The sequence below is a fragment of the Vipera ursinii genome (genome assembly GCF_947247035.1).
Source record: "Vipera ursinii genome assembly, chromosome: 3".
NCBI classification, from domain to species: Eukaryota; Metazoa; Chordata; class Lepidosauria; order Squamata; family Viperidae; genus Vipera; species Vipera ursinii.
This window is the reverse complement of record NC_139516.1, coordinates 178,053,521-178,296,390: the sequence shown is the minus strand read 5'-3', so window position 1 is coordinate 178,296,390 and position 242,870 is coordinate 178,053,521. Positions and strand designations below refer to the sequence as shown.

The window sequence follows — 242,870 nt, the reverse complement described above, 5'->3', positions numbered from 1 at the left end:
AAGGCAGATACATACTGAAAGCATATCTACATTTTTATCAAATCAAATTTACAGACTGGAAAGTAATAAAGAAAAATTATGCACATTATAAAAATGCACATTATTATTTGTATTCTGTTTTTTTTCAAGAATCTCAAGACAGAATACAAAATACTCTCACTTCTTATTTTATAAGCTTTTCTTAGAGTTATTCTAAGCTACAGACAGTAAACAGTCCAATTGGCCAAATTATTCTTTAAGGCTGTACCAGAAGATACATTTTCTCTTTTATTTTTTTAAATTTATTTTAGAGACATATATGTTACTCCAATCAAAGCTGATTCTAAATGGTATGCAATGCCCCAACTTCGTAAATTTATCTTTAAAAGAAAATTGAACATAGTGTAAATAATAACCATTGATCAAAACAATTGGAAAAATTGTAAAAGGGAATAACACAGTCATGGATCAGAAATTAAAATGCCATTTCTTATCAGAGGGAGTATCATATCCTCCCCCCCCCCCTTGCTTGTGGTCTCCCTATTGAAATCTTTTCAATATACCTCACTGGCTGTTCAACAAATCATTTTACTACTAAACAGTATGACAGTAAACTGAGAGACATCCATAGACACATATAACGATCAAAACAATAGTTAACATCCAAGTACTAACTGTATCTATTTGACTAGATGGATTCTTCCATATTCTATTTAGTTTGAAAGTGACAGATTAAAAGAAAGAAGAGCTTACACTGTTGAATGTAATATCCTTAAAATCTTCTCATATGTATTTGCATCCTTTTCTACAGATCTTTTAAAAAGCTATTTTACTTAAAGAAACATCTGAATTGAGCTTGAATTGACTCAAGTGAATTGAGTGTGGTGCTGGTAAAAGAATTGAAGTTTTCCTGTAAACTCCACCTAAAATTTCTCAGCTTGGTCCCTAATAGTATATTATATGTTCCTTATAAAAAGGAGTGAAACAGCTGCCCTACTTTTCAAAAAAAACCATGCAGTGCTGCTTCTTATGGCGAAATGGTACTATAAATAAAAAGTAAAACTAGGTAAATTCTGAGGACAGAAATTTGTTCTACTGTGTCTAGCCATGAGAAATTAAATTAATAGGTTAACCAAACTGAGTCAATTCCCAACTGATTGGAAGAAAATGTGATCAGTTCTTCCTGGAAGCAAATACACTCACAAAGAAGGGTATCCACAGAAACCTTTTTTTCGAAATCATATCCAAATTTTACTGTTTTTTATAAATTACTTGGGACTTCCATCCAGATATCCTAATTAGCCTGGCCTATAGTAATGCAAGTTGGAAATTCTAACAGTAAATAAATCTTACATATCTCGTGGCTCTAGACTGGGAAAGGCTCGAATCTTGTCTAAGTCGTAAGGAATAAGATTGATCATGAAAATCTTATTACAATAGTTTATTATTAATTGTAGCTTGACTGCAGTCAATTCCTCTTAAAATACTTCAGTTAAAGATGGAGTTTACATTATATTGGAACAACACAACACATACATATTGATAAATACATTTTATTTAATTCAACAGGACTTATTTCAGAGCAAACATTTATAAATGAACACTATTCAAAGGACAACAAAGACCAATCTTCCAGTTTTCTTGCTCATTCCAGTTATCTGAGATTGCTTGTTCATGAGACTGCAGTAGGAAACATTCATGCTGAGAAGGAAAAACTGGGAGAAATGGACAAACTCAGGAGGCTGAACTAAGAATAAGAGAGTTAGAACAATTATTGAAAATGAATGAAGAGCCTTCCCCTCAACAACACAAACAGACTAAAACAGTGCAGTAAGGAATGAATAAATTTAGTAGGTACAGAATGCTAACAGTTGGAGAAGGAAATGAAATATTTGAAATTTTTAAATCTTCAACTTGCAGCATTTATTGCACATTTTTGTTATCACAAATTGCAAGTAGTATGAATTCACATATAAATCCTTCAGACTAATATACAATTACTTTGTTTACATATAATGGTTATGTCTTTTAAGTATATTATCAAAATTAGAGTATAACTTAACCCTACCCTTCTATATACTCAAGAGATTTACTTAAAAAATCAAATATTTAAAATTATGATACTGTTACAGACAACTTAGTAGGTAAGAATAAATAAATATTTCTCTATTTTTTGTAATCTTACATTTCTGTGAGCAGCCATCTTGAAGAACGTGAACAATAACGTTTAAGCCATTTCAGTGTAAAAAAATGCTTGCCGAATATTATTTTGTTGTTTTTATTTGTAACTTGTATTGGTATTTACTTGAGAAGCCTGAAGCAAACAGAATGCGTACGTGTAAAAAATAATCAAATATATTGATGCAGATGGAGCTGTATTACTGGAAAGATGTCAATTTTTTTCATTAATATACATGAAGTTGGGCCTCCCAGTGGAAACATTATATTAAAGTTTAGATTTTAGATAAAGTTCACTGAGCTCACAAGTATTTGGAAAGTTGGTACAACCTAACACAAAACAATGTTTATTGGTCTCTTAAATTTATGATAATACTTACACACTATGTTTTCCATTTAAAAAGATTGTTCCATTCATTACTAGATGAACAATCCAAAGTCATCTCTGGCACATGTATCCCACTCCTGTGCATTAGTTACCAGTTCTTAGCAATATTATACTGTCCCACGTTAGAAGACAACCTCATTCAGCTCTGGTCAAGGATGCTGAACAACAAGGCCCTTCCTATTCACCAGAACATCACCCAGTCCATCATGAGATTGAAATCTCATATGCCAGCATGGAAAACAGCATGGAAAACAGCTATTCACTTACCATCTACTCAGTTTAACCCCCAGAATGCCTGGAGAGAGGAACATTCCAAGGACTTTCATGTGGCCTGACCATTAGTGATCCCTCTACCAAATCACCTGGTTTTGGCCTGCCTCATTATGTCTGGACAAAGTTGAACAGATACTGGAAGAAATGCCTCTGCTCTGTATCAGTGTAGATGGAAAGATTCCCCTTGTTGTGATTGTGGTGCTGATATGTAAACTATTAAATATACTGTACAAGATTGCTCAGGCAGGAAAGTGCAATCTGTGTAGCAGGGAGGCTACTAATACAACAGTAACAATCCCAACTGAACCCTAGAGCCCAATTAAATGAACAGGGCTCCTATCCAGTGACCTATGGAGCAGCACCCTTGAAAGTCTTAAGGGATTCCAGGAAGGCAATCGCCACACTCCCATCCCTGCTCCTTGTCAACTGATGCCATACCTCAACTGACTTCATCTCAGCTTGACATATCTCTGAAGGCCATGTCCTCCTTCTGGGCTCAGCCAAAACCAGTAATAGATGCCAGGTCAGCCCTGTGATGATTGGATTGCAGATGGGGGAGGCTTTACTATAGAGTCAGACCAACCTTGCATTTAAAAATAGGAGTCAGAAACTGGGGCCTTTTAAAAAAATATTTTTAAAAGCTTCTTATTTTTCACCTGGTTTCTCACAAATGGTTCCTCTAACCAACAGTTTACTTCAATTGATACTAATGACTGGGGTGAAGTGCTCCTCCCAAGCAAGTTTATTTATGGGTACAACTGAATAGTCTGGATTAACTGGACTTTTATGATCAGGATTCAGTCAACATTGGACATTATCAAGACATTTATCAAGATTTTGATAGTTTTTTAACTGTATGAACTCAATTAATTGTGCAAGTCCGAGACCTTTTTTCCTGACACTAGATGGCAGAAAATTATACTGTTTCTAAATTAATTCTAATTTTATGGTTCTGAAATTAGAGAAAGCCTACTCATAATCTGCTACTGGATATAATCCAATAATGAGCAATAAACCACTGCTTAGTATAAGAGAATAATTTTTTCCCATACTTGCTTGGGAATATCAAATAATACTCTTAAAGACATGTCCTAATATATTATCCTATAATTGAATCTTTGTGCCTGTATGCCTATGTGTTGTGAGTGTGCATGTGCATACACACATCTGCGCACCTCTGAGTGAATGCTGATGCCTGACAACTGTCTAGACTAATTTTCTTGGCAAGATTCTCAAAACTGGCTTGTCAATGCCTTCTTCCTAGACTGAGGGTGAATAACTTACTCTTACCACTCAGCTGGCTTCATGTCTAAGATGAAACTAGAACTCATAGTCTCCCAGTTTTTAGCCTGGTGCCTTAATCACTATACCAAACCGCTCTTCCTATAAATGTTCCTTATTGATTTTTCCTTAATAAAATATTTTAAATGGGAAACAAGTTAAATAAATCTGAATGGCAAATCAATTGAATTATCCCCATATAATTGAAGTAAGAATAATATTTTGAATCCATAATTTCACTAGGATTCCAAGTAAATTTAGGGCAGAGAAGGGACACAGTACTTGTCTTTCTAATCCATAGCTCAATTTGAAATTCACTACCTATTTTCCTTCGGGAAAAGGGCGTTATATAAATCGAAACAAATAAATATTTTAATTTAATTTAAATTTAAATTTATTTTAATGTTCATATAGCTGCCCATCTTGTATCAAACTCTGGGTTGTGTACAATCAAAACATAAAAAATCTATTTGCAACAATTTACAATATCTATTTAATATTTATAAAAAAATATTAAAACCAAAAGACCTGGCTGTCACAGCCGTCCACGCTGAAAGAACGACGACAACGTGGTACGGGTGACGACGAGGTTTTCTTTACTTCAGAAAAGCCAAGCAGATACAAAGTCAGCGTTGGGAGCTAGCCGTCCCAACGCGTCTTTTATACATTGGGGGTGATTAGCCCCACCCCTCCCCATGCAAACCAGCATCCGGCTGAGTCTGCTCAAAACCCGCCCCCTTCCCAGCTTTCCGCACGTCACCCCGCCCTTTGTGCCTGAGCTCCCACACAGACTCCAGGTGAGTGTATGCCCTTAACCCCCCTTTCGTGCTCCCCCACCCCTCCTCCGTGCTCCCCTCCACCGTCCAGCGTGTCAGTGTTACAGTCCCCCTAACAGCTCCCCACAACGCCCCGCTATCCGGTCTTCGTTCTGAGCCGCCCGATGCCCCCTCTGAGCCGCCCGACGCCCCCGCCGAGGAGCAGGCGGCTGGGTAATCCCAGGATGAGCTGCGGCTGCCGGTCTGACTGCCTATGGGTCCCTTCAGCAGCTCCGTCGACGCAGACACGCCAGAAAGCCCCGGAACAGCTGTCCGTGGTTGCTGGCGGCCGTTTGGCTGCTGGATGTGCTGTTCCCGGGTGGCTCCAGCAGGAAGGTTCAGGCGGGCGGTTTGCACGGCATTTCCCCTGCTCCCCTCGTGATGTCGAGCCCACGGGGCTTGACAGGCGGCCCCTCCTACCAGGGCACCACCTGGAAGGCAAGAGGAAGATGTTACACAGGTACCAATATGGGCGACGGGTTCCATCCGACCCCCCCCCCCAGGTTTGTCTGGGTGCCTACGGTGGAATGCCCTACGCAGCCGTGGTGCTTGGACGTCCCGCTCCACCACCCATGACGCCTCGGACGCCGGATATCCCCTCCACAATAGCAGGTACTGTACCCTTCCCCTCCGCACCCTGGAGTCAAGGATGTCCTGCACTTCGTAGTGCCCATTACGAACAGGTCTGGGGGCCTCCTTCCCCAACCCCACAGGAACGGCTGCCGGTTTCAACAGACTGCCGTGAAACACCGGGTGTACCTTGCCAAGGAATTTGGGTAACCTGAGTCGTACCGTTACCGGGTTGATGACCTGGGTGACCCGGAACGGCCCTATGAATTTGGGGCCCAGTTTCTTACTTGGTATCTGTAGACGTAAATATCTGGTGGACAGATACACCCAGTCCCCGACCCCAGGGGTGTGAAAGGGTTGGCGCTTCTTGTCTGCTTGTTCTTTCATAACACCGGCCGTTTTTTGTAGCGCCTCTCTGGTCACTTTCCACACCCCTTCCAATTGCGATATCCGGCTAGCTCCCAACGCTGACTTACTGTCACAGCCGTCCACGCTGAAAGAACGACGACAACGTGGTACGGGTGACGACGAGGTTTTCTTTACTTCAGAAAAGCCTAGCAGATACAAAGTCAGCGTTGGGAGCTAGCCGTCCCAATGCGTCTTTTATACATTGGGGGTGATTAGCCCCACCCCTCCCCATGCGAACCAGCATCCGGCTGAGTCTACTTAAAACCCACCTCCTTCCCAGCTCTCCGCACGTCACCCTGCCCTTTGTGCCTGAGCTCCCACACAGACTCCAGGTGAGCATATGCCCTTAACCCCCCTTTCGTGCTCCCCCACCCCTCCTCCGTGCTCCCCTCCACCATCCAGCATGTCAGTGTTACAGCCCCCCTAACAGCTCCCCACAACGCCCCGCTATCCGGTCTTCGTTCTGAGCCGCCCGATGCCCCCTCTGAGCCGCCCGACACCCCTGCCAAGGAGCAGGCGGCTGGGTAATCCCAGGACGAGCTGCAGCTGCCGGTCTGACTGCCTATGGGTCCCTTCAGCAGCTCCGTCGACGCAGACACGCCAGAAAGCCCCGGAACAGCTGCCCGTGGTTGCTGGCGGCCGTTTGACTGCTGTATGTGCTGCTCTCGGGTGGCTCCAGCAGGAAGGTTCGGGCGGGCGGTTTGTGCGGTGTTTCCCCTGCTCCCCTCGTGATGTCGAGCCCACGGGGCTTGACACTGGCACTATAGCCAAACTTACCTATGCAACCCACAATAAATTAATCTCATTCTATTCCAGCACTTGAGGGAGAAGACAGATCTTGAGTGCCTTTTGAAAGGTTAAAAGTGTGGAGAAGGGTGTTCCATAGGACAGGGCTGCCACACAAAAAAGGCATGCTTCCTCAGTACCATAAGATGACAACTGTTAAGGAAAGGGACTAGGAGCATGCCCACCCTATGGGCAGATGCACAAAATACCTATACTTCCATGTAAAGTACACCAAGGTACTCAATTAATGACAAAATAATCTTAAAATGATCCATTACAATCAAATATATTTGCCAAAACAAAAAGCAGACCTAAAGTGCACCCCTTTTAGAGAACTGTTAAGCGCCATCAAGCCATTGTCAACTATTAGTGATCATATTGATAGATTTTCTCCATAACAATCTACTTATAATCTGGTCTTTTGGGTCTTCCAACAGTGAACAATTGAAATGGATAAAAAATTTAGTTTTGCAGAATGCAGCCATCAAAATCTATTGATAAATCCAACATTACTGGATATTGGAGATCTGTTGACACTAACTATCAAATGTGGATTTGCCATTAAGCTAAAAAAAGCAGTTTTCACTTGCTTCCTTCGCTTACCAGAGATACAACGGTAACACGTTTGTATAAAATTATGGGTTGCAATGAATACAAATGAATTAAAATAGGAATAGAAATAACTATGCTGGGAGAGGAGAAATAAAACAAAAAATAATGCTCAACAGTGGGGTCCCAAAGTAAAGGCCCAGCCCCTGTGTGGAATGAGCCAGGTCTTCAAGACTCCCTTAAAGACAAGCAGCATGCAAATTAATTTTAAATGATTTTTTTTATCCTGTTCTGAATTACTTTGTTCAGTCGCTTAGTCATGCTCGACCCCTTGCAACCCCATGGACCCCAGCATTCCAGGCCGTCCTGTCCTCCACTGTCTCCAAGAGCCCACCCAAACCCATGCCCTTTGTGCCAATGACACTATCTAGACATCTCCTCTCCTTTGCCTTCAATCTTTCTCAGTATCAAGGTCTTTTTCAATAAGTCCTCGCTTCTCATTTGGTGGCAAAATCTTCAAGCTTCAGTTTTACTATCTGACCTTCGAAAGAAGAAGTCAGGGTTGGTTACTTGATTACGAGATTGAGTAATCTGATCTCCTTGCAGTCCAAGGGTCTCTCAAGAGTCTTATGGGCAATATATTGTATGAGACAACCAGAAGACCTACTGCAGAAAATTTTCAATCCTCATATACAATAGTAATCCTGGGGAAACAGTTAACTCCATACACATTGGCTAGGGACTGTCAAATCCCGTTTCATTTAATGTCCTATTTGCTTGGAGTTTTTTTCCCCACTAAGGGAGCAGCCAACTAGTAAGAGAAATGATCTTTGTTTAAATCATATCTATGCTTTTTTAAAAAAATACTTCAAGATTCCAAACTGATGAACTCTCTGTGTAATACAAATAAAAATAGTTTCATCCATGTTGGCTGAAAAAAAATGTTTTGCCATCGAGACTATGTTGTTTGGAAACTGAAAAATACCAAGATACTATTTTGTTGTTGTTGTTGTTAATGGAAAGCACAGTCTTCTGTTGGCCACATGCCTCCAGCTATTTATTACTGTTGTTTCTCTACAAGGGCTTTGCAAAGCATGAACATGTGCTACACAGGATTAACCCTGCCAGCACATAGGCACCCATCACATGAGGCACTGCCAATTAAACTGTCAAATGGCAAGAAAAAGCAATATGTCAGTCTGATGGTAAAGCTTTCATTTTCATGTAATCAGGAAATCTTTATTTTCAGCTACTCTGGGTACCAAAGAAATCAAGGCACATATCTTCAGTAGTTTTATAGGTGTGAAAAACCATCTCATGTTGTCTGTACTGAAGATATAATCTGCATTTTTTGTAAGGACACACAATGACTTATGCAATCACTGATTATCTGATTCGGATGACAGGGATAGCAATAGCAATAGCACTTAGGCTTCCATCCTGCCCCTTAGCACTTTACACAAGCGGTTCCCAATTCCCAGTCTGAGGACTGGCACCGGTCTGAGGCATGCCAGAAATCAGGCTGCCCAAGCAAGTGAAGCCCTATCCACAGGATGCAGGCAGCATGTGAAACCACACCCCCTCTGGTCCATGGAAGAACATCTCTCCACAGAACCACTCTCTGGGTGGTTTTGCAATGTAAAAGCATTAGTTCCATATTGCCAACAACAATCTGGGTCCTCATTTTGCCAACCTTGAAAGGATGGAAAGCTGAATCAACCTTGGGTCTCTTCAAGATCTAACTCCAGACTGTGGGCAGAGTTTGCCTGCAATCCTGCACTTTAACCACTGCACAACCAGAGCTTTTTAGTCATCTTTGTTACACTACAAAATAACCTTGTACTGAGTCAAACCATCAGTTCATATACGTAGCTTTGTATTCCCAGTTTATTGACTGACAACAGCCAGGGTTTTAGATTGAAGTCTTTTGCATGTGTACATGTCCTATGAATCTCTAAAAGTCTTTTTCACATACAGCTTTCTAAAAATCCATAGCAAATCTAATGTGTTATGCAAACTCAGCCAATGATTTGGTGCAATTATACAAGCCCAAAAATCACCTTTTAGTAAATCACGATTCAGTTTATGATAGCTACAACATGCAAAAATTTAAGGTCTTATTTTGGAATAAGCATTCTTAGAATAGCACATACTTGTTTTCCTACTTTTTCCGTTTTGCATACACCTGTTTTTGCCCAAAATTCAGTGGCGTAGCGTGGGGGGTGCAGGGGGGGCTGGCCGCACCGGGCGCAACATCTGGGGGGGCGCATTAGATGCATTTTACTTTAATTACATCAGTATTTTCATAACAAACAATACATGTGCTTAGGGGATAAGGGTTTCTTTAACTAATCTAGTGGAAGAGACTCGAGTGCTAAAATCCACGAGTTAGGGGGCGCAAATTACTTGCCTTGCCCCAGGTGCTGACAACCCACGCTATGCCACTGCCAAAATTTCACAACCATTCCTTGAAAAACTGGCCCCTAATTCTACAGCAAAGCTGCAACCTCATTGTGAAAACCAAACTGAAACCTCATTATCTAAGGGCAATTAATGGAAATATTCCTCACTGTCTATACTATTTATAATAATTAAAGTGTTATTGCCTGTTATTAATTTCTTTTTTAAACTCACAGTTTATAATCCATGAAAGTTTATGCCATAAGTCACTTGCTAGTCTTTAAAATACCACAAGATACTTTGATGGTTCAATTCTCAAAACTTTTAATCTCTTCAGAGAATGCTTCCTTCCTTCCTTCCCCGCAAGCTTGACGCCTTCATTGTAGGAGTAGCACCCTCATCATCGCCACCTAGCTTAATCAAAGCTGGGAATGATGGCAGTCACAGTCCATTCGAAGCTGTTCATTATTTCGACTGAATTTTCCTGGCAAGGTATCCCAGAACTGCAATTTTTTCTATTCCATCTCTGTCTCTCTCTCTCTCCCGCCCCCAAAGGAAAAGAAGAAACCCCACTCCAGCCCTCTGCTCCTCCCTCCCATTCAAACCTCGTCCCGTCGGAGAGGCTGCTCCGTTTACACGCAAAAGGGGCGAAGATCTTATCACATCTTCTCTCGGCATCCTGCGGCGGCCACTATGAAAGCTCCCCGCCGAGCGCTCTCTTTCCTGTCCTTTGGGCTGCTCCTCGTCCAGCAGCGGGCTGAGTTGTCTGGACCAACTTACCTTTACGACAACCGCTACGCCGGGTAAATCTACTTTGCTCTGCTCTCGCGACCCTGGAGGGCATCACTACTCCGTTTGCACGTGGCTTTTTTTTTTTTTTTTTTTTGCTGAAGTGGTCTTGTTGGGTTTTGCTTTTGCGCCCTAGTTTATCACTCACATTTGTTAGCTGATGTTTAAACTCAGTTCCCGCTTATTAGAGGCGACGTGCCCCTATTGCTGTTTTTGTTATCAGGAGAAATATGATAGATTACGGTAATATGGTGCTATTTAATGTCATAATTTTATCCTTTAGTATTTAATTTTTTGGAACAGCATGGCCTCTCTGCTGCCGGGATTTAGGAACTTGTTTAAAATCTGGCTGCTCCAGATGAAACAAATGATCCCTGATATGTAAGAGGAAATGTACAGTGATGGTTGTTGCATTTGTTAACAGTATTTACAAATATGGGTGTGTAAAATGTTCAGAGTTAATGGCCCTTAGTGTGACATGGTAGTCCAGGAAAATAGATAGATGAATAAATAATAAAACAATGGGCAAGCAGAGTTGTTTTTGTGGGACTATATTAACCCGCACTGGGAAAAGCGGTTGTTCATTTTAGTTTGGTAAAAAGAAATGTGAAAAAAAATAAGAAAAATAATTATTTTTGAATAATTTCTCACCTTTCAGAGTAATCATTAACATTTTTTACTCACAGGTGAGCTCCCTTAAAAGTATGCGAAAACTCGTTACACACACTTCCTGTTGATATGAATTATAGCAAAGGAAGGCTTGGACACTGATAATGATATTATTACTTATTTTTTGCTTATTATGTTTATTTTGATTTTTTAAATTTGGTGTTTTATTTATTGTCCATGGTTTTATTATTGGTTGCCATATTTTGCCATATTACCCACCTCTTTTTAATCCTTTTGGGTTTTCAGCTATCTTCATATAGCTTAGTTTCTGCAGTGCAGTTCTGATAATCGTGGGAACAGAATGGCCTGAATCTTTAATGGGCAAAGCAGAAACTAAGGGGACTGCAATTTAACTGAAAAAGGGTTCTATTATGTTCACACCCCCATTATCTATATAAAACAGCTCAGGGGCTGTGAAATAGTGAAAATTATAAGCTGCTAGAGTCTAGACAATTCAAAATGGGGATTTGTACAGTATGATGATCTAATTATGCAAGATATGTTACTTAAAAGAATGAAAATTATGACTATAAGTACACTGACCTTTATATAAAAAATCACTAGACTGTACAAGTGTAAAATGGTGATTTAGTTTCGGACTGGTTGTACCGCTCATTAAACAGACTTCTACTTACTAGTATTGATCTAAGGGGATACTTAGATTTTGTATTTACAACCTTCTTTACTAGCTTCCTACAAGCAAAGTCAATAGGAGTTGGCAGGAGAAGAGGTCCCAAATAGAGATTACTTGTTTAAAAACCCATAGTTATTCACTCAACAATAGAAAATGCCAGAATTTCCATTGTTAGGTGGTATGGTCATGTGATCTGTCATTTTAAACCTACATCAGCTGATGCTGGAAATTCCACTCCAAATTACCATTATTAAGTCAGAATTACCTGTATTAAAGTTCAGGTAATTTGATATGATATATTGATATGAAAGGAATAGCATTGCATAATAAATGTACACAAGACCTATATGAATTATATCCCAGTAAAGGTCATAAACAGTCAAGAAACAATGTCAGACAGCATATAAATATTTATCCTCAATATTTTATTGATCATTAATCATCTCAGTATATGTATAAATCTTACCCTAATTTTCATTAAGCTAAAATGCCTAGAAACTTTAGAATGTGGCAAACGTAATACCTCATAAATGTCTGTAGAATAAAAATGGGATACTCTAAAACAGTGATGGCAAACCTTTTAGAGACCGAGTGCCCAAACTGCAGCCCAAAGCCTACTTATGTATCATCGGGTGCCAGGTGGGCATGGCCCATTGGGTGGGCATGGCCCATTGGGTGGGCGTGGCTGTGGTGGTATCAGCAGACTGGGTGGGACTAAAAAGTTCAATCAATCAATTCCAACTTTGCAAGATCTTTTTTTTGCCCACGAGAAGTTGAAATTGATTGATGGATTGAACCTCTTTTTTTTGCACACGGCGGTGGAGACCTAAAGTGAAGTTTTATAAAACCCAGCTGAAGGCCTAGGACTGGGGCGACAGCACACGTGCCCACAGAGAGAGCTCTGCGTGCCACCTGTGGCACCCGTGTCATAGGTTCTCCACCACAGCTCTAAAATCTCCACTTGATCTTTGTGTATTTAAACCTGTGTTTAAGCATCCTGTATAGATCAAGGTGGGTGGGGTGTAGGATCAATAATTCACTTGATACAGTATTGTTATAATTAACAATAACTTTTTACAAATTTAAACAATCTACTTTCCCACCATTCCTCTGTATTAAATATTGAATATTAAATATTAATATATGTCAAATTGATAATAAATATACTTTGAGGGTTCAAGATATCTGTCCTTCTTTGTCATTTGTATTTCATTCTCCAAATATATCCAATTCTTCTCTGTCCCCGTATATTATGTGGTATTATAATAGCTATTCACTGTTTTAGAGAAGGAACAATTTTCTAATTATTTTGTATTTGCCAAGTACATATTTATCCACTAATGATAATGATCAGTAGAAACCCCCTCTGAAATATAAATATAGTAAGCAGAGGTAAGAAATATAGAGCAGAAGTAAGGAATATGTAGATGTACAATGAAATGTAACCTTGCCTCAATAAAGACAATATATTTGTTATATATTTTACAGAGAATGGCAAAATAGATAAAATAAATTCAATAATTTGTGCATCAAATTATGTTAACCACAGACATCACTCTTTTTTCAAAACAGGAGACAAGCACCGGCCCCTAGAGTTGGAAACGACTAGCACGCATGTGCGGGGGAACCTTTACCTTTAATTCATTGTCTAGTATGGGTTGTATCTTATTAATGATGCATTTGAGCAGCTTATCAGATGTAAAATGGCCATTATATTACTGAAATTGTTTTTTAGGGTTGTTGCTTTACATTTCCTTTTTCAATACATATGAAAGCCTTCCTCAACCTGGTTTTAGTAGGTAACAGTCAAGCCAAGGGCTATGCTGAAGAGAGAGTTCCAGTGAATCAGAGCTAAGGAACACATCAAAGTATACAGCACAACTGAAAGATTCTTGTATTAGCGGAAAGCTCAGTGCAAACAAGTGTGCTAGCAGCTGAAAGCAAGGCTGGATTTCCTGTACCTTGGTCTCTTGTGCCAAAATGAACTGATCTAGTTAATCCAGATTAGCATAAATGCTTCATAATAAATAATACAAGCCGGAAGAAAGCATTTCCGTTGCTCAATCTGTTTCAGAACTACTCAATATGTGCTGAAATTCAATGCTAGTATTTGCCTTTGATCAACTTGCTGGGAATTATGGTAGTTGAATATCAACCCAACTGGAGCACATCCAGTTAAGAAAGTTTAACATAGATTACTGTATTTTATTTCTGCCTCAAGGTTACATCATTTTAGTATTTTATTTTCTTGCTAAAATAGTATATGATTTAGGGTTTCATTTTAATATTATTTTACAGACATAAGGTGATACGGATTATACCAGAGAATGACCAAATGGCAGAGACATTGAAGATCCTTTCTCAACAGCTTAAAGTGAGTGTGTGCTTTGCAGTTCTTTGTACCGTATCATTTTTTTAATTTTTTTAATTTTTTTATTTTAATTCCATTTATATCCCGCCCTTCTCCGAAGACTCAGGGCGGCTTACAAGCTTAGCAGTAGCCTTCATTCTATGTATATGCCTGCTTATTAGGGCTTTCACACACACACACCCCAAGCGGCATTATTACAAAGTCAGCTTAATTGCCCCCAACAATCTGGGTCCTCATAAGAAGTGCAGAGTTTTCTGCCCATAAATCCAGTGATCTGAAGTGAGATCTTCACAGGTTGTGGATCTGCAGACATTACAGAAGTACAACTCCCAACAGCATGACTACCGGCAGTTATAGTTTGCAAATATTTGCAAAGGTACAAGTTCTCAATACAAGGTGTAAAGAACAGGTGTCAAACTTGCCATGTCACCTGACGTGTTGCGATGTATCGTTATATTTTTTTTTGCATTGCCAGAGCTGGGGTGGGAGCAGCCTCTGCATGATGCAACCGGCCCATGGGGTGCCAGTTTGACACCCCTGGTATAAAGGATTACTATGATATATGCCACCAAAAGCTGAAGAATTTTGAATTCTTATGGTTCTGCTTAACCAATTATAGTCTTTAATTAGTTGTAAGAGCTGATGGAAACAAGCAACCTTTGATTAAAAGGAATCCATAGCCTAAAAAAAATATTTTAGATTGTATGTCTTGCTTAGTCTGGTGTTACTCTAATTAGATTGCTCTAATCTAGGAACCCTAGTCAAGTCTTTCATATTATTTAAAACATAATTCTTTTCATGGAAAATACTATTAAAGCTCTACCATTGAGCTTTGATCTCTCCAGATTTTTATTTTTACTGCAGGGTGCAAAGCACTTTCTATAGGACATTTGCAAACAGAAAATTGGGCCCTGAAGAACTGCTATGTTGACTTGAGAGCTAAGTGGTTGCCACGTTTTGAACTGTTTATATTGTGAGGTAACAGGCCATCCTCTAACTGTATTCCTGCTTTTTTAAGCAATTTTCTTTATGAGTAGTACCTATATGTAGTCATACATTACTCTCCTAACTACCTTTATAGCAGAATATTTTTTAAAATATTATCATCCTAAGTGGAAGACACAGTTTTTTGCAAAGAGGTTTGATAATTGCTAGCTGTGTTGGAACAATAGTTGTTAGAATTACACTGGCAGTGCAAACACACCTGGAGTTTGCTGAGTGGGAAAGTCTGATGTGCTAAGATTAAAAATGCACTTGAAAGCTAAAACAAATCCATGTTATGCAGTATTTATTTACAGGATTTATTTCAGTATTTTAAAGGTAAAATAAAATAGAGAACTGGATTAAAATAATTCAAATTTGGGTTGGTTTTTCCCCATTGAAAATGAAGTTAAACAAACCCTAATGCTCAAGGAATGTGTACTCTCAATGTGTGGAAAATATCAACAGATTATTTACTAATGATTCAGCAATAATCTCTGCTATTTATTGAAAAATTTAAGAGGATATGCTCTTTGATCTATTAATTTCATGGGTGTTTCCAATCTAGACTGAATAAATGTGAATTACAGGTTGGTTGCTGCACTATAGGTGGACCTGTGGCAACCAAGCAGCCCATCTCTCATCTCCAAGGGTGCAGTTACAGATGTACATCTGTCAAGAAATAGTTCACAGATTCTTCAGCTCTCCTTAGAGCAAGCAAACATCCAATACACGTAAGCATGGATTATAGTAGCAGAAAGTCTTTTGTATAATATTTTAAAATTTTCTTTCTAAGTTTTGTTAGAAGCAATAATCAGTTATGCCAGCATGTCCTTGTAATTAAATAATTGAGAGTATATATTTGAAGAGAAGTTGGAAGGAGTTCCTGTGGAAGACATCTAATTATATGGTCTATATAGTGTAGACTAGTGTCTCCTTAGAGCATGAGGCCTCCTTTTGTTTGTTAAAAAAGCAGTAATTGTCCCTAGCACAAGCATATTATAATTTCAAGTATCCACATGTTTTTAAAATTATATGCTTGAATGTATATTTATTTATGGTGCACCATGCCAGCCAACACCTGTCACATTATAACAATTAGTGGCACAACTTAATAAGCATTTATCAAATTTCTCTCTTAGTTGGAAAGGGTAAGGATTTGTCTAGCAAGGAAATTATAATGGATAAATAAATTTTACTTTATTCAGAAAGCTGACATACAGGTTCTTAACTTTTCCTTACTGTACTTTTCTTGACATTACACTTTCAAACTTTCTAAAGCTCTCGTGGCTAATAGAATCACCTTTGAGCACAAAAAAATGACAATGTTAGCAAAACCTGAGCACAGCAGCTAATTCTGGAGCGCTGAAAGTATTCCTGTGGGCACTTTTCTTGACACTTAACAAGCCCTAGCAGATTTTTTATATTAAGAAAAAGAAGTGTTTTTAAAAAAATGAAACCTGTCATCTGTAAACCAAGCAAGCTAGCTGAGGGATCGACCTCTCTAAAAACGAAACTGTCCAGTTACTTGGATGATGATGATAATGGAAGTAACTATAGAAGGATTCAATAAAGGGGTATGAATCCTGTTTAAGTTTTAGCGGAAAAATAAATTGGTAAACAGCCTTCCCAAGCAACCCAGCTAATCTTTAAATTTCAAAAGTACTCATTGTTTTCAGCAGCAGTGCCTAAGGGCATTTGCACCTCCTGCCCACTCCTCAGCTTTTAGCTACTTATTGGGAGAATAAATTACCCATATTCCTTTAGGTAAATACTGTAGTTATTATGAATGAAGGCGAACGTGGGTAACGTGGCAGGATCCCACCTGGGTTGGTCCCCGGGACCAGAGAGTTTGTCTTCCGAGCTTTCAGAGTCGTGCTGGAACCCACCCACCCCCCACCCCCGGGAACGTCTCTCTGGCTAGCCAAAATCTCTGGTCCCGGTGAGCAGCACAGATTGGATCCTGCACTGCAGTTGTTTGTTTCATTAGAGCACATATTTATTACCACTCATAGATGAAGAAAATATCCTTTAAATGTGGGTTAATTAGTTTTTATTTGTTTCTTCAGTCAATTCAAATACATTTTTGTTGTTGTTTTTGTTTGTTTTGGCTGGGGTTTTTCCCCCCAACTCATTGCTGCATTCCAAAACACAATGTCTGCTTTACAACATGCTACATTATGTTCTTACAGTCAATTTTCCTGGGTTATTAAATGTCATAAATAGTCTGTACAGTGTTAAAATGTTTACCTATATACTGTAACTTTCTGTTCCTTTGTATTATACCACGTATTTATTTAAAATGTTCTTTTTTGTTTTCTGTTTGATATAGAGTCCTCATATCTGATTTGCAAAAAACTATAGAAAAACAAAGTGATTCGAAGCCACCTAGGAATCGTAGATCATTGCCCGAATATAGTTATGAAATGTATCATTCGCTGGAAGAAGTATGTAATATATATTTTCACTCTTGTGTTTTTATTCTTATATAAGAAAATGCCAGGGAAATAACAAAATAACATTTTTCTTTGCTTCTTTAACAAAAATTAATCTTTGATATAAGCTTTTAAAATTTATAAATTGAAAAACCTAATAAGAGAGAGAAAACTAGAACTTTTATTTTCTGTTATACTTACTGTAAATAGTTATATTTATTTCATTCAGTGACAAAATGATATATATTTATGTATCTTTTTCTCTTTTTTAGATTCAAGGTTGGATGTATTATCTGAATAAAACTCATTCTGATCTCATTTACATGTTTTCTGTTGGCAAGTCATATGAGGGAAGACCACTTTTTGTGCTAAAGGTAAATTTTGACAAAACGTTATTGGTGCAATGAGGTGGTATCAAGATAAATGAATAAGGAAATACTTATGGAAGCAAAATATAATCCTGTATATCTGCCATATATCTGAAGTCACAAACTGAGGCCCAAGAGGGTCACTTACAATCCCTGAAAACCTTGAGTGGACATCACAGAAATCTACCAAAATTTTCCAGGAGCTTTTCTTATTTTTAATGTATTAAAAAGAAAAATTGTTAAATGCACAAAGAATTCATATTAACTCCACTTAGACTTGTCTAACTTTTACACCCATCAAATTTTTGCTTATTTCACTATTTTCAAGTATGTAACCACAGTAAGTAACTTAAAGGCCAGATATGGTGCTCTGCCCAAAACATAGCAATTCCCATTACATAAGGTAAAGGTAAAGGTTCCCCCGCACATGCGTGCTAGTCGTCTCCGACTCTAGGGGCGGGTGCTCATCTCCATTTCAAAGCCAAAGAGCCAGCGCTTGTCCGAGGACATCTCCGTGGTCATGTGGCTGGCATGACTAGACACCAAAGGCGCACGGAACGCTGTTACCATTACATATACACATATAAAAACACAGATTCATATTATTTTTACTTATAAACAATGGTTCGCATAGAAAAATCTCTTGTTTTGCTTGAAAATAAAAATTATAGACTTGGAAATGATTTTACAGATCTGATCTTAAGAGATCAAGAAGTTCTATTCAAAGAACAAATTCCAGTCTATTGCTCTGGTAGACATACTGCTTCTGCAGATTACCATGATCCGTACAGTCTGCTGTTCAAGGGACAGAATAAGAATTTGAAGGGACCTTGGAGGTCTTCTAGTCCAACCCCCTACTCAGGCAGGAAACCCTATACCAGAGATCCCCAACCTTTCTGGGTTGGCAGCCCGGAGGCAAACGGAGGGGCAGGCACATTTATGCATGCATGCGCAAACAGGGCCACAAGCCTGCTAAAGCCCATGTGCCACAAATGGGGCCATTAGCACCCATGCAACTCATGGGACGGCGCTAGCACCCACGTGACGCTCGGGGCAGCACTAGTGCCGTGTGCCACAAATGGGACTGTTAGAGCCCATGTGACACTCAGGATGGCACTAGCACCCACACAAAGCTCAGGACAAAGCTCATGCAAGTAGGGGGTGAGTGCATACACACACACACACACACACACACATGCACTGGCCAGTCACTCCTGCAGCCCAGTGGGCCACAGATTGCAGACCCCTGCCCTATACCATTTCAGACAAATGGTTGTCCAATCTCTTCTTAAAAACTTCCAGTGTTGCAGCATTCACAACTTCTGGAGACAAGTTGTTCTAATGGTCAGGAAATTTCTCCTTAGTTCTAAATTGCTTCTCTCCTTGATTAGTTTCCATGCATTGCTTCTTGTCCTACCTTAGGTGCTTTGGAGAATAGCTTCATTCCTCTTCCATGTGGCAAACCCTGAGATATTGGAACACTGCTATCATGTCACCCCTAGGCCTTCTCTTCATTAAACTAGACATACCCAATTTCAGCAACCATTCTTTATACAGTGTTTTAGCCTCCAGTGCCCTGATCATGTTTGTTGCTCTTCTCTTCACTCTTTCCAGAGTGTCAACATCTTTTTTACATCGTGGCGACCTAAACTTGATGGAGTATTCCAAGAGTAGTCTTACCAAGGTGTTATAAAGCGGTATTAACACTTCACATGATCTTGATTCTATCCCTCTTTTAACACAGCCTAGAACTGTGTGGGCTTTCTTTTGGCAGCTGCAGCACACTGCTGGCTCATATTTAAGTGATTGTCCACTAGGGCTCCAAGATCCCTCTCACTGTTACTACTGTTGAGCCAGATACCGCCTATATACTATACTTGTGCATTTGGTTTTTCTTGCCTAAATGTAGAACCTTACTTTTTTCACAATTGAATTTCATTTTATTAGATAGGGCCCAATGCTCAAGCCTTTCTTAGTGAGAGTCAGCTTATCAGAGTTTAATTAATTAATCCTTATTATGTAAAAAGAAAAATTCCTATTATGGCAACAAAATTTTGAGAAAGCTTATTAAATAAAGTTCCCCAAATATACTCAAATCATGAAGAGCTTCTTCAGCTGCAATGAGCCCAGGTGACGAGGACAGTCTCCAGAATTTTAAAGATATTTCCCCTGGACAGATATTTATCCCATTCCCCCACGCTTAGCAAAGTTTACCCCTGTGAAGGGATAATTAACTAAGAGGAAATGAGTTTGTGTGTGTGCTACAGTAGTCCTTAGTTAATTATGCCAACTGAGACTGGAATTTACATCATTAAGCAATGCAGTCATAAAGTGCAATGTCACATGACCCTATTACTTAGCAATGGCAATCCCCAGCAGGCCACCATTGATGTTGTTAACAGAATCCCACTGTTCATTAGGCAAGGACCCACCTCGATCCAAACCATTCCCAGCTTGGTCCCTTCTAGCCTTCAGCCTCAGAGAGACTGCCTCCTTTTGAACTCCCATCACCCACCTATCCTCTCCCCACCTCTGCTGTTTCAACCATCCTACACAGTGATACTCATCGGTCACTTTGGTCCTAGGGCCATTAGACCTGCCAAGTTCTACCTCAATGGCTGAGCCATAGCTAGCCACCCCAGCACTAGAAGTGCAAAACCCAAAAGTCTCCACCGGCCTGTGTTCTACTTGTTCTGCCTTCCCGGCTGATCTTTACCACCTGTAAGGCAGATGCTGGCTGCACCAGGTATTTCTGATGCTATGTGCATGCTTCTCCAAATCTGGAGGGGGAAAGCTGTCAGTTATTAACTTACTAAGGTCAAAGTAGAAATTTGTCAGCAGCCTGAGCCAGGCTAGAGTAACTAATTTACTTATTAAGGTCATGGAATGGAACCTGTCAGCTTCCGGTTAGTGCTTATTAGGGAAGCACCACAGAGAAAAGCTGCTGAGGAGAGCGAGCTTGCTCAAGCAATCTCTCCACTTAACAAGAAAGAGAAAAAATATACAAAAAATACAGGTCAAACATAGGTTAGTAATAGTATGTTGTTCTCTTGAAAGTATTGTGAAATGAAAGTACATATTTTTGTAAGATAATAAACTCAGAAATTAAGGGTATAGAAAACTTGTTATTGTTAGCTGCGAAGTCGTGTCCGACCCATCGCGACCCTATGGACAACGTTCCTCCAGGCCTTCCTGTCCTCTACCATCTTCTGGAGTCCATTTAGGCTCACGCCTACTGCTTCAGTGACTCCATCCAGCCACCTCATTCTCTGTCGTCCCTTTCTTCTCTTGCCCTCGATCTTTCCCAGCATTAGGCTCTTCTCCAGTGAGTCCTTCCTTCTCATTAGGTGGCCAAAGTATTTGAGTTTTAGCTTCAGGATCTGGCCTTCTAAAGAGCAGTCAGGGTTGATCTCTAGGATATAGGAAACGACATTAAGCTAAAGGAAACCTACTTCTTTTACTACAGTATTTCCACATTCTGCTTAGTATCCATTAAAAAGGGGAACATTTCACTAAGTTGCCACCTGTCATTGGCAGAATATGTGTTTCATTTTTCCCCCATCCATCCTGTTTTCTTTTTCTCATGTATGTATTTTTTACAATTGCAGCTAGGCAAAAGAACGAGGGTTTATAAGAAAGCTGTGTGGATAGACTGTGGAATCCATGCAAGAGAATGGATCAGTCCAGCTTTTTGCCAGTGGTTTGTGAAAGAAGTAAGGATAATTTTTAAAAATTAACATATTTTCAAATCAGGGAACATTTTGTCTATTATACAAAGTATGTTATCAAAGCAGAGGTGAATTGTTATATTTAATTAGGCTTTAGATACATATATCTGTGATATTTCAACCTTACAGTTGGTGAAAGCATTGTTAGCACCATGATACTTCTAAACTTAAAGAGTCTTTGCTAATAAGATTATAATTTCCCTGTCTTAATGACAATTATCTATAAATCTCAAATTTGCCTATATTGTTGACAAATTCACAGATAATAAATATAATAAAGAGTATAAAAATAAACTATTAAGAATATTTTACTGATGAAATGAGTTCCCAACTTCAGTCAAATAAATTTATGAGCTTGATTTTCTTTGCCTAGTAGCTTGGATTGGATTGGGCAGTGCAGAGATTGCAGCAGTATAAATATCTTTCTTTATTAAGGACTTCATTTACTATATTTATATCCTATATTTTTACCAAAATGAAGAGATGTGATACAGGGTCTTACCTACAGGATAGAACTATTTTTGATGTTAGGAAATCCTAGAAAGTATTATAAATGAGCAAATGCAAGGTATTTTCTTGTGAAGTATGATATAAATATGTTTTGAAAGATTAGGAACAATTGGGATTAAGATGTGTCTTTTGTTTTTTCTTATAATTATTTTTTATTTAGAAGAATTCTGCTACTTGAGGATTGCCAATGTTTATTTTTAATACGTCTTGCATTTGGAAAGATAAAAGCTGTTGAGAACTAAGAAAAGCATATTGATATTGCACAGTTCAATATTATTGTCTACTCCCAATTATCAAGATTTCAAGAATTTTACAAAGATGTAAATATATTAGACATGGAGGATATATAGCCCAATAATATTTTAGTTGGAAAATACTTGATTATGGCCTTAAAAAGTCTCAAACACTTAAGAAAAAGTACTCTCTGAAGAAAATATAGCTCTCACATAGCTCGTTTACCTGCTTTACCTGGATTCATTGTATTTCCATATACAGTACATTTTATAATTTGTTTTTTATTTTAATTAGTTAGTAATTTAGATCTTCTTATCCTTTGACTTATGTGCCAAAGTTCCTGCCAAGGAAGGTGGGGGTTGTTGTTCATTTTCTAGTCCTTTTCAGGTGTTTAGTTTAGTATAAAGGAAATGGAGGTACACATGTCTATTGACTGGTGATCATTATTTCATAGTAGTAAACAGTAGAGAAAGGCAGAGCAATACATATCTCCTTGATTTTCTTGATACAGACACATTATATACCTGTAGTATGTTAATTTATTATGCATTTTTTTCAAAATCAGAGTGCAGTACAATATTATCACCACAAGGAGGCATGCTAGTCATGTTTATCTGCATAACTACGGATGCTTACATTATAGCTTACTTTGAATTATAGCTTACTTAAATGAAACTTGGAGTTTGTGTAAGATACTAATTGGATGTCTAGAATAATGAGCCCAGATACTGTAACTAATAAGTACATTAAATTACATTATTTTCTGTCAAGATAAGTGATTTGTTGGCTTCAAGGCAATTACTGTTCTTTTAGCAAACTAAAAGAATAAAACTGAAAAACTTTCCTGCTTAAAATAGTTCATTCCTGCTTTTCACTGGATAAATAATGCTGCAGTGTCAGCTTCTGCAAGAGTGCAAGATTTGATAACTGCCATTACGATAAAATTATGGAAAGTTCAGAAAGTACCTTCAGTGATTTAGTCTTTTGAAATATGCTTGCTAATGCTGCCCAGTCTCTTTTTGTGAGATGGTCAGCCATATAAATGTAATTGAGTGAGAAATGATACATAGATAGACAGACAGATAGATAGACAGATAGACAGACAGACAGACAGATCTCATGAACCACAAATACAGCAGAGGAATACCTACTTTGCTGGAACTCCATTGGTTGCCAAAAGCTTCCAGATCCAAGTGAAAGTGCTGGTTATTATTCTTTAGCAATTATTCTTTATTGCTAAAGCGGTATTAGTACCGCTTTATAAAACCCTAGTAAGACCACACCTGGAATACTGCAGCCAATTTTGGTCACCATATCACAAAAAAGATGTTGAGAGTTTGGGGGAAAAATTCAGAGAAGAGCAACTAAGATGATCAAAGGCCTGGGTTTGGCTAGTGTAAAAAAAAGAAGAAATAGGGGAGACATGATAGCAGTATTCCAGTATTTGAGGAACTGCCACAAAAGAAGAGGGGGTCACGTTATTCACCAAAGCACCAGAGGGCAAGTCAAGAAATGATGGTTGGAAACTGATCAAAGAGAGAAGCAACCTGGAATTAAGGAGAAACTTCCAGACAGTGAGGACAATTAACCAGCGGGATAGCTTGCCCCCAGAAATCGTGGGTGCTCCATCACTGGAGATTTTTAAAAATAGGCTAGACAGTCACTTGTCTGAAACGGTATAGGTTCTCTGGTTTGAGCAGGGGCGGTGGACTAGAAGGCCTCCAAGGTCCCTTCCTATTCTATTCTATTCTATTCTATTCTATTCTATTCTATTCTATTCTATTCTATTCTATTCTATTCTATTCTACTCTACTCTACTCTACTCTACTCAGAAATTAAGAGGGAGGGAACTGGAAGCAGCCTTCTCGGTCTCTGAGATAATAACATAACTTCCTAGTTATAATTTTATAAAGCAATGTAGCTGTTTTTTTAAGAGTTCAAGAAACTGGATCCCTGTTAGCCCTGTGAGATCATCCAAGCAAGAATTACAATCAGGAGTACTAACTATATCGTTATTATAAGCTTATGTTAAAATTATACTGCAAAACTGAAAATATTTCTTACCTTTCCTAGTTCCTAGTTTCCTCCAGAAAACTAGGGGAGGGGGGGGTCCCCTTCCGAAATGTTTCCCACATCCTCCTTTCTTCTGAGGACTAAAATATCTTTTACATGCTGGTTGTCCAGCCTGCAGTTCTCTCTCTTGTCTTTCAAAGTCATTTCCACGTACCATTATACTCTTCCAGATGTTGCATGTGTCATTCTGTCAGTACCATTCACTTTAAATACATCTGCTGCTCTATCTCCAATCAGATGTGGGGGGGGCGGGTTGTAAGGAGCTATTTCCTCCTTCCATCCTGGGGCACCACAACAAAGAAAAATCCAAAAAATTCATTACTTGCATTACAGAAACACTAAGACGATATCTCAGGGACACATAACTTTAAACCACAGCAAGCTATTGAACTGCGAGATGACTCTCTCCGTGTCTTCAAGAAAGGCTTATTCAGTTTGTATGCAAGAGACTATACAGTCTCGTTAAATGTGTATCAGATTTCAAAAGCTCCCTGCTATTTGACTCAAACTAATTCTGCTCGTACTTTGCAAAATGCCCAACAACAACTCTGACTGCAAAAATTTTGTGTGGCAATTTCTCTTGCTGTCTTCTTGGCTGCTCAGTTCCTTGTCCTACAGTAACTCCTCCAACCTAGCCTGTCTGAATCCAGCCTGCTTCTTCCTTCCCTCAGATCACTTTTGAGGCTTGAGATGCCCCTAGGCAAGTGAGCAATTTTCTCATTGATGAAACTGGGGGAAGACTTAAATGAGCCATCATTTTGGAGTCCTCCCTCTGGCTCTGCCAGTCTCTTTCCTACAGCTGCCAACCAACATTCCATTTTCTTAATAGTAGTTTTATTAAAGATTTTCATAACAACAATAAAAATGAATGTGCGTTTTTAGAAAAGTTAGAATTTTGAAAAACTAGATGGCCAATTTGATCCTGCAGGACTGGTGTGCTCCGGTTTCCTTCAGATAAAAAAATGTTAGCTCTCAGGATCCTGGAAATGCACCTTCTCTGCTGTTATTTAGAAGAACCATGGAGTCCTGTCTCTTTAACCTGGCCTTTAGCGAGGGAAAGTGACTGGATATGTTTAATTTTGGTCACTCACTGGCACCCAAGGAAGGAGGTTAGCTAATGTCAGAAGCTTAGTAGTAATCTTTTCAGGCAATAAGAACCATAAGGACAAATAATCTCTTGGGAAATAGGAGACTAATAAATTGATTGTTGTCTAAGCTTTCGTTGACAGTTGTTTTATTCAATTGAAAATGGGCTGGGATCTCTGAAAAATCACATTACAAAATCTCTGAACTGCACATATTATTTCAACTATTTTTATGCACCAGGCACTTCAGACATATCAAAATGACCCAGCCATGAGAAGAATGCTAAATCAATTGTATTTCTTTATCATGCCTATTTTTAATGTGGATGGATATCATTTTAGCTGGACCCAGGTAAGAAATATTTCAACAGGGTATTAATGAAAAATGTAAGAATATTAATATTCAAGAAGGGTGTTGGGGGAAAAAAAGCTTAAATATTTAACCTCACTCTCTGTGAAAAAAAATTGTTACAAGCATTTCATTTGTATATGTGTTATATTTTCATATTTAAAAATCCATGCCTAGGATCGATTTTGGAGAAAAACAAGATCAAAGAATTCAAAGTTCCACTGCCATGGAGTAGATGCTAATCGTAACTGGAAAGTAAAATGGTGTGGTAAGTCTAGAAATATGAATTTCTTTTCTCACTGGCCAATTAAATTAACAATGTGTATATAGTACAGGTAAATATACTGTAAATATGTAACTGTCACTCTGATGATATTGGTGGAATTAAGTGAGGATTAAATCTCTCTTTTTACTTTTGACTATAGAGTCCCTCTTTGTTTCTTAGTTCTGGCATTGGAACCTTATCTGACTTTTGATCACACTGTTATATGACCATCCTGGTTTCCCAATACAAATAAACATCCAAACTTTGTCCTGTTTACAAATATTTATTCAAATCCCACCTAATTATTGAGACTTCAAAACAGCTAAATAAAAGAATAATAAGAATACTAAATGCTAAAAATAAAAATGGTTATTAATAATTCTAATTGTCAGGGAGAAACCAATGATTGAATCTTAAAAACAAGATGAACTTTGGCTAGCTTGTAAAGTATAGTAATGTAAACACTAGAGCAGGGGTGTCAAACTCACCGCATCACGTGACGTGTCATGACGTATTGCGACATTTTTCCCCTTGCCAGAGCTGGGGTGGACACGGCTTCTGCATGACGCATCTGGCTTGTGGGCCGGCATTTTGACACCCTTGCACTAGAGAAATATGACTTTGAAAATCATTCAGAATCATTCATTCTTGAGTATCCTCTCAGCAGACCTATCCATAAGCTCCAAGAAAGAGCTTAACAAACAGGTTCATGTGGAAGAAGATGGATCCAGATAAACATACGGAGAGTTCCAGATTAATAATAAATAATTCCAGAACACAGTCTGAAGTAAGTTCCAAGCTCAAATTAATTACAATTCCTAATTTGCACATACAAATAGGAGTATGAGACAATGACACTTTAGCACAACACAGAAACAGAAATGAGAATCCATTTCTGGAGAAATAAAGGACTCAAAACCCAGATGTTCCTTTTATTTTGTTTTGCTTTATTTTTTTAAAAAAATTAAGGCATCATTTTTCTGTCAGTTCTGTTTACTTTCTTTTTCTGTCTAGAGTACATAGAATAAAAATTCAAAATACTAAAGTAAAAATATATCATGGCAACCAAGGACAAACCAATTAGGAACAAATTAACAAAATATCACAGGCTTGACAAACTTCCAATCTCCATTTTTTTTCTAATGAGGAAAGGAAAACTGTATTCCTCCATTTGTTCTGTTGGTTAGAGCTGCTGTAGACAGTAAAATTTAGAGGTCAGAGTTTCCTTATTCCTGAATGAAGCCTTTTTTTGTGATTAATACATGTGGGCCAACAAATCTACATCTTTAGTTACAAGTTACTGGAGTTTCTACTGTTTCTTTTAATAGTAAATGCTTCTTAGCTGAAAAAATAAGGATCAAGCAAACTTTGTAATAATAGTTACATGATACTTCCATTTTTTAGGTGAATTGTGGAGTGTTTCATTTCATTCTTTTAATACTGAAGACATTCATTATGTGACGAATATTTTGACAAGAATGTTTAACAGTCTATCAAAATAAAACACAAGAAAAGTTTCTGGTGTACTATTATGTGTATTTCTCATGTGAAGCAAATCGGTTATTAATTATAGTTAAGGATATTCCTAAATTGCTCATCAGAAACTAGATTACATTTTTTTCCCATTACCAAATCATTAAGAAAAAAGAATCATGTTTACTCAAATAAAAGGTCCACCCCCTTCTACTTTTAATTTACATGACTGCTAAAGCTGTAATCAAAATTTTAAACAATAACAGTTTAAATTATGTCTTGGCCCACCGAGAAAATAATTTTTGACTCAAACAGCATGCCTTTCTTCTGCTAAAAAAAATTATATGCAAGTCAGTTTTAATATTTGAACTGTGCCAATCCACTTTTTCCAATTAGAACAATGGAAGACAACTTATGTAATGTTAAAGTATCTTTTTATGCTTCCTCAATCCTCCCATAATTGCATCAATGGAATTATGCAGTATACTAAATAAGAAGAATATAACTTTCCACTATTTTTGGTAGGAAAATAAGAAAAATAAATGTTTTGAGTTCTGCTGCAACAAATTCACCTTTAAAAGCCTTTTAAATCTCAGAGAAGAAAAGATTAAAACCTTCTCTATTCCCATGAAATCATTATTCTACCTCATCCTGTTGTTGTCGTCGTCATCCAAAATGGCCACCCTGGAATCAAAATATTTTCTGTATTGTTGTGATTATGTCCATTGTCATTGTTCAAAGCTGGACTATTTTAATTCCTTAATATATTCAGAAGACAAAGCCTTATTCTGGTACAATATATGTGCCCTGTGACCATGTTTTTGTTAGGTTTAACTATGGGGGAATCATCATCACTTCTTTCCTTCTAACATATAGATGAAGGTGCTTCCCTTCATCCCTGTGATGACACATACTGTGGTCCATTCCCTGAATCTGAACCAGAAGTGAAGGCTGTTGCTCATTTTCTTCGCAAACACCGGACTCAAATAAAAGCCTATTTGTCCTTTCATGCATATGCCCAAATGCTATTATATCCATACTCTTACAAGTATGCAGCTATTCCAAATTTTAGTTGTGTGGTAAGTATAGAATTTGAAGAGTTCTGCATGTTTGCATACCAATTATGCGTTTTAATTTAGTGAAGAGAATGTGCTTCTGAGTCTCCTTCCTTCTTTGCCAGTGAATAATTAGAAACCTCATAGGAATTCAAATTTATGTTGTCCTATCCAAAGTAAGGGAACAGAGTTGGTGGGGAGGAGAGGAGAAACACAGCTATTTTTAGCTGAGTCAAAAATATCGAAAACTAGTTTTTTAAAATGACTGTATTAGATACTAATTTTTCCCAACAAATACATTCTATAATGATTGAAGGGATAGTCGCTTTGAAAACCAAAGCAGGTAGACAGGACAAATGAATATATTTTAACAATGCCATTGACATATAATGGTTAGTTCACATATTGCTTTATGTCAATACTGTATATGATTAAATTGATTTTAGTTGTAATAAAAGACTATAATCCAATTACTGTATCATGGTTGGTAACCTGTGGTTTTAGCTCCAACTTATTGTATATAACTTATTGTGACTTACTTAAAAATAATGGTGTAACATGTTATGTAAATACATTCATTGTAAATCTGCCAGATTACATTGAGAGGAGTAAAGGGAAGAAGAAAGAGGAATCTTATTCTTTATAAAGGCCAATATGTTATGGTTCATATGTGTTCATTATGCATACCATACAGATTTCTATTGGGCTGTATAAAAATTTTTCCAAACAGAAGCAACTGGATCATTCTAGAACATGTAAGGAGATATCCTCCAGAAAAAATGTGTATCTGGCAAATTAGTATTATTTCATTTGTATTATTAATAAACATACACATACACAGTATATTCGCACAAATATACAAACACACACACACACACACACATATATGTGTGTGTGTGTGTGTGTTTGTATATGTGATAATACAGATCACATCAGTCATCCTATCTACATTTCCAAGGTGTAATGGTATTCCTTGTAATGCTCAAAACTGCAAAGTTAATGCCCTGGGCAATTTTTTCACATCACTGATTTTGATTCTTTCCTTTTTTAATACTGAAAGAGTAATAAAATATATGTAAAAAAGAAGCAAAAGATAAAATACAAATAATAAGTAAAGATAAGTAAATAAAGAATTTACATGGGCATGGAGATAGTTTTTCAATATATCATTCAACACTAGGAGTCACGATTAAGGTTTAACCTAAGAATATACATTAGGAATCATGGTCAACACAGCTTAAATCACTGACAAATTCTATACAGTAAATAGAATAAATACTGCCAGAGGAAAAACTCATATTATGAGAATTTACTCATAGCTACTATGACTCTTTGACCTCCTTTTCAATTGGGAAATTGGAAGAAGCAATTGTTTTCACCTTCTTTACAAAATCAACAGAAAATTTCTTTTCCAGAGCTGGGTGTCATCGGAACAATGTGCAAATCAATGCAATCCTTAAATACCAACATTTTCTAAATGTATTACTCTCCAGGAGCTAAACAGTACATCACTATGAATATACAGCCTATTGCAGGAAAGCAAAGTTCAAACATTAAAAACATTAAAAAGTCACAGGAGCTTGTTACTCTAAGCCAGACATGTCAAACACAAGGCCCGGGGGCCAGATCCGGCCCATGAAGTGGTTTCATGTGGCCCGTGAAGCCATCCTGGAAACAGGGAGGGAACAGCCCCCACTGCCTTGGCCCTGGCCCAGAGACCCTCCTTCTGCCAGAGACCCTCAGATCTGTCCCACTCCTGCCCAGGCCCCCATAGGCACCCTTGATGCGAACGATGTAGAGCTGGCCATGCCCACCCAGTAGGCCATACACACTCTAGCCACGCCCACCCAGTAGGCCACGCCCACCCTGGCCATACCCACCTGGCCCCCTGAGGGCAACCACAATGCTGATGCGGCCCTCAATGAAATTGAGTTTGACACCCCTGCTCTAAGCCTTTCGGCAGACAGAAAGAAATACAGTAGAGAATAAGTGACTATCAAATATTGAGAACATTTGCACAAATAGAAAATCCCTGACAATGGATTTGTACAGGCAACTCAACAAAATACAGTTTCAACTTATATATGCAGTGACCTGCATTGAACAGCAAAGCAAGATCATAAAGCATTTTTCTTCCTTTGGGACCAATTTCACAAGTTCCTCAGATTTATCTTATGTTGATGTTGGCCAGGAGATGAAAGTTTTTCCATGGACATTACCATCTAGCAAGGAGAGGATTCTTTAATAATTTGTGAGATGAAAACAAACAGGCTTCTATCCAGCTTACAATATAGACTTCTGCTGCCAGTCACTCTGTGAATTAACATGTTAAATTATTTAGGTGTTTGGAACTGGAGAAAGGAATATACATGTTATCTAGTGTTGTTTAATTCAGTTTTAGTTATTTGGAAGTTTTCATTCAATTGATAGTCATGTAATATAAAGTTACACTGGCCTATTTCACCGTGTACTACTTTATTATGTACCATGTTTGGTTTGAGCTTTGATGTGCCATACCAATGCAGTCATTGTGATTGTAAGCCAATTCAGCAAACTATGGTTAAAATAAACCATGACCTAGCCTAATATGTAAAGTCATTCTAAGTACTGCAGTTTAACAAAAAGGATGCCATTGGAGCTTGTTGCCAATTTGTATGTACTGTATGATTTGAAACAGACTGGCAAAGAATCAGCAGCAATGGTATTTCTGAGGCCATGCAACATTAAAAAGTTATTCTCTTTGTTAAATATAGCACAAAAAGCAGCTTCCCCAAATTAAAACTTTGGCTATACAGTAACAGTATCACACCATGAAGCCCAAAGCTGCATAACTCTCAACTCTCCTTTACAAAGATCTGAGATTCAGAACTACTGCTGAGCTCTTTTCAGCTCAGCTGTCAATCAGTAACATATGCATATAACCACTGAAGGAATGGATCCAAATTAAAACTGAATTTTGCATCAAGGTCAGTAATTTTTAGTGCATTTCTCATCCCACAGATGTGGAACTGCAGGCAAACTTCCATTTAGAAGCCTAGAATATATCTGTTCTTAAGAACAAGTGTTTCCCTGCAGCATAGTCACAGTTAGTAAAATAATAATAATAATAATCATGTGCTATTTCACTTCCCATTATATTTACAATTTCAGTCCCCTTAATTGTTTATATAGCTACATCAGCATTTTTACTTTATAAAAGTTAAGAAGCCATACCTCTGTCCTGAGTTTATAATTTAGTAAGAAGGAAATAGAGCAGGGGAAAGCAGATATGAGAAATAGGGTAGTAATGTATAGTTGCTATAGTTACAGGTTATTGCTGCAGTTTTTCATTCATTGATCTTTGGGTATAATGAACTGAATTCAATGAAAGATTTTTCAGAGCAGAAGTGAGGGACTGCATTTTAAGATATAGTTGGGCAGCTGGGAAATCTTTTTGAGTTAGAAACTGTATCAGTCCATTAGAATAACTGGGGATTGCACCAATGTGTTGTGATTGGATACCGGTGCATAAATTGGTTTTACTTATTTGAGTAAGAATTGTATAGCATTTGATTTTTCTTAACATGACATATGCAAATAAACCTCAAGTTTCCAAACCATGCCATTTGGGTTATTTGTGTAGCAACTGAGCCAATGAAACTTACCTAACAGAATATTGTAACAAAGTATGTATTTACCCTAATTATGTGTATTTACCCAATTACATCTTGTATCCATTCTTTCACTGTCACATTGCTATTAACATTAGGAAAAGATTTTTTAACACTAGGATTACCCAGTGATTCAAATGTGGGAAAAATAATTCTTCTAAAAACAGTAACAAAAGAACAATCTTAACAATTACTTCATAACAGTAATTACAGTGTAACAGTGCTACATACTGAGTGATTTAGGAGGCAAAGTTATATAAAATTAATTGGTTATCATGAATACTAAATGTTATGATTTATATTTTACATGCTTTTGTCAGCATATTTCAAAACTATGAGCCTTCACATGACAATGTATGAACATTAAATGGAGTATAATATGCATATAAGTTACTATTCTTAAAACAGAGATATAAATCCCTCTAAAATGAACAGAATTAAAAATCTTTGACAGTTCAGACTGAAATAAGTGTTCAAAGCTTATAAAAATGAATGTTATAAAATATTAATGATATTGGTTCTGCCTAATTAATTTTACCATATGATGCAATATTTTTTAGTTTTTAAAATGAAGCAAATGTAAGCATCATCTCAAATCAATACTAATATATAGAAGATTGTTTAACGAGTGGTACAACCAGTTACAAAGTAAACCACCCTTTTGCACTTGTACAATCTTTGTATATTTCTAGTGATTTTTTATATAAAAGCCAGTATACCTATTTTCACAATATTTATTCTTTTAAGTAACATATCTTGTATAACTAGAGCATCATGACATACAAATTCCCATTCTGAATTATCCAGCAGCTTATAATTTTAACTATTTCACAAGTTGTTGTATGCTGCCCAAAATAACTTTTCTTGAGTTGGGCAGCTATATAAATTGTATATATAAATAAAATAAAATAGAAAGGCAAATTCTGTAACATATTTCTCTGCAAGTCATTTGCTTTTGAACAATTTATTTTTTTCATTTTTAAATATATTCCATTGAAAACACATTAAACTCTAGTAAAATAATTTACATACCAATAATCAAACCTGACGTATAAAAGCTAATTCAGAAAATGTGGAAATAAGCAGCCTGGAAAATATTACAGTAACAAGGGACAGGTAGAAAGCATCTCTATAATCTAAAGAGGAGCTTCAAACAAAATACAGTGCATTTATAGGAGAAAATAAATGCAAACATTTATATTTGAAATTCACAACAAACAGGGTTTGTATTTGATATATAGCAGTCACTGGATTTCTTTTATAAATGCTTCATTGTTTGTTTGCAATAAACCTGTGTATTGAAAGATCTGCATCTTGGAATATACCTTATGTTTGCTAGTATCCCACCTTTATTATTTTTACAAATAAATCAAAGCCACAAACACACCTAATACTCTTTCCTCCTCTATTTTTCCCACAATGACAATTCTGTGAGGTAGGTTGGGTAACTGGCTAACTGGCTAAGGTAAACTAGCTGACTTACATAGCTAAGGTGGGATTTGAACTCACAGTCTCCCAGTTTCTAGCCTAGTGCCTTAATCACTAGACCAAACTGGCTCTGGTACTCTTTCAAGTTCTAGTGTTTTTGCTGAGGTGTACACAGTATTCTGAAAGCAAATTATTGCATGAGATAAAACACCCTAAATCTGTTGTTTTCATAGGTGGAGTGATACTCTTGTTAAACCTGGTTAGGAGATAATATTTAAAAGTGAGCTGGAACCCTAAAACAAGTAGCAAGCTTCCCCTGTAACCAAACCAATTGAATGTCCTTGGCAAATGACCCTTATTGGGCCAACCAGTGTGGGATAGTCATCTCTAACATAATCTAATAGAGGGAATAGAAAACCTGGTTCTCTTTCTTCTTTATACATGGCAGCAGAGCGAGAGATGTCTTCTCCATTACTTCTGTTAATGCTGGTGTTGAGTTAATAATATTCTCGTACACAGACCCTTATAATGGGAGATATGCATATAAGCAGAAAGGTATAACTTTATGAAAGGTTATTCATGAAAATGATTCATGTTTAGTAACAAAGGTAGTGGTAGCGGGCACAAGATGTAATAAGTTATGAAGGGTAAAACTGAAAAATTGGGTAATCTTTGTCCTGTATCATTCATTATGAAGAAGATAATAATTAATATGCTTTAAGGGATGATTTTTCTTTTTCTTTGTCATCTGCTAGGAATCGGCAGCTGTTAATGCTGTAAATGCCTTGCAGTCAGTTTATGGAATAAGGTATCGATATGGTCCTGCTTCCAGAATTTTGTGTAAGTGTCTCTGACAAATTGGATTTTTTTAAAATAACCTCTGTTGATGATACTGTAACAGAGAAAAGGTTTTAAAATCTAAAATTATATTGAATGAAGAGCATAATACTATAGTACTAGTTTTAATATTTGTAAGCTGCCCAAAGTAATCTCTGATGAGATGGGCACATTAATTAATTAAATAAGTAAGTAGGTAAGTAAGTAAATACCAACTATAGATTACTCCTGAACTCTAAGTAGTGGTTGTACTTTTAGTTTTTCTAAAAGTAGTTTGTACCAATATGTAACAAGGAGTACAGATTAATGCTGGGAAGATGAAGCAGGTAATTAGTATAAAATTGCAGCTTATATATTAAATATGTTTGGGAAGAATCTTTTTTTCCCCACATTCACAAAATGAGCATTGCTATTTCTGTGCAAAACTAACATAATCCCATATATATTTACCTCACATTCCAAACAGACATGATTTGGATTGCACAATTTAGTGCACAAATGCTTCTCTATTAAATTAGTGCTCCTTTTTGCTTTGCTTTTTTTTTTCCTTTTTGGCCAAGCCTTCAAAATACTCAAAAATATTTTTAAAGCCTTGATTGCAATCTATAGAAACATAGAAACATCATAGAAAGTTGTTACTAAACTGCAGATTTGTAAATGTGTAGGAATACTATATTATTAAATATATGACTGGAGAATAATCAAAATATATTTACATTTAAATGAAATAAAGTTGTATTTCTTTTTGTCCTTGCCCCAATCATGAATATTTGAAAACTGACCCTCAGCTAGCTAGTCAAAAACCAAGTATAGTTATTGGTTCAGAATCTTATTTGGTTGCTGTAGCTACTAATACTGAACAATATTATATACTTATAGAACTGTATGTGAGGAGCAGGATTACAAATACTCTTCGGTTTATGACAATTGAGCCCAGAATTCCTGTTGTTGTTGTTGTTGTTGTTATTATTATTATTATTATTATTATTATTATTATTATTAATAATAATAATAATAATAATAATAATAATAATAATAATTATTATTATTATTAATTATTATTATTTTATTTGTATACTGCCCTTCTCCCGAAGGACTCAGGGCGGTGAACAGGGCAATACATGTTAAAAGACAAAATACAAAAATTAAAAGAGATTAAACAAAGTGCCCACAACTATAACAATAGGTTAAAACACATTAAACAGTAATAAAACCCAACCCCATCCCATCAGGCCAGGCCAGCTTGTTCGAACAGATAAGTCTTTAGATCGCGCCTGTTGCTAAGTGAGACATTTGTTAATGGGGTTTTGCCCCATTTTACGATCTTTCTTGCCACATTTGTTAAATGAATCACTGCAGTTGTTAATTTAATAACACAGTTGTTAAGTGAATCTGGCTTGCCCATTGACTTTGCTTGTTAGGTCGCAAAAGGGGATCACATGATCCCAGGACACTGCAACCATCATAAATATGAGTCAGTTGCCAAGAGACTGATGAATTTTGATCACATGACATGGGGATGCTGCAGTGGTCGTGTGAAAAACTGACATAAGTCACTTTTTTCAGTGCCATTTAACTTTGAATGGTGACTAAATGAATTGTTGTAAGTCAAGGACTGTCTATAATTAAACTTATTGGGTTGGAATTAAAATATTGTTGGGGTTGAGGACATTTAGGGGTTTTCAAATCTTTGTTTTTAAAATGTAACTTAAATACAACCATAGGATAATATGCTGATGAGAAAGCCACATATGACACTTTCAGTGCCTCATTTGCTACCTTCTAACAATCTTGCAATTCAGTGCCTAATTTTACCAGAGCCTTGTTGCTTTTCCCCAGATAGATATCTCTGGAAAGCTTCTCATTCCATTCCCACATTTCAGTCTTCAAACCCTGAAAATTGCCCCAAGACAAATGCTGCTGTTTTTGGAGGGTTAGGGAATTAAAGATGAGAGTGAGACACTTTTCTAATCCTAAAATAATAAGCAGCTAAAGTGTTCTGGGACTTTGGAATTCAAACTGACAAGACACCTGCCATGTAGCAAGACGTAAAACAATTGTCAATAAGAAAGACAAAAATGTCTGGATAGTGGACATGGCAGTACCTGGAGACAGCAGAATAGGAGAGAAAGAAGATAATATACAAAGCCCCACAGACTGTGAAAAAGAAAACGAAGATAGTACAAATATTAATAGGCCCAGTGGTGGGATTCAGCCAGTTCGCACCAGTTCAGCAGAACTGGTAGCTAATTTTTTGTTGCCCAGGCTCAGAATGGACTTCCAGAAGCGGCAGAGAACTGGTTGTTCACATATTTGAATCCCACCACTGAATAGGCCCCTTGGGTGCAATACTAAAGCAACTGGAATACTACTTGAATATCTTCAGCATTGACAAATTCACTATCAATCAATTGCAAAAGTCAGCTTTTATTTGGAACAGCTTACATTCCTGTAATGATACCTCTAACATTATCAAACATCAACATCTGCCTATCCAGGTCCTTGGAAGGCCTCGATAAGTAGATAAAAATGTTAAATCCGGCTAACTATGCAATGAACCATAATAATACTAATAATTTAACACCCTCAAACATCCACATCTGCCTATTCCAGGTCCTCGGGAAGAACGTGATAGGTGGATAAAAAGGCCAAATCCAGTCTGAAGATCTAGCTGACTGTGCAACAAACCATAATTGATTAAGAAGCCATTAGCCCTGCTCTTTCCAGTGCAGTTACCCCATTACATGAGGGCCTTTTATTTTATTTATTTATTTATAAAATTTATAGGCTGCTCATCTTACCTTTGCAGAAGATTGGGAACCTGAGATCACCCTTCAAATGTTGTAGATCCATGTATTAGCAAATTGTTTACTAAACCAAACATATTGTTTTTCTTTTTTTTCCAGATGTGAGTTCTGGGAGTTCAATGGATTGGGCTTATAAAAACGGAATCCACTATTCATTTGCCTTTGAGTTGCGTGATACGGGTCATTTTGGATTTTTATTGCCTGAGAACCTAATCAAGCCAACCTGTACAGAGATCATGCTGGCTGTTAAAAATATAACAATGCACGTCCTTAAAAAGTGTCATTTAAGTGTTGCAGCCAAGTTTTAATTTTTTAATTCTTAAGAATACAGTGTGAAGTCACTCGAATATAGAATATGGCATTTCCCACTAGCAGAATCCATTGAAAAAAGAAGTGACATTTTCTAAAAATAAGAGATATCCAAATATTTGATATCTAGGCTAGGCATATTGTGGTATCGGAACATATGAAGGCAGAAAAACTTATCTAAATGATTATTGATGAAATTCTGAAGGGTGGAAATGAGAAAAAGTAAAAAGAAAATTTTCAAATGAGAAGGAAGCACCAAGGCTTTATTCAAACTCATGTCTAGCAAGAAAAAGGATAAATTATGTGAAATCTTTGTTCAAATGTGCTTTATCTGTCTAATTTATACACATTATGAATCTTGGCTTGGCCCAAAGAAGAATCAGAATTATCTTTGCTCAAAATGTTGATTTTTGAACCACTGAAAGTTAGTTATAGCTCAAATATGTATAACCTAAACTAAATCTTTTGCAATAATAAAGGTATTTTATTTCCAGAGTTAGGATCATATGTTTATTAACATTGGAATAAAATACATCATGCAGCAAAAACATTGGAAAGACATTGGTATTAACCTCATGGGAGGAATATACTAATAGAGGATACAGTATATTCTTGTATGAATGTCACCAAAGAGCTTCATTCCAAAATTAACCTTAAGATTGGAAACATCCTGGTGGAATAATGTCCTGTTCTACCTTACCTATTACATTCATTATATACTCTATTTTTCATGTCCCAATTGTAAAAGAATAATAGCATTTATTTTAACTGTTGTGCTTTGAACTCCAGGGAACCTATTTCATTTAAATTATATTTTAGAATTCTCCTTCATAGCTAGAGATTGAATAACCTTTATTGCTATCACCTTGGAAATGTCAGTATGAAGTCATTCGATTCAGTGTAGAAAATGGATAGTGTAAGACGTAATCAAAGGGTCAACTCACCCAATAAGTATTGCATTTCCCCAGGCACAGTGAAATGGAAGATCTGCTGCTATGTGGAAAATAAGTAAATAACAGCCAAAGCAGAGAAGCTCAGGGAGGCTTCCAGGCAATCTCAACCTACAATGAACTGCTCTGAAACCAGGATAGAAACAGCTATTATATAAATAACTGGATCAGAATCAGTTGGCTGCTCAGATCATTTGTGTATTGAAAAAAAAGTAAAGTTTTGGTCATTTGCAGCATGGCTCTGCATAGCCACAGAAATCGTAACCACTCTCCCTGCAAGATACTACCGTAAGTGATAAAGAAAGTAAGTCAGTCTGGCTGGGTTTCAGTCAAGTATCACTTTCTAAATATAGTATTTCTATAGCATGCAAGCACTGTTTATCTTATAATAAGTATGTACAATAATGGGTGGCTATATAAATTGAATAAATCCGCTGTAAAATCCCAAAGGTGCTTTTCCAAAAGGCAACTGGACTGTCTTGGTTTATTCCTTGAAAACATTTCACTTTTTGCCCAAGAAGCTTCTTCAGTTCTAACTGAATGGTAGGAAATATTCAGTTAGAACTGAAGAAGCTTCTTGGGCAAGAAATGAAATGTTTTCAAGGAATAAACCAAGAAAGTCCAGTTGCCTAATGGAAAAGCACCTTTAGACAACCATGACTAGATGATTGAGAATCTCCATAGACATATTTCCTGAAATGGCAACATAGGTGCTATGCTGAAGGCAAATTGTCCATATAAAAAGAAGATCCTACATAGTAAATGTGTATATCGTACCTGATTTTGCATCAGGTACGATATATGTTAATCTTTTTAAAACTGGTACATATGCATGCTCTAAATACAGCTGTAAAAATAATATTCAATTTTGTATATAAAGGTGTACTATTAATCTGTTAATGGCCAGGGTTGATTTGACAGATGAAGCTGTCAAGTTCCTTACTTTGCTCTACCATGTATATTCCCCTGAGATACATGCTTGATGGAAGTGGACATTCATTTCAGATATAAATAGTATATGAAGAATGATCAAGAATATATAACTGCATTTCTGTGCTAGAACCTTCAAACTCAACAACAATCAGCTTTCCATTTATAGATTACTGTTACTAATTGACCACTATATTTATGTTTGCACATACCGTAGTTAAAAATATATAAAAATTGGGACTACTTCCTATCTTGGCATTCTGTCTGGTAATATTTACTGAGAATATTAGAGAATTTTTCAGTTATAGTTCTTTGAAAATATAGATGCCACTGAAGCCTGGTTGTTGCTTAGAAGACTCACTTGGAAAATTAACCCTTTTTTTAATGCCTGGACTTTTCTACCTTTCCCCCCCTTGTCTAGTTATCTCCTCCCTTCACCATCTCTATCTTATTCTTATTCTTTTTCCTTCCCAGTGCAGCTACTGCCACTCACTGCCTCCATTTTTTATTTTAATGTTTTCTTTATTTTTTGCTATTTGTACTAGAAGAGGGAGAGAAATATATCTTATTTATTTATTTATTTTTTATTTTAATTCCATTTATATCCCGCCCTTCTCCGAAGACTCAGGGCGGCTTACAAGCTTAGCAGTAGCCTTCATTCTATGTATATGCCTGCTTATTAGGGCTTTCACACACACCCCAAGCGGCATTATTACAAAGTCAGCTTATTGCCCCCAACAATCTGGGTCCTCATTTTACCTACCTTGGAAGGATGGAAGGCTGAGTCAACCTTGAGCCTGGTGGGATGCGAACCTGCACTAATTGCAGGCAGCTGGTGTTACTTAAGGAGGCATTAGCCCACTGCTCCACCAAGGCTCTTAATACTGTCTATAAGTAATTTGTGAGAATTCTTGGTCGGTAAGATGAGGAAAGTGTTGAAAAATTTTTATCTAGATGTAGGAGGGAGGAAGGGAAGAAGGAAGGATCTATTCCTACTTGTGAAGGGAAAATAACATTAAATGCAGGTTCACTTCATTTTAGATTTCAGCAGTTAAATAAAATATACTATCATTTCTGCATATCTCTTTCCGTAACTAGAACATGTTTCCTATAAAGTAAGGAACAGAATGGCTTATGGTCTGCCTGTGGCATAAAGTCATGCCGTATACATTTTTATGCTACATTTCTTGGTACCTTTTTGTAGCTCCCCCCCACCTCCTTAACTATCCTCAGAGAAACCCTAAAGAAATGGGCAAATTGTTGGTATCCTTTGCTGCTTCTGAGATCAATACACCTAAACTACAGATCTAACCATAAGAAAGTTGCCTGCATCAATGCTAGAACAACAGACAATATCTTTTTGTTGGACATTATGCTTGTCAAAAATTGTCAGAACTAAGAAGAATAAATGTTATCAATGGTTACTAATTCTTGTGACTATATTCAACCTGTATTCCACCAGGGCCAGGTCCTATGCTTCTGAATACTAACAGCTGAGAAACCAAAGCAAAAGTGTCTTATTAGCTGTTGTCCTGCTTACAAGCGTCCTAGAGTATTCTATTTCTTCTATGATTTTCTTGCCTGATCTATTTCTGAAAGGATCTGATTGATTTCAGTTTCTTTCAGTTTTTCCATTCCCAAGAATATCAGTGGTCAGTCTTGACAATGCTCTGCCAACATTGTCTGCCTTGTTTTCATGATGTTTATATTCCACATAGCACTGGTATATGCTGCATGACTTGGCAACACTGAACTTTCCTTTTGCCTTTGGTGCACATCAATAGCTATTCAATTTTAATGTAACCACCTCCTACACGAATGCTTATTTGTGAATGTCCGTCTAGTCTGATCCCTTTCTATCACATGCCAATCATGGATGACTCTTGTACAAGTATACGCACCCAATGTATAGCACAGTGGTATCCATAGGGAAAGAAGTCACACCAATAAAAGCAGAGTTGTAGTGCATTCCTTGCCCATTTTGTACATTTGTTGTAATATCATATGCATATACCAAGGGGGTGGACCTTTGTAGTGCAATACTGCTTTCATTATTTTGATGAAAGTACAGTAGTAAAATTTTGCAAGTACCACTGGTAGGATCATAAACACTGGCATTCACCACTGTAAAATAATAATCTGTGGATGGCGAGAATACACTACATCGTTCTTTATTGGGTAAACCTTAAGCCTATTTGTTTTAGCCTACTCCAACAATGTATGTGTAGGCTTCTAGTTTATATGATCTCAAATTTTCACATTAACAACTATAATGTAATATCCCATCTGCATGGTAGATACAGTTGCTGCATGTAATAGTTGCAGGATCTTTAAACAAAAAAAACCAAACACAAATAAATGTATTGTATACCTCTACTGTATGTTTATAAATGTGTGTGTGTAATAACATAGATAGGAACATAGCCAGCCATACAAATCAAATCAAATAAAACATATATTTTACATATGTAAACTTATGCCTGCATTTTTAATATTTGGAAAATATTAGCCCCCTAAGCTGATGAATTCAGAGGAGAACGTTTTAGTTCTAAATCAAAGCACTAGCAGTCTTTATTCAAAAGACAGATAAATCTCTGTCGGTCTTCTGTTTGTCTTTGCCGACAGAAACTGAATAGTCAGGCAGAACAACAATCCAGATGTCTTCATGTGCAAAATATCTCCCCTTGGGTGAAAAATATCAAGTCCACTGCATGAATTGTCCCTCTATTAATATAATATGTATTTAAATTAGCAATTGAAAGAATCCCATTGATATAGATGGATAAGTCTTTGCAGATAAAAGAAAAAAAAACTTTGTTCTACATAGAAAATTGTATAAATCACATTCTTGCCCAATCAACATATACTATTACTTAGCTGGCTGCATGCAAAATATCCACATAGAGTTAGGAAGACAATTTTTAGACTATGCAGAGTTCAAAACTGCTTTAATGCTACATTACAATATACAACCAATCTTGATTCTTTAATGGACAAAATTTTCTTCAGATTTTACCCCCAAGCAACAAAAACATTCTTTCATATTTGAAACAGCCTGGGCAATATACAATGTATGTTAAATGGCATCATTTGCACAATAACATGCGTGACACAAATGGTATAAAATATTAATTACATAACAGTCAAAAGACAAACTCTTATCAACTGAGTATATTAAAATATCATATATTAAAGTGAGATTATGTGAGGATTTTGAATGAGCAATCTTTATAAGAGACTTTTGAGAAAATTAACAAAAGATGCATATTTTACACAACAAAAGAAACTTATATGTTCGAGTTTTCTGAAGCATAATATTCTGTGTAATGTATATTTAAATACTGGAAATATTTTCAGGTATATTATTTCTTAATTTGGCATGTACATTCTGAGATTCCACCCAACCCAGCAATATAGCCTCAATTCATTGAATTACTATTCTCTGGAGACTCGCTGGTGTAATATATTTCACAGGGTTTGCCAGCAGTCCAAAGGACCTTTTGCTTCTCTTTTTTTATAAACAAATGAGGAAAGGTAAGTTTGTTAATTTACAAAGTACTGTACCAGAAGTTTACCAGGTGCAGAGGAAAAAAAACAATTGACAAGCTCAATTGACAAGCTCAAAACACAGTGAGTGCAGATTGTTTGGCATTGTCAGAGCTCAATTAGTGACAATTGGCTGAATGTATCCTGTGAGCTCTAGTTTTATACTAAATGCCTTTTGGATATACAGATGCTGAGGCAAACTGGATAAATCATGAGTTGGATTACAGCACATAGGAATGATTTGCAAATTTCACTTCTGAAAGAAAGAGGCTTGATTTTTAAAAAGAGCAAATTGTGCATTTTTCTTTTAGTGTGCCCTATTACAGGGGTCCCCAACCCCCGGTCCATGGACCAGTACCAATCCATGGCATGCCAGCAACCGGTCCACACAAACAAAGCCCCATCCATGAGATGCAGGCAGCACACACAACCACGCACCTTCTGGTCTACGGAAAAACCTCTCTCCACGGAACTGGTCCCTGGTGCCCAAAAGGTTGGGGACTTCTGCCTTATTAGAAATTACTATATATACATTTCTACTATGGTAAACTATTCCATTATTGTTGTATTTCAGTAGCTGTGCCAATTCAACACTGGATTAGAAAAAAAATGTACCAGATATATATGGATAAGTACATTAAGCTTGGTTAATGTTAACTGTGATTAGATTTCTTAGTTTTGGCTATTGTTTGAATACCTAGCATATTTGGTTAGTTTATAGTTCTAATGAACAAACCAGAAAATAAGTCAACTAGATTAATCATGTTATGTGAATACAACCAAAAGCTATCTACATAATACTAAAACTCTCATTCCCATAACTTTTAACTGGGCAAAATGGTGCATCACAGGGCAACAGTGTTTGAACCAAGGAACCTCAAATGGACTAATTTACAGTATTTGTCCAAAATCTGATGAGCTTTTTAAGGCCGATAAATCAATAAACGCATCCGACTTTTCCAATGAAGGCAGTTGAAAGTCAATTGATAATCGAAACTTGAAAGACAGCTTTTGCCATTAAATTAAACATAATCATATTTATGAGCAATGAGATGAAGATACCTTCAAAAAGGTAAGAAAGCCAGTCAAATATAATTTCTTAGTCTTTAAAAGGAAACTCCAAAGTACTTTTTAAAAGCAGTATTTACATTTTCTTTCTTTCTTTTTCTTTCTTTCTTTTTCCTTCTTCCCTTCCTTTCCTTTCTTTTCCTTTCCTTTCCTTTCTCCCCAGAAAACAACCTTATTCCATGGCTATTTCAAACAAGTTAATTTAGGAATTAGTTTAGTACAAAGTGATTTTTTTTAAAAAAAAACAAAAATAAAGTAAAAAGATTGTTTAATAGTGTGCTCTGGCATAAATGTTCCAATAGCACACAATCAACTAGCTAATAAGTTGCACATCTAAAGCACTACCAAAAATGAAATGACATACTCTTTATTCAGTCAGACCAACAAAATATACAACCCCAAAATAAAATAAAATGGATGAGATAAAATAGTAGCACAATAAAAAGGGCTCTATGCTGAAAATGTGAAAGATTGAGGGCAAGAGAAGAAGGGAACGACAGAGAATGAATGAGGTGGCTGGATGGAGTCACTGAAGCAGTAGGTGTGAGCTTAAATGGACTCCAGAAGATTGTAGAGGGCAGGAAGGCCTGGAGGAACATTGTCCATGGGGTCACGATGGGTCGGACATGACTTCGCAACTAACAAAACTGAAAATGTAACTTACATTACTATAATAGTGTTAGTTACCTGTGCCAGTGTATATCTAAAATATTATAATCTATGAGGTAAGTATATATGTCACCTAAAACAAAATAGCTAACACGTACTAAACCTGAAATGATGATTAAAACAAAAGTGGCTATTTCTGTGACCAGTTATGTCTTATTTTTATTGTGGCAATACAGAATTTGGCTTCAGCACAAGTTTTAAAGTACTCTGAATCTTCTAAAAGATTCGCATAGAATTTGCCTAGCCTTTCTGGGAATTTACATATGAGCAAAATATAAGCAGATCTAACATCCTTATAGAATTTACAGCATAATAATATGTGAGAAATGAATTCAATTACATGGGCATGCATGCTTGGTTAGTGGGGTTTTGCAGTATTTGGTAAAATGTTGTCTTTGGCTTTGACAAATGCTATCCTCAATTTAGGGAAAGTTAGATTTTATGAATGAATGCAAATATATGTGTCACAGGATAACGTTGCAGGATCCAACTGGGGTTGGTCCCTGGGACCAGAGATTTTATCTTCTGAGCTTTCAGACTTGTGCTGGAGCACCCATCCTCAGGGAACTTTCTCTGTAGCCTAGGGAGTCCAAAAGCTCGAAAGACAAAACCTCTCGTCCTAGTGACTGACGCAGATTGGATCCTGCAAAGTTAGATTTCATAAGTGTCCTTTTTTTATTAATTTTCTGCCATGTTGGGGCAGCCTATTAACTTTAACCTGAAACTCCATATTGCTTGTACGTTTTTGTGAGCTGTTTGGCTTGATCATACTGTAAAGAAATTAGGAATGGTACAGAAAATCCAGGCTTCTGGTTCGCGTGCACGGCACTTCCGGACATGCAGGAACAGTCTGCTTCCTGCTGTCTGTTTCTTTCTTTTTTGGAGGACCCTGAAAAGGGTCAAAAATCGCCCTGGAGGGGCAATTACCAAGAGGAGGAGTTCCCTGCAATCACGCAAGGGTGGCAGCCCTCCGCTGGAATCCGGGATCATCTCCTTTGGCCCGAAGAAGAGACCGGCCATAAAGATGGCCGTTCACTAAGCTGCTCCCTGCAGAAAGCCAAAACACTACCTAGCACTAAGAAGCAATCTGGAGGACCTGGGTGAGCTTTTACCTTTCCTATTCCCTTAACCAACTTCCTGTGGGACTTCCCTGAAAATCTCCTTCCCCATTTTTTGAGAAAACGGTGAATATCTACTTTGGGAACAAATCTTAAAGCCTCAAAGCTACAAAATAAATTCAATTAATTCAGCAAAGAATTTAAGCAATTTCATCTGTTTTTACTAAAAAGCTTCTATTTGTTGCTGGGGATCCACTATCCTATTCTCTCTCTAAGCTGTAAATTAAAGAAAAACTTTGGACTAATCCTATAAACGTTCTATATTAATTTTTAGAGAAAAAAAAATCTTACATTGCATGTTATATGTTATTGATGACATCTTGTGGCGAAACCTGGTACAGCAAGTAAATTTCCTTTTTCTGTTGTGAGAGCTGACTGAATAACAGAGCTGTGCTTGAAACAATGCTTAAAGATAAGTGTGGGAACACCTGGCACTGAATACAACCCTTCAGGAAGTGGAAAAGCTTTGACTATTATTAAAGCAGCCTCCATGGAAGATTTAACTGCAAACAACAACAAAATGGATGAATACATCCCACCACTTGATTATAAACTGATACTGGACACAATCTTGGCAATGACAGAGCAAATTAAAGCCCAATTCCAAGAAAAATCTGACAACTTAAAGCCACCAAATCAAATTCTGACTGTAAATGAGGAAAAGATAACCCAAAACCAAATAGAAGTGGAAACTAACACTAAAATAGGAGACTTCAAAGAACAACAAAAGCAACCTACAGAAAACCTTAAAGTCCAAACTTTAATGGCAACTACAAAACTTACAAGCCAAAAAGCAACAGCACCTGAAGAAAGCAACACCAAGAGTGAAGACACTAAAGACCTTCAAATACACTATATTGAGAATTCAATTAATCAAATGACAACCATAATACCAGCTACTACTTTCTACCTAACCCAGATAGAATTGGAAGAACAAAAAGATTTGACTGATTTAATGACAATTATATCAACCACCAAAAACTGAATTATCAAAGCAAAAATACAATGGTTACAAAGGGGACATTTTCCTTGCAAAACTGACATTTGGATACACTCCCTGGATTCAAATAAGGGGTATAGGGAGAAAGGAAGATACATGTGATAATTTAAAGATGCCAAGAGGGAAGTATGATTGACACAAAAGGAAGGTCTTCTACCGGAGACCCTCGGATCTGCCCCAGTCCTGCCCAGGCCCGCACAGGTGCCCCCGACATAAGTGATGTCAAGCTGGCCACGCCCCACTCAGTAAGCCACGCCCATGCTGGCCACACCCACCCAGCCCCCCAATGGCAACCACAATGCTGATGCGGCCCTCAATGAAATTGAGTTTTGACACCCCTGCTCTATCCTGATATTGTCTACTTCAAATGACATCAGCTTTTCAGCCTGGGACAAAGAATAGTTCTCATTACCATCCAACAGATGTTTAAACTAAAACTGAACCAATGATGTGTTGTACTGAAAATATGCTTCCTACTTCAGATATAAGTTCTAACGCAGAGGCAAATGTTAGAAAACAAGCTTTTCATTTTTTAAGAAATCCAATCATATTCCATGTCCAACTTGCCTTAGGAATAACTTGTTTAGAATAAGTATCTATTCAAGTTTTTAACAGATAAATAGAACTGAGCAAGAAAAGCTGATGAATTGTTAGAAACAAATTCTTACCTAGCCAAATCCCAAACTCTTTCTTCCAGGTAGCATAATTTAGCAAAAAAAAAAAAGATTTCCTTCACATTGTTCATAAAATTTCCAGATACAAATTGGCTATTTTGTTGCAAATAAAAGGATGCAAACCTGCTGAAGGTGGAAACATTTTACTTTAACATTCAAACAGTTATGTTAGTAACTCCACTACAGTATACAGAATTATATCACTGTTTGTCTTTCTATAAAACAAACTGGCTCGAAAAACTTTACAATATGTTTAACACATAATGTTTGCATTTGAACACCGGGGTCGAGTCCATAATATTCCACAGCTTAATCAGTCTGTTAATACTAAAGATGCCCTCACACCCTTCTGCGTGAATTTATATACAACACATAGCTAAGAGTAAGAATTCAAAATATTACAAAGGAGTACAAAGACTAGAAAAACCATCAGCCTACAGTCTGTCAGACATCTAAACTCCGTAGCCGTTCCTCGAAGTACTCGATCACAAAAACGCAACTGCCCCAGCTTTGCTATATTCATTTTACAGCCGAAATTAAATGAGGTAAAATCCCAGCCTGATCGAGTCGAGTGCCAGACGCCCGTAAATTCTTTTCCAACGTGAGGCGAATAGATCAGAAGGGGCAAAGAGAGCGAAGCTCCAATCGCGATTATCAGTCGCCCGGGAAAAAGCCGGCCCGGACAACTGAGTCTTCAGAGAAATCAAATATGGCGGGAGAAGGCGGGAGGCGAGCGGCCTCGCCTCCAATCACTTCCTCAGTCCCTTCTCCCTTCTCTCTGAAGAGGAATCCCAGGCCCCTCCCTCCTCGCACCTGTTGCGCGCGGCCAGCAGCCAGTCCCAGCTCCCCTTTGCTACCTTGCGCGACTGGCAGCGCCGCTATTTGCTCGCCTCCTCTCTCCTTCCCTCCCTCCTTGCGGCTGCGCCCTCTTTCCCGGCCTGGAAGCAACAGCAGTTGTAGCAACCTCGACGCCGCTGCTGCCGCTTCCTCCTCTGTAACCACTCGGCTCCGGCCTTGACGTCGTTTCCTTCCAACATGGCGAGGACGGGAGGCTGCTGCTGCTTTCGCCGCCGCAGCCGCTGCTGCTGCTGCTGCTCTCGCTCTGGCTTCTGCCGCTGCTTCTAATGGAGGCTGAGGCAAACGGGCAGCGCTGCGTTCTTGTGAGAGCCGATTCGTCCCTCCTCAGCGTCGAGCAGGGGCTGCGGTAGCCGCCTAAGTCAGAGCCGGGTTTCGGTTCCGTCCGAGGAAGGGAGACTCTTTCCCGGGAAGTATCTTCGGGTCTCAGCCGGCGGAGCCCTGAGAGTCACCCCCGCTCATCCCCCCCCCCACTTTCCCTCACTTTCAGCGCGCCCTCATGTATGAGGGGAAGAAAACGAAGAATATGTTCCTGACGCGGGCTTTGGAGAAGATCCTAGCCGACAAGGAGGTGAAGAAGGCGCACCATTCCCAGCTGCGCAAAGCCTGTGAAGTGGCTTTAGGTAAATGGGAAGGAGAGAGCGCGGGGGGGGGGGGAAGCGAAGGAAGGGAACCCGGCTACCTGCGGCGGGCAGGCTGGGCCTTAGAATTGAACGGGGCGGCTGTCATTGTAGGGAGAGGCCGGCCTGGGAAAGCAAAGGCGACAGAAGGGGCGAGGAGGGTCGTTTAGGGTGAAGGGCTGCGTGCGCGGAGTAAGAGGCGACAGAGATGCACCGCGGTCAGTTTTCGGCTGGATTGGGAGCCGAAAGGGAGAGGACGAGCTGCCGTGGCCCTCCTGATAACGCGAGCCAGGCCTTTGTGATCTAGCAATGCGGCGAGTCACTATCGAGGTGGATACCGGGATGTGAGACAGGCGGGGAACCCCTGTACGCTGTTCGTGTGTATTCTGTACTACCGGTAGTCTTGGGGGGAAAAAAAACCTGGTGCGTGAATCACGGCGAACAGGAAGAATATTAATTATCAATTAACCATCCGCCTCTTCCCCCTCCCTTGCGTCGACGGCGAAATATAATCGGTTGCCTTGACATGGCTTTTTTTTTTTGCCTCCTCCTTCGCTCGTAAACACACCCTGCATGAATAGGCAAGAGAAGGTGTGTAAAGAGTTGACCTGGAAGAACAAGGCCGTCTGCGAGGGAGCAGGTGATGGGCGGGGGGGGGGGGGAGAGAACGAAGCTGAAGACAAGAAGATGATGAAAAAAAAAACAAGGGACAGTGATACCCTGGCAACATTTAAATTTGATACTTGATTCGAGAGGCTATTGTGTAAGGAAAATGCAGAACATCAGAAAAGGAGGCAGTGATGGAAGAGGGCATCTATTGTAGCATACAGAGGGGAAAAAAAGAGTTGTTTGGAAGAATTGGTGTTTCTTGTCTTACCAGTTTATTTAAGGAAATATGAAACTGATATATATTAAATATGGATTTAAATATTCCTTAAAATATTAAAGGAACGTAATCTAAATCTCTCTACTTAAGGCTTTTGGTCCAAAAAAGGTATTTATTGAAATGTTTTATGGGTATCGATATAAATGTGGATATTCATCTTTATCATTTTCTTTCATTGTGTTATATTCTGAGACATATAAAATAGTACGCAGTGGGTTTCACTTCTTGTATAAAAGTAGTGGAATCCAGTGGGTTAACTAGTTTATACGTGGTTATGTAAAACTATGCAATTAGTCCTAGACCAGGCAATTGATATTTTTGTTGTTACTTGCATGTTATTAAATATTTACATAATTTGAAAAAAATATATCTTGTTCTTTACTTTTGACCAAATTGCATTACTTTATCCACATTTCTAATCTAAATATAATTGTAAAATATTTTAAATTCATTCTATCTTCCATATTGTCAAAGCTATTGAGATTCAATGTCTTAGTTTTAAATTTATCAGAAGAAATAAATATTATAACTGATTTTTTTTTTAAAAAAAGGATCCAGGTGCTTTTTTTTAATAGTATCTCATTTCAAAAGTAAAATTTAGTAGAAAATAATTAGATCTTACAAAGCTAAAAGAGAGGGACATATATATGTGTGTGTGTGTAAACAATGAGAGTATTAAGGTACTGTATTGAAATTGACTCTCATGAGAGCCTTTGCATTCCTTTATGGTTAATAGTTGTTTGGAAAGCAGAAATTATCTAGCACTTGGTTGTCAGTTCTGAATCTGGTTGCTGTATCAGTCTGATCTTTATTATATATAATTTCTCTTTTTTCACTATGGTCTTAGAGTTTCATTACTAGAATTTGCAGATGAATGCTGTAAGATCTAATCATTTTCTATTAGATTTTACTTTAGATTTGCAGCTGAGAGTAGTATCAGCATAATGCAGGTAACTAAAAGTTTTTCCTCCTGTTTTAAAACTCATTTAATTCCAATTTATCCTTGCTCAAAATATATTCACCACACTAGTTAATAGAGAGTGCACAGTCTTTTTCTCATTCTTTTGCTGACCTAAAATTTTTGCCATATTCTCCCCAGACCATGATTTCTTGCCCTATGCACAGGTTTTGTGTTAGATATTCTGAGATTCTCATTTTCTTAAGGATATTCACACCTTGACACAGCTTGAAAGAATTGATGGCCTTTCTGTGGTCAATTAAACACTAGATTTTTAGGCTTTCTCAAATATCCAACATACATTAGCAGTAATGTCTTTCATTTTCAGATTTTTATAAAGCATACTGAATATCTGCCATCTCCCTTTCTTTGTAGAGCTCTAATCTGCATTGGATGATCTTAAGAATTATTTTGCTAGCATTAAAGATATTATGCAGTTGTTTGAACATTCTGTTAAATGTTCTTTCTGTAATTAGTTACTTGACAGATCTATTTCAATCTGTTGGATATTCTTATAAATGGAATATCTTCTAAAGTATCTTGGATGTTGACATATGTACAAATTTTCAGTACGCTCCTTCCATCTGTAATCTTATTTGAGACAAATTATCTGTCCATTGACATCTTTTGGCATACTAATTGAAGGTTGTGACTTCTTCCTGTCTTGGAGTCTTTACTTGTTTTTCTGTGTTTCCATCTTTCGTAGTTTTGCAAATGTTGTTGTAATACTACTTTTGTCAATTCTAATAGCTCTGCTATTTTTTTTTGTCAAGTTCCTTGCTGAGATCTTTTTCTTTCTTGGATTTATTTTTCTAACCAATCTCCCTGCTTGGGAGTGATTTCTTTCCTTTGCCTTACCAAACTTTCTCCCCCTTGGGAGTGTTTGGAGAGAAAGGGCTTTCAAAAGTATAAGCTGTTTTTGTAGTGTAGCTGTGGCTTCCAACCCCAAGCTATAGTGCAGTTGCATTGCTTTTTATGTGTACAAGACAGAAAGCAGACATGAGTATTCTAAAGAGTTGTCTATTTCCAGATTGTTAAGGACAACCATTATGATTCTTCCTTAAAATTGGATAATAAAGTGAAGGAATGGTAAATGTAGTAAAGCATTTATGTATATTTTGCTGTTGGGCAATCCTTATTTGAACTGAGATCAAACAGGAAAAATTCTTCCTCCAGCTTGTTAAGATGAATCATCTTGATTTTCATTTTATTCTTATCATTAGATAATATCCTAATTAGTATAATATCTTAATTTTTTATAATATATATTTTCTGCTCTTTTGCTTTTGCCTGTTTTTCTTCCAGTGCAAGCCTTGTTACTTAACTACATAAAAGTTCTAATGGAGTCAAGATTAATCCAAGAAGTACGTAAAGTTATATTTAAAAACACTTGAAGTTCTTACCTACCTTCAAAGGTTTACTGAATGGCTTGGGCCAGTTATTTTCACTCTAGACTGTCTTAAATAACAATAGCAAAAGCACTTCACAGTGCTTTACAGCCCTCTCTAAGCAGTTTACAGAGTCAGCATATTGCCCCCAACAATCTGGTTCCTCATTTTACTGACCTTGGAAGGATGGAAGGCTGAGTTAACCTTGAGCCCAATTAACTCGAACTGCCTAACTGCTGGCAGTCAGCAGAAGTAGCCTGCAGTACTGCATTCTAACCACTGTGCCACCAGGGCTCTTAAAGGGTATTGTTATAGAGAAAAATAGGAAGAAGTACTATATCTGCCAACAAAAGCTCCTCAGTAAAAAGCAGGATATAAATCTAATAAAAATACTGTTCAAATTGTAAAAAAATTACTAGGCTGACTTTGCTGAGTGATATGTAAAAATAACGTGTTAAATTTTGCCTATGGAGAAAAATCAAAATAACAGTGATTACTAGAAATATAGAAATCAATGTACGTAGTAAACTTGTTTATATTGACTATGCAAATCATTATGACAATCTAATAAAAGGTAACAAGCACATTTATAGAATTAGGTTGCATAACTCATCCTACATGTATAGGTTGAGGAATAAATCTTAGAAAATCAGTTAGCTTATACCTTCAAGCTAGCTTCACTTTTTCATTTGAGAGGAAAGATATTGACTATGTTCAGAATATAGAAAGGGCATAGATTGTGTACTCTCCTTCTTTTCCATTTCTTAAATATTCATTTTAATCTGTTGCTATGCTGTTCCAGTCTTCATGTTTTACAGTCAAATGAAAACTGGATCAACAGTCAGTAAAAAACAAAGCATTCCTATGAAGGTTTTTTTTAAAAAAAAACCTGACCTTGCAACACATCAGGCGAAGGAAAACCTACCACTACTTTAAATAATTGAAATACTGTTTGAAATATGAAGAAACGTTTCCTAACATTCAGTTGGAATCTGTTTTTTTAAAAAGAATTAAATCCTTTATTTGTTATAATAGAAACAGAACTTGGTGATTTCTCCATATAATATGGCTACGAAGATTCTCAATCATCCAGGTCCAGGTTGTCTCAAAGGTAATTTTTTTAAAAGGCAACTAGACTTCCTTAGTTTTTTTCTTTGAAAACATTCACTTCTGTCCCAAGAAACTTTTTCAATTTTGAAGACATTTCTTGGGTGAGAAGCAAGATACTTTGAAAGTCCAGTTGCGTTTTGGAAAAGCACTTTCGATACATTTGCCTCAGTGTCTCCGAAGTGTTTTTAAAGTTGGCTCCCAGGATTGCATACGGCACGAGGTGTTTTGAGATCCATGTAGAATAAAATAGAACTTGTAGATTTAGAAATTATTTTGATGATACAGTCTAAATTTGCATTTCCATTTTTTCAGTCATCTTATACTGCTGACTCATACTCAGTTTGTAATCAAATATTAATCCATGATCTTTTTTCCCCAAGTCCATTTAATAAGAAAGATCTCAGATTTTATCCCTGTGCACTTGATTTCTGTTACCCAGATGAACAACTTGGCATATTTCTCTGATGGTTTCAATCTGTTTCCTTAATCTAATTTTAAATTTTATTCCTACCTTCTAGACTATTAGCCACCCCACCCAATTTTATATTATATTCATCTTTAGTAAGCATTGGTTTCTCCTCTTAATCCTCTTACAGGTAATCCTCCCTTAATGACCCTAATTGAGACTGGAATTTCTATCACTACGTGAAGTGGTTGTTAGATGGAAGATGATTGCACCACTTAGTGATGGCAGTTGCAGTAATTCCAGTTAATGATGTTAGACCAGGACCATACTGTTGTTAGTCCAGGACTTCATGCTTCTTCTGATCTGTATTTACCTCCACTTCAACTCCCTGACACAGCTATCTCTCCCTGTTCCCATATCTGACATTTTTGCTTTCCTGCACTCTGCCACCTACCCCACTGCCTTCGGCCTTTCCTGAAAGTGCCCTTTGAGAATCAGTCTGCTGGCTTCAATGTATTGGCATCTGCTGGCTCTTCACAAGGCTTTGCAGGAGGAAGGCTGGGCTAAGAGTGAGCAGAAGACCTGCGGATAGGTTTTTTGGTGCTGGGCTTTCCTCCACCCTCGTTAAAGCCCTGCAGGCTGAGTCTCCAGGAGCACTTCCCATGTGAGGTGCAGAGCCTGCACTTCACCTCTGGGAAGGTATTTTCCTTCCGTTTCCTCCAGTTTTGCTGCCACTCTGAATAATGCCTCAGGCACAGTTTCTATTTTCACCTGGGGAGCCACCTCTTTTTCTGCCTCACCTGTTGATGGAGAGTGCTGCACGTCACCATCCTGTCCCAGGCCTGCAAGCTCCCTATAGCAGATGAGGCTCTGTCACCGTATCATGCTCAGTGCTCACAGCCACCGGCTGCGTCCTCACCCAGTACCTAGATTCTGGGCCAGCAGCAGAGGAAGAAGACAGCAAAGAATCAGCTGGAGGTGGGGATGGTGTTGTGTATGCATGTGTATTGAAATGCCCCTGCAGTAGAAAGTGCATGTGGGCTTCCAAGTGGTGGAATTTTGATTATGTGACCACAGTGATGCTATTGCAACCATACTTTCAAGGACCAGTTGTAACTATTGTTTGTTCAGTGCTGCCATTACTTGAACAGTTGCTGAACCAATGGTCATTAAACAAGGACTATCTGTAATGAAAATTACTGAAAAATAAAGGTTCAGAAGAGAACATTGTGGTATCCCATATAGTACTTTATTCCAATTTAATGAGAAAACATTGATAAATACTCTGAGTACAATTTTCAAGTCAACTACCATGTTTTCCCCAAAATAAGACCCAACCAGAAAATAAGCTCTAGCTTGACTTTTTAGCATGCTGCAAATATAAAACCCTATCCCAAAAATAAGCCGGGGTGGGGGTGGGCAGCACAGGAGGTGGTGAGCACGCGGGGGCTGACAATGTCTGGCAGCAGCTGCAGCCCATGCCACGCAGGTAAGTCTGAGCATGAAGGCAGAGGAAGGCAGGCGATCCAGATGTGTTGCCTGGCTTGTGGGAGGCTTGCATGGTGGTACCAGCAGCAGGCAGAGGTACAGGGGGAAGGCAGATGATCCAGATGCACTGCATGGCTGCCTGGCTTGCAGGAGGCTTGTGCACACCAGGCAGTGGTGCAGCACATCCAGATCACCTACCTCCTCCCCTGTGCCTATGCCTCCCCCTGCTGCCAGTGCCACTGCGCCAGCCTCCTGCAAGCCAGACAGCCATGCAGCACATCCAGATCATCTACCTCCCCCCATGCCTCTGCCTGCTGGTGGTCCTGCCTCATGAGCCTCCCACAAGCCAGGCGACCGCGCAGCATATCCGGAATGCCTGTCTTTCTCCTCTATCTCTGCGCTCGGACTTACCTGCGCTATGCCAAGGGGCCGGCAGGCTGCGGCTGCTGCCGGACACCGTCAGCCGCTGCAAGCTCACCACCTCTTGTGAATGCACTGGGGGGGGTGCCCAGCTGGGCTGATCACCCTGATACTGTGTTTTCCTCAAAATAAGCCCTAATGTGTCTTTTGGTGCCAAAAAAATATGAGACCGGGTCTTATTTTCAGAGAAACACGGTATGTATTTTATATGTTATGCCATTCAGTGCACGCTTGCTTGATAAAAAGAATGGGATAGAATATTAGATGTTTTTCTGTAACCAAGATGTTATTACATCTTGCTTTGATGGCAATATATATTTGTTATTAATGGCAATACCTTTACTTACTATTCTCAAATAAAAGTGTTTTCATTTTGCAAAAAAAGGACTTTTGCCTACTATTATTTTTACCCTAGTTCTTAAATGTTTTCCTTAGCATTTGTGATCATTTGCTCTTGCAGTCCTGTTTTAATAGGCCATGATAAATGCTTTTAGTCCAGTCCTAACTAACTGTTCTTTAGATTGTAAAATTGACCATATAAAAAAGTCTAAAGTCTGTAGGAATTATATTTTTAGTATGCCATCTGAAGTTTTATTGGTATAATTTAGATGCCTAATGCAATTTCTAATTACCAAGTTTAAGGCTTGTTCTGTGATGATCAACAGATGTATCCAGTTATATGTTGTCTGTTTGCACATATGGTGTCAGGTTCTTTGGCAGCTGCTTAAACCATAGGATAGATTTTTTCCCAAGCCTCATACTTCCAGAGTTCTCTTGTACAAGATTTGCTGAGATAAATGGAATGGACTTGCAAGAATTCCAGCAACTGAGCTATTACCAATTTGGAATCAATATATTCCATCGAAACTGATGTGGCATGCTACCTGCAGAAGTCGTCAAATTATCCAACATAATAGATGTTTTCCGTCCGCATTGAGGAAATAGTGTTCAAAATATTAATGTGGTTTTCAGGTTGTTCAGAATAAGGAGCAATTGTTTAGGAACCAAACTACATACGTCTGGAAATTGAATCTTAGGAAATGGATTTTTCTTTTTGGTTTGAAATATCCAAGTAGCTTCCGCAGTCTGATAAGCTGATAAGCAGTGAAATGTTTCAAATAAAAAAGAAAAGAAGTATACTTGTCATGATTCAACTTCCAGACAACTCTATGTGGATGACTGAGAATCTTTATCAACGAATGATATACAGAATATTCTACCTCTGTCTTTTCAACACAACATGACTTAGAACTAATGGAGCCTGTCCATTTTGGTTGTCAGTTGTGATAGTCTTAAAGTAGGTCATCACATGACTGGACCCAATTTTACAACCTTTTCTGCAACAGTCATTAAGTGAAGCCATTGTTCACTCTAGAGTAATTTTGCAGAAAACCAGAAGTAAACTGGTTTCCTGCAAAATGTCATGAATTGTGATCAAGTGACTGGAAGATAATACAAACAGTCAAAATTCAGTCATATGAATCACAGGGGGCAGTCATCAGAATCAGGTTGTGTTCTGTCCCAGCCTATGTGAGTCCTTGTTAACTCACAAGGACAAACCCCTCTTTTAACAAGTAGGCTGGAAACGCAGGAAAAAACAAACCCCTTTTAATATTATTTACAGACATGCAAAATATCTCAAAAGCAAAGACAAACAAAACACGATTCAAACGGAGAATTGTCCACAGGCAAGGCAATGCGAACATGATCCCATGAAACTTGAGTCCTTTGCAAACGGTTGCCTTCAGCAACCAGCACTGCCCACACCTTCCCTTTTTATTATGCAGCCCCAAGGCATGGCTTCCCAATGCTTTCTCCTTTGCCCTTGGAGTTGCCCCATTGCCTCCCTCTGTCCTGCTCTTGTTGCCTTTCGGAGTTTGCGAGTGTCTATGATGTCTTCCAGCTGTGAGTCGTCAGAGTCTGACTCAGCTTCCCAACACAGCTGGGTCTCAGCCTGAGCACGAGTGGAGGGGCCAGGATCTTCATCAGATTGTAAGTCCTGGAGCTCATCAGAGCCTTCTTCCGACTGATGGCTCTCCAGGCCCCTCCTTCTCCTCCTCTGATTCCCCAAACTCAGCTGCCAGGTCCACTGGCTGGCACGGAATCACAACAGGTTGTAAATATCTTTTGGGAACTCCATCATAATTTTGAACATTCGCTAAGCTAAGTTGAGGACTACCTGTATTTTGTTGTTCCTTCTGCCATAAAACAATGAAAGTTATAGAATGTAATTAAAAGTGTCATTCTGGAGAGGTAAATTGCTCATTCCTGTCTTCTGTCATTCTTTCTGAAGGATTCAGGGAACCTTTTTTAGTCTAGGTGTGTGATAGCACTCACTTCAGCAACAAAGAACAAATCAAACTAAATGTTTTCTGTTTGAGTTAAATAGGCTCCCTCCCAGTTGGCTGTAACTCAGTCCTATAGATAGTCCTCAACTTATGGCCGCAATTGAGCTCAAAATTTATGTTGCTAAGTAATACATTTGTTAAGTCAGTTTTGCCCCATTTTATGATCTTCCTTGCTACAGTTCTTAAATGAACCACTGCAGTTGTTAAGTTAGTAACTTTGCTATTAAGTGAATCTGGCTTCCCTATTGATTTTGCTTGTCAGAAGGTTGCAACAGGTGATCACTTGATCCTGGGACATTGCAACCATCATAAATGGGAGTCAATTACCAACTATCTGAACTATCATGTGACCATGGAATGCTGCAGTGGTCATAAGTGTGAAAAATGGTCATAAGTCACTTTTTCAGTGATTGTAACTGAACAGTCACTAAATGAACTGTTGTAAGTCGAGGACTAGCTGTATTTGATTTCTAAATTAATAAAAATTAATAAAAATTACTTTCCAATTAGCATGACAACATTCTGATTTATGATCTCACACCTCCATTAGTTTAAGGGACTACCTTCTCATCTTTTTTTACTCTGTTGCTTAATTGGTATGCAAAAATTTACTTGCTTTTGTTTAAATTAGTGCTTTGGATTGAGAAACTATTGATCCAAGGTTAAGAAAAAAGATATTACCTCTTCGAAGCTAAAGCAGAGGAGTGGTCAAAACCTGAATGTATTATCCTAGTCACAATGGAAAAAAGGTATTTGCACAAAAAATCAGGAGGAGTCTGATATCACTTTTTTATATAACAAAATATTAAGAAGGCATAAGTTTTATGAGCTGCAGCTCATTGCATCAGATGCATAGAGATGATGGGAGCTGCAGCTCATGAAAGCTTAATGCCTTTTTATAAGTTTGTTAATCAGAAAAGGTGCTACCAGACACCTCCTGAATTTTTGCCACTATAAACTAACACATATCTCCTCCTACAAACATATATGCTTATCATTCTAAAAGCTGTTAAAACTTTTTAAGAAGTGAATTCATGCAAATAAAAAGGGCTTCACCAGTCTAACACTCAGCCACCACAGAAATCAGATGAAGAGAACATACTGATGAAGTGGCAGAGGAACACGCTGAGTCAACTAATCCAGATCCGGAGCTAGAAAAGATCTTAATCCAGCACTGTGTCACAAATTAAGAGAAAAGCAATCAAAGTTAAGGAAGGAAAGAATAATGGTTTATCAAATTGTAGTACTAAGTTAGTAATAAGCTGGTAGTGAGAGCTATATAAAGACAGTTGCGATTTGGCTGTTTGTGGCAATCGATGAATGTTCTGTGCTTCCCCTTCATCAATTGAGCAGAAAATGTGTCATAGGATAAGATGCTCATTTAGCTCAGAAGTAAGTTCAGCATTCCATCTTATCAGCCACTGCCCCTCCCCCTCCAAATATATGGCCTGTTAGTCTCTGGCACTCTGCAGTCTTTGTCGTCCTAGCTGACCTTCATGCTATACAAAGCTTCACACTACATGTGGTAGTTTCCTCACAAGACCTGGGGAAGATGGCCTGATATAGCCAACAGCCACCTTGTAAAGGGCCTTGTTTATGCCAGGATGAAGATAATTAACTAAATAAAGGCCTCGAACTTTATTTCCTGATCTCATATATTTGTTGCAAGAATCAGCATCTGAATTGTTTTTTGAGATTATTTATTACCTCTTATCTGTCCCTCAGGAGGTCAAGGTATTGTACACAGTATTCCTTCGTTCTGTTTCTTATCCACAACAGGAGCCATCTGAAGTAGCTTGGGGAAGAGTGATCATTCCAAAGTTCCCAAAGCTTCTGTGGCTCAGTATAGACTTGAGCCTGGATTTCCCTGGTGGCAATCCAACACCTTTACCGTACCACCACGCCTGCTTTTAGTAACATCAGTGCAATCCACTTGCATCATTTCCAAACCTTTCCAAAGAATCTCAGGCTGTAACCTAGTCACTTGCAGACTTAAATTATCAAACAATAATACCAATCTCAATTACATTACTGTAATATTCAATTTTTTAAATGGCTAGTTCTTTGTGTATTGAACATGCTACATCATTATTGCTATCTTGAGGAAAAAGGAATCTGCTAATTTTTAGATTTGTTTACTTGTATACATTTTGAGTTTCCCCCAGTGATACTCTTGTTTCTTAAAGGTTATCTCCGGGTGAGATTCAAGGTACTAGTAATGGTATTCAAAGCCCTACATGGCAGGGGTCCGGAGTACCTGAGGGAACACCTGCTGCTGGCATCGACTTCCCTCCGCCCTGTGCGTTCCCACAGAGAGGGCCTCCTCAGGGTGCCACCGGTCAGAGAATGTCGACTGGTGGCCCCCAGGGGGAGATCCTTCTCTGTGGGCGCCCCGGAGCTATGGAACCAGCTACCGGTTGAGCTCCGGATGGCGCCCGACCTTCGCTCCTTTCGCCGCGAGCTAAAAACATACTTTTTTGAACAAGCTGGCCTGGCCTGATGAGGGGATTGGGGGGGGGTTGCTATTTTTATTTTACTAGGTTTTATGGATGTATTTTAGTATGTGGGCACTTATTTAATCTATTTTTAACTTTTGTAGTTTGTATTTTTATTCTTGCCCTGTTCACCGCCCTGAGTCCTTCGGGAGAAGGGCGGTATAGAAATGTTATTAAATAAATAAATAAATAAATAAATAAATAAATAAATAAATAAATAAATAAATGTTTCTACTCCAATTCTGACATTAGTCACCACCTGATTTTGTTTTAGAGAATTGCAAATTGTCCAATAGGATTTATGTTGGTAGGGATCTATTTACACAGATAAAAGCTCTATAAGTTTGTTTCCAGATCTGGTATTTAATACCTATAAGTATTAAATTAAATAAACCAAATTAATTTGTGAGAGTTTACGTCCAGGTATTTCTCTGGTAGGCTTTTCTGCAGACCTGTTTTGATTATTTCATTATAAAAAGTTTTGAAGTTTAGGCTGACTACAGTTTATTCTCAGACACATACTTCTCGTACTTCATTACTCCAAAAAAGTTTACTTGGCAAAAGGTGGCTATGAAGGTTGCAAATAGTGATCACATGACTGTGAGATGCTGCACATGTTGTAAATTGCAATCACTTGACCACAAGAATCCTGCAGCTGCAACTTTGAAGACAAGTTGCAAGTCTCATTTTCCAGTGTCATCATAATTTTATCATTAAACAAGTACCGTATATACTTGAGTATAAGCCGACTCGAGTATAAGCCGAGACCCCCAATTTCACCCCCAAAAACTGGAAAAAGTTGGTGACTTGAGTATAAGCCGATCCGCCGTTCTGCAAGCCTCCGCTTCGTTCAGGCTGCTTCGTTCCACAGCGGAAAGAAGCAGGCAGGCAGGGGGCGGAGGAACGGAGACCCGGCGACGTTTGGGGAGGTTTGGGCGCCTCTCCAAATATCCCCAAACGTCGCCGGGTCTCCGTTCCTCTGTGCCCTGCCTGCCTGCTTCTTTCCACAGCGGAAAGAAGCAGGGAGGCAGGGGGCGGAGGAACGGAGACCCGGCGACGTTTGGGGAGGTTTGGGCGCCTCTCCAAATATCCCCAAACGTCGCCGGGTCTCCGTTCCTCTGTGCCCTGCCTGCCTGCTTCTTTCCACAGCGGAAAGAAGCAGGGAGGCAGGGGGCGGAGGAACGGAGACCCGGCGACGTTTGGGGAGGTTTGGGCGCCTCTCCAAATATCCCCAAACGTTGCCGGGTCTCCGTTCCTCTGTGCCCTGCCTGCCTGCTTCTTTCCACAGCGGAAAGAAGCAGGGAGGCAGGGGGCGGAGGAACGGAGACCCGGCGACGTTTGGGGAGGTTTGGGCGCCTCTCCAAATATCCCCAAACGTCGCCGGGTCTCCGTTCCTCTGTGCCCTGCCTGCCTGCTTCTTTCCACAGCGGAAAGAAGCAGGGAGGCAGGGGGCGGAGGAACGGAGACCCGGCGACGTTTGGGGAGGTTTGGGCGCCTCTCCAAATATCCCCAAACGTCGCCGGGTCTCCGTTCCTCTGTGCCCTGCCTGCCTGCTTCTTTCCACAGCAGAAAGAAGCAGGGAGGCAGGGGGCGGAGGAACGGAGACCCGGCGACGTTTGGGGAGGTTTGGGCGCCTCTCCAAATATCCCCAAACGTCGCCGGGTCTCCGTTCCTCTGTGCCCTGCCTGCCTGCTTCTTTCCACAGCGGAAAGAAGCAGGGAGGCAGGGGGCGGAGGAACGGAGACCCGGCGACGTTTGGGGAGGTTTGGGCGCCTCTCCAAATATCCCCAAACGTCGCCGGGTCTCCGTTCCTCTGTGCCCTGCCTGCCTGCTTCTTTCCACAGCAGAAAGAAGCAGGGAGGCAGGGGGCGGAGGAACGGAGACCCGGCGACGTTTGGGGATATTTGGAGAGGCGCCCAAACCTCCCCAAACGTCGCCGGGTCTCCGTTCCTCCGCCCCCTGCCTCCCTGCTTCTTTCTGCTGTGGAAAGAAGCAGGCAGGCAGGGCACAGAGGAACGGAGACCCGGCGACGTTTGGGGATATTTGGAGAGGCGCCCAAACCTCCCCAAACGTCGCCGGGTCTCCGTTCCTCCGCCCCCTGCCTCCCTGCTTCTTTCTGCTGTGGAAAGAAGCAGGCAGGCAGGGCACAGAGGAACGGAGACCCGGCGACGTTTGGGGATATTTGGAGAGGCGCCCAAACCTCCCCAAATGTCGCCGGGTCTCCGTTCCTCCGCCCCCTGCCTCCCTGCTTCTTTCCGCTGTGGAAAGAAGCAGGCAGGCAGGGCGCAGAGGAACGGAGACCCGGCTTCGTTTGGGGACTTTTGGGGAGGTGCGCGCGCACCTCCCCAAACCTCCCCAAACTTCGGCAGGTCTCCGGACGGCGGTGGCTTGGGAGAGGTGAGCGCGATCCCGGAAGCTCCAATGCCTCGGCCGCGCACAAGTCCTCAGTAAGTTTTTTTGTTGACTGGAGTATAAGCCGAAGTGGAATTTTTCAGCCCAAAAAGTGGGCTGAAAAATTCGGCTTATACTCAAGTATATACGGTAGTCAATAAACGAGGTACTGTAGCATAAATATTTGTGTACAAGACTGGCCTTTTCTTAAAAATGCACAAAAATCCAAGTCAGATAATCTCAATATGGATTATGTAATGGTTTACTGATTTTTCATTATGCGTATGAGTCTGTGTGTATACCCGCACATGTATAGACAAAACAACACAGAGAGAATTTGCTTGCAAATTCAGTATTTTGTATTCTGCTGAAGAACAGCTGAAATTCTGTAGCCCTGTAACCTCTTTATATTGGCTTTTGTGGTCATTTCTGGTTCTTCATTTCTTTTTCCCAAACATTGTGAAATGCTATCAATATTAACACTATGATATCTTAATTTTAAAAATGCCTACAATTTCTCTTCTGCAAAAAGTATTAACTCCAGTAATTTTGCTCATGTATAAAATGGTAGAATAATAACAGGCACTAAACAAAATATCAGAAGTAATTACATAAAATATTTTTTCAACAAGAAAGTGCATGTTGGGAAAATTATTGTGTAGGATTGTATTGTATTATGGAAGCCAGATAATATTTTAATATGGGCAAGTTTAAAATCTCATTATATATTTAGGGAAATTCTAACTGGTTCATTCCTCATGACTTATTAAACTTGAAATGTTAGCTGTAACGTATTTGTAATGATGATGAAAGAAAGGAAATTGATGTATGATACTTCAAAAGCTTTTTCATTCTGTGTTTGCATATTTTAAATATTATAGCTTTTAAGATATTGTTTTGAATCAGAAAAGATGGCAATTTTTCACTATTTTTATCCATAGAAAATGTCTCATTTTAAAATGCAGTTGAAAAACCAATAATTGAGTTAAGCAGTAAATCTAATGCCAGTAAGATCTGAAAATTTTATAGGTGACAATCCCTAGGGAAAATTTTACATATATTAATTTACTGCCTAACTCCTAAATTTATTCTTAATATTAATAATTATAAGTCTCCTTTGCATGAAACCAGCCCTTGAGATGTTCATACAGTTGTTTTGGAGACGTTTGGGAATGACTTGGTACTTACTGCCTTCTTCAGTTATTTTTCCCCACATTCCCGAGTCTAGTCTATAGCTCAGAGATTTACTGATGTTCAGTGAATACACTGTAACAGTAAGTATCATCTTAAATGTTTTTATATAATCCCCCTTCTTTCACATAAGGATAATATAAATAATAAACAAACAAGAGTTCAGTATAAGATGTAGCACAACACATTTAGGTGACTGCTTTATGTTTTATGTTTTTTGTTGTTTTATTTGTCACTATCAGCTGTACCTCTTCAAATTGTCATTTGTGAACACAGAGAATCCCAAACTGTAAAGTATCCCAGATTGCAGCAACTTCCTTAGAAGTTTGCAAACTTTAAAACCATTTATCATGTATTCCTAGATCTCCCTCACAAATATGTGAAAACAATATAAGGAATAATGTCATGGATGCCATTAGATTGACATGCTTTTCCCATATTTTTATATTATAGGAAAAATTGCTGTTTATATTTATTTAGTACTTTGGGAGGGGGATAAGTAAGTTCAGCTTTTTAATTTGAAATGTTATATATGAGATGTGGGAATTAGTTTTATTTTAAAGTTTTAATCATTCTTATAAAAAGGTTTTATTTACTTTTTTTCCAGAGGAAATAAAAACAGAAACTGGAAAACAAAGGTAATTTTGTTCATATTAAATATGAATACATAAGTTTATGAGATGATTATGTGCACAAACATCTGGCTCTATATGGAGATTAAATCTGCCATTCTATTTTTTTAAGGAGAAGGATTTATAAACTACCTTTTTAGCACTTTATCATGTCTGAAGTACAGAAACTTCATGAGACAGCTTGGCTTAGTTCATACATAAACATTTATCCATAATATGATTTTTCATATTATGATTTAATATAATAGGCATGTCAACCCATAACAGGTTAGATGCTATGGCTTCTTTCACAAACCATGGTTAAAAGTCCTAGCTTAGTTTATGTAGTAGTATTGTATAAATTAATTGAAGCACTCCAGTTTTGTAAAAATGAAGAAGAAATTTAAAATTTCATAGCATACTGTATAATTTCTAATAGCTTTGGCTTCAAATTAGTTCAGAAAATGATCAAATATGTCATCTCTGAATGTCCAAGTTAAGCACAGATTCTTTGAACACTTTTTGCATTTTTGTACAAAAAAACAGGAAAACTGTAACTGTTCCCCATATAGTTATAAGAATATCAGATAAAGATATTAAAGATAAAGCAAGTATATAATAATAGCTCCAGCTATTTCTGAATTCATATTTAACTTATTTATTTTACTTCCATTTTATTTAGTCCACCTCATGGAGAAGCAAAACCTGGTTCAAGCACTCTTCCACCAGTGAAATCAAAGACTAGCTTTATTGAAGCAGACAAATACTTCTTACCATTTGAATTGGCATGTCAATCCAAGTGTCCCAGAATTGTTAGTACATCGTTAGATTGTTTGCAGGTCTGTATGGATCTATATTCCCTGAAATATATGCTATTATTGCCTGCTTTTAATGTTCTATTTTTTAAGGATTTTTTTTAATTGATTTTATCCAATTTTCAATGTAAAAAATTCTGATTTAAACATTTTTTTAAAAAATAAATTTAGTCAAAAAGAGAATTGAGTGGTATAGTTGGGATCTATAAAGGTAATGATCTAGTTTGTGGTGAAGCAATATTTTAAATGTTGTGAACCACAACATTTTTTTCCTGTTCATGATAGTGATGATGATGATATTACAGGGAGTGCAGAATTATTAGGCAAATGAGTATTTTGACCACATCATCCTCTTTATGCATGTTGTCTTACTCCAAGCTGTATAGGCTCGAAAGCCTACTACCAATTAAGCATATTAGGTGATGTGCATCTCTGTAATGAGAAGGGGTGTGGTCTAATGACATCAACACCCTGTATCAGGTGTGCATAATTATTAGGCAACTTCCTTTCCTTTGGCAAAATGGGTCAAAAGAAGGACTTGACAGGCTCAGAAAAGTCAAAAATAGTGAGATATCTTGCAGAGGGATGCAGCACTCTTAAAATTGCAAAGCTTCTGAAGCGTGATCATCGAACAATCAAGCGTTTCATTCAAAATAGTCAACAGGGTCGCAAGAAGCGTGTGGAGAAACCAAGGCGCAAAATAACTGCCCATGAACTGAGAAAAGTCAAGCGTGCAGCTGCCAAGATGCCACTTGCCACCAGTTTGGCCATATTTCAGAGCTGCAACATCACTGGAGTGCCCAAAAGCACAAGGTGTGCAATACTCAGAGACATGGCCAAGGTAAGAAAGGCTGAAAGACGACCACCACTGAACAAGACACACAAGCTGAAACGTCAAGACTGGGCCAAGAAATATCTCAAGACTGATTTTTCTAAGGTTTTATGGACTGATGAAATGAGAGTGAGTCTTGATGGGCCAGATGGATGGGCCCATGGCTGGATTGGTAAAGGGCAGAGAGCTCCAGTCCGACTCAGACGCCAGCAAGGTGGAGGTGGAGTACTGGTTTGGGCTGGTATCATCAAAGATGAGCTTGTGGGGCCTTTTCGGGTTGAGGATGGAGTCAAGCTCAACTCCCAGTCCTACTGCCAGTTTCTGGAAGACACCTTCTTCAAGCAGTGGTACAGGAAGAAGTCTGCATCCTTCAAGAAAAACATGATTTTCATGCAGGACAATGCTCCATCACACGCGTCCAAGTACTCCACAGCGTGGCTGGCAAGAAAGGGTATAAAAGAAGGAAATCTAATGACATGGCCTCCTTGTTCACCTGATCTGAACCCCATTGAGAACCTGTGGTCCATCATCAAATGTGAGATTTACAAGGAGGGAAAACAGTACACCTCTCTGAACAGTGTCTGGGAGGCTGTGGTTGCTGCTGCACGCAATGTTGATGGTGAACAGATCAAAACACTGACAGAATCCATGGATGGCAGGCTTTTGAGTGTCCTTGCAAAGAAAGGTGGCTATATTGGTCACTGATTTGTTTTTGTTATGTTTTTGAATGTCAGAAATGTATATTTGTGAATGTTGAGATGTTATATTGGTTTCACTGGTAAAAATAAATAATTGAAATGGGTATATATTTGTTTTTTGTTAAGTTGCCTAATAATTATGCACAGTAATAGTCACCTGCACACACAGATATCCCCCTAAAATAGCTATAACTAAAAACAAACTAAAAACTACTTCCAAAAATATTCAGCTTTGATATTAATGAGTTTTTTGGGTTCATTGAGAACATGGTTGTTGTTCAATAATAAAATTAATCCTCAAAAATACAACTTGCCTAATAATTCTGCACTCCCTGTATTATTATTATTATTATTATTATTATTATTATTATTATTATTATTATTATTATTATTATTATTATTATTATTATTATCATCATCATCATCATCCCATAGTTCAATTGTCTGAAAAAGGCAATCACTGTGAACCTAGGAGAAGAAAATACCCCAAGGTGTTATTTATTTAAGAAAATTTATATGGCCACCCAACTCATTCTCAGTGGCTTTGGGCAACTTACAAGGATAAAATCCCAATACAAAAAGCAATTACCCCCCCCCCAATTCAGCGACAACAATCAAACAAGCCACTTGATGGACTCCATATCATTCTGGGGTCCCCAGGCCCATTGCAAGAAACATGTCCTCAGTTCCTTGTGAAAGAGTATCAAAATCTTATCTTTACAGGGATAATAAATATAAATATTTATTCCTAAATGGCTCTGATATTTATTCAAACTTGAAACTTACTGTGATATTTAGTTGAAGATTTCCCTGACTAAAAAACATAATGTATAATATATTAGCTTTGCCTGTTCATTGTTGTTTACTTGCTTTACTCCCAGAAACTTATAGCCTATGGGCATTTGACTGGTAATGCTCCAGATAGTACTGCTCCTGGGAAAAAATTGATTGATAGAATTATTGAAACAATATGTGGCTGCTTCCAAGGTCCACAGACAGATGAAGGTGTTCAACTACAAATTATAAAGGTAATTTCGCATTGTTAACACGAGCAGACTTTAAATACACTAAGCAGAAAATGAGGTTAAAATTATAGATGAGCAATTGTATTACTGAATGCAAGAGGTTCTCTACGGTTATATTTTATTTTTCAAAAAAGTTTATAGTGAACAGAAATTATGAGTCTAATAAATATTTTTATTCATATCTAAAAATGTCAGTATTTTCTACTGAGTGATAGACTCATAGAGTATTCACTCAGTATCTTACATAGAATATACTTACATATTGAATATGAACCAGCAAAAATTTGGCTGTCCAACGTCCCCTAAGGAGCAAATAGACTCTTAAAGACAATTATCCCAAACCAGCTGAATCTATAAGCAATCGTATCTTTTATTTTTTATTTTTTAAACCTTGATCCATTGAATATTATAGAATACTCCATTGTTTCAAATTGCTTGAATATTATCCAAATTTATTTTTAATTTTTTTTAAAAAAATTGATGAGAAATTATTGGTTTAGTTTCCATAAAAGGATCTCTAAAAACTTTAAAACTGGTGTTTCTGAGGTTGCATAGGCATAGCAGCTTAGTAAGAGAGATAACATTTTTACTGTATGTATTCCCATTCAACCTTTCTAAATAAGTTATATATATTCCTTTTATAGAATTTTGAAAATGCTAGAAATATTTATAGTACTGATTCTCTTATGAGACCACGTTTTCTGTTTTTGTGATTTTTTTAAATGTAGGATTTTTAAAAACATTATTTTATATTTATTTCTTTCATTTTTTGGAGAACATAGTAGATAAGGTATCTATTCCAAAATATTTTTATTATAAAAAAGTGATATAATTATATTACTGAATTATTCAGTTTTTAAATAATATAGTTTGTTAAAAGAAATGTTTTTTGAAATAAAATATAATTAAATAATATTTTAAAAAGCTGGCAAATGTGCTTTGAATCTTAATAAAATGTATTTCTGTTGTTGTTAGCTGCGAAGTCGTGTCCGACTCTTCGCAACCCTATGGACAACATTCCTCCAGGCCTTCCTGTCTTCTACCATCTTCTGGAGTCCATTTAAGCTCATGCCTACTGCTTCAGTGACTCCATCCAGCCACCTCATTCTCTGTCGTCCCCTTCTTCTATTGCCCTCGATCTTTCCCAGCATTAGGCTCTTCTCCAGTGAGTCCTTCCTTCTCATTAGGTGGCCAAAGTATTGGAGTTTTAGCTTCAGGATCTGGCCTTCTAAAGAGCAGTCAGGATTGATCTCCTCTAGGACTGACCGGTTTGATCGCCTTGCAGTCCAAGGGACTCGCAGGAGTCTTCTCCAGCACCATAGTTCAAAGGCCTCAATTCTTTGGCGCTCAGCCTTTCTTATGGTCCAACTTTCACTGCCATACATTGCAACTGGGAAGACCATAGCCTTGACTATACGCACTTTTGTTGACAGGGTGATGTCTCTGCTTTTTAGTGTGCTGTCTAGATTTGCCATGGCTTTCCTTCCCAGGAGCAAGCGTCTTTTAATTTCTTGGCTACAGTCCCCATCTGCAGTGATCTTGGAGCCCAGGAAAACAAAATCTGTCACTACCTCCATTTCTTCCCCATCTATTTGCCAGGAATTGAGAGGGCCAGATGCCATGATCTTGGTTTTCTTAATGTTAAGTTTCAACCCAAGTTTTGCACTCTCCTTCTTCACCCGCAACAAGAGGCTCTTTAGTTCTTCTTCACTTTCTGCTATTAGAGTGGTATCATCTGCGTATCTTAGGTTGTTGATATTTCTTCCAGCAATCTTAATTCCAACTTTTGATTCATCTAGCCCTGCCTTTCTCATGATGTGCTCTGCATATAAGTTAAATAGGCAGGGCGACAGTATACAGCCTTGCTGGACTCCTTTCCCAATTTTGAACCAATCAGTGGTTCCGTGTCCAGTTCTCACTGTTGCTTCTTGACCCGCATATAGGTTTCTCAAGAGACAAATAAGATGGTCTGGTACTCCCATCTCTTTAAGAACTTGCCACAGTTTGTTATGATCCACACAATCAAAGGCTTTAGCATAGTCAATGAAGCAGAAGTAGAGGTTTTTCTGGAACTCCCTAGCTTTCTCCATGATCCAGCGTATGTTAGCAATTTGATCTCTAGTTCCTCTGCCTCTTCGAAATCCTGCCTGTACTTCTGGTAGTTCTCGATCCACATACTGCTGAAGTCTAGCTTGTAGGATTTTAAGCATGACTTTACTAGCATGAGAAATGAGTGCAATGGTGCGATAGTTTGAACATTCTTTGGCACTGCCTTTCTTTGGAATTGGAATGTAAACTGATCTTTTCCAATCCTGTGGCCACTGTTGAGTTTTCCAAATTTGCTGGCAAATTGAGTGTAGCACTTTTACTGCACTGTCTTTTAAGATTTTGAATAGCTCAGCTGGAATACTGTCACCTCCACTAGCTTTGTTGTTGCTCAGCTTTTCTAAGGCCCACTTCACTTCACATTCTAGGATGTCTGGCTCGAGGTCAGTGACCACCTCATTGTGATTATCTGGGACGTTAAGCTCATTCTTGTATAGTTCTTCTGTGTAATTTTGCCACCTCTTCTTAATCTCTTCTGCCTCTGTTAGGTCCCTGCCATTTTGGTCCTTTATCATGCCCATTTTTGCATGGAATGTTCCCTTCATCTCTCCAATTTTCTTGAAAAGATCTCTGGTCCTCCCTATTCTATTGTTTTCTTCTATTTCTTTGCACTGTTCATTTAAGAAGGCATTCTTATCTCTTCTAGCTATTCTCTGGAATTCTGCATTCAATTGGGCATATCTATGTTTTTCTCCCTTGCCTTTCGCTTTCCTCCTTTCCTCAGCTATTTGCAAAGCTTCCTCAGACAGCCATTTTGCTTTCTTGCATTTCTTTTTCTTTGGGATGGTTTTGGTTGCTACCTGTTGTACAATGTCGCGAACCTCTGTCCATAGTTCTTCAGGCACTCTGTCTATCAGATCTAATTCCTTAAATCTATTTGTCACCTCTACTGTATATTCAACAGGGTTATGATTTAATTCATACCTGAGTGGCCTAGTGCTTTTCCCTACTTTCTTCAGTTTAAGCCTAAACTTTGCAAGGAGAAGCTCATGGTCTGAGCCACAATCAGCTCCTGGTCTTGTTTTTACTGACTGTATAGAGCTTCTCCATCTTTGGCTGCTGAGCATATAGTCAATCTGATTTCTGTGTTGACCGTCTGGTGATGTCCATGTGTAAAGCCGTCTCTTGGGTTGTTGGAAAAGAGTGTTTGCTATGACCATCGTATTCTCTTGACAAAATTCTATCAGCCTGTGCCCTGCTTCATTTTGTACTCCAAGGCCAAACTTGCCTGTTATTCCAGTTATCTTTTGGCTTCCTACTTTAGCATTCCAATCCCCCATGATGATAAGGATATCATTTTTTGGTGTTACTTCTATAAGGTGCTGTAGGGCTTCATAGAACCGGTCAATTTCATCCTCTTCAGCACTGGTGGTTGGGGCATAGACTTGGACTACTGTGATATTGAATGGTTTCCCTTGGATTCGAACTGAGATCATTCTGTCATTTTGAGGATTGTATCCCAGTATTGATTTTCCTACTCTTTTATTGACTATGAAGGCTACTCCATTTCTTCTGAGGGATTCTTGCCCGCAGTAGTATACCTGATGGTCATCTGAATTAAATTCCCCCATTCCTGTCCATTTAAGCTCGCTGATACCTAAGATGTCGATGTTCAGTCTTGTCATCTCTTGTTTGACCACGTCCAGCTTTCCTTGATTCATGGATCTTACATTCCAGGTTCCTATGGAGAAAAAATCTTTACAGCATCGGACTTTCCTTTCACCACCAGACACATCCACAGCTGAGCGTCCTTTCGGCTTTGGCCCAGTCGCTTCATTCTTTTTGGCGCTACTAGTACTAGCCCTCTGCTCTTCCCCAGTAGCATATTGGACGCCTTCCGACCTGAGGGGCTCATCTTCCAGCGTCATATCGTTTTGCCTTTTGGTACTGTCCATAGGGTTTTCATGGCAAAGATACTGGAGTGGTTTGCCATTTCCTTCTCCAGTGGATCACGTTTTGTCAGAACTCTCAGCTATGACCTGTCCGTCTTGGGTGGCCCTGCACGGCATAGCTCATAGCTTCATTGAATTACGCAAGCCCCTTCGCCACGACAAGGCAGTAATCCATGAAGGGGTATTTCTGTAGTATAAATAATTTCTTTAATTTGTATCCAATTATTTAATTTATCTAATAGTATCTTGACATAAAGTTTGGCAGAAATACTCAGAACTTTGATTAGTAAAAATTCTTTGATTCTTGTTTATGTATTATCTATCCAAGCATATATACACACTTGTGTACACACACACACACACACACACACACACACACACACACACAATTGTACCCAACTCCAGGCCTTTGGATAAATTTTCATTTTGTTAATATAAGTAAATCAATTGATATAACATCTCTGCACTTGTGCAAAAGTTATATCAAATCAAACTGAAATTTCATTTATTGTCCAAGACCAAAGAAAAAGGCCAACAATACAATAACTATAAAAAAGAATTTTTAAAAAATGAAAGTAAACCCTGAAACAATTAACAGCTAACAATTAATAACACGAAGGAGAAAGCAAATGACATCTAACTGCATTAGCTGTTAATAAAAATTTTGCAATCTTAATGGTTTCTGAAGAGTAGTCACTCAAGAATAGAGTAATGGTCTCATGGTTACAAGGTAATTAGAGTTGTTAACAATTGAAAGTATTAACTTTGATCATTATTGGGTATTCAGTGGACATTTTAATAGCACATTTTTAGACAGATTCTTCTTACCTACTTGTAATAGCACTTCACATTTGAGCTAGGAAAAATAAGTGACTTATCTTCATATGGACCCTTGTTAAACTGGCACCCCTGAAGTACGTTGATTTTAAAAGGTTATTAAAAGTTTTCTTATTGACCCACCAACTTCCCAAATTGTACCAATGATTTTATTAAATGCTAAGTTCGGGTCGCCAAAGGATTTTTAACTTCAGTGAGGGGGGTATAACCACCAGTTCTAGATCTAACCAAGTCCCAGAAACCCTAATCCATTACAGCACAATCAAATCCCTCCATTATAATTCAATAAATACTTTTTTCTTTAACTTTTAAAAATATAATCTAATATGTTTTTTATTAAATCCTCTAACGCTCTTGGGATATTAACTGGATTTGAAGTTTGTGCAGTTTCTAGTTTATACCCTTGATCAAATTCTTAAATTATAGGGTTATTTTTGTTTATAAGGATTATAGGTTAATACTAATTTCAAAGTGGACATGACCTGATTACAATAATTTATTATATTTACATCAGATAACATTGCTTGATACTGACTCTGAAGACAAATAAAGTCCTGATAACTTAGAAATGTTCATTAGAAAAGAATGAGATATGTATCCATATGTACAAAGACTAATTTAAATGCATTATCAACTTTCAGTAAAAAAAACATTTCTGTGCTGCTCCTATCTCATTTAAAGTTTTTGGTGCCTGTAGATTGGAATAAATATTATGATATTGGCAGATTAACTCTATACATTATGTATATACATATATGGCTCATTATTTACAAAATATATTCATGAATTGAGCATGTAGCAATTACATGTAAAAGAAATATGTATACAAGACTTCTAAGTAAATAACTGCAGCTCTAACTTTGCAAATAAATGTAATGTATTTTTAGGCTCTATTAACAGCAGTAACATCTCAACACATAGAGATACATGAAGGGACTGTGTTGCAAGCTGTGAGAACATGCTACAATATTTACCTTGCAAGCAAGAATCTCATAAATCAAACCACAGCCAAAGCCACTCTCACACAAATGTTGAATGTAATATTTGCACGTATGGAAAACCAAGCGGTAAGTTTCTTTGTACCTTTATAAAGAGTTGTTTCAAAAATCTCTTTCAGCTCTAAGAATAGCAAACATTTAGATTTGGCTTGCCAGTTGAATTGTACAAGAGATATAAGGGAAAAGTGTTCCAATTCTGAAACATCCCATTCCAACCCTACAGATGTGTTCCATAGTTGGAACAAGCCTTCTAAAAACATGGAAATCATTTAACCAAATATAAAGAAGTCCAGTCTTACCATTTGTGCTGTGACTTTAAAATAACTAAATACCCATTTGCCAGAAATTACTTGTTTCATTTAGAAATCGTTGAGTAGCAATAGCACTTAGACTTATTTACTGCCCTACAGTGCTTTTACAGCACTCTAGGTGGTTTACAATGTCACCATATTGATCCCAGCAATCTGGGTCCTTATTTTACCAACCTTGGAAGGATGGAAGATTGAGTCAATACTTGAGCCTATCAGGATTGAACTCCAGACTGTGGGCAGAGTTAGCCTGCAATACTGCATTTTAACCACTGTGCCACCAAATAACTAAAGGACTGAGATTGAGGAGGTGGACAGGGTCACATGGCTGTGAGGTCAATAATCCGCTCCTTAGATTCATGCCTCTTCCAACTAGCAAACCTGAGGTTTGAGGTAGCTTGGTTCTAGCATTTGCACTTTTCCTTGAAAAATAGGATTATTCCCCTTTTAACAATGGGATCTAACAATGGTTCACCCCCCCTCAAACCATTGTTAGATCCCATCATACTGGACAATTTTCATCCAGTGTCAATGGTCATACAATCACTTCAACAAATCCTGAATGAAGCTGATTTTCTGGATCCCTTTTAGTCAGGATTTAGCTCTAGATATAGACAGAAAAGGGGACGTGGTGGCTCAGTGGGTTAGGACACTGAGCTTGTCGATCAGAAGATCGGCAGTTTGGCGGGTCGAATCTCGAGTGCCGCGTAACAGAGTGAGCACCTGTTACTCGTCCTAGCTTCTGCCAACCTAGCAGTTCGAAAGCACGTAAAAATGCAAGTAGAAAAATAGGGACCACTACGGTGGGAAGGTAACAGTGTTCCGTGCGCCTTTGGCATCTAGTCATGCCGGCCACATGACCACGGAGACATCCTCGGACAAGCGCTGGCTCTTCGGCTTTGAAACGGAGATGAGCACCAGCCCCTAGAGTTGGAAACGACTAGCACACATGTGCAGGGGAACCTTTACCTTTACCTTTTATAGACAGAAAAGGGATTGGTCATGCTTTTGGATAACCTGGCGGAAGCACGATGGGTTAGTGCAGAGGTCCCCAACCTTTTGAGTACCAGGGACCAGTTCCGTGGAGAAAGTTTTTTCTGTGGACTGGAGGAGACGTGGTTTTGTACTGCCTGCATCCCACAGATGGGGCTTTATTGTTTGCATGGACCGGTTTCTGGCATGCCGCAACCCGGTACTGGTCCACAGACCAGTGGTTGGGAACCCCTGGGTTAGTGTATTTGTCCTTGTTCTACTTGACCTCACAGCAGCCTTCAATATTATCAATCATGATGTCCTCCTGGATTGACTCTGTAGAGTGCGAGTCCACAATACTTATTGTGCTAGTTCTCTTCTTTCCTGTGGAGCTGGTACTGGTGTTGATTGAAAGTGAGAGATCCCATTTTTAACTCAAGCAAGCTATGTGAGGTTCTGCAGGACTTGGAACCTTTTACACTCCTGTTTAATACCAACTTCAAGCCTTCAGATGAGATCATTTTCCACCATGGAGTGAAGTATCACAAGTACACTCAGTTGTATATCTCCACCCCAGTAAACTAAGCAGTGCTGTTGATGTCCTGTCTTGGTGCCTGGAGGTTGCAGGGGTTTGCATGGGAAGATTTAAAACTCTACTTGGCTTTGGGGCCAGGATATTTGAGGGACCATTTCTTCCTGATTAATCTACCCATACAATCAGGGTAGGCAGGAAGGCTGTTACAGTCCCAGGCCTGTGGGCCGGTTGCCGGCAATGGGGAAAAAGTTGTGATACATTGCGCAACGTCACGTGACATTGCGAGTTTGACATGCCTGTGCTAAGGAGTTCCATCGTACAGAACCCAAAAGCGAGTCTTTTCTGCTTTAACACCCATCATTTGGAACATCATTCACTCTGAAGTGAGATTAGCCCAGGAGTAGGCAACCTTGGCTTTTTTATGACTCCAATTCCCAGAATTTCTGAGCCAGCCATGCTGGCTCAGGAATTTTGGGAGTTGAAGTCCACGAGTCATGAAAGAGCCAAGGTTGCCTACCCCTGGATTAGCTCAAACCTATTAGCCTTCCAGAGATCTCTCAAGACTTTTTTTTTTCAGCAGATCTGGGGATCCCTTGGGAACAAGGAGCCTGCAAGAGGCCTTTATTATGTATAAGTTTTTAAATACTCCCCCATGTTATATTCATGTTTTTATGGTTATTTTAAAATGTTTTTATTATTTTGTTTTTGCTATATAACTCCTATGAGATGGGTGGCTAGATAGTTAGACACATAGATACATAGTCAAAAGTTCTATTGCTTCATAATTAAATATATAAATCAAATTAACAGACTTTGCACATGATTGGACCATGTGAAAAAAATAAATTCCAAACTTACATCATACACAAAGTTTTTAAGAGAAAGATCGGTTCTTATTTTCCCAATAGTATATTGAGAGTTGTGATCGTAAAGTGGCTAGATCCAGGTTAAAAACTGAATTGTATTTAATTAAGATGATTACCTAATGAGCATATATCACAATAAAATTTCAGCTCTGTGCCAACTTTTTAAGACTCCAAGTGTACAAAATAGTATCATGTCTGTCAAATATAACATATGTTAATAACATGCTTTATTTTCGCATATAAATACAATTTATAGCTTCAAGAAGCCAAGCAAATGGAGAAAGAGAGACATCGGCAACAGTATCATCTTCAGCAATCTCCTTTAAGCCATCATGAGCCTGAATCACCTCAATTAAGGCATCTTTCAGAGGAGACTGTTGACCAATTATCCCAGGACCATGAAGTGGATTTGGAGCATCATACAAATGATGTGGACAAAAGCCTTCAAGAAGAGACAGAAGGAGAAAATGGATCTGATATTTCTAGTGCAGAAAATGAACGAACAGAACCTGATCAAGCAACAGCAGCAGAAAGTAATACTGATGATTAATCAGGATGGGATGATAGACGGCATGTTGTTATCTTACTGTCAAACTGACTTAAGTTAGAGATGGCGATCTTTTCAGTTCGGAGTTAACTTTGCTTTCTGCTTGTTTGTTGCTTTTGAAGATCCAGACGGTATACCCTGTGATGTCTCTGGAGAAAGGGCTCAGGCAGTTTTAATGAGTAAAATGGAGGGGTCTTAGAGGCTTAACAATTCTATTTTGCATTAAATGGCAATATGTATGCTGCTGAAAATTGGCAGATTTGCTTTATATTTTACTATTGAGATTTTGAGGTACTTTGAGGAGTTACAAAAAAATTGAGCTGGGTGGAACACATGTCATATTGAGCTGCCTTTTTCTTTAAAAAGAGTAATAAGTTCATTTGGTTAAAAACCACAGTTATCAGGTTTTAATATTAATGGTTATGATTTTCTTTTTTATAAACTTTATAGAATTTCATATTGCTTTTTAAAGTATATTTTTTAGAAGCCCGGATATAGTGAATGCTATGAACTATGGACGCGGTGGCTCAGTGGGTTAGGACACTGAGCTTGTCGATCAGAAGGTTGGCAGTTTGGCGTAGCAGAGTGAGCGCCTGTTACTCATCCCAGCTTCTGCCAACCTAGCAGTTCGAAAGCATGTAAAAATGCAAGTAGAAAAATAGGGACCATTACGGTGGGAAGGTAACATCGTTCCGTGTGCCTTTGGTGTCTAGTCATGCCGGCCACATGACCACGAAGACGTCTTCAGACAAGCGCTGGCTCTTTGACTTTGAAACGGAGATGAGCACCGGCCCCTAGAGTCGGAATCGACTAGCACGCATGTGCGGGGGAACCTTTACCTTTTATGAACAGTCATAAAATAATGTATTTATGTAGCATTTATAGTTTAGAAATATGTTGACCAGACTGGATTCCTGATAATTTTGAATAATATGTTTGTCTTTTGTAGCTGTAACTAAAAATGATGCAGGGTCCTACGATGGGGAAAGTAATCAGTGTGAAGAAACAGCTCAGGATGTTGTACAGAGTATAGTCCAGGAAATGGTCAACATAGTAGTAAGAGGTAATATACTTTCATTAAACCATATTGCTGAATTGAGGTAGAAATTAAAAGAATTTTATAGGAGGAATTGATGGTAAAGTTTTAGGTGTACTAATATGGAAATAAAATATTAGATAAAGTAATACTTTTATGATTATTATTTTTTTAAAAAATAGATGCAGACTGGGCTGTTTCCAAGCCCCAGAAGCTGTCAGTACAGCTCAGAGAGCTGTAAGGGGATCACTAAATTTTTTTTTCTCTTAAAGGAAGGCAATGAGGGAGCCTCGGGACTTTTCTGTTTTTCCGTAGAGAAAAAGCTGAAGATCATTAGTTAGACACCTAAACCTGGATTTATTATTTATTTAAAGTTAATACAAATGTTGATAAAATTTATAAGACATTAAAATCAGCCTTGAGAGTAGCTAATTTATCACTTACTGATTCCTGAAACATGGATGATAAAGTAAAATTTAAGTAAAATTAAGAAATACAGTTGAAGTTGCTAACAGACCTCTTTATAACTTAAAGGAAAGTTGAATAGTGTTTAAGCAAATGAGACAGCCTGATCTAGGTTAACAGGATTTGAGAATTTGCTACCTTCTTTTTCATTGCCAGGCTTTTTTGTTATGTGTAAACTCTTTCACAGCAAGTTCTGTTCTAAAATAATTACAGTAAATTTGTTTATATTCAAGCACCTTATGAAGTGTTTTTTCAGATCTGAAAATATTCCTGTTTGGCTTCCGACTCAAGATAAAGTAAAAAATTAAGCATTTATAACCTATAACCTATAAGTAATTTACAATGAACATTATAAAATATCCTAGACAATTCATCTTGGTATCCCAGATAGAGCTAAATATATTTTGATTCAGATCATAATGGTTCTATTGTGAGTTGCTTAGTGAATAATCATATCTTTGATGTAGAATGTTAATCGTATTTATACTAATTTTTAAAGAAATGCTGAAGAAACGTTGATATGGCATCAAGAATAGCACACTGATAATACTCAGAGTTCATTTTGTGGTAATATATATTGAGTTGTTTTTTCTGTAATATTAATCCAATGTACTTCTAATTGTACAACCAATTACTTTTAAATGCCATAATTTTACTGTATAACATAGTTCTTTTTTCTTTTAGATATAGGTGAGAGATTTATTGAAAAGATTGTGGTTGATGGACCAATAGGTACTTCAGAGGATGGTAGTGATAGTGAAAATATCCAGGCAAATGGAATTCCTGGGACACCTATTTCTATTGTGTATACACCATCATTACCTGATGACAGGTTATCTGTCTCATCCAATGATACTCAGGTACAATAATGATTATGCTTTGAAAACTAGTTTCAAACTGATTTGGGGGATATTTACAGTCAACTGATGCACCTAGCTTGTATAATATGTAAACAAAGCTTACATAAGATAGTGTAAGAACCCTTCTCAATTAGTTCTCCCAAGAAAGCAGAAGACTTGAAACGACATCATTTCAAAAGGAACTTTTATTGGGAGGTGTTAGCAGGAATAGAAGACAGGATCTGAGGGTTTCCCACATGAATCAAGTAATTAAAAGTGTCCATAATAAAAGTGTCCATCCAGATGGTTCAAACAGGCCAATCCGCGGGTGTGAAAATAGTGAGGGAACAGAGTGATAAGGCACTGTTTCCAAGGCTGTTAGGTGTCTGCACCGTTTCTTCCGCACTTGGAGATAAGGCAGATAGCCAGAGGTACAAAGAGGATAGAACAAGAGACAGAGCAAAGCAAATACACATCGGCACCTCAAGCTTCCCCCTTCCCCCCAGGAGAATGGCAGAACCCGAAAAGAATAAGAAATCTCATGCACACAGAACATAGGGTTCTGACAGATAGCATCTTTAGTTACAGGTGCTTTGATTCGGAATTACGTGAATCAATAAGCATAGGACAGAGATTATTTATATGCTGTAAGCCAGTATTATATAGGATGTTGCAGCAAAACATTACAGTTTTAATGTTTTTGTATTTTCACAGCAGTTTCAAATGATTCATGTGCATAAATGAACAACATTTGTTCCTTAAGCCATATCTGTACTTTTATAACTTCCTTTGTGCTTTAAATATGGATTTAAAGCTCTATAGGAAATTCATTGCTGCTTGCTAATTTAAAAACATATATTCCAAATGTATATATTTAATAGTGTTTCTCTTTCAATTGTTTTGTTAATGTGTTGTAAAATATTTTTACTGGAGCTAATGTGTTTTAATAAACCTTTATTGTCAAAGTACAACATGTGTACATTGAGATTAGCTGAGCCTCCCCCCGTGCTCTCTCCCCCAACACACAGTGACAACAAACCCTCCATCCCACCACACTATGTTAACCAACTACACCACACACCGGCCTCCCAAGTCAATTCTGCATAAGATTATGTCCCATTTAAAAGCCTAACAGCCCACGGATAAAAGCTATTTTTCAGCCTGTTGGTATGGCTGGCTATATTCCTATATCTCCTACCGGATGGTAGGAGAGTAAAGAGATACCGTCCAGGGTGTGAGTCATCCCTGAGAATCTTCCTCACTCTTCCAAGGCAACGAGCCCTGGCGATGTCATCCAGTGGTGTCAGGAAACAGCCCACAATGTCTTGTGCTGTGCTCACTACCCTCTGTAATACTTTCCTATCCGCGGCTGTCAGACCAGCATACCAAACCACAATACCATACGAGAGGACGCTCTCTATAGTAGACTGGTAAAAGAGGGTCATTAGCTGTTGTTCTACCCTGTTCTTCCGCAAGACCCTAAGAAAGTGAAGCCTCTGTTGGGCCTTTCTAGCCACCTGAGTTGTGTTAACTTTCCAGGTCAGATCTTCACAGAGGTAGACTCCCAGAAATTTAAAGGAGGAAACTCTCTCTACACAGTTCTCTCCGATGTGAAGTGGGGCAGGTTCCTCCTTTTTTCTCCGGAAGTCTAACACCATCTCTTTCGTCTTGCCGATGTTTAGGTGCAAGTTGTTGTTACTACACCATATGGATAGTTTTTGTACCTCCGCCCTATATGCTGTCTCATCCCCACCTGTAATAAGACCCACCACAGTTGTATCATCTGCGAACTTGACTGGCAAACATTTGCTTTCACAATTGTTTGGCACATGTGAATACAACACAAACAATACATTACAATGCATTCTGTATTGTTTGAAAATCTATTCCTATTCTGCAAGTATATGAGTTCTAAGATAAATATTCTATTGGTAAATTATCAATATGACCAATGCTTGATGTTCAATGTCATTTTAGGATAGATAATTATCAGGTTTCTTCCTAGAACAGATGTAGCACTAGCACAGTTGGCAAGCAGAATGGTGTCTTGGGAAATGCTCATTCTATTCTTATAACAGATTTATTTTAATAGATGACTGAATATTTTGAAAATCAGTTCTTGATATGCATGGTTACCTTCATCAGTTGCATATGTATGTGGAATATGTTAAAGGCTCTGATTTTGTTCTCTGTTACATGTATCTGCTTTTCTGTATATAGAAATAAGCATACAGGAATACATCACATAGATAAACATACGTTATAAAGGGAAAATAATGTGCATAGTGGAATTGCAGTAAAATGAAAGAGATACAGCATATGACAAATGTGCTAAAACTTAAATATATGTAAATAAAAATTAACACATGAACTATTGCAAAATAGTAATTAGTGATAAACATCCTAGCATTACTAAGATATTTTTCTATATTAAATGTGATTGCCAAGGCAATGTAAAGTGGTTTTTAATTTTAAAAAAATAATTTCTGATCTGAAATGAATTGAAAATGATCTAAGTTTTTTTTAATGAAAATAAAAAACCTGGAATCACTTTCTATTTATTTTAGGACAGGAAAAAAAGGATTGTTAATTATTGGAAATATCAATCCCATAAAAGATTAACAGTGTTTTTAAGAAGAGAGAAAAAAGAAGTGTTTGAAGTAGAAGACTATAATTGTGAGAGTGGTTTGTGGTTTGTTACATTCAGGGCTCTGGAAGACATAACTTCTGTCTGATCGTTAATATATAAATATGTGATGCTGACTAGTTTTAACAAAATAACTAAAATATTAAGCGTGCAGTTCTAGAAAAATGTTTATTTTTAATGTTTAATGTTAAGTAATTTCTAGAAATATATTTACACCACAGTCCATATAGATTAAGGCAGTCTATAAATACTGTTAATCAAAGTTTCATTGTAATTTTGTGTTTTTTCTCGTGTAAAATAATTACATTGTATTTTTATTATATAAATTGAGAATGAAAATATTTTAACTTCAGGAATCTGGAAATTCTTCAGGACCTACACCTGGTGCTAAATTTTCCCATATATTACAAAAGGATGCCTTTCTTGTATTCAGGTCACTGTGTAAACTGTCTATGAAGCCTTTGTCAGATGGACCACCTGATCCAAAGTAAGTTGCCACCATTTTTTCTATGAAATTGTAAAGAAATAAACGTATGGTTATAGCCTGTTGATTCTCCTCCCATTTCCAATGTAGTACAATATATTATTATGGAATGTTCTATTTGTGGGGTCTGTGGAACTCTCAGAGAGTTTAACCGTGAGCCACAAAAATCTCTTCTATCAATGTTGGATTTTATACAATTATTTTAAAAAGTGTTGTTCTTGTCACTTAGTACAGAGGTCTCAAACATTTCCAGGCTCGCGGACTGGAGGAAAGGAGAGCAGGTTCAAAATTGGTGCACGCATGCATGCACAGGGCCACACACACTAGCATGACACTAGTGGCCTCATTTGTGCATGTGGCATGCATTAGCACCATGCGCATGTGTGAATGGGCACACACACCCAGGGCAGCTAGAGACCCAGTTTGTACATGAGCAAACGGGCCGCGCAACCCACCCAGGCTAGCAGGCATGTTTGCAGCCTTGTGCATGCACAAACAGGGCTATGGACGCCCGCTCTATGCTAGCATTCCTCTTTATGCCTGCGCACATGCACAAACGGCCATGGGCACTAGTGCGAGTGGGGAGGAATACACGCACACACATGCACGCACCAGTCAGCCATTTCTGCAGCCCATAGGTTGGGGACCCCTGACTTAGTATATATGAATCAATTAGTTATATATCTGTATATTATATTAATTTGAGATTTTATGTACAAACAACATTATGCACTACAAAAATGAACACAAGAATGTCAATCTAAGCTAAGTCAATCATAGTTTATTGTTTAGTTAATTTCTACTGTTAATTGAACATTTATTACTATCTGCTCTGCACCACTCGTTAGAGAATTTGGAACAATTATTTTTTCTTTTTATTTCTTAAAAAGAAAGATGTCTCCATAAATTGTTTCTCATACTAAGATTATATCTTTCTAGGTCGCATGAATTGCGGTCAAAAATCCTTTCACTGCAGTTGCTGCTATCTATTTTGCAAAATGCAGGACCTGTTTTTAGGACGAATGAAATGTTCATTAACGCTATTAAGCAGTACCTTTGTGTAGCATTGTCTAAAAATGGAGTTTCATCTGTTCCAGAAGTATTTGAACTTTCCCTTTCTATATTCCTGACTTTACTTTCAAATTTTAAGACACATTTGAAGATGCAAATTGAGGTAATGTACATTTAGTAGTTTAAAGAGTGTAGTTATTGTACTATAAAATTACATAATTGAGAGACTTGAAAGATAAAAAAAAAGAACATCTAATCTAGTTTCAATTTATTGGACTTGTTTACATTCAAAACATCCTGAATCAATAATAAATAATGTAAATTATTCCCAAATTATTACTATTATAATAATGAATTATAGCATTGAATAAGTAGATATGTTATCTTGGGCAACCATTCAGATACTACTCAGAATGAATTATTCTGTTCTTCTGACATTTGAACTTAAATTTAAATAGAGTCTTCTTATGTACAGATCAGTATATCTGGTATTATTGGCCTACTTCCACATATTAAATTATATGGATCTAATATATGTGTTCTGAGGTACCTAAATGGCAATTTCTTTGTAAAAATCTGTTCAAATTGGAAATCTCATATAGGAATGTTAGATGAGGCCATTGGTTACTATTTTTGCATTAAAATGATGCAGTTGTAAACCATAAAATGAAACATTTTGTATTCTGTGTTTTATTTCTGGAGAAACTGAGATACAAATGTAAAATTAATTAAAATGGTAAAGCATTTGCCTTTAGGCATCCCTGATACAGTAATGTATCTTCAGTTACATAGCAGGTTTGTGCATTGAATTTCCTTAGCAGCAGTAATGGCAGAAGAATGCAGGTTTTGATTTTGTGAATATATTCTAAAAGCAAAAAATGTTTGGAACTTTTGAATATTTGAAAAAATCATGAAGAGAGTTGATGAAATTTCTGATTCTTAAATCCCAATTTTTTATTCAGCATAGTCAGCCATTTTGAAATTGAAAAAAATTCTTAATTCTATTTGTGACATAAGTGATTTAGTCATGTGTCTAACTATCAGAGGTGTGCAAGCTTTTCCACATATTTCTTAGTAGTTCTTTAGATTCCAGCCAAGAAATACAAATAATTAATACTAAAATTTTACATTGATCTTCCCACCATCCAGAAAACTATATTGAAAGAAGCTGTTCTAGGCTTATTTTTGAAGGCTTATGTTCAGTGTATCTTCTTCAATTTTGTATAGCAAGACATTCAGATCGGTTGAATAGAATTTAAATGTATTAGATATTTAAGTAAATCAAATTACTGTTTAAAATCAGATCTCTTTTACCATACATGCTTGCCTATTACTCTGATAGAATAATTTTCATTGTACATAATTATAATATTGTGAAACCAGGAAATTTAAATAGCAGTTTACATGTTTTCCAGGAAGAATAGCATAAAGATCTAGTGTTGGAGCCTGTTTGGGAGAGAGTGGGGAAGGTCACACTGTCTCTCAGGGAAAGGCTCATTGGTAATTTTCTATATTGCGTACCTGATACTGATTTATAATGAAAAATATAGAAGGCAGAAATTTTTCAAATAAGCAGGTAACATCTTTATTTTTCCTAGGTTTTCTTCAAAGAGATTTTTCTATATATTTTAGAAACCTCCACTAGCTCCTTCGATCATAAATGGATGGTTATTCAAACATTGACACGGATATGCGCAGGTATTACTCCATTGGGCGTGTTAATAGACTTTAACATGGCTGTTCAGATATCTTACTTGTTTGACAGTTTTCACTATTATACTTATTTCTGTACCTGATAAAAGCACTTCAATGTAAATTCTATTTTCTTTATAGATGCCCAGAGTGTAGTAGACATTTATGTAAATTATGACTGTGATTTAAATGCTGCAAATATTTTTGAAAGACTAGTTAATGACCTATCTAAGATTGCTCAAGGAAGAGGCAGCCAAGAACTTGGCATGACCAGCCTTCAGGTAAGAACCATGCCATGTTTTTCATGTTGTAAAAATTAATCATGATTAAACATTACCAACCATCTTAATGTTTCTATACACACAACCTCTTACAGGAACTAAGTTTGAGAAAGAAGGGTCTTGAATGCTTAGTATCAATACTGAAGTGCATGGTGGAATGGAGTAAGGATCAATATGTAAATCCCAACTCTCAAACAACCTTAGGTAAATTATTATTTTATTATAGTGATGATAAATAAAGCTGTTTCCTAGGATTTCCATCATACTTTGCTGAAGTAATTACTTGTGCTGAAGAAGTTTCACAGCCTCTTTTCTGTCACTAAAGCTTTCCCTTATTAGGGATCCCAGGATTTTTTTAAAAAAAAAATCTAAAAAAGTTTGAAAACCCCTGCTTTAAGCAATGCAAATATAGGAGAGCAACACTTAAGAAATTATTTTGTATAGATTCTACAAAATGTTAAATGTTAATTTATGCTATTAGCACCGTGTAAAATCTTTTACTTCACATATATTTAACATTACTACTAATAACATTCAGTGTGCTGTTAGCTAATAGATATACTTTAAAAACATAATTTTTTTTTCCTCTTCCACAGGACAGGAAAAACCCACTGAGCAAGAAAGTACTGAAACTAGACATCCTGAGACAATTAACAGATATGGAAGCTTAAATTCCCTAGACTCCACGGCCTCCTCTGGAATTGGTAGCTATAGCACCCAGATGTCTGGTACAGACAATCCAGAGCAATTTGAGGTTCTAAAGCAACAGAAAGAAATAATAGAACAAGGAATAGATTTGTACGTTTTATTTGTTTCACTGCATGATGACTTTTCAGAATTTTCTGTTTGTTTTGCTACTTTTAAATATCTTGGCAGAATGCCACAATACTAATCTTAAAAATAAACCTCATTAACTTTCACACTTCAAGGAGTGTTAAGACATGTAACACACACTTCCCGTTACTAAAGTGGAGGAGACAATACAATTGAGAGTAAGGACTATTAGAAAAGAAGAAGGAGGAAGAAGAAAGTTAGGGAGAACACAGTGCCAGTGAAGAGAAAACAAAATCTCTGTAATTAGCAGAAAATGTCAAAGATTTCAAACCATTTTCTTGGGATACAGTTGTAAGCCACAAATCCTGCCTATTATCTCAGTGAAAGTTTAAACTGTACTATTTTTGCTGTTTTGCAAAAACAGTGATTTACCTCTTTCACTGAGGTTGCTGTTTTCTCTCTGTACAATGCATAGGGATTCATTTTAAGCAGTGGGTGGACTTGTTTGTATGTTTATGTTTGAAGGAGGGTTCATGCTGTTTTGCCTGCCTACCCCCTGAATGTGCCTCTAGAATCATATATTTCCCTTCCTTTGTGCTATAATAATTAATTTTCATTAATTAAAATTATCCATTGCTGTTTGGGTGGTTGAAAAATCTTCTGTAGTAGATTTTGGGCAAGTTAGACAACAAAAGGAGAGAAAGAGAAAACTGTAAAAATGTTTTAATTGCTTTAACTAAGAGAAAAATAATTTTGCTGTACTTTTCTACCCCATATATTTCCAGTATGAGGCTTTATTTGTGAAGATGGAGACTTTGAGCCCTGGAGAAAATAAGAAGGGCTTTGCTCATCTCAGTTCAATTGTAATAGTCAAATATTGTGCTTGTTTCTTAAGAGTGGATCCTTATTTTTATAAACTAATCAATAAAATAAGACAAAGTAATAGTATTCAATAATCAAAATAAGTTAATTAAATGACAATCTGATTTTGGAGCAGTTGTTACTCTAAAGTTCCCCAAATGAGGTTTCTTCAGTTATTACAAAAACTAGATAGCGTAAAAGTTAGTTGTATTTTTCCTGGCAGAGAGTGTCACAGTTGAGACATGCCCATCAAGAATATTATACTCCTTGCTATGACAAAGACTGATTAAAGCAGATCAATTTTGAGAGACTAAAAGCAGTACAACTCCCCCACCTGGTGGAGGCATTTGATATATTAGAGCAGGGGTTCCCAACCAGGGGTGCTCGCACCCCCTGGGGATATTCCAGGGGGTGCGAAAACTTGGGTTTTCCAAATTAGAGTGTATATGCATAATTCATTGCCATTGTTTCAAACTTTTGTAAGGGGTGCGAGAATATATCAGAAGCATTCTAGGAGTGTGGGGTATAGAAAAGGTTGGGAGCCACTGTTAGAGGAAGCAGTTTTCTAAATACTTGTAATCTAATTCAGTTGGGACTTTATCAGTTAATGTCAGCATTTGAATTGAGCCCTGAAGCTCTTAGACATCTAAATAAAAATGGTAAGGATCAGTATTACATGGTTATAGTTAGTTGTCACAACTAACTATAGGCACATCACAGGATCATTTTCAGGGATAGCCTCTTGCAGAGCATACCCAATTGGGTTAAATCATGTTCAATTGATTTCTGGTGATTATTTTTTGACTATGCAAGAATCCTAAGTGCTGTTGTATTTGATTCTGTGCAGTAGGGAAACAGTCAAATAAACAGCAAAGCATCCTATGATGGAATTTTTTTAGTCTGGCATTAAAATTTTGTATGAAGTCTACACATTTCTAATGTTTTATGTCCTTCGTGTAAAACATTCACCCCAAATACATTCAAAAAATTTTAAATAAGAAAAATGGAAAGTGCCACTATCATAAACTTCCACTTTTGGATGCAAGAGAAAGATTAATTTGATATTTATATTATTTTAAAATAATTATGCTAATCTGAATACTCTTTTGATATGAAAATGTATATTTTCTATCAGCACTTAATTAACATATTTCATGTGCAGATTTAATAAGAAGCCAAAGAGAGGAATTCAGTATCTACAGGAACAAGGAATGCTTGGTATTACTTCTGAAGATATTGCCCAGTTCTTGCATCAAGAAGAAAGATTAGACTCTGTAAGAAAACTACTCCATTTTCAATAAAATTACCTTTATAATCCTAATTACCCTTATTTGATCTAGGCTAACAAGTAATTTTAGATTCCGGTTATTGGCTTATTCCTATAATTCAAAGACTTTATGCAGATATACTCCAGGTGACTACTTATTCCAAGGGATTTGTGACAGAACAAATTGAAGAAGTTGCCCACTATGCTAACTGTCCCCTGCTTTGAAACCTCCTCTCAATTATAAAAGTATTCCGCTGTGTAGAAAAAAGGGCTTATTGGCTGTATGGAACATGCACTCGTTCTCTGTTTTTAAGAGATTCCTTATGAATAAAGCTTACCTCTCTTTATTGTGTTGTTTAACAAATCTCTGCCCCTTTCTAGGTACTTGTTCCAGAAAATGCTGAAACTTTCAGAAGAAGAGATAGCAAGCACTCTCTTGAAAGCAGAGAATATTAACTAGGATTAGCCACAATGCTCTTTTTGTCAAAAACAAAAACCTACTTTTTGATACTACTCTGTTTCTTAAATCAGAATTCATGCCTGTAATTAACTGAAGAAATACAGGTAGTCCTTGACTTACAACAATGATTGACCAAAATTTCTGTTACTAAGCAAGACAGTTAAGTGAGTTTTGCCCCATTTTATGACCTTTCTTGTCACAGTTGTTAAGTAGATTTTTGCAGTTGTTACATTAGTAACACGGTTGTTAAGCGAATCTGGCTTCCCCATTGACTTTGCTTGTCAGAAGGTGGCAAAAAGTGATCACATAACCCCAGGACACTGCAACCGTCCTAAATATATGCCAATTGTTAAGTGTCTGAACTTTGATCACGTGACTACTGGGATGCTGCAGTAGTCATTAAGTGTGAAAAACAGTCATAAGTTTATTTTTCCAGTGCCATTGTAACTTCAAACGGTCACTAAACAAATGTTTGTAAGTCAAGGATTGCCTGCAATATAGAACCTGAATGGTCTAAGATTTATATATTCTATATTTGAAACAGAAAATCATGATAGTAATTTGTTTTAATACTTATTTATTTGTTTGTCCTATCTGTCTGTCTGTCTGTATGTGTATCACAGTTTTGGAAGCTCTCACACTGAACGAATGGAGTAACATGTTCCTTCTTTTGGCTATATGGAATTCAGTGTTTTTCTTTCATTTTAGACTCAAGTTGGAGAGTTTCTAGGAGACAATGATAAATTTAACAAGGAAGTTATGTATGCTTATGTGGATCAGCATGACTTTTCTGCAAAGGATTTTGTTTCTGCTCTGCGTATGTTTTTGGAAGGCTTCCGTCTTCCAGGAGAAGCTCAAAAAATTGATAGATTAATGGAGAAATTTGCTGCTAGATACTTGGAATGTAATCAAGGGTGAGCATTTTTCTCTATTTTTTTTAAACCAGATAATGGAAAAAATGTTTCTTAAAACCAGATAATAGGAAAAATGTTTTTTTTCTCTCTCTCTTTCTGCACCTATTATTTACAGGCAAACTCTATTCGCTAGTGCAGACACTGCATATGTCTTGGCTTATTCAATTATTATGTTGACAACAGATCTCCATAGCCCACAGGTATGTTTCATAAATCTCTTAAAATGCCTTTAAATGAAGAATTAAATGTATAGACATTTCAATTACAACTCTTTTCTTTCCTCTTGCTCATTAATGCTGCCTTTAGACAATATTTCTGTTGTGTCTTATCCCATTTTTGCCCCTCCCTTAATTGGTACACATTTTCAGAAACAAATAATCTCTGCTTCTGAGGTTTCAGGTCTATTTTCAGTTCAGTTACCTGTGCTTTCCATTATTTTTATCTACAAATTCTTAGCAGATTGTCAAAAACAGGAAATTAGGTAGAAAATAGTTGAAAACTCCATTCTAGCTGTTCCTAAAAGAAGAATTAATTAATTTGGTGCCTAGATAAACAGATGCTCGCATAGTATTTATGTATTCATTATACTTCTATATTGTCTAGTAACCTCTTGTGGCAGTTCACAAAGTTCAGGGTGTACATCCCAAAATTCCTAAATATTTAAAACATGTAAAAGAGCAAAATCCAAGTAAAATGAACAGAGAGGACACCAAAATTGTCAAGATCAAAAAAGCATAAAATGTTTTTAAAATTGAAAGAATAAAAAAATGAAAGAAGAATGAAGTATTCAACTAGTATCAAAAAGATCATAACAGGATAGCAAAGCAAATCTCTGGGAGCAGGAATTCTTAAACATGACCATCAGGGGGGAAAAATCCATACTGACAGTTTCACTAAAACTTTTTATCCAGATTGAATCAGAATGTCTTTAAATACAATCTAGAAATATACTAACTGTATAGCCACCTTCATTGTTATGTAGATAATGAGGCTAAAAATATGGCATGATGTGGTAAATAAAAAAAAATACTAAAACGTGTAGATTAGCTTCCTCTTTCTTTAGATCAGATTCATCTTAAACCTGATTTGCCTTTTCACCATATTCTGATTAGTGTTCATGAATTCTAATTTAATAAAACTTTTTTTCTCACCTTTAATACTGGAATGTTTCTCCTAACTTTTAGGTAAAGAATAAAATGACCAAAGAACAATACATTAAGATGAACAGAGGTATTAATGATAGTAAGGATCTCCCTGAAGAATATCTGTCAGCTATTTATAATGAAATAGCAGGAAAGAAGATCTCAATGAAGGAAACAAAAGAACTAACAATACCCACAAAAACAAATAAACAAAGTAAGTATCTGTAGAAGACTATAATTCACAGGATAATTGTTGGTTTTCTGTTTTCTTTTTGATAGCTGTAATCTAATAAAACTGTCTGAAGATGCATATTCTTATATCATGCAAATATATGCTAAATGTATTGATCTACTATATCTCTTTTACTTTGTAGTTTACGAAAACAATTTAAATAACACACAGCTTTCAGATAGATATTATTATATACATTCAACTTAATAGCTAAATGTCTTAGTTTTGATCTTTAAACCTAATTTAGATACTTAATTACAGAGACAAACATATATTTTAAATACTTGATCTTTTCTTACATTAAATTTGAGACAGTTCATATTGCAAACACTGTCTTTTCATTTGCACGTTAAAATAGAAAAATTTGGATAGATGGTTTCTAGAGAAATGCACAATTTTGTTAAGAGTTACAAATTTGTCCTTCATTCATTTATCAAGAACCGTATGTTTTGTAATAAGTTTGTAATGAGCATAGTTTTAAATACATATAAGGTATCTCTTAATTTATTTTTTAAAGTTATTACAAGTAGTACTCGGTTTAAGATGGCTATTGGGACTGGAATTGCCATTGCTAAGTGCTCAGTTGTAAGTTCAATGACCACACCACTTAGAGAAGGTAGTGGTGGCGATCTGATTGCCATTGTTAAGGAAAGACCATGTAGGTTATTAAGTGAGGAACTTATGTGACCAGATTTTCTGACTTCCTGATGGCTTCCCCATTGACCTTTGGTGTGAGAAGCCAAAAGGGAACATCAAAAATAGCAATCATGCTACCATGGCTTGGTGCAACATTGTAATCACAAACCAGAAGCCAAGATTATGATCAAGAGACTGCAGGGATGCTGTGATGATTGGAACTGATGACCTTAATCTCGTCCAGAAACTAACTGGCAGCCAACCCAGTAGTAGTAATCTTACATGGGCAAACCTTGATATACTGATAACTACTTAGGCCACTGCAAGTTGTATCAATTGAAGTCTCCACATATTCAAGAACAGCTTCTTTGATTATTTATAACATAAATAGCTACCAAAAGAATGTTACATACAAATTCAAATAGAAAAATATTTAATGTAGTTTATGACAAAAGATTATCTTTAAAGTATTTGGATGTGAATATTCTTTGTGATGTGGATGGTGAATAATTTCATTAGAATAATTTGCTTACAGATGTACCTAGTGAAAAGCAGAGAAGACTACTTTATAATTTAGAAATGGAGCAAATGGCTAAAACAGCTAAAGCTTTGATGGAAGCAGTAAGCCATGTTCAGGCTCCTTTTACAAGTGCAACACACTTGGAACATGTAAGGCCCATGTTCAAGGTAAGTGTTTTCAAGTTTCTCATTCTTCCATGTTTCATATGGGGAAGTTAACATTTTTTATTTTTATTTTTTTAATCCCATTTATATCCCGCCCTTCTCTGAAGACTCAGGGCGGCTTACAATCTAAGAAGCACAAATCAATGTGCTTAGCAATAGCCTTCATTCTATGTATATGCCTGCTTATTAGGGCTTTCCCCCCCCCCCCCCAGCGGCATTTTTACAAAGTCAGCTTATTGCCCCCAACAATCTGGGTCCTCATTTTACCTACCTCGGAAGGATGGAAGGCCGAGTCAACCTTGAGCCTGGTGGAACTCGAATCTGCACTAATTGCAGGCAGCTGGTGTTACTTAAGGAGGCATTAGCACACTGCTCCACCAAGGCTCTTTGAATAAAATCAAATCAAATCATCTGAAGAATAGATCTTTTTGGTTTCTTAATCACTTTTCTAATAATGTTAGTATTACAATTTTAGGCAAATCAAAATGTGTTAACAGTATTATAAAGTTAGATAATATGAGTTAGATTGTATTTTTTAATAATATGAGTTAAAGAAGCTTACATTTATTCATACAAACACACAGACACACTCACGTGCACAGATATATGAATCTCTAAGCATGTGCACTGGGTGAGACGTTCTCATCATGGCCTGGCTAAGAGCTCATTACTTCTCTAAATCTTTTTCATATTACTAAATTGGTTTTGATTATGAAATAGTGAGTTTGGGAGCAAAATTCCATCTGTTAACTAATCAATTACTTAGAGATGTCCTCTAACTATTGTAATAGTAAGGATACTCATCACTATTCTAAGCTTTTGAGCACATGTTGATTTTTCTTGTCATTCAATCACTTCCAACTTCCAATTCACTGTGAAAAATCACCAGGAAAACAAGTGTCAGTCATTCTAGTAGTGATGAAAGAGATATTTTATGCCTGCAAAGGAGTGGCAAATTGTGTAACAAGATATAATAAAACCCTAACACTCTACTTTTTTATTTGAGTCAGTAAACATATTTCTTTTTTTTCTTATGCAGAAGAAAATAGCAATTTAAGCTATGAGTTTTGCAATGAATAGGATATTGAATCAAGACTGGGAATACCCTTTTACAAATATTCATTTGTTATATGAAGGTCACTAGCAGCCAGTTTATTTTACAGAACCCTTTTAGGAATTCAATGAATGAGAGACCTCACATAATCACCATTAACGTCTGTGAATAAGAGTATATATCAATAGCCATCTCACTATTCTCTTTTGCGGTAAATAGCATAATGCTTAGCCCAGAAAAAGAATAAGAAATAGTAAATCAAATAAATAAATTGCATGAGATAAAAAAAAACAGAAAATATGGCTGAATAGAATATATATTAAAAGTGAAAGAAAGTGCAAATTATGTCATTTCCATACTTAGCTTTATATATTTTGTTGAATATTAAAATGTGACATACCATTTTTTAAATTCTGTATTTTAGTTAGCCTGGACACCATTCCTAGCTGCATTCAGTGTGGGTTTGCAAGATTGTGATGACACAGAAGTTGCCTCTCTTTGCCTGGAAGGAATTCGATGTGCAATCAGGATAGCGTGCATTTTCACTATCCAGGTAATACTAAATATTAAAATTTCATAGAACAAGTATTGGTTCTAAAAATAGTAAGCAGTATTAAAAGTAATTTTGCAAATTGAAAGCAATCTTTAATTTCCAATTTCAAATAAATTACGTGTACCAACTTCAAAGTAATAACGTAGTTAAATTTAGGCAACAGCATAGTTCTGTATTGTTTCCACTTACTAAAATAACTATATTCCTCATAATAGACCAAATGGAAAGTGGTATTCGAAACTTAATTTTGAAATTAATTCAAGTTTTCTTACATTTTTACTAAAGGAAAAAAATGTCCTGTTAAACATATTACTGTTTATTTTATTAGCTGTAAAAATTTTGAAATTGTTATTTTAATAAGTACACAATAAATGTGCATTGTATTTTTTAAAGAATTGCTCAGATACAGCTTTTGAAGAAGCTTATTTTCCCCATAATCTGATGTAAGTGAAAACATATGGGGGCATGGTGGCTCAGCAGTTAAAGATACTGGGCTTATTTGAGACCTGAGCACCATGAGATAGGGTGAGCTTCCATTACTTGCCCCAGCCAGCCTAGCAATTCAAAAGCATGTGAATGCAAGTAGATAAATAGGTACCAATTTGATGGGAAGGGAACAGTGTTCTCTGCACCTTGGCATATAATTTTTTATTTATTTTATTTTATTCCATTTATATCCCGCCCTTCTCCGAAGACTCAGGGCGGCTTACAAGCTTAGCAGTAGCCTTCATTCTATGTATATGCCTGCTTATTAGGGCTTTCACACACACCCCAAGCGGCATTATTACAAAGTCAGCTTAATTGCCCCCAACAATCTGGGTCCTCATAATCATGCCAGCCACATGACCACAAAAGCATCTGCAGACAATGCTGGCTCCCTTAGCTAAGAAACGGAGATGAACACAGCCCCCTAAAGTTAGACACGACTGGACAGGGGAAATCTTTACCTTCTAAGTGAAATCCATACCAGCATTATATGGATGCACAGAATGTCACCTTTTGTGACCTGACAAGCAAAGTCGATGAGGAAATCAGATTCACTTAACAGCCATGGTTCTAATTTAGTAACTTCAGTGATTCGCTTAACAGCTGTGGCATGGAAGGTGATAAAACGGGGCAAAACTCACTTAGCAACTGTCTTGCTTAGCAACAGAAATTTTGGGTTCAGTTGTGGCCATGACACAAGTACTATGTATAGTGCATTTGAGTATAATAAGTGAACAGCCAGTTTTAGTTCATCCATTTTTCTTAATTTGATTGCTTTAGTATTTACTTTCATTTCTATGTGTGCAGAACTATTATATTTAAAAATTATAACATGGAATAGGTACTATCAAACAGAAACAGATTATTTCTTTCTTCCTATAGCTTGAGAGGGATGCTTATGTCCAAGCACTAGCAAGATTTACTTTACTTACTGTGAGTTCTGGTATTACTGAAATGAAGCAGAAGAATATCGATACAATTAAAACGCTAATTACTGTGGCTCATACGGATGGAAATTATTTGGGAAATTCTTGGCACGAGGTAGATTTATCTTTTCAAATATATATATAGTAATTGAAATTATGTAATATTCAAGGCAACATCTATTGTAAAATTTAAATTACATAAAATTAATAAAATTACGTAAGATTACACTACTGTCATAGTTTTGCTTAATATTGCATATTGGAAAGCATACCCCATAAGGAAACTGGACGACGGTTAACTACAGCTAATCCTTGTTTACTGAATATTTGTTTAACAATTATTCAAAGTTATGACAATGCTGAAAAAAGAGACCTTGAGATTCCATGCAAAACAGCACCCCCTCAGTCACATGACTGCAATCTAGACACTTGGAATCTGTTTCACACTTATGATATTTCCAGGATCACATCATTGTCGTTTGCAACCTTCCATGCTGCCTTCCTACAAGCAAAGTCAGTGGGGAAACTGTCTGGGAAGGTCGCAGGTGGCTCCAGTAAGTTCGTCACACCCTCTTTGGCCCGACAACAGCCACCCTGGCCCTGCTGCTCTTGCATTGCACCACACAGGCCACTCAACCATTCTCTCTCTCTCTCTCTCTCTCTCTCTCTCTCTCTCTCTCTCACACACACACACACACACACACACACACACACACACACACACCAGCCCCACCACATTCATGGACCACTCTCATATGCCTGCCTGGCAACAGCCACCCCAGGCCCCAACATGCTCACATCGAGCCTTGCAAGCCATTCATAGACCCTCCCCTCCCCTGCTCAGCAACAGCTAATCGTGGCCCTGCCATTCTTATACCATGCCTTATCTGCCTGCCAGCCTGCTTGAAAACCACCTGCTTGAAAACCACCGACTGTCTTCATTAAATGAGGATCGCAAGTAATTACTTGCTATCCTCATTTAATGAAGACAGTAGGTGTTGCCAGGATTACCATCGCTAAACAATAAGGTCATGTGACATCACACCTTATGACCGCATAGCTCAGCAACAGAAATTTTGGTTCCAATTATTGTTGTTAACTGAGAACTACCTATAATGGTTTTAGGTTGTAGTAAAATTATTTCTAAAATATGGGCCTTTGTGGATTGTTTAGTTAATTTGTAGCATTCTTTTCTTAATTCAAGATTTTGAAATGCATCAGCCAGCTTGAACTAGCACAATTAATAGGTACTGGAGTAAAACCACGTTACATATCTGGGACTGTGAGAGGCCGAGAAGGTTCATTTATAGGAACAAAGGATCAGGCTTCTGACGAATTTGCAAGCCTGGGACTTGGTACGTATTGTAAATACTAATTATTGAGTGGAATAATTCCTTTAACAATATATATAATACCTATTTTTGACATAGATATGTCAGTGCATTTTCTTTGAAAAAAATAAAACGTGGAAAAATTATGACACTTAAAAATGTGTGTTTTTAATCTCTAAATAGCTTTATTTATTGGCATCTTATTTTAGTTCTATACCTGGAGGGAAATATTGCTGGAATCTCCATGTCCAGGTTTTATTTAGAAAAGGCTGAATAGGAGCCAGTGTATATATACTAGTTCAAAAACGACATGTCCTTTGCATGTACAGTTTAGCTTTAATCCACTAAAGTAATTCAATAGCTGATACTATTAGGAAGTACTGAGGAAAAATTGAACAAACAAAATGTTCAGGTAAAAATTATTTGGGATTATGTAGGAACATCTCCATAATATGAAAAGTGTTTGGTAAAAAGTAATGTACATATCTCATGAAGAAATCATTTTTAGACATAGATGGAATAACTGCATGCTTTTATTCTCCTCTGCTGTTAAATTATATTATGTAGTCCAAGCACCAAGCACATTATCAACTTCTAACAAACTGCGTACGGTCATGTTTTAGATTCTTACGCATCAACCTTGGACAAAGTTCCCTGTTTGCAGGCTGAACTTTTCCTCAACCCAAGCACTGTATTTCACAGAAAACTTTAATATATTGCTGGGAGTTTCAATGCTGAATGGAATTGTTTATCTTCTAAAACTTCATAGCATAGTGGGTCCCTGTATCACTGCAAAGAACAGAAGATCTTTAATTAGTGTGGGTGATGACTGGCATAATTCCCCTTACTTAAGACAATTAGTCGCATTGGTGTAAAACATAATTCTGTCATTCTGATTCTATTATTTTTTGCTCTTGTGACTAAGGGTATTCTTCACCCAGATAGATCAGCAATGGAAATACCTTTATTTGATAGAGTGCAAAAACTGTATCATTGATCAGTCTATTTATTTTCCATCAGTGACTCATTTCTTCAGCTCTGCTAGTGTTTACGTTTTAAATAATGATAAATTAGATGGAAATAAGTTCAATATATCCTTTTAGTCTTTATTCATAGTATAGTGAGGTAGCTGCATCTCGCAGTTAATAGACGATGTAGGATTAACGTGCATCTTCAAATGCATCTTCTCTTTGGTAAACAATTTTTGGGTAGCAGTCATTTTGTCAATGTTATTTTATTAATGTTAGTAAACATACCTTTAATTATTTACAGAGTCATTTTTCTCTCACAAACCATATTCTTTTTTTGATGTGTTTTATAGTTGGAGGAAATATGGACTGGAAGCAGATTGCAAGTATTCAAGAATCTATTGGAGAAACTAGTTCACAAAGTGTTGTTGTTGCTGTAGACAGGTAATTTATCTAGTATCAGAACTTGCTATATAGAAAATAGTATTCTTTATTCATTAGTACAAGTGGTAGCATAGTTATTTTTATAAAGCATTGTAAAAAAATTAAAAGGAAATAAAATTAAGCCGTTTGGGTGGTTTATGTTTGCATGCTTATGAAAATGGGAAATGAAAATATTCTTATCTCTTCATGTTTCTTTTAACTCCAAACCTATTTTCAGAGGTAGAAATTGTAATATTCACTTCATAACTGGTAGAACTCTTTTGTAACCTAATTTGTACTAAAGAAAACATATCACAAAAAATTATTGCACAATTTTGTTTATTTGGCAGAATATTTACAGGATCTACCAGACTAGATGGAAATGCTATTGGTGAGTATTAATTTAGATATGGGGGAACATAAATTCTGTAATAAAGACTGATTTAATTGACATTTTGAAAATAATAGTAAGTAGATTGTGTTTGGATTCAACAGTGGATTTTGTCAGATGGCTTTGTGCTGTTTCTATGGATGAATTGTTGTCTGCAACTCATCCCCGGATGTTCAGCCTACAAAAAATAGTAGAGATTTCTTACTATAACATGGGACGAATAAGGCTACAGTGGTCTAGAATATGGGAAGTTATTGGAGATCATTTCAATAAGGTATGTCAGAGTTTATTATATATTATCCTTATTTTTATTACCTTTTAATTGACCCTCAGATCCAACAGATATAACCAAAAATGAAGCTAACCAAGAAATCAAATAATCAAAACATACTATCTTCATAGGAGTCCATCTACACTAGCAGTCTGAGCCCACTGGAACAGAAAGATGTTTAGTGTCCTACAAGAGCTAAGCAGAGTTGGAGGCTCTGCTCCTCATGAAAATTGTTCTGTGACATGGGTTTGCCATCAAAAAAGAGCACCCACCCTCTTCAGTTCATAAAGGGTAGAGATCTTCATTATTAGGCTGTACCTGTACAGGCTATCTCAAATTGGGAGGAAACAACTTTATATATAAGAAAACAAACACTTTCAGTTGGGCATAGAATCGTATTGACAATCAGTGTGCCTAGTGTAGTATCCATATTATGCTAACCCTTCCTGTCCCTTTTAGGATGTGGGTTGCTGCATTGTGAACTGCAATTACATACTGAAATTTCAGACAGCAATAAAATTATTCTACTAAACATTATTGCTAGAAAGAAATACTAAACATTTTGAAATTTAAAATAATTTTGTAGTGTTTTCTTCAAATGTAGATTTAACATGTAGGTTGCTTTTATTACAGTAGGTTTTTATAGATAACATTGTATATCTTTATGCTTTCTAATTTGACTTTGCTAGGTTGGCTGTAATCCCAATGAAGATGTAGCTATTTTTGCCGTAGATTCCTTAAGGCAATTATCAATGAAGTTCTTAGAAAAAGGGGAGCTTGCTAATTTCCGATTCCAAAAGGATTTCTTAAGACCATTTGAACACATCATGAAGAAAAATAGGTATTTAAAATCATTCTGGAATCTAAACACATGGAATTGAATCTTATTTTTTCTTTTTTGTTATACTGTTATAATTCTTCATGTATTTGATTCAATATATTGTATAGTAGTAATTAAAATGATATATTGTTTAGATAACTTGGAATACTGAAAATAAAAGAGGAAGAAATAGTCTATCATCTTCCAGCTCTAGTTGTGCTGTATTCTATTCTATTCTATTCTATTCTATTCTATTCTATTCTATTCTATTCTATTCTATTCTATTCTATTCTATTCTCAATACTAATTAAATTTAAAATATTTATATTAGAAGCACATTTGACTTTTTTCATACAAAAGTAGAAAAAAACAAGTTGCTGCAGATTACATCAAAGTACTAGAACTAAGTCAATTTTAACCAGTAAATGTATGTATTTGTGAAATTTATTTTAGATCACCGACCATTCGTGACATGGTTGTCCGTTGCATAGCCCAGATGGTAAATTCCCAAGCAGCCAATATACGATCAGGCTGGAAGAACATTTTCTCAGTTTTTCATTTGGCTGCATCTGATCAGGACGAAAGTATAGTGGACCTGGCATTTCAGACTACCGGCCACATTGTCAGTGAGTAATAATATATAATTTATAGAATATTCCCAAGAGTTATAATATTTTGTTGGGGGGGGGGGTTAACTTTAGAGCCAGTTTGGTGTACTGATTAAGGCATGTGGCTAGAAACTGGGACCATGGATACTTCCACTGCCTTAGGCACAATTGGACCTTGGACCAATCATTCTCCAAAATTTATTTACTGATTGGATTTTTATCCTGTCTTTATTACTTTAAGTAACTCAGGCAAAGAACATATATAACAGTCCTCTTTTTCCCCACAACAACAATCCAGTGAGGTGGGATGGGCGGAGGGAATACTCCAGAGACTTGTCCAGGCAGTAGCTAAGAGTCAGTGCTGACTCAAAAGCACAATAATAATTTTTAGTTTTAATGGAATTTAAAAATAATATTTATGTTTATTGATATTTGACTTCTTAGCTTTATTTTAAATGCTATCAATATATCATTATTTTGCTGTAGTAGTGATGACATCTTGCCTTAAAAATGAACATTTAGAACATTACACATGTTTTTTCTTTTAGCAATTGTGTTTGAAAAACATTTCCCAGCAACCATAGATTCCTTCCAGGATGCAGTGAAATGCTTGTCTGAATTTGCATGCAATGCAGCTTTTCCTGACACAAGTATGGAAGCTATTCGCCTCATTCGCCATTGTGCAAAATATGTATCAGAAAGACCTCAGGTACAGTTTATTCTGTGTCAGAATATTATTTACATGTGCCAGATGTTGATTACATTCTGTACTGAAAACTAAATTTCAGCAAATTATAAGATGGCATATGTGTTTGAATTCTCCATGAAATAATAAAATCTGTTTTGAAAACTTCTGTTGTGTAAACTTCTATTTTTTTCCCCTTAATTTGTCAGTCTGGTCCATCATACTTCTATGTTTAGAAATAAACTTCTTGTGCGTAAAGTTTGGACCATGTTGTCTATCCATATAAAAATGCTACAACTAAAGAGAATTAATGTTATAAACTTATCTTTATTTTTAAAGGCTTTCAGAGAATACACTAGTGATGATATGAATGTCGCTCCAGAAGACAGGGTGTGGGTGAGAGGCTGGTTTCCAATTCTCTTTGAGCTGTCCTGTATTATCAATAGATGCAAATTAGATGTAAGAACCAGGTAACAATCCATATTTGTCATTCGACATTATAAAGTGTACATTTTAGTTGTAAGCTCCTAGAAAGCGCTAGATGAGATATTGTTATCGCCACATTTGTTAAAACGAATCTGTCAGCAAGAGACTGCAAAGAAACAAAATAATGTGAATACATGCCAAATTTATTAGCTTTTTATCTCACCATTATTTATAAGTAACTCAAGGTGGTAGGCATGCCTAACACTCCTTTCTTCTTATATTTTCCCTACAATAACACTGATAATCATAATCGTTCACGTATTTGCTTTAAGGCCATTTTTACTTTAGTATATTGTTGGAACTCTATTGAATATCTGAGGGAGAGAGAGAGAGATGGAGAGAGAGGAAGAGAAATGTGTGGATGAGAATTTAGTATTTAATTTTGTTACTGTATATGATACGCAAGTCTGGTTGTCTAGCTGTTTATATAAAAAAGCCTTATCTTTATATTTAAGTCTAAACCTAAATTATGCAATAGTACTTTAAAACTAGAGATGGTAGCAGACAACACATTGAACAAGCTAATATAATCAGACTGCCGGAGAATCATTAAGGTATATTTCATAATTTAATCTAAAAAGCTAAATTTCTGAAGCAGCATGTTCTCATGCATGTGGCATTTAAGCAGCAATGTAAGCAACTCAAACCAAAATACAAGTAGCACATTATGAAGTGGACAGTAATTGGGATTTGAGAAATCCACTACTAAAACTTAATCAACCCATGATTATAAACTTTCATTCTCTTTCCAATTCCCTTTGCACATAATATTTTAGAATAGAAATGTTGCCAACTCAGCAATAACCTATGTGTAGTGAGAGAACAGGTCCAATTCTCAAAATTGCACAGAAAATTATAGTTGACTTAGACAAAGATATATGGATCCAAATTCATAAGAACTATATATAATAATCACTTTACTAGAAGTCTGATAATTGTGATAGAAAATGCTTGAATGATTGCGTAGTTTCTATGAGTATATTAACTACTAATATTTTTGTGGATTGCATACAAGAATCCAATACATTGTTCTAACTTTCATTAGAGAAAGTTTCATATATGACCTGAATTTTATACTGAATGACTCAGTCTTGCCCACATAAAATGCTTCTATCAGGCTTTTGAAATTTTGAGCTGCTTCTTTTTTTGTAATTATTGTTTCTAAAAGGTTATATAGAGTTGTTTATAGGGAGTCCTTGACTTATGACGGTAAAATATTACCTGTAAGATATTTGCCTATCTATTCTGAGTGTAACTGTTTATGTTTAACAATAATTTAAAAGTAAGAGCTGAAAGATCTAGTTGGTAATTCTTAACATTCATTTTTATTTCAGAGGTTTAACAGTTATGTTTGAAATAATGAAAACATATGGTCACACATATGAAAAGCATTGGTGGCAGGATTTATTTCGGATAGTCTTCCGAATATTTGACAATATGAAGTTACCAGAACAACAAACAGAGGTAAAAATAACCTGAGAGTAGTTCATATTTTACTACCGTTACATCTTTATGTTCAGATTACATTTTATACCCATAAGCTGAGCAGAGAACTGTCTGTATGATATCCATTTTTTAATTCTACTTCATGCTATTTTTATTGGCATACTTTATATAAAGTCTTTTCTGCATAATGAACAATTTTGAGAACATAGTCATGTACTAAAGCTTTTTGTAGATTAAATTGTCACTTTCTACATTATGTTAATTCTTGTGTAATTACTGTTTCCTTCTATTATGATGCAACTCATGCAACCAATATTTTTAAGAATATCAGGCAAAAGGAATCATCAGGATCTTTTAACACCTCTTTTAGCATGAGAAGACTTTAAAAGGAATTAAATTTAAAAGACGGACCAAGTTAACAAATACCAGTGGTGCAGAGATGTTGACTTTTATTGTTGGGCCATGTCAGTTAAAAGTTGGCTAAAGTGTTGAGCTGGAATTTGATAAAAATGATATTTTGAAGAGATACTGAAAATGCCCTCTTGATTGTTTTCATAAATGTAGTATTATATTTTACAATTGGATGATTATTATTTGGCAAAACTTCCATGTGTAACTATCCCATTGTAGTAGCTGTGCATTTAATAGAAATTATAATTTACATTAAGTTAAAATTAAAATTTAAAACTGTACTAGCAAAATTATCTCTATATGAGGTTGATCATTCCAATTAAGTCTGAAACTTCATAACTGCTTATATTTTTCTCTGAACCAAAAATATCCTGAAAGTATATAGTATTAGAAAATACTAATTGGCTCACACTTCCCTGCTTTGTCTACCAACTTAACAGCAAAGTTCTTGTGGTGGTGTTGAATAAAATTTTTCGCCATAGGTTCAGAGTGCTTCATTGCTTTGCATACTTTAAGTGATATATAATAACCTAAATGATATTAAAATTCCAAATGAATAATTAGCACATTTTCAAAGAATATATAATTACACAGGGGCAAATGAAAAACATTTTTATAGTTCTTTGGAGATAGTAGTGACCTAAAATCAATGGTTAAAAATGTAAAAGGAAAGTGCCTTGCTTTCATAATTTCCTTTATGTTCCTGTTATATTACGTGAAGATCCTCTTTGGCCTTCTCTAGCCTCTTCTCAGCAATCTGTTTAGGCTTCTATTACAGAGTTGTTTTTTTTAATATTCTCCAACTTTCCTGAAGGACTTTGATGCTCCTGGCTGCTTTTCAATGTTAATACAATTATTATTGAGAAGGTCTCTCTGCTTTTTTCCCTAGAAAGCGGAGTGGATGACAACAACTTGCAATCATGCACTTTATGCAATTTGTGATGTATTCACACAGTATTTAGAAGTACTTAGTGATGTTCTTTTGGATGATATATTTGCTCAGCTGTACTGGTGTGTTCAGCAAGGTAATATTGCATCAAGTTGTTACAGACAATGCTTGCAGTTTATTCTGTATACTATGAACAGGCTAATGTTTTGTTTGCATTTCAGACAATGAACAACTGGCACGATCTGGTACAAACTGTTTAGAGAATGTTGTCATTCTGAATGGGGAAAAGTTTACCCTTGAAATCTGGGATAAGACTTGCAACTGTATGTTGGATATCTTCAAAACCACTATTCCCCATGCGTAAGATATTTTTCCTTTTGTAAATATTTGGGAGAAAGTCTGCAAACAAATTCATATGTATGAAATATTGAACATGCATTAGCTATGCTTGTCTTGATATAATGAGCATACATGTATTTGTTTTATGTGACATTTATATAGCCTTTATATTGGGTTTAGTCACACATAAGAATCTTGGAATTCTTATCCTTATCTGTCAGATCCTTAACTAATTCATACTCAGAGCAGGTCTAATCCCTCATCCGCTTATGATTTTTTAAAAAAATAATAGAGTAAGATGGTTTGGACTTCTCTTCTGCTTTTTCTTAGTCATCTGAACTGAGTTTGTTCAGATATGTTTAGTGACTGGTGACCTTGCATAACATTATTGCCTAATAAACTAATTAAGAACTTTCATTCCTAAATGGCTTCTATTAATTCAGGAACATTAAGATAACATTTCCAAATCTAATGGTCATGCTTTTTTCCTTCTTTGCTAAAAGAAATTGTAAATTAAGGAAAAGGGGTGAAAATATATGCTATATTTACTTATAACCCAGGAAAGTTTTTTAATATAAATTTTGGATTCATTTTTGTTGAAAACACTACTACAGATTTCTAATTGCTTTTAATTGTAAAACATTGAGATATTTCTGTTTTAGAATTAAAGTTGCATTCTCTTTTTAAGGCTTTTAACTTGGCGGCCAGTGGGAGGAGATACTGCTCCTCCATCTCCATCTTCTGGAAAAGAGAAACAGTTGGTATGTTTGAATAAAGAGAGATATGTAGCATTGTATGTTCTATGTGACATAGATTTCCTACTTAAAAATTTCATACTTAAAAGAAGAAGAAAATAACCTATATCTGAAACTGTGAGAGGGATGTCATATAAATTTAATAAATAAATTTACCAGGTTAGAAGACAGTCCCTTATAGTATTTTGCCAACTGTGTCATGTTATTGTAAAAAATAAATCAAAACTGAAATCAATTATATTGCTTAACTTCCTTGCAATTAACCTATTTACTTAGCTCAGTTTTGCTCACTAAAATAGGCTCATTATTATTATTTATTTATAGGTTATTGTAAAATTCTCAGTACCAGAAAAAAAAATTTCCCCTTTCACTTTCTCCACTGCACACATTCCACGGGTGCCTTAAATTTACCTGAGAGGCTATTCCAGAGCTAAGTGGGAATCTGTACAAATGGAAAGACCAAAAGGATTTGTTCCGTTAGCACTTGTTGCTTTGGCAAACGGAAAATAAATAACTTTTGCATATATTTTAATTAAATGTATAATTACACATTTCATGGTGTTCTGTAATTACCAAATCAAATTAAACAAAAATCCTAGTTCAAAGCAAATTCATTAAGGTGCTCCTAGGAAGTCTATTTCTTTGCCAAATCTATTATGAGATAATTTTTCTCTCTTATTTTCAGGATGCCATATCACAGAAATCTGTAGATATTCATGATTCTGTGCAACCAAAATCTTTAGATAGACGTCAGTTTCAGCCTATTGTAGGGATGCCTGCAAATGAGGAGGTCAGCAAAAACAAACCTATAGCAAGTAAGAAGAAATGTTTCTAAACAGTTATTTGATAATCTGCATTTGTTTCTATGTTTGTGGGTTTTTCCTTCTGACACCTTGCTGTCAGAAATAACTTTTGAAATTCTATAAGCATTGAGAATGAATGAACATTACAAAAAGAGTTTGGCTTTCTTAGGGCGTACTCTCTTATTTTAAATGCCTTAGTAACCTAATTCCTAAGATTCCTGGAAGTTAACAAAAAATTCTCACCTGTGATGTTCTTTACATTTCTAATTGTGGGTGTACATTTCTTCCTGGTTTACGATTGCTTCCTATTTTCAGGTTTTTTAGAAAAGTTACAAAAATAAAAAATTCCCTGTCTTCTAAGTTCTTTTCAGTGGTTTATTGTTTTCAGTCTTTCGTACATTTTTGCTTTAAAAGATTCTGGAAAAAAAGGTCATATAACAGTGTTAAAAGTAATACAGCACACTTTCATAAGAATTTGGAAGGCTTTACAATTACAACTACATTTAGAAAGTTGAGTAGATTTATTGCTGGGTGAAATGTGGCATAACTAAAATCACGGCAAAACTATGTTTCTTTTTCCTAGAGTCACTGCAATTCTGCAGAAATTATAAACCATTTGTTCTCCTTTGGGTAGGAACTCTTTACCGCCCTACACTCCCATATTTCATCATAAAGCCGCCATGGTATTATTTTCAACAGTTTGAGGTTGGCAGAAGACAGTTATGTGCTGGAGAGTAGAAACTATGGTATGGAAGTGACCTACGATAAATATTCCAAACTTCTCTCAGCACCTTTTGCACCTGGGCCACGCTTATTTAAAATGACAATGTGCTGTCATTCCCCAAAGGAATGTTACACCTTTAGATGACATACTTTTAAACTTTATTCTAGATATTTTAGTGTTAAACTATTTTTGAACTTAAATTTGCAGCTGAAATTTAACACAATTCAGCTGCAGCTGAAATTCAACACAAACACAATTGTTTGCACAGCTTTGATGTTTAATTAAACAATACATGTCTATGATATTTGTGTTAAAGATACAGGTGGACAGTATATAACTCTTCAGAAATTATTGGCTTGCATTTCAGTAATCTTTCACTATCTTTTGTGGCCAGGCCTCCTGGGATTTTGTGTTCAACAACACTTAAAGTCTTTATATTATTAATTTTACAAGTACTATAGATATTTTATATACATAATTTAGGGTAATACAATTGACAATTGTATTAGTATGTATTCAAGTAATTTGGCAGACAGTAGAAAGTTTCTAACACTTACACATAGATCTTTAGTAGTTTGCATGATTTTTTCAGTTACCAAATTTATTTTACTTTTTTCTTGTTTTAAAAGAATTTCCAGATCAGAAACTGTTTGGTGCGCTGTTAATCAAATGTGTCGTACAACTGGAACTTATTCAAACAATAGACAACATTGTATTTTTCCCAGCAACCAGCAAAAAAGAAGATGCTGAGAATCTAGCTGCAGCACAGGTAAGGAAAGTCCACTAGTATGCATATTCATGTAAGTGTTGTCTTCTTCTAGTTTTGAGTCAAAAGCTCTGTTTCATAAATTTTGTAATTTCTGGAGAAAAATTCCTGGATTTCCAAACATTTCAGTAAGCATCCAGAATAAACTATGATAACAGAAAAATTGGATCTGCATCATAACATCCCTGGCCTTTTGTAATTGAGTGCCAGGGTTTGGATGCAAGTATTCCAGATTTAGTCTCTGTTGTGTTATCACAAAGTATGTTTTGTTGTTTGCTTTCTTGACTCCCAAAGATCCTTTGAACACTTCTTATTTAGATGCCAAAAAAGAATTAGATACCAAAAGTTAAATTTAGTTTCTTGCTTCTTCTGTAAACCTTTTGAATGCATCCTATTAAATAATTATTCTCTATGTAATCAATTACATAGAGAATAGCTTTTAGATACAAACAAGCTTCACATCTGATGCAAATTTCCTTAATGTTTCATGTACCTTTCTCTTAAATAATTTGGGAGGTAATGCTACAGATTTTTTAGGAGGAAAAACATGATTCACCTCATCACTGTGGCTACATAAGTAGCAGCTGCTCATGGATAGCTGCCGCTACTGAAGGATGCTGTTTTCTTGTCCTTTGGATATGGGTAATCATTAAGTAACAATATACATTGTGCACAATTATTAGGCAAGTGAGCTTTTTGACCATATCATCATTTTCTTGCATATTTTCCACCTCCAAGCTGTATAAACTTGAGTGCTTAGTGGATATAAGCATATCAGGTGATGTGTATTTATGTAATGAGGGAGGGTGTGGTTTAAGGAGATCAACACCCTATATCCAGGTATGCCTTAGGCCAGGGGTAGGCAACCTCGGCTCTTTTATGACTCATGGACTTCAACTCCCAGAATTCCTGAGTCAGCTGACTCAGGAATTCTGGGAGTTGAAGTCCATGAGTCATAAAAGAGCCGAGGTTGCCTACCCCTGACCTAAAGCGGCTTCTTTTCCTCAGGCAAACTGGGCCAAAAAAAGAGATTTAACTTGCATCAACATGTCCTAATATAATTAGCCAATTTCATAAATTCAGTTAACTAATATTTGAGATTTATTTATTATGATGATATCTTGATGAAATCAGTTTGTTCTCAATAGCTGGAAACCTTATTGAGATTCATTGTGACACCCAAAAAGCTAACTGTAATAAAACTTAAAATTTCCTTCCTTCCTTCTAGAGGGATGCAGTAGACTTTAACGTTCATGTGGACACACAAGATCAAGGAATGTATCGTTTTTTAACATCACAGCAGCTATTCAAACTGCTGGATTGTTTATTAGAATCTCACAAATTTGCTAAGGCTTTCAACTCAAATAATGAGCAAAGAACTGCACTTTGGAAAGCAGGTAAGTCTTTCTTGCCAATTATAAGGACTTTCAGTGATGAACATTGCAGAAAAATACTGTTCGGGTAGTCCTCAGGTTACGACAGCAATTGTGACTTGACCACATTGCTTAGCAATGGCTGTCCCGTAGTCCTAATTGCCATTATTACCCCAGAACTATGCAATTTGTTGTATGGGAAGAGATGAGAGCCCAGGCAAGTGGGCTGCATGTGGGAGCTACAGAAAAGCAGGAGTTCCCACAGGCAGGTACAGGCAGAAAGTACAAAGTATAGGTTGGTGAAAAAGTAGCAGAAATGACTTCCAGCTTCCTGTTGGCTTCTGTCTTTGCTTGTGGAAAGTCAATATGAAAATCGTAATCATGTGTCTATAGCTTTCTGCAGCATTGTAATTATAAACTGGGCACTAAGGACACAGCTGACAATCACATGACTCCAGGAACACTACAATGACTAAAATTTGGAGGACTGATGGTAAATCCCCCTCATTTACTGTCATCATAACCTTGAACAATAGCTAAACAAATGGCTTTAAATTGAGGTCTACCTGTACAGTAATGTATTTTAATGTGGCATAGTAAAATTATAGATTAAAAAAACATAACAATGCCTTTAGCTTCAAGTTGTGTATTGATAACAGAAATATTAAATCATGTCTTTTAATGTTTGTAACCCAATTTCTTTGTACTGAAATTTTAGAGGAATATGAATTCTGGATTTCAATAATTCAATAATTCTTTAAAAGGTTAAATATTTTCTGATGGGTAGCCATAATTTGTAACAACAAAAATGATATATAAATACTGAAGGTTGTGCTGTGTCACTAGCATTTTTGATCACGTGTTCATGCATGGAATTTTGAGATTTCATTATTGTCATAGCCCCAAAATGGATGCGATGGAGGAGGAGTCTGTTCATTAACAACATAGTTGCACCCATTTATATAACCAATGAAAAAACTTCTATTTACCAAATGGCAAGGTTTCCTTCCAATCATGCAAAACCTCAAAATGCTTCCTGCTACCCTCACCTTTCTTTTGTCTTTTTTTCCTGGGCAGCCAGGCATTTGTTCAAATAAGATAGTGGGCTACAGCTTTGTATAGTCTAACAATACTTTCAGTGTTCTATGTAATATGTAGCCCAGAGATATTCTTATATCTAAACTTAGGTTTTCTTGGATGCTAGTGATTTGCTTTATCAGAATGAGCAGGAACACTGTAGGCATTTAAGAGACGTGCTATGAAGAGAGAGAGGATCCCATAGGTACCAAAATGTAGACCTCGACTGATGATTACAATTATACAAGAATTTCGGCTGCTAAATACTGCCATCATAAAGAATAATACATGGCTGCTTAGCGACAGCAATCCTGACAGGCCAAGTTGTTATTGTAATTTCAGATGTCCCGTTCACTAAATGAGAAGCAAAGAGAGTCTCAGATAAAGAGTCCAGAGGTGCCACGGGTGTGTGTGTGTGTGTGTGTGTGAAAGAGGCCCTGGTAGGCCTAGCAGAGGCCACATTGAGTTGGGACAGGGTGCCACGATTAACCATCATTGTTAAACTGAACTTAGTGAGTTCTGGGAGGCCAGTGAAAGAGAGTATGGGGTGTGCTTATGGATAGATGTAGGAAAGACTATACTTGGTCCCCTAAAGCTCTGGGGCAGTAAGAATCCCTTGAGCTGCAGCACAGTGCAAAGCCAGCATGCCCCAGCATGCCTCAATCACCATGGCCTGCCACAACAGCATAGTGCAAAGCTGCTGCACCATATGGAGTATAACATTTTGCTTAAAGAAAGATGATATTAATAGAAATCCAGCTCCCACTCTTGTAGAATTTTAGAAGCATCCTCATTAGGAAGTCTGGATGCTATGAATAGCCTATGCAATAGCCCTTTTGTGCCCATATTTTACTCAAGTGTTGATTTTTAGATAGTCAATAAAATATAAATAACAAATATTGTTTTGGCAGGTTTCAAAGGAAAATCGAAGCCCAATCTGTTGAAACAGGAGACTAGCAGCCTTGCTTGTGGGTTACGTATACTATTCCGCATGTATATGGATGAAAGTCGCAAAGATGCCTGGGAAGAAGTGCAACAAAGATTACTAAAGTAAGGCTTGTTTATAGCTTTTACTGCACATTATTTAAAATTTTAAAGACGTACTGAGTTGGTTAATTTTCAGCAATTAGCCTCATGACACAGATCCATTTAGCAAAGTTCTTCAAAAGAAGAATCTTGAGAAGACAGTAAAGGAAAGAGCCAGCAAGTCATTGTCTACCAGCATTTCTCTAGATCTAACCTTTTGTTTATTGGGAATGTTTTCTATTATTGCCATTCAGTAGTTCAGTAAACAGACATATGATCTCACTCCTTCCTTCTCCTTTTACTTCTTACCATTATCTGAAATAAATGACTGTCAGCTATAGACATCTTTATTTGAGATGAGATCATCCATTCAGTAATCAGTGAAATACTGCATTGCAGCTGCCCCTTGACAGCTTTACAATATACTAAAGTGTTTTGTCTAACTTTTAAGTATGCTTGGTCTTACTGACGTGCCTTTCAATGTGTTGGTTTAGGATGGGATTATTGAATTGTCTTTCTGAATATGCAGTTTTTCTGATAAGGATTCTGTTTTGAAAATAAACAACTAAACTTTGCTTTCATGTTGGCATGTTGCTTGTAGTGTCTGCAAGGAAGCTCTCAGCTACTTCCTCACTTTGACTTCAGAGAGTCACCGGGAAGCTTGGACTAGCCTTTTACTTTTATTCTTAACAAAGGTTCTGAAGATAAGTGATGATCGGGTAAGTAAGCCTTCTGAAAATGGTTAGGGCAAGAGTAGGCAGTTGAAGTGTTGGTAGACTGCAGTATACTGACAGGAAACTTCCATGGTGTCTATAATATTTTATTAGAATTGTTTTGTCTGAAAGCAAGGCAGGAGGAGTAGCTGGTGTGCTGTGAAACAAAGCGTCAAACTATATTTACTATAATGGCTCTGTCTTTTTATATGACAACCATTTGTGATTGTGCCACTGCTGTGTTCTCTAAATTTTAAATATGCCCACTGTCCCAGAAAGCTCACTTTCTTCTGGAGTAGCTAATGTTGAAAACTGATTCTAGGCTTTCTTGTATAAAATTCTGTAATACTGCAAACTGTGAAGCTGGAGGGAGTAAGTGCACTTAAGTCTGGTTATGGATGAATGTAGAGGTCCTGATTTATGATTTTTGACCGTAGGCAAAATTTAGTCTTGTCTTGATGCTCTTTCTGGACAGCAATTGTTTTATCCGGGTACAACTCCCATGTAAAACTAGTTTGTACAGCTTCTTTATAATGATAGACTCATTCATTTTTGCATCAGTAGTGGCAAGCATTGCCTGTAGGTCACGTGATGATATTCTGGGATTCTTAGAGATTTCTTTCAGCATCTTGCATTCTGCTCTTGGGCTGAACTTGCTGGGACAGCTAGCTTTGGCAAGTTGGCAATTGTTTGAAATCTTCTCCTTGTAGATAATCTTCTGGACAGTGGAATGATCAATGTCCAATTGGAAATCTTTTTAAATTCCTTCCCAGACTAATAGGCATCTATAACCTTCTTTCTAAAGGTTTTAGAGAGCTCTTTCCATGTAGGTATGATGATACCACCACTTTAACTGTAAAGAGCAAATCAAACTAATTATTCACTTGGACAAGTTCCAGATCTAATCATTTATACAAAAATCTAGTATTTCTGTTTATAACTGAAAAGCATGTTAATAATATGTAGTGATAAATATAGAGGTAACCTTTTTCACATGCAAAATTTTTGTGTATGTTTAAGTTACAAAATAGACTACAAAAGGTAAATGGTGCATTATATTTGCTATATTATATCCTTTTATGCATCAATACTGGTTGGAATGAAGTACAAATATCTATATACCGAAATACATTGAAAATGTATTTGCGGTGCACTTAAGTTTTTCATATGACATGTTAGATATTGCTGACAATTCCCAGTAACACCAGTCAATATGACCGATAGTGAGGGATAATAAAAGGTATTAATTAATATCTTAATTAAAATTTATCACTGGTTGCTTGTATGTACACTGAGAGCTTATGCACTGGAGACAATTTCCTTGTGTGTTCAATCACACTTGACCAATAAAGAATTCTAAAAGTAAAGAACTATGCATTCCCATCTCTTGGCAGATTCTATTATCACATGTTTATAATGCATCCTCATTAATCTGGAAAAATAGGAAACGCTTTTCATGTATTTCAGTTTATGCTCAAATAAAGGGAAGCCTCCATGAGAGCACTAAATATAAAGGATCTCACAAATCTTTCCCTGAGAAAAAATAAGTTTTTCCAGATGTTGGAGTGTTGGGCTTCTTTTCATTTCAAAATATAGCTGTGGTACATCCCTTGTAGATTGTTCTTTGTCAGTAGTAGATCAATTCTAATTCCAACGTTGTGGGTCACAGAGTCCAGTTGAACTCAAGCTTGAAGGAATAAGGAAGGGTATTTTTCTTTCTTTCCAGGGATTGAGCCCAGTTTTTTTTCCTTACAACAGATCATAATTGTTATGAACCAGTTTTTGGATCAATTCTCCTCCATTGCTGAGGAATAAAAACATTCCAATCCATTCATGTCATATTGTCATTTGCCTTATTTTTTCTCTCCTGGTATCAGTACTCCAGTGCTAATAAGACCATGCACATTTGTTTCTTCAGAAAAAGGGATGAGGGAATCTAACACCTAGATAATTCTAATTGTAATGTTTGAATTAGTGCATTTATGTGTTCCAAAACTTAAATGTCTAACAGAATTCTTTTTTCCCTTAGTTCAAAGCTCATGCATCTTTCTACTATCCTCTTTTGTGTGAAATAATGCAATTTGATCTGATTCCTGAGCTCCGGGCTGTTTTGCGAAGATTTTTTCTACGAATTGGCATTGTTTTCCAAATATCTCAGCCAGCAGATCAAGAAGAAGATGTAGCCAAGCAGTAAAAGCATAACTAAAGAAACAAAGAACCAAATCAACTTGCACTGGATGTTCATAATAAGGGTCTCTAAATGGCTATGTGTGTATGTATGGGTTCACAGTATAAAGTAAAGCTGTAACTTAGGCTTGCAAAACTTTTAATTCTCCAGTGGATTCTTCTTCCTACCTTTCCTGGCTTATGCTGAGCATTGAGCCAGTTTTAAACAGTCTTATTGTCAGCTTGGACTGTGATGTCCTCTTATTCAGACATACATACATATTATGTGTATGTGTGTGCATACGTATGTTTATGATGGCTGTGAACTTAAGATATGTACCCAAAGAACTAACACTTAAGAAGTTTGAACATCCATAGAGTACAACTCAGGAGAACTGTATTTGAAAGAATGGTTTGTACTGAGAGCACAGGAAAATACTTGGTAAGAGATCTAGCAACTTTATGGAATTCTTATTCTGAAAAAAAAAATCTGCACACTCAAGCTGAAATATAGGTAATCATTATTCAATTAAAAAACATAGAGTGCAGGTCTGTAATATAAAATTACACTATATAGTTCTTCCTGCATTCTTTTATTTCATAGAAACCCATACATTTGTTTACCAATGCACTAGTCTTGAGTTTATGTTGTGATTGATTTGGTCTCTATCCTAAGTTAGTCTCGCTAACTTTAGAGAAGGGCAGAGATTGAAAAAAGTCACAACTGGCTTAATTGTTTGTAATATACCTGTGATAGGGCTTTTAAATATAACAAGCCATTGCAACGATCCTTCTGGGCTGGAACTTGAATCACTGCAAATGAGTCTAGGTTTTATCTTATGTCACCTTTTGGGGGGGGTTATTTGATGTAGATTTCACTCTGTACAGAATGTAATGTTAAATATATTGAAGTAACAAATCTGGCATGGTTTAGGGACAGTTTTAAATTTATTGGAAATGTATTCATACTGTGAATTGTGCTCTGATGGTTAAAGAAAAGATTGTCAAGCATTCTGTCTTACAGTGGATGTAGAAAAAATTTTCAGATGGAAAAATGTATATGGTACAGCTCTGTAAAGTTTTCTATGTAAATTCTGTACAACTTTCTGTACAATATTGGTTCTCATCTGGCATATTCTAATCAGGTTATAAGTCAATAAAGTTTTTGAATTCTTTCATCGGTGCAATGAAAACCAATGCAATGTAAAACTACTTGTTTTAATGTTTCAAGAAACCTAAAGTTTAAGAATGATGGTTAACAGTGCTGAAGCAGATTGCCTTCAGCATGTTTGCAAGTGATTAAAGAATTTAACTTAATTCAAATATCATTCCTTCTATTTTTCAGTTCAAATCTTCCTGTTGGAAAAGCTGTAGCCAAATCAAGATCTAGGACAGTATTCAGTCTCACATATAAACGGCAGAACTGAAGGCTGCCTCAAACTGGCTCCCATGCAAAAGTCTCTACAATAGCCAGACAAGAAACAAGACAGGGCCGATACTGCAAATTTTTGGTAATTGATCAAGACTAGTAGCTTCATCATCCAATAAGTGGCTTATCTGTTATACAGAACAGAAAAGGCAAGCAGCAGCAGATGAGAACAAGACTGCTTGATCTTTACTATCTTATAGCCATAGAGTAGCTATAAAAATCTGAAGGATTTCAAATACTATTTCCTTGGGAAAACTGGTGTAGTACATCGCTTTCCTCTTTGCTCTCAGCAATTGAGGACAGAAGCTAAACTTATTATGAAGTACTTTTTGGACTTCAAATGAGACACTCAATAATCCTTCCCTATTTGGAGGGAAAAGGATTAGTAAATGAAGTTGCCAGTGACTGACATTGCAAATTACTATATTTTGCTATTCTGTTCTCCTGTATATTTACCTAAAAGCAATTGTTTTTTGTTACAATTAAATGTTCAATAAAAGAGAACTTGAACTACATCCAGGTGAAGGATAAGGAAAAAGTTATATTTAGGTGATCAGAAAATTGTTCATGGTACCTTTTTCTATCCATCTAGCCTTCCAGAGTTTATAGTTGGGAAATTGATCCTTGTTGGAAGAGTCCATTTTAATAGTATATTACATATACTATTAAATATTATATGTAACATACAATAAACACCTTATAAAATTACACAAAAAGGAACCTATGTTGATCAGACCCTGCAGTTTTACCTTCAGCCAGTAACATTTGTATTTTTTCCTTCCAAATAAATGTGAAGGGGTTAACAAATCAACAAATTTGTACTAGACCTAATACAGTTCAGTTAGAATTTAGTTCAATAATGAAATTCAGCCCACATGCCATTTCTACTGCAATGAGAAAAGCATCAAGGAAGCTCCAGAACTTTCATTATTAAAGAAAATTTATTCATTTCACAAAATATCCATCTTCACAAATACTTCATTAGAATCCTGATAAAAATATAATTTATTTTGTCATCTTAAGTCATGAACATAAATACATTTATAGAATTCACTATTGACATTTGAACACACATATACACATATAAATATAAAAATAGCATTTTAGAACAAATGATTGGATAAGACTTGCGGGCTAGAAGTAAAGCAGCAATGAATTTAAATCCTGGGTAATCCCTAAACATCTATTACATGTGTAAGAACGACAAGCCACAGTATTTTATTTGATTACATTCAGGTCATATTTCTCAATCTTGCAGAAGTCTGAGGTAATTTTTGAGAGGAAAAAATAATCCAGAAATAAACTTGAAAAAATTTGCCTCAGTACCATTAAAACTACACTAAATTGTATATTTGGCTATATTCTGAAGCTTTCATGAAAATTTACTGTGCGAATATATTTCCAAATTTAGATGTCATCAATAATGCATCAATAATTGAACAAAGGTAGGCATTGTTTTTACAATCAACTATGAATATAAAAGTGCAATAGTGAAGAAACTTTTGAAAGGCACAAACAGCTTTAACACAGGTTTATTTAGCCATGGGCAGTTGACAGCCCCTGCCAATTGAATGTTATCCTCTTCTCAGAAGTGGGTTTAGCTTGACTTGACTCCTCAGCCATGAGTCTTTTAAAGGTTTCTGATGTCCCAGGTCTAAGCCACAGCTCAGTTGCCACAGAATCAATCGAACTGGGTCTTCTGCCATATCTAGGAAGTAATTCCTTCAGGATGTCATCACCATTCCCCAGTGAAATGTCATCAGCTTGAGGAAAAGAAACAAACTTTAATATATGAAGTCATACATGGTATCTTACCGTATATTTCAGTGACCAAACTATTCATTCTCAAGTATTACAGAAGACTTCTGTAGAATAAAAATACAGCAAGGCCAGGACAACTGTTGCCCAATTGGGATACTTCAGATTTTCAATATTTCCTTATTTTAGAGTCACTGGTCAAATAACATGTTATTTATTTAACACAGAGGAATGAGAAATGGCATTCCTAAGGTAAGTATGAAGGTGATCAAGACCGACTACACACTATGCCTTTAAACAACACTAGAGGATCCAACTCTCTTTTCCTGTATTTCTTACATTAGAGATACATCCATATGCAAAGGTTTAGGCACTCCTGGTTAGATAGGGATTTCATGATCAATTTGATTGTTTCAGATTGACTTGCTGAAATAACCAATCTCTCTTCAGGTTTCAATTTCTTGCTGACTGGTGAAGACTAAGAAAAAAATTCTGCTAGAATGGCCTGAAAACTAATCAGATGTACAAAACAGAAACCAGAAATCACCACAAATGACTTACTGAACTTTAGTCCCTGTCCATTGAAGAACATTGTTTATACAACAATGATTTTGCATGGGAGATTTATTATACTGTAATAATCATAATAGTAAAGTTAGAAGGGACCTTGGAGGTCATCTAGTCCAACCCCCTGCTCAGGGAGGTAACCCTGTACCATTTCAGACAAATGGCTGTCCAGTCTCTTCTTCAAAACTTCCAGTGTTGGAGCATTCACAGCTTCTGGAGGCAGGTTGTTCCACTGGTTAATTGTTCTAACTGTCAGGAAGTTTCTCCTTAGTTCTAGGTTGCTTCTCTCCTTGATTAGTTTCCATCCATTGCTTCTTGTCCTGCCTTCAGGCACTTTGGAGAATAGCTTGACTCCCTCTTCTTTGTGGCAGCCCCTGAGATATTGGAACACTGCTATCATGTCACCCCTAGTCCTTCTCTTCATTAAACTAGATATACCCAATTCCAGCAGCTGTTCCTTATATGTTTTTAGCCTCCAGTCCCCTAATCATCTTTGTTGCTCTTCTCTGTACTCTTTGCAGAGTCTCAACATCTTTTTTACATCGTGGTGACCAAAATTGGATGCAGTATTCCAAGTGTGGCCTTACCAAGGCATTGTAAAACAACACTTCTTCAGCCTCATCACAAAAGTCAACATCTCAAGTATGCAAAAAAAAGTTTTACAAATTTGCAGTCTTTTGGAGCATAGTGCTTTGGGTTAATGAGTCAAAGTTAGAACTTTTTGACCACAACAATACAAAAGACTTGGAGAAAAAGAGATGAAATATTTGAAGAAAAAAAACACCTTGCCAACAATTAAATATACAGGAGATTCTATGATGCTCAGGGATTGTACAGCAGCCAGTGATACAGGAAATACTGTATGCATGGGAAGAAGAATAGATTTAACTAAATATAAAGGTATCTATATAAAGCAAATTACTACTAATAAATTACTAAAGTGTAAAATGTAAAGAAAATTAATTGCAGGGGAAACTTAAAAATCCACATGTGCATCAAACAGTGGATACTTTTCCAGATAAATCCAGTCCTTTCCAAACACATAGGTGGAAGTTTTGAGTACCGATCTGTGTATATGAAAGATAAATATCACTTTTGAGTATCTTTGGGTATACAGTTACATATCTAATTCATGAAAAGAGATGTATAAATTAATTTTAAGCAAGCCCAAACTTAATAATACAAAAAGTTAAACTACAATAAAGATTCTTTTTGAAATTGCAGCTTCAGCAATAAATAATTATGTCAAATTTGAAAATAGGTCCAGTCCAATATAGAGAGTCCTAAGAGGTTTTAAGGACTCCATATTATACAGAATTTCATCTAGGAACAATATGTAGACACATTATTGAGGTTCCAAAGAAAGAATAATTTTCTTGGTATGTAGAAGCTGGGTTTTTTTTAATGATGTGGCAAAACGAAATGTTTGAATAACACATGGTAGCATTCATCAAATAAAAGCTTCTCTATGCACCCAGAACAGCTTCTCTATGAACAGAAATCTATTTTGGCATTTGCTGCATTGAGAAACTAGAATTCAAAAAGGATCTTCAAATATCTATCAGTCTCTCTAAAAGATAACTAAAATAAACTAAATTTGGTCAGTTACTCACCCTGACTATCACTTCCTTTCTACAAAGAAAATGTGAAAAATCAGTCCAGATTTTGGTGATGGAATATGCTAACCTATCAAGAAAGAATATATGACATTTGCAGGAAAATCTTTTTCAACATGTCTTTAGTTTCTTTATGGTGATAGTACCTGTGATATAATGCTGCCTGGTGAAGGGAAATTTCAACAGATTTATAGACTGCATAAAGCGGGGGGGGGGGGGGGAGGAGATCAAAATTATCTTGGAAGAATGGTAAGCCTGGCTCAAAAATCCAGGATGAAATTTCAAATAAAGGCACATAAATTTGAGAAAAGCCAATTTGCATTCTGACTGGAGGAAAGCAAACAGGAAATTTAAAGAATTAAGTAGTAATGCTAGTTTTAATGCAATAGCACTTATATACTGTTCCATATTGTTTTACAGCACTCTGTAAGCAGTTTACAGACTCAGCATATTGTCCCCAACAAGCTGGGCACGATGGAAGGCTGAGTCAACCTTGAGCTGGTCAGAACTCCTAGCTGTGGGCAGAGTTAGCCTGCAATACTGCATTCTAACTATTGTGCCACCATGGTGGTGGTGGTAGTAGTAGTAGTAGTAGTAGTAGTAGTAGTAGTAGTAGTAGTAGTAGTAGTAGTATTGTTATTACGGGGTTACATTAATAGAATCTTCCAAGTTTGGAAGTACTCATTTTTTGCACTTTTAGGCTCTCCAAAACTAGAGATGGTTTTGCCACTCCTCTTTCTTTGGACTCAAATTTTATCAGTCCATTGTATAAACTGCAGTTCTTCCCCCATCTCCCAATATTATTCCTGCATGCCATTACATCCTGTCCTTTTCCCCTGAACCTTGTCCTTGTCTTTATTTTTGCACTTATTGTAAAAACAAAAGCAAAGAGCCCTGTGCCAAGTAAGAAGTGTCTGGGAAGCCAAGTGTGAGCCAGCTAAAGTTGGCAGTCTGACATTTATAGTCTCAAATTGCAAAATTGAAAGTAAGGGCTGCAAAGCTGAAGAAAAGATGTTCGTGGAAACCCATCCACATAATACTACAGGTGAAGTCATGTTCAGGTGGAAATGATATCGGAGCATAGGCTAAATATTATCAAAGCGTGGACTGTATCCAACTCTGAGCATCACACTTTGAGGGGGTAGGTAAATTAAAATACATAACTGGCATAAAAAAAACAAGGCCTACAAGAACAAGGTTGATGGGATTGGATATCTCTTGCCTCAAGAAGAAAAGGACTGAAGGAAAATATGGTAGTACTATTCATAGCCCTTAAATATTTTACAGAAGACCTCAAATACTTGTGTATGGTGACCTAGAGGTGAAGACTCAATCTAATAAGGAAAATATATTACTTGCATATGTTTAAAATCTGAATGTGGAAGGGAAGTAATGACAGTGCAGTGCAGTGCTGTGCAGCACTTCTGTGTAGTAGCTTAGCCTTGGTAGCATATTAGCCATATATGCTGGATATTCCCAAGCATCAGTACTTTGCCCTTGGCTAGCCTTTCCAATCCTATGGGTACCAAACATGCAGGTCAACTTCCAGGATTCCACAGCTAGTGAGGCAATTTCTGAGAACCCTGCAAGATGAACTGCAAACATCTGAAAGGCACCAAGTTTGGGAAAAGCTGTTCTAGGTAAAGTTTGCTCACACTGTATGAATCAATTCTTCCAAATCTAACAAAAATGTTTAACCTTTCAATAATTTCTCTCCTAATATTCAATAAAGAGATGATACCTATATGAATGGAATTCTTATGTAGTTCATTTAATCTTTGCAGCCTTTCTTCATTTCTGGCTTTTAATTGATCTATGTTGAGACTAGAATTCGAGTGGAGAGAGCTGTTGTCAAATTGTGGTGGTGAAGTCCTCCTATGAGAAGCATCATCCTGAAGATAAAGAGAATTATGTTAGATTGAATTATTATTAAATTCTTGCCAAGTCAATATTACTGGAATTGCCAAAATAACCACATTTTCAACTGAAATAATTTGTGTACCACACAGAAACATTATAAACGAAATGCTAGTTACTTCATCAGTTTGTCAGATGTTAATTTTCCCTACGTTATCTCAAGATACTTTCATGGTTGCTGATTAAATGTCTAATGTAGACTTTGTTTTTTGTCCTTTATACTAATTATAATGTTATCATTTTATTTGTTACCATTATTATTACTATATTGGGTTGGAAAGAAGGACTATAGTTTTAACTGATATTTTCAGAGTTGTAGATTAGCCCGGTAGCGATCAGTCCTTAATTCAATACTCAGTGCTCTACTGTCAGAAAATATAGAATAAAAAAGATATTCTAAACCAGAGGTCCGCAGCTGTAGAAGCAGTGAACAACCATGCATGCATGTGCAGCTACACTTGCATGAGCGAGGGGGGGGGCATGCATGCCTGCTGCTTTTGAAAATGGAGCTGTGCAAACTCACCCACCACTCGTATGAAACCATCCCCTTCCCCCCCCCCGGCAGTCCACAAAGCCAGAAAAGTTGGATACCGCTGTTATAAATACACACACAAAAATGTAATTGAATAAGGCTTGTTAAAATATACAGATGGTAAAATTTGATTTCAGTTAAGATTTAGGTTCACAAAGCTTTAATAGGAAAAAAAATCCAATAAATTATTTTACCTTCTTCTTCTCTCTCCTTCTTTCTCTTGCCGATACAGGGGGTGAAGGAGTTATATTCATATTGTAGTTATGCTCTTCTAAAATTGGGTAAGTTTCACCATCTGTACCTAGAAGAAGCCAGTGTCATAATATAAATTCATACTAGATTTTTAAGCAATATTCGTGGAGAAATTGCAAAGCTAGTTTCTGATCTACGTTAGTTAACCATATACAGATAATCCTCAGCTTACAACCATTCATTTAGTGATTGTTTGAAGTTGTAATGGTACTGAAAAAGTAACTTATGACCATTTTGACACTTATGCCTATTGCAACATCTCCATGGTGATGTGATTAAAATTCATCAGCTTAGCAACTAGTTCATATTTATGATGATTGCAGTGTCCTGGGATCATGTGATCATCTGTGATCTTCTGATAAGGAAATCAGTGAGGAAGCCAGATTCACTTAACAATTGCAGTGATTCACTTAACAACTGTGGCAAGAAATGTCATAAAATGGGGTAAAACTCACTTAACAACTGTCTTGCTTAGCAATAGAAATTTTGGGCTTAGTTGTAGTCATAAGTTAAAGACTACTGTATTATGGAAAAACAAGACCAAAACAGTCTCCAATAACTTCATTCAGTGAAAACCCTTAAAGAACTGATTTAAAAGATGCTTTAACATACTACATTCAAACTCCTATCACTGTATTTCTGAATAATAAAAAACTATTAAATGTATCTATAGAAACCCAGAAAACTGAAATAGCTGAAAATCAATTGATTCTATTCTTACAAATGTAGAATGATATATGCCTGTCAAACAAACAACAAACATTAGCTATGACTAAAATGCCACATAAACTTGAGAAGAATGCAGCATATATAAAAGATAGTTTTTAATAAGCAGTCTACCAAATGTAGAAATACTAAAAAGATAAAATCACCAATAAAAGCACTCTCAGATTCCAGGAGTGAGGTTTTCATAAATTCATCTGAGTCTGCATCTCTAATCTACAAATGAAAAACAGAGAAAAGTCAAGTTAAATCAACAGTTTATTTTGTTTAACATTAATAACAGTTTTCCATTATTCCCACTTGTTCCTATAATAGCCTTTCAGAAATAATGGTTTGTTGTTGTTAGTTGCAAAGTCGTGTCCACCCATCGCAACCCCATGGACAACGTTCCTCCAGGCCTTCCTGTCCTCTACCATCTTCTGGAGTCCATTTAGGCTACTGCTTCAGTGACTCCATCCAGCCACCTCATTCTCTGTCATCCCCTTCTTCTCTTGCCCTCAACCTTTCCCAGCATTAGGCTCTTCTCCAGTGAGTCCTTCCTTCTCTTTAGGTGGCCAAAGTATTTGAGTTTCAAAATAATGGTTGCATAATGCTTAAGTAATCTGGATCTTGACTCAATATATTATTGAATAAATGTAACACAGCACTGAAAAGTTACCTTTTAAAAAGCAAGTCACAATTTCTTTTCCATATATCTTTCATTGTGTAAGTATATAATCTTTGGACCACCATGGAAATATGTACTCATTCAGAATAAATTTTATTAAATAAAGGAATAAAATAAAGCCCCAAAGGTTGCAGCAAGGATATATTTATCTAGTCCAGGGGTCGGCAACCTCGGCTCTTTTATGACTCGTGGACTTCAACTCCCAGAATTCCTGAGCCAGCATAGCTGGCTCAGGAATTCTGGGAGTTGAAGTCCACGAGTCATAAAAGAGCCGAGGTTGCCGACCCCTGATCTAGTCCAATCAACAAGATGTCTCTGTGTAGCCCACAAGCAGTGTGGAAATGCAACAGAATCTGTTCATGTCCACCTAACATCTCTTAATAGTGAAGCTAATTTATAACTATCAAGACTATTAGCCACTGAAGGTTTTTTCTAGTCAGGACCTCTTTTAAAGGATTAATTTATTTAATCTCTTGCCTAATTGACAACTATCATGTCTTGTAATAAATTTCAATTTAACTATAAACAGTTAAAGAACTGCTTTTTTTCCATTACCATTTGGCACACGCAACACAGAAATACAGTACAGTGAAAAAGACTTCTATCTGATTTCTCTAATATTATATTATACTTTTTATGTCTCCTCATTTTAAATAAAATCTCATTTCAATTGAACTCAATGTGTTATGAATGTCTCCATATGGTTTGGGGTTTTTTTGTGACAGATGTGCAAGTGGTCTTTCTCTGCCTTATTCCAAGATTTGGAAAAGTTTCAATAGTTGAAACTTTTTAAACAATGGATCTACTTCAACCCATGGGTCACTTTGGTTCTCCTTTGTGCAGTTTCACCTGCTCTATTATATTTATTTCAAAGTGAGACATCTTTAATTTTTTTATGTCTCAGTTTATCTGATAATCACATCTCCAGTTTGGAAAAAATACAAAATAACTTATTTCTGAAACAATAATGATCAAGTTATTTTGAGTGTATTCAACAAAACGTGTCCAACTTTCACTACTGAGGAAATAGTTTAAACTCTCTCAAAGAGTTTTGAGAAGTTGTTTTTTAAAATATAACTAAAGATCCTTTAGAATACTGTTCCATGTTTCAGCTTTCTAATTACAGTGAAATGTGTAACAATTAAACAACTATTCAACACTGTTAATAAGTTTTCACAATGTGAATCCCAGCCCACACTGACACGCACTGTTGCTTTCTACAGAACTGAAGTTCCCAGCAGCCTTTGAAAATTATACTATTGTACATGCAACCCATGATATCACTTTAATTGAAGACAAATTAGGTACCCATTAAAGAAGTCATAGAAACAACCTAGGTGGGACCAGCCAGTACAAAAAAACCTGGAGCCATAATCCTTTTATAAGAAAAGGAAATCTCTAATGAAAAACTGAACATAAAAGGCAAAAGTTCAAGGAATATTAATTAGTATATCCACATAAGTTCACAAAGTTATTATTTTCCACAAGGAATGAAAATTGAATAAGTTAATTGTATTGTTGCTCACCAATCCCTTGTCCCTTGTTCTAATGCTAGATACTGGCTCATCAAAATCTAGGGAACCTAATAAAGCAAACATATTGTTAAGGAAAACAGAAGTAAAAACCAAAGGATCCTGACAGTGCTCCATAATATTAGAATTCAGGAATATAATAAATATTAAAAGCTATGCATTCAAAATCACACCAATAGCAATATAATTTTACTGAGAAATGGTAATGTTAATAATTATAATTACATGCAAATGAACAAAACTGTTAGTGGAACAGGAATAAAGTAGAAAACTGAATATGTTATCACAAAACCCTGCAATCCATTAGATATTTACTTGAGGATTTTTCTTATAAATTCCCCAGTTTTGTGCATCTCTCCATTCTTTTCCTTTTAAATTGTGTGTGTGTGTGTGTGTGTGTGTGTGTATGTGTGTGTATGTATATATATGTGTGTATGTGTATGTTTGTATCTATATCTATCTATCTATATCTATCTATCTATCTATCTATCTATCTATATCTATCTCTATATCTATCTATCTATCTATCTATCTATACCTTCAGCAGTGAAACAACTCGTTAATTTTCTTTTTTGTACTTTGTGCAATTCTAATTCACAACAAGAACTAAAATCCCTAATTGAAGATTCCCTTGTTGTTAATTTTGACATCCAAGACTTCTAAAATTAAAATAATACCAAGATGCAGTCTGCCAGAAACCTATTTTTACAGAATTTGAATACCATACTGTAACTTTGAAAAACAAGAACGGCAAACTTTTGCCCAATCAGGGGAGATGGAGATATCCCCTAGAGGTGTAGGGAACAACCTACAGATTTCAAAGGCAGAAAAACACTGCACCAATTAGCCACAGTGATATGACAGAACTCAAAGCTAATAGCAATAGGTATCTACCGATCTTCTATAAGATAATAAATTGTACATGACTACACTGAGCCTGAGGGAGGGGTCAAACAAGTCATAAGTCTCGAGTCCCTTTGTGCCATAAGAGATCCAAGTCCATTGACTCTAATCTGCCACCAATTTGCCTTGACTGTTAGTAGTTCAGATTCTCATAGAGAGCATAAACCTTCATATTCATTTGAACTGCCTGGACTTCTGATTTACCCACACTTGACAAAAATATTTATATTTGGGGTATAAGTGGATATGTGCAAAGACCAAAATAAGATTATGAACTAAATTAAAGCCATGGAAGACACACCTAGTTCAAGCAGCCCTAGCTTACCTTCTGCATTTCTCCTCATTTTTTTAAGTTTCTTTTTTTGTTCTCTTAGCAATGCTAGCTGCTGAATGTCCAGAGTATCATTATTGGTGGGAGGCTCAGGATACATATGTCTGGTTTCTACTCGTGTTTCCGAATCTATTATATAAAATAAAGTGTTTAGAAGTCTCATATCTTTTTCTTCAAACACACATAACTTATTTAAATAATTCTCTGCCAACAGAACTAAATACAAATCTATATATTCAATGACTTTATTAAACAATTACTATTTGAGATAATTTGCCTTACCTTTTTTATGTGCATTTTCAATTGTTTTAAAAAGCAGTGGTAGAAAGCTATATCTAAATTTATTTGGCAAAATAAAAAACAAGAATTAAATATAAGCTGCTCTTAGATTCTAAAGATAGAAGAGTCTGGGTTTGTCAGATTTTAGATTATATTATGATGCTTGTTGTCTGGTATGGTTAAAAGAGCCTTGGTGAAGCAGTGGGCTAATGCCTCTTTAAGTAACACCAGCTGCCTGCAATTAGTGCAGGTTCGCATCCCACAAGGCTCAAGGTTCTCAGCCTTCCATCCTTCCAAGGTAGGTAAAATGAGGACCCAGATTGTTGGGGGCAATTAAGCTGACTTTGTAATAATGCCGCTTGGGGTGTGTGTGAAAGCCCTAATAAGCAGGCACATACATAGAATGAAGGCTATTGCTAAGCTTGTAAGCCGCCCTGAGTCTTCGGAGAAGGGCGGGATATAAATGGAATTTAAAAAAAAAGATTGGATAACTGTAAAAAATTCAAGGCTATTAAACCTTGAAGGTTTTGATCTGACATTTGAGTGGCATGCCTATCTGTGGTATGACAAAGTAAAAATTAACCCTGGTTTTAAGATTCATGCTATTAGGCAATCGACTGCATGTGTATAGTGGAAGTACAAAAGATTAGCTGATAAAGTGCCACTGTGGCTATCACTTCATGAAGAACTACATAGTACAGAGATGATATTGGTTCAGAGCGCGGCCGCACGGGTAGTGATGGGAGCACCCCGATACTCCCATATTACACCCCTCCTGCGTGAGCTGCATTGGTTACCGGTTGTCCTCCGAGTGAGATTTAAGGTGTTGGTACTTACCTTTAAAGCCCTACATGGCTTAGGCCCGGGATACTTGCAGGACCATCTGCTGCCGGAAACGACTTCCCATCGCCCAGTACGCTCACACAGAGAAGGCCTCCTCAGGGTACCGTCGGCTAGACAATGTCGGCTGGCGACCACCAGGGGGAGAGCCTTCTCTGTGGGAGTGCCAACCCTATGGAACCAGCTCCCCCCTGAGCTTCGGATGGCCCCAGATCTCCAGTCCTTTCGCCGCGGCCTCAAAACACTCCTTTTCCACCTGGCTGACCTGGACCGACAGGGATTTTAATTATGTTTTTAATTTTTAACTCTAATTTTTAATTTATTTTAATTTTAATTTTAATTTATTCTACAGGGGCCATTAATTTAATTTTTAACTTCTGTATTATTGTATGTTATTGTTGTTAGCCGCCCTGAGTCCTTCAGGAGATAGGGCGGCATATAAGTCCCAATAATAAATAAATAAATAAATGTAAATGTATCACTTATTGATATCTGAAAGAGGGATTCAAGATAAAAATAAGAAAACAATTAGTAAGTGAAGAATTTGTGATTGATTTAATTATAGAATTTTTGAAAGATTTAAATTAGATAAAAAAGTTTTGTTTTTACAGGAACTAAATCTGAATTGGACATTAATTTATGTTCTGGAGATGATCACAATTTCTAAAGTATGTAAAATCTTACTCAAGATGAATCTGGAAGATTAATACATTAAAGATTGTATGATAGAATGGGCAAAAAATGGGTATAGCACTAGATAAATGGGAGTATGTATGAATGAATAGATTAAAATTTACATTAAATTATAACTTGAAAGAACATTTTTATAAAACGATTTATCGTTGGTATTTGACTCCAGATAGACTAGCAAAAATGTAATCTCTAATAAGTGCTGGAAATGTAGTCAAAATCCAGGTTCATTTTACGATATCATATTGTGGTCTTGCAAATGTGAAAACCTACTGGATAAACATAATAACAATGCAGAAAATATTTAAGATTTTATTTTATTTATTTATTTATTTGTTTGTTTGTTTTATATACAGCCCTTCTCCTGGAGGACTCAGGGCGGTGTACAGAGCAATAAAGTAAGAATACAATAAAGCAATAGAGTGAAAAAATTTTAAAACCCAAAGATACAAATATTGTTAGTGTTTTGTTTTGTTTGTTTGTTTTCCTGTTTTGTATTTTATTTCTTATGATAAAACAATAATATTAAAAAAAAAGCAGAGTCAAACTATGAGCCTTTGGGGGACTTCCCAAACCCTAGGTTAGTTTTTATTTTCAAGTGCCTCCATTTTTTTGCATGTTTGCCTGTTTTGCAAAGGTTGGGTGGTTTCCTGCTCTTATTTATTTATTTATTATTTAAACTTGTATACCGCCCTATTCCCGTAGGACTCAGGGCGGTTTACAGGGAAAAATTAAAAATACATACATACAAAGCTAAAATCGATTAAAACTAAAATTAAATTAAGTCCCTGAATTTAAACTAAAACCCCATTAATAAATAATTAAAACCCCTCAGTCTGGGCCAGACAGCTCAAAAAGCCAAGTTTTCAAATCCCTGCGAAATGAGCGAAGGTCGGGGGCAGTCCTAAGCTCCATGGGAAGATGGTTCCAAAGGGCCGGCGCACCCACAGAGAACGCCCTTCCCCTGGGGATAACCCACCGGCATTCCTTGACCGGCGGTACCCTAAGAAGGCCCTCCCTGTGGGAGCGCACTGGACGAAGGGAACTTGATGCCAGCAGCAGGTGTTCCCTTAGATAATCCGGACCCAAGCCATTGAGAGCTTTATAGGTCATTACCAGCACCTTGAATCTCACCCAGAGGGCAACTGGAAGCCAATGCAGCTCACGGAGAAGAGGTGTTACACGGGAGTATCGGGAAACTCCCATAACAACTCACGCAGCTGCATTCTGCACCAGTTGAAGCCTCCGAGTGGTCCTCAAGGGCAGCCCCATGTAGAGAGCGTTGCAGTAGTCTAGCCGGGAGGTCACGAGCGCATGGGTGACTGTGTGTAGGGCATCTCGGTCCAGATAGGGCCGCAACTGGCGCACCAGACAAAGCTGGGCAAAAGCCCCCCTGGTCACGGCTCCTATATGGTCTTCAAAATTGAGCCATGAATCCAAGAGGACGCCCAAGTTGCGAGCCCTAGTCCTGTTTGGACTACTTGTTTTTGATAGCTGAAATAAATATTTCAGTGTGTTTCCCTTGTTTACAATTTCAGCCAGTTTATTCTGTTCTTTCCCTTGATCCCACGCTACCCTTTTTTCCTTTGTCAACCATCAGGCAATATTCTATATCTACTGTACTTCCAATTGGACTCTTTCCTGGTTTTTGTTCTTGTTACACTCAGTGGGAGTTATAACAACATTTTATATTTTGCAAGCTGCAAGTTTCCATGTCTGCTGATAATTTTTTCTGTATGTTATCAACATCATTTTAACTACATGTAGAGTAGAAAACTATGATTGCAATTCATTTTTTCTTTTTACTGTGGTACACATAGAAACGCTGAGAAAGTAATTCTGATGCTTGTTGCTTGATTCTTTGACATCATTTCAGAGTTTGTCAACTAACCTTTATATTTAAGTTCATTAAATTCACGGATATTCTGTATATTAATAGGATCAGCAATCTCCTTTGAAGATGGTCGCCTTACTGGAGCTTGCATGCGGAGTCTGGCCATCTCAAATACATCCAAATTCTGTTTATCTTTTTTCCTACGAAAGTTACCAAAATCATGCAAAAAGGTAACCCAAATTTCAAAGACATACAAGCTCCATTAAAATAAAAAAATAGAATGAAACAGATGATAAAAATAGGTCTAAAACAAAATGAAAAAATGTTCCAGTTTTGTGAATTCTAGAAAGCCAATTAGAAAAGACATGGAGAAGCCAATTTTTACAATTTACTAATAAAAACTCTACATGCAGTAACAACTGTGACCATATGCATTATCATGTATTACTTTAGGTTTTAGGTTATTTTAGGGAAATAGTTTCCATTAAAGTTTAATTATTAATGGTGGCTATAAACTAAGAAATACAAATCCTCTCCAAGATGAAAAAGTAAAATATATCAAATATTTCATGAAGTAAAGCAGACAGGGAGGCAACTGTTCGATTAAGTCATAATATGTTGTAGAAAAACTTGAATCTCCAGCCTAAATACAAACAATTAACAATGAACTAAATTAAGCAATTGCTTAAGTCCAGGAATGTCTACTTGAACCCAACAATACAGTCATTGTATCACTTAGCCTCACTCTCTGACAATATGGGTTTGTTTGGTTGTTGTTATTTAACTATAAAGCAGAACTTCTTTAGATCATAAACAATTTCAGAACCAGATTCATCATAGCCTTATCCGATACTCCACTATAGGGCAGCTTCAGAAGAAAGAATCTATAGGAAGGAGATTTCCCTTCAATTTTATATAGAATGTGTTTTAGGTCTCCCCTAAAGAAAGAATAACAGTTCACATACAAAAGAACTGGACCACAGAAGCGGCAGGTGAGCACATATGCACAGCTCCACTTGCATGAGCAGCAGGCAGGCGCAGTCATGCAAATGGAGCTACGCATATACCTATCCGCCTCTCCCCACTCCAGCCGGAAAGGTTAGGGACCGCTGAATTAAAGTATGCATTACTTTTCCAAAAAGAACTGTGTATTTTATTAAATGACTTGTGACAAACCAAACTCCTTACCCTTTCACTGGCATTTCATCATCATCACTGTGCACTTTTAACAACTGTTCCTGTAGTCGTCGCTCTTCACTGCAGAGCTGCTTTCTCATCTCCGAAAGTTCATTTATTACATTCTTTTTTTCTTCTGCAAATTCAATATAACAATGCTTAGATACAGAATGCCCAGTATTCATTTTCTCTTTAGAAATATTTATTCTGGTTATTAGCACAACCAAAGTAAGAAGAGTTATAGATTTCTTACCATATGCACGTAATTGATTTCTTCTAGCTGGTACTGGTGGGGATTGAGCTCTGGGGACATCCTAGGGAAAAAAATAAAATTTACATTTATCTAGGGGGGGAAAATCACATCCATATAAAGAGAAATAGCTCACTTTTACTGACTTTGCTTTCATGTATTATAACGCCTGATTACATATGATAGTAACACTGTAACTCAAATTCATGTTATTTTTAATTAAATATTAAATATTTATGGTGGAAACTACTACACACGGGGAAAAGACATATAATCATTCATCTCTCAGTTACACTGTCAATAACCATAGCGACCAAGTCTTTTCCAGAACATTTAGTATTAAGAAAGAATTATCCATTGATTTTATGGATAGATATTTCCTTAATGCTGTACTGGGAGGATGTTCCTCTAAAAAAATAAAAAATAAATATGCCTAGCTCTATCAACTCCCTATTCCTATCTGCCATTACTTTTGAAAATTATTATTAACCACACTGTAGAATTATACATTCTTAGAACCTTTAAGTCATGGTACATATGCTATCAGCTGAAGAAAGCAAAATTAGACTTAAAGTTGCCAAAATAGTGCTCTCAACTTGTAGGTAAAGTAATGTCAACAGAATTATTAAACATCACTAAGGAGAATAAATATATAAATTAATATGTTGATATGCCCTTACCCCAAGTAACTTGTAATCTTTCAAGAACATAATTAGGAAATACAATGCTAAAAATAATTCCTGAATTACATCTGTATAATAAGCAAACATACCTGCGTGTAATAAGACAAACGACTCTCCATCAGAAGTGTCCTTTCTTCTTTTACTAATGGCTTACTCTGAAGAGTTGGAATAAGAGGAGAAGGGTGTCTGGAAATCTGAAAAACAAAATGAGCAGATGAAAATGCGCACTTCTAAAACTGACCTCAACAAGTACAATTGTTAAGCCATAAATATTATATTTTTATTTTCTTTTGACACAGTATATATTAATTAATAAATATTCTGATTTGGCTGTATTTATTTTTAAGGTGAAAACAAGAGGTTTTTTTAGGAACCTATTTATGAAAACCAATTGTCAATAATATACAGAATTTACATTTTTGCAAGCAAAAAATATTGACTGTGACATTAGCATTCTCTCTTGTTAATACTAACAGAAGTTCTAGTTTCGAATAAAGTGAATTAAACTGTATTTAAAAAGTTAAACACTATTAAAAAATTAGAATACACAAAAAGGAAGACAATGGCAGAAACCCCATTCTAGCATTAAACTCAATGAAGGTAAATACATTTATGTAAATGTGGCAGGGCCATATAATACTTTCCTGATGCTCTCAGCCCCCAAATATTTCAGACTGTCAATGTGTAATTCTGGTCATATTAATTTGAACATGAACAGAACAATACACAATTAGGACATAACATCATCAGAAACCTAAAACTATAGAATCTATCTTGAGACCAAACCCCATTCTAGCATAAAACTCAATGAAGGTAAATACATTTATGTAAATGTGGCAGGGCCATATAATACTTTCCTGATGCTCTCAGCCTCCAAATATTTCAGACTGTCAATGTGTAATTCTGGTCATATTAATTTGAACATGAACAGAACAATACACAATTAGGACATAATATCATCAGAAACCTAACACTATAGAATCTATCTTGAGACCACTCTTTCAGAACTAATGTATGCATTTCTTCTACCTGGGATTGGAGGAGACTGAAATCTGGGGACATCTCAGGAAAACATTAAAAGGTTATCTAGAAATAAATCACATCCATTAAAGACTGTTCAGTTCCTGTAATTTACTCATCTTTAATTTCCCTGTTTCCTTTTCTTTAATGTCTGATGGATAGAAGGTAAAGGGATATTAATATAAATTATTGTGAATAATATAACATTTCTATAGGCTTTTGTCTACTTATGACATTCACTTTGTAATAGTTTGCCATTATAATTTGGTTAGGTAAACTTACTTTGTGCTATCATTTGATTTTAAATATACACTTGCCCAAAATAAATCTCTCTCACACTGTGAAATGAAAGTAATTGAAATTTAGCATATGTTAAGTCAAATGTATTCTATAATACTAATAAAAAATGGAAATCACTATCCTTAGCTCTGAGCATGTGGGGAAAGGGGGTAAAAAGAAGCAGAATTATAAATGGGCTTTTCTTTTGCATCTATCTTGCATCTGGTGAACCCGGTGGCACAGTGGCTAGAATGCAGTACTGCTGGCTACTTCTGCTGACTCCTGGCTGCCAGCAGTTTGGCAGTTCGAGTCTCACTGGCTCAAGGTTGACTCAGCCTTCCATCCTTCTAAGGTCTGTAAAATGAGGACCCAGATCGTTAGGGGCAATATGCTGACTCTGTAAACAGCTTAGAGAGGGCTGTAAAGCACTGTGAAGTGGTATATAAGTCCAAGTGCTATTGGTCCAATAATTGATCCAATAATCCATTGCCCAGACCACTGGGCACAAATTCTCATTAACAAACTTAAAAGTTTTCCCTGCCCTATTCTTTAAACGTACAAAATGCATTTGCGAAGTGCTATATGTAAACGCGGTGGCTCAGTGGGTTAGGACGCTGAGCTTGTCGATCAGAAGGTCGGCAGTTTGGCAGGTCGAATCCCGAGTGCTGCGTAACAGAGTGAGCGCCTGTTACTTGTCCCAGCTTCTGCCAACCTAGCAGTTCAAAAGCACGTAAAAAATGCAAGTAGAAAAATAGGGACCACTACGGTGGGAAGGTAACAGCGTTCCGTGAGCCTTTGGCGTCTAGTCATGCCGGCCACATGACCACGGAGACGTCCTCGGACAAGCGCTGGCTCCTTGGCTTTGAAACGGAGATGAGCACCGGCCCCTAGAGTTGGAAACGACTAGCACGCATGTGTGGGGGAACCTTTACCTTTACCTATATGTAAACCTGACATTCAATCAATCCAGTATTGAAAGAAAAACAGGCTCTGTGACAACTACCAAACAGGACCTGGACCATTATAGAATTCACTGTCCTTTAAAGAAAGAAATTCCATCAGTTATGCTGTGATCACCTAAGTCTCAACAGCACAACCCAATATAAACTAAGACTGTTTAATATATTCACCAATGTTCTATACTACTTTGAATTCTTATGAATTCTGCTGTTAAACATTTTAGATGTGATTTATGGAAACATTAACACAAAGTTGAATTTGAGTATTCAGATCTTAATCTAGGGAATGTCTACAAGCAATCCTCAGTTTACAATTGATCATTTAACAACTTTTCAAAGTTATGACAGCCTCAGAAAGGATGCTTTATGTACTATAAAGCACTTCCAGCCTCTCCTGCAGTCACATGACTATATTTCGGGCAAACCAGCTCACGGTGAACTGAAGAAACGTTTTAGATGAGAAGCGAAATGTCTTCAAAGAAAAACAAAGAAACTCCAGTTGCCTTTTAATAAAGCACCTTTGCAGTCCCCAACTTCAAACATTCCAATGTCCTAATCTATGCCATTAAGATTTTTTTTTATATACTATGTAAGCTGTTTTGCAATTTCTTTTACAATAATTATCAGCGCTTTAGATTCAAACATCAAACTAGGAGTTATTCTTATAGCTCTCCTGGAAGACCATGCAGTTTTGAGACTGAAGCATTTTGGGATGTGCTTAGAACTGTACTTCTGAGTTCTATGGAGAAGTAGATGATCCTACTTGGATCTAAGCTAATAAGGACAGAATTTAAGATTTTGTTTTTAAATTACCTTCTCATCAATAAAAAGTGTTTTAATATCCTGTTTATTCTTTTCTTCTTCTTCTGCCTTTCTCCTTTCAGCTTCTTTTCTTCTTTCTTCAGCTAATCTATATAATTCTTCATTTTTTGATCTTTGCTATGAAGATAAAAATGGAATGATACAAACCAAATTTGATGAGATAATAATTGATCAAACTGCATCTCTGAAGTCTTTTCTTACACTACAAAGAATGGGAATGCCTATCTATATATAATATTACCAAGTGCCCACTTGAATATTTATGTGAGAGACTTGTAAATCAAACTGATATATTTAAAATATTTTCATTTTACATAAATTGCATTACATATATTAATTAATTAAATTACTTCCTGTTTCCCACTTAACTGGAATTCTCCAATTAAGGCAGGGGTGTCAAACTCAATTTCATTGAGGGCCACATCAGCATTGCGGTTGCCCTCAGGGGGCCGGGTGAGTGTGGCCTGGGTGGGCGTGGCCTACTGGGTGGGCGTGGCTAAAGTGTATGGCCTACTGGGTGGGCGTGGCCAGCTCTAGATCATTCACATCAAGGGTGCCTATGGGGGCCTGGGCAGGAGTGGGACAGATCTGAGGGTCTCTGGCAGGAGGAGGGTCTCTGGGCCAGGGCCAAGGCAGTGGGGGCCGTTCCCTCACTGTTTCCAGGGTGGCTTCACGGACCGCATGAAACCACTTCGCGGGCCAGATCTGGCCCCCGGGCCTTGTGTTTGACATGTCTGAATTAAGGAATAGCAACATACATTTTCTTTACTCAAATATTAATTAAAGCAAAGTTGGAATGCTAATCAAAAATATTTACCTGTCCATTAATCAGACACAAGTATACAATCAAGGAAGATGTCTTCTGGCAACTTCTTATGACAAAAAAAATATGGAGTTTGACTTTTTTTTTAAAAAACAAAAACAAAAAACTCTTGATGTAAGGCATCTACTCCAAAACTAGTAATTTACTGTTTCTTTTTGGGGATGATAAAAGGAAGTCACTGTTCTCTTCATGGCACGAATCAAACAAGTCTAATTTATAATCATACCTCTTCTTCTTTCTTTCTCCTCTTTTCCAGTTCCTCTTCATACTCTCTCTGTATTCTAGCTCTCTGCTCAGCTAACCTTCTTTCTTCCCTTTCTTCTTCAAGCCTTCGTTTTTCACGTTCTTCTTCTTCTTTTTTCCTTTTTTCCTCTATCTGGAAGCAAAGTACCAATTTTTTGTTCTTTTCATAAAACTAATTAGACCTGGCTAGATCATTATGACCAACTACTGATTGATGAAAGTCTTTTCTCTTCACAGCAATCTTAATCACTGGATTGTGTCAATACAGTACCACCTACTCATCTACTATGAAGGTTAGTAGTTATGAAGGCTAGTAGTTATGGTAGACTAGTCTTGGATATTCTAATAAAGAAGAGAAGAAGCAGTTGGAATCTCATGATCAGGAATTTAAGTAGGAATTGTGGAATTTCATAAGGAAGATTAATGGGGGGGGGAAAAGCAAGGGAAGAATACACTGATCACATCGTTAGTTTAGGTTAGGTGAAAACAAACCAGAGCTCTAAATCAGGCATGTCAAACTGCCGGCCCGCAGGCCAGACAAGTCATCCGGAAGCCGCGCCCACCCCATTGCCAGCAATGGCGAAACTGTCCTGATACATTGCGCAACATCGCATCTGCTCTAAATGATGAAAATATAACAATTCCTAAAGAATACAAATGTAGCAACAGTAGCTAGTATGAAGATGAAAGCCAGTTAAGAAAGAAGTGGTGCCAATATACTAAAAGTATGATAAATGGATGACTAGCTGCTTATTGTGTACAAGTTATGCATCTATGCTCAATGTAGTAACCCATCAGGGAACAGTCCATTTTATTGAAACCAGAATCCTAAACTATGTGTGCTCAACCAGAAAGTTACAAGGACAATACTAGTAGTCTTTGACTTACAACACATCATTTAGTGACTGTCCAAAGTTACAACAGCACTAAAAAAAAGTGACTTGTGACCATTTTTCATACTTATGACCATTGTAGCATCCCCAAAGTCATGTGATTTACAATTGTATGCTTGACAACTGGTTCACTTTTATGATGGTTGCAGTGTCCTGGGTGTCATGTGATCATCCTTTTATGTCCTTCTGACAAGCAAAGTCAATGGGGAAGTTAGATTCACTTAACAACCATGTTACTAAGTTAAAAATTGTAGTGATTCATTTAGCAACTGTGGCAAGAAAATTTGTAAAATGGGGCAAAAGTCACTTAACAAATTTTTCACTTAGCAACATAAATGTTGGGCTCATATGTTGAGGACTACCTGTAATTTCTAGAATGTAACAGCTTGATTCCATTCCCAGGATGCAGTTCCTATACTTCAAAGGAGAATGAGGGTTGTGGCAAAGAATATCACTTCAAGGATAAGGGAGATGTTCTCATAGAAAGGAAACAGTCCTTGGGCGATGATCTATATTCTTTCATAACTCCTCCAAGAGGTACAGAGTTTTGATTGTATGCAATTCACTCATTAAAACTTATGCGTCGTGTAATGGTTGCAAATAATGAAAATTAAATATCCTCCCAAACAGTGTTGCAAACTGAAGTGTTGTTGTTCAGGGTTTCTTTATGAGGATACTTCACTGTATTCTGTCCACTTCCCCACTAGTCAGTTTTCATATTCTCTAATACTGAACATTTTGTGGTGTCTAAAGAAATTTATCCTGAGATTTTTCAAGAAGTGATTTAGAAATTATGATGGGATGATACATTTGCAACTTTTTAATGAATCTTAATTTCCTTATTTTAGCCTCTTATATTAGTGCATGGTCCTTTGGGGACTGTGTTCAGTATTTGAAATTTATTACTACTAAATAAAAACAATACTATTTAACCTATGTCAAGCCCAGATCTGCAGCAGTATTTAGAAAATGGAAATGAGCTAAATCAGAAAAACATTTTTCTTTGTTTAATATTGTTACAAATATACTTACCTGAAAACGAAGGAAGTTCTTATATGACTCTTGTCTCCTTAATTGTTCTGGATTTGGGGGCTCTCCAAAAATATTACCCCGCGCAAAAGGGGATGTTTGTGTATATGTAAAGCCTAATTTAAAAAGAAAAAGGAGGGGAGTTGTAAGCATTGGTAATAAGTTCTATCACAAATGCTTTTAAGCTGATGCTAGGTATCTTACTCCAAATAATCTATAATTATGCTGCAACTGAATGAACTGCTATTACCCAATTTAGCATATTTGCAATTAACAATCCAAAAGTATTTTACAAAAGCTTTTAAAGAATCATTGGATTTTTCTATAGTAGGCACTACCTACCTCTACCGGAAGCAAAAACAAAAGCTACAAATTCGAAAAAACTAAATTTTTGTCTACCAATACAGACAACCAAGGGAATTGGAAGTCCAGACATAATATAATATACACCCTTCAGAATAAGAACCTGACAAACGGGGAAGGAGAGAGAAAATGGCTGCTGGATAGAAACATGAATATGGACATCCTCCCCCACCCCTTCAACCACTTCTTTAATATGCATGGGCACACTAATAAGGGAAAAGAAAAAGTGGGGGGAAACCCAAGCCTTTAATTAATCAGCATTCAAAGGCTTCACTGTGATGGTCTCAGTTGTGTCCAAGATACTTTGAGATTTAGCAATCATGTACCAAGAATTTAAAAACTAAATTATTTAATATGATTGGGGGTTCAGGAAGTGACTATATCTGGCAACACTTGAAATTAATTTCACCTTTTGCTTTCTGATTCACTCTTATTTGAAATGTAGAAGGCAACCGATTTTTTTTTTAAAAAAATATTACATGTTAAAATCAATAAAAAGGATTCTACACCTATTACTTCTAAGTCGTCAGTTTCGAGAATGTGAAAATCTTGAAGAAAAATTTAGTGTTCTGACCATTTTTCTCAAAAAACTACACTACATTTCCAATATTTTTTTGCTCATTTCCCATACTCTTGTATCCTAACAGAGAATTCTGGGTGTGATTACTTTTCTAGAAAAGAGATTTACTATTATTAAGATAAAATAGATCTAAAGCAGCATTCTACATCCATTGCATATTTATATACACCTGGGCTACTCCAGTTTTCTTCAAAAGATTATGTATTGATTGCAATCATGTACATCAAAATAATCAAACTTCCTCAACTTTCATAATATCCACTTTTTCCTTTTCAAAAGCAAGAGTGCAACATACTTTAAAAAGCAGTAATTTCCATTTCTTCACCCCAAATCATACAAAGGTTGAAACTGAGTCCAGTCTGCTAAAATGAAAGTCGTGTAAAACAGGGGTCCCCAATCCCCGGGTCATGGCCCACTACTGGACTGTGGCCTATTTGTAAGTGGGCCACATGCTGGCGTACATGTGCACACTGCTTGACTTGTACAAGCGGTGTGCTAGTGCACACGCACATGCAAATAGCTCAACTTGCAGTCGGTGCATCATGCATCCCACTTCCCCTCTCCCCCCAATGGACTGCCAAGACGCAAAGGTTGGGGAACACCGGTAAAAAAGATGTTTAAAAACCATGAAAGAAAAGGGGCATGTCCGAAAGCAATCCTGAAGAAGAATCACATATATGACCCTAGCAGGTTGAATTTTTTTAATGGTTTGTTTTCAAGTAAGGCAAGATGGTGGAAGTTATAATATCCCACCAAACTGGATTTTTTTTTGTAATTTATGAACATATTACTCAATCTTCCAGTTGAACAGATTCCCGCTTTGATTTTTTTTCCTATTTTAGGTGTTTGTCTTCCATCTATATAACTGCTCAAAAGCTTCTTGATGTTGCTTGTCATTTTTGCAGTCATCTAGTCCAATCCCCTGCTCAGGGGGTGCACAAAGTCCGTTTTGATGTACATCAGAAGTTAACAGGGATGTAACAACTTTCATTAATGTAATAATATAGGTCTAATTCTACTTAACTTCAAATGCTTTAAGAAGATTGAAAAACATATATGGGGTTGTCTTCAGTGGAAAGTACAGCATAGGAAGAATGAACAATAATTTTGACCAATGACACAAGATGGATGCAACTGAAAATATATTAGCATTTAAACCTGCTGTTTTATTTGTAGATTCATCTGTATTTTCAAGTCTTGGTGAGGCCAAACTTAGGTCAACAGATACTATAGCTCTTTTATCTTCATATACTTGTGCCTCTGGATTATGGTATGCATCTTCATTTTGCTTGTGCATCATATTCAAGTCCGCTGAAGAAAAGGGGAAACAGCCATTTATAATATTTTATTCCAACGTGGCATGTTTATAACAGTTTCAAGAAATATTATTTCAGAATTACAGTTTAAAAGGATGCACAAGGGCCTCAAAGACAGAATTATGTGTGTTGTGTACAATATTCTTATTTCAAGCTCTACTATAAGTCAAGTATTTTTTTAAAAAACTTTTTACAATTAAATATATTATCATCCAGTTTAGCTATAAGAGTTCAGGTCACTCAATCTGTAGCACTCTTATTTCAATTTTGTTATTACATTTTAGTTTTACCTAATAGTGTTAAAGGATTAATGCAATATTTACTTTAAAACTTAGGAATTTTAAAACTTTATATATGAAGAATTGAATTTACCATCTCTTCTTGTGAAGAGAGTGGTGTCTTCTCTTTAAAGAATGCTTTTAATTCAACAGCATTTTCAAAGAATGAAGAGAAATAAATTCTAGTTAATCTCCTGTATTTTTCTATTCTTTTGGATAATCAACTTCAAATATAGTATTTCAAATGTGGAAAGTGCAGGAAAAAAAGAATTAATAAAGCTGGTTTTTACTCCTTCCTCCCAACTTAAGCACAATGAACAGAATTCTGCCGAGGTAGCAATCAGTGAAAAGAAGCAATGCCTCTAGTCTAATGTTGTTAAACATTCAATGTACTTTTATAATTCCAATTAAATTATTACTAAAATATTATACAAATTAAAATCTCTATTGCATGTACACATGCTCCAAAAGGACATCTACAACCTCTTTGGATAACAGTTAGCATTAACTGAGTTGTTATTTATTTTGAAAAGCCAGAACTTCTACACAGGAAAATATGTATTAAGAAATGATCTTTCAACTTTACAAGGATACTGCAATTCAATTGTCTCTTTATTGAGAATATATAAAAGTCTACAAAAAAATTTCTTGGTACAGATGTTTAAGATATCACATGATTCCCCTTCTTGCTCCAACAATGCAATTCTGCCAAATTAACTTTTTAAAAATCCTGTTATAAAAATAGTCCTTGTTGAAGCAAAACCAAATATTTTTCAACCACACTATTTAACTAGAAAAAAAATCCTTCTATGCTGTAAATTCGCTGTAGTACATCCATTTTACTTGTGTATCAAGATGTCCTTTAGTAGAGAGTACATATAAAAGCTACAAGTCTAAAGAACTAAAAGGAAGGCAATTAGATTTTCAAACATACTTATAAGATTTCCCTTTTTGTCTCTGAGAGGAGCTCCGCCCCCTCCTTTCCCCCAAGGGTTGTAATTTCTCATTTCAGCTTCTAATTTAGCTTCATAGCGTTCTTTTTCTTCCTTTTCTTGCCTACGACGTTCTTCTCTTTCCCTTATCTACATAAAATATGCATAAAACAGCAATTATTTTTAACAAATACTGAATTTGAACAATTTTGACATATACTGCCCTATCATGATATATCATAAGAAATTAGATTAAACAAAAATGTTCAGTTCTTTCATTGGTGTATAAAATAATAATCAGGAATACATAGACCAGCACTAAAAATAATAACCGTAACATATTTACACTTATTAACAAATCACATGGCATTTTTGGAAAGCTATTTTCAATGTTCACATTTTGTAATATTGTAAGAGTTGGATGTTGTAATAATGGTGTAAATAATATTTTAAAGTTGGAAATAGAACGTTAAAGAATATTTATATAATAAACCATATTAGCAAATTGTGCTTTTCCCCCTTTTGTTTAAAAAACATTATAGATGTAGGGTCAGGGATCATTTTCCTCAATAAACATATAAGTATAATGGTTTTGACTCATTTGTTTAATTGGGTTCTCTTTATCTACTTTCGGAACATGTGGAAAACAGATTGTGTTTTAGGTCATATTGGTGCAGGAAATACTGAAGGTCCAAATTGTCACAAACTCTTAAGCACCACTGTACCATTCTGGTCCCTTGAAATTTTATCATCCTGCATAATACTTCCATGTACACAGAGAACAAAAGGGGTGGACAAGAGGGGGAAGAAGAGAGATGGAAAACAGAAGGGTCTCTATTTTGGCAATGTACTCAAGGTAGCCTGGATTAAGCTGTCTGTTTTAATTGCACTGATGTAAATATTTATCTAGAAATTCAAAGTGTATGAATACAATATCTAAGTATATTTCACGTTCTGCAGCACAAATGGGTAATATTAATAAGAAATTGAGGTAAATATTTTAAATTAATATCTTAGTAGAATATATAAAAATCAATTGGCTTACCCATGAGAAATTACTTACCAGAAAATATTGTTTGCTCTGATGAAAGTTTCTTTAAAAATTAATGCCTCAATTCAAAATAAAAAATAATTTCTGCACAGATTTCAGCTTCATACCTGCTGCTGTAATTCTTGCTGGTAAGTTAAGGTAGCCTCTCTTGTGGGTTTTGGTTTTTCCTCAGCAAATACTCCCAAACCTTTTGGTCTAATACTTGCAATGCTTGCTCCAATTTTATTGCTGCATCAAAATGATTTAAACAAAGTGTATTTTAAGTGATGTTTTCATAATTTTCCTGTGTAATCTTGTCAGCTACAAAAGTGGTCAGCTTTATATATTATGTTAAGTTCTGAAAGCTAGCAATCATTTCAAAACTGTATTCACATCTAGAAATAAATAAACTATATAAACTATTGTTTACTTTGTACTTTTTTCTACCTACTTGGGCAGAAGAGGTTTTTGAGTAGTATCAAGAGGTGGTGGTGCAGATGAAGGCTGTGTCCCCACTGCGCCTGCACCATCTAAAATAGCAAAGATATTCAAAATGTAAATCTCAGATGTATAGCAAAACATAATATACATAGTCTGAAATAATAAATATCATCTTTGGCATCTTCTTGTTCCTGCTGTTGATGAGTCATGCCTGGAATGGCTGCCAGCCAGGCTGGGGTTGGGGTTTGGCTGTAAAAAACAAAACAATAAAAAAACCCAAAGCCATAGTGAACCAAAGGCTCTTTTGCAACACGCTCAAGTCAAAAGCAGCACCAGAGCTTCAGCATACCAAAATGCTCTTTGCACACTCCTATAAAGCTTCATCCCTCTCTCTCTCTCTCTCTCTCTCTCTCTCTCTCTCTCTCTCTCTCTCTCTCTCTCTCTCTCTCTCTCTCTCTCTCTCTCTTTTTTTTTTTGCAGCACAAAGAGGCATTTTGATACTGTGGCTGTTTGGGTTTTTTTTTGTCTGCAGCTAAAGCATGGTCCAACTTGGTCCAGGAGTGTGACACAAATGAGCATTTTGGAGCATCACAGCTCTGGGGTTGCTTTTGGCTTCATTTTTATTTTTTTACAGCCAAAGCCCAGATCCAGCTCCAACCAGCAGCCAGGGTGGCAGAAGAGAAATCAGCAGGGGCAGAGATGGGAGAATATGAAATACCCTGTGATAATAATAATAATAATAATAATAATAATAATAATAATAATAATAATAATAATAATAATAATAATAATAATAATATAAAGTTGGAAGGGACCTTGGAGGTCATCTAGTCCAACCCCCTGCTCAGGCAGGAAACCCTATACCATTTCAGGCAAATGGCTGTCCAGTCTCTTCTTAAAAAGCTCCAGTGTTGGAGCATTCACCACCTCTGGAGGCAGGTTGTTCCACTGGTTAATTGTTCTAACTGTCAGGAAGTTTCTCCTTAGTTCTAAGTTGCTTCTCTCCTTGACTAGTTTCAATCCGTTGCTTCTTGTCCTGCTTTCAGGTGCTTTGGAGAATAGCTTGACTCCCTCTTCTTTGTGGCAGCCCCTGAGATATTGGAACACTGCTATCATGTCACCCCTCACCCTTCTCTTCATTAAACTAAACATACCCAATTCCAGCAACCGTTCCCTATATGTTTTAGCCTCCAGCCCCCTAATCATCTTGGTTGCTCTTCTCTGTACCCTTTCTAGAGTCTCGACATCTTTTTTACATCGTGGTGACCAAAACTGGATGCAGTATTCCAGGTGTGGCCTTACCAAAGCATTGTAAAGTGGTATTAGTACTTCACTTGATCTTGATTCTATCTACTTGATCTTGATTCTATCCCTCTGTTAATGCAGCCTAGCACTGTGTTGGCTTTTTTGGCAGCTGCAGCACACTGCTGGCTCATATTGAGGTGATTGTCTACTAAGACTCCGAGATCCCTCTCACAGTTACTACTATTGAGCAAGGTACCACCTATACTATACCTATGCATTTGATTTTTCCTGCCTAAATGTAGAACCTTACTTTTTTCACCATTGAATTTCATTTTGTTAGATAGTGCCCAGTGTTCGAGTCTGTCCAGATCCTTCAGTATCTTAAGCCTATCTTCTGGAGTATTGGCTATTCCTGCCAGCTTGGTGTCGTCTGCAAATTTGATGAGTTCTCCATCTATCCCCTCATCCAAATCATTAATGAAGATATTGAAGAGCACTGGGCCCAGAACAGAGCCCTGGGGCACCCCACTACACACTTCCTTCCATGTAGATGCGGTTCCATTGAGGACCACACGCTGAGTACGGCCTGTCAGCCAGCTACGAATCCATCTGGTGGTGATGCTGTCTATCTAACCCACATTTTTCTATCTTATCAAGTAGTAGGTTGTGATCTACTTTATCAAATGCCTTACTGAAGTCCAAGTAAATTATATCTACAGCGTTCCTCTGGTCCACTAATTTTGTCACTTGGTCAAAGAATGTAATAAGATTTGTCTGGCATGATCTGTTTTTGACAAACCCATGTTCACTTTTAGTGATGACTTTGTTTGCATCAAGGTGTTCGCTGATTTGTTGTTTGATTATCTTTCCCAGAATCTTCCCAGGTATTGAGGTCAGGCTGATAGATCTGTAGTTTCCTGGATCTATTTTTTTCCCTTTTTTGAAGATGGGAACTACATCAGCTCTCTTCCAGTCCTCTGGTAGTTCCCCAGTGCTCCAGGATCAATGAAAAATAGAGTTCAGTGGTTCTGAGATCACGTCTGCCAATTTCTTGAGAACCTTGGGGTGTAATCCATCTGGTCCTGGTGATTTGAACTCGTCTAGGCTGGACAGGTGCTCACTTACCATTTTCTTGCCTATCTTAACTTGCGTTTCTATTCTGTTTTTTATGGCACTGGTTTGGGTAGGTTGGACTGTTTTTTCCCTTTGTGTAAAGACAGATGCAAAAAACGAATTAAATAGTTCTGCTTTCTCCCTATTGCTTGTCACCTTCTTGCCACTTTCCCCCACTAATGGACCAATCATTTCCTTAACTTTTTTCTTGTTTTTTATATGTTGAAAGAAGCTTTTTTTGTTATTTTTGACTTTGGTCGCAAGCCTTAGTTCATTTTGAGCCTTAGCTATCCTCACTTCATCTTTGCAGGCACGGGCTATTTGCTGATATTCTGACTTAGTTATGTGCCCCTCTTTCCAATTCTTATACTTGTCCTTTTTATCTTTCAATTTATCAGAGAGTTCTTTATGCAGCCATGCTGGTTTCCTTTGACAGCTGTTATTTTTCTTCTTTGTTGGTATTGTACTAGTTGTTGTTGTTGTTAGCTGCGAAGTCGTGTCCGACCCATCGCGACCCTATGGACAACATTCCTCCAGGCCTTCCTGTCCTCTACCATCTTCTGGAGTCCATTTAAGCTCACGCCTACTGCTTCAGTGACTCCATCCAGCCACCTCATTCTCTGTCGTCCCCTTCTTCTATTGCCCTCGATCTTTCCCAGCATTAGGCTCTTCTCCAGTGAGTCCTTCCTTCTCATTAGGTGGCCAAAGTACTTGAGTTTTAGCTTCAGGATCTGGCCTTCTAAAGAGCAGTCAGGATTGATCTCCTCTAGGACTGACCGGTTTGATCGCCTTGCGGTCCAAGGGACTCGCAGGAGTCTTCTCCAGCACCACAGTTCAAAGGCCTCAATTCTTTTGCGCTCAGCCTTTCTTATGGTCCAACTTTCACTGCCATACATTGCAACTGGGAAGACCATAGCCTTGACTATACGCACTTTTGTTGACAGGGTGATGTCTCTGCATTTTAGTGTGCTGTCTAGATTTGCCATGGCTTTCCTCCCCAGGAGCAAGCGTCTTTTGATTTCTTGGCTACAGTCCCCATCTGCAATGATCTTGGAGCCCAGAAAAATAAAATCTGTCACTACTTCCATTTCTTCCCCGTCTATTTGCCAGGAATTGAGAGGGCCAGATGCCATGATCTTGGTTTTCTTAATGTTAAGTTTCAACCCAAGTTTTGCACTCTCCTTCTTCACCCGCAACAAGAGGCTCTTTAGTTCTTCTTCACTTTCTGCCATTAGAGTGGTATCATCTGCGTATCTCAGGTTGTTGATATTTCTTCCGGCAATCTTAATTCCAACTTTTGATTCATCTAGCCCTGCCTTTCTCATGATGTGCTCTGCATATAAGTTAAATAGGCAGGGCGACAGTATACATCCTTGCCGGACTCCTTTCCCAATTTTGAACCAATCAGTGGTTCCGTGTCCAGTTCTCACTGTTGCTTCTTGACCCGCATATAGGTTTCTCAAGAGACAAATAAGATGGTCTGGTACTCCCATCTCTTTAAGAACTTGCCACAGTTTGTTATGATCCACACAATCAAAGGCTTTAGCATAGTCAATGAAGCAGAAGTAGATGTTTTTCTGGAACTCCCTAGCTTTCTCCATGATCCAGCGTATGTTGGCAATTTGATCTCTAGTTCCTCTGCCTCTTCGAAATCCTGCCTGTACTTCTGGTAGTTCTCGATCCACATACTGCTGAAGTCTAGCTTGTAGGATTTTAAGCATGACTTTACTAGCATGAGAAATGAGTGCAATGGTGCGATAGTTTGGACATTCTTTGGCACTGCCTTTCTTTGGAATTGGAATGTAAACTGATCTTTTCCAATCCTGTGGCCATTGTTGAGTTTTCCAAATTTGCTGGCAAATTGAGTGTAGCACTTTTACTGCATTGTCTTTTTACGTTTACGTTTTATTTAATTTATATACCGCCCTTCTCCCTGGGGACTCAGGGCGGTTCACAGGGCATATAAATAAAAATACAATACTATACAAAAGTTAAAACAGAGATTAAATCAATGCCCAATTAAAAAACAATAATACAATCTGAAATAACAATTTAAAACCCAGCTCCCCCATCAGGCCAGACCAGCCAATTCAAACAAATGGGTCTTCAGACCACGACGGAAAGTTCGGAGGTCCGATGCCGTCCGGAGCTCCACCGGCAGTTGGTTCCACAAAGCCGGGGCACCCACAGAGAAGGCTCTCCCCCTGGGGGCCGCCAGTCGGCATTCCCTGACCGGAGGCACCCTGAGGAGGCCCTCTCTGTGGGAACGCACAGGGCGGAGGGGAGTTGAAGCCGGCAGCAGGTGGTCCCCGAGGTACCCCGGACCCATGCCATGTAGGGACTTAAAGATCATAACCAAGACCTTGAACCTCACCCGGAAGACAACTGGTAACCAATGCAGCTCGCGGAGCAAAGGTGTAACATGGGAGTACCGGGAAACTCCCAAGACAACTCTCGCGGCCGCATTCTGTACCAGTTGGAGCCTCCGAGTGGTCTTCAAGGGAAGCCCCATGTAGAGAGCATTACAGTAGTCAAGGCGAGAGGTCACGAGCGCATGAGTGACCGTGCACAGGGCATCCCGGTCCAGATAGGGCCGCAACTGGCGCACCAGGCGAACCTGGGCAAAAGCCCCCCTAGTCACGGCCACTACATGATCTTCTAGGGTAAGCCGTGAATCTAGGAGGACTCCCAAGTTGCGAGCCCTATCCACGGGGGGTAAGAGCTCACCCCCCATAGAAAGAGATGGAACATTTTGAATGTCCCGGGATGCCGGAATGCACAGCCACTCAGTCTTGTCAGGGTTGAGCTGAAGTCTGTTCCTCCCCATCCAGACCCGAACCGCCTCCAGGCAACGGGACATCACAGCGAGGGCATCACTGGGGTGGTTTGGGGTCGAAAAGAAAAGTTGGGTATCATCGGCATATTGATGATACCCAACTCCAAAACCACGAATGATCTCACCCAGCGGTTTCATGTAGATGTTGAACAGGAGAGGCGAGAGAACCGACCCCTGAGGAACTCCACAAACGAGAGACCTAGGGGCCGATCTCTGCCCCCCTGCCAACACCGACTGCGAACGTCCCAGGAGATAGGAGGAGAACCACCGAAGAACCGTGCCTCCCACTCCCAATCCCCTGAGACGCCGCAGCAAGATACCATGGTCGATGGTATCGAAAGCCGCCGAGAGGTCTAATAGGACTAGGACAGAGGAATATCCCCTGTCTCGAGCCCTCCAGAGATCATTCACCAGAGCGACCAATGCCGTCTCCGTGCTGTACCCGGGCCTGAAACCCGATTGGTAGGGGTCCAGATAATCCGCTTCATCCAGGACCAGAGGGAGCTGATGCGCCACCACACTCTCAACAACCTTCGCAAGAAAGCGAAGGTTGGAGACTGGACGAAAGTTGTTCAATACAGCTGGGTCCAAGGCAGGCTTCTTGAGGAGAGGTCTCACCACCGCCTCCTTCAAGACGGTGGGGAAATAACCCTCACTCAAAGAAGCAGATATAACCGCCTGGAGCCAGCCTCGTGTCCTCTCCCTAGCTGCATAAACCAGCCAGGAAGGGCACGGATCCAACAAACATGTGGAGGAGCTCAGCCTCCCCATAATCCTGTCCACTTCATCAGGGGTCACAGAATCAAACTCTTCCCAGATAACATTGACAAGACCGTCCGTGTCCTGATCGCCTGACTCTGCCCAGCTGGAGTCCAAACCGGTCCGAATCCGAGCGATTTTATCCGACAGATGTTGACTAAATTCCTCAGCACGACCCTGCAAGGGATCCTCCCTCACCTCCTGATTAAGGAGCGAGCGAGTCACCCTAAACAGGGCGGCCGGGCGATTATCTGCGGACGCAATGAGGGTAGAGAAGTAATTACACCTCGCCACCCTCATCGCTGCGAGATAAGACCTAATATAGGTTCTTAACCGCAACCGGTCGGGTTCGGATCGGCTCGACCTCCAGCAGCTCTCTAGGCCCCGTTTCCGACGCTTCATCTCCCGGAGCTCTGCGGAGAACCATGGAGCTCGCTGGGATCTGCGCCGGGTCAGGGGCCGCAAGGGTACAACCCGGTCAAGTGCCTCAGTGGCTGCCCTTTCCCAGGTTTCCACTAAGGCATCCGCCGAGCTGTGAGCAATGGAGGCAGGTGGGGACCCCAGCGCCGCTTGGAATCTATCAGGATCCATTAAGCGTCTGGGACGGTACCATCTAATTGGTTCCGTATCCCCACGGCGGGGGGTGGCAAAACGGAAGACCATCCGCAGGAGATGATGATCGGTCCATGACAGGGGCATAATAAATGGAGAGCCCCCACCAAGATCATCCAACCACCGTCTAGATAAAAAATCAGGTCAAGAGTGTGGCCTCCCTCATGAGTTGGTTCAGAAATTACTTGCGTCAGGTCCATGGCCGTCATGGAAGCCATGAACTCCCGAGCTAGCTCAGATGAGCCTCCCAGGGATGGTAGATTGAAGTCTCCCAAAACTATAAGTTTGGGAAACTCAACCACCAACCCTGAGAGGATATCAAGCAGCTCGGGCAGGGCTGCCGCTGCACGACTAGGCGAAATGTACGTCAGCAGCAAACCCAACTGCGCCCCAGAACCAAATCTCACAAAGAGAGACTCACACCCGACTATCTGAGAAACGGTGGTCTCCCGCGGACATAAGGTCTCCCTAATAATAACCGCCACTCCCCCACCCCTACCTTGAGCTCTTGGCCGGTGCAGCACCCGGAAGCCTGGTGGGCAGAGGTCAACCAAAGGGACCCCACCCTCTGGGCCCAACCAAGTCTCCGTGATGCAAGCCAGGTCCGCCTGCTCACCCTCAACTAAATCCCTAACGAGGGGAGCTTTATTAACCACGGACCTGGCATTCAGGTACACCAGCCGGAGCTCAGGAGGCTGCACATCCTCGCTCCCGGAACCTCGGGGAAGAAGCAGAGGGTCGGAGCGCCTCACCGCTTGCAAATAGCGGGGACGGCCCTCCCGGTAACGATACGGCCCCCTGTCTATCCGCCTGCTGCCATTCCCCGTCGTGGGAATTGAAAATCCCACGACCCGCTCATGAGCCCCGGCGACAACGCCACCCCGTTCTCCCCCCGTGCCATCAGACCCAAGGCTGGTCTGAACCATGGTAGATCGGCCACCCCCCATAGCCAAACCACCGCTATCTCCCACCCCGCTCCCTAACCTTATAAAAAATTTGGATAAAAAAATAATCAGAGGCTTCCTAGAATTACATGGATAGCCCCTGCCCCTGCCCAGCCATCTCTCAGAGACCCAAAACTCGGGCCCGTCATCAAGGTCATCAACATTTAAGGAGGCAGGTCGCACCCAGGAGAGGGGGGCACCCCTGAGGGCGTACAAACGCGTACTCGTATATTGCCGCATAAGTATAGAAGTCCAAACAGTCCAGGATAGGCATCCCTAGTTGTCCATGGGAGGATTGAACATGACAGAAACCTGGATCCACCCAACTTCACTGCCACTCAGTTGGGTGGCCCCCAAGACAGGCCGCAGCCCGTTCTCTCACAACGGGTAGAGGCTCCGTTCCTGGGGGTGGACCAGATATCCTCTGGGTAGGCAAACCCATAGAGCTCCCACCTCTATGTGGTTGCAGATGGAAAAGTCCAGCCACTCTCCCACCGTGGCCGATACCCAGGTATGTCGAAAGTCCAATGGGAGAGGGGAGAGGATAGGTAGGCAGATGGTAAAGAGTGTGTCCAAGGCAAGGAGGATAGGCAGGCCAGAGTAAAAGTAGTCTAAATCACCAGCGTCACTGCTAAAGCAGTCCAAAGATGATACACGATGCAGGAGCCCCATGTCGTCCTTGCTCCGGTAAGATGACTCCCGGTCGTCTTCTTCGCCAGCCAAGCGGTCCGAAGACGCCGTCGCCATAAGAGGCGGCCTGAAGCAAGAGAATAGGTCCACCATCGTCGCCAAGGTGAGTAATAATAGTCACCCTCTCCACCGCCAAAACGGCCCGAGGGCGACACCACCACCAAAGCGGACCAAGGCGGCTTGGGGCCACATGGAAGTCCCGCTGCCGGCGAAAAGATCAAAAGCCCAAAGGCACCAGAGTCAGCAGCCGGCCACCGCGAACGGGGCGACAGTCTCAGAACGCCGGCACAAACAGAAATGGCCCTAAAGCCAGCTGATGAATCCCCGAGCGTCCGGAGCATATCATCGTCCCTGTCACCACCAAAGCCGGGCCGCCGCCGCCATCGCCACCACCGCCGAGCGCGGCCCAAACAAATCGTCGTGCAGGCTGCCACTCGCGCCCAGGCCGACGCCCACGCCGTCGCCGCCATCTTCACCGCCGCCGACCGGACAGCCCAGCGGATTTTGAATAGCTCAGCTGGAATACTGTCACTTCCACTAGCTTTGTTGTTGCTCAGCTTTTCTAAGGCCCACTTCACTTCACATTCTAGGATGTCTGGCTCGAGGTCAGTGACCACCTCATTGTGATTATCAGGGACGTTAAGCTCATTCTTGTATAGTTCTTCTGTGTAATTTTGCCACCTCTTCTTAATCTCTTCTGCCTCTGTTAGGTCCCTGCCATTTTGGTCCTTTATCATGCCCATTTTTGCATTAAACGTTCCCTTCATCTCTCCAATTTTCTTGGAGAGATCTCTGGTCCTCCCTATTCTATTGTTTTCTTCTATTTCTTTGCACTGTTCATTTAAGAAGGCATTCTTATCTCTTCTAGCTATTCTCTGGAATTCTGCATTCAATTGGGTGTATCTTTCTTTTTCTCCCTTGCCTTTCGCTTCCCTCCTTTCCTCAGCTATTTGCAAAGCTTCCTCAGACAGCCATTTTGCTTTCTTGCATTTCTTTTTCTTTGGGATGGTTTTGGTTGCTACCTGTTGTACAATGTCGCGAACCTCTGTCCATAGTTCTTCAGGCACTCTGTCTATTAGATCTAATTCCTTAAATCTATTTGTCACCTCTACTGTATATTCAACAGGGATATGATTTAATTCATACCTGAGTGGCCTAGTGCTTTTCCCTACTTTCTTCAGTTTAAGCCTAAACTTTGCAAGGAGAAGCTCATGGTCTGAGCCACATTCAGCTCCTGGTCTTGTTTTTACTGACTGTATAGAGCTTCTCCATCTTTGGCTGCAGAGCATATAGTCAATCTGATTTCTGTGTTGACCATCTGGTGATGTCCATGTGTAGAGCCGTCTCTTGGGTTGTTGAAAAAGAGTGTTTGCTATGACCATCGTATTCTCTTGACAGAATTCTATCAGCCTGTGCCCTGCTTCATTTTGCACTCCAAGGCCAAACTTGCCTGTTATTCCAGTTATCTTTTGGCTTCCTACTTTAGCATTCCAATCCCCCATGATGATAAGAACATCATTTTTTGGTGTTAGTTCTATAAGGTGCTGTAGTGCTTCATAGAACTGGTCAATTTCATCCTCTTCAGCACTGGTGGTTGGGGCATAGACCTGGACTACTGTGATATTGAATGGTTTGCCTTGGATTCGAACTGAGATCATTCTGTCATTTTGAGGATTGTATCCCAGTATTGCTTTTCCTACTCTTTTATTGACTATGAAGGCTACTCCATTTCTTCTGAAGGATTCTTGCCCACAATAGTATACCTGATGGTCATCTGAATTAAATTCACCCATTCCTGTCCATTTTAGTTCACTGATACCTAAGATGTCAATGTTCAGTCTTGTCATCTCTTGTTTGACCACGTCCAGTTTTCCTTGATTCATGGATCTTACATTCCAGGTTCCTATGGAGAAAAAATCTTTACAGCATTGGACTTTCCTTTCACCACCAGACACATCCACAGCTGAGCGTCCTTTCGGCTTTGGCCCAGTCGCTTCATTCTTTCTGGCGCTACTAGTACTAGCCCTCTGCTCTTCCCCAGTAGCATATTGGACGCCTTCCGACCTGAGGGGCTCATCTTCCAGCGTCATATCGTTTTGCCTTTTGGTACTGTCCATAGGGTTTTCATGGCAAAGATACTGGAGTGGGTTGCCATTTCCTTCTCCAGTGGATCACGTTTTGTCAGAACTCTCTGCTACGACCTGTCCGTCTTGGGTGGCCCTGCACGGCATAGCTCATAGCTTCATTGAATTACGCAAGCCCCTTCATGGATTACTGCCTTGTCGTGGCGAAGGGGCTTGCGTAATTCATTGTACTAGACTGGGCCTTTATTATCTCACTTTTCAAAATTTCCCAAGCTTCTTGAGTTGTTTTCCCCTTTAGGATAAGTGCCTGTGGACTCTCAACTACCTGAATTTTGATCTTGTGACCATAGGGGGGAGGGATGGATCATACATCCCTTTATTCAGGACCATTGTAACTTTAGTCACTGAACAAATGGTTGTAAGAGTGTTAGCATTAATGGCTCTACATCCAAGGTGGTCCTGTAGGGATCTGGTCTTGGTTTCAGTATTATTCAATATTGTAATTAATAGCCTATATAGCAACACTAATGAGTTGCTTATCAAATCTGCAGATGATACAACACTAGAAACTACTATTCAACATCCCTCAAAACAGATTGAGATTGAAATCTAATTTTGACAAATTGGAATACTGGATTAAGAGGAACAAGAAATCTTTCCACAAGGAGAAATAAAAGGTGTTACATTTAAAGAGGAAAAAGGTAGGGCATCCATACGAAATGAGGGATATGGGATTTAGAAGCACTATGTCAGAGAAGGACTTGGGTGTGGTCACTGACAAGAAAAACATGAGTCAACACTATGAGCTATTAGAAGAGCCAGTACAATTCCAGACTGCATCATAAACACCACTGTAACAGAGACATCTGAAGTTCTTATTATCTTGCACTCTTTACTATTAAAAACATATCTCCAGTAATGTGTATGATTCTAAGCACAGGTCCAAATGGATATTGGCAGATTACAAAAATACATATATGGGGATTAAAATGTGCCATACAAAGAGTAGCTGAAGGTCTCTAAAACCCTAACACAGCCACCGCAAGCCCTTCCCCTGCCTCCCTGACTGCACTCATGCTCATTATCTGGGACTTCTGCCACTTCCTGCTTAACAACCTGTGCGTCCTGAGGTTACGTTAGGATTACGATTGTTAGCTAATTGGAATTATGATTGTTAGCTAAGTAATGCAGTGACAATGTCACACTTTACAACTTAGTGACAGCAATCCTGGTCCCGGTTGCCATCATAACCCAAGGACTCCCTATATTATTTTTAATTCCTCCAGGTAAAATCAATCAGAAGAAAAAAATATATACTTCCCACAAGGCACACTGGCAGAAATAATTTTAAATAGAGGAACAGCTTAAAACAGCTGTTTTTCTTCTATTTACTTTTGATGGGGTGGGAAGAAAGAGGGTAAAAGAGAGAGCTGGAAGAATTATCATCAAAGCCGCTACAAAATTTGAGATGAGGTAAGGGACACGGTGGTTCAGTGGGTTAGGACGCTGAGCTTGTCAATCAGAAGGTCGGCAGTTTGGCGGGTCGAATCCCGAGTGCTGCGTAACAGAGTGAGCGCCTGTTACTCGTCCCAGCTTCTGCCAACCTAGCAGTTCGAAAGCACGTAAAAATGCAAGTAGAAAAATAGGGACCACTACGGTGGGAAGGTAACAGCATTCCGTGCGCCTCTGGCGTCTAGTCATGCCGGCCACATGACCACAGAGATGTCCTTGGACAAGCGCTGGCTCTTTGGCTTTGAAATGGAGATGAGCCTAGAGTCGGAAACGACTAGCACGCATGTGCGGGGGGAACCTTTACCTTTAAGCACTGCTTGGGAATTTTCGTACCCAACTTGCATTTCTATATTTCCGTAATTCATCACCATCCCTCAATTCAGTAACATTTATCCATGAAAGACAAGCTATATCTTATTACTCTAAAGAATATAATAAAATAAAACTTACAATATGCGAGGCTGGGATCCAAAGGATTTCTGGTGCCATAGAAGTAGTAGGCATCATCATATGGAGTTCTATAATTATCAGTCAAAATTGGTGGTGGAAGGGGTGGTGGAACGGGGGCAATTCTAGACAAAAAAAGATGAGGCAACTTTTTAAAATGGTACAGCTCATTCAAAAACATCAGTTGCAGTTAGCTCTAGTTGAGGTTGCACTATCCCTGAACAAATAAATTGGTGTTGGGGATTTTTCCAGATTTGTCATTACTGTTAGAAGAGAAAATAGAAGCATGGCTAGGATCACTTTGTCCAATTTACTCTACTAACTTAGTTGTGCTTCTGTCTGGGGCAGGAAGTTATTAAGAGAAATAATACAAAAGATCAAGCACTTGATTAAGCAGCAGCTATTTTTCAATAAAATTAAGTAATAACTGACCTCCTGGAACAAATAAAAATATTTCCAATAATTATTAATGGATCAAATAGCCATATTCAAAAATAGAAATGTTTTTGAAATTAATCAAGGAAAATGCAGATGCTTAAACTCTTGAGAAGTACATATGAAAAAGGCAATGTTAGAACATAAACATTTAAGTGAAAAATGTGGGGAAAAGAATAGTGTAGTTACATACACCAGAACTATTCTGGAAATTCGAAAAACAGATGGAAGACGAAGTAGGCAGATTTTACAATTATAATTTTAATGAAATATAGGAAAATTACAATTGCTATAACTTATACTGTAAATGACAAAATACTATAGAAACAAATACTATAGAAAAAAGTTTCACACATTTCTTGAAATTACACGGGGAGATGTTTTAATCTGAAATATTTTTTCTTGCAAATCCTAATAATCTGGTAAATGTCCAAAAATGTCCTAGACATTTGTATGCTATCATTTTCAGATGTATGAAGATGTAAGTATCCTTTAGAAAAAGAATATATTCTATTCTTAAAACTTTAAATGACTGGATGTTTAGCTTATGATTAATTGAAATGGAATTTAAAGCATTTACTTATTCATATCATTTATCCCAAAATTGTATTACACACATGACTCATCTCAATAAGTTAGAGATTGAATAAATTATTGCAAGAAGATATTAAACTGAAGTGCTATTTGAAACAGCTTGTTCCACTCTAATCTAACCTTTGATATTTATTTATGGCATGAGATTCCAAGAAAATGTGTGTAAGAGACATTCATTTCTTTGGCATGAAGCAATCCGAATCAATGTAGTGCAATCCAATCTAGAACAAAATCTACAAGAAAGTGATCTGTAGTTAACTAAATTTAATGTAAAATACATGAGATTTATAAAATGAACATATGGAAACCCTAATTTAAACCTGTTGATGGTTACCCAAGTCACAACTTCACATTAAAAGACAGACAGAATACCACTTTCACCCATTTTTTTTCTTTGAAAGCATTGCCTACAAAGGAAGCCATTACTCATTTTTCTATATGGGTTTAATGGAATGGTCCACTTCAAATACACAAATCTAACTCAATGCCCAGGTTCCTAGACATTTTGTCCTTTTAACACTGCTTCATTCCTAGTGTCAAGCATGCAGAAATCATCTTCTTCAAAAAGGGTCCACATGTTTTGAGAAATTAATGTTTTTCTAACCCTAGTTAATTATATCTTCTCAATCTGCATATATTGAAAAAGTAGGATTAACCAAAAACCTCTTCCGTTAATTGGTCACCAAAAAGCAGCAATGTGAAGATGAGGTTTCTGGGCAAAACCCATTCCCATTTCTAACCATTACCCAATTTTAAAGCGAACAAGCAAACACTACTGAAAATCACCTGGGAGCCAACACTTCTCCAAGAGCACTGGACAAGCCTCTATGAAAATTTTCATTCACTGGCGACACAGGAGGTGCAGATATAGAAGTAATTCCAGGAGAAGGAGTATGGAAAGCTGGTCTTGGCCTTTCAGGTGGAATTTTCTCCTCTGATATATGTGTCTTTAATCCCATTAGTCTGTTGGGCTACGAAAGAAAGTTGATTTATTTATTGCTTAGTTTCTTAAGTTACCCAAATTGTTTCAGGTCTAGGAACATTAAGGTTGCATGAACACTAACCATGAAGTCTCATTCTACTTGCAGCCACCATAAGTAATCTCATCATACTACTCAGAGGGAAAATACAGAACTTTCAATACAGGATTCTATGTTATATGATTCCTCCTCCTCCCTGGTGGGTAAACTTCAGACAAATAAAATGACATAATAAAATGCAACCTGTGTAGTATATTAGTTTGTATAAAAAAAACTAAGCAGTGGAACATTGTTGGCATATACTGTAAAGTCAGCTAATCTGACTAGAATGTGATTAAAATACCTCCATCATAACAAATCAAAAGGAGCTTTCGTGGTAAGTACCCAATATTGCATTTTCTCTTTAGTGGAAGAAAGCATCTAACGACGAGATATGCAAAACCTAATGTGACACCTAGATGTAAAAAGTGTGTCCACCTTGTCTTCTTACCCAATCAAAGTAATCCTGCATGGTAACAAAATTATTCCCCATTTGCCATCATCTTCTATTCCTCCTTTCAACTAAAATATTGGCACAAGCAAAAAAAGATAACTGGCTTTTCTTTTTCTGCTGAAAGCACAAGGGTGTCACCTTAATGAGCAGAAGCCTCTTCTCAGTCTGGAGGGCCTTAGCTTCCAATGCACATTATCAGGTTGCAAAATACTTGTTATGAATAGCATTTGGTGTTTATAAGGAGCAGAGCACAGCAAAAAAAGACTGGATGCTAGGCTTTAAAAACATACTTCAAAAGAGGAATTATGTACAAAGAAAAAAAGATTAGGCTGTATACAATAATGCATATACACTATACAATATATGTACAATACTGTTAGTACACAACTATAGAACTCCACAGAACACATAAATTGTTACATTCAAGTTGTTACACATTTATAAGGTTGCATAGTTGGTTTCAATACTATAAAAACACTTATTTAATGGAGTGTCTTAAAAGATATTTTGGTTAGAATTGAAGAACATTTTTAAAAGCACCCTTTGTTTCCCATTTTGCCAATTCAGAATACAGTCTTATGTAACGTATTATCTGGATTGAATTCTACTGAATTTAGTCAGATTTATTTCTGAGTTAGACATGTATACTGTAAGTTCAAAAGTTGGAGTTGGTAAAATTTAGGAAATAGAATGGGATAACTCAAAAGACAAACATACATTGGTACTTTAAAACTCTTTAATTAAATACGTAACAAATGCTTCCTCTATGTTATGGTATCCTTATTTCATTGGACTGTATCTATGTATATTAAAACAATGGTAATTCTCTAAATCTCAGTTGAGAAATAAATTTAAAAAATGATTTCAATTTTCTTAAGTAGTCTTTATTTAACCAGACCACATTTTTAAATAAGGAAAATACCCAAGTAGGTAGAATGTGCTTAAATTATGTAAATTATCAGCTTTCAGAAAACTAATTGCTAAGCACATTGGTTTGTGCTTAAATTGTAAGCCGCCCTGAGTCTTCGGAGAAGGGCGGGATATAAATGGGATTAAAATAAATAAATAAATAAATAATTCATTATTAATGCATTTTTTTCCTTAAGATATTAGCTATACCTACATAGCTTATTTTGAGAGATTGTCCCACCATACATTTTCCAAAGTAACTATACTGCATCCAATGTACCAAGATAGTCATATGATCTACCTCTTGTGGATACATATCACTGAGAACAAGGGTATTTCCAGAAGATTATCGTGACCCACAGTTCAATAATCCATTTGCCAATAATCATCAAATTAATATACCTGAAGATTATAGCTATTTTTGATAAGGCAATATAGCTTATTCTTTCTTTAAAAAATAGATTCCATTACATAATGACACTATTAATGATGTAACAGAGCACCATCTAGTCAGAATTTATGACATTTATATATATGATATTTTACTAAACAACAAGCTTATAGCAGACATGGATTGGGTGGGATGAGGAAACAGAAACTAAATATCAAAAATACTACAATTTACATACAGTGATGGCTATAGCTTTGTGAACACTTTTGAATGTTCAGTATTTCTGCATAAATATGACCTAAAACATGATTGTTTTCGACACAAGTCCTAAAACTATAAAAAACTCAATTCAATCAGACTAGAGAATAGAGCTGGAAGGGACATTGGAGGTCTTCTAGTCCAGAGGTCCCCAATCTTTTGGGTACCAGGGACCGGTTCTGTGGAGAGAGGTTTTTCCGTGAACCAGAGGGTGTGTGGTTTTGTATGCTGCCTGGATCCCATGAATGGGGCTTTGCTTGTTTGTGCGGACCAGTTGCTGGCATGCCGTGGCCCAGTACTGGTCCATGGACCGGGAGTTGGGGATCTAGTACAACCCCTTGCTCAAGCAGGAGACCCATGTCTTTTCTTAAGAACCTCCAGTGATGAAGCCCCTACAACTTCTGAAGGCAACCTGTTCCACTGGTTAATTAAACAAATGAGTCAAAAGCATTATATCTGTTCATTTATTTGAAGACATTGATCCGAAGCTACATATTTTCATGTGGCAAAAGTACATGATCCTTTGCTTTCAGTAACTCATATGCCCCCTTTAAGCAATAATACCTGCCACTAAATATTTCCAATATTTCCTGCACATTGGCTCAGAGGAATTTTAGCCAATTCTCCCTTACAGACCAGTTCCAGCTCAGGGGAGTTTATGGGTGTCTTTTCATGAACTGCTCACTTCTACAACATTTCTAGAGCCTAAAAATATATTGCCTTTGTAAGTTTTATTGGCTTAATGCACAAATCATGCCTTAAATCTCTCTCAACCCTTCTCCAAAATCCCAAATGCTTAAGCGCATGCCATCCAGTAACATCACTGTTGCCATTCTCATATCTCCTTCAGCCCTCAGAATCCTAATTTTAAAAAATAAAATAAAAATAAGTGTGACCTCTTGCTGAAAAATATGCCCATCCGATATATAACTTTAAACAGTGCAGACCATAAGCTTCATTTACAATGTTAAAAACAGTAATTTTCCATAAAAATTCCTTTCGATTCTGAAACAAAAAGTGACTCAGATGCCTGTGAATGTACACAAAGAACCAACCTGCAACTCCTTGAACCAAATATATCTTTTTTTCTTTTTCTTTTTATTGGGGGGAGGGGTCACTTTACAGTTGTGTAAAGTGACAGTCCCAGAAAAGATTGAGCTATTTTAAGGAGTCATTAACATATACTGTGGGCCTTGTGCAAACTTTTAAAGTTATATTGAGGTTGATTTAAACCTTGTCTGTTGCTTGGTAAAGAAAAAAAATCTTATTACCTTCTTATATTGCTGAATTATAGAAATCCACTTCTATTGCAATTTATTTCCATTCACAACTGACTAGAATTTGAATTGCTAGATAGAAATATCTTCTTTGAATAACAATCCCTCCATAACATGATCAGAATAGAAAGTTGTGGTTAAGCAGTCCTGTTAATCTTCTAATATGAGACGGAGCAATCTAGGTACCGGTAGGTATTTAAAATAGGGCTCTCATACACTCTCATACAGACTTTAAATCAGTTGTTTAGACTTGGAAAAAAACTGAATAATTAATTCACCTTTTTCTCAGGGTCTACAATTCCCGATGGAGCAACAGAGCGTTCAAGCTCCTTTTCCCTATTAAAATAAAGAGGGAGAAACACACATTCACTGAGGATTAATACACGTTAGCTTGAGATATTTTATTTATCTAAGATAATTCAAGATAATAATCCAGATCTTTCAGATTCAAGCCCATTGGGAACACAATAGCTTCATCTGCTCAAGCCACTGTAATCAGTACTCTGACACAAAAAAGGCCAACAGATCCATCTAATGATCCATAGAGAGCCATAGATCTATCAAATAAACTAAAACCCTCAGTGCAGAAATCCATAGCTGGCCGATACTTATGTTAGAACTAATAAAAAGGAATTAAAAACATCATCATTTTCCAAAACATGTCAGCAGACAGATCTCAAAGAATGGGAAGACTCGAGAATGTCCAAAACTTACCACAGAACTTTTCAATCATGAGGTTTGTATTTTGGATATTTCCTTCATCTCAACCTATAATTACTGTAGCTTTTTTTTAAAGCATCCCGCATTTTACTATAAATTTTGACCAATTTAAAACAACATTCTTATAAAATCTAGAACAAAATCAAATTTCTTTTTGTTATAAAGCAAAGTTACACAGACTAGCACATGAATACTTGCATTTTGCATTAGCCCCTATTTTATACTTAATAATGGAAAATTTTAAAACTCTTATAAAGAAATGTATTCTGTGTATATCTAAAGCTGCTACGATCAGATTTGTGAAAGCTCATACAACATTATCTACAAAATGAATTGCTTTAAAAACTACACACTGCAGTTATGTATATACTTTAGAGAGAATATTCTTTTCCAATATGTAATTCAAAGATTAAAATACAATTCAGACAGAAAAACAAATTGTAAGTTATCATGTGGATATATTATTTTATGTAAGTGCTAACATAGGTAGGTCTTGATTAGTGCAATTGATGAATACTATGTAATGGTCACATTACTGCATTTGAATTCACACTATTTGAAGTAATCTATGATTGTTTCCAGCTCAATAGAAATAGGCAATTAAAATGTTAAAATATAAAATTTTATGTTTACTAATGAAGTACTGTATACCAGTAAAAGAGGGTAACCCATCTACAAAGTGTATGTGCTTATTTTATATATTCTGCTGTAGTTTTTCAAAATTAACCTCTTTTCTGAGTTTTTCTTGAGCGGAACCTTCCTTTCCTCCATTTTCCACACAAAATTATTAGCATCTAAACCCTTAGTGGCAATTGTGCATGCACTTGCTCCAAATGCATCACATTAGCCTTGCACTAAATGAATTCTGGATTGCCTTAAAATGATGTGGTATCAATTTATAGTTTGCACCAAATCCGATATTGCACTATTCAAACTAATCACAATTTACCTATAAAAATAAATGTTATTACTAATCAATCATGAAATAATTTTTAACCATCAGTCTTCTATTACCGTCTCTTATTTCTTTGCTGCTCAGCCATTTGCTCTATTAATTCTTGCCTATATTGTTCTTTTCTTTTCTGAATAAATTCTCTGTCTTGACTTCCTAAAAAAGGAAATAAACACATAAGCAAATATCTTTCTCTTCAGCCAAATATATGCCATATTTATCCCTACTGCACAGCTCCGTAAACATTGTAACCATAGTAAGAAACGTATTTACAACCAAAAACTGAATTATAGCTTATTCACTAGATAACAGACCAAATAAAATGGTTCTGAACTCCAACTGGAATTAATAATTATATGGCACTCTGCCATTTTTAGTGAACCATGTTTCATATTACTGAAAGATCAATAGTAACTATTTTCAGAGAAACAATAGCACAATAATTATATCTTACTTAACTAGGAGTCATATCTGCAGATGATATCTAACATCAAACAAGAAAAAATTCAGGAGATCCAATCCCCCATATCTCAGTCTTCAGGTTTGATTTTTTTTTTCAAATTTCAAATGCAGCAACCAATAAAAGTAGTGGAGAATAATGCAATATTTAATCAGCTTTATCTAAGGCACCTCATATTATTTTTTGGAGAATGAGAAAGTAGAAGAAACAAAACTATGTTTTTAAACTATCTAATATTTTAAATTCCTCCATTAGAATAGTGGTTTTCTTGAGTGCAGTTAAAGAGAGAACATTGGAAGCGTTAAAGAAATAAGAGTGAGAAAATTACTGTTTGAATAAAGACAAGTTAGAAGATCTGAGAATGAAGAAAACAGTAAGCTGGACAGTGAAATGCAAGAAATTTTGGGCTTTGAAATTTTGAAACCTGAAAATATTTCAGAAATAAGCAATAGTTTGCCAGAAATCTGCTACATAGGAGGTTGCATTAGTAGTGGGAGGTATCTATGTGGATGGTGCCCAACCATGGACGGGTGTTTGAGGAGAAAGAGTTGCTGTTGTTATTGACATCAGAGAGATGTAGAAAGCAGCAGCTGGGACTCATGTATTTGAAATATGTATAGTCCTCATTTAAGGTCCAGCATCTATTCTAATTGCCCTGAACGAGAGGAACGAGTCCTTGTAGTTGCAGCTGTTACAAAATCCCCATAGTCACATGACCAAAATTCAGGCTCTTGACAACCAGCCTGTAATTATGAAATTGTAGCATCCCAAATCATATGATCACCATTTATTACCTTCACTGCCGGCTTCCTTATTGATTTTGCTTGTCAGAAAAGCAAAGGCAGAAGATCACAAATGGCAATCAGGACACTGATTTTGTGGGATTTGCCTAACAATGCCAACTGGGACTGCCAGAACTACCATTATAAGTCGGCATGTCACATTCAATTTATTGAATTCATATAGCACTCCACCTCGTTTGCATGTAAGTACAGTTCTCTCTTAAGTCAGTTACCCCATCCTGGGTCCAAGTGACTCAACTGGTCTCTAACTGAACTGATGTTGATAAATTCCAGTTCTATGTGCAATAATAATCTGTCTGCTCATAAAGTGTTGATAAAGGTTGTGGACCTGGTGGGTGCATAACTGAGATATGGCTGTGCAATGATAAAAATGGACTTATCAGAAATCTGGCAAGCTGAGTTTTAGATCGTATAGCTATTGTGATACCAGGTTCAGGAAAGAAGGTTTGCAATAACTAGATTGCAGGAATATGTGCATGAAACTGGGCTGTTATGACAAGCTGAGGATGCTGCTAGGATACCAACTATCTATCTTCTTGACAATGGCCCCCATGATCTCCTGGATCTCAGCTGCTGACCAGAATTCCTGAGAAGGTTGCTCCAGTGGGGCCTTTCCTCAGTCATCAATCCCAATTACTCTTTGGTTTAATTAGGAGCTAAGGATAATGGAACAACTGAACAATAACTACATGTAGTATCAAAATATAATATTTTTCAGTATCCCAGTTTTTCAAACATACCAAGTATTAGTCCTGTGGCATATGGAACTCTATCAACAGCAGTCTGTACTTGCTCAATAGGAGAATTTCCTTGACTTCTGAAATTAAAGATGAAAAATTAGTCACACTAAATCATTTTTAAAAAAATATAGAATGTTTAAGCACACTTAGAATAGGATTTAATGGTACATCCTAAAGTATCTAAAATATTATTTAAAGGTATAACTGACAAAGTTGCAAAAGTGTCAAAACAGATGCTGATAAAAATTGTACTAGTCCCAGGGGAATACCCATCACCTTATCTATCATTCTTCAACAGGAAATGAATCTTAATACAACTAGTCCTCAATTAATGATTCATTAACCATTTGCACTGAACATATGGTATTTACAACTGGTCCCTGAAGTTATGGCTCTTAGTTACTCACAATACTTTTTAAGGGCTCAGAAGTATCGCAAGGAACATTGCAAGAAGCGTTGTGAGAAGCATCATGAGAAGGCAGGATACAATTTGGAGACTCATGCATGCCATTTTGAGAGCCACAGATGCAGCCTCTGAAAGAAGTCCTGGCACATCCAGCAGCTGCCTCACATAGGGAATGAAGACAACCAGCTGGGGACAACAGGGCCTAAGGAGTGCAGAGCAGTGGGGGCAGCAGAGGCTTTGTGCTGTGGCACTAGGTGGCTGGCCATGGCATGGGGCTTGAAGTAGAGGTCCAGGGGTGGCAGTGGCAGCCATCTGAAGGCTCTGGGCCTCTATCTCGGGTGAACCATTTTTGTCCATCGTTAACGATGGGGGGTGAGGTATTACCCCCCTCTGATAGGGCTCATAACTTGGGCATCCTCCTGGATTCACGGCTCAGTTTGGAAGCTCATATAGGAGCTGTGACCAGGGGGGCTTTTGCCCAGGTTCGCCTGGTGCGCCAGTTGCGACCCTATTTGGACCGAGATGCCCTACGCACAGTCACTCATGCGCTCGTGACCTCCCGGTTAGACTACTGCAACACTCTCTACATGGGGCTGCCCTTGAGGACCACTCGGAGGCTTCAGCTGGTGCAGAATGCAGCCGCGCGAGTAGTAATGGGAGTTTCCCGATACTCTCATGTAACACCTCTTCTCCAGGAGCTGCATTGCCTTCCAGTTCCCCTCCGGGTGAGATTCAAGGTGCTGGTGATGACCTATAAAGCCCTAAATGGCATGGGTCCGGATTATCTCAGGGATCACCTGCTGCCAGCATCAGCCTCCCATCGTCCTGTGCGCTCCCACAGGGAGGGCCTCCTTAGGGTTCCACCGGTTAGGGAATGCCGGCAGGTGATTCCAAGGGGGAGGGCATTCTCTGTGGGCGCGCCTGCCCTATGGAATGAACTGCTGGTAGAACTTCAGACTGCCCCGGACCTTCACTCGTTTCGCCAGGACCTAAAAACTTGGTTATTTGATCTTTCTGGCCTGGACTGAGGGGGTTTTAATTTAAATTTAAATTTTAAATTTAAATTTGTTTTAATTGTGGGCTAGTTTTAATTTAATTCTATTTTAATTGTATTTATTTGTATTGTTTTAATTCGTCCTGTAAACCGCCCTGAGTCCTTCGGGGATAGGGCGGTATATAAAATCAATTAAATAAATAAATAAATATTTCAACTCCAGTTCTATCTCTGCCGCCAAGGAGTGCCATTGTCAGGACAGTCAAAAGGATAACGATGGTGGGAAATAGGTGGGTGAGGAAAGTTCAAGAGGAAAGAGTCCCTTACAATACCAAGGTTCAAGCTAGGAGGGACCAAGCCAGAAATCACTTGGATTATTAGGTGGGTCCTCGCCTAATGACTAGTAGGATTTGGTTAACAGTGGCAATGGGGACTCCCAGGATTGCCATTGCTAAGCAATAGTCATGGGATATTATACTTTATGACCACATCACTTAGTGATGGAAATTCCAGTCCCAATTCCTGTTATAACCCAAGAGTACCTGAATGTAAAAAGAATCATGTATTACTCCCCTTTTTAATCTGTTACTGATACCAATACATACAGGAATGCCTAAATAATTGATAAAAGCAAATCCATGCTTTAAAATAAATATTTTGCAACTACAAATCTGATCCATTATTTCAGGGAATTTAATCACAATTCTACACATTTCAATTTTCACAAGAAGAGTTTTACTCAAGAGAAGAAGATAGTCCTTACTGAATCATAGTACTTAAGAAAGGCTGAGAGGTAAAGGAAAAAACCAAAGTGCTGAAGTTACTAGGAAGAGAAATATACAGCACCTGCAGTATTTGTGTCACATACTGTGACCCGGGGCTTATTTGGGGCCTTTATTTCTAAGGCGTTGCAATGCTCTTATGTAAATACTAACTTTAAGGCATAACACTTATAAATACTGATACTTAATATTCTGATTTCACGATCCTCAGATTTTGAAATAAATTCTAGGTATCACAGTGAAATAATCTCAACAGCATACATTTAAGATTGGTGTTTATTAATTTTATGTTAAAATATATGTATAGATTTCCTTCAAAGTTTCTGGAAACTGTACTCAACATTACAAATATGGAATAAGTATGATACTATAATGTTCTGAATACAGAACGAGGTAGCTGAAGTACAGTAGTATAGGATAACTGCTAGCCTTAAAACTGTTATCTAGGATAGAGAGAACTGGCATGGGACGGGTGAACTCAGGGACAAAGATGCTTACCACCACTCATCACAAAGTACACTAATAAGGAAGGTAAATTTACCTTTGGGCATGAAAGACCCGCAATGGTTTTTTGTCGTAGTCACTTTCATATCGAAACCTGGGATCCATTTCATAATTTATTTCAGGATCATGATCTTCACACTTGTGACGTCTTTGGAAATAGTTATCCGATTTGCCATCCAGCTTTCCTTGCTTTCGGCTGGAAATGTTCAGTTTTTCATCAAGTGTTTTATTCAGTAATGAATCTCCCAAACCAGTTTCAATATCTTGTTTATGTTGTTGGTCTAACAATCTTATATTTGATAACCCATCATAGGAATCTGTAGCTGTACAAGCATCTTTCTTGCTGGATTCTTCAATTTTTTGAAAAGACACATTTGGAGCATATAATTCCGATTGGGTTTCATTAACAGCAAAATTTTGCTTATGGATATCTGTGTCATGCTGTCAATACAAGAAAAATATTTAAAGACTAAATACAACAGAATTATTTTGGTTTTATTGTTTCAATTTTAAGTCACAGTTTAATTTTAATTAGCCATTTTCACAAACAACTCAAAAAGCAAGAGGAAATGTAACTGCACATTAAATAAACACAATGAACTGCTTTCAATATAACACATGCAATATTTTTCTAGCCATTTAACCTTTTATAAATTCAATCTGTTGGATTGGATTGGTTGAAATGGCTTTATATTTTAGGGGTTTTCCCCCCACTTTTATAGGGGATATTGTATAATTTTGAGACAGTTTTCTTTGTACATCAATTTATATGAGGTAATAGCCTAGGCATCTTTAAAATAAATACAGAGAAAAAAGATATGCCAAAAATATAATTATTACTTTTCCCTCTCATTCACATATTTAAAAATGGCAAGCAAAAGTAAAAGAGGTTAAAAATAGCAGGTTTAAATGATGTCATATAAACTTTCTGATAAAAATTTAGAAAAAAACCAGCCAATATTTTATTGCCTCTACCTATGATAGTCCACTGTTGTCTCATAAGTAAACAAAAATCTATATTTATAAACTAATGGATTTATATAAAGGAATAAAAAAAGATTATTGTCAATCCTCAATTAATCTTTCTTACAGCTTATTCATAGTTATCATTCCATTGTTTCCAGTATGATTGAAAAAAATCTGTCTTTTACCTCTATTTGTTTCTTCCCTACTCTTCTTAACCTTTCATTCCATTCTTCCTTTTCCCTGAGATACTGATTGTATTCCTTGTTTCTTTCAAGTCTTAACCTGTCCTAGAACAAATATCAGAAGCATCAAAAGGTTTTAAACCATAGGGACATGATTTGTCTATATATAAAGCAAGATTGCAAAAAACGCAGATTTCAATTTTATACAGATAATCTGTTAGCATATAAAACCACTGAAACTCTACATGTAAGTAAAATCAACGTTTTTGAGGTTTATTTAGAATTTCATATTCCAGTGGACCACAACAATGCAAAATGCATTTTGCCAAAGCAAAAAAAAGTTTCACTTGAACAAGGAAATCATAATCTGATATTCATTTTTGAAGGTACAAGAGCTGCTATTTTTTTTTAGCATTAACAATATAAAATCAGAAGGAAATACTCTGAACATTTTCCCTGAAACTTGACTATTTGATCATTTATACATACCAGCAGGAATGCAGTACTCCAATCACATCCAATCACATGGGGAAATTATTTTGAAATCAGAAGTTGGTAAAGTAACAGGTAGATTAGTTTTTAAAAAATGGCACCAAAAGCATTTGAACTTAAATCTTACTTTACACCACTCATTGCATCAAGTTAGTTTTGATTGTTAAATTTTTTTTCTAGTTTGCAAGTTAAAATACACCAAAATATATATTTGCAAATCACAACAGTTCTGCAAATTGTTTGTTTCCAAGAACTTACCTTAGCAGATCTTCTGTCGCAAATAGGAAGAGAAAGTCCCTGAGTATATGGATCAACTTCACCTGATATTAAATACCTTTTCTATAAAAAATGAAATAAATATATATTTAAATCAAATGATCCTTATATGTTGTAGAAATAATTTAAAGGTAATATAAACATAATCATTTTTGTATGTCCTGTATTCATTATATTTAGGTAATACAGAATTATCAATTTTGCAGTGAAATACAGGATAGAGACCATCATTACAGTTAAGATGAAATGAACAGAAAATTATGAATAGCATGTGAAAATCAATTTTTTAATGGTGGGACAGCCACAAAACAAAGCCAAGCACAAAGACTGATTTTTCACCCAAGACTTTTTAATAGCACATTCAAATAAAGTGAGATATTAATTTGAAGAGTAGCATAATACAAGCATCATACCTTTTTTTTTGCCTGTGACATACCCTAAAAGTTTGGAAAACAGATTTCATCTTAAAGAATATTCTGTCAACAATAGTTCTGAATCTTTTTTCTCTTTTAGACAGACATGTGCAAATTGAAAACAATTTAAAGATGCTGATTCATAAAAAGTGCAGTAAATAGTATCTATTATATTAATGTGATATGTGTTAAATGCTTGTTAACTATTTAGATTACCTTGCTAGGCCCCAAACATAGGACAAATCTTTATTTCCTGTTTCGGCCTAACCGAAGGCCATCGACAGGCAGTAGTCACAACAGAGACAGCTCATATTTGTGTAAATTTTAGATTGCTAACAAAGAATTAAAGGGAGACTGATATGCATTTCAAACTTATTTGTTTTCATCAGTCAGCCATACCCTTCTGAGATTCGAACCTGGGCTGATTGCACATTAGGCAGTTGTTTTAACCTCTAGGCCACAAGCTTAACACATATCTCCCTTGCTTGTCAGCTAACAAAGTGAGATAGATAGATATCTTTTGATGTTAAGTTTAATTATATACTAAAATTATTTTTCTATTTTTCTAATCCAAATTCATGTTTCACTTTTTTCTACTGAATAGATAAATAGTCTTCTGGGGTTTTTTTCAACTGCCTCTGTTTTTCAGGCATTATCTTCTCTTGTTCCCTTCTATTTCAAACTGCCTCTTCAATATTTTTATCTTCCATTTATCTGTGAGTAAAACATGTTTAATCTAGACAGATATATCACTTCACTCAGCCTCGTTTCATTTGTCTAAATAACGCTGGTTGACCTGCAATTCCTTAAATATCGTCAAATAGCACATCACAACAATGTTAACTAAACATAACTGAAAATTTGAGATAGAGGTTTCTGTTACTTCGTGTCAATAAATAAAATGTTTAAAAGTTAGGGTCAAGTTTCACACACACCAAAAATATATACCAAAACATAACCACTCACAGCAGTGTTTTAAAAAGTGTTACACGTAGTCCTCAACTTATGACGGGTTGAGGACGGGTTGAGTGGTGGCAGCCATGGTGCTTTACAGCCCGTAAAGCATGTCTAAGCATCATAAAATGTTACACTGCGCTCACATGCCTGCATTTTGCCAGGTGACCTACAATCATGTGATATGCAATCTTCTTTGCAGGTTCTTGGGAAGCCCATAGGGGAGGTTGCAAGTGAGGATCTGAGGTCCATTCCTCCAGAAATTTACTCTACCCTCTCTGCTGGATAGGGAAAGCATCCTACACTTGAAGGAATGGACCTCAATCTGTCAAAAATGCTAGCAAAGCCAGCATTCTGAAAGGCTCTGCAACATTCTGAAGGCTCGGCATTTCAATCCACCTCTTTCACTAGTATTCTTCTCCTCTGTGTCTCAGCATTTCTCTGGAGAAAATTATAAAAGTTTCAGAAGGGGGAGATGAGAAAGGCTGCTAGTGAAAGATGTAGAATTCCGGAGGAGAGAATGCTTAAAGCCCTCAGCGTCAGCATTATGAAACAGTGAGTCTCTAAGCTTTCAGAATGCCAGCTTCCCTAAGATTTCCTCTCCAGAGGAGTAAACTCTAGTGAACGCATCATTTTCACAGTGGCTTGGAAGGCTCTTCTCCAAATCACACTTTCCAAACCATCACAAGAATGGGGCCCATGTGCAAGATGGAGCAAGGCAACAGAAAGATAAGTGGACCTGGGCATGATGGGGCAAGAAGAGAGTCTGTGCGACAGTGGGTCTAGCTGACTGACACCTCCCAGTCTGTAGATTTCCCAAGGCTTCTTCTACCCCAAGGCACAATTGCAATGGGGAAACCTCACATTGTGGTCATTGTACAAGATGGTCACCTTGTTTAATGAAAGTGATGACTTACAATCAAAATTCTGGGCTCATTTATGGTCATACATTGAACAGTACCTGTATAAATAAAAGCCTTGCTCATTTATGTGATATTGGTGCCCTGCTCCCCATGCCTTTTATTGCTCAAGGAAAAATGAAAAAGTGAAGCTTTTGACTCTCCAAAACCTGACCTGTAACACAATTCCAAAATACGACCTATTTATGTTGTGGTTTTGGCTATCTCCCCCCCAAAAAAAAATGGTTCATTTTTTAATGCGATCCATCTCTTTTAACAATTCCCACTGTCCTAATTAACGGAAACCCAATTTTCTGGGTTACAATACAATGCACCATAAACTAATAATAAAGGATAGGCTTACAGTACACATTGTCTAAAATGTGTTTGGCTAGTTTTTGATTAAATGTAAATTAAACTAGGTATTCATCCCTTCAAAATACAATTTCTCCCTTGGCTCCTCCAACCAAACTCCTTTGAAAGCAGCTTTTTCCAATAATTTATTGTCATGGATATTTTACATAGCATCTAATATCCTGACACGACATAGTAATAAATTCTAGAAATGAATGGATTCAATTCTTAGGAAATTTAGTTTTAATGTATTTTTGCTTCACAAACCAGTATTAAAGTTTTAATAAGTTAGTTTCTTACTTGTGAAAGGTATTGCCTGTAGTCCTGTCGAAGTTCCTCCTTTAGTTTGTGTTTTTTATGTTCATAATCCTCCCCCAGAGGCAAGCTTAAGCCATAGTCTACAAAATACAAGACAGTTCTTATCGATGGTCTGTGCAAATATCCCAGTGTAAGAAACATGAGAATTTATTCAAATAAAGGTAAATTAATATTTCTATTACCCTGTAAAAGAACGGAATTGAAGAAGTTCCAGTTTTAAAAATTATTATCAGGGATTTAAAATGCTCTCTCACTACAGTGTGTTCTTAAGGATATAAACATAGCCTTGTTACAATTATTAAAACAGGAAAGAAGAGCTTCTTGAGCAATGCAGTACTGTATATAACCATCATGTAGGCTTACTTCACTGTGAAGATGCATCTGGCACAATTTCCAAGCTCTATCCAACATATGTATTTTCCACAGTGTTCAGAAACCTTTTTAATCATTGTAGATATAAAGGATCTTCTGTCAACTAATTTTTTAGATTACATAATTGAAGTAGGATATAACGACTGGAAGCAATAAAGTACCAATGCAATATAATTCCGAGAGTCACAGCGCTCTTCATCTTTTTCCTGCAGTACACTTGCACACATTCTACAGAGTGGATTGCAACTCAGCAGCAAAGCATAAGCCTTGTAGAAAGTTCGATGCTCAATCCCTGCCAGAGTTTGATGTAAAATATCGGTGCCAAATATCCTGCTGAACTGCTACAATTCTATTTATCAACTAGCTAAGAGAGTTGAGCCACCTTTGTAGTATGGGTCAGGAAATTATCATTGAAACTAAATGTTTACGGAGATTCTCATTTATCCAAGTCATGGTTGTCCCAAAAGTGCTTTTTTTCCCAAAAGGCAACTGGACTTCATTTTTTTTCCTTAAAAACATTCCAAGAAGCTTCTTCAGCTCAAGCTCAAACTGAAGAAGCTTCTTGGATTAGAAGCAAAGAGTCTTCAAGGAAAAAATGAAGACCATTTGCCTTTTGGAAAAAAGCACTTTTAGAACATCACTGAAACTAGTAACCAATTTGTATCTATTACAAGCAGCTGAGTGAAGAAAATAATAAATACCTATTGCATCTAGCTCTTTTTTTTCTTCCATTCAATTTTGTCCGATTCTTGGAGACTGCCTAGAGTCCCAGTCCCTGCAGTTTTCTTGGCAAAATTTTTCACAGATGGTTTGCTACTGCCTCCTACCTAAGGCTAAGATATAATGACCCAGGGTCATCCAGTTGGCTTAGGGCAGTGGTGGCGAACCTTTTAGAGACCGAGTGCCCAAAACTGCAACCCAAAACCCACTTATTTATCGCTGAGTGCCAGGTGGACGTGGCCCACTGGGTGGGCGTGGCTGTGGTGGTCATGGAAGATTGGGTGGGTGTGGCCATCTCAATGTTGCTCGTGGGGAAGGAAACCTGTGGGGGGTGGGCAGGGTTGCGGGAGCTCCAGGAGGTCTCTGGCAGGTGGGGTGGTAGGCAGGAGACTCATCCTGTGGGGTGAGGTGAGGCAGGGTGGGGTTGCCATTGTCATGGGGCAAGGCAAGGGCTGGGCAGCTGCTGCCTGACACCATCGGCCCCCACACACAGAGGCCAGCAAGCGCATGGGGGCCAACGGTGTCTGTCAGTAGCCACAGTCTGCCGGCCCCTTGACAGGCGCACTCTGGGGCTCCGCAGCCCATCGCCAGCAGTTCAAAGAAGCCGCCTCCGAGATGGATGGTCGGCCGACAGCTGAGGAGGTGATGCAGTGGGTCATGCCTGGGAAAAGGAGAGCATGCGAGGCCAGGAGTGACAGGACGGTGGGGAAGGGAAACCAGCCGTGCCGGGATGCATTCAGCCACATGGGACCTCGGTGAATTAGCAGGCGGCTGGTTGAAGAGGGACAGTTGCTACCTCCGGGGCTCTGAGTGCCGCCTCTGGCACCCGTGCCATAAGTTCGCCACCACTGGCCTAGGGCCTAATGCAGAACTAGAACTCATGGACTCCCAATTTCTAATCTGATGAATTAACCACTAAACCAAACTGTCTCTCTGTTTAGATATTAGAAATACTAGTTTCCCTATTTTATTTAAACTTTCTTCTCCAAAAGGAATCAGAAAAAGAAATATATATTCTGGCCCAGGGTCATCCAGCTGACTTTAAGAACAGATTCCATGTAATCCAGCTATTTAAATAAAAAAAACAAAAGCCACAATTAACAAGTAAGAGCAAACCCTAATATCAGAATCTCAGATGTAATGTTATGGAACTAGTCATAAAGACAATACAAGATTAATGGCTAAATCTGCATCTATTGGATTTATACAGCTGCCGATCTCAATGTGATTCTGGGCAGCACACAGAAAGCAACTAATTAAAATAATTAGAACATTAAAAACGTTTAAACATAAATACAGATGAAACTCGAAATATTAGAATATCGTGCAAAAGTTCATTTATTTCAGTAATGCAACTTAAAAGGGGAAACTAATACATGAGATAGACTCATTACATGCAAAGCAAGATAGTTCAAGCCGTGATTTGTCATAATTGTGATGATTATGGCGTACAGCTCATGAAAACCCCAAATCCACAATCTCAGAAAATTAGAATATTACATGCAATCAATAAAACAAGGAGTGTACATAGAACAATATCGGACCTCTGAAAAGTATAAGCATGCATATGTACCCAGTACTTGGTTTGGGCCCCTTTTGCAGCAATTACTGTCTCAATGCGGCGTGGTATGGAAACTATCAGCCTGTGGCACTGCTGAGGTGTTATGGAAGACCAGGATGCTTCACTAGGGGCCTTCAGTTCTTCTGCATTGTTCGGTCTCATGACTCTCATCTTTCTCTTGGCAATGCCCCATAGATTCTCTATGGGGTTCAGGTCAGGCGAGTTTGGTGGCCAATCAACCACAGTAATCCCACGGTCATTGAACCAGGTTTTGGTGCTTTTGGCAGTGTGGGCAGGTGCATCTTGCAGTGTGTGCCTCTCCATTCTTCCTCCAGGCTCTGGGTCCTTGGTTTCCAAATGAGATGCAAAAGTTGCTCTCATAAGAAAAGAGGGCTTTGGACCACTGAGCAACAGACCAGGTCTGTTTTTCTTTAGCCCAGGTAAGACGCTTCTGACGTTTGTTGTTCAGGAGCGGCTTGACAAGAGGAATACAACATTTGAAGCCCATGTCCAGGATCCGTTTGTGTGTGGTGGCTCTTGATGCACTGACTCCAGCCTCAGTCGACTCCTTGTGAAAGTCCCCAACACTTTTGAATGGCCTTTTCCTGACAATCCTCTCTAGGCTGCGGTCATCCCTGCTGCTTGTGCACCTTTTTCTTCCACACTTTTCCCTTCCACATAACTTTCTATTAATGTGCTTTGATACAGCACTTTGGGAACATCCAACTTCTTTTGCAATTACCTTTTCAGGCTTTCCCTCCTTATAGAGGGTGTCAATGATGGTTTTCTGCACAACTGTCAGGTCAGCAGTCTTCCCCATGATTGTGATTCCTACTGAACCAGACTGAGAGACCATTTAAAGGCTCAGGAACCCTTTGCAGGTGTTATGGCTTAATTAGCTGATTAGAGTGGGACACTTTGAGCCTAGAATATTGCACCTTTTCACAATATTCTAATTTTCTGAGATTGTGGATTTGGGGTTTTATTTTATTTATTTATTTATTTTAATTCCATTTATATCCCGCCCTTCTCCGAAGACTCAGGGCGGCTTACAAGCTTAGCAGTAGCCTTCATTCTATGTATATGCCTGCTTATTAGGGCTTTCATACACCCCCCAAGCGGCATTATGAGTCTATCTCATATATTAGTTTCCCCTTTTAAGTTGCATTACTGAAATAAATGAACTTTTGCACGATATTCTAATTTTTTGAGTTTCACCTGTAGAAATAAACATTGAGTATGCAATACTGGCAAATATCTGTAGCTCAGATGTAGGAAGAAGGTGAAGGTTCGCTCTTTGAGCTTGTGGGTTGGTTTCTGAACATTTCATTACCAGGCTAGGTAAAAACTTCAGTGGAGTTTAGGTGATGTCAGTGTTCTGTTTATAAGGGCTCCAGGTGTGGGTGTGTCAAGTGAGGGTCTTGTGATGGGTCAGCTGTGAATCATCAGTGAGAGGCTTCTGATGGGTCTTGTGATAGGGAGGCTACATCAGGTCAGGGTCATTAAGAATGTTTACGTAATTAAATACTGCTTTAACTCCACTAAACTTAGTGGATCTGTCTTGCACATCAGTATGAGTTTGATTAGACTTCATAATATCAATGATTTTTTTAAGAAGCAAAGGAACTTTTCTGGTATAAAAAAGTAGCAGAGGAATAAGATGATTAACAGATTAATACAACAGGAAAATACAGAGTATCTCCAAGGTTGCACAACATTTAAACTTTAGGCATGTTTGTCAAACTGAGCTCTAACTTATGAAAAAAATATACAACTGAGACTATTTATTTGGGAGCTTGCTGAACCTCATAATGCATTATATACCATAATAAACATATAACAGCAGTTTATGAGCACTGGCCCTCTATGACATCATGGAAATATTTTCAGCAAGGATGACTGTAAGAGATCCTTACTGGAAAGCAGATAGCTAAATATACCTAGCCATAATGCTTGATCTCTTTTCAATGGCAGTTGGATTTCATAAATTCCACGATCAATTACTTGGTAATACTGTACATACAAATGTCTTCCCAAGTACTAATAGTCTGTTTTGTACTATTATCAATATTTTGCAACTACGGAGAATGCCTTAATGAGCAATATTACATGTATTAGTTAATTTAACCTGAAAGCTACAGTCCTGTTTTGGTAAATAGTATATGCTAAATTTTATATACTAAATAGATTAATAAGAGGAGGTATAGCAGTAGCTACTACTACCCAAAATGGGAACTTTCATTGATATGTATTTTTTCAAATAGTAAAGCAACCAGGGAAAATGTTCACTAAATTATCCTTATTTATGAAATTTCCAAATTCATCAAGCTCGTAACTGCTAGTATGTTAAGACTACAGCTGGCTTATTTGAACAAGGTGATTTTTACTTTCTAAGATCAAAACATTTACAAATTAAAATCCAAATATGGAACACATACTATTTTGGTGCTGTCATGATGTTTTCCCAAGAGGCCTCTGAGGGTAAGCTACATTTAATTGTTATTTTAGGTCACTTCTAGTGATGTCACTTTTACCACTGCCAGACTACTCACAACACCAAATACTTCTAAGCATACATATGTTCGTTCAGCAATGGTAAGTTACAAAAGTATTTGTGATCTTTTGGTATAGAAAAGAGAACAGTTCATAAATGTATTCTTCCCGATCCTTTGAATTATCAAAGTTTTTTACGGAAAAGAAGAAGTAAACTAGAAAACTATTCTGATCTTAATTAAACACCAAATTCCTATTTATTAAGACAAAAGTTTTATCATAAATACTGTATGAAGGTAAGGATATTCCATAGGAACTTTGTTTCAATACACAAAAATGTAAGAATTTACACATTTTCTGGCAAAGACATAGGGTTGGATAAAGAGAAATGGCAGACTAAAAAAGTGGCATTAGCTAAAAAAATTAACAGGCTCTTTTCCCAACCAATGTTTTATTAAGAAATCCAGTGTCTGGATTTCCAGCCACTTCCATCTAATTTTCTGTCACTGTTTTTTTCTTCTCCAATTATATTATGTTACATAAATTATATCAATAAAACTGTACTTAGTGGCATATTCCTCTCACTTGTAGTAATTGTAGAAGCTGAAGAAGCTTCTTGGATGAGAAGCAAAACGTCTTCAAAGAAAAACAAGAAAGTCCAGTTGCCTCGTGAAAAAGCACCATTGGGATAACTATGACCTGGATGACTAAGAATCTCCATAGACATAAAAAGAGAATAGACAAAGAATACCACTGGCAGGAACATGATCCACAATGGGAGACTGTACAGAGAGACATTGCTTTCTGGCTTACGCCTATCTTATCTGCTCTCAGCAGGGGACTTGTCCATATAAGTTAGGCAGGAACATGTTAGTAAGTCATTTTAACATCTTCCTGATAAAACCTAGTAATACTTTATAGGGCAGGGGTGTCAAACTCAATTTCATTGAGGGCCACATCAGCATTGCGGTTGCCCTCAAGGGGCCGAGTGGGTATGGCCTGGGTGGGCATGGCCTACTGGGTGGGCGTGGCTAGAGTGCGTATGGCCTACTGGGTGGGCATGGCCAGCTCTACATTGTTTGCATCAAGGGTGCCTATGGGGGCCTGGGCAGGAGTGGGACAGATCTGGGGGTCTCTGGCAGGAGGAGGGTCTCTGGGCCAGGGCCAAGGCAGTGGGGGCCATTCCCTCACTGTTTCCAGGATGGCTTCGCGGGCCACATGAAACTACTTCGCGGGCCGGATCTGGCCCCTGGGCCTTGTGTTTGACATGTCTGTTATAGGGCTTTCTAGGTAATAGTAAGCATGCTAAATTGCAAACAGAAGTCCAGTGCAGTGACCCCCAAATAGCCCTAACCCTGTAATAGCAGGTTTCCCCTAATAGCAGTCTAGTTAATACATTCAGAATCAAATGCAGTTTTAGACTCATTTTCAAAGCAACTCCATGTGCAGTTTTGTTCCATGATGATCAAGTCTGAGTTAACATCGCTAAGCCTCCCTTGCTATAGTTTCAATTGCTCTTCCAGCTGGAGCCATAAGTCAAGACACAGACCTACTCTTTTGGGAACTTAAAACTACCACTGAGACCAATATTTCTGTCAAGATGTTTACAAACTACCAACACTTTCATCTTGCTACAGCCTAATCTGAACATTCAATCCGTTAAACCTCTGACCTTATCTGAAGTGGCAATATAAAGTTAAACATCATCAGTATACATCATCAGTATACTAAGGATATTTTACTCCAAAGAATAAATGACCAGCAGTTGCATACAGGCATTAATAAACATGGGAGAGATAAACAAGTCCTGCAGTCTCATATTGAAGCAACTGCTCTTTCTGCAATGACTAGAAACTGGAATTAACTGCTTGATAAGATTGGAACCATCAAAGAATAATGCCCTCAGTCCTCAGCTCTTACAGATGGTCTAAAAAGATATCATGGTCCACAGTTCTGAACCCAACCAAGAGTCTAAGAGTACCAGAAATGGGGAATTCATTCATCCAGGTTCCAGTGACTATCACCCACCATGCCTAAGTCTGAATCCTGACTGAAAGTAACTTAAATAATAGCATATTCTAGAATATTCTATAGCTGATACCATACCTTCTCTAAAAAGATGGTTGGAGGCAGGGTAAGAGCTCAATATAGTTAGATCTAGGGATGGAGGCGACAGGGTGCATAAGGGCCTTTTTTAAATCAAGTGACATCACACCTTTCCTCAAAAAAGCATTACGCTGCAAAGATATCCATTAAACATGAAGTATGAACCAGGCCATCCTGGCTTATCACCACATCATATTTAAAAACTTACCGTAGCTTAAAATATTTTGAACCTATAATAACGATAAATTCAACTTTTAGATCAATGTAAGCATTTCCCACAGACTACAACACAATAACCATTAGAAAAAAAAATACCATGCAAAGCAATATGTTGACTATTCGGTGGGATGTTTTCTTTAGCCATGGAGATTAATAATTCACTACCCTTTGAAAGTTTCTCTGCACTTTTATTCTGAAAAAGAAAAAATGGTAAGACACAACCAACAAATGTATGCAAAAGGTACCAATTTGTGCTACTCTGAATAAGAAAAAGCATAAAAAACACATAGAACTAGCTTTCTGGTGATTCTTCAACCCCTCCTTCCAATTTTTGGTTTGATAGCTAGGGTTAATGGAGTAGTGGGAAAACAACTTTAGTCATTCTCATATTTTTCAACAGAAGATTGATCTAATAGAGCAAGATAGTCCTGTTTCCTTGATATATCAGGTTTTTTTCTCCAAAATACATTAACAACATAAGCTTTTGAACTGCATAATTTTGAATCATAAGAAGAGGGAGTCAGCTAACTGTATACAATAGAGGAATATGTATATTGTATTGTTCCTCCCCTGTGTGAAGTTTGTAAGTATAGTCTAATATGGATTAAACAGCAAATCACAATGTGTTTGGATAATTGGACAGAAAGATCTGTAAGATCTTTAACCTGAACTACAGAAGCAAAATTAAAGGAAGAGTGCTGTGTTAATGTATTTGTTTTAAAATAAAATCTTACCTGCATCTCCATATATGGGGGATCATTTTCAAGTTTTGCCTTGTCCTGTAACAACCTCGCTTTATGTTCAAGCAACTTGTCTAGGTTTTCAGCCATCATTGTTTACTTCTGGAAATAATAATCTAACTGAAGATGGTACCTAAGGGATAAACAAAGGAAAAACTATTTTACTAGCTGCCCAAATTTGCTTAGTTAATATAATTCAGACTGTTTGGTTTTTTTGAATCCCAAAGTAATCAGGAAGAAAAAAAAACGGATTGGGCATAAAATAACTTGTTCTACTAAATAAGAATCAAGATCATTATGTAACTTTATCTTAAAAAGAAGATCCATAGGAAATTTTATTCTGAAAACTATATTGGTTTTTAGGCTTTAGAATGATCTTAAATACCTACATGTAAAACAATGGAATATAAGTGAAAGAATGAACAAAAAGAATTAAAGTCAAGTTAGACAAATGATAAATGGCTGCCTTGAAAAGGATACACATTCCTTCCTTATCATTAAATAAAAATCACATCCCTCATTTCATATGTAAATTACTTGTTATAAACAATTATAGGCTCTGGTTGTACAGATTTAATCATATCAAAGACTGATTTATTGAAAACAAGTAAAGTAGGGCGACCTCTGGGACAAGTAAATGCCTCATGATACAGAACTGCACAGAATAAAACAAAATAAGGATAATCTCCGGCAGCAAAGGATTCTGTTGTAGCCCAGTCTAATTCCATTGTCTGCCTCCACAAACTCAAAAACTGCAGGCTAAATGTCCCGTCTACCTCCTCAGCAGTTCTCTTCCAGCTATCCTGCTCCCTGTTTAATGTCACAATTGTAGGAAGAATTGGGGAGATACTTCTTAAAACCAACACAGATTCTATAAATTATTCCAACAATGAAATGCGAAAAATGCTTACAGAACTCCATTTCTGTAACTCTACAAACCCTAATGTCAAAAGAGTTACCTATTCCCATGAATTACATAGTATGAATTAAATTGTCAAAGTTCAGTCAAATTGATGGCTTGCAAATTGGAAAGATAGCACAGAATATATATCTCAGCCATCACTTTACTACAGATAGTCCTCGACTTGTGACCACAAATGGGACCAGAATTTATGTTGCAAAACAAGGCGGTTGTTAAGTGACTCCTGCCCAATTCTATAACCTTTTTTTGCCATGGTTGTTAAACAGATCATTACAATTGAGTGAAAACATTTTTTGGAATCTGATTTTCTGTAACTTAAAATAATTATTAATTCTCCTGCATTTGGATGATAGAGATCACAGCTCCCTTTTGTCATATTTTATTAAAGCCAAACGTAAATGCTTCTCTCAGTGTCTTTTCATAAGAAGCAGTCCTCTGCTCATTCTCTTTTGTGCCTATTGTAGTAAATCTTAAAATATTGCATAAAAGTGTTGAAAAGTAACAACAGCATGGTACTAGCACAGCACCTGATATCTCATTCTAGTTGAAGAAAGAAATTTCAATGAGCACTCCCTAAACATGGCTTTCAAGACAGCATTAAATCCACCTATCAAACTGGCCCTCCAACCCATGATTAAGTACTTAGATCAGAATTGTACAAATTTGTCCTCAAATGATTTACTAATATCAAATTATGCAGACAATATCCACAATCTACTAAGGCTGAGGTCCTCAAATTATGGGTTGCAATTCTCCAGAGGTCACAAGTAATTTAGAAAAATTGCAATTTTTAAAAAATGCTGATCAAGTTTGTGCAAAGAAAGTGGAAGTGCTTTAAAACCTGTTCCTGCTTTGTCTGGACAAACCTACTGTGGGTCTGTTCATATAAAGTAAGTTCAAATGGAGTAAAGCCCAAAACTAATTTTAAGAGATGGCTAGGCTTAAAGGTCTAACTTCTGTCTGAACTATCTTCCAATCACAATAGTTTTCTTTTTTATTTTTATTCATGATGGGGTTGCACAAAGAGAGAAAACTCCTACACTTACAGAAGACACCTCCTCAAAATATGAAGCAAAATTAGTTAATTATGATGCATTCTTAATAAACTCATAAGGATTTCTAATCACTATTCCACAGTTTTCAGTAAGTTAGTAGATTAACTACTTGATCTCTTCTAAAGTCTTTCGAGCGATGGAAAGCTGAATGGTATATAGCTTTCAAAGGGTAATACCCCTTTTTCTTAATACTGTACTCTCATATTTCATTCATTTTCCAGGATTTTTCAAAGATAATGAACAGAGTTTGCTTCATCAAGAAGTTCCCTCACTTCATAAACCATCTTCCTGTGTTTTCTTCTTCTTTAAACCCATGGCTCAAACATCACATAAAAGGGGCCTATCCAACTTCTTTAGTACAAAAGTACAAATATTCCTTCAAATGTTTTGATGAACCCACAAGACCATGAAATGAAAGGGGCAGAGGCCTGCAAGCAATATTTCCAACTGCGGCTGCCATATTTATGGGATTGCTTCCCTTTCACGGGTGCATTAACAAATTCACTGTTAGTTAGCCTTCGGGAAATGAGGAATGAATGTCCGCAAAAGAGAACATTTGGAGAATGAATCACCGCTATGTTTGCATTTTCCCTATTTGCGTTACTTGTATTTTTCACTCGACTGATTTCATTCTGATGGCATCTTATCGTTCAATGTTTTAGTTTCACGATGTAAATCCCTAGGACAGGGGTAGGCAACCTCGGCTCTTTTATGACTCATGGACTTCAACTCCCAGAATTCCTGAGCCAGCATAGCTGGCTCAGGAATTCTGGGAGTTGAAGTCCATGAGTCATAAAAGAGCCGAGGTTGCCTACCCCTGCCCTAGGATAAGGATTCCAGCAGCAAAGAACTACAATAGGCAAATAACCAGAAGCTACAGATATCCGAAACATCTTCTAAATCCAGAGAAAACGAGACAGAACAAAGCGAACCCCTCGGAATCGAGACAGAAGCGCAAGCAAGCAGCTTGAAGTTTCCAGGAGACTGTCGCTTTAAGAAGAAGCCGGACGGCGTTGTTAAGCAACCGAAGTACAAACAAAACCTGCGGCCTCCGAAGAGCTTCGGCGAAAGCCGACCGCGCGGTGTCTCCCACAAGCCCCCGACTTTCTGAGGCGAACATCTGGATTGAAAAAGGACAAGTCTACGCCCAACCTCGCCCACCCCGACCCGAAGGGGCACTTCTGCCAGCCTTCTCCAAAGCCCTACGAGATATGCAAGGGCCCCCCCTCCCCTTGCTTGCCCCTTCAGGTCCATTTTTAACCCTTCCCCAGCGGGGGGAGGGGGGGGCTGAGGGGGCGGTAAGAAGAAACGCGGTTTCTCGGCGCGCGCTTCTACCGGACAGTCCCGGGTCGGCATGAGAGTCCTTTCGGGCTGCAACGACCAGTCTTCGGAATTGTCCTTGGCCCGAAGCTCACCTCGTCTCCCGCTCGCTCCGAAAAGGCCCAGGCGCCGGCGGGTGCTCCACCAGCGGCTCCCGCCGATTTTTCTCAGCCTCAACCGAAGCTTCTCAGAGCGCTCCGCCTTCTCAGGGAGGAACCTAAAAAGCAGAGGGAATTAGGCTGCGTACCGACGGCGCCCTCTAACCGCCTGGAATCAAAAGCCACATCCGGATTTGTGAGAGGCGGCGGAGGACCTGTTCGGTCCTGTGCTGCGTTGTGGAAATGAGACGTCTTTGGGGCAGCCTTTCATCTGTTTGCAGCTGTCTAGCGCTCTGTGCAAGCTCAGAAACCCCCTTGCCAACAGGCATAGCAGATGTCCCAACACTTCTTTTTTTTTTTTTTGGACCATCGAGTCAGTCTTGACTACTGGCGACTGCCTGGAATAGTCCCTGCAGTTTTCTTGGCGATCATTTCAGAAATGGTTTGCCATTGCCTGCTTTCTAGGGCTGAAAGAGACCACTATAATAAATTGGCTCAGATTAGGCTAGAGATCGAAGTGGACGGGAAAAAACCCCCCACTGTTTTTCTGGACACTTCAGTAGCTAAGGAGATTGAGAAGAAGAGCGACCAATGTTTAGCCTACGGTCTGACACTTCAAAGTGCTGCAGCGCTAAAGTACGATGTGAGAATGGGCTGCAAACATGCAGTATAGATTCTGATCAGGTGCTGAGAACTTCTCAAGTTATAACCAGCTGGCATAGAGAAATATGTTGATTTCCTTAACAAATAAAAGCAAACGTGTTAACATATAGTTGTTTATTATTGTTTCTACTTTTATACCTTGTATTTAGCTCTGGGAAGTCGGGGAGGGGGGAGGGGGGAAGGGGGGGAGGGTTAGGGAGGGTTAGGAAGGGTTGGGTGGGGGAAGGGGGGGAGGGATTGTTAAAGATAAAATGTATTGTAAAAGTTTTCAATAAAAAAGCAAACATGTTACTTGGTAGGCAGCTGAAAGCCATGTGTGAGAGCGTCCAGGTTTTTTTTTCCTTAAACTAGTTGCAGGGACAGTACAGACAAAACATGACATTTATTTTATCAAGAGGAAATTGCTAGCTTTTTGTATCAAAAATGCTAAGTTCTTTTGATCACTCAGTGTTATTTCAAAAACCAAAGCTAAATAAATATCTAAGATAAGGATCAGAAATATTTTAGAGGAAAGTAACTGGAAATACATTCTGTTAATGCTATAGTTAAATTTCACTCCACAGATGTTAATGAACAAATTAATGAACAAATTCCCATCAAAATTCTCATGGCCAAGATTTCCTCCAAGTTCCAACACATCTGGAGGGCAATTAGGGAGAGTGTTGTCTCATTTAGCTATCAATATATCTAAAATGCATAACAATTACCAAATGACATTTGCCCCAGCTTTTCAATGATTTAAACTTTCAAAGTCTGTTCTGTTGTGTCCTTTCTTCGCAGGCATGCGGTCATCAACCAGTTCCATATTTAAATACAATGGAGAAAGGCTGCTAACAGAACCAGAGATCTCTTAGATCTGTGTTTCTCGAACTCAGCAGTTTAGACTTCAAGTGCCAATATTCGTCGGAAGTGGCATGCTGGTTGGGGAATTCTGGGAATTGAAGTCCATACATATTAAAATTGTTGAAACTGAGAAACACTGTCTTGGATGGCCTGGCCCTGGGGCTTTTCCCGGAGACACACCTGGCGCGCGGAGTAAATCAAAGTCGAGGCTAGCCCGGCTCTTGGAAGACTAATTCCATCGCTTACCATTAGGGGGCAAGCTGCTGGCTTCGCAGAGTGGGAGGAACCATTCGCCAGGAACGACTGTTCTCCCCTCACTTCCGGTTTGCGCTGTCCTACAGCGGACCGAGAGGTTCCTGCTGCCCGAGGCGGTTCACCGGGAAGCAGAGCCTTCTTTGGCTCGGCCTGACAAGCCGGTGAAATGGCGACTGCCGGCCCTTCGGGCAGCGGGATGGCCCAGAAGACGTGGGAGCTGGCTAACAACATGCAGGAGGCACAGAGCATCGATGAGATTTACAAGTACGACCGCAAGCAGCAGCAGGAGATCCTGGCGGCCAAGCCATGGACCAAGGAGTAAGTTGGTGTCTGGGCGACACGGAAAACCGCCGCTCCCTCTGCGTTCCTCGTTCACTGCCTTGGCTCAGAGAGTTCTGCCGGCTGCCGAGGTCGCTGCCCGATCCCATGGCCAGGAAAAGGGGCCGGTGCAGCAGTGATGGTGCACTTGCCCCAGAGGTAGCCTGATGCAAGGCGGATCTGGAGAAGGTGGGGAGATAGAAAAACGGGTCCAAGAAGAGATTGCATTCTTTAATTGGATATAGGGATGAAGGATTTAAATTTAAAAACAAGAGATGCAAGTTTGGATTTTGCAGATCCTAGGGAGGTAGAAATATTAGGGTTTGGCACTCATGTGGATGTTAACAAAAAGGAGAAAATGAAATCAGAGATGAAACTAAGGAAAGTGAAGATGGAATTAAATTAGGTGAAGAGAGGCATACTTATTAGAGGATTGTAGTTCTCTTCAAGCAAATACTGGTAACGACATATCTACTGAGTTTTACAATATATATTTAGGTCTTTCTCTTCTTGCCTGTAACCATGATGCAAACATGTCCTGGAAAACTTTTTTCTGCCAGGATTCCACAACATTGCCTTTATCTCATCTCTTGCCCATGTACGAGACAGACCTAAGTTATCCTTAACTGTTCTGTTTATAAACTATTGTTTTCTTCCTTAAGCCAACAGCAATATAACACAGTTTCAGAGTGTAGAAAATGTAATGCACTTTGCTGATTATTCTGTCTACAGAAGATCAGATGATCCACAGAGAGAAGCTCTTTTGAAATTACAATATTCCACAGCCTTCTGTTTTTCATTAGTGTGATTCTTTCTCAAAAAGCCATGAATGCTGAATTAGCCCAAGGGCATAGCACTGAAGCCATTTCATACATTCATATAAAATGCCTCTACTAACTCAAAAATAAGGAAAATGAATATTGCAATATGACAGATACAAATTAAACAAAAATATGTTACTGTGAAACATGTTTCACTTTGACAGTTGACTGTCATTTCATTGGAACACCAATATTGGTCATAATGATTGAGTTGTTACATAATACTGTCTTCAAATTATCCAGCATGCTATAATCTAGAACAGAGACCCCCACCCCAACCAGGGACCGGTTCTATATAGAAAGATTTTTCAGCGGGCCAGAGAGGGCATGGTTTTGTGTGCTGCCTGCATCCCGCAGATGGGGCTTTGCTTGATTGCACGGCCCAATTGCTGGCATGCCACGGCCCAGTGCCGGTCCACAGACTGGGGGTTGGGGATCCCAATCTATTAAGAATGCCCAAATCACACTTTTGTCTTTCTCCCTTTCCTGAGTAGAGAGGTCTTCAGAGTTCTTCTCATTTGCTTTTCTTTCTCTTTCAGTGCTTTGAGGATTCTTCATTTCTTTGCCTAGCAAAGAGATTTTTTCCTCTCCTTGCTCAGCATAGAGATCCTTGCAGAGGGGCAGCAAGACCCTTAACTTTTTGTCTGCCTCTTCCTTTTCTCCCTAAAGCAGCTTGAGCCTTCTGGCCAATATTTCTTGCCCAAGCCTCACATCTAACCAGGCCCCACTTTTCTTGGGAGACCCATAGCGTTGTGCTCAGTGGGTTGTGAGGTTCCTGCCAGGCCACATCTTTCTTAAAAGTGACTCACTTTGCCCAGCCTGCATATTTATACAATGCTACCAGCAAGCATGTTTGGAGATCAGAAAGCCAGAACAAAAGCAAGACAGAGATTGGTAATAAGATTGCATATTTCATACCCATAAAGTTTTTGATGTGTTGAGAACAGGAACAGAACATTTTACTTCAGCAATTCCAAAAGGCCTTTATTTAAGATTTGAAGGTTATATACACAAACATTTTTATATGTATCCATGTATAATATGAAAGCACAGAATATTAAGATACAGAACACTTTAGGATGTGGCCTGTGTTGACAAAAAGGAAGGAATTCACAGTTTTTTAGAGGTAATTCTATAAGTTAGATATCAGAATAGTTTTCAAATTAAGCAATGCTTTGAGCTAAATTTCCCAAACCAAATAAACCATGCACAATATTACCTAAATTGTTTACTGAATTATCAGACAATGTTATTTTATGGTTTTGCAGTATAGTTGTATTTTATTTAGTTAAAATAACCTGCAGCCTGTATCATTGTCAGTATGCTTACAAAAAGATACAGATTAAAAATATGTACAATATAGGAAATTATTAAATTAGAAACAGTAAAAACGGATAATGAAAAGTTATTTATTTCATGAAAAAAATCACATCAGTGCTGGATCCAAACTCATTCAATAGAGAATTGTTCTAGGGAAAACCCTGCTGCACGCCATATATCTGAGCAGATGGTGCATTAAATAATCCATAGTCTGTCAATGCCTTTTTTAGGAACTACATAAATATACAAATAAATGCTTGGGATCATCACCCAAAATAATACAAAGAGAAGTTTACGTAATGTTGAAAACATGAATTTTGTGTAGCAACAATCTTACAATGGCGTGAAAGAGAAAGGCTTGTATGTATACTAGACAAAGTTTTAGTAGATGTCATTCTGTTGTATGCCAAATTTCAGGCTACAACAGCTTTTGGAACAAACAAATATACAGTAACGGATTCCCTGTTTTTTTGGTAGATAGATTCTCATCTTAAGTCCCATCTTATGGTGTTGGATATTTATCATGTTTATGATTTCAGAATTGTCAAGTTTTTCTTTTCTGAGTGTCTATCTCCAGTTACACTTTTTGTAACATCTCATTTATCAAAATATTCTAGAGATTTCAAAAATTTTAGTATATTTTTGTTCTCTTAAAGATTAATGGTAGATTTTTATTTTTTTCTTGTGATCTAAAATAGCCTGGTGATTTTATGTCTAATAGAAATGTCTAATGGAAAAAATTCAGAGAAGAGCAACTAAGATGATCAAAGGCCTGGAGACTAAAACAAATGAAGAACAGCTGCAGGACTTGAGTTTGGCTAGTCTAAAGAAAAGATGAACTAGGGGAGACATGATAGCAGTATTCCAGTATTTGAGGGGCTGCCACAAAGAAGAGGGTGTCACGTTATTCACCAAAGCACCAGAGGGAAGGACAAGAAACAATGGTTGGAAACTGATCAAAGAGAGAAGCAGCCTGAAATTAAGGAGAAACTTCCTGACAGGACAATTAACCAGTGGAACAGCTTGCCTCCAGAAATCGTGGGCGCTCCATCATTGAAGATTTTTAAGTAGACAGTCACTTGTCTTAGATGGTATAGATTCTCCTGCTTGAGCAGAGGGCTGAACTAGAAGACCTCCAAGGTCCCTTCTGGCTCTATTCTATTCTATTGTAGAGCCATTATGCTTAAATAATGTATGTGTATTTGTTCCTATTTTCCTTTCTATAATAATTCAATTGCATTTTTAAGATATTTGGTCTTTTCCTTGCAGCCACCATTATTTCAAGTACTGCAAAATCTCTGCCTTGGCTCTTCTGAAGATGGTCATGCATGCTAGATCAGGAGGCAACTTAGAAGTGATGGGCCTAATGCTTGGAAAAGTAGATGGCGAAACAATGATCATAATGGACAGTTTTGCTTTACCAGTAGAAGGCACTGAAACCAGAGTTAATGCTCAGGCTGCTGCATATGAATACATGGCTGCATATATTGAAAACGCAAAGCAGGTAAAACAAGAAGATAAGCTATTTTAGTAATTTAACATTAACTAAAGTTATTTGAACTCAGTTGTGAATCTGGAGACACTTAGATGATAATCTTTAAATTAAGTATGCCTTGCCCTTGATCTTAAGTGAAATGAGCTTGATTTTATAATGATCATTTTTTGCTGTGGTCATTAAGCAAATTACCCCAGGTGGTCGATAAACAAATAATGCTATAGTTAAGTGAACCCACCTTCCCCCATTGACTTTGCTTGTCAGAAACCTGGAAAGGTTGCAAATGATGATCATGTGAAACCAGGATGCTGCAACAATTGTAAATAAATGCCAGTTGCCAAGCACCAGAATTTTGATCACTTCACAAAGACACTATGATAGTCATATGACGATTGGTCATAAGTCACTTTTTTAAGTATTGTCATAACTTCAAATAGTTATTACCGAATGGTTGAGGACTACCTGTATATTTACAGTATATTATATTGTGATTCTGAATATTCTGTGTAGAATAAAATCTGCAATTTGGCAACAATCCAAAAATCTGGTTATATTAATTAAATGTCTTTTAAACAATGTGCTTTCTTTCCTCTCCCTTCTTTTGCTTTTGGTTAGGTTGGTCGTCTAGAAAATGCAATTGGCTGGTATCACAGCCATCCTGGCTATGGTTGTTGGCTTTCAGGAATTGATGTCAGTACACAGATGCTTAATCAACAATTTCAAGAACCTTTTGTAGCTGTGGTTGTGAGTATAATAATTAGAACTTATGAACTAAACACTAAAAAATGTTTGAGAGCTAATTTCTGCAATATTTTGTGAAGAGGTTTGGGGGGGTTATGGCTTGCTGGATTTTTATGTGCTCGTCTTAATGTTTTTCTAAAAATTAAGTGCAGCCTTTCAAGTTAAATTAGTATAAGAACTAGAAACTTCAACTAGCAGCTTAGCACAGTGTTTGTTAAAATTACTAATGCTGGAAGAATATGTCTATCTGTATGTAGTTTAAACCAGGCATTAGATTCCATATATACATGCCATACAAGTACTCACATGCCAGTCTAGCAGGAGAATAGCAAGTATAAACAAGGGTTTAGCAGAGATGGGAGGTCCCTAAAATAACTCATGTGTGATTGCACAATAAAATCATAAAGTATATATAAGAATAATATTTAGCTGCTTTTTAGGAAGGTACTGTATATGTTAATTCTGAATACTTTTTACAGATTGATCCAACAAGGACAATATCTGCAGGAAAAGTAAATCTTGGAGCTTTTAGGACATATCCTAAGGTAACAACACTATCATCAAAGTTATATAACATAAAATTGGAATTAACTAAACAAATGACAAACTACATAGCTTGAGTCAGTTGTTAAACTCATACAGTTGGATACAGTGGGATCATTTTGCTGATGGAAAGCAATCTACCAGTGAAACAAACTGATAATTCACTCGTTTTAAATCTCAGTACAAAAAACAGTTTTGCTTGGATGTAGTCATGGTTATTTATATTCTCAGACTTCCAGCATATTGCAGGAGGAGATAATTACATAGAATATTGTGGAGCTCAATAATATTTTCACAGGATAATCTGTTTGTGATCCCAATACATGTCAGTGGTATGTGAATAGTGAGTACAATCATAGCTGAAAGTGACCATTCATTGTTCGCTTTTTCTACTGCGGTTATCTAGTCTGATTTAGAAAATTCATGTCTGTATCAAAAGTCTTTTAAAATTTATACAGAAGAAACAAAGATGTCCTCCTTAAAGAAAAGACAGATTGAACAAGCTGATAAAAATTACCTTATGAATTTAGGACTTCCTGTGTAAAAATAGGGCTCTTTAGCCTTTTCAGATGCATATGGTTTTTGCACTTTTGAGGGAAAGCACTGTCAATGAATTACTAACAAGGGCTAATGCAGAAGTCACAAATTACTTATGGAAGCATTTCTTTGTTGAGGATAATTGCAAGAACTGTGGATTATGGCAGAACTTTTGTTCAAAAGATAATGTAGTGTGTCCCTTACATTCTTGTCAGAAAAAGTAGAGTGGAAATGTCTATGTGTGCATCAGGGTGTTTTAATTATATCATTCAGGTTGCTTTCTGAAAATTTATAAACCTCTAAATGAAATAGAAATTGAACAAAAAATGAATACATTGAATTGATAGGAAGTTAACAAGATTCCTTGTTAGTATGCTTTATCTTTCAGGGCTATAAACCTCCTGATGAGGGCCCTTCTGAATATCAGACTATCCCACTTAATAAAATAGAAGATTTTGGAGTGCACTGTAAACAGTAAGATATTATCTTTTAATATAGAGACTTTACAATGTTTTCCAGTTTGGAAAGAAAAATACAGTTACTTGAAATTCTCCAAATCCTACAAATATATTGTGTTGTAGGTGCGAACATTATGTCTTTGCTTTGGAACAGAAAGAAAGCAGATATGCATAATTGATATGGCTTTCAATGAAGCTCTTTTGTCTACGCAAATCTGATTTGCTAAGGTGTGGTAGAAAATTTGACCCAAACAGTTTTGATGAAAAAGCATTCAATATCTTACTCAATGACGATTTTGCTCATGATTCCTGTGTCAAGCATACTAGCTTGTCCCCATCCCACCCTCCACATTTTTCTGTAATTATAATTGAGCAACTGTGCGCACACACATACACTATTAATCTGGATATGATGCCACTTCAATATCATTCCACAGTTTTTTGTCCACTTTCTTTCCTCAGTTTTACCTAACTTTATAGACACTCATAAAATTTTATTAATAACACCTTTTCTTGATCATACTAATGTACTCGATATTTGTGTATATAAAAGCATTTATTTCCAACCATTCATGAGCTTACTTTGAAAAATGTTCTGTATGTCTCTATATAAACATTTTTTTTAATGAAACAGGTATTATGCCTTAGAAGTATCCTATTTCAAATCCTCTTTGGATCGCAAGCTGCTTGAGCTTTTGTGGAATAAATATTGGGTGAACACTCTTAGTTCATCTAGTTTGCTTACTGTAAGTATTATGGAACACCTGAACATGCAAAAGCAGATTACTAACAAACTTAACACATAGTTTCTGTAGGCAGAAAGATAAAAAGTCAAGAAAAGGGATTTCATAAAATGGATTACAAAATATACTAAAGTTTTGGGTGTTGCAGACACAGATCATATATTCCTCAGTGTAACACTAAGAAGCACCAATTATAGAGATAGCTCCAGAGACCATTTTTGTATTGAGCAACTTACTTCCTTTCTAACATCCTACATTCGTTCCTTTTTTTATTTAAGACTAAAAATCTAGTTCTGTCCATCTATGGTAGATACCATCTGCCTGCTAAGAGATTTCCATCCAATCCTTTTCCATTAACACACTGCAGCTCACAAAAAATACTCTGGGTAGGAGACCCACTAGGGGGAACTCAAAAGTTGTGAGAGAAAAAAGAAGTCGGGTCATATGTTTAAATAAAATAGGTGAAATAGAAATCTTGAGGAATGCTGGCTGGGGAATTCTGCGAGTTGAAGTTCATACATCTTAAAATTGACAAATTTTGACACTGCTTTTCAACACTGAAGTTGAAAAATACACTGAAAGCCAGAGATACACTGTTGTCAGAAAAAACCCTCTACATGGATTTAAACTTCATTAGCTTCTTTAGTATGGATTGTATAAAATAGCAGCACAGGTGGAAATTGTGTTCATGTTAAATCTTTTTTAAATGCAGAATGCTGATTATACAACGGGACAAGTATTTGACCTGTCAGAAAAATTAGAGCAGTCAGAAGCTCAATTGGGACGGGGAAGCTTCATGCTGGGTTTAGAATCCCATGACAGAAAATCGGAGGACAAACTAGCCAAAGCAACAAGGGACAGGTAAGGTCACGTTCATTTGAGATTTTGGATTAAGAATAAAATACTTAATTGTATGAATATTTCATACTCTTTAATATATAAGATATGTTCTTGTGCATATCGCCAAATAGAAGTTGCCAATTTCAGTGGTTATTTTTGTCAGCATTTAGAGCTCCTAGATATGACTATTTAATTTTTTTTTCATATCAGCATGAGTTATGAAGCTAGTTTTATTTACTTAATGATGAAATGGCTGCCCATCCCACTGTATTAAGTGACTAATAGTTTCAGATATATGTGAAGAGAAATATAATTTTAATGTACGTATGTAATATATGAAAGTATGCTTGTATATTGGGGAAATTGAGCCATTTTTTTCCATTTGGCAACAGTCTGTTTCATGAGATTTTGAGTGGATAGCTGATTGTTAACCCAAAGGGGGAGCTAACATGATTCAAGGTAGCCAACGTATTTATTCCATCCAATCCCATGGTTTTAAGAGAATTGCTGCTTAGACCATGGACAGTACCCAAGCTAGATAAAGTAAGATTTTCATTCCATATACTAGCCACCTGTGTTTTACATTATCTATTTAAAAACATGGATGACTAATGTATGGAATGAAATTCTTACTTTATTTAGTTTAGTATTATCCATAGTCTAGCAGCAGCTTTCTAGAATTCAAATCTGTTTTTCTTAGTCTTGACAGGAAAAGGAAGTAATTGAACCTGAAGTTTTTTAAATGCAGCATGTGTTTAGTATCTGAATTAGAGCCTTACAGATCTTCTCTGGAATATGGAATGCGTGTAGAGAATATAATGAGAAGAAAGTATTTGACATTTTAAGTAATTTTTCACTAAACCATAATGTGGCTTGCTGGGTTTTAGTTTGGCATTATATGTGAACCTGCCAGTGTAACTGGTAAACCATAATTGAGATATATAGCTACAGTGACTTTGCAGTGTACCTAGGCAATGTACACAGTGTTTGGCAAATAATAGGAATCTGTCCCATTATAACTGACAACTGACAAAGCAACTTCAAGGAAAATGGAGGAATGACTGCAGAATATGATTATGTTGTTTACACATACTCAATTTTAATTACAGAACTTTGTTGAAACAATACTGTGTTAATGAATCTACGTTAAATACTATATTATTGTAAAGCATAGTAAGGAGTCCCTGCAGATTTTACTCTGCTAGCTGTTACTGACTATAGGGGACATTGCTCTTCTCCATTTCAGGGCCATTGAGCCAGTGTTTGAAATCATTTCCATGGTCATGTGGCCAGCATGACGTTGCAGAGAGCTGTTACCTTCCCACCAAAATACCTATTTATCTACTCGCATTTGCATGCTTTCAAACAGTTAGATTGGCAGGAGCTGAGGCGAGGACAGGAGCTCACCCCATCGCATGGTGCTCAGGTCTCAAACTTGTGCTGATTGCTTTCCAGCCAACAAGCCCAACATCTTAACCACTGAGCCACCACGCTGCCCAATAGCATAGTACATACAATGTTTTCTATATTGTAGTTCAAGTCCATAATTTGTACCGTTGTACGGCTACTTAAAGAAAATGTTGAGTTATTCTTTTTTTTTTTTTTATTGAAAAGTTTTATAAAATACAATTTTCCTTTACAAAAACCCCCCTTCCCCCTCCCTCCTCCCCTCCCTACCTCCCCCCTATCTCCCCCCCTCCCCCTCCCCCTCCTCCCTCCCCTACCTCCCCCCCTCCACTTCCCCTCCTCCCCCCTCCCCCCCCGACTTCCCAGAGCAAAATACAAGGTATATATCTAAAAGGCAATCATAAACAATCATATACTAACAATTATAAACTCTAAAATCCATCACCCTCTAGCTTGTATATAGTAAACCAATCCTTAATAATACTAAATATATAAAAAAAACTAAAATAAAAGAGAACTAGCATCATTCCCATCTATGTTCTTCCACAATTCACTATTACCTTAACATATTCTCATTTGCACATTAATAAATAGTTCTTACACAAATTAACCCACATTAACCCACAAAACTTTCTTCCTCTTCCTCTGTAGTAAGTTGTCCATTAATTCCAAATTAAAAAAAAAAAAAATCTATTACCATACATAACATCCCAAAACTTTTAAAAAACACAACTACCACTTAACTATAAATATTTTGTGGAAGTTCCATAGATTTCTACTGGTCCTATTTTTTTTTCTTTTTTGAGCGTTTTAAGGCAGCACGCGTCACCCTCTGTTCTCTAAGATCATCCAAAAGAGTTACAGCTTGAACTCCTCCTGTACCCTTCTCGTCTATCTGTGCATCTTCATCCTCTTGATGTTCTCCTTCTCCAGATCCCTCTGCAGCTTCCAGAAGTGTTGATGGGGTTACTTTCAAAACATTATTATAAAAATCATGCGCTTGCTTCACATTACTCAAACAGTACCTTTTGCCATCATACATGAAGCTCAACCCAGCTGGGATCTCCCATCTGAACCTTATATCTCTTTGCTTGAGCTCTTGCACAAGAAATATAAAATCCTTCCTTCTCTTTAAAATCTTTGGAGGAATTTCTTTTAGAACCAAAACTTGTTGACCAGCAATCACAACTTTGGTATCGTAGGCAGCTTGTATAACTTCATCTCTAATTTCCCTTTTTACAAAATAAACCACCACATCTCTAGGCAACTTTCTCTGTTTAGCAATCCACGAATTCACACGAAACACTTTGTCCATACCTTGTTTTAATTCAGATGCTGGATGGTTCAATACTCCCTCAAAAGCCTCAGAAACCAGCTGCTTTAAATCTTCCTTAATATTCTCTTTTAGGCCTCTAATTCTCACAGCAAACTGCATCTGGTAAAATTGGGCCAAGCTCTGTTCACTGTCGATTTTGTCTTTTAAATCTTCAATTTCCAATACTTTTGCTTCTAATAAAGCATTCTTTTGAATCAAGTCTTGCACTTGATCATCCAGCACCTCCACACATTTAGCAACTTTTTGCACTGAGGACAAAATGTCTACCTTCATTTCTCTAAGTTTCTGTTCCATCCTTTCTTCCATTCTCTGCTCCAATTTCTCCAATTTCTCCTCCATCTGTAGAAATTTAACACCCATTGACTCCAAAATTAACTGGGTATGTTTTTCAAGATCCTTCGATGTCAATACATCAGGAGAATGCAACGCCTGCAGCAATGATTGTTGTTGCACCGGAGAATTTCCAGCACTCCGAAAAGTTCTAGGGGGAGGTTTAGCCGCCATCTTTTACTTACAATTGTGACGCACTTTCACTTTAAGTTTTAAGCAAAGTCCATCAAGCTTGAGAGTAAAATAAAATCTTCTTCATCTCTTCATCTTTCCCTCTTGTACTGCTCTGCCTGCTCTTTCCCTTTCATAGTCTCTCCTTCAAGCAGGGATGGTCGCAGACGCCTGGCTCTGCTCCATTAGCAGAGACGCTGGTCAGCTGGGAGCAGCCCAGGCTACGGGGGAGTTCAATCCTTCAGCCGCCCAAGCTCCAAGCTCAGGCGGCCCCGGAGAACTCAACCCCCACCTGGGGGCTCACCCCCTCCTCTTCTCCCGAGGAGGGGGCTTCAGATTCGCCCGAACAGCTGATCGGCGCTGTTTCGGGCGAAAAAGCACCAGCTGAGCCGCGGGCAGCCCGGGAAGGCTCCCTCCGTCGCCGCGGAGCCACCGGAAGTCATCAATGTTGAGTTATTCTTTAATTCCTTTTGATTGTAAAATACTGTGTTTGCCTTTTCAAAACTAAATGATAACATTTATGCAATTATGAAAACTCTGTACTAGGACATGTGACTAACTTGCAATATAATGACAAAGTTCATTTAGCCATTTGTTTTTGTTTTTCTCTCAGCTGCAAAACCACAATAGAAGCAATACATGGACTGATGTCTCAAGTTATTAAGGACAAGCTTTTTAATCAAATTAACATTGCCTGAAGAATATCATCAACTGATACTTATGTTCAGGATAGAGAAGACATGCCTATTTGGACTAATTTCAGAACTGGAACTTGAGCCAATATGGAGATTTTCAATGGATTTGTAGTACTTTAAATCATTCTTTCCCAATTCTTTGCCTAGTTTTAAGAACAAATTCAAAGTTTATTGTAGCTCTGTTGTTTACGATAACATTTTGTTGATTGCTTCAAATAAATAAATAGGTTGTAGAAGTTTAGAATTTATCTGTACCAGTCTGCAATAAAGATCTCTTAAAATGGCCAACTGCTTTTTCTTTTTTTCTTTAATATTACAAGTCATTTTCATTCTTTGTGGTAAATTTTGTGCTGAGCCAAAACCAATTTTTTCCTGAACAGTGCCTATCCATCTGCACAATCTCTCCTGCAGTGGAAATGCTGCTCTTTCAGTGAATTGGCTTGGTTCACAATTATTTCTTAAAGTCAGATCTTTCTAATTTATATAGGTGACAGCACATAAACTGATTGTGGCTTATCTTGGAAACTGAAGGGCTGGTCCTGGTTAGTATATGGAAAAGAGAAAAAAGTGCCTAAGAATTCCAGGGCTCTTGACTAGAGTGAGAAGTCAAAAAAATCATCCTGAAAAAATGCATAATATTCTGAGGAAACTGTATAGATTCAACAACATAAATCAAACTCAAATTGAAGGCATCTTAGTCTATGAACACAAAATATAGGTGCTAAATTTGTGAATGCCTTTTAATTATGATTCTCCTTGTAAGCTTAATGCATTATCCTAGACTAGAATTTCTAGGATAGCATTGAATCACATCTGATGAATCCCATCCTTTGAAGAGATATAGCACTTTGATTATAATGCTGTAATCATTCCTACACTGATCAAGCTATCAGTGTATTGTTTGGCTTTAGCACACCATGAACTTATATTAAGTAATTTATGTATAAATTATAAAATTAATAAAGTAATTTCAGAACTTAAGGTGCAAGACAATCTGTCAGCACAGAAAATTCAGCCCTTCCTAAAGAAATGTTTAAAGGGAAAAATATTCTTGGGGGACAAGGGCAATTAAAATCCAGTCTTTTCTTTAAGCTCTATTTTGCTTAATGAAAATGGGAAGTTATTTCCTAATATAAAATTACTGTATTGAGGGTTCAGAAAATTAATTTGTCTTATTAACTGGTAAAATCTGTTGTTTTATTAAATGACTAATCAGTATTAATTGAAAATGTAATATTAAGTACAATTTGATTGGAGCATTACATAAAAAGAACTACAGTTTTACAGTACATTTTCCTAGACTAAAGTAATTCCTTTAAAATATATTGGATCCAACAGAACCTGTCTGCTCTGCTCAAGAATCCAACAGGACCTGTCTGCTCTGCCCAGGCCAACAGGATATGAATCTATGAACACAGAATATGAATATGAATCAATATGAAACGCTGTACAGGTAGTCCTCAATTTATGACAATTGAGCCCAAAATTGTTAAGAAATATGTGAAGTGAGTTTTGCCCCATTTTATGACTTCTTGTCTCAGTTGTTAAGTGAATCACTGTGGTTCTTAAATTAGTAACACGGTTGGTAAAGTGAATCTGGTTTCCCCATTGTCTTTGCTTTTCAGAAGATCGCAAAAGGGTATCGCATGACCCAGGGACACTGCAACCATCATAAATATGAATCAGTTGCCAAGCGTTTGAATTTTGATCATGTGACCATGGGGATGCTACAACGGTCATAAGTGTGAAAAATGGTCAATTCATTTTTTTTCAGTGCTTTTATAATTTTGAACTGTCACTAAATGAACTATTGTAAGTCGAGGACTACCTGTATTAGTATTTCAAAATGTTCTGTTTTATGTTCCTACTTAGCCCCCACCCCACTAACCTTATTCACAAATGGTACATTGCAGTAAAACTAAAATAATCCAGAACTATTGAAGAATGCCAAAAGATAAACACTATATGTTTAAGTTTATACAATAATTTTAGACACAGTGCAGACTGTGGATTCAAACTAAAAACCCATTCTCACTTGAAATGTATCAATGTATAATAGCAAAAATGTATGTATGATATAAATGTGAGCAAATGCACACCTGAGGGAAAATTCACACAATAAAAGATCTTTACAACAAATTTTAAATACATTCTCCTGAATTTAAATTGTAAAAAAAGAAAAAAAATGACCAATAGCTCCTTAATTATAATAGCTTAGATACACAAAATTATATTATTTCCTGAGGTATATTTCTTAATAGGGTATGTATCATGTATGTATGGGAAAGAGAAGAGTACTATTATGTTCATGTCCTGCTGACAAGTTTCTATAGGCATTTAATTGGCCACCATTGGCCAGAACACGGACCGTATATCTGATTTAGCAGAACATTCCGTATTCTTAGCAAACAGAATATCAGTTTTTACATGAACCAGAGTCACACAATTGAGAAATGGCCGTTCCCTGATCATTCAACCTTTTTATTTATTTATTTATTATTTATTTATTTATTTATTTATTTATTTATTTATTTATTTATTTGATTTATATACCGCCCTTCTCCTGAAGGACTCAGGGCGGTGTACAGGGCAATAAAAATAAGAATACAGGATACAAGATTTAAAGTTAAATGATTGTGCCCAATGTTGTAGGTTAGTTAAAATAATGTTAAAACCCAAACCCATCAGGCCAGGCCGGCTTGTTCGAATAGATAAGTTTTTAGATCACGCCGGAGTTCAGCCGGTAAGCGGTTCCAAAGGATTGGTGCACCCACCGAGAATGCTCTCCCCCTGGGGGTCACCAGCCGACATTCTCTGACCGGTGGTACCCTGAGGAGGCCCTCTCTGTGGGAACGTACAGGACGGAGGGAAGTTGACGCCGGCAGTAGGTGCTCCCGTAGGTAATCCGGACTCATGCCATGTAGGGCTTTGTATGTCATCACCAGCACCTTGAATTTCACCCGGAAGGCAACTGGAAGCCAGTGCAGCTCACAGAGCAGAGGTGTAATATGGGAGTATCGGGAGACCCCCAAAAGAACTCGTGCAGCTGCATTCTGTACCAGCTGAAGCTTCTGAGTGGTTCTCAAGGGCAGCCCCATGTAAAGAGCATTGCAGTAGTCTAGACGAGAGGTCACAAGTGCATGAGTGACTGTACACAAGGCATCCAGGTCCAGATAGGGTCGCAACTGGCGCACCAGACGAACCTGGGCGAAGGCCCCTCTAGTCACAGCTCCTATATGATCTTCTAAGGAGAGCTAAATTGAGGAGCAATGTTTGAATGTGGCAGGTTGTTTGGATATATTTAAATATAAGTGAACTTGGTCTTATTCAGGATCACACTTATTACTATCCTCGTAGATGAAGAGAGTTCTGCCTACAATTGCCTACAAACACTGAAAGAGATCTGCTTCATGTGATGCTAATTTAACAGAGCAAGTTCAAGGAACATGAGTGGATGCCAGTGTGATTATGCATGACTATTTATAAATTCAATTTATATGGTACTCAACTCCAATGATTCCAAGCAGCTTGCATTAAACATAGAATAAAAATATGAAAAAACCAATAGCATAACTATAACAACTAAGCAACCTGATATGTAATTTTTGGGCAACAAAATATAAATTGACTAAACAATAAACAAAATCTACAGGTGTACTTGATGGAATAACATCTCTTTCTAGGAAAAGCAACTAGCAAAAGGAAGATCGAGTCCCTCATTCCCATGAGGGGCCCTGATCCTCCACCCACAATCCTGCATGCTCCTGAAAAGAACCTGTTTTATACTACAGTATCACCTCTCTTTCCTTATTCTTGAACAAACGCCATCACTGTGCTTCATCCACCTATATGAATCCATATACAAGAGCAACACCTAACATTTTATCCAGAGGATACAGGTGCCTTCTATGACCACTGTGAATAAAGAACTTGGAAAGAATTCCAGAAGCATTGCTCTGCTTTCTTTAAGAATATGCTTTTGTTCTTACAAAAAGTATCTTTCTTTGAATTAAAAGAGCCATTTTTTCCTCATCCACCAACAGATCCTCAGAGTAAACACTTGACATGGTCTTATCCTGACTCCAAGGCTACTCCAAGCCCAACTGAATTGAAAAGCACATAGTTTAATTTTTTGTGTAACACACATTTGGCTGATTAAAGTGAAACCTTTTGTGAGGACTAAAATTTAACACGTGTGTGTGTGTGTGTGTGTGTGTGTGTGTGTGAGAGAGAGAGAGAGAGAGAGAGAGAGAGAGAGAGACAGAGGGAGAGAGAGAGAATTCAAGACATTGCTCGGATTGAGGCATATTCGAAATAAGCCCTAATCAACCGAAAATCAGTTTTTAATGTCTGAATAATTACAGTATTTGAAATATTAATGTCAGCTATATATTATAAAACAGGGGTCTTCAAACTTGGCCCTTTTATGACTTATGGACTTCAACTCCCAGAATTCCTCAGCCAGCATGCCTGGCTGAGGAATTCTGGGAGTTGAAGTCCACAAGTCATAAAAGGGCCAAGTTTGAAGACGCCTGTTATAAAATATAAACGCCAGCTACCAAATGCATTATATGTATTAAGACTTGCAGTTCTTTTTCTATTATTATTTTCGAAGCAAGGTCAGGACGTTAAGGGGGGGGAAAAACAGGTATTAGCAAAAAAAAACAACTCAAATCTCCTTGGCGAGCTTCAATCGTCTCGATGCAAATTCGGAGCTTCAACCGAACCGAACAAAGCGCCCCTACCAAAGGAAGAGACAAAAGAAGGCCGTTCTAAAGCCGGGCTTCGTTCCGCCGCGGACGCTGCCTTTGTCATAAAGAATGGGGCTCCACGTGCCCCGCCTTCCAGGCCGCTCCCAGGCGGCTTTCGATAGGTGGGTACTTCGGAAGGCTTTCTATCTCTATAGCAACCCGTCTGCCGGCTTCTGTTTTTCTTTGCTTCTCCCTTCTTTCCGCGCCGAGGATCCGCCCGTTTCCCCCTTGAGGTTGAGGAGCGAGGAGGGGGGGGGGGTGTGCGCTTATGTAGGTGGTTCGTTTCAGACGCGACAGCGGGCTCGGAGAAATACGCGTGTTTGGAAAAGGTGGGGGAAAGGGAGGCCGCGTTGGGATGACGCGGAGGTGGTCAGGAGCAAACTTCTCGGAGCAAACGGGCTTCTACCGTCGGCCTGCTCTGAAGCGACAGCCACGGGAGGGCCCGGGTTGGGGTGAGGCAGGGGTAGGCAACCTCGGCTCTTTTATGACTCATGGACTTCAACTCCCAGAATTCCTGAGCCAGCCAAGCTGGCTCAGGAATTCTGGGAGTTGAAGTCCATGAGTCATAAAAGAGCCGAGGTTGCCTACCCCCGGGGTGAGGGGAAGATAGGCTGTCTTGCGAGCCTGTAATCTCTTCATTCTCTTCCGAAAGGGAGGTGCTTGTACAGGACTACCGTACCGAAAGTGCTGAACTGGTTTCCTGTGTGCTGGTTTTTGGGGTTGGTTTTTTTTTTACCCTTAAGCATGTCTCCCAGTCGTAGCTCGCATCTGAAGCGATGTTTTGGAGAAGAAGTTGGGGAGAAGAGCTGCAGAGTGACGCTCTCCCTCGGCGCTTGCTTTTTGTTCTAAAATTGGGTCCTTCATTTCAGTCTCGTATGTCCACATGTTGCTTGCGTGCTCTCAGATTTGTCTGGATACGTGGCAGTAAAAACGAAATCCTGTTCTCACGTTGACAGTCATGGGTCGTTTGCACATCACCTGCATCGACCTTAAAGGAGTTTTCTAAAAAGAGTTTTCTGAATATTGGTCAGGCTATTTTGTCAGTGAGAAGATAACAGTTCTTGGCATCATCTACTGTATTAGCATCTGATATTGCTGAAAGCAGGGCTATCATTTATTTAAGGCAGCCTTGGTAGAACATTAAAAGCCACACAATTTCCTATCTTATTTGAAATATTTTGTGCTTAGCTTTTCCTAAAGCAAAGTAGTTCTCCCCCTCAAATATGATCAAAACAGTTCTCCATCCCAGTATCTTTCATGTCATGAACTTTTATTTTCTTTGCACTGTTTCAAGCACTGAAATATATTTTAGAACGTACAGAAGTATTAAATTGTACTTTTTTCTGTGTATACTAAGGCTTCTCCGTGTTCATAAAGGGGTAATGAGATAACAGGTTTTAAACTGGAGTAAGATTTCTGCAGTACAAACTTTGCTTTAAAGCACTGCTTTAAAATGCTTTAGAATGCTTAACAGAATTTCATAAAATTGTCCTATTTTTTTTTAAAGCACTATTGGAATAATGGAAAAATGACTCAGCAAGCAATGGGGGGCAGTGAAAAATTGAAATGGTTCTATTCCCCCCTCATAATACCCCTTTATCAGCATTTAGTAAATTACAAATTAGTCATAACAGTAGTTTAATGGAAAATATTAAAGAGTTAATCCATATTTATTTATTTATTTTATTGAATTTATATACCGCCCTTTCCCGAAGGACTCAGGGCGGTTTACAGGGTACTTAAAACATTGATACAAAAATTAAAAACGATTAAAAAGATTAAATTTAATCCCTGAAAAAAATATAAAAACCCCAATTAAAACTCTCAGCCTGGGCTGGAAAGCTCAAAGAGCCAGGTCTTCAGGTCCCGGCGAAATGAACGAAGGTCGGGGGCAGTCCTAAGCTCCGTGGGCAGCTGGTTCCAAAGGGCAGGCGCACCCACAGAGAAGGCCCTCCCTCTGGGTGTTATCCACCGGCAATCTTTTACCAGTGGCACCCTGAGAAGGCCCTCCCTGTGGGAGCACACTGGACGAAGGGAACTTGATGCCAGCAGCAGGTTAGTTAATCCAATGCATCATGGAAATTTAAAAGCAGAAGCAAAACATGGGAGTGATACCCATCTTCCACTGCCACACCCTAGCACTTGTTTTAGGGCGGCTGCTTTTATTCTAGAATCTAGAAGAAGCAAATAGTAATAGCCATTGATAGACCCATTAGTAGGGTAGCAAAAATATCAATCAGAATTCCCGCTATCAGGTACATAAAAATGTAATGAAAATCAATATGTTCACTAGACTGCATATTTGATTTATGCAGCAAATGGCTAAGAGAGTGTAAAGGAAATTTACTATGGTTAAAACATGTTTTTTAATAGTACATGGTGTAGATAATACATGGTAATGATGTGGCAGCATATTTTACAACTGTTTCTATTTTAAGGTAGTGGAAAACTGACTTTATCACAAAATTATGGTGCGATTAACGTTGGAGCTTATTGCTAGAAGCCTTAATCAAAAGAATCGCCGAGATGAATCTTTGGCCCAACATCTGAGGAAACTAACACATCTGAAATTATCTAATAAAAATATAGAAGTCATTGTAAGAAATTTTTCATTATGTAAAAAGATAGCTTTTATATTTATCCAGTATTAAATGATATTTAATATTTTGTTTTAATATAAGTTTCTAGTTGGAAATAAATTTCTGATTCTATTTCATGCCATTGCCTTAATTAGTTTAAATAATATATATTTGATTTGTCTTTTATTGATGAGTTGTTATTTAATTATTTGCAGAAAAATAGTTTTGGACAGACATAGTTTTATAATATAGTAATGTTTAGTGTTGTTAAGTTAATGTTTTCTAGAAATGGGATCTTGTATAAATATAAAACAATTTCAGCATGAGTAACAGTTTGGCACATTGAGTTAGATTTCTTTTTCTTTCAAATGAACCAACATACGTATTTAGAATAATTTACTGTATACAAAAGTACATAAGGATCATATATTTAATGCATCATTAGGTTATGTGGAATCTTTATCATGCATCTCAGGCTTATTCAGCCGTATTCATGTACTTATCACTGTACTTAAAATTGCAGGTTTAACATAATTTTAGGACTTTTGAAATCTTGCTGAAGCTGTTGCTCATCAATAAATTTTACCAAGAAGCATATTTCAATTTTTTCTTGTAGGATGATCTTTCTTTGTGTAAAAATCTTAATGTCCTGTATTTATATGATAATAATATTAGACAGATACATAACTTGGACTTTGCAACAAACCTAAGACATCTGTACCTACAGAACAACTGCATTACACGAATTGAAAATCTAGAATCATTGATAAGACTTGAAAAATTGTAAGTGAAAAATTGTTTCTGTTTTTATTGATTTGTGTGTAATAATCCTAACTTTTAGACTAATAAATTGGAATGAATATATATTTTATATGCAATGCTTTATTGCACAAGCTTCACACAAACTCTGCATTCAAGTACCCAAGCTTAGTAAACTTGAACATATAAGGTATTAATCACATTTTTCCCATAGAAATTAATTAATTTTTATTTGATTACTGGAGCAATACATTATGCTTTATTGATTTTACTTCAGAAATAGTGAAATTAATCAGTAAAATAATTATTTTATTTTCTAGAAAATAAGCAGTTTTAAAAGAAATTGTAAAATAGAAGACCTTTCTATTTTGTTCTATTTCCAGATATTTGGGTGGCAACTGTATCACTGTAGTGGAAGGATTGGAAACTTTAGAGGAACTGAGAGAATTGCATGTTGAAAGCCAGCAGCTTCCCTTAGGAGAAAAACTCTTGTTTGATCCAAGAAGTCTTAATTCATTATCCGTAAGAACACTATACCTGAAAGTTATTTAGTGAAAGACATTAATTATTAAAAACTGCTAAAGTCTTTTTGTATTGTATACTTATCCTGATGCTGTGTAAATCAGGTTAATGTGTCATTTATTTTATTTAAAATATTTTTAAAACATATTAATAATAGTAAATTCTAAAATTATTTTGCTTAAAGGAATCTGGTAAACATATACTATGATTACTACTCAGTTTTAATAACAAAGCCTTGCTTTCTGTATTCAGAAGAAATTATTATGAAAATAATGCACAATATTGTAACATTTTTAGCATTTTCACCTTAATAATAATATAGGAAACCCTATACCAGGGGTCAGCAACCTGAAACAGTGAAAGAGCCGTTCGGAACTGGTTCCCACACAAAAGGAAAAACTGGGAGCCACAAAAAATGTGTGCGCATGCATGTACATGCACACATGCGCAGCACAGGGTTTGACTGAAGAGTGGAGCCAAGGCGAGATATGCACCTACCCTGCATATTTGAATTGATTGGTTGAACTTTTTTAGTCCCCCCTCTTTTTTTGGGACTACACGTAGCAGAAGACTGGGAGCCACGGGTTGCAGACCTGTGCCCTATACCATTTCAAATGGCTGTCCAGTCTCTTCTTTAATAATAATAATAATAAGTTGGAAGGGACCTTGGAGGTCATCTAGTCCAACCCCCTGCTCAGGCAGGAAACCCTATACCATTTCAGACAAATGGCTGGCCAGTCTCTTCTTAAAAACTTCCAGTGTTGGAGCATTCACCACTTCTGGAGGCAGGTTGTTCCACTGGTTAGTTGTTCTAACTGTCAGGAAGTTTCTCCTTAGTTCTAGGTTGCTTCTCTCCTTGACTAGTTTCCATCCGTTGCTTCTTGTCCTGCTTTCAGGTGCTTTGGAGAACAGCTTGACTCCCTCTTCTTCGTGGCAGCCCCTGAGATATTGGGACACTGCTATCATGTCACCCCTCACCCTTCTCTTCATTAAACTACACATACCCAATTCCAGCAACCATTCCCTATATATTTTAGCCTCCAGTCCCCCAATCATCTTTGTTGCTCTTCTCTGTACTAATTCTAGAGTCTCGACATCATTTTTACATCGTGGTGACCAAAACTGGATGCAGTATTCCAGGTGTGGCCTTACCAAGGCATTGTAAAGTATTAGTACTTCATGTGATCTTAAAAACTTCCATGTAACTTTTGTTACATGAGTGCAACTGTATGAACATACTTCTAGCATATGCATTTAAAAAGTAATTATCTTAAATAATTTCAATTTGCCCTAACTATAATCTGTATCTTCTCCCATCAGTATTCATTTACTTGTATTTTATTGCTTTTATTTCCAGTATTGCACCTTCCTGTGACTGATAGGATTTAACCCAATGAAACTGAAAATTACTTCCATTGTGCTTATGAACAATTAGCTAATGTAGACATATTATAAAACCTGGAGAATTTATGTCCACACTGTAAAAAAATACTGCTTTAGATTTAACAAACTTTTTTTTACCCATACCCTAAATTTTCTGTGCAATATGTTAAGAAGAATTCTCCTCTAATACCATAGCATAAATTGCACCATACATACTTTTTTTTCAAAATCAGTTTGTCTGATTTTACCTTGCTTTAGGAAAGGTAAGATTTTCTTAAGATTTAAGGAAACAAAATTTCAAAGTATCTACAGGTATATAATATGGATGGCATTATTTTTTTACTCTTAATTGAAATAATAAGTTAACTGTTATACATTATAGTCACTTTTCTTTGGAGATTTATCAGCAGAACAGTATTTATTGGGAAAAAGACATAGTGCCATCTTTTACTTTTCAAGCAGCATACTGATAATTGAAAGATAAAATATTTTTATTTGAAAAATTATTCAAAAATTATTATATATATGTCACATTGCTTTACATAACTTCTTTCTAAGAATTGAAAGATAGCACCTTCTTGTATGGATTTTATTTTAATAGACCTTTTAATAGTTATTTACTCCATTTTTACCAAGTTATTAACTATGAGTTTCAAGATTGTTTCAAAACAAAATTAGAGGTATTTTTGTTGTGGTACTGTTTAAGGTTTTGTACATTTTAGAAAACATTACATTTCAGTCAGGTTCAGTCAGGTTTTTAAGTGCATACAATTGCTGCACTTAAATATTATTTTATATTTAGGATAAGTATATCTTTTGGTTCATTACAGAAATCTTTATCAGTTTTGAATATCAGCAATAATAATATTGATGAATTAAGTGATTTATCCATTCTGGAAAATATCTCCCATCTTATAGCTGTTGACAACCAACTTCATCACATAAAGGTAATAAAAGCAATGCAAACTGATAAATTCTATAAATGGAACTAAGGATTATTTCAATAATTTGCCAATTGTTAAATCTTTTGTCCATCACCTCTTGAATCATGGTGTCTTTTAATTCAAATTTATGAGCATTAGACAGTTTTATGATAGATGAAATTAACAAAATTGTTGGTGATAAATCTAACATTTTAATACATTTGGATTATAGAGCTTTGTAACAGAAAATTGGGAAAAACCCATCACACGTAGACAATAGAACATTGTAAATATATGATGACTCTGTAAATATTGAAATAATCTATTTCATATATTACCTCATGGATTAAAAGATGCCTGTATTATTAGATTAATTTAAATCATGCATTTAGCTTCTTACCACAAATTTCAGAATTTCAATTTGTTACTAAAATCTCAGTAGCAAAGTCAAATAGTACAATTTGGAAGATGGATGGTGATGTTTAAAGAATTGAATTTTTAAAGAAGTGACGCTTTTGCAATGGTTGGAGAAAGTTCCATTTATTTATTTTTAATTTTCTCTTAATTCCATTCACTATGATATAACGTATGGTGCTTCTTATTACATCATGATCCCAGAGGATAGGATGAAAACAATCATGTCCTAGGTATTAGGAAGTTGTCTATCTACATCTCATAAGTCCAGATTATCTTAAAATATATTCAGCAATACAAGTCCTATTTATTTCAGAAGGATTTGGTATTTTGAAGATTTGGTTGTAAATATTGAATGCATTCAACCTTTGCCATTATTGATTATGACACTAGATATCAAAAAGATGGATTCCTTCACTTCACAATTCAGTCAGGTACAAGAAAAAATATATAGATTTTCTGAAAGAGATAATGACAGACTGTCAGAATGATGACAAATTGCTATCTGCAGATGTAGTTAAGCTATTTGAGCTAGACATAGCCCATAAAAATTGGAGTGCACTGGTCAAATGCAGGTTTTTAAATGACTATTACTAATTGGGAAGAAGGCTATAGTTTGTGCTATGAATGACACCCCACCCCCATCATGAGCCTAGAATACAATTTGTTTTTTAGTATTTTGTAGCAGATCTCTAAGTGATAAGATGACATGATCATTTATCAAATAGAGAGTGCCCTAAAAACTTATCTACTCCCTTTAGTATAGCTTATTGAAAGGATGTACAAGTGAAAGCAGTTTATTAGAGACAGGAAGGCAGTTGAACAAGTATGGAATATCTATTTCAGCATCCAATAAGTGTATTCTTAGATAAACTAGAGTAAACATGTTCTGAATAATTTATCAACTAAGCTTAATAAAAATCAAAATTCTATGCATTCTTCAAAATTAAATGGTTTTCAGAATTCCAAGAAAGTATACTACTTTGAATTTTCAAAATAATCTTTAATTGAATTAATTTTTAAATTACATTTTAAAATCAGATATACAAGGTGAGGATGATACTATTGTGCATTTTAACAAAGGCTCTATTCCATAGGCTTAGCTAAATTTGTAAAAATAGAAAAAGAGGGATGATTGTGAGCAAAGGCAGTATTTGCATGTTTATAAATTTTGCTTTATTTTTAGACATCAAAAGCTAAATTGCTCAAACAAAATTTGAAACCTAAATATACAGGAAAAAATATGTAGTTCTGTCTAATGTTATAAATATTAGTTATAATAAATTTATTTTTTATTACTATTAATTAACATTTTTATTGACAGAAATAGCTATTTCATGCATCCATGAAATTATCAGGAGTCAAACTCAAAGGAGACTTTATTCTTTTGGGGAAAATTAATTATATAGAAAGAAAATAGATTATGGAATGCCTCCTATAATGAATTTAGCAAGTAACACCAAAATACTTTTGAGTTTTCATTTTTGGCTTCTTCATATTGAAAATCAATGAATATCAAGTTTTATTCTTTTGAACATTAACTTTTATTTATAATACTTCCTTGAACTTTGTAGGTTTCATAAATAGATGAATTTAGGAAAAAATACAATATAGAAATTATTTCAGAATAAATTATGTATATTCATATGAATATGCCAGCATTTCAGACACTATATGAATTTACCTATCTATGTGCAGCTACATTGGGGATAATGTAGTATTGCAGTGTTGCATAATTCTTTTTAATGCTGCATTTAAATTTAAATTATATTATTCAGTCTTTTGACACAGAAAGAAAAGAGAATTCAGTTTTCCCTCATCGCCTTTGCCAAATAGTTGATAACTTTTATATCAAATATCTGGACAAACAGAGCATAATATGTGACTAAGATATTAGAAAGATCCAGGTTCAAATATACTGCAAACATAAAAAACTATTGGCTCCATAGTTCCATACATTTTGTGGTTTCTATCATATATGACATTATTACAATTAGTGATATAAAAAATATCCCACCGATGCTTTTTATTGAATTTGTTTAGTTTAATTAATAAAAAATTTTATTTACAGCCAAAAGATCTGAATAATTGTGCTATATTAAAGGCTGTTAACTTCCAGTATTTACAAACATATTTTTGCAAAACTTAGGAGACCAGAGAACAGTGCAGTTAATGTTTGTGTTTTTTCTCATTTACATTTATATTTAAACTTTCATGAGATGGTGAAAACACAAAAATAGACTACAATTATGAATAAAGAAGTAAAATAACTATCAAAATATCATTTCTGAACATTGTGGGTAAAATGTATTTTTAATACATGGATATTGGTTATTAAATATAATAACATCAGTTGAAATAAATGGGACATGTTACAACTAATCAAAGATTTATCAATTTAGTTGCAATATTTGGACTAGATAAGTGAAGTTTTTCTTCGTTACTTTCAGGACTTGGAATTTGTTCTGAGTATATGGACTAAGTTGTACAAAATGGAGCTGAATGGGAATCCTGTTTGTCATAAACCAAAATACAGAGATAAAGTAATACTGCAGTCAAAATGTCTTGGTAAAATATTTAAATTGCAGAGATTGTTCTTTCATTTCATATGTATTGATTTATTAAGCCATAGATGCATAAGCTACAACCTGGGAGTTAAGGTCATTACCCAAGTGTTAAAGACCACTGTTTTCCTGTGAATTTGCTGCCCAAAGTTGAAGCCATCTAACCCCACTTGCATTCAGCTCTGCTTCTCATCAATTCTGAGGCCATCCAAATTACAAAAACAGAAGCAATTTTATCTTATTTCATGTTTATTAGCTGATGTACAAATTATACATCTATCCAATTATCAAACATGTTTTTAAAGTTATCTGAAAGCTGTATATTATGGTATATCCTGCACTTTGATAAAACCACTGTACCTTTAAATGAGGGGAGCCAATCGATTTGAACTTCCATAGGATGAAACATCTCTTTACAGTTGGGATCAGGATCAAAACAGTCAGTTTTAGAATATCCTTCCAAAATCAGATTTAGGGATCTTTAAGAAGAAAGAAATACCGTAATCAAGCTTGTCTCTCCAGTTCTCCTTCCTCCTTCCTGTTGTGTGCAGCTCTGAACCAAACTAAAATTAAAATAATCATAAAACTAACAGGGCAGTAATAAAATGTTATCACAGACATTAGTAACATCTTTTTTGGTATATTACACTACTCAACTTTTGTGCCTCAAATTTTCCACTGAATATGATAGAAAATTCCCTCAGAAGGCTGTTATAAGTCTTGGACAAGGTAACAAAAAAAGGCATTTCTTGAGAGCTTCAACAATTATTTATGAGAGCGAGTATGTTCTGATCATTAAAATTGGACAAGCATTGTTGAGACAGTTTGAACTATTCCTTCAGATATAGGATCTAATAAAATTCCTAGTAATAGTTCCTTATTATATTCTTATGCCCCAAATCTTCTATGCTTTCTACATTTGATATACTGTGTGTGTATCTGGTCAAGTGTGGTGGTCAGCCTGAGAAGCTTGCTGGATGACTTAGAGCCATTTACTTCCTCTCAACCCAATCTGTATCATGGGGTAGTTTCAGCAAGAGTAGGAGGGATGCTATGTCTGCTGCCTGAGCTAAAAAAAGGCAGGATATAAATCAAATAATGTTATTTCTCAGCGCTGAATGTTCCTAATATAATTGTTCCAACATTCTGAGCCTTCTAGAAATCTCTCACTGTGCTGGAAGAACAGACCAAGTCTGGTGAAAATGCTGGCAAACGCCACCGTTGCCATGATCATTCTATTTGGTGACATAGTTAGAGGGCCTAGGCCCTCTCCCTGCCCCATCACACCCAGAAGGCCCAGGTTCTCTCCAGGGCACTCCGCTTAACAACCCACATGGCCACTTAACAAGTGCAGTCATCTCCCATCTTGACTATTGCAATGCACTCTAGATGGGGCTGCCCTTGAAAAGCATTCAGAAGCTCTAATTTGTTCAAAATGCAGCAGGTCGCATGGTTTGTGCAGACCTAGGAGTGCAGATATGTCACCTGTCCTAGGGAGCTACACTGGTTACTAATTTGCTTCCAGGTGGAATTCAAAGTGCTGGTTGTCATTTTTACAGCCCTTCTTGGGTTGGGACTAAGTTATCTCTTCCCAGTTACATCCACCTAACCCACTAGAGCGGGGAGGCAGGGAATGTTGCGGGTCCCAGCTCCTAAGAAGGTACATTTGAAAGGACCAAGAAGAAGGACCTTCTCTGTGGTGCTCCCCCTCTTTGGAACATCATTCTCACAGAGATTAAACTCGGCCCCACTTTGACACTCTTTCTCAGGACCCTGAAGACCTAGTTCTGCCAATGAGCCTGAGGAACCCATGATGATGGAGCCCATCAAGTGGCTCTTTTGATTGCTTGTTGTCACCGGGGATGGGTGGGAGATTGTTTTATTCTTTTTATATTGAGTTGTTATTGTTTGTAAACTGCCCAGAATCACTGAGGGTGAGTGGACAGCCATATAAATCTTCTAAATAAATAAATAAATAAGGGGAGCCAGGACTGCAGTCATTAAGTGACTCGGTCACATGGCACCTTGTTTAATAACTGCTTTGCTGATCAACTAAGATTTTGGGCCCTCTAATCCTAAATGGAGGATTACCTGGATTAATTCAATAAATAATATACTTTTTGTCATGGCTTTTCCCTTGGAGTGTGGTTTCTGGCAAACTCGTAACATACATACATACAGAGAGACAGAGTCAGAAAGAGATGTTGCCTATGTGTATGCAAGTATATTACTTACATTTATGGTGTGTGTGTACTGGGGAAAATCTTCAGAACTTAAGTTGGAATTGATAATTCTAGGTTACAATTACTTATCTCTATCAAGCTTTTGTCTGCATTTAATTATTTTTACTATCTTTCTTTGTGGGGGAGTAACTTAAATTCGGGGTCATCTTTCTTTCCATTAATGCTATATTATTGAACAATTGGGTTATATAACTAAAATTATATAAAAGTTATCGTTAAGAGTCTTTGTGTATAGAGCCCATTCATTTCATTGACCATGCACAGTAATTATAGATATCAGTCAAAGTGAGCTGTAGAAAGATTGTTTTGCTTCTCTGTCTTATTACTGTGGCAATTGTTTGACAGTTTTAAGGTCTACCCTTTTCACTATTATGCTATAACAAGCTATCCATCAGCTGTCCAGCTCATACCTACTAGTACAGTAGAATTAAAGCCCAGTAGTATAATAAAATTGATGATAGAAAAATAGCAATATCTTTGGCAACAAAAAATGCTCTTTTGCCTTCCTAAGAATATAAAGCTGTTTGTTGATTTACATATTACAACATTTCCTCAGAATTGCTGGATGGAAAAGAAATAAAAGAAATGGAAAGACAGTTCCTGACAAACTGGAAAGCCTCCAGAGATGCCAGGAAGAAAAACAAAGTAGAAAGCTTCATTAATGAGCATTCATCATATTCACATTTTGGTAAAACAAACTATATCTTCTTAATTACAGCATTAATATTGTCAGAGCATGCACAGTCTTATTGCGCTGAGATAACCCAGGAATAAATACAGTGAACAATGGTTTGTATTAAATGGTGGTTTATCATACACTATCAACTATACATCAGGAACAAAATACATACACATGGTAATACACCAAACTCCAACACACAGCAATTACAGCAGGAAACGGATGAAAGAGAGAGACTCTAGCAAAGCTCTTAAAGAGACAGACTACTGAGTCATTGCATCATCCACCTTATGTTACATTACATCATTACATAAGCTGTTTAGCTATTATTACCTTGACACTCCTCCCATTTAAAGCTAAACAGCTGTTAACCTAAATGCTTTTACATTTACATTTACCTGAATGTAAAGCTTAGTCAACATTAGCTTGAACAATTGAACAATTTTTCTCTGTGTACATTCCTGCCTTATACTGCACTTCATTATTGTGTCCTTCCATTTATCCTCTTTTATTTGAGGCAATGATCTCTTGGTAATCACAGGGTTCATACTTTACACTATATGCTCTAACCGCACTTGCTTTGAATTGATCAGGAGGTACACCTTTATTGCTACCTTCAGACCATCTCAGGATTATCTGTTCCTGTGTTTCTATGACTTCTCTTTTTATCTCAGGTCTATCCTCATCTATTCCTGCTATTTCTGACCTATCCTGTTCTTCCTTCATTGGGTTTTGTATAACCTCTCCTTCCTGAGAACTTGTGCTACTTGTTGGCATGAACACCTCAATGTTAGCATGCACCCTGTCCCAATTATTTTGCTCTGCAAAACTAGGAGGCTTTGATATCACAACTTTCCTTGTTCCATCTGAAAATCTATATCCCTTGGAACCTGGCTCATATTCCACAAACCTAAGTTTCCTGACCTTTTACTGTCCGTTCCTTCTGGTGCCTTTGGGGATATGCACCCAGGCATAACTGCCAAACGTCCTTAGGTGAGCTAATGAAGGTTTCCTTCCATACAACATGTAATATGGAGTTTCATTGATAGCAACACTCCATACTCTGTTTACTAAATGGCTGTTTTTATAGCTTCTCCCCAGTACGTATTACTCATTCCTACATCTGCCAGCAGTGAGTCCTTCATGGTCTGCAACATACCATTTCTCCTTTCAGCCATTCCATTTTCTGCTGGTGTGTAAGGGTTTGTACATCTATGCTTTATGCCTAAATTTCTCAGCCATCTTTGGAAATTATCAGAAATGGACTCTGTTCCCCTGTCTATTTGCAGTTGGCATACTTTATGACCATACTTTCTACAAAGTTCACCCATTGCTTAAACTGTTGTAGAACTTCTGTTTTGTTCTTTAATATGTAGCAGAACCCATACCTGGTGTAGTCATCTACTAAGACTAGTACATACCTAGCTTCTCCAAGAGAGGACACCATAGGAGCAATTAAATCAGTGTGCACTAACTGCAAAACTGTTTGTTTGCCTTGTGCTTTTCTTAGTTACAGAATACACACTAGACTCTGACTCCCTGCAAATAGCACAATCTAAATATATGTTGCATTTTTTAATTCTTAAGTCCCTCAGCTAGATCTGGCATCCTCTGCAGCACTTTAAAACTTCCATGTCCTAAACTTCTGTGTAATAAATGTACACCGTTATCATGCTTGGGAGCATTTGTGAGTGTTTGTGCACAACCTTCCTGCTGTTTCCTTAGTACATACAAATTGTCCTGTTTAACACCTTGTGCACAAATCCTCCCACCTTTCCAAACATTACTTCATATCCCAGCTTATCCAAGCTCGAAATACTGAGTAAATTATGGTCTAACTCTGGCACATATAAGACATTATCCAAATCTCCTATACTAGTTATGTAAACTTTACCTTCCCCTTTAACATTTACCAAGCTAACAAATGCTTGTTTAGCTGGCCTCAGGTTAGAAAAAGTGTGGGTCATTTACAATATGTTGCAATATGTCCAACAACCAAGTGTTTTTCTCAGTTAATGTTGCTGCCAAGGAAAATGCTGGTTGTGTAGTTCTATGATCTTGTCTCACTGCTCCTCTGTTTCTCCTCTCAGGGCAGTGTCTCTGGAGATGTTCTGTAGAACCATACTTGAAGCAGCATTTCACCATATAAACTTTCTCAGCTATTCTGCCGGCACCCTGGAACGCAGCAGTTTTAAGCTTGTGCTGTACTTTGTTGTCACCCCTCTGCTGCTTTTCCAGATGTTTCTGTTCCTCCTCCACCTACCTGCTAAATAACTCATGATTAAGTCCTTCTCCTGCATGGACACTAAACAGGTCACTAGGACATCCCATGAATTGTCCAATGAACTGAGCACCACATACACCTTATGTGACTCAGTGAAAGTTATCCCTCTTTCCTCTAATTCTAGGAATGTCTTTCTCATGGACTGCAAATGCGTAGACATGCTCTCTCCTCATTTCAGTTGTGCTTTATATAGGTTTCTTGTCAGCATTACTTTGCTGCTCGCAGTCTCTCTCACATACACACTGCGCAAAGCATCCCAGCACTCTTTAGCAGACTGGAGACCCTTCACATGTATCAGCTGGCTATCCTCCAAACTCAGAATTATGCTGGCCAAAGCTTTCTCATTCTTTCTCTGGTCCCCATCATCCAGGGCTGCAGGTGGATCAGCAACTATCATCCACAACTCCTCCCTTCTCAGGTACATCTCTTATTTTCAGACTTCAGGAGAGGTTGTTTGTCTCATTCAGACGAGATATTACAAAACCTCCTCCCATTATTCTGATGGAAGCCATGTTGCCTGCTTCTTTAAACCACCACAAACCTCAAGTCCTCTGGCTCTGGATCAAACTCTCACTGGGCTTCTCTTCACTCTGGGCTCATAATCCGTCACAGCATGCACAGTCTTACTGCGCTGAGATAACCCAGGAGTAAACACAATAAACAGTGGTTTGTATTGGTGGTTTATCATACACTATCTCCAATATACACTAGGAACACAATACATACACATGGTAATACAGCAAACTCCAACACACATCTGTTACAACAGGAAACGGACGAGAGAGAGAGAGAGAGAGAGAGAGACTCTAGCAAAGCCTTCCCTTTTATACTCAGGTTCTTAAAGGGATGGAGACACCTGCTGAGTCTTCCTTTTATTGCATCATCCATCTTATGTTACATACATTACATCATTACATAAGCTGTTTAGCTATTAAATTATTACCTTGACAAATATTAAAAGAACCATCTCCAATAAATTTGTCATAACGACAATTATGTTTTGAACATTTTCAGAATGTTTTAATGAAGAATAAAAACATTATTTCCCAATACTATAACAATAGTATAAAGATGAATGAATAGCAAAGAGCCTTAATTAAAACATTTTGAAATAAATACGGTATTATAAAAGTGTATGGAGTATGGTTGCATGCTTTTAAATAATTTCATTGGTGGTGAGTCATAAATTCAGTTACTGCATGAACACTTTTTAATGGGTTTTTCCTGATTTACGAATTCATCTCAGTTTTGATAATTTAATTGATAAAATCAGTAACAAAGGTCTTTTTCCTGTAATTTTTTCTGTTTCTTACATTTTTATTGATTATAATGCTGAAGTAATATTCTCGGAAACCTTGTGATATAAAATATGCAGATCAGTAACTTTTGTAATAGAACATTTATAAACTGTACTTCTTATATACCAGCTATAAATGTATAAAGTTAGTTGCTGCAATTTACTAAGATTTGAATGTGCCCCTGTGTTAATTATTTTGTGTAATACTTAGGGAAAAATTGAATAATACATGATTTTATATCTTTACATTCTCTAGATGACAATGATGCAGAACATGCACATTTTCCTATTTACCACTTCCCAGTCTCCAGAGAGATACACAGAACTCCTTATAATAAAGAATTTCAGCCAGTATATGAAGAAAACATAAATAGTGAAAAAATCAGGTATGATTTATGTAAAATATCACTGGAATCCAACCTCAAGTCAATGTCATTGTGTTAAGTAACTATTGTAGTGAAATTAGACACATATTTGAAATTGAAAATTGTTGTGTTTAAAACAAAACACAAATATTAAAAACAATGCACACTTCATATATGTGTATATGTTAATATGTGGAAAGCATTCTAAAGAGTTGCTTTGCAAAGTGTCAGCATGTGCAGGCAGAAGCTTTGGACAGCTCACTCAGCTGCTTTGAAAACTCCTGTTTACCCACCTGATTGTGGATGTATACATACTGTAGGGAGCATTTCTGTTGGAATCAGCTATGGAACGATGGGCAATTATAGTGAATCAGGTTTTAAAACACTTGCTAGCATTTCAAAGAATACAGCTGCTGTAATGTTTTACTCAAAGCTTTGCAAAATGGTTAGTTTGTGTCTGTGTGTGTGTGTGTGTGTGTGTGAGAGAGAGAGAGAGAGAGAGAAATAGAACAAGTTTAGAAATAAGAATTGCTCTTAAAAATATCAAAAAAGAAGCTCTGTATATTACTGCAATGTAGAAGAAGCTATATATTTCACCTTCCTATATATTACAGTGGTGTTCAAAACATTTTTTTTTCATTTATCTTATAGCTAATACTCAGGTTACAACCATTTGTTCAGTATCCATTAAAAAAATATCATGGTACTAAACAATTGGTATTTACAATGAGTTGTTGTAGTTCCAGCCATCACAGCATTCCTGTAGTCATGTGATTGTGATTTGGGCTTCATCTCATGATTATGACGCTACTGTGAGCTACGATCATGTGATTGCAATTTCCAATATTCCCAGCTAGTTTCCCATGAGCAGAGTCAAGGGGACACTAGCAAGAATTTGGAAGTCATAGTAATGTGACTTCACTTAAACACACATATAATCTTTGCTTAATGACAGCAACAAGGAATACCAGAATTGCTGATACTGAGCAATATAGTCATGTGATGTTGCCCTCAATTACTATCGTAAGCTGTGGACTACCCTATAGTATATTTTTGAAACTTTTTAGTCAATAATTATATAATAAAATTCTAATTTATAAATACATTTTGTATTATTTAAGGCATAACTAGATGAAATTTATTTCTTTTTTTAAAAAAACTGGGAAATCAGTTCTGAAGGTTTGATCCAAAGTATGCAAAAGAGAATGTCTACTTGGCTCTTAATCAAAGAGAGAACTCCTTTAACTCTTTGAAGGTCTGGGGATAAACTTATGAAAATGATAGGATGGTAACCTTAATTTTTCCCCCCACAATTTAATATGCCATATTTATTTTCCAATGCACACAGAAATTATCAGAAACATTTTGTCATGTTAGTGGAAGTCTAGAAAAGTTATTATTGTAACTGAAATATTTTATCCTTAAAGTACTCTTCTATAACACTTTGCCATACAGCCATTCAGCCTTGAAAACTTCTCAAAATGAACAGAAAGAGCTATTTGAACCTCATCTCCTTAGACAAATGCCTTTCTAAGCAGCTACTAGAAAGATGTACTTCTATATTATCATCAGAACAAAAGATGTGCTTCAGAATCAAATGTGAAGAAAAATTGTTTTTTACTGCAAAGTGATATTTCACAGTATAAAATGTTTTGTATTACAGATCCAATGTAAGTTTAAGTAAAAAAGGGTTAAAATAATTTAACCTTATGCAAATATGTTTTTATATTAAAAGTATTACCCATCTTAATTAAACCACTGGTTAAACTATTATTTTATCTAAGGTATTGGTAGACAATCATGACCTTTCAGAGCAAAAACTGTATTGGTGAAATCTTAACTACATTCACTAGGGCCTAACACATTAATAAGAGCTTATAGCCAATGATTTGATATGGTACTACTGCCCTGGAAATGGGAAGCTTCCATGGAATTCAGGACCTATATGTTGAGAGTTCTCTGGATTGATTAGACAAAATACAACATACAATGGTCATATTACAAAATATATTAACTTTTTCCTCTATTCTTAGAATAACAAGATTAGGAAGAGATCATTTTTATTCGAAGTTTGACTTCAAAGTTTGATTTCAGTTAACGCACACAAACATACCTACAGTCCTCTGCCTTGGCCTCACTTTGATATCTGCCTTCAAAGAAGGATGGAATGGAGTCTGTTTCTTCATGGTCTAATTGCTCTATCATAGCTAGATTAACTATCTCCCTGCTGGCGTTAGCAACTGCTGTTTTAAAATCAATGGATGCCTATTTTATACCAAAATTTAATTGCCATTAACTTCTAGAAAGGCTTAATCAATTTTCTAATTAAAGTATAGCTGGTCACCTCTCCCAGTTAGAAAACCAATATCTTCTTTTGTGTGTCTTTAGATCTCAATTTTGTGCAAGTTGAAACATCTCATGGTATTGCCTTTCTTACATAGTAAGCTGAATGCCAATTCCTTTGTGAGTCACCTTGGAATCTCTTCAGCATCCCAATTTCCAGTTTTGCATACTAGCCATCTATTTTTTTTCTCCTTGACCAATTTCCCTCAACACCACTCATTCTACATACTAATGAATTCATTTTTAAGTACCATATTTGTGCAGCCAAAATTATAACATGTGGACAAAAATATGGTTTTGGGATATATAACTGTAATTTTAAGATTTACAGAAATACACATATTGTAGTAGTTCAAAGAATTAAATTAGTGAGAACAACTAAACAATGAGAACTAAATAGAATTCTGACTAACTCTTTGTTAATGAGGATCAGAAAAAAATGGAAAGGTATGTGGAAACGTGGATTGTAATGTTGGTTAGTTTGTTGCTAAACTAAAAAAATTCTGCTTTACATGTTATTTTGCTATTGATTTACTTTGCATATTAGTCCATCAAATAATGGAATTAGATCATTAGTTAATAATGTTAGTATTATAGCAACCTGAAAAACAACTTGTTCTGTTTCCACTTACCTCAAGAACAAAACCTGAATACCCTATGTTTGTGGAATCTGCTCTGTTATCAGCTCTAAACCTATACTTGATTTTATCAGTGTCTTTTAGTATATAAGCATAAACTTCATTTTATTACTTTATTACTTTAATTAATAAAAATGAATTGATACAAGAAGTTCTTGTATTAACTTAAAACCAAATTAGATTAGTCTTACTTTCCTATAGATTGTAATTATGAAAAAGAAAAAGGAAAACATTTCCTAATTGCATTTTCATTGAATGAGAAAAAAATAAGATCTGTATTTTAATGTGAAATTCCCAGCCGTCCGTAACTTTATTTCAGTAAAATGCAAACAAAAGAAAAGGCAAGTTGTCTAATAGAACCAATTTTATGTAGTGGTTAAGGCATCAGGCTAGAAACCAGGAGTCTATGAGTTCTAATCTTGCTTTAGTCATGAAGCCATGTAGCAGACTTGGGCCAGTCTCTCCCTCTCAGCCCTGGAAGGTAGGCAATGGCATACCACTTCTGAAATCTTGCCAAGAAAACTGCAGGGGCTAGTCCAGTGAATCATTGGGAATCAACACTGACTCAAAGGCACATACACAAAAGGTTATTTAATATGACTCACAGATTAATTTATTCTGAATTCATATTGATTTGTATCACAGTCCTCAGTGTACTTTGGAAAAATTTCAAATTATTTAAAAGGGACATAATACCAAATAAATGTGTTTAAAAGAGTGTACCAGTTGGCTTGAATTTCAAATTATAAGTCCCAAAACTATTCATTTTGAAGGAATTACAGTTGTGGTGCTTAAAATTTTATTGTTTGCTATTGAAAACAACATGTACTTTAGGAGGCATTAACATAAGAGCACTGGGTCTTTAGGATCATACTATTTTCACAGTATTCTGCACTTTGCAATATGCCTTTTTCCCCTCCAGGTTCCTCCTTAAAAATTACTGCAAGTTTAAACTTTCCATTTTCTTGGCTAGCATAAAGGGTAGCTAATAATTCAGTCCTTATTTTTCTGTCTTGCTAGGACAAAGATTTGATTTATTGTGTTTATGTTATCTCACAATCAAAAATTCATTCCCAGTGCTTCGTTGGCATAACTCTACACCCTGCCTGTTTATTTTGAATGTCTCTTCTCATTAATGTCTTTGATCTGTAATTCTCAGCCAACCAAATGTAATTTTTCTTACTGTTAGATATCCTCATAAATATATTTGGTTGTGGAACATTTACATATGTGTGTGTTAATGACAGAATCCTAAATCTTTGTCCTATGAATCCTATAAAATTTGCACAATATTCACTATTCATTCAGATATGAATACGGAATCACTAAAACTGGCTGGCATGTGATTAAATTTACATTCAGTATGAGATTGATGATAGTACTATATTAAATATAGCTAACTCACTATCAGCTATTTTGATACCATTTTTATTTAATTATGGATAAAGAAGTGAAAAGTTCAAGAACCAACAAAAAACTATGCCTTTTCAGTTTGACAACAAAAAGGTCAATATTAGCAAATTCCGAAAATAATCATAGGGAAAAAACACTATTTAACCTCTTGAGTCCAATCTTTAAATTACTTCCCTCCAGCAAAAGGTTACTTACATGTTAACCTAAACAATTTTCCTGAAGAGTAATTTTAATATTGGTATCTAGAGAATACTGCATAAGCATTGTGCAAATGCCTTCCAGGTTTCTATTGGGAAGATGATTAATTCACAGTTCTTTCAACTATTTCCTAGTGGAAAGTGAAATCAAGTGCCAGTTAATGGCTTACTGAAAGCGTCCATTGAGTCTGTTCACATCTTGTTTTGCATGATTAGGATGCCTGGCTAATTGCTAATATTTGAATTTATAGCAAGTGTATCAGAACACTGCATTTACCTCATAGGTGGGACATTAGCTTGCAAAATATCTTTTCCTCTAGATAGAATACTATGAGCGAATGTACAAATATAATTCTGCTTGAGGGACACTGGCCAAAATAGGCCAAAACTGACTGACAAAACTGACATACTAGGGTTTAGGACTGACCAACAACTTGAGTTCAAAATAGCATATATGATGCAAATCTTGTTTATTAGCAACTCCTTAAAGAAGCTATATGTACTAATATTCAGACCAGAGCTCAGCAGTAGCTCAGTTATCTAACCAGGAATAGGTTTTCTCAAGAGAAGTCTCAAATAGTCTAATCTAAAAAAATATAACTTAGATATATTATTACAAACAGAAATGAAGTCATATACATATATATTTGTCATCTGCTATGCCAATAAATCATGACCTGTATGTAGTTTTGTGTTCAGAAATTAAACATTATTTTTTTCCTGAAATGATTTATTTTCATCTGTTTTTCTTTTACATCTCAAAAACCTGGCACTTTACAAGGGTGTATATAGACTTTCTATATCCCTGTCCATGTATGTCACAGGAGTCCATGTATGTCCATGAAGTCACAGGAGTTTAGCTTAATCCACTTATCTTAGACATACATGGCAATATGCTATTACGGTAAGTATATTTTGAAGTCTTCACTGGAATCAATGAGATGTAAAAATACTTAATTGGTTGAATTGTGTCAAAGTGTCAATGATTTGAATGACTGCAATACTTGCTTGGTTATTTTAATAACTGTTCTGACATTCCAATAAATATTTAAATAATATATTTTAACTCAATAATCTCATTACTTTAATTTCTGTGCTTATTAGTTTTGCTTATCACTGATTTACTTGCAAGCAATTATACTTCATGCAACTGGGATTTTGCTGATCCCATTTCAGTGGCTTTTCTTTCATATGAATAAGCCACTCTGGACAATAAATGCAATTTTTTTATATACTCTAGCATAATTCATCAAAACACAAAGATTAAAAGATTAAAGATGATCTCTACAAGATACAAATAGAAATATAATTATTTCATTTGTAGCAATGAATATAATACCTTTTCCTATTTTGATACCATGCTAAAGAAACACTTTAAGAAGAAAAGTATGCTTATAAGAATAAAGTGAATTAACTTTAAATTTCAATTATTTGCTGTGAATATCAAATTTGTATTCTATGATACTAGCACATATATATTATATGCTGTTTATCTGGCCAGCAATAAAGAAGGTGGGTGTTGAATGACAACCTTCTGAAAATTATTCCCAAATGGTTCTTGTGAACATGGTGAAAATATATTGCATTTATTCATTTATATGCTAAAATAGCTGAAGGGACGCGGTGGCTCAGTGGGTTAGGACGCTGAGCTTGTCGATCAGAAGGTCGGCAGTTTGGCGGGTCAAATCCCGAGTGCCACATAGCAGAGTGAGCGCCTGTTACTCGTCCCAGCTTCTGCCAACCTAGCAGTTTGAAAGCACGTAAAAATGCAAGTAGAAAAATAGGGACCACTACAGTGGGAAGGTAACAGCGTTCCGTGCGCCTTTGGCATCCAGTCATGCCGGCCACATGACCACGGAGACGTCCTCGGACAACTGCTGGCTCTTCAGCTTTGAAACGGGGATGAGCACCGGCCCCTAGAGTCGGAAACTAGCACACACGTGTGGGGGAACCTTTACCTTTACCTTTATGCTAAAATAAAAAGAATTGCTTAGTTTTTAAATTTACAAAATTGGAGGTGCATTTTTCTTTAATGTATTGTCTTAACCTTGTTTGATTACTATATACATTTATAAACATGATTTAAAATAGAAAAATGTGACCAGTTAGGTGACCTGGGCTGTTCTTGAAAAACTATGCAGTTTTTCCTGGATTGTACTTGGATATGTTTTCTCTGGAAAAGGTTCTAATGGTTGAAAAAGTGGAAGGAAAGAGAAGAGGGTGACTAACAGCAAGATGGATGGACTTAGTTACAGTGGTGATGAATACACCATTCGAAGACCTGAAAGATTAAGTTAAGAATAGACTGTCAAACAAATGATCTATGTCAGGGGTGTCAAACTGCCGGCCCACGGGCCAGATGCGTCATGCCGAAACTGCACCCACCCCATTGCCGGCAATGGAAAAAAAGTTGCGACACATTGTGACACGTCACATGACATTGCGAGTTTGACATCCCTGATCTATGTGGTCACTAGGAGTCAAACACAATTTGATGACACAATCAAACGAACAAAAAGCACTATGAATTCCAAATGCTGAGGCTTGACAGAATTAGGAAGAAAGCAAGATTTAAATCACTTACATCTTTGATCTATGTAGAAAACTACATGAAGGAATCTTTGAAGGCGCTGGGATATAATTTTAATGTGTATAAAAATGATGTGATCTTTTTTAGATTTTCTTTTGTTTTTGTATTTGGAGAAGAAGCAAATAAATGATTTGGTATGCTTCTGTAAAACAGCAAATTTATCATACCACCTTGAGGACTTTGTGTTGAACTCATTACACTCTTATTTTGCTTTGTGAAACTCAACTAAAACTTCAGCTCTACTTCTGATTTCATAATATATTCATTCATTTACAAAATAAGGTAGAAGGCTATTTCAGAAACGCATCGAGTAGTTCTACAGCATAATTTAAAAAATTCCATTTCATGCATCAAAGGGCCAATATGCACACATATAGTGATCAAAATATAAGTTACCATTTGTATGTAGTTCCCCAGTTGCTTCGTGCTATAATAGTCAAAAGCTTTACAAATCTCCCAAAATACTATTGTACTACAGGTAGTCCTCGACTTAAAACAGTTCATTTAGTGACCGTTCAAAGTTACAACAGCGCTGAAAAAAAGTGACATGAGTGGTTTTCATACAACCATTGCAGCATCCCTGGGGTCAAGTGATCAAAATTCAGATACTTGGCAAATGACTCACATTTTTGACAGTTGCAGTGTCCCGGGATCATGTGATCAGCTTTGAGACCTTCTGACAAGTAAAGTCAATGGGGAATCCAGATTCATTTAACAACTGTGATTCACTGCAGTGATTCACCTAACAACTGTGGCAAGAAACATCTTAAAATAGGAGAAAATTCACTTAACTGTCTCACTTAGCAACAGAAATTTTGGGCTCAGTTCTCATAAACTGAGGATTACCTGTATAGTATTTTCATTTTCTAAAGATTACAGAGTTTTTTTCCCCATCCCCCTGAAATCTATCCATGAACCCAAAAAGTTTTGTGGGCCTCAGGTTAAGAACATTGATCTATATTGTTTTCCATTACCTGCTTTTTCTCCAGGATTTTTTTTAAAAATACTCACTCATAGGTTTTGACTACCAATTTGGTCTAGTAGTTAAGGACCAGGCTAGAAAGAAGGGATAGTGAGTTCAAATCCCACCTTAGCCAAGAAAGCTAACGGTGGCTTTGGGCCAGTCACTCCGTCAGCCCAACCCATTTTGTGGGGAAAATAGGAGGAAGAAAATGGGTTGGATATGTTTGCCACCTTATTTGTAAAAATAATAAAGGCAGAATAGAAATAAATAATAAAGTCCATACAAATTAATTCATTAATTAAAATTATAACCTGAGGTATATTGCTACATGCCTACATGTGTACGTTATCATTCTTTTTTATGGAGAAAACTTACATTTTTTGAATGAAATAAACACTCTATACCAATTCTGTGAAGTTGCATTATGCTACAGTATGGAATTTCAGTGTAAGCTTTATCCAAGAAGAAAAAATATTGTATACTAGGTATAGGTAGCATCAGTGCTTTTTTTGTAAAAGAAAAAGGTGCCGGAACTCACATGTCAGACAACCCGCCTTGCCTACCCTACAAGGTTCCATCCAAAAAAAGGTGCTGGAACTCCGTTCTGAGCGTTCTATGACAAAAAAAGCCCTGGGTAGCATAAAGTATTACCTTGACAACAATATCAACATGATTTGCCATTGGATTCTTCCTTTTTTTGTAGTTTTGTAGTTTCTTATGTCAAGGATTTCCTGAAGATCTCTTTTCCAATAAGGTGCTTTTTCAGGATTCACCATGTTTGCAAAATGCTGCTACCTGTCGTACCAAAGAAGTTAGTCGTCTCCTTACAGTCCTTGTTGTAAGACTAAAATTGGATAGCAGGCTACTTTAACAGTGGAACATAGATACAGATTCTATTGACTAATAATTATGTACCTTGCTCCCTCCCCAATTGTGTTGACATCCCTTCTACCATAATGCAAAGTGTTTGTTGCTGCCCGAGGGGCTCCAGTGCAATGCTCATAGAAGAGACTGTTTTGTCAGTCATTCAGTGTTACAACAAATCTATAATCCTTCTCTCAGGTACGGTGTGCTTTCTATCTACTCTGTGATGCGCTGGGGGTTTAAATGGGAGTGTGTGGGGGAGCTATACCTTTATCTGTTGATTGTGAAATGGCACTCCTTCATCCGCCACTGAACCCTGGCAACATGCCTGAAAATGTACGTTGCTGCTGCCAAAGCCCTGCCTGAAGGGACCCATAGCATTTGTTTTCACTAAACCAAGGCCTTTCTGAAGAGAGAAGTGAAGTGGAACACACATGCTAAGTTTTCAAAACTTTATGGGAAGCTAATTTCATCTAGTGCTTGATAAATCTAAATCCTTTCTTTCTACTGTACCTTATTCTACAATGAGATCTGCTTTGCTTTGTCTTTCATGTGCTTAAAGCTGCTGTTACGTTGCAACAATAATCACTGCTACATCACCCAACCAGGCAACCTAGCAGGATCATAGATTCTGTGGTTGTTTCAACTCATTATAATTGCAGTTATAATTAGAAACTAGTTCTGTTCAATAAATGTAGTTAATCAGTGGATAAATAGGAGTGTTAATCCACAGATTATAGCAAAATCAATATGCTCTCCATGTGAAAAATATATAAGTTTGATTATTTAAAAATCCAACTAATTATAGTTGTACAATTATCAAGCATCTGGAAACATATTTTTGTGTATTCAAAGGCAAGTAGCTATTTGGAATTCTAATACCAATTAATTATTTTCTGCATATATATTCATCTTCGGAAGGAGAGAGAAGCAAAATCCCCAAACCTTTCTATTGATATTTGAAGGAACTGAAAAAGATTAGCCAGCTAACAACTTTTCACAAATGTTGCGTTGCACCATTAATAAAGAGGTGTACTTAATTTAGCTTTTCCTAAACTGGTATCCTCCAGCTGTATTGGCTGTGAGCGTTCATAATCTTCAAACAGAATAGATGCTGGTCAGATTGTGAGAGTTGAAGTCCAACATATATATTAAATGGACAACTGTCCATTTACAAAGCAGAGGTAGAGACGGTTCCCACGGTTCCACGGTTCCCAGTGGCTCTTTTCCTTTTTCAGGTTGCCGACCCCTGGCCTAGAGACTAAAGCATATGAAGAATGGCTGCAGGACTTGGGTTTGGCTCGTCCAGGGGTAGGCAATCTTGGCTCTTTTATGACTCGTGGACTTCAACTCCCAGAATTCCTGAGCCAGCCACGCTGAGGGGGAAGGGAGAGGTTTCCAACCTGAGCCATGCTGTCTGAGGAATTCTGGGAGTTGAAGTCCACGAGTCATAAAAGAGTGAAGGTTGCCTTACCCCTGGCCTAGGCCTAGGCCGCTTTTTCACTTGTGGACTTCAACTCCCAGAATTCCTGAGCCAGCCACGCTGAGGGGAAAGGAAGAGGTTTCCAAGCTGAGCCAGGCTGCCTCAGGAATTCTGGGAGTTGAAGTCCACGAGTCATAAAAGAGCCAAGGTTGCCTAGCCCTGGGCTAGTCTAAAGAAAAGAAGGACTAGAGGGGACATGATAGCAGTATTCCAGTATTTGAGGGGCTGCCACAAAGAAGAGGGGGCCAGCTTATTTTCCAAAGCATCAGAGGGCATCACAAGAAACAATGGTTGGAAACTAATCAAGGAGAGAAGCAACCTGGAACTAACTCTGGCTTCAAATATGACAGGATCTATGATGACTTTGAAGCCTCATTGCCTTGGTGGGAAGGTGCATAGTCCATCAAGGCACACTTTTACATTAGTATGTAAAAATTTAATTTTAAAATAGGGACTAATATTAAAACAATCCAGTGTTCCTCAATACAGAGAAGAAAGTTATGTGGAGTGACCTTATTTTTCTGCTTATTCTACTGCCCTGATGTTCAGTTTCAAGGCTCTTGCTCTCTTTTAAGTCTGTACATTAAAACACACCTGGATTCAACTGCCAGAGAAAACCCATTATGGAATGGTTATCTTTCCATTAATTTCCTATTCTGTAGGCAACATTTATAAAAACATATTATTTCAATTTATGTATTGCTTATATGCAATGGCGTATGATCCGCCTAAACCTCATCTTACAGCAGGATGTGAATTACATTGGCCAAGAGATCTTGAGTAGTCCGAAGATGTGGAGGGAGCCTGAGTGGGTCCTTGCCCCATTCTAACCTGTGTTCGCAGGAAGGAGTTCTTAAGATTTTACACTTTTTGCAAGATGCTCTGAAGCTCTTATTTTTTTTTTGCCCACCTGAGCGGTGGACTCTCCGTGAAGGCCGGACGACAGTATAAGCTCGTCTGACAAGCCGAAAGACTCCATTGGAAAAGCAACGAGAAACCACTGGGGGGTTTCACGACGCCAGGAGAATTGCGTGGATCTGCAACCTGGCAAGTCATTCCAAGGCGATCCGACTCGCCTGTGGCGAAGTGGCGGCTGGGTCTCGGAGGACAGAGCGCGAAGGAAGATGGGGGCGCACCGGTTGGCGGCTTTGCGCGGGACAGCAGCCTTGATTTCCCGCGGGCGAGAGAGCTGGCCAGGAAGGGCAGAGGGCGACGCGAAAGCGGGGGAGGCGTCAGCAAAAGCCGAGCGCTGGTGGGCGCGCTCCCCAACCCTCATAAAAGCCCGGGGCTTCCCCCACTCCCGTCGTGGACTAGATCGGCCACGGGAGAGCGGCGGCGGCCTGTCTCCCTTATTGGGGCCCCAGGAGATCAAGTAAGTTCTTTCTGAAGCAACTTTTTAATACTCTCGCCGTGCTCCCTCACGCTCTTTGGGTAGATACGCGAATTTGGTCGCCCTCTAACTCAGCGTTTCCCAACCTTAGGAACTTGAAGATGCGTGGACTTCAACTCCCAGAATTCCCCAGCCAGCATAGCTGCTCTAACTCTATAAAACGCCTCCTTTGCGTCGCAGTTGTGCGATCTTGCCAACAGACTTGATCGTTGGCCCTGACTTTGAGGAATTAAAAGATTCTCCAAATAGTTTGAACTGCAAGTCTCGTGTGGATCCCTCTCATTTCCCTGAACTTTCTTTCCGACCAACCACCGGTTTATTCGCTCGTATCCTGCTAATTCCTCTTTGAATTATTTCTAATTCGATATCTTTTTAAGAAAATATTGTGCAAGCGAGGCAATCTTAGAGAACTCCCCGGTACAAAAAGACAATAAAAATAATTTTAAAGGATTTACTTAAGTCATTGTAATGTAACGTGGAGCGCTAATACGGTACGGATTTTGATTTGCTCTGTTCATTTACTTTAGAAGTACAGTAGGTTTAAATGCGTCCAATGACCGTTCTTCTTTAGTAAAACTGCATGTAAATATAATCTTAATTTTTAAAAATACATCGAGAAATTCTAAGTGAAATAGGACTGTGAATTTAAGCGTGAAAAACTATCAAATCAGTGTGACTTGATTCCCACTCGTCTCACGTTTTGAATCGAAATGTCAATGTTATACAGGAAATATTTAGGCTGATTGTTCATGTTTTAAACATGTATGTGGAAATAAGCCCCAGAAATATTTTCCAGCTATGTGCAATTCGGATAAATGTGTAAGAATAGTGTCCTACAGCAAAAGCTTGCTTTCTTAGATAAGCTGGTTTTATTTATTTATTTAGTATTCATTCATATACTGTATAAACGAATTCTACATATCCAATAAATTCATTGACTTGCCTAAATGCAGCTTTAACTGAAACACTCAGTCAATTGTATTACTTATATACAAACCTTTGAGGTAAAATAGCTTAATTATAAAATAATTTTAATTTATAGTTTTAATAAGCTAAATGTTAAATACTAAAAATCTCAACTAATGAGTAATTATGCTAATAAATATTTTAAAACAAAAAAGAATTGGATACATTTGAAAACTTAGCAGGCTTTTACAAAAGGCATCATTGTAGAGCATGTATGTTAACTCAGGAAAAAATTATATTGTTTATTATAATTATTCAATAATTCATTTTAAATTTAGAAACTTGAAACTGAAATTCAGGCAATAAAATCAGAGTTCTCAAGCTGACCAGGAAAAATTTCTTAAGAGAGCACTGTTATTTCCAATCCTATCTTCTGTTTACCCCTTTGTGTCTCCTCTCTTCCATTGTTTGATTTCAGAAAAGTATCTTCAGTTGAATGGAAGTCTGTAACTAAGAAAAAGCTTTTTATTAAAGTTAAATAATAAAGTTGGGCAACATACGAATTTAATATACTTTTATTAGTTGCTTGCTAGTTTTGCTAACAAAAACTACTATTGTAGAGACTAGATTATAATTTATAAGGCACAGTCCAGATGAATACAGTCCTCATTAAATATAAGATTTACTGAATGCAAATACAAGTTAGATTCAATGTACTTTGTGGTTTGCAGACTGCAAAAGTATGCATTTTTAGAGAATTCCAAATAATATTCCATTTCTATTTAATCTTTACCTTTTAAAGCCAACATGTATCAATGTTACAGAGGAAAGCAGTTCAATAAATGAGTTCACAGTTCAGGCTTATATTCTTGCATATTTATTTGTTTATTTTAGTATGGTAGTATCTAATCTTAAATAATCATCCAAATAAATGGATGGGATTGGATCTCTTTATTTGTAGAACCATCAGAAAATCCCAGTCTGTAGTTGGGGGAGTACTGGGAAGTAAAAGTAATGCATACAAATATCTAAAAATCCAGGAAAAATCATTTCCACATTACTGTAAAAAATGTACTTTACATATCCATAAAGTGATTGGGAGCTGTGCATAGCATGACTTCTTACATTTATTTGAACACTTATTAATATTTCAACACTAATCATTTCTGCTAGACACATTCATTGGGATTCACTTCTTCTGAAAGATAATAGATGTTGGTGCCAAATTTATTTCAAGTTAAGATGCTTTAAAATATGTGCTAATATAATATTTATATGTGATCATTATCTTCTGAAAATGCATTAAAATTGTGAATCAGTTGTTAGAACTGTGTGTTGATGATTTTTCAGCTGAATTCTCCTATCTTAAAAATAAAACTGCAGGGTTGCTGGCACAGAGGTACCACATTAAAAGAATACATTTCAGTATACTGAAAATTGTGATAGAAAGTTCTTAAAAATCAGATAGCAATATAGTTCTAAAAAAGAAAATGTGACAATCCAAGGTATAAACTAGGAATTTGCATCATGTCAGTTGCAGATTTGGCCTTACCAATGGACTATAAAAATGCAACCAAGAACACTAAGGAGGTCAATATTCCAAGCTCAAATGCCTCTCTGCCACCCTCCACATCTGGCACTAACTCCTTAGGACAACAGACTGGGGCAACCTTGGGGAGACCTGCAGCAGCCAACGCAGCCCGAGAGCGTAGCCGAGTGCAGACCCTGCGACATGCCTTCTTAGAGTTACAGAGAACTCTGCCCTCTGTACCACCTGACACAAAGCTCTCCAAGTTGGATGTACTGCTTCTAGCCACCACCTACATTGCCCATCTCACCCGCAGCTTGCAGGATGAAGAAGAATTGCCTGGCAAGGGCTTGGGAACTCTGAGAGGGGATGGCTACCTACATCCTGTTAAGGTAAGCAGGGCAAAAACAAATAATATTTTTCCCCTAGAAGGTCCAATCATAGCATTGTTTGCAAACCTTTCCATCGTGTAGAAATCTTCAGGAAAAGGGCATACTAATATACAGGGCTTTTTTTCCTCATAGAACGCTCAGAACTGTGTTCCAGCACCTTTTTTTTTGCAAAAAAACAAAAACAAAACTCCCTCTATTGGCTTTAGGAGTAGGCAATCTTGGCTCTTTTTTATGACTCATGAACTTCAACTCCCAGAAATCCTGAGCCAGCCATGCTGAGGGGAAAGAGAGAGTTTTCCAAGCTGAGCCATGCTGGCTCAGGAATTCTGGGAGTTGAAATCCTTGAGTCATAAAAGAGCCAAGGTTGCCTACCCTGCACTAGAGGAGGACATTAAAATTATTTACAAGGTTACTTCTTTAGGAACTAAACTTTTAGAATCTAAAACAGCTAATTCAAAAAAGCCAACAGGAAAGAACCTCACATTTTTCATCTGCTTCTGTCTTTTGGAAGGTAAAATTAGATAACAAAATAATCTATTTCCTATGTTAACATCTCTGCAATGAAATCAATAAAGGTAACAGGAAAGAAATGAGAAACATTTTTCTCAATGTAATATGTCTAATTTAGCTGATGCTAGAAAAAAAATAGTATCTTTTGTACACTCTTGAAAACTATTTTGAATCTATAACCATCTATTACAACTAAACCACTTTAAATTAAACAATTCTTAGGAATGAAATATTCTTAATTTGGACTTTACTTTTACTGTTTGGACTGTTGTGTGTTTTGAAAAATAGATTTAGAATCTAGTTATGTTGCACTTCAGTCTTTAAATAATTAACCTAGTATATACATAACGATATATGATACTCTGAGCCACGGGGGTGCAAAGGACGGGCAACGACCTTTTTTTTTTTAGAAAAAAAGCACTGCTAATATACAAGTACACTAGTCTATACAAGAAAACTTTAGCATTACAGAATCAGCGGAATCGATTAGAACCAACTGAACCACAATTCATTGATGTTATTCCATATGACACTTCAGATAGATACAGCATTAAACCTCTGTGTACCATAACCATTATGCTCAACACTAGGACAAGGTTTTAAGTGACTCCCATTTATTACAAAACAGTTTAAGGCTTATGACTGGCTTGTAAAATGTTTGAGCCAATTATCCCTTTTCCTGGTCTTAATGTCATTAGTCCCAAAAAAAAAATAGATTTTGTTGTTTTACACAAGCACTTCGACAGTGGCAATCCCAAACTGGATACTCAATTCAAAAACATGTTATTACAAATTGCCACGTTTCCCCCAGGGTATGCCCAAATATATCCCATTAGTAATTACCCCTATGTAAAATCCACTGCCCTATGAACCATATTTAGTTCATATTGCAAGTTCAAACTACAAAAGGTCTTCTCCTTGCTACTAACTCTTTAATAAGTAATTTAATAAATTATATTTATCTTAATTCAAGAAACTACTACTTACAGACCTAGTAATCAAGAATTACCTTAAACCAAACTAAATGGATCTTGATGCAAGTAGTCCTTTCATTATTTGTTTCCAAAACTAACCTTATCTAACAATAATCTTTAATGAGCATGTATACACTTTTTATAAAAATAGTTTTATTGAAATGTACACCAATGGGCTTGATATATAATTAGTTACCCATTTGTCCACTAGCAAAAAATAATTTTGAATTGTTTTTTAAAAAATTTCAAATAAATCTCGAGAAACCAGGTGTTGGCCATGACCAGCAGATGTGCCATAAACACAGTCCATTTGATTCTGCATTACAGTAAATATTAGCTACTGCAGGTTTCTGAATTGTATATTTTTATTCAATAGGCTGCTTATTATGTCAGAGGTAAAACTTTGAAAAATATTATAATTTATTTTAGAGACATCACTGAAATTATAGGAAAAGCAATTTTTCACAATGCATTCTTCACACTGCCACTTTATTTGCAATATGAAGTTCTGCTTAGATATCTTCTACCGGATTATCCCATTTGGCAAGGCAACAGGCAAGATAAACCACAAGAAAAATGGCAAAACTGGATAGCATTGCAATGTTTTTCTATATTTCTTTGCCATCATTTAGTGGCTTTCTAATTTTCTAAAGGGACGCGGTGGCTCAGTGGGTTAGGATGCTGAGCTTGTCGATCAGAAGGTCGGCAGTTTGGCGGGTCGAATCCCGAGTGCCGCGTAACAGAGTGAGCGCCTGTTACTCGTCCCAGCTTCTGCCCACCTAGCAGTTCGAAAGCACGTAAAAATGCAAGTAGAAAAATAGGGACCACTACGGTGGGAAGGTAACAGCGTTCCGTGCGCCTTTGGCGTCTAGTCATGCCGGCCACATGACCACGGAGACGTCCTCGGACAAACGCTGGCTCTTCGGCTATGAAACGGAGATGAGCACCGGCCCCTAGAGTCGGAAACGACTAGCACGCATGTGCGGGGGAACCTTTACCTTTACCTTTACCTAATTTTCTAAAATTCTGGTTAGCCCCATCATTTATCTTTCTTTCCTGATAAAGCATTCTAGAAACTTTAAAAACTATACCCTTTGGATAGTATTGATTAGTCCTAATCTACTCTATTCTATTCAACTCTGTTCTTTTCAGCTAATGTAATCCTTAGTTAACTGTGGCAATTGGGACCTGAATTACCATTGTTATGCAATGCAATTGACATTGTGCACAATATCACATAACTGCGTCCCTTAGCAATGGCAATTCTGGCTTCTCTATTGACTTTGTTGTTGGAAGTCAACACAGGTCACAAATGGAAATTGTGGGAACCTGCAATATCATCACTGCAAGCCAAGCACCTGGATGGCGATCAAGATTGCAAGAATACTGTAACAGCTAGAACTTTGAGACTATTATTAGTTTGAATAGTCACTGAACAGGACAAATATATTGTGCAGTCCTATGATTTGGATTTATTATGTGTGTTTCTACCAAAAAAGATACAAGGTTAAAATTCTATGCAGATTTTGGGAGGAACACTTTTTTAGTTCAGTGAGACTTACTTCTAAATAACTATTCACAAGACCCTATTATATATCCATGATATAGTTGCAATTTTTTAAAAAATCCCATTTATATCCCGCCCTTCTCCGAAGACTCAAGGCAGCTTACAATCTAAAGCACAAATCAATGTGCTTAGCAATAGCCTTCATTCTATGTATATTGAATATTTCCATTAGTTGTCTGTAAAACCAGAAGAACTCACTCCCCATTTCTTCACAGATAATGAAATTTATTATTTTACATCAGGCCTGGCTAATAGCACTGAGAAGTAAATAGCACCATCAATTATTGCTATTTTAATAAATCTCACTGCTGGAAAATTGTGCTCATTGTATATACGTATGACATGAGCACTTTGATCCTGTGCTTGGTTATTTCAGATAAACACAACTAGATCAATGGGATTTATATTCTGAGATGTGTATATTAGAAAATAAATCCCATTGACTAAATTGCATTTTTTTCAAAATAGAAAATTTGTAAATGTGTTTACTAATCTCATATTGGATGTGGTGTACTCTTATGAAAATATCTGTATTTTTAAGAAAATCTGATATGAAAGCACCCATGGATGAAAACACTAATGCTATTTTTTTCTTTAAGCAGAGTATATGAGCAATAATATCTAATGTAGGACAGTAGATTATGATGATTTAAACCTAATAAATGTAATAAATATGTTGGCCTATTGTTATTTTTTAACTTCTTTCACCAGTTTGCAAATCTTTCGTAGAGATAAGTTGACAATAATTGTAGACATGTGGCACAATAAAAGTAAATAGGCGTGAGAGCTCAGTCTAGATAACATACCTAGTGAGGTATCAAGATCTCCTTCGTCCTCCATACTGATCTACATAGCTCTCCTTCAGTCTTGCGAAGTGATCCAGACAAGAAACACACCAAGATGAACTACCGATAGCTGTATTATTATTGTAAGGTTTCATTAACAGAGCTTGTTTTTACAGCCCAAAAAGCCTAGGGCGTGTCCCTTCTGAGTTTATTCTTGCTTCAAGCTAAGTTATCTCTTATCTAGCTATTCCCCTGGCTGTGGTTTTTCTGTCTCCCAAGGGCATTCCCACATACCATTACACATGCTTACTATTTGCATTGGTCTAATGCAAATAGCAGGTTATAAAGGATGGGAGAAATTATCGTTCCATAACTGATAAATGTATCCCTAAATGAACTGTAATTGCTAATAAAGCTGCTGTTTTCCTGCATTTGTGCAAGCAATACTAATTTATCTTGCATCTTCATCTTCTAGAAATGGCCAATGAGATCACGGCTATACATTGGAGCATCAGGACAGTTTTTGAATCCCTCAGTGCAAACAGAAAATGTAAATCAAGGAGAAGCCTCAACAAATTCTCAAATTTAATCCATTTTTTTCTTAAATGCTGTTGTATTTATTATTCCAGATATATTTAAATTGAGTCTTCCAATATCTGTGATATTTCTTCCAATTGACCAGCACCCTTAGATGGTAGACTTGAAATTCAGCATGTTAGTTCAGATTGCTTTCTTCACACCCACGGACAATGTGTTCATCTCAGTTGTGCAGTATAATTCATTTGTTTCTTACACAGTTATTATTTCTCAAAAGGCAAAATATACTTTTCATTGTGTGGATGTTGCTACTATTGAAATCCGTAAGATACCAGCTCATGTAACATCTTGTTTATGAGAACAGATCCTTTTCTTTGTGAAGAAATGGCTGAATGTAATGTAGTGGATAATTTATAGGCATTCTGCGACCTTTGTTGATAATTTATGAAATATGTATTGTTGTACGCCAATTCTGAAGAAATTAAATTAGATAAGCAGATAGTTGATTTTTAAGCTAACTTTTAAAAGCTGAGCCGCTTACAGTCACCTTGAACTGCAAGAAATAAATTTGATAAAGAAATAAAATAAATAATGCATCAAAGCTTTGGGAACTTTTAACTAAGAAGAGCTCTGCAGAACTATTTCATGTATTCCAGTGATCTATGTCATGTACTCATAATTTGCCATATGTATCAGAGAATTGTGATAGATTACATAAAGCGATTGTCTTCTCACACAGGTTGTCCTCAACATTTGTCATACTCAAAGGTAAACGAAGTCAGAAATCTAAACTGCAATTGTGTTCAATAATTGTTAAGATCTTAGTTCAAGCCCTCAATATTAAAGTAGATGGTGTTTTAAAGAATTAATCCAAGAAATAACATTGCAAAACTGGATGTATGAATTTTAGATATGAAATTCTATTGATGTTATAGTGTCTCAGCAATAAAATGTTGCTTTGAAGAATAAGTTATAACTTTCAGACTTTTAAAAATATGTCCAAAATTCTTTTTACAAGGTATTGTTATAAACTGTACATCTAATTATTTTTCATAAATATTTAATCATTTTATTTATACTGTGTATGTAGTCATTTTCAATTTACAACAATTCATACATCTAATGAAACTGATCTTGAGAAATGTATGCCCTACATACATATCAGTTTGTAGTGTGGCTGAAGATTCTTTTGCTCTTACTATTTACAAATCAAGACAGCTCTCACACTAGAGATAGTTATTACTTACATGCTGTTTTAGATAAAATTATTTAATTTTCTCTGCCGAAATGTTTGTATGTTAACTAGCAGAAACAAAAGTTATTCCAAAACACAAGTGTGGCATAAAAATAATGTAAGCAGCTTTGTAGATTAAATATGGCTATTATACCTATAGTATAATTTGCTATTGGTTGTGTTTATCTGTATCTTGAAATTACCAATTATTTTGGGAAAGAGCTTGTTTCTGCTTCAACATATGTATACTCTATAAATGGTGCTTACCCCAGAATATGAAGCTTGCATATTTGGGTAATTTAATATATTTGCATGTAAGCAACAATAATTACAAGTACAGACAATTTTTCTTATTGTATGAATAAACTATTAGCAAAATTGTGTCTCAAATAATGTTTATTATTATGTACTTTTTAAAACTACCCTGATTTTTTTTAAATGCAAACGTTTCCTGGGAAGCCAAGAAAATCAAATGAAAGGTTTTTAGGAAATTGTACATCTTTTAGTAAAATTGGGATTTTGAGTAAATTATCATTATGGATCAAGCCACTTATCATAATTGAAGAATACTCTAGTGAACTGTACATATTCAGCAACTTTTTTACCAGGTGATTATAAGCAAAGGAAAGAAAACTTGTTAAAAATAGTGCTGTTGTTTTAAGTGAATTTCTAACATTGTGACAGCATAATACAAAAGAACAAATGCTGCCCTGTGTATTTTACAGGCCTTGAGAGAAGTCATATCTTTTAGTAATAATCTACCCTTTAGTTGTTCCAACAATTAACTTTAATTCCACCAAAATACGCATTAACATTTCATAGTTAGCGTGTATGCAGAGAAAAAAAATACTTCTTTATCTGAATGTAGCCATTATTTTACTATCATTTTCTTTCCATTTTATTTTCCCACCCTTCACACACTTCAGCTTTACTCTGGAATGTTCTAAGTCTCTAAAAACAAAGGGAGACTGGGAAGTCATATATTAACTCAAAACATATTTAACTCGAGGATATGATATTGTAATTACAAACATCAGCACAAATACATTGCTTACACTATTTAGAATAATTCTCCTAATTCCTAAAAGTTCATGTATGTATTTTGTGTGTGTGTGTGTGTGTGTGTGCAGTTATGTCACATTTTTGCATGAGAAAATATAATGGAAATACTCTCTAATGGATAATTATTCTATCCAGTTCAAATTTGCTTTGAAGTGTTTGTATTTATTTTTTTATCCAGTTTATTATTATTAAATAATTCAGGTGGCAAACATAACTAATGTTCATTTCTTATTCTATTTTCCCATAACAATAGCCCAATGAGGTGAGTTGGGCTCAGAAAGAGTGACCGGCCTAAAAATCATCCTCAGGGCTTTCATGCCTAAGGAGAATCAGAGCTCAGTCTTCTGTTGCCTCGGTGGGATTCAAATAATTTAATAACTGTTTCTCTGCAGGGGGGAGGCGGGAGAGTCACTGCCACAAGGCGGGGGGGAGCGGGGAGCTGCCCATTCAACCCGCAACCACTTACCGTGCCAAAGGGCCCCCGCAGCCAGGCCTACCACGCCCCGACACCCATCTCACCTTGCCTGTTCGGTAGTGAGTTCTCCCACTTTCTCCTTTGTTGTCCTCCTTTGAACAGCCCTTCGCTCCCATTGCTGCTTTTTCAGTCCCGGAATTGTGTCTGGAGCTTGTGCCAGAGGGTCTTTGGAAACGAAGCCCCAATCGGGTGGGGTGGGAAACATTCCCTTCGCTTTTGGGCCGGCTCCGAAATGGGCTGGAAGGAGCGGCCCGAAGACTCCAATTTGGCTTTGCAACAAGCAAGGGGATTGAAGGAATGCACGCTAGTCTAGTCTGCCGTCTCAAAAAACCAGGGTTCTTTTTCCCCATCCTGGATTTTCGCTGCCATACTGTTTAACTTTCTTTAAAGTTTACTTGATGCAGAATGGGCAAACTTTAAAGAAAGTTAAACAGTATGGCAGCGAAAATCCAGCACGGGGGAAAAAAAACCCTGTTTTTTTGAGAAGCCAGATTAGTGCATTCACGTGCCTCCAATCCCCTTGTATACTGCAAAGCCAGAGTGCAGCAAGTAAGAAATTGGAGGCATATGAATGCACGCTAGTCTGGCCATTTCGGAGCCGGTTCCCCAAATTTAAGAAAAAATTAGGTATCGGTTCTGCTGAACCGGTGCGAACGCGCTGAATCCCACCACTGTGTTGCTTTAATTATTATACCAAATCGCCTCTCTATGCTAAATGCTATGCATTCTAAGAATATGTAAATATTTTTTCCCCAAAATATGTAATGTGATACAATGGCATTTGCGATCTGTGATGCTATTATCTCAAATTGAAATCTAATCCAAAACACATTGTACACATATTACAAACAAAACTGTCCATTCCTAAAGAGCAATAATCTGAACGATTTAACATATATGAAAAAAGAATGGTGTAGAAAAGGATAGGAAACAATATCAGGCACTAATTTTTAAGGTTATGCAGTACTTAACGATGAATGGAAATGATAGAGGACACATGAATTCAGGAAGTAATCCCACCATTACTCCTATAGCAGGAACACTAACAAAAAATCTTGATGGATAATAAAGGGCAAGTCTACACGTGTAATTTTACCATTAGCATACAAAAGAAAAGGAATAGGAGGAACACTATAGTACTAAAACCTGATACCCACAACATCTGCTCCTGCCTCACAAAGATCTCAACTTTACAATTCCTCAGCCTCTCTTCCTAGTTGCTGAAGCACTCTTCAATTCACAACAGAAGTGGAAATGTTCTTTTTTCCCCTTTTCAGTGTAATTTTAAATCATATTCTGCTTCTGAATGTCTCTGAGATCAGAATGATATAAAATAAACCTGTGAAGAAATTATAGGACTTTTCCACATTTGCTGGCACATGGCATAAACATGTCCTGGCAATATCATTATTTTCTACTGGCCTTCATCTATTCCCAGCCCTTGAGTGAAAAGGCTTAAACCATTGTGCTTAAGTATCGTATCAATCAAACCTTTATTACAGTCATAGACCAGAATAAGGAGGGCAAGATAGTGCTAAAATAGTATTTCTCTTTATTCACCCACCATCTAAGTAACTTCAAGATATTAACTTTTATCACCCATCATCCTAGAGAGAAACAAGCAACCAGTAGTAGTTGGAAGTAGAAGAAGTGGCAGGTTAGAGATTGGCAATTGGGATAGCAAATACATGCTGCTACAGTTGTCCTTGACTTACAACCATTTGTTTAGTGACCACTCAAAGTTACAATGGCACTGAAAAAAGTGACTTATAACCATTTTCCAAACTTAAAACAATTGAATCATCCTCATGGTCATCTGATCAAGATTTGGGCACTTGACAACTAGCATATATTTATGATGGCTGAATTGTTCCGGGATCATGTGACAAGCAAAGTCAATTCGGAAACCAGATTCACTTAACTGCAGTGATTCACTTAACAACTATGGCAAGAAATGTGATAAATGGAGCAAAACTCACTTAACAATTATCTTGCTTAGCAACAGAAATTTTGGGTGCAGTTGTGGTCGTGGTCAAGAACTACCTCTATTTTTTTCCTCATTTCAGTGAAGAATGGATAGCAGTGGCAAAGAGCCATAGCTAGATCAACTGGCCCAATTCATCCATTGCTAGCATGGCTCAAGTCAGTAATGTTGCATGAGCTGGACCATAAATGCTTGCTCTTCAGAATGGTTAATATATTTGCCAAGGCCCTGTTGTGTTTTTTTCTGTGTTATATTTTTATTTTTTTTATTTTTTTCTATATGGGCCCAGTCTCTTCAACATCTTCATCAATGATTTGGATGAGGAGATAGATGGGGAACTCATCAAATTTGCAGATGTAACCAAACTGGCAGGAATAGCCAACACTCCAGAAGATATGCTTAAGATACAGAAGGATCTTGACAGACTTGAACATTGGGCACTATCTAACAAAATTGCATTCAGTGGTGAAAAAAAGTAAGGTTCTACATTTAGGCAAGAAAAACCAAATGCATATAGTACTATAGGTGGTACCTTGCTCAATAGTAGTAACTGTGAGAGGGATCTCAGAATCCTAGTGGACAATCACTTAAATATGAGCCAGCAGTGTGATGCAGCTGCCCAAAAAGCCAACACAGTGATAGGCTGCACTAATGGATAGAATCAAGATCATGTGAAGTATTATTACCACTTTACAATGCCTTGGTAAGGCCACACCTGGAATACTGCATCCAGTTTTGGTCACCACGATGTAAAAAAGATGTCGAGACTCTAGAAAGAGTACAGAGAAGAGCAACAAAGATGATTGGGGGACTGGAGGCTAAAACATATAGGGAACAGTTGCTGGAATTGGGTATGTCTCGTTTAATGAAGAGAAGGGTGAGGGGTGACATGATAGCAGTGTTCCAATATGTCAGGGGCTGCCGCAAAGAAGAGGCAAGCTATTCTCCAAAGCACCTGAAGGCAAGAGAAGAAGCAATGGATGGAAACTAATCAGGGAGAGAAGCAACCTAGAAATAAGGAGAAACTTCCTAGCAGTTAGAACAATTAACCAGTGGAACAACCTGCCTCCAGGAAGCTGTGAATGCTCCAACGCTGGACGTTTTTAAGAGCTGGACAATCATAGGGTTGTATAGGGTTTCCTGCCTGAGTATAGGCAGTATAGGGTTTCCTGCCTGAGCAAGGGGTTGGACTAGATGACCTCCAAAGTCCCTTCCAACTTTGT

The 242,870-nt window shown here is 37.2% G+C and overlaps 6 protein-coding genes across 13 annotated transcripts; 5 read left to right on the top strand and 1 right to left on the bottom strand.

Moving 5' to 3' along the window:
• Positions 1 to 10,107: 10,107 nt before the first annotated feature.
• CPA6 (carboxypeptidase A6) lies at positions 10,108 to 37,676 on the top strand (the record flags this gene model as incomplete). Its single annotated transcript, XM_083359182.1, has 11 exons — positions 10,108 to 10,430; positions 14,018 to 14,093; positions 15,681 to 15,805; positions 17,404 to 17,518; positions 17,779 to 17,880; positions 21,483 to 21,587; positions 25,746 to 25,856; positions 26,031 to 26,121; positions 28,468 to 28,670; positions 34,480 to 34,564; positions 37,468 to 37,676. The coding sequence occupies exons 1-11, from the start codon at positions 10,321 to 10,323 to the stop codon at positions 37,674 to 37,676; spliced, it is 1,332 nt and encodes a 443-aa protein (XP_083215308.1). The 5' UTR covers positions 10,108 to 10,320.
• A 10,704-nt stretch (positions 37,677 to 48,380) lies between these two features.
• ARFGEF1 (ARF guanine nucleotide exchange factor 1) lies at positions 48,381 to 115,320 on the top strand. 2 transcript variants are annotated; one of them, XM_083361199.1, is made up of 39 exons: positions 48,381 to 49,110; positions 64,796 to 64,826; positions 65,482 to 65,638; positions 68,026 to 68,172; positions 73,892 to 74,071; positions 76,940 to 77,216; positions 78,180 to 78,293; positions 79,416 to 79,591; positions 82,571 to 82,704; positions 83,641 to 83,875; positions 85,311 to 85,410; positions 85,546 to 85,685; positions 85,781 to 85,889; positions 86,282 to 86,483; positions 88,483 to 88,594; positions 89,756 to 89,961; positions 90,077 to 90,161; positions 91,146 to 91,317; positions 92,507 to 92,658; positions 94,134 to 94,262; positions 95,631 to 95,789; positions 96,879 to 97,029; positions 98,327 to 98,417; positions 98,747 to 98,787; positions 98,892 to 99,061; positions 99,748 to 99,899; positions 100,332 to 100,504; positions 101,035 to 101,195; positions 101,511 to 101,641; positions 102,992 to 103,121; positions 104,404 to 104,539; positions 104,625 to 104,763; positions 105,431 to 105,503; positions 106,183 to 106,312; positions 107,654 to 107,793; positions 109,019 to 109,187; positions 111,152 to 111,290; positions 111,868 to 111,985; positions 114,009 to 115,320. In XM_083361199.1, the coding sequence occupies exons 1-39, from the start codon at positions 48,987 to 48,989 to the stop codon at positions 114,171 to 114,173; spliced, it is 5,550 nt and encodes a 1,849-aa protein (XP_083217325.1). In that variant the 5' UTR covers positions 48,381 to 48,986; the 3' UTR covers positions 114,174 to 115,320. The 2 variants fall into 2 exon arrangements, 1 of the variants encoding a protein (XP_083217325.1); XR_014492321.1 differs by lacking the exons at positions 104,625 to 104,763; positions 105,431 to 105,503; positions 106,183 to 106,312; ... (3 more) ...; positions 111,868 to 111,985; positions 114,009 to 115,320 and having other exon boundaries at positions 101,511 to 101,630.
• Positions 115,321 to 116,561: 1,241 nt separating this feature from the next.
• Positions 116,562 to 183,616, bottom strand: CSPP1 (centrosome and spindle pole associated protein 1). 6 transcript variants are annotated; one of them, XR_014492322.1, is made up of 31 exons: positions 183,530 to 183,616; positions 180,132 to 180,270; positions 179,494 to 179,590; positions 171,909 to 172,006; positions 169,402 to 169,425; positions 168,971 to 169,051; positions 168,224 to 168,325; positions 167,110 to 167,513; positions 164,387 to 164,463; positions 162,446 to 162,539; positions 160,990 to 161,047; positions 157,190 to 157,374; positions 155,378 to 155,499; positions 143,143 to 143,221; positions 142,820 to 142,940; positions 141,664 to 141,811; positions 140,294 to 140,446; positions 138,196 to 138,308; positions 136,254 to 136,403; positions 135,196 to 135,321; positions 132,214 to 132,318; positions 131,445 to 131,505; positions 131,204 to 131,327; positions 130,073 to 130,215; positions 126,367 to 126,501; positions 125,133 to 125,188; positions 123,089 to 123,155; positions 122,159 to 122,265; positions 121,257 to 121,407; positions 119,513 to 119,585; positions 117,270 to 117,337 (listed from the first exon to the last, which is right to left on the bottom strand). XR_014492322.1 is itself a non-coding variant. In XM_083361201.1 (30 exons), the coding sequence occupies exons 2-30, from the start codon at positions 180,228 to 180,230 to the stop codon at positions 117,111 to 117,113; spliced, it is 3,507 nt and encodes a 1,168-aa protein (XP_083217327.1). In that variant the 5' UTR covers positions 180,231 to 180,270; positions 183,530 to 183,616; the 3' UTR covers positions 116,562 to 117,110. The 6 variants fall into 6 exon arrangements, 5 of the variants coding, with proteins under 5 accessions (XP_083217327.1, XP_083217328.1, XP_083217330.1 ...); XM_083361201.1 differs by lacking the exon at positions 119,513 to 119,585 and having other exon boundaries at positions 116,562 to 117,337; XM_083361202.1 differs by lacking the exon at positions 119,513 to 119,585 and having other exon boundaries at positions 116,562 to 117,337; positions 122,159 to 122,259.
• Positions 183,617 to 185,375: 1,759 nt separating this feature from the next.
• COPS5 (COP9 signalosome subunit 5) lies at positions 185,376 to 197,336 on the top strand. The gene is made up of 8 exons (XM_083360606.1): positions 185,376 to 185,611; positions 189,022 to 189,256; positions 189,863 to 189,991; positions 190,468 to 190,533; positions 191,457 to 191,542; positions 192,161 to 192,272; positions 192,982 to 193,130; positions 196,967 to 197,336. Exons 1-8 carry the CDS (start codon positions 185,460 to 185,462, stop codon positions 197,049 to 197,051), a joined length of 1,014 nt encoding a protein of 337 aa, XP_083216732.1. The 5' UTR covers positions 185,376 to 185,459; the 3' UTR covers positions 197,052 to 197,336.
• Positions 197,337 to 201,914: 4,578 nt separating this feature from the next.
• On the top strand, positions 201,915 to 219,466 carry PPP1R42 (protein phosphatase 1 regulatory subunit 42). Of its 2 annotated transcripts, XM_083361221.1 has the most exons (9): positions 201,915 to 202,073; positions 204,242 to 204,396; positions 204,995 to 205,161; positions 205,521 to 205,659; positions 207,873 to 207,989; positions 210,830 to 210,947; positions 213,743 to 213,874; positions 217,703 to 217,832; positions 219,267 to 219,466. In XM_083361221.1, the coding sequence occupies exons 2-9, from the start codon at positions 204,268 to 204,270 to the stop codon at positions 219,343 to 219,345; spliced, it is 1,011 nt and encodes a 336-aa protein (XP_083217347.1). In that variant the 5' UTR covers positions 201,915 to 202,073; positions 204,242 to 204,267; the 3' UTR covers positions 219,346 to 219,466. The 2 variants fall into 2 exon arrangements, with proteins under 2 accessions (XP_083217347.1, XP_083217348.1); XM_083361222.1 differs by lacking the exons at positions 217,703 to 217,832; positions 219,267 to 219,466 and having other exon boundaries at positions 210,830 to 210,922; positions 213,743 to 213,881.
• A 12,687-nt stretch (positions 219,467 to 232,153) lies between these two features.
• Positions 232,154 to 236,944, top strand: TCF24 (transcription factor 24; the record flags this gene model as incomplete). The annotated part of the gene is made up of 2 exons (XM_083360400.1): positions 232,154 to 232,519; positions 236,831 to 236,944. 2 exons carry the CDS (start codon positions 232,154 to 232,156, stop codon positions 236,942 to 236,944), a joined length of 480 nt encoding a protein of 159 aa, XP_083216526.1.
• Positions 236,945 to 242,870: the final 5,926 nt, after the last annotated feature.

What these genes read in the sequence shown, in the direction of transcription:
- PPP1R42 (XM_083361221.1), top strand. Translation starts at nt 204,268, where the DNA reads ATGGTGCGATTAACGTTGGAGCTTATTGCTAGAAGCCTTAATCAAAAG. An exon ending in ACTGCAGTCAAAATGTCTTG is followed by an intron (nt 210,948 to 213,742) that starts GTAAAATATTTA and finishes ACATTTCCTCAG; the next exon opens with AATTGCTGGATGGAAAAGAA. An exon ending in ATAAATAGTGAAAAAATCAG is followed by an intron (nt 217,833 to 219,266) that starts GTATGATTTATG and finishes TTTGCCATACAG; the next exon opens with CCATTCAGCCTTGAAAACTT.
- ARFGEF1 (XM_083361199.1), top strand. Translation starts at nt 48,987, where the DNA reads ATGTATGAGGGGAAGAAAACGAAGAATATGTTCCTGACGCGGGCTTTG. An exon ending in ATAGAACAAGGAATAGATTT is followed by an intron (nt 86,484 to 88,482) that starts GTACGTTTTATT and finishes TTTCATGTGCAG; the next exon opens with ATTTAATAAGAAGCCAAAGA. An exon ending in TTGGAGATCATTTCAATAAG is followed by an intron (nt 99,062 to 99,747) that starts GTATGTCAGAGT and finishes TGACTTTGCTAG; the next exon opens with GTTGGCTGTAATCCCAATGA.
- CSPP1 (XM_083361201.1), bottom strand. Translation starts at nt 180,230, where the DNA reads ATGATGGCTGAAAACCTAGACAAGTTGCTTGAACATAAAGCGAGGTTG. An exon ending in TGTCACAGGCAAAAAAAAAG is followed by an intron (nt 169,052 to 169,401) that starts GTATGATGCTTG and finishes CATTTTTTATAG; the next exon opens with AAAAGGTATTTAATATCAGG. An exon ending in AGCAAGAATTACAGCAGCAG is followed by an intron (nt 141,812 to 142,819) that starts GTATGAAGCTGA and finishes TATTTTATGTAG; the next exon opens with ATAAGGGAAAGAGAAGAACG.
- COPS5 (XM_083360606.1), top strand. Translation starts at nt 185,460, where the DNA reads ATGGCGACTGCCGGCCCTTCGGGCAGCGGGATGGCCCAGAAGACGTGG. An exon ending in AACCTTTTGTAGCTGTGGTT is followed by an intron (nt 189,992 to 190,467) that starts GTGAGTATAATA and finishes TACTTTTTACAG; the next exon opens with ATTGATCCAACAAGGACAAT. An exon ending in GCCAAAGCAACAAGGGACAG is followed by an intron (nt 193,131 to 196,966) that starts GTAAGGTCACGT and finishes TTTTTCTCTCAG; the next exon opens with CTGCAAAACCACAATAGAAG.